The sequence below is a fragment of the Harpia harpyja genome, chromosome 3 (genome assembly GCF_026419915.1).
Source record: "Harpia harpyja isolate bHarHar1 chromosome 3, bHarHar1 primary haplotype, whole genome shotgun sequence".
Lineage (NCBI taxonomy): Eukaryota > Metazoa > Chordata > Aves > Accipitriformes > Accipitridae > Harpia > Harpia harpyja.
The window spans coordinates 5,894,739-6,138,531 of NC_068942.1; the positions used below are offsets into that span (position 1 = coordinate 5,894,739).

Genomic DNA, 243,793 nt, shown 5'->3' on the forward strand with positions numbered 1-243,793 from the left:
TGATGAAAGGTTGCCGGGTGGAACAAGTAGTACAGCTTGGGGAGAGCTCTATAAAAGTGTCAGTCAAAGGCAGGCCATAAACCAGGATTGTCTGCTCACGGTCTTTTCCAGTGTAAGGTGCATCCCCGGTGAACAGCAGGTAGCCAGCTCTAAACAAAAAAAACAAAAAAAAAAAGTGGTTCTTGTACATGGCTTGTAATTAGGCTGTGGGATTTGTCTCAGATGGCTCCACCCAGGCGGAGCTGCTGAAAGGAGAGGCTGCAGTGCAGACCTCAGACTGCAGAAAGCACCTAGACCTTTCTCCTGGGGCAGCGACAGGCAGCGGAGCTGCCTGCAAACCGTGTGCCCAAGTGGAGGACCTCCTGCCGCAGGTTGAGCTGCAGGAGGCGGTGAGAAGCCTGCAAACATCAGGGAGGCTGAGAAGGAGTTAGAGAGCTGGTTCCAAGCACAGTCTGCAGTGGACCCACGGCCAAACGGCCCAAAACTCCCCCACTGGCACAGACGGTAGGGAGGGGGGCCGATAATGCAGCAGAATGGAAGCTTGCAACAGCAAGGACCAGCGAGAAGAAGGGACTTCCTATGAAGCCTGAGGTGCCCTTGCAGAACCGCTTCACCGCTCCGCAGACTGAAGAGGAAAGACCCGTCGCATCGGGAGAGACGCCGGAGCTGAGTGAGGCAGCCCGGTCCGCTCCCCGTGCGACAACCAGAGCAACTAAGAGAAGGCGATGGGTGATAGGAGTGGGCAACTCTCTTGTGAGCGTACGGAGGCACCCATCTGCCGACCTGATACGTTCTCTAGAGAGGTGTGCTGCTTACCGGCGGCTTGTATTATAGGGATGTCACCAAAAGACTACCAAGCCCCATATAGTCCACTGACTGCTGTTGTTTCACGTGGGCACCAGTGATGCAGCTGGGAGCAGCCTGAGGAGTATCAAGAAGGATTACAGAGCCCTGGGAGCGGGGGTAAGGGACTCTGGAGTAAGGTAGCTTTTTCATCAATCCTCCCTGTCAAAGGGCAGGGGTTTGAAAGGGCCAGTCGAAGCTGGTGAATCAACAAGTGGTTACGGGACTGGTGCCACAGCCAGGGGTTTGGTTTGAGACCATGGGACTCACTTTGAGAAACCTGCTCTACTGGGGGCTGATGGGGTCCATCTGTCAGAGAAGGGAAAGAGCATCTTCAGTCATAGGCTTGCCAAACTGGTGAAGAGGGCTTTAAACTAAAGTTGCCAGGGGAGGGGAACCTCAATCCATCCCACTCCTACCAGTTTGATGCCAGTGCCAGCAATAGATGCCCAGAGCCTGGAGAGGGATCACGGGTCAGCAGGAGAGCACCCAAAGAGCAGTACAAAGGAATTCCAGCCACTACAGCCAGTAAGTCAGCTTCATCGGGGGACCAACCTAAATGCCTCTGTGCAAACGTACGTAGCATGGGGAATAAACAAGAGGAGTTAGAGACGAGCGCACGCCTGCAGGGCTATGATCTTATTGGCATCACGGAGATGTGGTGGGATGGCTCCTATGACTGGAGTGTTGGAATGGAAGGATACAGGCTCTTTAGGAAGGACAGGCAGGGGAGATGAGGAGGGCATGTTGCCCTCTATGTCAATGACGAGCTGGAGTGCATGGAGCTCTGCCTGGGGATGGATGAGGAGCTGAACAAGAGCTTATGGGTCAGGATTAAAGGGAGGGCAGGGACAGGTGACGTTATAGTGGGGGTCTGCTACAGGCCACCTGACCAGGAAAACCAAGCAGATGAGGCCCTCTATAGACAGATAGGAGCAGCCTCACGCTGACAAGCCCTGGTCCTCATGGGGGACTTCAACCACCCTGACACCTGTTGGAGGGACAATACAGTGGGACATAAGCAAGCCAGGAGGTTCCTGGCATGTGTTGATGATAACTTCCTTCTCCAAGTCGTAGAGGAGCCAACAAGGAGAGGTGCTATGCTGGACCTTGTTCTCACCAACAAGGAGTGGCTGGTAGGGAATGTGAAGCTCAAGGGCAGCCTTGGCTGCAGTGACCATGAAATGGTGGAGTTCAAGATCCTTAGGGCAGCGAGGAGGGTGCACAGCAAGCTCGCTGCCCTGAACTGCAGGAGAGCAGACATTGGCCTCTTCAGGGATCTGCTTGGTAGAGTACCACGTGATAAAGCCCTGGAGGGAAGAAGGGCCCGAGAAGCTGGTTAATATTCAAGGATCACCTCCTCCAAGCTCAGGGGTGATGCATCCCAACAAAGAGGAAGTCAGGCAAAAACACCAGGAGGCCTGCAGGGATGAACAAGGAGCTCCTGGAGAAACTCAAACAGAAAAAGGAAGCCTACAGAGGGTGGAAGCAAGGACAGGTAGCCTGGGAGGAATACAGAGAAATTGTCTGAGCAGCCAGGGATCAGGTTAGGAAAGCTAAAGCCCTGATAGACAGGGACGTCAAGGGCAACAAGAAACGCTTCTACAGGTACGTTGGTGATAAAAGGAAGACTAGGGAAAATGTGGGCTCTCTCTGGAAGGAAACAGGAGATTTGTTACCCATGACATGGAGAAGGCTGAGGTACTCGATGACTTTTTTGCCTCAGTCTTCACCAGCAAGTGCTCCAGCCACACTGCCCATGTCACAGAAGGCAAAGGCAGGGACTGGGAGAATGAAGAGCCACCCACTGTAGGAGAAGATCAGATTTGAGACCATCTAAGGAACCTGAAGGTGCACAAGTCTATGGGACCTGATGAGATGCATCTGCAGGTCCTCAAGGAACTGGTGGATGAAGTGGCTAAGCCACTATCCATCATATTTGAGAAGTTGTGGCAGTCTGGGGAAGTTCCCATTGACTAGAAAAGAGGAATCATAACCCTCATTTTTAAAAAGGGAAAAAAGGAAGACTCGGGGAACTACAGGCCAGTCAGTCTTACCTCTGTGCCTGGCAAGATCATGGAGTGGATCCTCCTGGAAACTCTGCTAGGGCACATGGAAAATAAGGAGGTAACTGGTGACAGCCAACATGGCTTCACTAAGGGCAGGTCGTGCCTGACAAATTTGGTGTCCTTCTATGATGGGGTTACAGCATTGGTGGATAAGGGAAGAGCAACTGATGTCATCTACCTGGACTTGTGCAAGGCATTTGACACTGTCCCACATGACATCCTTGTCTCTAAATTGGAGAGACATGGATTTGACAGATGGACCACTTGGTGGATAAGGAATTGGCTGGATGGTCGCACTCAAAGAGTTGTGGTCAACGGCTCGATGTCCAAGTGGAGACCAGTGACAACTGGCGTTCCTCGGGGGTTGGTATTGGGACCAGCACTGTTTAACATCTTTGTTGGTGACATGGACAGTGGGATTGAGTGCACCCTCAGCAAGTTTGCTGATGACACCAAGCTGTGTGGTGTGATTGACATGCTGGAGGGAAGGGATGCCATCCAGAGGGAACTCGACAGGCTTGAGAGATGGGCCCCTGCGAACTTCATGAAGTTCAACAAGGCCAAGTGCCAGCAGGGCAATCCCAAGCACAAATACAGACTGGTCAATAAGTGGATTGAGAGCAGCCCTGTGGGGAAGGACTTGGGGGTAGTAGTGGATGAAAAACTGAGTATGAGCCAGCAATGTGCGCTCGCGGCCCAGAAGGCCAGCTGTATCCCAGGCTGCATCAAAAGCAGCGTGACCAGCAGGTTGAGGGAGGTGATTCTGCCCCTCTGGTGAGACCCCACCTGCAGTACTGTGTCCAGCTCTGGGGTCCCCAACATAAGAAGGACATGGACCTGTTGGAGCGAGTCCAGAGGAAGGCCACGAAGATGATCAGAGGGCTGGAGCACCTCTCCTATGAGGACAGGCTGAGAGAGTTGGGGTTGTTCAGCCTGGAGAAGAGAAGGCTTCGGGGAGACCTTATAGCAGCCTTCCAGTACCTAAAGGGGCCTACAGGAAAGATGGGGAGGGACTCTTTATCAGTGAGTGTAGTGATAGGAGAAGGGGTAGCAGTTATAAACTGAAAGATGGTAGATTTAGGTCAGATGTAAGGAAGAAGTTCTTCACTGTGAGGGTGGTGAGGCACTGGGACAGGTTGCCCAGAGAAGCTGTGGATGCCCCAATCCCTGGAAGCGTTCAAGGCCGGGTTGGATGGGGCTTTGAGCAACCTGGTCTAGTGGAAGGTGTCCCTACCCATGGCAGAGGGAGTTGGAACTAAACGGTCTTTAAGGTCCCTTCCAACCCAAACCATTCTATGATTCTATGATTTCTTGCTGTGGGATGCAGCGGGTGGTAAAAGTTCATAGGACTCAGAAGGACACTGCACAGGCTCGTGGAAGACAAATCTATGAAGGGTTATTAAACATTTGGCAATCACCTCTGGCTGAGGAAATGCCTGAGCTACAAATTCTTGGAGGCCATGAGAATATCAGTAGGAAATAGCATATGCTTGTTCTGGAGATTTTTGTAATCTTCTCATGAATCCACTTCTGATCACTGTGGGAGACAGGACTCTGAGCTGGATGGACCTCTGCTCTGACCCAGTATGACCACTCTTGTGCTATCCAGTGGAGATGTGTTTGTACTTATTTGTAGACTAAAGACTTTTTGGAGACTTGCAAGAAGATAAAACTACCTTGTGCTTTTATTTCTATTTTTTCCTGATTAAAATACTGTAAAAACAATTGGTGAGGGAAATGTTTTCCTCAGATAAGGAGTGTGTGAACAGGAAATAAGAAGAAACGCAGCGTATCAAGTGCTTCATCTTTCTTGTTCCTTATTGCCAGTGCAATTAGTTTCCATTTTCTCCACACCAGGGCTTATAGTGTGATACTAAATCACATTTAATCTCTTTTGAAATTCTCTGCCAAGTTTGATTCTGGAAGCTGTTATTTGTCCCTGTAATTCCTTTGTTAGTCTTGCAACTGATACAAACCCCATGTAATTTTCAAAAGTGCTTGTTTGCGTTTGACAAAAACAAAAGAACAAGATCCTTGTCTTAGAGTTGCCATTCAAAGGAGGACGTGCAGCTACAGAAAGAGTTGCAGTCTAGATTGTTTCTTATATTGCAAGAACTGGTTGAACAGGGGCTCTTTGTTTTAAAAGTATGTGAATGAAGTACAGGAGAATTGAGGGTGACAAAGAGGCTGCAATGAAATTACAAAGTCACGTCTAAGCTTGGTTGGGTAATATATTTACATGATGCATAGAGTGTAGTAAAAGGTAGCTTTATGTATGTGATTGCACAGCACAATGCAATCCAAGCAGGAGGAGCCAGCTGGGTCCCAGAAGCCCCGTACAACTGTGTTGGAATAGCACTCTGCTGTTTTAGCTGGGCTCTGGTGTCACTTGCGTTGCTGTGTGAGACCAGGTGCATTTGCTAGGTGAGACTGGGTCTCGTGAAAATCAGCGTGGAACGTTGTTGCTAAAACCTAGCTCTGGATTCCAACTCCAGGTGTCCTATAATTCAGGTTCTAAAGCTTCACAAGCACTTTTGAAAACTTTGAAAAGCTTTAGTGGCTCTCCCAGTTTGTATAGGAAATTATCCTAATATCAGGAATAGGAGGCAGTAGAGCTCCTGAATTATTATCCAGTGTATTAGCTACCTGAGCATCCCTCCCCTTTAACATAGACATGTGTTTTGCTGTAAATGTCCCCAGTCAGAACGACTTTCACGCATGCATCTACATCATTAACATTTGTGTCTATTTGTTTTAATCGTCATATCTGCCTCTGTCCCTATCAGTCGCTACCATGTTGGGTTATAACGAGGCGCAGGTAATGTTGTTATAGACCATTTGGAGAATTTTGAAGTCATCTTACTTCTTTTTTAATACAAACATTTTGGTTCCTTTACAGAGAGACATTTTTGTCCTCGGGGAACGTTTCAGCCTACCAGAGTGTTACAGACAGGATATACCATGCGCTGCCTCCATTGAGTAACTCTGTGATTTAGAGTGCATTTGCTTCACAGCTAAGGCTCCTACAGCTTCTGGATCGTCAAAGCTGCAGGGTGAGTAAAGCGTACCCTCGCTCTTCCTCCATTTGCACTGAGCTCTTTGGAGAACAAAGTCCTCTGGGCTTCTTGCTGGTGTGCTTGCTCCTTCCCTACCATGGTGCAAAGAACCTACCCGCTAATAGCTAATTAAAAAAATTCCCATGATCACAGCTTATTAACTTGACTCACCCGTAGGAGTTCTAGAAAACACTCTCTACAGAAGTGAATAATAAAAATCTGAGATGGAATGTAATCACACTGATGTCACCAAAATGGAATTACTCTGCATGATAGATGTTGGTGATTCTACTAACTTTCTGTTTGGGGTAATTACCCTTCAGCTATCTCATCACCTGGCAGCAGTTTTGATTGCCCAACCTGTCTGTCATGGTTGTGTGCAAGATATTTAGGTCTAGTGGTTTTCTTAGCTATAGCATCACGCAGAGTTACATAATGCCAAATTACATACCTATGTGCTCAAGAGGCACCTTGAATGACACCGGCAAAAAAAGCTGGTGTCATGTTAGGGAAAGCAAAGATAAGTCTTGCTGGTGATATTAGCATGTTCCAATATAATAGGCAGTTTTAAATGATCATTCAAATTTACGTTTCCTCATTTTAATGCTATCCTGCTAATTATCCAGTATCAGGTACTACGGTTTCATGTTTAATAACGTCTTTCCCAAACAATGAGTTACAGGAACACAATTTTCTGCCACCCTGCCTTGATTTAGGTGACAATGACACATAGGACCTCCTTAGCATAACTGAGAAACAGGATTTGTACTGGCATGCAAAATCTGGATGTCTTTGATGAACAAGATGTCCTGATGCCTCTGAGATAGGACCAGCAATAGATGATTGACAGTAGGTAGGTAAGGACATGGGAGCTATTCTGTGGAGCACAGCATCTTGGTAGGAAGTGTATTCTGGAATGAATCTTATTGCTCCTTTCCCAAGGAGTGATAATAGATGCTTCTCTCTTTTCTAATACATGGCCTACTTTCAAAGTCAGAGCAGAGTGTAACGCATATCAAATAGAAGCTTGACCTCCGAGTTGCCTTTTCTTGATCACATTAGATGGGACTCTCCTAACTAATTGAATGTTCTTATTTATGAACAGTCATCTCTATTCTTTTAGACACTCATGCATTTTCCTTGAAGGACATTCCTAATGGATGGAGGATTGTTTCCAGTCACTATCAACAACACAATTAATACAAATTACAACATGCGGGTACAGCGAGACAGCAGCCTCGTGCTTATCTCCAAAGACATAAAGACAAGATGAATCTACGACGCAGGAGGAAAACAAACCAATACTCTCTTGTCTCCTGTCTTTGTTTTTTAAAGAACAGAAGTGAACAAAACCCATCTCCCCCTTTTCTGTCCAAAAGCCCATTTTACCATTTACTTCACATTTGGTCTTTCTTCAAGCAAAGCAGAGCATTTTTATTGATAATGAACCCATAGTTAACTATTTTCATAGCGTGCTAGAACTAGGAAAATGCAAAGGCATATCTGTTTTAGGACCACGGTGCTAAAAGCTGGAAATCCATTTGTGTTTATAACAGAGAAACCCCTGTGCTGACAGTTATCTGGGGTTTGCTATTGCTGGTTAAGCTCAGCGCAGCAGACCTTCAGAGACTCTCCCTTCCTCTCCAGCTGTGGCTGTGCAGCCCGAGTGATGCAGACCGAAGAGTCGCTCATGGGGACCTGGTGGCAACGCCGTTTCTAAGGGAGGATGTACTGCAGAACGGCTACGGCTGTGCTGGGGAAGATCACGCTGACTGTCAAGCCTCGTTAGCTAAGAACAAGCAGGTACCTCTGACAACTCAGTTTGAGACGGTACAGCTTCTATGTAGGACTCCGGCTAGTTTTTGCAACCAAACCTCTGTGAACAGAAGTGACCTAGACCTGAGGTATGCCGAAATCACCTACTCCTGGCCATCTGGTAAGAAGCAAAGGGAACGATATTGTCTCCTATAAATCCTGAGTGCTCACAAAAGAAGCCCTTGTGATAGAGGGTCCTTGAGGGCCTGTTGGTATCGCCAGACTTCTGGAGAAAACAGAGACTGTGCTGACTTCTCCCCACATCCCACCAAAGGTCCAGCTCTTTCTTTATCAAGAGCTGCTCGGGGCAAAGGGGAAAGGAACAGCCTGGCCACCAAAACCAAACCTAGTCCAGGAGAGGCAAGGTACTTCCAGGCTGTACTTTCCCGAGTACTTGCATTGCAGACGTGTTGTGAGGAATGGTTGCTGGGGGCACCTAAAGCCTGCCAGAAACTGCACAAAGATTTGGTTCAAGGAATGGGGAGAGATTCAAACTGTTTGTGATGGAAAACAGATACGCTGATCAATTTGTAAGGTACAATGAGTGGAAAGGACAAATTTAGTTATTTTAATGTCTGCTTCCTTCAAGACCCGACCTCAGAGTTTGATTTCTGTAACGGTACTTTTAGTAGAGACCAAGCAGAGTGATGCTGCTGAAGCGATTCCCTTGAGAAAAGCAGCAATAAAACAAAGGATTTAACTTTTGTGCAATTTTATCCCCATCTCTGCTGTCTGTGAGTACTCGCTGCAATCAAAAAGTAATCTGTTTTTTTCCTGTACCATGCTCTGAAGGACACTGGTGTAAGCCCCCATGGCAAGTTCTAATTGCACAATAGCCTGTCTCATGTCTCATCCCACTGTATATTTCATTAGATGCTATTAAGCAAAGAAAATCATGTGAAAAGCTTGTAATAGCTTTCTGAAGCAAAACATTTCCCTGTGACTTCCAGCAGAATTTGGCAGAAACGGTTGACTCAAGTGCTAACTGGTTGCAGAACAGCAAAAAGACATGCAAACTTTTGCTGAGACATTGTGGTCTGGTCATATCACGTAACTTGCTGAGATAATTTCTGATACTGTGGAAGCAAATAGAAATACTAAAGGCAGAATGGGGCTGGCTCAAGCTGAGGACTGAGGATATCAATACAGTTCCTCTCTACAAAGAGTTTTATGAGCCATATGGGTAAATTACCTTGGATGCAAGAATATTCCAGAGTGACTGAAAAGCTGAAAAATGAGAAAAGTCTCTGCCTTCTCCATCCATTTTCCTCCTGTCCCCCTCTTTCATTTGTCTCTTTTTTTTTTTATTTCTATGTTTCTTTATTTTTGTTTATAATTAACCTAGTACTTTCGCTTTTCTCTAAAGGCTTGAGAGCTATCTTTTGTTTCTTTGTTTCAGTACAGTTGTTTTTTCCCCTCTTTCAATGTCTAGTCAGACTGTTTGCTGATGATGTTTTCCAAGTGCATTCTTCCCAGTCGTGTGACCCGCCTCTGTATTTCAGGCTCCATAAACAATGTTAAATACAGTACTTGAATAAATGGAAATTTTGGAAGCCTGTTAGATGAATTGTAGAAGAATTCTTCCTATCCTACTTGGCTCAAGTGTGAGAAGTCAAGAATAGAAAATTGGAAGATTTCCATCAGAGAGGCCCTTCTGAAAGCTTTTTAAAAAGCCTTGTCCCCAGAAACCACAGGAAAGGAAGTGAAGGAGCAAGATGACACAGTAAGGGTGAAATCCGTGCATGAAGGCACTGGAAAACACCGTTGTCATGCAACAGAGCACGGAGGAAGCAATGCTCAGTGGGCCTGTCCCTACAAGGCCAAGGCATTTTGGCTTGACAAGTCTGAATTCGTCACAGAAAATCCGTGTGTGTGTAAAGAGCTGGTATCAGGTTTGCTCCATTCTGGTCTCCGTTTATCTGTATCCCAGTGCTACCTCCCATGCATTACCACCAGATTGGAGGGGGCCCAGTCCAATGCCGGGGGCCCGCGGTCTTCGCCTCTAACTGATTTATAAACTCTGCCGAGGGAGCAGCTCCGGGGCAGAGCAGGACTGGGTTGCAGGAGGACTGGGAGTCAGGGGCACGAGTTCTCCGTGCAGAGCGAGCAACAACTTGTGCTTCCACCATGGGGCTGGGCAGCTGCAGGAGAGCCCCGGCCTCAGCGTCTCCCAGTCCCTCCACACCCCGAGCTTTCTTTTGGTGATGCCTGAGATCAGGCTTAGCAGTTATTGCCTCCTGGAAGGAGAGGAGAACTCCCTGCCCCTGGCTTTGCTGACACTGGCCTTTGAGCAGGAGGAGATTCTGTAGCGGCACCTTCAACAGCTCTTTCGTAGCAGGCAATCTGCCAAATGTACTGTACCCAAAAATTCCACTGCGTTTCCCTCCTCCACGTCCACAAAGAAAACCTCCCTACTTCCTTCTGTGAGCTCTGTGCTAACCTTTGTGTGATGCCATCAAGGGTTTAAAAGGCAGCGTGATGAAAGCAATAAAATGTAATGAGGTCTATATGCCTTGCTAAAGGCTCCTCTGCTTCTAAGAGCAAAGTGTCTGTCTGCCTTGGCACTCAGCACTCAGAAGCACTTAGCAAACCCATGGTCAGGTACAAAAGAGAGCAGGGGGAGGAGGTGGAGGGAGTTTCGTGGTCTATTTGAATGGTGGTAATAGCCGAGTTCTTACTGGTGACCAGATTTCCCTGCTTTATCTGGTTGACCCCTTGTTCCTTCCCCTCGGTTTTAGTTTTGTATTATTATAAACTTGGAGAAATTACTGAACTTTGTAATAAGGCAGGACCAGTAAAGAAGAGACTGTCCTGTCCTGCTTGTGGGTTGAGTGGGGCTAATGCAGTGAGCTGAGATTTACTCATGTTCTGCATGAGTTAGGAACAGAGGCAGGGGAAGAAAAAGGAAAGTTAAGGTCCAAGGTCAGTAAATGCAAACACAGTAATTTTGAGAGAGAATGTGTGAAATACCCATGTCTTGGTGATTCTAGCACAGATACCCTGTACCCGGCCATGAAAGCCATAGTTGGACAAATGGGCACAGAGGAGGAGTTTGGAGAGCCTGTTTTTACAAGCACTCAGCATATACTTCGCCCCAGAGGAGCACCAGAAATCAAAATGAAAGGTAAGGGGAGGATTATTCGTAGGGCATTACGGAGGACCACGCAGCATTGCGTTTGTCCACAATTTCTGATAAGTGCACCACAGTCCGGCAGGGGCCCGTGGGGCCTGCCAGGGGGGCAAGTTTGGCAGATGTGGGTGACCTGGGAGGTTCTGCAACGGCACCTCTGCTGTGTGGAGCCAGGTGTGGGTGCTGGGAAAGCAACAGGGAAACCTGTCTCCATCCAGAGCATTTGTGGCACAGCACTCGGCATGCAGTCACCCCCAGATATTAACCTTGATACTGTATCTGAAACAACTGTATTTTAGAAAAGAATGAGAAGAGGAGAATTGCTTTGCTTTTTTCTGCTAGTTTTTGATAGTTGGCAAGTTGCTTTATAAGCAGTATAGAGATTTAGTACGAACTCAGTATTAAGCCTGATTCTACCTTCAAAAGCTTCTGGAAAGCCTAGAAATCCACATGATCCGTGATGTGCCAAAGAAAACTAACCAGGAGATGACCCTAGTGACATCTGAAAGAGCCAGACAAGAGAGCAGTCTCCGCACTGGTAAGGAGAATCAAAATACCCTTCCTGGGAAACACGGGAGCCCCGGTCTTCAGTGGGAAAAGCAGCCTTGGCACGTAAAGGCAGCAATGTCCTGCGTGTGAGCAGGAGAGCACGTTTGCTCTCAGCTCCCTGCTTGCCCTTGGGCCCGTGTGGAGGCCAGGGACCAGCTGAACCGCAGGGAAGGTATCACTGATGAAAAGTGGCTTACCCTCAGGAAACACTCTTCTGGTTTGGAGAGCCCGTTCCGAGAAATTCCAGAAATACATTTAGCAGGAAGCCCTGAAGAATTGGGTACTGAGATACCATACGCCTTTCTCCATGGACCTGTTTGTTTTGTCTGTTCAACAGATTCAGATTCCCTAAATCTAACAGTTCACATGCTCTTTATAAGGTGAACGTTTGGCCATAATCACTCAAAGATAATTTTGCAAACAAGGCTGAACACTGATTATTCTGGAGTTTGCAGGCAGCCCAAACCAGATGATTGATAGGAAATCTCTCCTCCTTTATGTTGGAGTGTTAATATTTTAGGCCTAGCGGTGCAATTTAAATGCCAGACTTTTTAGTATGTTAGGTGCTCACTTGGTACAATTGCTGCATGGGTGTGGGCAATTTGGGTATTCACAGGCACAAACAGTAAAACAAAGAAAAAGTGAAAATAAAAGGGGGGGGAAAAATGCCCTACTACCACTGGTTGTGGTTGCAGACAGCAATAATTAGTGCACAGAAATGTTCAGTTTCACACAAAAGCCATGTCCTTTACTCAATACTTACAGAAAACTGCAATACACAATTGTGGGCTAGGTCATTATTGACAGAACTGGTCTGGAATGAAATTGCATTTTGGCTTTGGTACCAGAACAAATTTGATATTGCTTCTCAATACTGGCTTTGCAATCTGTTTGCAATGACATTTACTTTTTGTTGTAAACATTTTAGGAAAGCTGAGAAACCCTAAGCTATAAAGCATACCCAGTGTCAAATCCTAGGGATTACTGAAGGATCAATATTTTGTGACAGTGATACCCACTGATGTGTGGTTTTATTCTGTTTGTTTGGTTTTTTTTTTTTTTTTTTGCCTCTGTTCCTGCAGAGCTCTGGAAACACAGGGTAATGCAAGAAAATTTCTCAGTTGTATGACCACAGATAGTCGAAACATTTGTTCAAAGGCTGACGGAAAACTACCAAGGATCAGATACAGAGGTACATAGTCTGCATTTCTATCTAAGCAACAGCTAAATCATGTTTACAGCTTGCTTTATTAAAGCTCTTGTCAATCGGTGACCTAAAAGAGAGACACATTTCTTAAGTTTATGAGCTTAGATTCAGATTATGTTGGTTTGCTGGCAGCAAACTTGTGTATTGCCCTACTGCCTTCTGACAGGTTTATTTCGGCTCTCAGGACTGTAATAATGTGAAGATGAGTTAGGGCTGGAGGTTTATATGCAACCGCAGTGCAGGATTGCAGGACTTTATTCACGGATTCAGTAGTGCGAACTCTTCTTCCTGAGCCATTGCTAAATGAGGGGTCCAGCACAATGTTACGAAGCAGTTTTAGGTTCTTTTTCAGTGAAATTTAAAGAAAATATTTGTGAAAATATGACCACTTCTGGTTAAAAACCACAAAACCTTTTTTTTGAGAGAAGGGATGTTGGGGCCCAACTGCAATCCAGGCAGTTTCTGAGCTGGTGATTTAATTTCTCTGCTGAAAATTCTCTTTCAGCTTCAGATGGAAAAAAATACATTATATAGTTGCAGCTAGAACCAGTCAAAAAACTGACAAATCTGTTTTCCATTAGTGCAGTGAAATTGTAGATTGGGGAAAAATATTTACATGGAATAATTTTATGTTTCTTCATTTTGATATCGCAGAAGCATTTTATTTACAATAAGGTGGCCATGTTTCATTTTGATGTATGCTGTAAACAGCAACTCTTGTGACTCAGGCCACCTGCAAGGTTTCTTATTTTGTTTTCCTAGGTTACTTTTCAAAAAAGCCATTTACAACAGTGTCTCACCATACTGGGCTGTGACATCATGGCCAGAGAGCGCAGCAACTTTGAGACCTACTCCATGTTTTATGAAAATACTCTCCAGCAGCAGCACGGTTTACTTTACCAAAAAGAACAAGTATGCTCAAGAGCGTTGATTCTACTCTTCAAGAATGGGGGAAGGTGGTTTCTCTGGGTGGGAGGCAGTTGCTAAGTAAAAAATAAAGTCAAGCTGTCAGGCTGGGAAGTAGCTGAAGTGGAGCTGGGCTACACAAACATAGTCACCATGCATCTTTGTCCTTTGCTTCAGGAGCTGCACGACGTGGAAGAAGGTGGCAACCAAAGTGATACGGCTCTGACGCAGGTTGGTGATGGTGGTCCATCGAGTGGTAGTACTTAGCGGTCTCATTTGGGACAGAGTCCCACTGTGCAGGCACATGGTGACAGTCTTGGAGAAGAAAGGTAGGGGGGCTCTGGGGCTGCTGTTTCTGCGCTCAATGCCAGAAGTCGCGCCAGAAGGACTTGTAAAACAAAGATAACCTGAAGGCAAAGGTAGTGGCCTGCTGTTCTGTGGTTCATGTTCACAATGGATGGTATACTGGTAACCTTCTAACTTAAAATTCTACTCACAGGTCTCTTCCTTCACGAGGCATTTTCCCAGAGCAATTCAATCCTGAGCATTGGCTGAGATAGAAAATAGAAGTGGGTCAGGCACGTAGGCCATACTGCAGTGGAGGTACCAGGTACGCTACATCATGGTTGCATAACCAACACCTCTTAAGTTCTGAGTACTTGACTTTGCAACTTCAGCTGTGTTTTTTAGTATAGCTTGCATGTGTGGGTGGAATTTTTTAAAGAAGTAAACCCAGCCAATAAATCAGAAATGCTATCTTGTGGAATCATGTATATCCACGTAATCTATTAGGTGACTCGGAGGCTTGGCTTCATCAACACAAACTCCACTGCTAGAGGCATGTCAGCTTCTACAGAAACCTACACTAGGGAGAAGACTGCTTGGGTTTCAGGGATGTCTGTACAGCAGTGTTATAACACCTGCAATCTGGATTTCATTCCTGGGCTCCTTTTCCCATCTGTCCTCATCACTGACTACAAGATTTCAGTCCTTCTCTGGGCTTCTTATCAGTTTCTTGCCTGACTTTCTCACGCTTTTTCCAGTTTTTTGCCCCTGTATCCTTTTCTGTACAGTGTCTTGTCAGCAACCTCCCTTCTCCCCTGATTTCACTGTCCTGTCCATGTGTTTGGGAAGGCTGGAATGAGAGAGAAAATGAGAAACACGTGTGAGGTTTCAGCTGGGAGGAAAGATCCAGGAGGAGTCAGTAGGGCTTTCCTGGAGCCTGTGGGCAGTGGAGTCTCTCCCTGGTCCCCCCTTTGCCAGCCCATCACCACCAAATCCCTGTCTCATCCATGTTGTACTTGAAGGCAGTGACCCAGGGTGGCCAGCCGTCTGCTGTCCCCGGGCTCTGCTTCAACCTCAGAAGAGACTTCTTGCTCCCAGTTCCACTTCTCACCAGCCTAAAGCCATTCACAGAGGCTATTGCAAGTCTGAAGAGCAAGCTCAGTTGCTCAGTGGAGGTATTAGAAACCATGAGAAAGGTTCAGGCACGATCAGCCGAAATGGGATGGCACATAGTTTACAAACTAAAAAGTCTCTAAGGAACATACATGAACCATGTGGGTTGGGTTTTTTTCTCCAACAAAGTCTTAGGATTTGACCAACTTCTTGCTGATTTTACAAAAAAGACACCCAAACTGAGGAAAACTAGTGCTGCTCTGAATAAAGATCACCAGAACTGTTCAGCAGGGCTAAAATACATGTATTTTTCCCCAACATTCATTTTCAGAAGTCTCTCAGTAATATTTGCTGTAAGACAAAAAATCAACACAGAAAATTTCAGCGAGAATCCAGTGAAGTTAGTAGCATTACTACTTAGATCTGGCATGCGGAGGTGCCAGGCAACCTTGAAAGCAGACTGTGCTTTTGGCTGTGCCTACAGTCTGCAGTTGTGCCTATTTCTTATCTGAGTAACATAATATGCTAAGAATGATTTTTAGCTTTCCTCCATTGTGTTCATCTGGTTGCAAATGCTGTTCAGTGGTATGAAAATGACCAAACATTTATATCTAGCAATGACCTACCTATGTGAAATTTAAGTACTGTCATTTAAATTTTTTAAGTTTTATCAGGTATCTTCCTATTGGTGCTAACCTGCGTGCCCTTTCTGAGGGTATGTTAACTGTCAAATATCAACAAATGGAACATATAATTGGTTTTATCATATATTAAATGGTCTGTATGTACAACTTCATCAGCAGACAACATATTTGCTCTGATAAATGCATCACCTCACAGGTTACTGAATGAAACTTGGTAGCAATTCTTCTGACTTTCTCTCTGGAGGCAGGGGTGATTAGGCTGTGGGAGGCCAGGCTCACCGACATAGCAGACCCATGCACAGGATTTTCTCCCAAAATCAGAGTCCCTAATCCTGCTCCCTAATCCTTCTGCTCCTCTGTCCTCTGCACACCTTTCCTTCCGTCAGTTCTCATACCTATCAGCGAGGAGATCTTTCTTTCCTGATGACCAGAAACAGACTTTTTAAGGTTATATATGAAACTTATGCATTTGCCCCCTTCAAATACCGGTCATGAACTGCTACCATTCTTCCTACTGTTTCCAGGGAAGAAATGTTTCTAAAACCAACAGAGATGTACAAAACGGATTATTCCATATCATCAACAGATTATTTTCATTGGGCCACTCAGTTAGGAGGATATTCTTGCTCTACTTAATCAGGTGTCATGCAACATACTCAGAGCTCTGGATCGTTTACTCCTAGGCTATGGTGTTTGCTCATCCCTGGCTTTGCTCATTCACTTTCTCTGCTGTGATAGATTGTGGGGCTGTGCCATGGGATGATTATGGAAACAACTGCTCTCAGAGCCCAGCTCGCTGACTCACAGGAAGAAAATCTTGGTCTCAAAGAGAAGATTAGAAAAGAAGTACGGGATGAATATGAATCATTAGTGCGGAACCTATTTGTGACTTGTGTCCATCTAAAAGTAGGTACACAATAAGAGGTGGTACTCAATCGGTCTTTTTTGTGCTGCTGTATAATTTGACAACAAGTGTAGCACTCAAAGGAATAAATTACTGCAGTGTGCCAGGTGGATGAATGGGTGAATCATTTATCTCCTGCTGCTAGAAGCACCTTGTAAAAATGTCTGGTAGAAAAATAGCGTACCTTTTCCAAGAGAGGAGGCATATTCTCGATGGAAGAGGTACCACATTAGAGAGAGTGATGGAAACTCTTTTTAGTTACAGTGGAGGGAACTTCTTGGATGTAATACTTCCGTTTGTAATATTCTGCATTATTTTTCTTGGAAACTTTATGTCCACTGCGTAATTGTATAGCTCACTCTAACCATGTCTTTATTTTCAAGCAGTCCACTGATTTCTTTGGGGTGACATATGTAATTACTTACAAAAATTTCTAGCCTCTAAAAACTGACCTGATTGTGACCATGTGTATTATAGAGCAACTACCTGCATCAGATCCCCAGGGTTTTGATTGATGGTCCACAAGCCCATTAATACCTGTGGCCAGGGCAACGCTGACTTGAGGAATATTGTGATTTCTTTTGCAATTTTGAGGGTGAGTCCAGTTTTCACCAGAGAGCCTATTTTTTCACCATGGTGCTGCTACTTCCATTAAATACATACATCCCAGGATTGCCATTAGGTTGCCTGCAAATGATACAGTTGAAATTCCACATCTTGTAGTGCCTGGATGCAAGAAGAATATTGCTCTGTCTTCCTGATACATTGATTCTAGGAAAATAATTATGAAGAAAGACCATCTGGTTGTAGTTGAGAGACTTCTGAAATCTTCTGAGTGTTGCTTTCCCATATGTGCACACTTCATCTCTTATGGGTTCTGTTTGTAATTGCAGGGAAAGTTGGATGTCTATCGCCTTAGCATTGAGCAACGAGTGTTTGAAATCATCAGTTAACTGAGGAGTTGACAATATGATTGATCTGCAGAAAAAGTTTGGCTCCACTAAAAATAATGGTGACTTGAAAGGACATTTGTCTAAAGTAAGGAAATACATATGTGTGTCAGTAAATGAACACAAGGATAATACCCTGGTTAAGCTTGCTGAGGCTTAAGTTACTGCATTCTGCCTGGGACGTTGGTTGGGTGAAGAGCATGGAGGTGGTCCATTACTAGACTCTGTTAATGGCTACTCATTTGTCAGGCTGTCATGAATCAATCATCTTTGACTACGTGTTTATGCTCCAAGTACAGAAATTTTGGGCCAAACCCAGCCCTTAAGCCCTAAACAACTACATGTATTTGAATTGAATTTGGTTCTAAACTTAGGAACTCTGCTTTCAGTCTGTTCTGAGTGAAACTAACACCGTGCTTTCTATGCAGGTGAACGTCAGAGAGGTTGAACTTGGAACTGAAGAAGTATAAATGTGAACTCACTTTCAATCATATGTCAGCATTGTCCTGTGTTGTCATCGTCCCTTTTTTGGGTGGGGGAAAGAGAATGTTTCAGTGACCCTGATAAATTTGTTGATGGGAGTTTTATCTTCTTGTCGTGCAAGCTGGTCACATAAAAGAATGGGGACAGAATTCTCTTTTCCGCTTGGGGTTACTTAGAATCAAAAATAGATTCAGTTTTATGTTTTGAAAAAGTGCCGCCAAAACTGATGTTCTGGGAGTTACAAACTAAAGCCTGGAAAGTCGTTTCCAGGCTACAACTTCCAAATCAATCCCTTTTATAGTCAAACATATTCCTCCTCAGCAAAGTTCAATTTGTACTGAAATTATGGTAGTCAGTCAGTGAATACAAATAAGATCAAACAGAGAATGGCAAAATATTTCTGTCTAAAGCAAGTATGCCTGCAGATCTCTCAAGCAGAGAAGCTTGCGAAGCAGGATATAACTGTAACGCCAACAGAGTGAGAAGGGCTTTCAACACCCCCGGTGAACCTGGGGGATAGGGGCACCCAGAATTAAATGAGGAACCAGTGGACATGGCAGAGGTCCATGTGTGAGAAGGCTGCAGAGACAATTCCACATCCCCGCTCGGAAAGGACGGTGTGCGGAGGCAGGGAACAAGGAGAGCGGGGAGCTCACGGGCAGGGGGCTGCGGTTTGAGCAGGGTGATGGGAACTTGGTGGGCTGGTGCACACCGTGGTCGTGGGTGGTTACGGGGTGCTTAAGAAGGGTCAGCAGGGAAGAAGAGGAGCGAGAATTGCACTCTGTGTAAGGAGTTCATTCCCGGCACAGAGCTCGGGTATGAATGTGGAGAGGTACTACTGAAAGCCTGTGAGTCGAGGTTAGAGGAGGGAGGAACGTTGGTGATGATTGATGACTGCAGTGGGGAATCTGTTACAGACCGCCTGGTCAAGGGAATAAATCGGATGGGCCTGTCCATAGAGGGCTAGGAAAAGTGGGTTTGGTTTGAGGCCTTGGTGCTCATGGAGGTTTTATCCATCTGGAAATCTACTGGAAGGGGAGCACAGCATTGCAAAAGCCTAGGCAGTTCCTAGACAGCATTAGTGATAATAAACTAAAAGCAAATGCTAGAGGAGCCAGCCACGGTAAATCACTACTTCTGTTGCTCACAAACAGGGAAAAACTGGTGGTGAGTGTCATCTGAGGCTGCAGTGGCTATGAAATGATTTCAGGAGAAAGGTTGCAAAATTATGCTGCGGAGCTAGGACTTGGGACTTCAGGAGAGCAGACTCTGACTTATTTAGGCAATTGCTAGGCAGAATCCCTGCGAAACTGCCAAGAGGGGAAAAGTGCTGAGGAAAGCTAGTTGATTTTTAAAGAAAACTTAAAGAGATTTCAAAACCACCTACCCTGTTACGCAAGAAGCCCAGGGAGTTTAGCAGAAACTTGGCCTTGCTTGCCTTAGCAAGGAGCTTCTTAAAGGACTAAAATACAAAAAGAAAGATTGCAAGTAGTGGAAACATGGACAGGCAACAAAGGTAGAGTATCAGAGTTCAGCCCCATAGTGATGAAATTAGGAAGGCCAAAGCCCTGCTGCAGATAAAACTAACACGGAACACGAAGGGTAAGAAGGTGAGTTGACACTGAATGGTGGAGTAGAGCTTCTGTGCAGAGCTGCCTCTGCCAGGAGGGCCAGGACCTCCAGCGGTCCTCTGTAACCTCTGTATACTCGTCAGGAGGAAGTCTATTTTGAACAAAGAAGAAGAAAACCTGATGACTGTACTTTTCATGAATTCACTAGTTTTGTTCTTAGTAAGGATGTTGTAATTAGGGTGAATCAGGTTACTGAATACGGTATGAACCAGAATCCCCGTTTGGCATAATAGTGTTTATCACCGTTAACAGTGCTTCATTTCGGAAGAGTTTACCTGCTTGCTGTTTTGGATTAAATTTCTTCCATTATTTTCCCCGGTTTCTGGGCAATGTTCACATGTCCCGTTTCCCTGGAGACACAGTAATAGAAATTTATTGCCAAAGGCTGCACTGTTTCAAACTGCAAAGCTTGAACATTTGAAAATTAAAACGAAATACAAATAGTTACATGCTTTTACAATTGTATTTACTTCCAAACCACACAGTTCTTCCTGGGGAAAGTAATCTTTGCGGCTCTAATCTTACCAATGTCTTCTTTAGCAGGAACAGCTGCAGCTCTTGCGGGATGAAAATATCAGGCTAAGCAAGCTGATGTGTAAGCTAAAGACTCTGAACTGTTGGAAGCAAACCACTCGGAAGACACAGCTCTGCAAAGCTTAGAGATGCTGAGAAGGTGGTATTTCCCTACCATTTCATTGTTATTAGTGTCTAATTTTCTGCAAAACTAATGGTCAGATTGGGCAGGGTCACTATTATTCAGTGAGCCTATAGGAGCTCATGGTAACTGCAGATTTTAGGTAAAAATTCAAACCTTTTTCCCCTCTATATTATGGGTATAATGGTGGTCTTCAAATGTCAAGAGTGTGAAACAAATCCCTGATGCCTGCTTGAAGCAAGAGTTTAGGAAGTATGAGTAGCCTATAGTATTCCTAATTCTGTTGTTGACTCAGAAGACTAAATATGTATAAAATCAACTATCTCACAGCTGACCAAAATGTATGAAAAAGACAGGCAGACATGAAGTGAAAATGAACTAGATGGTTGGCTTGGGAGGTGGCTGAGTGCTTTTTTTTTTTTTCTTTAAATTGGTATCTGCTTCAACAAAACGGAACACAGCATGAGGTTTATAAATTTAATTACAGGAATACAAGATGAAGCACAAAAATTACTAAATTAAACTAAAGTGAAGATGGATGGAAAGAAAAGTGCCTCACTGCTTTAAATGAGGCTGATTAGAATGGAATAGACACGTTATTGATTGTTATATAGGTTAATTAGCTGCACATGTCAAGCAAAAGAAAGGCAGAATGGATCATATTTTTTTAACTTAAAAAGCATGAAAACAAAATGGGGTTTGTGTGCTTGTTAATTTTAAACCCAAATAAAACTGGATGTGCATACACTTAGTTCAGTTATATCAGGGAGATGCTAAGTGATTAGAATATTTTATTAAACAGATCAGTCAAAGATGGATTGAATTATTGCAAATTTGTGGGTTTAAAAAAGAAACAAGAGCTACCTTCATAGGATTTAAAAGAAAAGCCTGAAACTGGGAAAAATAAATGGGAAAATTTGGCTTTCTAAAATTAGAAACTAGTTCATCTTGCTCAGACAGAGCTTGCTCGTGTCTGACTTTGGAATGATCCCGAAGATCTAAGAACTTGTATTTCACTGTCCTCCACGCCAAGTGCGGAGGATCCTGGACCTTATTTTTTCCAGTTTAAATGGCTGGGAAAGGAGAGAGGGCTGCTAAATCTGTGCCTGACATAGTAACATGTATATACATACACATTTATGTTTGTGTTTAAAACAAACAAAAAGACCCTGCCCAGAAGGAAAACAAGCTTCATCACACACAGTTTTACTTTAGAGATAATGAAGGAATAAACAGATTATGGATGGAAAGGTCTTTCTAATGCATAAGAAAGATCAAGTTTTGCATTGCTCTGTGCTTGTTTGCACACAAGAACTTGAATTCTTGACATGTGAATATAATGAAAGATGTGCAGTTACACCCGTATGAAAGATTATCTTAAGTTTTCTCCTTTAGAAGACCCCTCTTGTCCATCCTGTTCCCCACTTTGCCTTAAAAAAAGGTCCAGCCTTTATTAGAAAATAGGAACAATTCAATCCCACTTTTACTAAAAATCTCTGAGAGATTTACCTTTCAAGAAACCCGCTGCTATATAAAAGAGAGAAAATTACTGTTCTCATCATTGTTTGTTATGTACTTTTTGCTTACAGGAAGCTCTTCAAAACAAAAAAGAGCGTCTGAATGCTAAGATGATGGCAGAACAAGAGGTGGCTTCATTTCAGGGGCAGCTCATGTCTGTAAGGAGAGCTCTTGCAAAATCTCAAGCAGACAATGACAAGCTAAAGAAACAGCTCCATAAACAGGTATGTGAATTCAACAGGTCCTGATTCATCAGCGCAACAAGCTGAACTCTCCATCTCACTTGCCTTAATGAGGACTTTGCCTGCTGTTATTCTAGGAGAGAAATGGATTCAAAACTAACTGCATAATACAGTTATTGATGCTGGATGTGTATTTTATGGCATTGAAACAATGTGTTCATCTGAGTGTTTTCACCGTTGCAGGTAGAGAGAATTAGGGAAAAAACTGCAGCATCTTGGATAAAGTCTGAGTCACGTACCAAAATGACAGCTACAGGCACTGCATTTATGTATGCCATCAACAGTGCTGGATGTATGTTTTAGTAGAGGAAAAGATACTATTCATATTTTATTCCACAGATTAAAAAAAAAAATTAAATTACAGATCTTGAGGTTGTTAGTCTTCCACCCAATTATTAAATTTCAAGGAAACATTCAGGGATGTTGTCATTAAATCCAGAGCAAATTCATTACATGTTGGGGGTTTTTTTCCATTTGAACACCTTCATGGATATATCACTGCCACAGCAAGCTCACTTTCACTTCTACACATGGCTACACATGCTGAAATGGCCCATTCCTCAAAGTCAAACTGAAAAGCGCACCCTTCACTTGCAATATACTTAATGCCAAGTAACATTATTGTATGGAAAGTAAGTCTTGTCAAACCAACCTCATTTCATTCTGCTGATAAGATTACAAGTTAGATAAACGTAATGCTAGAGATGTAATACATGTTTGGAAGGGCCTTGTAACGCTCGGGTTAGCAGCCCATAACTTTTGTATTTTAAATTTTAGTATTACGCAATATCAATAAAAATGCTAAATGGATTGAGAGCTAGATTTTTTTTTACATATAAAAATGTGTTATTTTCATTAAACGAAGATGGTTTCTGATGGATTTCTACAGGGGTTGGTAGCAGAACTATCAGTATTCAACATTTTTGTCAGTGGCTTGGAAATAAAGATAAAATTATAGATTATAAAATTCACCAATGACATATTTGGGGAAGAATGTTAGTGAATTTGATAAGGCACATTTAGTGAATAATGATGTGGGCAGAGCAGGAGTACAGAATCATACAGATAGCTCAGTAACTTGGTTATCCCTCCGAGAAGTATTTCAGTGCCTGAGTAGATGAAGAACGAGAAGAAAGCAGGACTTGTACAGAACAGGGTGACTGCATCCCTGGACAGGACAGGGGTCGTAACGGACAGATGACTGGCCGTGTAGTGGTACTAGAAAGGATGGATGCTGCAATCTTGTTGTTCATAAAAAGGCGAATAGTGCAGACATATTAAAAATGAGTTTGTAGCTCTATGTACAACACACCAAAATACTGCCACTTGTTCCAGAGTGTACTACTTAAAAAAGATGAAGAAAAACTTGAGAGAATGCAGAGAGTTTCAAAAATTATTTCAGGGCTGCAGGAAATGCTTTCCAGTAGAGGGCTCTTAAAAGGCTCAACCTGTTTAGCCTATCTGAAAGAAGAGTGACTTGATTACAGTCTACATATATTTTTGTTGGGAGAAAATAGCAGATATTAAAGGGTTCTTAGGGAAAGGTATAACAAGAGGTGGTGCCTAGAAGTTGAGGCCAGACAAACTGAAAACACGATCTTAGAAACAATGTTTTAAAAATGTGATTAACTGTGGAAATGATAATATGTCTCACCAGTTATCTTCAAGTCAAGACCTTTCTGGGAAACATAGTTTAGCCAAACCAACTTGCTCGTTCCATTACAAGGGCAATTAAGGTAAATGTGATATTAAAAAGTCACATCTGATGGCTCGATTGCTCCATTCTGAGCTTATCTGTCTATGAAACTCCAACTTCAGTAAGGCTTAGAGAGCGCCCCAATGAAACATGTTTGAGCTGTGACTGCTTTTAGCTCTTTGTGTTCGGATTTTTCACCAGAGTGGAGTTGCCTTTGGCTGATAAATTGGTTTTCTTCACTGACAAGCTGTCAATTGACTTCCAAAAGACCCACTGCATCTACCATCTTTCAAAAGCAGCTGCTTTTGTTATTGTTTTTGTTTTTCTTTGGTCTCTGACATCAGCTTCTGGTTCTTTCTCTTCTAAAGTCTTTCCTTGGTACAGATTGTGATGATGGTGTTTACAAATAGCAGACTCCATTCCACAACACTTGGCTGTACAGGAGGGTTTGACCTGATATGGGTGGCTTGTAATACCATTGCATTCAACTGTGGTACAGATTCTAAAATGTAGCTATGCTTCCTGGCTGTCTCTACAAACTGTGTATAAACAGCAATATTTGAAAAAGCTGTGCTCATTTTCCTCCTCTCTTTCCTTGTTTATACATTGTTTTAAAAACAAGTTCCACATGCAGACCAGAGGCTGGTTGCAGAAAGCAAATTACAGCCGATTGAGGGAATTGGAAGCACCTGCCTTCTTACTTGCAGTTGAATGTGTTCTACACATGAATGTTGTTTTGAGGCTTCCCTCTCTAACAAGCAATGATGTACATACAGCATTCTGTTCCCACTCCCCCTTACTCTTCCCTTGTGCTCCCCGTTCCCACAACCCAGATTTTATTTTGGGTTTAGGTCTGACTGTGGTCCTTTTATAAGATCATAGCATAACTCAAGATTTGTTTACCAACGTTTCATTATTTTCAGTACCAAGCCATGTGGGACTGGGTCTCTCCTCATTTAACTCAGCTGGGCATGACATCAGAGGACTGATCATCAGGCTTTAAAAGGAAATCTAAAAAAAGGTGTGTATGGGAGCTGGGGGAAAGCAATCTAAGTCTAAAACTTTCATGATTCTATGTTGTAGAAACAAATGCGGTTGGAAGTAGTACAGAGGAAGACAGAAGTGACAAGTATTCAGTGTGATGAGAGCTGAAAATATAGAGAAGATGCTTGAAGAGATGGAAGAAAAAGAGCAGAGTGAAATGCCTAACCAAGGAAGCTGAAAAAGCTTCTAAAACATGCCATCTTCAACAAAAAGGGCCCAAAAAAGGAATACGGCAGGTAAGCTCATAATGCAGATTTGGAAAATAAAACCATTAGCGTTTCTGGAGAGATGTCTCAGGTTTTAACATTGCCTGACCACATCTGAGCGTACCCCTTCAAGCGTCTGAACTTCAGAGCTTCACGGTAGCCCTCCGGGCGAGGGTCTCGCAGCACGAGCCTTGGCGCTGTGCTGGGCCCTGCCTGCTGGGGGTCGGGGTCACGTTCCGCTTATCGGTGGCATCTTGCGTTTCTGACGCTTCTCAGCGCCTTCCTCTCGAGCCCGGTTCGGTATCTTTGCTCTAGAAAGCGAGTATTCTCCTCGCTTTAGAGGTAAACTGCCTAAGGGTCTGCGTAAGGTGCCGGTGCGGTGCCAGACAGCATCCCCGGGGGGATCGGGGGGTGCAGCAGCCGGAGCGGCGAGCGGCTGGGCGCGGGGGCTCGGGGGGCTTTGGCCAGCCGCGCATCCCCCGGCGGCGTGCCCCGGGCCTCTGCTTTAGCTGCCGTCCTTGTCACCGAGCTAAACGGGGACCTTTGGAGCCTCAGTCGGGCTCTGCCTCCCTGTTTGGAGATGCCTTCCCGGCTTTCCCTGTGACATTTCCCAGGCAGGGCTTTGACACCCGTGCTGCAGAGCTGACAAACTGCTGTCCTTTTGCTTTATCTAGTCTGCATTTGACATAAAGCCTCTGCCTTTACCTCTGTTTCACATACGTTACACCCCTGTTTCCCAAATTCTGGACTACCAAATGAACATATCGGGAAGGGAACTGCTTTAATCCAGTCTGGCCACAAAAATGGCATTAGTTTTCACTAAACTGATGACATTGTACTGAACTCATGTATTGAGTTTAAATCTGTTACTGCATTGCTAATCATTGATTTAGTGTAACTGAGTAGCCAGACCCACTTTTAAGATTATCTCCCTGTAAAAGGGGCTGTAGAGCTTTAACTACTTCAATTTGAAAACTGATTTGGCCAAGGTAATCTCTGTGTTTAGCACAGCTGGTAGAGTGGGCTCTTGTCTGTGAAATGTGCAGTGCTGCTTTTGTAGTGTAGCCTGCAGAACAAAATACTGTTTGGTAACCACTTGATGAGACTTTAACTAGATGAATCCGTCTACTAACTGACAACTTTTCTGCCACTGAAGTCTCCTTGCCCTTGCTTTCTTGGTCTAGAGAGAAAAAAGCTTTGTAAGTGTATCTGAATGCCTCTCCTGTAAAACAAGCAAAGTATATTCTCTCTTCAGTCTTCTAAAGCATCAAGGTGAAAGCATGGGCTGTTTGTTTTCCAGAGTCAGGATGACAAATGCCATTCTGCTGGGAATAATTTCTCAGGCTGCTGGCATGTTTTCTAACCAAAACAGCATGAGACACTTTTGCACAGCCAAAGCAGTTGGTGCAGACATGAGGCCACTGATTTCATTGGTGTCTGTCTTTGATGGGGCTCTCGACTGTGTGCTGTGTTTACAAAATAACCCTTCAAGATCAGAGATGTCAGCAGCTAGATCAGCCTTTGAGGAGAGCAGAAAGGAAAATGGCAACTGCAGTGCACAGGCTTTTATTGCGACACAAGAGTTCCAGCTGCAGCTAGCACCTGTGTGGTCATTCACACTAACAAACTTTATATTTAAACTTAGTTAGCAAATTACAGAGTCTGTGAGAGATGAGGGAAGAGCTGCTGTTTTTTCCACACACCTCTGCCCTGAAAAATGGAGGTAGGGCCTTGTCTAGTTAGGGTTACATGCAGAGAACAGCGAGAAAAGGCCTCTGTATTGTTTTTATCTTCCTCCAGCAATGCCTGAAATGCAGATTCCTATTAAACAATAACGAGAATGTCAATTTGCACTATTTGTGCTGTATTTTGCATTCAGAGGGATTATGGGTATGTTTAGCAAAGCTGTAATTATGGATTATTTCAACCAGCGAGAAGTGATGGCCTCATTTACAAGAGCGCACAAGGCAACAACACCTTCTCCTTTAAGTCTAGGCCCCTGCTTTGAGGCAATGCTGTCAGATAATGAATTTTTGTTGATGCCGTTAATCCTTTTACCACCCTTTAGATCAGAAACCAGTTAACCCAAGAGTGCAGTTTAAAATGGGAGGCCTTCCAGGAGGTTGATGAACTGCAGTGTGAAGTTTGTGACCTGGAAGCTGCAGTTTCCCAGAGGAATGCGACTGCAGGTAAAAAGACAGGTTGTGTGTTGTAACCTGCCTTCTTGGGGAAATAAGTCTTATGAGCTATGTGTCCATGTTCCTGAATCCTTCCTTAATCTTTGAAGCAATAGGCAACTTAAGCCAAATATGAAAGAGGAGAAGACCTCCTCTGTAATGAAAGCACTTAGGTAGAGGAGAAAGACCTAAAACAATCTTGAGGAAAAGTCAGACAACTCAAAAGCCATATGCCGCCTTACACCAGAGCTGCTCAAGCAGCACAAGAAACACTGACTCCCAAGTTAATAACTTTAAACCATAACTTGTGTTGTCTTTTGCTTTGTAGGGATATCATGGGAAATATGAGGGGAGCTGCATTTAGGGGAGGAGGCAACTACGAAACAAAGGATCCCAAGTGGTAGGAAATCAGGCTTCATTAGTGGCTCTGCTCCTGGAACAGCTTGCTTACGAATCATGTGGGGCAGCCAAACAAGACTGGACCCTTCTAATTTGATTAGATACATGCCTATGATTGCAGGTATTTTTAGAGGATCTCAAAACAGCAGTGAGAGCTTTCTAGCCTTTAACTGAATTAACCTGGAACTTAAACCTTTAACAGAAATCTTTCTTCTCAGCTGTTTGTTAGGTAACTTTTTAGTATTACATTAATATTTTATTACGCAATTCATGTAGCTTAAAGCTTGGTTAGGGATTTCTACTCCTACCTGCCTGAAGTTGCTGCTTTTCTCTGTGGTATCAAAATCCTACTGTCAGTCTGACAAACGCATGCAGAAAAATTGATGGGCGATACCTAAATTCCTAGTAAATTAAGTAAACAAGAAAAAACTCCAATGATCTTTCAAGGTGCATTTCTATGCCACGAAGAATATAAAGTACTAGAAATTTAATTAATATTCTGCAGGAAAATGTTAGTTATTCCTACCACGGGAAACTGAGAAATGCTCATTAGCACACTGCTGAAGACAAGACATGAACCAAATGTGGGGACATAAAGAACAGGGAGGTATCTTTAATGCACAGATACACTTGGTTTCTCTGGCTTTAAACCAATCACATTCAGTGAAAAAGTTGATGCAAAACTTGTAAGTCACATTGATGCTACTGAGCCCAAGGAAAGCAGCTGCCACAGAAAGGAAATGAATTTTTTTTTTTCCTGCTGCAAGTTACCATTGTTAAACATGATGCAGAGCTAGAAAAATTGGCTGAGGAGCTTGGATTTCTCTACGCTCAACATAAGAGCTCCATCAAACTATCGATACCTAGCCTGAAATGTGTCAGAACTCTGCAATGTATTGTAGCTACCTTTTTACTTGCGATTGTTTTATTCTTATGTCCGTAATAGTAGATGGATGTTTTAAGGTTTGGTGGTATTTTTTTTTCTTTTTTCTTTTCAAAAAGGTAGAAGGAAGACTGCAGAGCTGTTGTCCCATAGTACAAGCAGTATAAGAAGTTGTTTTCCAGGTAATAAGTCAATATTAAATAGCCCTCATTTTTGATGCATTAATACTAGTACTTCTCAAAAGGCAATCCAGACTTGCATTGTGTAAAGATTTCTCTGTTCTATTTACCTGAGTTGCACTGTGCCACTAACCTGACTTCAGACCTATAGAATTGGCCAGACCTAGTGGTATAGGGCTGGCAACTGTTACTTGCAATAGCCCTGTTTTGACTGCAAAGGTGAAGGTGTTTTTGAAACGGGTTATGCCAACTCCAGGAATGGCCCACAGAGACTAAGACTTCAGCCAGTTTGTAAGAATAATCTGTAGATTAGCAGTCTGAGACATGCCCTCTAGCTTTTTCTCCATTCCTTTTCCTCCATCTTCACATCTTCCCCTCCTTCCCTCTCCAATGCTCTAGGCCGTGGCCTGTCTCAGTAATGTAAAACAGCTGCCGTGCTTCTTTCTGGGCTTGTGTGATGCTTGTGTAGTCAGTCTTCTCAAGGCCCTGCTTCAGCACGCGTGGATCCCAAACACGGTTTGACCAGGCTGGGTAGTTAGTCGTGCGGTCTGGGCAGCTGCTCCAGCAGGCAGCCAGAGTCCCTTGGACATGCACCCTGAAATAATGCCAGAAACAGCTAACCAATGTGGTCTGAAACGTCTTGGATCACATCTCAGAAGGAGGAGGAACACTGTCTCAATTAACAAGTGCAGTATTACAGCTACACAGCAAAAACACCCTCACCTTTTTACCTAAACTTAGTGGGAAAGGTTAACATAGGATTAAGAAGTGGTATAGCAATACCACATTGAACATAGATAAAAATCAGCGTTAAATCACACTATGGCTGACAGCAAGCATAGCACTTGATTCAGTGGGCATTTTTTTAGTGGCTGAAGGGTTGGCATTAAGTGGCTGCATATCTGCTTTTCAGAAATCTGCAAAGATGAATTCACTAGGGAATTTAGTGTCACTGGGATCAGATCCTTAACACCCACCCACTCACACCTTTTAATCTTAGCTTTCAACAGGCCTGGGAAAGACTGAGTTGTGGGGAAAATAGTGACATATAATGAAGCAGACTTGGGGCAGCAAGAATTTTCTGCTTCACTGAAATGTCTCCTGCTGGACGAGTGAATGCTGATGCACTCATTACTATGAATGAAAAGGGTGTGGGGTGAGCTGCAAAAATTGCAGATAGTTGCAAATAACTTTTGCAAATAGTTGCAACTATCTATCTGCAAATAGTTTTTGTTCTACTTCTTGTCAAGATCATCCATGAACCACTTCTTCCAGACTAAGCAATCTATTATTCTATTAGTACTAGGCTGAGTGTTCACAACTTGTTTTGGTTTTTTTGTGGGGTTTATATTTTTTTTTCTCTTTTCACCCTAACATTCTGCTTAGAGGTCAGAAACAACAGCTTTTGCATTTACTTGAGTTCCACTTTAACTCTGTGTTGTCGGTGACACTCCAGGTTCTGCAGCTCAGGTCCAGAGTAAGAAGCTTTCAGCGTGCACTCGGCATGGGGATTACCAGCAGCATCCTTTGAATTTTGACCCAGGAAGCAGCAATGGAACAGGAAGAAACACTCAAAGACCAAAGACAGTAAGCAGTGGTGGCATTGGTAATAAGCTGATATGGTTGCAAAATGAGCAACTTCTTTGCTAGCTTGCAAGCTGTGATTTGTATACATACCCAGGCAGCTTTCCTCTGGACAATAACTCAACCCCCTTTGAAAATTTATCTTTAAGAGCAAGGTGACCAGTATGTATGGCTAGCAAACAGGAAAAACCATGTTCCAAAAATTGACTAAGGAAAGGGCACAGGAGGGAGATATTCAGATAGCAATGGTCCAGGAAAGAAATTTTTGGGGTTTGTTTGGTTGGTTTTTTTTGAGTACCATGCTGTGGTTTCTGACTTTTTGTTACTTATGCTTTCAGGTGCCTAGCAGACAGAAGGAGGGAAGGGCAGATAGGCTATTACCACACCTAAATGAAAAGTCTCTTGCTACTGTCTTCACGCAACTACAGAAACAAAGACTGGTCCAGAAGTAAACCTAAATGTATTTTTAATCAGTCCAGGACATTTTAGAAAATGCTACTGAACTGGCAACCTTGAAGCAAGAGAAGAACAATTTATATACAAATCAAAGAGAGGCAGTAATACTCCAGTGCTGTGCATATGCACTTCAGCATACTTGGACGCAGCATTCAATACCAGCTCTGGCCAGTTAATCTGCTAATCCATTTTTGGTACTGGGTGATGGAGATGCTCGTTCTGAGCAAGAGCAGTGCTTCACAGACAATGCAGCACAGTATAGAAAGGCAAGGATATCAGTCAAAACTAAAAGTCTTCCTTTTACTGTGGTAACCTCAGACTGTGGTGGTACAAAGCACAGCTAAGGACTTAGAGCAAAAGCATTGGGTCTGGTGTTTGGGGTTTTCTTTGTTTAGTTTTGGGGTTTTTTAACTGCTTTCCTATTGCAGCTCCTGTGTAAAAATGTGTAAGTTTATCTGCATTTCTCTTGAATGGAAAAAAGCTTGCTTTTATAGCCCAGCCAAAAAAAATGACTCGAAGCTGTCTTTCAGTGATGTGTTAAATTGTATTGCAGCTTTTGATGAGTTGGAATACTAACCTATGTGCCTTTTAGCATCATCCAATTCCCTGGCTGTTTGTGAACATGAATAATCAAACAGCTCAGTAGTCTTAGTTATTTATAATAAGACCTAGAATTAAATTCGGGCAACCTTTAACAGCATTGCAGTGGTTAAACACTGAGTAAAGGAACTCAAACTTCTGTTAGAAATGCTGCAGTATTTCAAGATGGAGGATTCCTTCACCATTACTGAAACAAGCTTTATTTCATTCAAGCTTGCTGCTACACCAAAACAAGTTACAATAATGCTGTGGAATCAGTTATCAAATAACATGAGTTCTTTTTAAGGTATGCCTTGAATGAATGACAAGGTGACTGATAACTATCCAAGGTCAGCTGTCACTAGAGAAGACATCAAATGTAATTCTAGCACATTCCAGGAACCAGATGCCAATTTGGAAGTATAACAACAATATCAGCACGAAGCACTTATGTGCCACTGCAGCAGTAAAAAGGAAAGGGCTGTCTCTGGCTAATTGCAGCTTCTTGATAAAATACTTCAAGAATTACTCGCCTTACTTAATACAGCAAAATTCAATGATTTTTTGAATGAATGAATGCTGTACCTATAGAAGACTACCTTCAAAGAACAGCTGTAACACAAGACTGGTACTATAGCGATAAACAGTCTTCCATAGGCTTTCAGTGCTGCATTGTAACAAAAACTTAATTCAGTCCTTGACTGCACACAGCGAATGGATGATTTTCTTCAAGGCATAGCAATCTTAAGCACATCAGGAAGTTCTGGGTGTCTTCCATTTCCATAAAGCCTTTTCAGAAACACTACTAAAGTCTTTGCAGTCTCCCATAATATGAGACTGAGTTATGTCAATACTAGCTAGTGACACATTCACATGTCATTCACTACTCACAAAAGCATCAAGGTCATGATGTGAAACTGCTGAGGTTACTTCACTCAGAGCTGGTTATCATTTTAGTCTGCAACTATAGCATTGCATACCCTCTGTTTTCTTGTTCAAGGATACTGACAGTTATTTCCTAGCAAATATCCTCCTCTTTCTCATGCAACCAGGAAACAAATAAGGGTCAGAGCAGTATCTTTTTCATGTTGCACCATAGAGTATTGACTTAGCTTTCCTAAATACCAAATGCTAACAACTCTTCAAACCTTTCATACTCCCACTTTCCCTACAGTTTCTTAATTCCTATGGAAAACAGCTCTTACCTCCAGACAGTCAGCAGACAGTTCCCTCTGGGATTGCTCACATTATTAAAGAAAGTTTACAAGTAAAATTTCATTCAACAGATTTTTTTATTTATCAATTTGGGTTTGTGATTACAACTGTTTCAGTTTTCTTCCACTGAAGACAAAATACAAACTTTTACAGCAACACTTGCAGAGAACATTCATAAGATAACAGCTTGATATTTGCACAAGTTGGCTTCAAGAAAAAGCCAGATAACTTGAAAAGTCACTACAGTTCAGTGCCTAAAACTGATTTAGGAGCAAATACAACTACAGATCTATGAGCTACCTTCCACTTCAAAACACAAGGCTGAGAAAAACTGCAAGCTGTTGCTTCAGGTTTTTTGCTAGTACACAGCACACATCAGCCAATACCACCATTTCACAAGGAAGTCATTACTTTCTATAGTGAGGCAGCCAAGCACATGGTGAAGATGTATAACCCAGCCTCCCCTCCCCCCAAACAACTGAAAGGGAAACAATCCAAGCCACAACTCTGTAAATTGTGGATTATACCTTGTTGGCAAGCCTAATGAGCAAGCAGTGCGTAGTGCAGGCCTTCCAGAACATGACTAAATTGGTATAGTACAAGCTTGAGTTTTTCAGATTGGCAGCTGTATATGTCAGAGATCCTGGGTTTCCTAAGGTCTCAGAAAGTAGCAAATGCTGGCACCAAGAAAAATTTAGTAACTAAGGCAAGGTATCCCTTCCACCCTTTTAAACAAAATTTGAGGCAAAAGATTAAGCAACTTTAAGGCACTTCAAAAATTATTTTTAGTTTGCTTTACCAGCATAGTTTATCAGCAACCTAAATTGGGATCAGCATAGCTCATGAATAAGCATTTTAGCAACATTTTACAGAGCAACAAATTTTTTTGTGGCTATGTCTGCCATGCTATGACATGTTCTGTGGCACTTTTCTGCAAGTTTCCCAAAAGACAGCCCTTTGAGGCCAAAAAAATTATATACTAGGCATACAGTTTGCTTTGCTGAGCTGAAGGAGAACTCTGTCACACTTTAGAAGGGTGTTTTGCTCATTTCAAAGCACAGAATACAAGCTCATGGATATCTTTTTAAACAAATAAAGGTAATAAAATAGCTCTGAGATAGATAGGGAAAGGACAGATTAAGTGATTTCACAATAAGGCCAAGGATATACCATCTAACCCACACACATACTGTTGCTGGAAACTGGCTGCTCACTCTGCTGTTTCAATAAACCTGAGCTGATTGTCTTAGTTTTGTTTAGAAAACCAAATCCTAATGAACTCAAAAGATACAGTACTGGTGAGTAACTAACTTCTGTATTTTGTAACAATTTGAGTTTTCTATGCAGCACAACAGAAACAATGCCATTCAAACTAGAAGAACGCAAGAAAGCAAACCTGTGCACAAAGTTTCCAACTGAAGTGCACTTAATTTGCTTCATATTTAAGTTCCACTGCCATGACTATTATCTGCATTAATGCTATCATTTTGTATTGGGTGCCAAATTCCAGCCAAGTCAGAGCTAGTAAGACAGTACTACAGATTATCCTGAAATTGATGATCAAGGAATATCATCAAAAGCTACATATTATGTGCTACAACCACTTGATTTTATCTTTACTTCCATTTTTCCTGTGGGTTTATTTTCACAGGTGCTCAAGCCAATGTACATTGGAGATGACATACCTTTGATACTCATATCACATGGCTGACCCAGCCAAGGGAAAAAAAAAAAAACAAAAAACATTTAGCCAAATAGATTTCCTTAACCAGTTCACTGCAGGGTGACATAAACCTGATGCCAGGAAGAGGGGAGGAGAAAAACTACAGCAATCCTGACTAGGATCAAATTGGCAGATCCTCTGAACTACCCTTAACTGCTCCTTCAGCAAGCAGACATACAGGAGGGTAAAAAAGAAAACCACCACCCAACCATGAGATTAATTGCAACAAGTTTAAGAACCATTTGAATAAGAAAAACCTCAGGATTTCCCAAACACCACCAGTATTTCAAGTATAAATGTACATTGTTGTCTTTTTATACAGGGAGTGAACTGAATTTTATCACTAGTTTTATGGTTGGTCTTTGTAGGCCAGAACAAAAGGTAACTTAAAAGCTTCTGTTTGTAGCTGAACATTACTGTACCATGTTCCTTCACCCTCAAACAAGGTCAATAAGGTACAGTTATTTAGTGTGAAAAGTTTTTAAACTGGAATGCTCAAGTCACATGTATTCCATTCTCCTATATAAAGCTAGTACTTAAGAGTTTTATTATCTCTGAGATAGGTGGGATGCTTTTGCAGCCTACTGCTTTCTAGTCTTTTAAGGCACTAATCTTCATTTCCCCTTTAGAAGGACTACCCCTACATCCCCTCTCCACCTTCAACATTAATTGGAAAGGGCATAGGATTTCTGTTTGGAATGCAGTATTTTAATCAGGCAACCTTTATTCTTGTGTAAAAAAATTTATGGGTTATGTTATTGTGTTAAGACATTATCTACTTCTACAATTTTGTTCATCTTTCTAGCAGCACACTGTAAGAGCCATAAGCTAGTATAAATGGTATTTCACTCCCTGAAGTCAGTCACCAATAATTCACATCTTGATAAAACTGAAGGGATACTGTATCAAATGTTGATTAAATTAGCCTTCACAATAAGTCATCATGAGATTGTCTATTCAAGACAGTGTTGCCACTGAGTAAGAATCTCTGAACCTCTACATTTGGCATATCAAAAAAAAGTCCCACAGCAGCAGCCACTAAAGGAAAATAAGACAGCCATTAGAACCCATGCAGCATATTGCAAGTAATCCTGTTGAAAAGATTCATATCATCTCTTGCCAAGTATAATGTTGCAAAAATATTCTTTTAAAGTCTTCTTCTAGAGATTTAAAGGATATTATGAACTGCTGTCTTCCATGAGCAACAGAAAATATTTTGGTTCAGTGAACTACAGGTGTTGGGCTGCTAGTCCATTATGAAGTGGCAGGTCCTAAAGTGTGTGATAGTTTCGGTCTTTCGACTTGCAGAACTTGTACAGAAAGAAAATAACGGCCTGCAGACCAAGAACAAGGACAATTCCACCTATGAAACTCGCAGCATCAAATGTAGATTTGCGTGGAGAAGGTGCAGGAGTCACAGTAGCATTTGTACCTGTTAAACACCACATTAGAGTTTGTGAGTGCACAAAGCTCACAGAAGTTTTACAGATTTTAGTATTGGCTTCCTTGTATTAAGATTACTCAAAACATCCAATAAGGAAACAAAAAATAATCAAAAGTAAAGACATATCAGCAGCTGCATTTAGATTGGTGATACTGAAATCCTGATTAAATACTGTTTGTACAAGGCTAGAGCTATTTATAGCCAAACTGCTCTGGACCTCAATACTGAGCAAGTTGCAGCTGGACTTTATTTGTACTTCAAAAAGCCAAAGCCTTCCTCCTTTACATAGAAGCGTATTATTGATATGCTCACATTAAAAATACATTTTCCAATCTCTGCTGCTTGCTCCAGTTTTTGCTTAAATTCAAATTATTATCTTCCATCTACTGTACTTTACCCCAAGAGTTATGCTTTAAGAAATCAGCTGAAGCCACAACACACAAATCTGGAAGTAACAGCCATCTGCTGATGGCTAGTTTTAAAGAGCTTTACTTCATGAAAGCTTTTAATGAAATAGCATATTCAGGACTAGTGCTGAAATAAAATACTTCAGCTTATTCCCATCACTGTAGCTCGATTTATTTTTTTTTAATAGGTATCCCATTATTATGCTGCAAGTGAAAAACAAAATACCTTCTCCCAAAGATAAGCGAGTTAACAAGTGACTTCCAGCCACACTATTAAAAGCTGCCAGCTGATTTCATTTGACCAACACATTTCTGACTTGTAATATCTCACCAACTAGCTGTTTCTCAGGGTATTATCTTGCTACATACATACATCACCTTAACAAAATTAGACATGCCATGAAGTTAGAAGTGACAACAGCAGATATACCGATACTACTTTAATGTTGTCACTTATCTTTCAAGATAACACTTACAAAGCAACACTAATTTCTAAGTATTTTATGCTTTATTTACACTAGTAGTAGCAGTTACCTGGAATACTGGTTGTTGTGGTAGCTGAAGTAATGGCAGTTGTAGGTAGAGGAGCATGTGTAGTTACATTGGTGATGTTAGCTGTTTGAGAGAAGACAGTATGTGCATACCATAAACTTCAAGAACAAAGTTCACAAGCACTGAAGTTCTTATGTAAATGATTTGTCTTGTTTTGCTTAAACAAGGACAAGCTTTGACCTCAGACTGCACCCCACACAATTTATATGTTCAGCTGCATGGCATTAAGCCAAGTTTCTGCAATAGGGATTTTTTTTCAAACTTGCATACCATTGTTAACCAAATATTTCAAGGTTCTCCACAGATCAGACAGTCATTCTTCCTTCAGACAAAACCACTTTTCTTTCAAGCACCAATATAAATGCTGGTATTTGAACAAGAATCAAGACAACTGAGAATCTGCATCAAGGCAAAGGACTTTTTCATTAAACAGCCCTTAGAATCAGTATTTACTGTACTAAAAAAGTACTTAATGTAGTACCTCTGGACAGGAGATGAACACAGGAAGTTTTGCTATACTCTTTCTCCCCTTGTGCCCAAACCACTAACTGTGAATGACATCACTGGAATAAGCAAACACTCACCTGTAGCTAGACTGTCTCCTAAAAGCCCTTCCATCAAGTCAGAACACTAGGTCTCTGACCACCCCCAGATTAGCATTACTAAAAATTAATCAGTATTCCACTATGTGCCTGGGACAAGTGCCAACATTTGTAGGTTTACTCAAAGCTAAACATCACCCTACTGTACATTAGGCTGCCCTAAGCCTAATCAAGTACCAACTCGTTACCTCCCAGCTCCCTTAAGCAGCAGATGCTTTTAAAGAATTTTTTTTTTTTTTTTTTTTTGAGAACTTCACTGTTAAGAAGGCAGCACACATAAGAACAGAAATTTTTGAACTGGGCAACAAAAAAAGCCCCAAACTCGTAAGAACTCATGATTAGTGGAAATGACTAATCTAATTCAAACAATTACCACTGAGCCAATTCTTAATTATATTGGAAAGAAGCATTTTCTCTGTTAGACTTTTATAAAATCCACTTCTTCCAAACCTTCGGACCATTTCTGTATTTCATACATCAGATGCTTAGTAGTCATGCTGCTACAGTGATCTGCAGAAAAAGCCCTTGTCCTTTGTTTTATTCACCAGTTCCTAGTTTACTGCCATTCTATGTTCAGGGGTACTACATTACCTATAGTAGTATGAGCTGTGGTAGCAGAACTGGCTGTGGTAGTATTGGAAGACGGTGTGGTAGTATTGGAAGATGCTGTGGTGGTATTGGAAGACGGTGTGGTAGTATTGGAAGATGCTGTGGTAGTATTGGAAGACTGTGTCGTAGCACCAGAAAGAGGAACAACTGTAGGAGCTATGAAAGAATAAAGAGTTACGTTAAAGAGATTAATGACAGTATTTAACTAAAAAAAAAAAAACCAAAACAAAACCAAAAAACTCACAAAACAAAACAGAACAGCAGCAGGCTGAATTTTAGGGAATTCATATAGCACCGAGTTCTATCATAGTTTTGGTTTGAAATTACAAAGCAGTTGAATGTTCAACCCACCACACTAACAGCAAAAGTTGCATGAGTGAATACATGAAAAACCTTGTCACAGGCAGCCCAATCAAGTCAGTGTTCAACTAGCAACTCAAGATTCCTCAAAGCAAACAGAAGGGAGAAGAGTCCTATTGTACAAGCATAAACTGTGCATGCTTTACACAACAGGAAACTAGGTATTCCATTCTGCTTCCCAACCGCACTGCAACTTAAATTGAACCTGACCTATCAAGTTCGCTCTCTACAACTACCTGAAAGGGGGATGTAGTGAGGTGGGTGTTTGTCTCTTCTGTCAGGTGTCTGGAGATAGGACAAGAGGAAATGGCCTCAAGTTGAGGCAAGGGAGATTTAGGTTAGATATTAGGAAAAATTTTTTTACTGAGAGGGTTGTCAAATATTGGAATGGGCTGCCCAGGGAAGTAGTTGATTCATCCCTGGAGGTATTCAAAAAGCGAGTGGACAGGGTACTCCAGGGCATGGTTTAGGGGGCATGGTTAATGGTTGGACTCGATGATCTTGAAGGTCTTTTCCAACCAAAATGATTCTATGATTCTAAGTTCAACTAGAAATCAGTGATTAGACAGCTGAAGCAGTATGAGGGGAAAGTTCCTATCAAGTTCAACTAGAAATCAGTGGTTAGACAGCTGAAGCAGTATGAGGGGAAAACCAAAACATCCTCAAGTATCTGAAAGTTTAGCTAAAGCTTTCTGTTCTGAGAGCTGTTGCTGGTTGTAGGTGCTCTCAGCTTCAGCATGTGCTGTAAAAAAAAAAAAAACAAACAACCGTGAAGCCTTCTGCAACTTACGGTATTAACCGAGTTAATCGCACAGACAGCTTATCTAAACTGTTGCTTAATCATACAGCGATACATCAGCAGGCTTCCTGCTGAAATACCATTATATCCAGAAGCCTTTAATACTAAGGGTCATTTAAATGTGGTTGTTTTTACATCTTGAAACAATTCAGCATGGTGGGAAACCAGAGATGACTGTTTCTACAGAGAGGGGCTGGATATATCAGAATCTACATACTCTCAGGTCCTACTTGCATTGAGTCAGTTTAGGTCCATCTTTCACAATTTTTCCATGTCAATCCCTGAATGTAGTGCTGAGCCATGACACTGTAAGAGCAGATAAGGTATACAGGTTCTTCCACACCAACAAAGATCCTCTACTAAAGGTGACAATTAAGTTTCCTTGACTATGCAGAAGCTAAAACACAACAACCTGATAATGTCACTACAACTGCAACAGGAACAGATTGTAAAAATTCTACTCAGATATAGAACAAGGCATTGTCACAGCATGCTGTCTCCAGAAAGCACTGAAAAATGGTACCGTTAATACTCCTGATTAAGAGGTGATTGTTACAATTTTAGAAACAACACAGAAGTCCAAGTCAAGCAGAATTATTTTGGACTGGCTGCCACCACCACAAGATAGCCCATAACAGCATGGAAACTTCATCTCTGTTGGTGTGAGCCAGCCTCTACAGCAGCACTGTTGAGCTCATCTAGACAAGAGTATTAAGAATTTTCATTTGCTGTTCTAGATCTTAAAACCAGAAAATCCTCTTTTAAAGTCCACTTCTTCTCAGCTTTCAGAAAAACTAAAATTGGGGGGCTTTCACAAAAGTGAAATTCAAGATTTAATCTAAATTATTCATATCCTGCAAATCTGCTTTGCACAGCAGGCACAAATTACTGAGAAGACTGAAACAGATATGCAGCTGAGCATGCTCCCAGCATGAAGGATTTACCTTATGCAGTTCTATAACCCAGACCCTGCACTTCACGACTGCATGAAGAGCTGTGCTAGTTAACGATTAAAACTGGAAGGTTCATAAGGTTTTCCTGTTTACTGCATCTCACATGAAGCAATGGACTTAGGTGAATCTTGGATATGCTATATCTAATGGGAAATGTCACCCATTTTAATCTAAGAAACCAAGGCACTAGCCAGAGACCCGTGTCTAGTAAAACATCAGGCTTCTTGAAACAGGAACAGTAAGCAGTTAACTGAATGCACAACAAAATTGTGTATTTTTGTCGCATATCATATGTTTAAGCTGGAAGCAAAGGGCTTATTTACATACTTGCACATGCTTATGTAAATTGTAGAAGCATTATTAACAAAGGTCAGCAGATGAAGGAGTTATAAACACAACTGCTTCACATTAAACGATGTGAAAGCTGAGTATCTAAATACTTACAAGAACACCGTTCTTCAACTGTACAGTTGCTATACTTCAAACCTACTTCTGTTTCATTTACACACATGTGTCCTGTCAGAAAAGAAGAGGCGAGAATATTTACAGCAGCAGAACTTTAAAGTGTTTGAGACATTGTCCCTAAATACTAATAAACTGTTCGAAGGACAAGCTAAACACCATCTTCTGGCCAGGGTAACATTAAAGCCACTTCAATATGCAGGACTTCAGTATTATGTTAATAATTAGAAAAGTTTTAGTATTTTCTCTCACTACAGTTACTCTACCACTCATCAATACTTAGGCAGTATTTATACATGGCTATGCACCATTTTGCAGTAACAGTATAGCTTGCTATTTTTTCTTCATAGCCTATAAAATTAGACAGTGTTTCTACTATTTGTGGCATTTTTCACGTTAAATATTTTGCATCTCTATGGTAGCAACATAAAAAAAACTGTCTTAAAAAAATTCTACATGCAAGCAAAACTTAGTTCCAGCTTTTCAAACGGGTCCTTGACCTTGAAATTGTTGAAGACATCAGTTTCTTATTCTCTGCCTGCACACCCTTCTCCCTTGACTCAGATTTCAACCTCTCCCTCAAAGAAGTTACATAGATCTCCCGGGTTTGCAGCACAAGCCTGTCGGTCAGACAACACATGCAGAATTCAGAAAAAAGAGCTTCTTGAAGGACACTCTTGTACTGGACAAGTTACATCCAAAATTCTTTTCATTAGCTCCAAAGCATCTTAGCCTTCATATATAACCTTTCTTGGTCATCTACCATCAAGTGCTACAAAATCACTGTTACAGTCAAGCCATTCTCTCTCTTCCTCTGTTTCCACCTCACATAAAAAGTACAAATAATCCACCTGAGGACTACTTATGTAGTCTTTGTATGACTTTGTCAACAGCAACTTCATCTCATCCAGGACTGAGCACCAGAGGTCACCTAAATGTAGTTACATCCAACTCTCCAACAATGGAAAAAACAAGGCTCTGAATGATACTAGCTAATGCTTCTTTGGCTCTGTCATGTTCCATTCAGTGGGTTGCAATTCTTAATTTGAGGAACACTACTCTTAACTAATCTTATTTAATGGACTCCTCTCCCTTATTGCACTTCAGTTCAGGAGTAATGGTTGTGACTAGAAGGTCTACAACAAAACCTTTTGAGGTTCCCTGACTGAAGCACAGGGATGTGCCTGCATGTCAGAATCCACTCATGACTCCTTAAGAGCAAACACAAGCGACTAGTTTGTTCTAAAAACATTCTGAACCATTTGGAAAACATTAGCTTATCAACAGCAGAGATTTAAATCAGAAGCCTTAAAAATCTGGGATTATCTTGAACATGTTCAGCTCTCTCCACATAAGAACTTGAAAAGCTTAACAGATATGAGTTAATACTTCATTAGGTTATCAAACAGAACAGTATATTTGTGTAATGAACATTAATACAGATGAAGTAGGTCTAGCTGAGTTTAAGGTTCTGCATGGCATAGTAAGGATCTGCACTGTGTAGTCTTCCTTACTTTCACATCTGATCCACTTGCAGCCTGCTACATTTGTGTCATTACCAATACACGAACTGCAGTTAGAAAGGTTTTCACAGATGCCTAAAAAAAAAAACACAGAAATGCATTGATTAGGACAAAATTACCACTGTCAAAAGAGCAACTTCACCCACAGAAACAACTCTTAGAACCATAACTTCCCATATGTACATGTCCTAGGTTAAGGCACAATCCTTCCCACTGAACTAACTACAACTGAACACTGCAACTTGGTAATGCATTTGACCAGACACGTACATTTCCCTCCAGACACTACCCATACTCCGAAACCAGACCCCACACGTACACCAAGATTTTGCCTCATGCAACCTCTCACTACAGTAAACAGATAAGAGGATATGCTACTCTAGTGAAGTTACCAAAGTTCACCAAAATAATTTTGCAGAAGTTCACCGAAACCTCAGATGGTAAGACCCTTGATCCTTTTGATTACATTTTTCCTGTAGGTATTACAGGCAGCTATAAATAACCCTACAGTAGAAAGCAACCAGAGTATGGTAAATAAAAAGACAAGAACCTAGAGGACTTCATATACAAATGCATATAAAGGAGAGCAGAAAGTAAGTCAATCTATTCATATTTTGATCACAGCAGAAGCCAGTAACCTAACCAGTCCAGCTGCTTTTTTATGTCAATCTCAGTCAAACATTGTTGCCTTAAAACCACAATGGCAATACATCCGCTATCTGGATCAAGTAAGATCTCCTAATCTACAATTTTACTGCATTAGTTTTAATTAAGACTTACTCATACAGCCACCATGCTCAGAAAACCCACATACCACTCACAACTCCTTACGGTGCATACTCTCCAGCACATTTCACATCATATCCGCCTACTCCAGGCACCTTTGGGTGACCTTTTACTTTGCTCTGCTCCCTAGTGAGGGTATTGCTGCTATTCACAGATCTTTGGCAACCAGCATGGTAATTATACCTCAGGATAACAACTACAAATACATGAACTAACTTCAGTATTCTCATAATTTGAATTACGCCTGAACCCACCTGGCCTTTCTCTTGGTTATGGTAGGATCAGGCTAGAAATACTGGCACTGTTTCTTCACTTTCAAGAAACATAAAAAGATATGAAAACACCTTTGTCAGTTTGCATCAGTGAAGCATGCAACAGACTTGCCCTGTTCACTTCAGAAATAAGGCACTTAAACCACTTCAAGAGCTATATGACAGTTTCTGGATAACAGATTTCAGAAAAAAAAGTAATTTATTATTCTGGGTATACATCTGAAGAACAATCACACCACACAGAACATTCACTTCTGACAAATGAACAACGTTCACTTTTATAAATTCCTCACTGGTATGTAGAAAATTCAGCACAGTACATCTGTGGAGACAGGAGGACAGTCAGTGCAGCCAGCTAATACCAGGTGCACTAGGACTTTCAAACTTTCAAAACAGCTTTCCCAAACTAGCATGAGGGAAGAACAGATTTACAAGAGTAAAGGATCAGGAAAGTTTTTATCACAGCAAAAGGTTTCAGGAATGAGCTGTTAGCTTCAGAATCAGCAGCAGGGTGTCAGATGTTCTCCCAATGCTATTCCGGCTGTGAAAGGCTCTCTTAGGATCTTTATATGGGATAACAGCAAGCTCCCCAGCTCTCCCTGTCAGCAGATGCCTGCTCTTCACTGAAAAAATGCTTCTGGTACCATGAACTCAGCTCTTAAGCATAGGCAAGCTCATGTTTGCTCCCAAGATAAAAACCTGTCTGTTGTACTGGCTCCTACATAGGGTAAATCCGGATATTCCCCTTACACTTGAGGGGGAGACCTAGAAACACTAACAGAGGCATGTCCTGCTGGACCAACACTGCCCTCTCCCGCTGCCCCGGAGAGGTTGTTAATCTCTGGCTCTTGGCAGTCCTCAAGCAGTTCGCGGTTCCGGTAGGGTGCCAGATATTGGCCTACATCACGTCCTCGGTGGTAGGGCTGAAGAGGAAATCTAGAAGGGCTGAAGCAGAGGTTACCGGACAGCTTCACACTTAAGTGCACCCAGCGCCATTACGCAATGCGGCCAGAGAACATTAAGCTACTTCCAAACCAACTTCTTTCCTTAGCTTTTTGGAGCATGTGGCACATTTTGTGGTTCTTGGCCACGTAAACACTTTAGCAAATAGCTCAGAGCCAGAGAGATTAGACGAGCCCACAGGACAAATAACGAGGCTATCATCAGGATAACAAACAACCGGCAGCAGTGACAGAACACTGCTGGCGTACCTAACTCCCGCAGTTTGACCTGTACTAAGTTCGCAAGAAACGAACGCGCCGCGGACGTTTTACTGGACACAAAGCCACCCGCTACTAGTCATTTGCTGCATACGGGGGTCGGATACCGGAGGCGGTGTGAAACCGCGCTAACGGATTTCACACCGAACGCTCCGCAGCGAGGGAAAAACCGAAAGCGAGTAAGAAAAGACCCAGAGAGAAGCCGGCGAGGAGCTCGGCGGGCTGCGGCCGAGGCGCTGAGGGCGGCGACGGCGGCGGCGCTGCCGCCTCACGGAAGCGGCCGAGCTGTGAGGGAACGCAGGGCGGATCCCCCGCCGGGCGGGCGGGCGGACGGATCCCCCGCCGGGCGGCCGGCAACACCGGGCTCGGCTCTGTTCCCGGCCCCGGCAGAACCGAGGGCCGGTCGGTCGGAGGGTCGGTCGGCCGCCCGGACCGAGCTCGGTGCGCGGAACCCGCCCCGCTCCCCCCCCCCCCCCCAATAACGCCGGACAACGGGCGGGGCGCGAGCGCGGGAGGGGCTGCCCCGTCAGCAACTGAGGGGACTTGGGGGGGGGGGGGGGTTGTCGCGAGGCACTCACCAACGGTCGCGGCGCCGTTACCGGCCGCGCGCGCCCAGCGGCTCTGCGCGGCCCCCGCGGCCAGCCCGCAGAGGCAGGCCAAGCAGAGAGCGGTGAGAGGGAGCGCGGGTGTCCGGCCCATGGCGGCGGTGAAGCGAAGACTGAGCGGCTCCCGCTCGTCGGCACGGCACTTCCCTTCACTCCGCTCCGCCTGCCTCCGCGAACCCTCTTAGGCGCCGTCGCCCCGCCCCCGGCGTCAACGTGAGCGGCGGCGCCGCCTCGCTGGCCCCGCCCCCTCCCCCGCGGCCGGCTAATGGAACGGTCCCCACCGCGGCGCGGCCTTGCTTCCCCACGTGACCCCGCCGCCCCGAGGGAAGCGTTTCCCGCGCGTCACCCGCTGCCCGACCGCCTCCCCACCCCCGCGGAGGCCCCGCCCCCCCGCTGCGTCCGCAGAGCGGCGGCCGCTCATTGGCTGCGGGCGAGGCGGAGGGCGGGGGCGGGGCGGGGCGGGCCTCCTCCCCCCCCGCAGGCTGCCGGTCTGTGAGGGGAGGAGCGGGGGAGGGGCGGCTGGCGGCCATTGCCTTCTCCCGCTCCCCGGGGAGGGCGAACGGTCGCTTGCGGGGGATCGATCCGAGCGGCGGAGAACCACACCGTCCCACCCGGCAGACCGCAGCCGCCCCGGGAGGGCCGGCCGCGGCGTGGCGCCTCTCCCTCCCCTGCGGGACGGCCGCCGGCAATGGCGGCCCGCGCCCTGAGGCCGCTCCGACGGCGAGGGTGAAGGCGGGATGAGGCCGAGGTTGCTCATGGCCGAGGGGTTTGCGGTTGTCCGTGTTGCCCGGGCCTGGGCTCCACTGGGCTGGCGGATGCCGGGGGCCAGCTGCTCGCCGCTCGGTAGCCCGCCCTTGGCTCGCAGATCGTGCTCTGAGCTGCTGCGACTCTCCCTGAAGTTGCTGAGGCAGAACTGCTCCCGCCTTGTTACTCTGCTCTCACGGCACCTCGGGCACCAGCTCTTGGGCCCCTGCCAGCTCCATTTTTTTTTGCAGTGGGTTTCTCTCGCAGAGCGGTTGCCACTGGTGTGAGGTTCGCCTCTTCCCGCCTCTCCTTTTTCTACCCTGAAAAAACGTAGCCAGTAATTCATAATAGTAGTTTAGATAAATATTACTCAGCAATAATCACACACGAAGCTTACCAGTCTGCATGCGACACTTGCAAATTGTTGTCCAACTGTCGTCCAGTCAGTGCTAATGCCATCGCGGGGGAACAACACTAGGAGTTTAGGTAGGTCCGCAATAAAAAGTCTGTCTTACTAGAAGGGAAGCGTGGTAAAAACTGTAACCCTTATCTTCGCTATCGTCACCTCCAGCTGCACTGTAGAGAGCACCTGGAGAAGGATGTTTGGTCATCCCATCACTTCTTTTGGTGGACTTGGCAGTGTTATGTTTGCAGTTGGACTCAATCTTAAAGGTCTTTCCCAACCTAAATGATTGTTGTATTCCCTCCTGACCACTGGGGAGAGTTCCCCCTCTGCCTCTCATATTCCCTGTTTCTGTAGTTTGTTTTTGCCTAAGGCAGCTTGAGTTAATGTGTATCACCAACAGCAGACTCTGCAAATAAAAATTTTTTTGTGTAAATCTGCCTCAACGTTTTGTGTAATGCCAACACAGGCAAACGTTGGGAAACCAAGACAAACATTCATGCCTGCTTGTAATAAAGGAGAGCCAAGCTAGAGCTATAAAGCAAATTTTAGTATGGTTTTAATTTGAGAAAGGCGCCATCAGAATGAAAGGACAGATGAAAGAGAAGAGTTATAATCAGGAAAATTCTCCCGTTTCTCCTAAGTGTGAGCTGGACTTGGGCAGTAAAGAGGAAACCACCAAATAAATCCCCAGCTTAATCTTCCATTTTACTTTCTTTCCTGAAGGTGTTTTAGTGCCAAGAGCCAAGAGACCAATAAAAATTCAGAAACTTTAAGGCAAGCTACCTATTTGACTACTGTGTGAGCTCCGGAAAGGTCTGTAGGACTGTTGGCAATACATAACTTGGGTATAGAGCTTTCTGACAAGCTTCTGTACCATCACATACTGTGGTGCTTCTGCTAGTGGGCAGGATTGCTAATGCTTTGCCTTCCTGCAAAGAAGTCTTAGAGTGAAAATATAAAAAAAGGGCTGCAAAGAAAACAGCAGAGAATCAATTTTGCGATATGAACAGGAACCGCATAGCAGCTGCAGTGAAATGACCAAACACATTTTATAGGATGTAAATGTCAGTGACATCCGAATTTAGTTCTGAAAAATGATAAGGTGACTGAAGTCACACACTTACTTTAGTTATCTTTCATTCTGCATTCTACTTTTTACCATAGCTCAGTTGTTCCTGCAGTATGATTAAAGTTGGTGGCTTTTTAATGAGAAGAAATAATTTTCATATTCATTTTTAAAATACTGTGTTTCTGTTCTAACTTTGAATAAGCAGCATGTAAAATAAATTGAAGAGCAGCATAAATAGATATTGCAACGTAACGGAAACTGCAGTGAGCATTGAATATGGGAGTTTCCTATGGCTTCCACTCATCCCTCCTGGCCATGCCTGCAGAGATTTTTATGTCCTTCTGGGAGAAGGGTCTGCTACTGGGATCAGGGCTTGATTCCCAGGATCTCTTGTGATTTCACCAGACATGTGCCATTATTTGAACTCAGGTTTTCCTTTTTGCAGTTCTTGTGGGTTATGATATTAAATATATCTTCAGCAGTTATCGTAGTGTTTTATGAGGGATGCAGTGGCAGTTCAGTTGATGTGCTGGACACATGAAGCGTCATTGTTGCTGCAATCTGCATTTTGTGAGGGCTATATACTAAAAATCTCTCCTTTTGAGAAGGAAAACAAATAGGACATGTTAAATGTGACTGATAAAAGACAAGACTCCAATCAGTGTATATATATATATAAGGAAAAATGGGGAGAAAATGAAGTACATAATAAAACAACTAAGATTACCAGCAGGGCAAGAACTACAGCTACAGCACATCTCCACAAGCAAGTGAAAACACAGCTATCATGTAACCCTGGGGGCTGGTGGGAATCCAACTGAATGATAAATGTGGTTTTTGTGTTTTTTCTTAAAGTCAGCATCTTGGGACTTTGTTGTAGCATACAGTCAGCAGGATCATGGCAGTCTGGGTTGTTGTTGTTGGATTTAAAATATCACATTCATCACTGTATTCATTTTTCATTGCACTGTTATATACTTAGTGGTTAGTAAGGCAGTTACCTCTGTTTTGAATCTATAAGGAATTCCAAGCACTGCATTACTGGAAATTTATGTAAAGTCCTTGGCAAAAGTGGGTAAAACCTCAGGGTCTGCAGATGTCCATTTTAAGGAAGCACATCTTAAATGTAGTAAATGCCCAAGATTCGCAGCAGACTGCATTGTATCAATTGGTGCTTGGCAAGATGTGATAACAGGGCTTTTGAAGAGGTTCCAGAGGAGCGTACCGCAGTTTGGGGTGGTAACAATAAATGAAAAAAAGTAATTTAGTAGATAAGCTGAAGGGAACATATATTTAGTTCAATTTGTAAACATTTGTTCTTATTTCCAAATTGTCATTTCACCTGTGTGGAAAGAGAAGTGTGTGTGAAGTGTAAATACATGGTGGGTGTTTTAACAAGGAAACTACACCATCCAAAGAGGTTTGGGGGTATTTCATACCATTACATAACGATGCATTATTGGATTCTAGTGCCATTCACTGCCTTTGTCATCGTTCAGAAATAATGCATCGACTCCTGTGCTCAGAGCTTCGTAACCTTAGTTAATCCTTGCGTTTGTGAGACAGGTATGGTAGTAAATCCCGCTGTAGAGGTGGGGCTGGATGCGGCCCCAAGGCACATACGGGGTTGTGCGTGCTGTGCTGTATGACACCTAGGTGTGCATTTAAGGTGCCCGCGTGTCTGTCCCCAGCAGAAGTTATGGGTGAGGACATGGGCACCTGCCCCGTACAACGCGCTTGCCTCAGGCAAGCACGGCGGAGCTGTGTCTGGTGTCCCCTCACATGTGCTGTGGTACAGGCACTCGCTCAGCCCCACCGGGTTTGGGGGAAAGGCTGCTTTTAACATAAGGAACAGGTAAAAATATATATGCAGAGCAGTAGTGAGGTTGTAATAATGCTACAAGATTTTTCTTAGCTCTGTTAGAGATAGTGGTACAGGCCAATGCTTTTAGCCTAAGGCAAGCCAAAGAGAGATGTCTTGAGATGAAGAATGGAAGGCAACAGGTAGAGGTGGGATGAGGCAGAAGGAACAAACATTTCGCCTGCACAGCTGGGACCAACCACAGAACAAGGTCAGGCTGGTTTAGCTAACCAAAGAAAAATAAGGCTAATGTTTAGACGGAGTCTTCCTGCAACAGCACATCTATTTACCATATTTGTAACGCGCATTTTTCTGTTGGCAATGGTGTAATACAGCAGTGGGGTCCAGCCGGCGTCAGGGCTGGAGCATGCCCCTTGCTCCTGGGAGTTGAGCTGTGTGCTCAAGGCTGGCTGGCTGATAGAAGATGCCTTGGCCAGCCTGGGAGCTTTTCAAGAGAAGGAACCTCAGCAGGAGCTCCCCAACATTTTCTCGGTAGATGCTTTTAGGCTGAGGCTCTTGCATCTGGCCCCCACCTGAGCTGCAACCCCACGGGTGTTGCAGCCCTGCCCATGCCTGGCCTTGGGCCCCATTGACCCGGCCTCCGGCTCTCACTGCACCCTGATGACCCGGACCAGTGCTTCTTCTCTCACAGCATCGGAGGTACCGGCACGATTGAGCTCTGTTGAGCTGGCCACCCATTACTGCTTCTTAACATCCTAAACCTTATCAGAATTACAGTATCGAGATTCTTCCTATTACGTTTGTAAAATCATTCCACTTACCCGCTTGCTTCATGCAATAGCTGTATCACATCATTCTGATCCATTTGATATGCTGCATAGTTGATATTTTCAGTAAAGTTCTTTCAAAACCAGTCCATTGGAGTACCTTTTTTCTCCCTGGAATTGGTGGCAGGAACTCCTTTGTCTCTGACTTATGGCTGGGGGTCAACAGTGGTGTAGTTAAGTGTATCCCAAGCTATCAGTATGTGAAGGACAACAGCAGAGAGCTGTAGCCATCACAGTCTAAAAAGGAAAGTGAGGCTGGTCTGTAGGAAGATGAAATATGTTGTCTAAGACCCACCTGATGCATTTAAAATGAACATATACTTCAGCGATTCCCAGGGCTTCCCCAGATCAGTGTGGAGTACCTACATAGCTGAGGAGCCACACTTCCAATTTATTGGCCTTAGCAGCCCTCCTGGGTCAGATTCAGAAACGCTCTGGCCTCAGGTTAGGTGAACTACATTGTAGTTAATGACTTCATCCTCCAACTTTTGTCTGATCAGTACTTGAATTAGTAAGGGGTAGTGATTGGAGCCTTCTGTCCATGGTTTATTAGCACACTGTCCTTGCAGTGTTAACAAATATGCCTGTATGAAGAAAATAACTTTTTATGTAGCCTGAGGGCTTCTTTCATCACTTTTCATTTAGAGCAGTTTCTAAGAGAGTGTTTTGCTGGAATAAGAAGATCAGCATAAAACTAATAAAGCAAAACTTGGAAGATACCAATTTTTCTTACAGCAGTGACACATTGCATAAATAAACCACTGTGTAATCCGGTAAGATAATAGTTTTCTCAGGACGCAGGTTGCTGCCATCTGCCCTTTATAGAAGGGAGGTTTTTTATATGGTTGCTGGGAAGGGAACTTCTCCAAAACCAGCAGTTGGCAATGGAAGTCTTCACCTCCCCATCTGCAGACCGCCCCTGAATTTCCCAGCTTTTTGGAGATGCCATGGCTTGTTTCTGGACTTGCGTGTCCTCTGGATGCTTGCACACATCATTTCTCTGGTCTGGCTCTCTCAGAGGAGGCAATGCATTCCTAGTGACTTGATCGGAGATGTAAGTTACAGTAGAAAATATGGCACAAAACATCATTTTAGATTGAGGTTAAGACGATTCTTCCTTGCCTGTTTCATTGTTCATCGCCTTGGGCTCCTTAAGCATATCCAGCTTGCAGGCACTGGGGACTCAGGGTTGAAAGGCACACTCTTTTAGGTGACCTTCTTAATACCGGATGAAAGATTTTACCACATTTTTTCTGGCAGAGTGTCCTGTCATGACCAATGCAAATACAGTAATTGTGGCTTGCCTGAAAGATCATTATGCCTGAAATTCAAAATATTTCCTGGTTGTACTCTCCTCATTATAACATTTTCCATCTGGTGTAACTTCAACCAGTTGTCCCCTGCCCAGTGACCCTGCATGGCTTTCCTAGATCCCGAGCGTACAACACCCTGTATGTCATACATCCAGCCATCATACGTGTTACCAGGTCTGTGACTTTTGGCACAGGATCAGCTTTCTGATACTTGATCAGGCATTTGTCTGCCCTGAGGGATCCTGAATACTGCCCATTGCCAGAGCGTGAGTTTCTGTGTTCTCACTGCTGCTCAGACCAGGTTGTTTGGACTCGAAGCACATGCTGTGCTCTAGCTCGGTCCCTCATGGGGACACTGGGGACACCGGGGTGCAGCCACACTACAGAGCAGAACTGCCATGGGTGACCAAGCCAACAGCAAATAATAAAATCAATTAACTGGTCTTTTAGCATTTAACTGGTCTATAGCTTATGAAAAGTATTTGTCAGGAAATGTGTTATTTTATGAAGAAAATACAGCACTGTATTTTCATCTTTGACCCAGAACTATGAAGTGAAAATAATTGCTCCCTAGGCAGTTCAATTGATTTGAAATGTTCCTACAGAAGACTTCCTATATAGTAGTCTATGTATAGATTGCAGAATGCTTTAGAAAGTAGAAGGATAAAATGTGTTAAAGGCTCCTTAGCTAGCTACAGATACGTAAAGGTATTTTAGGTTAAAGAATCTTTTTGGTTTGTACCATAAGTAAAGAAAAACCTAAATTCCCTTGCTAAAATTAAGATGATCTCTATACTCACTCAGAGCATGTGGAGATCACTCCAGGTCTATGCCCGCTTCAGGCATTCAGTTAAACATTTGCTGATTTGTTAAATTCGTTCCCATTTAGCAAATAAACTTAAGATCATTACTTCTCATTAAATCCGTGGGCTTAAGCTCGGACAAAATTAGGTCTTTCCTAATACTTGTCTAATTCAGCCTTTCCCACCTTACAGCGATGCTGTTTTGTGGGGTTTAGGGGCTCATGCGGTGAGCCGAGGAGCAAAGGTCGCTCAGCACAGAGCTCTTGGCAGTGCTGGAAATAGAGGCTGTACACGGACAGTGTCCCTCTAGCCCTGGCACAGCAGGGCTGGTTTAGCCCTGGATCTGCATCCAAGCCCAACGAACCAATGCTCTTTCCTTTGAACTTCCAGTGCACTTGGTTATGGCCTCTCTTTCCAGGCTGCATTTTGATCTTCCACACATCTTCTCTTCTTTTAATGCTTACCTGCTATCCTCTGCTGAAGCCATCCATACCCAAGCTCCGCACTGTACGTCAGAGAGATCTTGCATGTAAAAAATCACTGACACTAGCAATCGTTGTGTGTTATATATTTGCATCCACACGTAACCTTAAAATTTCCTGTTTTGCACTAACTTTATAAACAATATTTTTCTCTGTTTTAGTGGCAATAGTCACACTTTTGTTACTTGAGACCACCTGCCAAAAATAATTACTTAAAGCTTACGCCTGCTCTAGCATTTCCTGGTTTTAGCCTGATGCAGCCCAACCTGATTTCTAGGGCGTTACTTTTAGTTTACAGTAGTCAGTGCAGGATCAAATGTGTGGCATTCAGAGAGGCTGCAGTCCTCCAAACATATTTTCCTCCTTCCCTCTGAGATGTCTAAGTTACCATATGCAGACTACATCTGGTATCTGGGCTACATGGGGCAAACCTGGCAGGGCAATTCTGCTGTGGAGGTTGTGGTAGAGGCAGAATTTAGCCAGGAACAGTTAGCTTTATCCCTATAGGTGTGTATCCATCTGTCCACCTGTGCTTTAGCCATATGTGCATTCTGCCATATCTGCTTGTCTCTGTATGATCGTATTGACACCATTTCCATAAACTATAGACTGGCACTGAGATACGTTCACAAGTCTTTTTCTATACTCCTGTAAAAGTGCTTTTTAACAGCTTATGAACAATTTTTTTAAGCCAGAAGAACGTTTCCAAGCTATTCACATGTGCCAGTAGCGCTTTTATTTTTGCCTTAAGTAAAAGCCATCAAGGTCTGTAAAAAGCTGAGTGGAAAATAGTGCTCTACCTTACAGCAGGCAGGAAAACCAGCTGGCGATCATGGCTCAAAGGTCCCACAGTTAATAATCTTGCAGGCTACCGTAGGCCTTTCGTTATAGGTAGGTACAACTTCCAGTCTCTGGAGGACCTCCGTGCCCTCGATCAGTTGCCTATGGGAGGGAGAAGGGCACATATGATCCGTCTCCGTCCAGAGCCAGCTCTGCAGCCTCTGGCTTGTGCGGGGCTGTAATAAACCCAGGCGCCGGTTTCCTACTGACAGGCTGCACCCGCTCTCTGCTCTTTAAAAAGTTGTTATTCTCAATGAGGTTGCAAATGCTATCAGTTCTTGATTAAGTAGCCTCTAGTTGGTGTTTTAGGAGAGGTGAAAATACTACGGCTTTATGCAGCTACATTTATTAAAAGAAAAAACGTTGTACCGTGTGCCCCAGCTACAAATGGCCATTACTTTTGAGGAGAAAGAAGTCAAGAGACACACTGTCAGAAGTGACAGCATTAGAAGTGACTTCCTGAGAAATATCTTTCATTTCCTTCGTTCACAACGCCAACCTGAATCCTGAAAACAGTCCAACATTTTGCAATCTTTACGATTTTCAGCCTGTCCTGCTCCCACACTATGGGAGCATGAGCTGTGCCTCCTGCAGGCGCCGGCATGGCAAGGGATGCCAGCAGTGCTCCGGAAAGCTTCATACCGTATCCCATCCCACCCCATCCCAGCAGTACCAAGCAGGGAGGACACTGCAGGTGGCCCTTGCCCAAGCAGGGACGTCAGAAGGACTGAGCAGAGCAGAGCTGTAAAGTGCCCAGCTGTCCTCGTCACATGCTGTCGCTGCTTTTTGCTCCCTCAGGATTAAACTCCCACCCAGATGTAAGAGGGCCTGGCTATAAGATCATGGACCCTGCACCTTTCAGATTATACAGAGCCGGTGTCAAGGCTGAAACTCAAGGTGAATGCTGCTGGTTGTAAGTATATCCAGCCAGCAATTGCTTTTGGTTTGTTCTCTGTAGGTTAAATGGTTGTGCTTTTTGCTTCCTTTAAATACGCTGTCTTTCTCCATGATGTGGTTACATGGAAACTGCACTTGCTCTGTGGTAATATGTATGTATTTCATTCTTTTACAGCAAGCAAGCAGCTCAGAGCAATAATCTTCCTTATTATAATCCTGAAAATCTAACCATCTTAACAGGGTCAGCCCCATACGTTAACCTACTGAGAACAAACTCCCAGCGTGCATTCACTAAAATAATTTCTTTCAGCTCATGAGGCCCGGAGGCTTTGCTCAACACCCCCCCTGTCCCTCAGGGCCCACCTTCAGCTGACACCAAGCTATGCGGCCATCAATTTGTAGCCTTCGTCCTGGAGAGGCCCCGGCAGCTTTGCCATAGGGTTTTCCAGCTTGAGCAAGCCAGGCCAGGGCAGTGGAAGGGAGGGATGGGTATCATTAGGTACTGCAAATTTGATTTGTCCATCCTCGCCCTGGCCAGAGGCATCCATCCGTGTCGCAGCTGCCGGAGGGATTTCATGGATGCTTCCTCCCGGGCAGCAACGTCCTGCGGGGCCAGGGCGAGCTCCCGCGCAGCGCAGCGGCAGCAAGCTTGTGCGTACTTACCCGAAAGCCACGTATTTTTTGTCCAGGTAGGGAGCTGGCTGGAGGGTGATGTAGAACTGCGAGGCGTTGCTGTGGCGGCCCTTGTTGGCCATCCCAAGGACCCCTCTTCCCTTGTGACGGATGGAGAAGCTTTCATCTAGGGAAAGAGTTCGGGGATGAAAGGCCGCAGTTGTGTTGCTCCCTTTGCTCCTATTCCCTTTTGCCAGCTCCCGCAAGCTCCCCTTTCCTTCTTCCCCCCTCTCCCTTTCCCCCAAAGGTCTCGTTGACTCTCACGCGAGCCAAGTCCGGTTTGAATCAATGATGTCCTTCCTAGAAGGAGCTTCCCACTACTGCCTAGTGCTTAAGCCGGTAAAGAAGCTAATGAAAAATATCCATGAAAAAACACTCTAGGTATTTCTGAATGTCAGAGCCGCAGCAGCAATGCCTCCGGCTCTCCGTTGTCGGTCCGTAATGCCTCTCGCTGGAGGAGCTCGGGGCACTTAGCGCGGCATTTCCCCGCGGCTACTGGGGATTATTCCCACTGTATGGATGAGGAAGGCGGGAGGCAGAGCGGATGCTTGAAGAGGACAAGATCCCCGGCGAGGGCAGGCAGGGCTGCGAGGGCAGGACAGGTCTCGCTGGGGAGGGATGCCTGGCTGCGCCCAGTGCTCGGCGGCTGGCGCGGGAGGGTGAGCGGGAGACTTCTTTAGCCAAATAAAGTGACGGAGCTGAATAAATGGAGAGCAGATATTTAGTTAAGGAGGCTGGGGTGCTTCCCAGAGCGGAGGCTTTGTTCCGGGGCGAGGAGAGGAGGCAGGCGATGGGAGCGGGAGCTGTGAGGAGGTGGAGAGGATCCTCCGTGCCGGCCGAGGAAGGACTGGTGAGGGAGAGAAGAAATGGCTCTCAAGAGGGATGACTGGGGAAGGATAGGCATTAGGTGTGGTTGGGCTTGGGGGATGATGGCAAGGACTTGATTCCTTCTTCTCCGTGGAGGGAGCCCGGCTACGAGGTGGGGAGCAGGGGGTCCACTGATCCTGACCTCCTCCATCACCCGTCTCTGGTCTGATCACACTGAGCAGTCAAGAGCCCCATCGAGCTCTCAGCAAGCTTGAAGGAAACTGTAGAAATATTTAGATTTTATTGTTCTCTGATTTTTTTTTTTAAATTCTTTTTAGCCTGTTTGAGTGCCTTTCTCAGAAACTGATTCATAAAAATGGTAATTAAATTTTAACTGAACAGTTACTCCCTGACCACTGCCTTGCGGTTTGCAAAATGACTTCAGCAGACTAATTTTGGAGCAGGATTCTTTGTCCAATGACATGACGCTCCAGTGTGAGTGATTCTCTGTAATTACCTCAGTCCTTTCAGCTCATTACAGTAAAATGCAGTTGCGTCCCATTAATTTCAGCAAGCGCTGCAGCGCCCAGATGCGTGCCAAGCACGGAGTCTCCCAGAACATTGCTGGCTGACAGAGGCATCTCTCACCCTTTTCAGATATCGAAGATATTTGTCCTCTGCCCTCAGCGTAAAACAGTTTTGCGGGAAGTACTGGGAAAGCAATCTAAGCCTTAAAATAGAAAGGCATACCCAAGGGAACACCTTTCTCAAGGACGAAAAGCAACTTTTAATTAAAAAGGGGGAGGAGAAGAATTAGCAATCCTCCCCTTCAATACATCAACACGTGGAATATGTGCAGTATGGGTAATAAAACTCTTCCAGGGACACTTTCAAGGTTGACAGATTCCAAATTAAATCCACCGTAAAATCACTTAAGCGATTTTTGATGCATTGTCACCTTCCCACGTGACATGGCAGCTCCTTTCCTGGGTGGCACAGGGAAAGCACAAGCTCTGCCTGGAGGAGGAGGATGGAGCTGGGCTGGGGCCTCGTGCGGCAGCCCGGGCAGCGCGCGTGGGGCCATCGCTCTCCTGTATGCAGAGGTGCCCACGCACGCTCAAACTCATTTTCCTCCACGGACCATTTCTACCTGAAGAGAAAGCACGAAGGGTGCGAGATGTGCACTAGCACAAATCCAGTGAGTAGCATTGCTGGAAAAAGAGGATTCACAAACTTTTAAATCCTCGGTGACATCCGCCTTGCAAACAATTTAACAGCCAGTCCTATTTTTTCCCAATACCAGCTTATGTTCTTTCTGAGATGCGTGCGTCCCGAGAGTCTAGGCTTGCTGCTATTTCAGGAGCTCCAGCGTCAAGGAAGTGACTTTTGCCCCGTCCTGCCCACTCTAGGCAGCCCGTAGCATTTACCCCCTTAAATCCCGCATGCCGGGCTTCCACCTCCAGCAGCTTTCCTGCCCGCCAGCACCGCGACTCGGCCGGGCAGAGCGGGCTAGCGACCCGCCTCCGGCCGGGTTTTGCTCCATCCGTCCTGGGGCCTCGAAGGTGAGAGCGGCTTCTCCTCACGAGTGGGCTCTTCAGCCTCTTGGGAAAGAAAGTTTTCAGCTACGCTTGGCATTTCTGATCTCACTGTTGGCTGCTGCCCAGCCTGCTCAAATGTCACATCGTTTGCGCCATTGGCAGTGGGAAAGCTTTTATGTTAAGGGAGCATAAATCACTTTCAAAAGTGCTTTAACTGTCATAAAACTTCTTTGTGGGTAGCATTAAATCTAAACAGAAGATCCCAAACGTCTGTGTTAATTATATGGGTTGTTTTTCTTAAATATCGCATGTTACAATGTTCTTTTTTTTTATATTTTATTACTTTATACCAGTATGGGGGAACATTTTTTGTTAATCTTAGCTTATGTTTGTCATTTCTTGACTTTCATGGTTTTATGTGAGACTGAGAAGTAACTCCCCTTGCATCCGCAGTCACATAGCTGCTGGCAGCGATGCCTGCAGTGTGCCCAAGCCTGAAAAGCTGCCTGAGGTCCAGGAAATCTAGAGTTAAAGCCGACTTACTTCCATTGATTTAAATGCATTTAAACAAGTGGTATCAGGTGCCTGGAGATCTGTAGCTAATCCACTTCTGCATTTCTAAGGTCCTACCCACAAGGCGAGTATTTGCAGTTTGTAGGCAGCGGGTGACCACCAGCCCTCATTGAGGCAGGGAGAAGGGGCTGGTGGACCTGAGCCTCGGGCAGGGGACACCACAGGAGGGGGACAAGGTTACAGATCAAAAAGTGACCTCGCTAAAGCAGTCTGCTCATGCTAATACAAGCGGATAACGATTCTGACTGAAAAGCAAACCCTTTTGCTTTAGGGAGATGAAAAGAAATTCCCAGGTTATTTTGTGAATAAGATCAGGTAAACAACTTGATTTTTGTGGAAATTTGCCATTTTCGCAGTGAGATAGCTGAGGAAACGTACCTTCAAAGGTGGGGCCATAAACTGACTCTCCTCCATCTCCCTTTCCAGTTATGATGTCTGCAGGGTAGATAGAAGTAACCATCAGAGACCAGGTTTATCACAGGCGTTATTGGGAGTTGTCAGTGAGCAGCTCTGCCGATGTCAGACGTGGGTTGCGCATCAGCCTGAGGGAACGACTGCATCCGTCTTTCTGTTTTACTACCAAAATTTTAACAGACCTTTGGGAAGAGCTCTGCTTCCGTCCCAAGAGATGGTCTCTCTATGGAGAACTACTTCATGGGGTGCATTTAATGGCTGCCCCGCTGAGAAGGTCCAGCATCTCCTGCTGGGAGAGCTCCTGCAGTGGCAGCGCCCAGCCGAGGAGGGGACGTCCTGGAGAAGGACGTCTGTCAGGGGGAGCAGGGTTAGAAGAAGGAAGGGTGAAAATGCAGCTGTGCTATTATGGTGAGTTAAGACCACTAACTTGTCTAAGAATAGAGATTTGATAAGAGCGAAATTCCTATTGAACCAGATTTCTGATGAGTGAGGCACTAAAGCAACCTGATGCATCTATTTTTAAATTTATTTTTTTTTTAAAGAAGTCTGGTTTTGTTACTTTAGTTACACATTGTCTTACACTATCAGGTTATGGTTAGTCCTCTACAGTAGCAAGCTGGTAATTTTAGGTTGCTTTTATGGACTACATGGGCATCTGCATAGTTATTCATGACAAGTAGGAGGTGTATCTTCAAAGTATAAACTTGAAATGTATTTACGCACTCACAGTTGGAGCAAGGCAAACACAGCTAAGAAATACAGGTAAGTAAGATGTATGATAGACCAAAAGGGAGTAATGAAGGAAATATTTTCTGATACACTCAACTACCTTGACTTCCCTGCGGATGTCAGTCGGGCAAACTGCGTGACCCATCGTTCATGGTTCCGTTCTCCTTGGTGCCACACTCCAGGCACTGAATTGGCATTCAGACAACTCACCAGCACGTTTGCAAGGGTTCTGACACTTGGCTAAATGCCTCCCTAAGGTAATCGCTCTATAAAACAAGTAATATGTTTTTCTATGGATATCCTTAGTTTTTTCATGTTTCCAATTAGTTTCCTAATCACTTACCAAAGAACGTCATGGAAAAGAGTTTTAATGTTTTCAATTAGTTTCCTAAATTCTTTTGAAAAACTCTTGGATAATCAAAAGAACAAATTATCTAAACTTTTCCTATGTTTGGAAAGTGAGATGGCTAAAAGAGAAAATATTTTCTGGTTTTTATATATATATTAATTAAGAGCTTGTCCTGCAGAGATTAGCTTTGTCATGCAGTTCAGCTCTGTCTCCGTGGATGAAGGCTATTATTCATGCAGATCATCCCACCCTCACTTCTGCTGGCACTTGGATTTACTCAGGACACCTGGAAACTCACCTCCTCCTTGGATCCACCCATTTTTCACGAGGCGATGAAAAAGGGAGTTTTTGTAGGTGAGCTCTCGGCCGTCGCGGGGAGACTTTGCTCCTCCGGCACACAGGGCACGGAAATTCTCACAGGTCCTGGGACACGCGTCTGAAAAGAGCTGCGAAAGTGAGAAGAGGAAAAAATGTGTGAAATTCCTAGCTGATGTCCACTGGCTGGATTTCTGTCCCACCTTCTTCAGCAGGTGAAACCACCGCACTGGCTGTGCTTGTTCCTCACTTTTGCTTTTCTCCTCTGCAATGTACCTCAAACAGCAGCCTCCCGACGGGCTGTTCCTCAATGGCTATCTCCAGGTACACGAACACATGCTGTTTAAAGCAGAAAAACAAACGCAGTGAGGGAAAGGCCAGCTCTCTGTGCTGCACTCGCTTCCTCATGCAGGCAAGGGTCCAGCTGCCTGGCGTGAATGGTCTCAGAAAATGTCCGTGGGATTGTCAATGCACAACAGCATTCCTACTATTTTGTTTAAATAAACAAAAAAGTAGAGGATGTTTCACTTCATTCTGGGCAGAAATAATACCAACAGTGTGTTAAAAGCAAACTACTGGGCAGGGCCTGCTTCTTCATCTCGCATTTATTTACATGCCTATTGCAGCCCATACAATACAGGCAGGAATAAATGAATCTGCAGGAATAGCGGCCATCCCACCAACATGGACATTTCTCACTCTTCCCAGGCAGCCTCAAATCTGCATGCGATCGATGCTGCATCTTCTGCGGTATTCATTTTGGTATGACATTTTATTTTCCTCTGCTCTCAATCCCGTGTCAGCGCTGGCAGCATCGCACCTCACGACACCACGGCATTTCAGGGGGTCTTGGCTGGAAAGGAGAGGCTTGGCAGTTGCGCTTTTGGTACCCAAGAATAAGGGCATCCAAGAATTTTGGTAGCTAAGGGCTGGGCGGTTTGGGATTTCAGAGCAGCGCATTTGCAGCATGGTCAGCAACGTGCTTTTGTCAGACTGTCCAGCCCTGTAGCAGTGAATACGAGTTGGGCATCAGGGCTAGCGTTTGCCCCTTCCTGGCTGCCAAGAGGCACGGAGGCACTGCCGTCCTCAGCAGGGGATGCTCCCCATCAGCCCCTCCAGCCCCGACCCCACCGTCACGGGGCAGAAACCAAGAAACTGCCACCGCCGGGCTCGCTCTCCTTCCTCGTCGTGGTACCTGCCCTCTCATCTGACAACCTCTCCAGCCACTTACCTTGTACCTTCGGGTAAAACACTGCCACTTGCCTGGCTGTTTTTCAGATGTTTGACGTAGAAATCCTCAGCAATCGCTTGGTAAAGTGCCTCGGGCTTGAAGTCACCATAGTCCCACTCGTGGTAAGACCACTCGAGTAGCTCCTTCTCGTCCCCCAGCAGCTGGCCGTCAATGAAGCACATCACCGAGGAGGCATAAGCCCACACCTCACCTCTCAGTTCCTGCATTTCAGAGGGACGACAAAGCCTCCAGGGATTAATTACACACTTAGTGAAGAAGCAGTCAGTAATATCCACTGCAGGTAAGGTGGCCTGTGGTATTTTTATGCCTTTCCTACTTTAAAAACCACAAATCCCACCAACTGGAAGGGATTGGGCAGCAGCTTTCGGTGAGGTGTGCTGACGTCGCACGCAGTTACGTACCCTAAAGGTCTGGATCCTGCTGCTACGGGACGTTATCGTGACAAGAGTCATCTGGGTATCACTTTGGGGCAGCTCAGTCTGAGCAGGAAAAGCGCCTGGAGAGCCCCACCCTGCCTTGAGGGTCTCTGAGAACGTTCAACAAATCGGGGTGGAAAAGCTCACTTGCGAAATCTGGGGGTGGCTCGGAGCTGGGAGGAGGGCTGCAGCCCCAGGGAGAGGACTAGTGTCTGAAACAACCTGAGGATGCAAGAGTTACCTTCTTTTTCTCCTGTAAATATTCACACCATGCAAATTCTGCTAAAGGCTGTATTACAGGATCTGCAAACTTCCTTGGAAATTTCAGCTTCAGAGCCTGTATTTTCAAGGTGAGGAAAAAAAAAAAATTGTTTACAAGCAGTTTGACACCCTCCCACACTTTATCCTATCACAGCTTGTATTTCACTCATGAACTACAACCTAAGCCACGTTCTAATCCAGTTATTGCTCTGCACCCCTCACGCCTCTGGCCTAATTCCCGACACTTGCAGAAGTACACACAAATTGCTCTAAATCCCTGTTTGAGGATGTAGTGGGTGTCTTGTTTTTCTAGGAAGGGCTGCTTCACAAATATTACTGAATTATACTGGTACACCCCCGCCCCCCATGTGAGGTGGATGTAAGCGGGTAAGATTTTCAAGGATGTTGCTGAGCATCATCAACTGCATTTTTTGCACGCATTCTTGCATGCACGGGGGGGTCACAGTCCTCTACTGTCCCAGGAGATTGGGCCCAGGGCCTTGGGGCGAGCGAGTGGCTCAGTGAAGGCTGCGAGGTGGACGTTTCCAGACCCTGTTGCTTGTACCGTTGCCTCAGGAGCACACCGCTATTTAGATATGGGACATTCCTGTTCATCAATTTAGCCTTATCTCCATGTGGGCTGTGGCAAGTGCCACAAGCTGTGGCTCAAAGCCAGCCGAGCTGGCCTTAAAAAGAATAAAGCAAAGTGACTTTCTATTCAGCTCACGGTCCCTGTTGCTGTCTTTGGGATGGTGGCTGGAAAAAAAAAAAAAAAGGAAAAAAGCCAAGAGGCACACACCCCCTGCAGCTATCAGCTTGGCTTGTCCTTAGGGCTGCTGATAGATTGCACAGCTTCGTCAGCTGTAAATAATGCTGGGGAACAAGCTTGGCAGATAAACTTTTACAGGCAGGGAGGGCATAAAGGTCAGCACTGTGCACCCCACAGCGGGCTGTGTGCTGTGCATCTGCCGCACAGCCGAGCTTCTCATGAAAAGTCTGCGAAACCCCGTGAGGTTTGCAGCTTTTTGCTTTCTCATTTGCACCGACAGAGCTGCATTAAGGACTTGTCAGAAGCTGCCGAGCAAGTCGGGCAGAGCCGCGATGTGCATAACACCTTATACAGCATTGCACAGCTGTAAAATTTCTTGGGGGTGTAGGAACGAGGAGGCGAGGATGCTGCAACAGAGACCCCCCACCCCGAGCAGCACCCCATAAAGCCTCGGTGCCTGCGCCTGGCAGCACCGAAGAAGAGCAGAAACCCAAAATTCAGAATATTTTCTTTCCAAGAGCCTCCGCCGCGCGCAAGCATTCTTCTGCTTATTTACTTCCAGCCCACGCCGCTCCCCGCTGCTCCCAACCCGGCGCTGGGGCTGAACCCCGGGGTTTACCTCTGCCGTGCACTTGGCCACGTGGAAAGCCGGGTCCCGGAGCAGTCCCACCACCGTCAGAGCCACCGGCACCCGCCGCGGGCCCATGGCACCCTGGCCACCACGAGTCCGAGTCCAAGTCTGTCAACAGAGCCCGGCTCCACGGCAACGCCGGACACCAACACACACACACACCCCCCGCATTTCTAAGCACTTCCCAAGCCTAACGCAAGCCGTTTCAACCCTGTCAGTGTGGGAAACGCGCCGATTTCTGTTTTCCCCTGAAGGAAGGAAAATGAGGTTACACAGAAAGCATGCGGCGGAGCAGAGGACTGAAGCCAGCTCTTTCCAGAGCTCACGAGGGATGCCGTCAGTACGGGTTCATTTAAAAGAAAAGATGAATATCGTGTTGCTAACAGCGGCTAATAGCAGACGTGCAGCAACAAGCGGTAAGGATAAGCAAACACGAGAGCAGTGCTTCCCCATTACGCTCCCAGCCTCCGGTTAGCCTCTGCTCAAGGATTTCCCGGTATCTTTGTGTTTAATTCCCCTTGGTGGTTCTTTTTCATGTGAATTTCTTCGCTTTTCAGACAAATGTAAAAATCCGGACCCACAAAATCCTGTGGCAAGGAGGTTTACAGCTTAATTACACCCTGTGTAAAGTGTGCATCTCCTTTTGATGCAGAAACTCCTACCCACGGCTGTATTCACCGGGCACTGCCGAGACATCATTCCTGCTGGCAGCCTGGGCAGAGCGGTACGGGGCATGGATGGAGCGGTTCCAGAGAGGTCACGGCTCCCGCAGCAAAGATTTGTGCCACCGCGGCAGTTTTGTGCCCTTTTGGCGAACGCAGCACGTGCACAAGCAGTTTTGTGGGACAGCTGTAGGTTCGGCACAGGCTTCTGTCAGCACGCCTGGGTCAGGCCACTTTTCATCTCTGAGGAGGATGAATTTTAGGAGACAGCGGTGTTAGAAGTGACAGAACTGAACTGTGTGTCGTGTCAAAAACTGGCGTAACTTTTCGTGACATGGTGGAGCAATGGAACAATCGCCACATCCCCAGGAAAAACATGTCTTTGACATGTCAAAATCCTATTGCAGATGAGACAGTTGTGATTTTCACGCAGAAAATATGTTCTGCAGAACAAACATATGTTAAATGCAATAAAAACTGTATTAATTTCTCATCTTAATGTGCACTCTTCTTCTTTTTCAATTGTATATCCAAATGGCTTTACAAAGTGCTAAATTTGTACATAACCACAGACTCGGAACCAGAAAGCCTATAGCCTCTTAGCTAGATGTTTCTCAACTACCAGGGCCCATAAAAAATTCAGACTGAGAAAAATCATAGGTTGCAGAAGGGGTCCCCCATGTAGCCCTGAAGTTCCTCTGGTCCGTGTGTGGCTCAGTGAGATTTTCTTACAGCGATTCATTAGGGCAACACTTTTCTAACTATTTTGTTGGGATTTGCAGCAACGTTGGATTTGAAGAGCTTCATCCTCACAGTACCAGAGACGGTGAAGATGATCAGATTCAGAAGGTTTAGCCACCACAGCTGCTCCCTTGCCTGAAAGACCCGTGCGCAAGATGTTATCATTTCATATTATGAAGTTGTCCTGCTGAAAAAATGCAGAAAACTGAGGGATATTGGACAATTTGGACAACGGGACATATTAAAATCCTATGGTAGACAAGGCAGTTTTAATTTACACGCAGATGCTGGATGGCAGCAGACGAGCCGAGGCGTGACGGTAGCGAACCGCAGCAAACAGCGTGTGCGACTGCAGCTATGTTGTGTATAGGCTGTGACTGAGCGATGCAAAGGAAAGCCCTTTCCTTCCTCCTCCCGAGCTGCCAGAGCCTCTGCAGAACCTAATTTTAGTAGCCAGACCATATGGCTTCTGCTATTACCAAAAAAAGTCTAGAGCAGCCTTATATAAATTCAGGAAGAGAAGCAGCATACCCGGAGTCAAACACAAAATCAGTAATGCTTCAAAAAATACTCTCTTCGCTATCTATTTTTCTCCACATCCATATTTTTAGCTTGATACAGATTAATACAACTGAAGTTTATTTGGCCTTTTAAAAAAATGTCTCTTTCCTCCTTTTTGTACTACAAAACATAAGTATTAAAACCAGAGCAATCCACTGCATATTATTTCCAAAAAAACAGATTGATGTCTGCATTTTGTAAATGTGCTTAAATTTACACATAAACCCTGCTCCTGAAATTTAGTTCTGCACATACATATGACTGGCTCCTGTTACTCCTTTTTCTTTAAAAAAAAAAATAATATTTAGCTGGGGTTTTTTTACTGATAATTTCTAGCATGGAAATTCTTACTGCCATTGTGGCCAAGAAAGGGAATTAACTATAAGTCTAAGTCAATAAGCAAAGCAACAATTAGCCAAACAAGTGTAACATTATTAGCCAACAAGCTAGTAATATCACCAGCTGTACAGGACTGTTTTCTGCAAATTTATGATGGGCTTTTTTAAAAAATAAGAGCAAGCCCAGAGCCATGGATTACTTGCTGCCTCTATCCATTCTGGCTTTTATTTCTCCCCTTCTTTTCACGTCACGTTGCAGTTCAGGTACGTTAAAATCTATTCAACAGGTTGCCAATCATCATGATTATATATATCAAAATCTTAAACTGGATGATTATTATTCATTTCAGCCTCTTTCTGCTACCTGTCTATGACCAGATGATGATGCTGTTCTGCAAGCTTATTCATATTTCTTAGATGAGCACAGATGTTTTGCTGGTGTTAAGAGTTAGACTGGAGTTTGCTGGTCCCGCTGTGCTCTGCCAGCTGTGGCGGATGCGCCGTGCTGCATTCGGTTTGGAGACAGCGACGATTACCATGAAGAAAAGTATGGAAAGCACAAGAAGTTGTACAGCACATTTAAACCATGACACTGAAACCCCTTCAAAGGCCATGCAGCAAATGTTCTTGGAAACATGAAGTCCTTTGAAATGTGCACATGTGCCCTGACACGAGACCTGAGAATTTTGCTTCTGCGTGATTCTCAGAGGGCCTCCTCGCTCCAAACCTCCCCACCTGCTGCGGCTGTGGCCATTTCAGTTCCTTTCAGTCCAAGATAGCATCTGAAAGAGACTGAGAAAGAGAACAGAAAAGCAGAATGGATTAAGAAAAAAAAAAAAAAAAGAAAAGATTTGAGAGCGATCCCGCACCTGAAGGTACTCTGGCAGGAGAGCTGGTAGGGGTCACACAGCAACACTGTGCTGAAGGGTCAGTCAAACGACTACAGCATCGCCCCGCTGAAAGCCGCATAAAGAATAATGCTGTGCTTGTTGGAGACGCAAATGCCAAATAACTTTGCAGCAGATACCTGGAGAGGAAACACTGCACGGCTTATCTGCTGAAACTGCTGAACCACAACAATGTGCTGCGATGACTAGTGGGAGGGCCACCGCCGCTGTTTCACACCAGGCCCTCGGGCTGCCACAAGTCCTTTCCGAGAGATGCTATGCAGGGAAAACACAGCTGTTAGATCACCCACCAGTCGAAGCGAACGCGAGAGACTTCAGAAAAGGTCTTTCTGCTGCCAGGGAACAAAGGACAGATTCAGCTCCAGAAAGAAGGAAGACCTGTTTAAGCTTAGTCTTCCAGGTAGAAGGCAGAAACTGACACCACCTTATCAAGAAATTCAAAGCAAAGCCAAAGGGATAAGCTGATTTTGAAGATGACAATATACTAACAGGGCTGTCCGCAACAACGTGAAGTTCTCCAGGCGACTGCTGTAACAGCCACAAGGCACGCTGCCTTCGAGGGCAAGGAGGATCCCGTGGCTTGAAGGGAAGACCCATGAACACGTAAGAATCAGTCCCTTTCAGGAAGGCACAGACAGTGGGATACAGTTGCAGTCGTTAGAAAAACTTGCAGGACAGGGTAGGGAGCTGCTAACTAAAGCAAAACTCTGCAACCTGCTATTCCAAACATACTTTCAGTTAGGTAGGATGAAAACACTAGCCAGAAATGAGAAGTAAGCAAAGTACAGCGAGATCCTGGTGTCCTGCTTTTGGCTGGGAAAGAGTTAATTTTCTTCTTAGTAGCTGCTACAGAGTGTTTTGGATTTAGTGTGAAAATAATGTTGATAACACACTGATGTTTTAGCTGTTGCCAAGTAGTGCCTATCCGAAGTCAAGGATTTTTCAGTTTCCCATGCTCTGCCAGCAAGCAGGTGCACAAGAAGCTCGGAGGGAGCATGGCCAGGACCACTGACCTGAACTAGCCAAAGGGATATTCCATACCATAGAACGTCATGCTCCGTATATAAACTGGAGGGAGTTGGCCGGGAGGGGTGGATCGCTACTCAGGCATCAGCCAGTGGGTGGTGAGAAATTGCATTGTGCATCGCATGTCTTTTCTTGGGTTTTATTTTTTATTTTATTCCTTTTCATTACAATTATTATTATTTTACTTTATTGTTAGTATTACATTTTATTTTACTAAACTGTTCTTACCTCAACCCACGAGTTTTACTTTTTTCCCCGATTCTCCTCCCCATCCCACTGGGAGGGGAGTGGGATGGAGCAAGCAGCTGTGTGGTGCCTAGCTGCTGGCCGGGCTTAAACCACGACAGCTGGTTCACCTAGAATATGCCTGGGTGGTTCTTCCATTCAGAAGACTTGCTTGGGCCAGAGATGAACAGTGGTCCCTCTGTTCTGGAGCACCATTTATTCTTCACCATGTTTTATGGAGGATCTGAAAAGGGATGGCGCATATAGGAGCATCATAGCTCACAGGACTGCAGGTCTGCAAGAAGCAGACTCTTTAATGCCTCTAACGAATAGATAAAAGAGGCCCTGAAATCATAGCTATGGAGAGTATGGCATTACCCGTTCCTTCTCCGCTCCCGAAGAGAACGTGCGACAGCAGCAGGATTGGCAAAAAGCCTGCAGAGACGGACTTCTGACCATGGGAAGATAAGCATCTCCAGGAAGCACCCCTGACTGCTGCCCAGGCTCCGGGACACACCTGCTTGGCAAACCGGTCTCCTCCCAGCCGCTCCCAAGTGAGACTCGGCTTCTCCTTACGCAGTCAGTGAGACAGTCTGCTGCAGAGATGGCAGATGTGGGGAGACAGAAAACGTACCAGGCTGCTATGTTCACATGGGCATTGGGTCAATGACTAGGAACGAATCCCATGCTAGCTTTCATTTACGGTGAAGTGGGGGGGAAAAAAAAAAAAAAAAAAAAAATCCCAGCACACTAGGATAAGTCTTAGCAAACACCAACCATGAATTTGATCATGATGACTAACCAGCTAAGACAGTAAAACAAGCGGTTTACAAAGAAAGAGATGCAAGCAGAACTCCTTCCTGAACAACTGGCAAGATCGACGCCAGGCTCAACACCCCTAACTTAACCTGTGAATAAGCATTCAGTTTGAAAAGAGTTCACGGTGAAGCAGTCATCTCCTCTTCCACTTAGACACTAGGAGGTTATTGCTGTAAAACCCCTAGCGGTGCTTTTTTAGTCCCTCTGAGAAGAAAAGAGAGCATAAAACAAGTATTACAAAACCCCCCAACCTTGCCAAGTAACACATGCTAGGATGAAGCTTCTCCTCCTGGCAGAATAATTTGCTTTCACAGCTCATAGGAAATAAATATTCTGGTAGACACCTATCAAAAATGAGATGTTAGACTGGAAGGCCCACTGGACTAATCCACACTGCCAGCGTCTCAGCACAGAACTTGAGTGCCAAGGTCAAGAAATGCTACTTATGGCTAAACCATAAATATAATTGGGAAGCAGAGTAAGCATACACACAATAGGCAAACACACGCTTAACACAGCCTGTTTGCTCTACCCCTCAAGGATTTGTTTCAACTTTCACCTGGAGAACCAGCCAAAAATCTTCAGAAAAAGCCAAAATTTCATAAACTTGCAATTGAAAAAAGAATAGTAAAATCCTTTCAGAGTTCAGCTACATGGGGTAACTTACAAATGGAGTAGAAGAAACACACAATGGTGTTAACTGCTCACAAAAATGGACCCTTCTGTAGTCATCTTATTGTCCTGCGTTTATGTCTAAAATCCTAATCTCATTTTAACATAGTAAGCAGTGAGATGGATTTGTTAAGATTAGTCTATGTGAGAAAATGAGAAGTTAAGGTGTTTACTGGCTAAGGAGTAAAGCTATTTAGAGAGCTGCTTTGAAATGTAGTTTTTAAGGGATGTGGTTTTTTGCTAAATAGTTCTTAGTGGCAACTGGACTAAAAAGCAAAGCTGAAGGGGTTTCCTTTCAAACTCAAAACAATCCTAGGCTTCAGTTGCAGCCTTAAAAATGCACACACAGAAGAAGGATTTATTTTCATCTTTCATAGAAACGCGTTCTCTAGAAAGGAAGCAAATGGTGTCAAAAAAGCAACATTTGTGGTATGAGAACCCACACGAGCTTCTCAAGCGCAAGCTACAATGTGGGCTGACAGCTTAAGCAATGCAGGGTGCAAGATTAGTCACTGCTGTGCTATTCACAGCAGCTCATTTCTTCACTGGTAATTTGTAGAAAAACGTAAGAAAATTCCAAACCCAAAACTTCACTTTTTTTTAGTTATAGGGAAAGCATCGAGCAATCACTATGTGATCATGGCTCATGCATAACTACCATTGTACTTAATCCTGCAAGGGTAACTTCACAATGAACAAATCAAAGTTCAAAAGAAGAGGAAAGTATTTAACAGTTACTTCACTGGTAGTCTTAGAATTTAGCTTGTAACCAGCTTTTAAGCATTTCAGGATTCATAAATATACGGCAAGAAGACTCTCAGTGCAAGCTCCTGTAAATTTATGACTAGACAGTATTATGGCTGCACTTTACAGTATTTTAGATAAAATCCAAAGTTGTTAGGATGAAACTGCCAGAATATTTATTGTAAGCTTAAACTTATACAATTAATCAGTAAGATTTTCATAGGTGGTGTAACAAGCTTTACTGTATTATTTCATCTGTTCTTACAGCATCAAGACTTCAAGCTTCTCAAGTAGAACTGCAGAATATGCTGGTTCTCTCTGGTGGCAGAAAGTATACAAATTTTATTTCTCCATTCTGAGACGAAAGAAAAAGTGAAAAGCCTAGAGTTTTGCTGTGGGATGTATGTTTTTCTTTTTTTTTTTTTTTTGCATTGATTTATTCCCACTGTCTGCCCTTTTCATGATCCATTTATATAAAACCTGATCTAGTACTTTGAAAAAATGGAGACACTTACCCAAACTCCTGCAGCATGCAGTCAGGAGCCGGCTGAGTAGTCTAGACTTGAATGAGGAACATCATCCAGAATTTGGGCTCCCCAGAACAAGACAGACATTGACATACTGGACTGAGGGCAGCAGAAGTCCACCAAGGTGACTGAAGAGCTGGAGCACGTGATGGAAAAGGCTGGGCAAGCTGGGTTTGTTCAGGCCTTAACAGTAGAAGGCTGTGGGAGGACCTTACTGCTGTCTTCAACTACCTAATGGGAGGGCGTAGAGAAGACACTTCTTGGAGGTGCAGCGGTAGGACAAAATGCAGTGGACACAAACTGGAACATGGGAAATTTCAATTAAATATAGGAAACGTTTTTTTTCACTGCAAATTCACTGGAACTGGTGGCCTAGAGTGGTTGTGGATCTCCATCTCTGGAAGCATTCAAAACTCAACCAGACAACAGCGACATGATCTAGGCACACCTGCTTTGAGGAACGTGATGGACCAGATGGCCTCTGGAAGTCACCTTAAATTATTCTATCGTTCTGCGCACTGGGCTTTTATGCCAGTGACTCTCTCTAGGCAGTCATATAAGCCAAGCACACACAAAGATCTTTTGTTTTGCTTTTAAATTCACCTTAAGTTTTACATTTTTCATTTGTTAAAACATAAAATATCAATGTAAATCATAAGTATGACATTTCAAAAGTAAAGTGACGATTGCGCACGTTTGCTTTAAGTACCAGTGGCATTTTGTCTGGATTTTAACACACTAGTACACTATGTGAGATGTTACCAGTAGGCAAACTTGAAAATGCAAAGCATGTATTCTGGCATGGCATTTTATTAAGACGTCAAATCTTTTTTGTTAGCAGTCAGTCAGTCATTGAAAACAATCTGTACACATCTAATCTAGTCAGCGAAAAGAGCTGTACAACTTTAACATGATATGCCCAATTTATATAGCTTATTATGCTCTGAAGTGATTCTATTCATTGTTGAAGTCCCCACAAAAACAATTACCAGCTTTAACATATATTAAAAGTAACATTACATTCTGCTCTCAAAAGTACAAAAAAATAACACTTTAAATATACACTGGCTCCTAAGCTTAGACTGAATCCTGTCAGGAAGAGAATTTTGCACTTCAACAGACAGTGCCTTCAACATCAAGAGCTCTTCAAAGTGCTTGCCAGAGCGTGTGAACGCCATCCCCACTTACTAGATGATGAAATAAGGCACAGAGGTCAACTACCTTGCCCACAGTCATACAGGGAGCGAGTGGTAGAACCAACAGAGCAGAATTTGGGCTTTTCAGTTGTCCAGTGTAACCACCACATCTCTCTGCCACTATTCAAGTGCAATGGCTTAAGCACTTCTGAGGAGCAAAACTTGCACAGCATACAGTAAACAGAAAGAGCGATCCAGGGCCAGTCAAAGGCTGCAACAATTTCAACCCAAACCAAACAAATCTGGTAGTCAAATAAATCAAAACGCACTTCAGGGAATGATCACATAGAAAATCATATATTAACCTGCAGAGAGAAAGCTCATTAAACATAAGACATAAGGTGTTAGCTTTGCCAAAAGTACTGGTTATCTTAAGCTTTACAGTAGTTCAGGTAATGTTGACTTCATCAGAGAAGTCATACTTTCTGATCAGCAGACATCTTAAACACCATTCTTCTACCAGCAAGGGACACTTCTCTGGAGAGTCACACAGAAATGCAGATAAGGGGCCAAGTATCTCCTCAGTAGGCATGGATGTGTATGAGGCACACAAAACCCACATTAATTGCTTGTGAGGTATGGACTAAGTAGTAGAGAAATACCAATCTGGAAAAATAAAAAAAGTCTAAAATAAATAAGCTTAAGAAAACTGAAAGGCACCCATCAAAATCACCAAGAAATGCATTTTCAGATAGATTATGCTGCAGAAAAGAAAGTGTGATACATGTAATCACTGCTTGGATGAGAAGCATGCTATAGCCTAGGCCTCTGATGACAAATGAGCATTTCAGAAAGCCTGTCCTTGCATAGGATGCTCATGAGATGACTCATTTACGGACAGAGACTGCTGATGGGATTCAGAAACATGTACAGTTTGATTCTGTTCTTCACTGATTTGATGGGAAGGAACCGTATCTTGGCTAGAGTGAGACTGTTGACTTGATTCCTGAGTCAGCTGCACGTGCTGAGCTGGATGTGAAGATCCTGCTAAGTGGACTTCTTCGTTTTGTCCTTGATGAGCATGGAGATGTTCTAGTGCTTCCTTGGAAAGAGCGATGACATGCATTTGTTCAGGTTGGGCAGTCTCTATTTGGTTTGCAATCATATTGATACTTTGGATTTGTTCCGCTTGCTCCTGCTGAGCTGAAAGCAGCAAGTTTTGCAACTGCTGTGGTGGCTGAGCCAGCAGCGTGAGGTTAGCAGCCTGCTCTGTTGTCATATTTGGGGCATTTTCTGCAGTAACAATACTAATGCCTTGACTATGACTAGGCATGAAGTTTATATTATGTACTGCATCTGTAACCAGGAGTTGAATTTCCTGCCCTCCAGAGGTGGAAAGTTGATACTGCTGCAGCTGAAGAATGTTTCTCACTTCTGAATTTGTGTTGGTGCTTGGGGCGGCACTGGCTTCCTGAAACTGCTTTTCCTTGCTATGAATTTTCAAATGAGACTTCAGGTTGTCCAGACGAGCAAACTGCAAACTACATTCTGGGCAGGAGAAAGGCTTTTTGCCTGTGTGTAAGATACAGTGTCTTCTCTTAGCACTGGAATCAGAGAAGGATTTTCCACATATACCACAAGAATATGGCTTTTCTCCTCTGCAAAAGAATGTATTTGATCTCACTAAAATATTCACTTTGACAGTGCTGCTTTCTGCAACTTATTATAGAATAAAAAACCTTAAATTATTATTTTGTTTTGCTAAATCATAAGCACTTAAGAATAGTGACATTAAAAATGTTCTCTATTTGACTTCCTAATTATTTCTATTTGCCTTCACAAACCACACACCACTTTCATTAGCATATACTCAAGACCTCCAGAGATAACATAACTGCCCTCCTGTCATAATACCAGAGGTACAAACTCCATGCTGCTAGACCTTGACAAGAATGCAACAACTTGCTTTGCACAACTGTAAGCACTGACCATTTTAAGAACATTTATTAACAGTGTGGGCTTTAAAACAAAAAGAAGTGTCCAAATCCTAACTTGCTGCCCAACTCAAAGGGATGAGAAATTTTACTAGAAAGGTTTTCTTTTACATAAGGCCCACAACAGTTCTCCAATGATTTAAAAATCTGACACGCCTTTATGCAATACATCACACTGCCATGGGTAAAAGATAACTAATGCTGTTAAAGAGACACGAGAGACTACAGAGAAACAGGACAATGCTCCAATAACCTTGTTACACCATGGCTACTGTTCTGCTGTCAAACAAAAATTGACAGTAAAATTTTCACATAAATAATATAGCAGGAAGTACATTGTCATTACACAGAAAAAATTCACCAAAAGAATCTTACAATGTCTTGGCACACTAGTATTTAACAGTGCAGTACTTAGCACTACCAATTATTTCTCTAAATAGATTAAAGCAAAAATGTTAGTCTTTAACCATCCATCCAAAATGCAAACAAGCCCTGACCATTCTATAACTGAACAAGCACTACATACAGGTATCAGACTAGAAGTTACATTTTTAAACAATGTAATGAAAATTAGACATGCTCTACCTGTGAATTCTAATGTGAGTCTGAAGAGAACTTTTAGCTGTAAATGATTTGCCACAAATTTCACAAGTGAAGGGCTTCTCACCTATCAAAAAGAAATTTGACATCACTTTTTATATAGCACTTCACACCAATACATTAAAAAACATTTTATATTTTACCACACACAGTATCAAGTGCATTCTGTCAAATCCTCACACTTCTGCCATGGGTCAGGACAGATATACGAAACTGAGTGAACTCTCTAGCTAAGTGAGGGTACAGTATTTTAAATGTACATCCCTGACATTTCTCCCCTTTGAAGATAAAGAATTAGGTGATCCAAGCCCTCAGAGCAGCAAAAAACGTGCCTATGATACAGATGCAGGTGTTCCACGTGGAACAGGCAAATTTGAAAAAGACTGACCCTGAACTAGTCAGCATTAACGCTAGGCTCACGTGCAGCACCATGCAGATGAGTAAGCCTGTATTTCCAAACCTGAAAAGTGAAGCCATTATCTTAACAAGTTGGCTGGCTTCCTATAAGGATCCATCATCCTAGGCCTACAATATCCTGGGAACACCAGTCAGAGAAAAATTAAATTATGGTGGGTTCAATAAATTGTGGGTTTGGTTGTCTGGGTTTTTTTTATTGCATTTGGAATTTTTGTGTCTCATTGAATAGAAGCAGAAGAGCCAAGTTAAATAACAAAAAGGTTCACAAGAAACAGATACTACCCAATCAAAGTGAATCCTAATTCACACCATAACATTGTTGCATTGAGCTTCTTTAAGACACCAGACATGAGAATCCAGATCACCACTGTGGTAATTCACACCATCAAAGCACACCAAAACCAGGGATGGGGCAGGAGCCAGTTTCCAAGGAAGCTTCACATTTAGCACAGAACCGCAATGCTTATCAGCTTTTGTATGGCTTTGGAGGGTAGGGGTAAAGGATGAGAGAACAAGAAACATTTGTCAGAAAGGACCTCTAGTCACCCAGTCCCAGCCTCCTACTGAAAATGGGAGTAACCTCCTAAGTAGACTGTATTCTTATGACATGGTGTTACAAAACTGCTGCCAAAGCAGAACAGTCATATCAGTGTTAACACCTGTCCCCCAGACTCCTTAGAATTTTAATTCTTGCTTTTGAGATGGGACAGATCGATTCTTGTTTCTGCATTGTTAATATTGGTATCTGGCCTGTCTTTTCTGGAAGCAAAATACATTGCAAGCTAGTTTCTGCTAGAACGCATCTTAGTTCATCTATTTTTGCAACTTAACTTGCTAGTATGCTTCCTCTTCTCATTTCCCACCACCAAACTCATTTCCCACTACATTTATAGAGCTGTATCAGCTTCGGATACAAAACTGTTGTGTGTGTCAACAAATACTGTGTTCTCCTCAACAGAAAATGCAGCATTTTTAAGTATAGCAAGTTAACACTACTCTGGATACACCAAAACCTCCCAAAAGCATGAGTTCTGACCTCATCATATCCCCGGGGAATTTAAAGCTGTGTTGTTTTCACTGAGAAAAAGAAGGAAATGAATGAGATACATAACTCAATCTCGTGCATACTTTATTACAACCGCAGGCAACATGCTTAAGAATAATTTGATTTTGGGAAGAAACAATCACTAATGTTTATAGCTATTTTAAAAGAAAAAAATATTCACACATCATCTTATGAACTTACCCTTCACAGAAAACTATTGTAAGAAGCTTATGCTTTGTTACCACGAGAGGGTAGAGCAACATTTTTATCTCTGTTATCCAGCCATTCAAGTATCACCTTGCCCTCTGAATCTCTTAAGACACCCTCTGACGCACTTGCATTAAATCATCCCTCCCAGCCCATCTCCTGCCAACATCTGGTTATTACAGCGCAATAAAAAGGTAAATGGAAATAATTATTTTTCTGGTCAGCAGCATTTTTCATAAGCACCCATCCCTCAGAGACCGGGGTGCCCAACTCATTTAGGACATACACTTTCTGTTACTAGTCATCTCACTTCAAGCCCCGCACACGCTGGATGCGGCTCACCTGATAAACTGAATTCCCAGTCCAGCATTCTATCACAGGAGAGCTAACTGGCATTTTCTGCAGCAGGCTTTATAAGAATAGGAAAAAAACCCCTCTTCCTATAACAGGCACTGCTTCTGCGCTGTTGTAATACAAGCTTTTTTGTGCTCCTGCATTCTTCATGTCAAATCTCTTCATTAGCAATACAGGCATCATTATGTGCAAGTAGAGCAGAAGTTCATCCCACAGAGACAAGTGTCATTTGCCTAACATCGTTTTGTCTGTCTTACTTCAAGAAAAAAAGAAAACAACCAACAAAACATGATGGACTATATTACCTGTATGTGTTCTTAGATGTTTCTTTAACTGAGCTGCATCCATGAATTTGCGACGACACTGGTTACATTCCGGCAGTGAATGGCCTTGTCGCAATAACAAAAAAAGTGTCAGTGCCTAAGTGATCCCCTGTATTTCTTCAGTGATCTTTGTTAAAGCACTTTCCTGTAAAATAACCGCTTTGATATAATATAGAGGTAAAACAAAACGTGATTCACTGCCTCTTCCCTATCTTAACTGTCACACTCCTATTTCTCTATTTGACATTATCATGGCAAAAGAGGGGACTGACACCTGCTTCCCCCCAAACACGCCTTCTCCTGAAGCTTTGTAACTTCTGATTTTTGCTACCACTTCCTGTGTGTGTAGCTTAATCTCCATCCTGCTCCAGAAGCGAGGACACTTCTTAAAGCTTGTTTGCCATTACTAGTTCAAAGTAGTGGGAAACAAGGCAATTTGCACAACAGGCAGCAGACACAGTTGTTTATACAATTCCTAGCTTCTGGGCTAGGAGAGCAGGGCTAAAATAATTGAGTTGTATGTCAAATACGGCATAACTAATTTTTAATCATTGTAAGAGTCCTTCTCGATTAACTATTTTTCGAAACATTCCATTTATTATACACCATTTTGTCTTTCTCACCCTATTCATTGTTATATCAAGATACCACACATCAGGGTAGCAGAAACTAAATACATCACTGAAGAAGAATTTTTGGTTTTAGCCAATCTTCAGGAGGACAAATCAGCACAGACTGTAAGCCAGCTCTTCAACCCAAACTTGTTATACCTGTGTGTACTCGATAGTGGCTCTTGAGCTGTCTCTTTTGGCTGAAGTATTTCCCACACTGGTCACATGTAAAAGCCTTCTGCCCTGTAAAGAAAATCACTTATTAAAATGTAAGCCACATACAAAGCAAGCGTAAGGAAATAAATAAATAAAACCAGCACACACAAGAGAGAGCCTTTTTCCAGAAAGGCAAATTCCTGGGGGAAAAGAGGTTAGGTTTGCCTGGAAATATTTACCTGTATGTAGGCTCATATGCTCCAGAAGAGAATGTTTTGTTGTCAGAGCCTTACTGCAGACAGTGCAGGTGTATGGCCGTTCTCCAGTGTGCATCCGCTCATGGACTTGAAGAGAATGCTTCTGGGAAAAGCCTTTGCCACACTCACTGCACTTAAAAGGGCGCTCCCCTAAAAGCAAAAGATGACATTTTTAAGTATAGATGCATTATTTCTCACTAGATATTCTAAGCCGACAGTGAGATGCACTGCAATGTAGTAGCTACTAAAAAATGACTTTTGAGTAGCGATAAGGAGAATTAAGAGACAAGCTTCACACAGCAATAAAATAATTCTTCAAGTATTGCCATGTAATTCAACATTTAAACAAAGAAATGATTAACTAAACTGCAATCAAGGTAAGACATAAAGGCAACGAGATCTGCTGACAAGAATAAAACAGCAAACGCAGGAGACACACTGTAATTTGGATCAGCGTGCTAATTTGGACAGTTCTTGCTGTAGACAACAGCCCACATTTCAACAACTAGCTCGCATTTAGCAACAAGTCGCTAAACCCTAACCTAGAAGCAGCAGTCTCTTAATGCCTACCTGTATGACTTCGCTGATGAATAGCTAAGAAGTGATTATATTTAAATACTTTGCCACAGTCTTTACAGCGAGCTTCAGGACCTGCACGTTTTCTTTTTCCATCAGTTCTCTTTGCCAGTCCTTTTTCATCCTCATCACCGAGAAGTTTATAATCTTTTAGTTTGATCGATCTCCTTATTCTACGTTTGCTATAACGGCTCTGAGTGCTCTGTACTCCTTCAGATTTGGGATCATAATTCTCATCTTTCTCAGCTGACAGATTGACAGCAGCTTCTGAGCCACAAGCAGGTTCATTTTCTTCTGCATCTTTCCTCGCTGGAGCATGTTCGCTGGCAACTGTTTCTTCTGCTGCAGTGTCTTTTTTCATAAAATTTTGCTTATTTTGCATGGAGTTGTTCTCTCTCAGCTGCACATCTTCGGCAGAATTTGCTCCCAATTTTTCTTCTTGAACGTTCTTGACTTTCCTCGGTCGCCCTCGTTTTCGCTTCGGTGGATCTTCATTCTTCTTGTCGCTTGCAGTAACAGCTACAGAGGCTCCACTGTTAGCTGGAGCTGGTAACGTGTTACTTGGGCTACGGCTGGCCTGATAGTCTGTACAGGCCCATACCAAGTCAGTCACTTTCAGCAGCTGTGCAGTAGCCAGAATTTGTTCTGTGCTTTTTTCGCTGGCACGGAGGCAACCAGTGTAGATAAATTCTAGCAGTGCTCCAAAGGTGTCTGCAACCATTCCCTCCAACATGTAAATTGACTGCCCTATTTCACCCTCATCTACAAACATCATTGAGAAGTATTCACTGCTGGCAGCAAGCAAAGCTTTATGGGCTCTGAATTGCACATTCTCCACTATTAGTGTAATGTCACAAAGAAAATCCTTTTTCCTTTGTTCTTCAAAATTAGCTAGAATGGTATCTTTGTGAGCTTTGGAGTGGATGACGACCAGTTTCTCAGAAGGATCAGAAGTCGTTTCTGCCATTTTTATTGCGAATACAGAAGGAGATGCCTGCAAGAACAGAATAGCTTTAATAAAATATTTTAGAAGTCTGCATTATAAGACACCAAGTATCATTTGCTTTACCAGTCAACAGAGTTCAACAGTTTCTGAACCAACCCTGAAGCCTCTGAACTTTCTTTAAAAAAATCAACACTAATGCTGACACAGATTTTCTTCAAAAGCATTTCTAAATCCTAAGAAATAGCTACAGATAGCTGCTGCTTAGATCAGAATTACTATTATTTCCACTTCTCTCTGATGTACTGTGAACTGTATAGCATCTAAAAAAATGGCGACCCCTTCTTAAAACTCCTCGCACAACTAAAACAATCAGACAAAAAGAACTCTTTGTTCACAGCTCCTAAGTGGAAAAAAATAATGGGGGGGGGGGGGGGGAAAGGTCAACTGCAGCTTCATCACTGCAGATGCCACATTTCAGATTATTCAGGGGTAAGGCTATGAAACCCTGTAATCAATGACAAAACTTCACTGGCATCAGTGTGGCAGGACTCCATGCCTCCTTTTACCCACTTCTGAAAATTTCTCTTTCAGAACACTTAGCTGCTAAGCTTCAGCCTACGGAGGTGGACAATAAAAGCAGAAAACCAGCAGCTTTTTAAAGAGCTCCATCTAAAATAGGGTTGCCTATGCTAACTATTAGCCACCAATTTGGCTTGCTAAGCTTCTTCAATTGTAAACAGGCAAAAATTGAAAACAAGCAAAAAAAAAAAAATCCAGCAATATCAGAAAAGTCCACCAAATACTACTACGGAAGAGATGTGCCAAAAATGTCCGCTTCAAGAGGATCAGCTGAGCCAAACGTGAAACAGATTAGCTACCTGTCATCCTAACTTATAGAACTGTCACATTACATACAAGTACATGCTCATATTTGTATTTAGTGAGCGCAACAGTGCCTTGAGTGAATTCATTCACTTGAGTGAATGCTGTAAGAAACAACATATGCTCCATACAGATGATACCTAAATGCTACTGACGTGGCCAACAGGTGATTTTTGAGCCCCGTTCAGCTACCAAACAGTTTGTGCTGGAGCCAGATTGTTTTATCTGGGAGCTTTAATTTCTGGAGGTTGCAGGTCTGACCCAACTTTGCCTTACAGGACCTCCTGAAGAGCTGCTGCCAACTCTGCCCGCAGGCTTTCCCCAACACCCACACGTGTCTCGCTCGGATCGACCGGGTAGCGGGCGTTTTGATCGCACGAAGGCCTTTGGCGTCCGATCGCGAGGTGACCTCATCAGTACTTTGTGAGATCCAAACCAGTACGCTTGCCCCAAAAACCCCTAATAACTCTAGGGGAAGGCTGCACACAAGGGGAAGGCACCCGCGCTGCCGGCACCGTGCTCGGACACGCTCCAGCCCATCTGCTGACGGGCTGTGGAAGGGCTCACGAGCAACGCGCCCGGTCTGGGGGTTTTTTTTGGGGGTGCTGACCCCGCCAGGCCTGCCCCTCCACAGCAGCAGCGCGGGCAGGCGCCGCTCGGCTGGCTCCCTGCGAGCGGGAGGCGGCCCGCGGAGCAGGCCGCGCTGCGGGGCGGGTTGAGGAAAAACCGGCGGCGGGGAGCGAAGACCGGCGGCACCGCAACCCCCCCTGCTCGCCGCCCCCCGCCAGCCCCGAGCTCCGTAACTCGCTCCCGCAGGTTTACGGCCGCCCACCCGGGGAAAGGCCGCTCAGCCTCCTCAGCGGGGCGAGGCGGTGCCGGGGGAAGGAGCGGGCGCTGAGCCGCCGGCCCGGGTTCCCTCAGCCCCGCTGCTGCTGCCGCCGCCCGGCCCGTGGCCCCGCCGGCGGTTGGGGGCCCGGGGGGGGGGGGGCGAAGGGACACCCGCGTGTCCCGGCGGCGCCCGGCACTCACCGCTCCGCCGCCAGCCACCCCGCCGCCGCCGCCGCCGCCGCACTTCCGGCCCGAGCGGGCAGCGGCGCGCCTCAGCGTCCCGACGTAGGGCCCCGCCCACGAAGGGCGCGCCGGCAGGTTGCCGTAAGGAATGTGAAGCGAAGGCGCGACTTCAGAGAAGAGATTTTAATTTTAAGATGTCGTGGTTAAGCGACCGGGCCGAGAAAGCTTGGTGCCGTTCCCCAGCCGCGGGGGCGGCCGCCGGCGTTAACCGAAGGGAGACCCGTGGGGCGGCAAGGACGAAGCACGCAGCCCGCGCTACGCGAAACCGGGGCCGGCGTCTTTCAGGGCAAGAAAAGCCTGCAGGCTGCCGTCAAAGCCCGGGGGCCTGGCCCGTGGCTGGCGGTAGGGCCCCGCCATGGCCGCCCCCAGGTAGGGGAGGAGGCGACAGTGCTCCACGAACCGCGCCAGCTTCCTCTGGTACCGCTGCCGGGCCGGCTGCGAGCTCCGGGGGTTGTGCGCTGCGAGAAGAGAAGGAGTAGTTTAGTGTCCCCTCTTATCTTGGGGGGATTACGTCAGAGAAAGCGAAAAAGGGGTCAAGCCCACACCCCGTGTTTTCGTCCTTGGTGCTGTGGGCCGTGCCCGTCGATGCCAAAGCAACAAGTGGAGCCTGGTAACTCAGAAGTCCCTAACGCCACAAGGGTAGCCATACTCGGAAAGGTCGAGGCTTTTGTAAGCAAAGAAACAAAGCTACGCTCAGCTGCCTCAGCTTCCCACTCCCCGGGGCCATGAGGGGCCGGTGGGGCTGCGGGCAGTGACAGACGGGGGTAACGGGGCGCGCAGCCCGCACCGGCGCTGTGCGGGGATAGCCCGGGCACGGCGTGGCTGGCGATGGGCCGCGGTGTCCTTGGCACGAGTGTTCTGTGACCTGAATGCTTTGTCCCGTAAAATATTGGGAGCTGACCGATAGTTCAGAGGAGGAAGGAAATGTGGAGGCCAAGAACTTTGGAAGGAAGATGGCGTTGTTTCTTTTCTTTCTCACTTCTCCGCCCTAAGCCCTGTTTTGGCGTACATTAGTATTGAATGCCAATCCTCAGAGCATTCTTTATAATTCTAATTGTTACAGTGAGGCAAAGGAGAAGGAGTGATTTAAGACAGCCAAATCATAACACTTTTTTTTCCTGTGGATGGTACTTCGTATCTCATTACAAAACTGGACAGCATGAAGAACTACGCTATCAGACACTTCAGCCCACTAGCTTTAAATTGTAGACAACTGCATTTAACAGCTTCTGAGTGATTTTCCAAGCATAGCTATATGTAGAGCTCTTACAGGAGTCAAGTTTGAAGGGCACTAAATCACTCTAGTGATGTATGGTTTCATACTCTCTTTCTTTCCGGGACTAAGTCTCTCTGCATTTATGATTGATCGCCTGTACCTTCTTGGATACTGAAAGCAATCCAGTATTGTTAGAAAAGCTGCAGGAGCAACTAAACCACTGTTTCTTGTCCCCTATTTAAATGCGAGATTAGAGAGTAACATAAGTTGGAGATGAGAAAGTCTTTCTTCAGATAGAAACGGGTTGTAAAAAATTTCCACGGGACCACAATGTGAGGCACTTGGATCAAGTTTTTGATCAAGGATGGCGTGACTACTCTGAAGAGACACACAATAATAAATAATGCTGTATTTGCAAGGGAGATTTTTCAGTGTACTGGAATGCTGTATCTTAATGTTGGAAGCAGTTCTACCCAGCGTTAGAAAAAGATAACTTGTTTTCCAGGATTCCTCTGGTCAAACTGTTTGTCACTGCATGAGGAGAAGAGATTTGTGCACTTGCATAACCTCTCCAGTTCATCATCTGGTGCTAATAATGATTTAATGATGCAATATAGGAGCAAAGCATTCCTAGCATGGACATCATTACGTTAGCAAAGCTGTGCTAACAATAGAATGAAAACAGCCTTTGTGGGTGAAACAAACTGCAGTATAAAAGCAGTTTTGCTGGCTTAAGAACTGTACATTTATACAGGGGCTTATCATGTGCCGACACTATGCTAGCAGAAATCTGCGATAGTCCAAGAAAATACTGGAGGGCTCTGGAAACTGCATGAGGAAACACAGGATGTGAAGAACTTTAGACAAATAATAAAGATTGCCATTATCTAAAAGAATAAGTAAAAAATTTAAAATTACAAAAGGCAAGGTAACGTTCAGCCACTGAACAGATTGGCTTATAAAAGGCAAAACTCGTGGGTTGAAGAAGTGGCAGTTTTGCTCCAGAAATCTCCAGCAGTACTGGAAACCAGACCAAAGCTGCAGCAGAGCTGCAAACTAGGCTGTTGAAATCCTGAAAGCTGGCACTATTTAGGCTGATTGCAAACTATTAAAGATTATTGGCTGCAACTGCTATCTTGGACTCCAAAAAAACCAAACAAGCAAAATTTCTAAAAAACAGCAAATATGAACACAGAAGACAAAGCTTGAGCAGCTTTCCTCAGTGGAGTAGTCCTAATCTCTGGTAGCTCCATGAGATGTTTTACTTTATCATTATTTTGTGGGCTAAGTAGAAACCACCTAATTTTAATTTTGGACTGTTTATCTTTGTTACAGAAAAGTAAGGTGGTTGATTGGACTGTGGATTAAATAAAAAAAAGAAGTTAAATATAATCAACATACTGATACTCTGAACCACATTAATATTCAGATCTTCCCAGAAAATTTCACAAATAAGCAGGCTGATACATAACATTTCATTTCTCTGTGCTAAAAACTTAAAAATCTAATTAAATCTGCATGGACATCTATTCTTCCGTACTGTGTAACTTAGTGTGTCAGTACTGAGCCCATGCTAAAGAAGAACTTTTCTGAAAATGACAGGTGTTCTATGTGCACTTAAGCTGTTTTTCAATACAAAAATACAAACAGACCTCTCATTTACATATGTAGCTGATGTGTTGTTGGAGACGTGTATGATCAGAAATTTGTCTTCATGTTATCTGCAGAGCAAGGTTTGTTAATAAGTTTTACTTGACCACCTGATACAGTTGAAAAAAGGCAAGCATTCAGGCACCTAAACCATTCCTCAGATAGTATTTCAGCAGCCTTTTATTACAGTAATTTTAGTCAATTTTAAAGGCAACTCAGGTTGTCTATGACTAGTTTAAAATGTAGTACCACCTAGATTATAACATTTTACTTTCTGTTTAAAAACTCCAACAAAGCATGTTAGAAATGTTTTCAAGGCCTTCAAGTTGTTGGTGATAAAATGTCATTAAAGTCTCGTGATTTGTGAGAGATCAGTTACCTATCTACCTATCCTATTAACCTTATTTTCCTCCCTGGTCCTTACACATTGCCAAGAAACTTGGCTGTGTGTACTTAAATTGGTATATAACAGTATTTTCCCAAGGTGGACATAAGAAAACTACACAAATTGCTTGTCAATGTTATATCAGATGATCGACTGCATGTATGTAATTTGTTATTTTTATAGCATATTATTTTATACACTACCTTTTAAGTGGCAGGCGACAAACAGCAGAGCAGTTTTTTTTACACTTAGGAATGGAAACTTCGGCTTTAAGCAGCCTACTTCATTCAGAGCTTTTATTAGAGAAGTTGCTACTCCCTAAAGAAAGAAAACAGTTTTAACAGACCATTACAGAAATCTTGAACAAAAATATATTTAAAGCCTGATCCTGTTGTCATGCAAATCTAACAATATAGGATGATACCTAAGTTGGCGAATTGTAGAAGATAACAAATAGTATAAAATAGGGAGGAAAGTAGCCAGGAATCATTTTTTATTTCATATTCATGTCTCAAAATGTAACCAACTATCTTTAAATGATTCCAGATAGGCTTGTGTCTGTCCTGGTGTTAAAAATCAAAGTAAAATGTAATCTTAGAAGATATGATAATCAAAAGGGTCAGAAAATCCATCATATGATATTGCAGTTTATTATTCTCCTCTGATGGTCTTACTTGTATTTTTTCCATTAAAGCTACAAATATCTATTCTTTTAAAGCTTTAAAAAAATTCCTCTCAATTGCAAGTACACAATTTTCAATTTAATATAATCCCATTAATAAACATAAGATTCATATTGCATTAAAAATGAAATAAACTGGGTGGGATATACTATACATTGCAAAATCCTGTTTTAAAATAGAAAAGCAATAACTGGCCTGTTCAAGGTATCCAGCCAAAGGAAGTGCAGTGAGGAGTATTGGCTCCTTTATTGGAGGGAGTTTATGTGGAAGCTTCAGATTCCAGTACTTCTCTGGTAACCTAAGCAGGTAAAAAGTAAGCACTTTTAAGATGTTGTTGTGGTTTAACCCCAGCCAGCAGCTAGGCACCACGCAGCCGCTTGCTCACTCCTCCCCCACCCAGTGGGATGGGGAGGAGAATTGAAAAAAAGAAGTAAAACTCATCGGTTGAGATAAGAACGGTTTAATAACTAAAGTAAAATAAAATATAATAATAATAATAATAATGAAAAGGAATATTAAAAAAAAAAGAAAAATAAAACCCAAGAAAAGACAAGTGATGCACGATGCAATTGCTCACCACCCACTGACCGATGCCTGAGCAGCGATCCGCCCCTCCCGGCCAACTCCCCCCAGTTTATATACGGAGCATGACGTCCAATGGTATGGTATGGAATATCCCTTTGGCTAGTTCGGGTCGGCGGTCCTGGCCATGCTCCCTCCCAGCTTCTTGTGCACCTGCTTGCTGGCAGAGCATGGGAAACTGAAAAATCCTTAACTTAGGATAGGTGCTATTATTTAGCAACAGCTAAAACATCAGTGTGTTATCAACATTATTTTCACACTAAATCTAAAACACACTGTACCAGCTACTAAAAAGAAGCTTAACTCTATCCCAGCTGAAACCAGGACAGATGTATAAACTGTGACATGATTAAAGATTAAAATACAGTTAGTATATTCACCTCATAAACTTCAGAAGTTTTTCTTCACTTTCAAAAATATATAACTTATCTTGATATTTTGCTGCATACTCGATGTTGCCAGGCACCAAAGCTTCATATCTGAAGAGACGGAGCAAGAACAACTATTGATTCACAAGAAATGTAAAACATCTGGGCGGTGTAAATTCATGAGCTACTGAGAGCTTTCTGGTATTTTAGCAAGTACAGGAACTACAAAAAAGTAGCAATTGGATCATCCAATTTTCTACCACATGACTGACAGTTACAAGGCTCAAAATCTGAGAAAGTCTCTGCCTCAAAATCTGCTTATTAAGCAGCTTTTATAGTGCTTCTTTAGAGCTCCTCTAGTTAAAATGCCAATCGTAGTTGTTCAGCAGATTAAGAAGGAACAGCATAGAATTGACTATTATGGTTCTACCTTGCTGAGAAATTCCTGCACACTGAGGAAATCAGTGGGACTTTATGGTAGAGCTTTACAGATCTCTTATAAAAATTGTAGTAGCTAGTCTTGCATTTACTAAGGTTTTGTGAGATTTGTTTGAACTTTTGAAGACTTACAATAGAGAAAACTCAAACTATATCCGAGGAGTCTTCATCATAAAAGACAGTAAGCCAGCAGAGATCCTTGTGGAACCTGTAGCCATATGAGTTTCAAAAGGTGATTTTACATTGATTTCCAAAGCCACAGGCACAATATAGAGATTTGTAATTGCTTTTCCTGTCCAAGCCCTGAACACTATTAAAAAGTACTTTGGAAGTATTTCCTCATTAATATGTTAATATAGGACACCTAGTCTGTAATTCAGATTATGAAAACTGCAGTGATGTACCTCTGTTTTCCATCTAGGTAAGTGACTGGACAGTATCCCTGCATTTCAGCACTTATAGGGAATAAGGCCTTCACTTCTGCCGCCGTCAGTTTCTCTGGTAGCATATCTGGGGGTGGGAGAGGGTGAGGTGCCAGTGGTGGCACATAAACCTCTGGTCTGCTCAAGAATTTCTGTACAAAAAGAAATTAAATGTTTTTATAATGAAAGAAGCACTGTAAGACTGTTAGTCAAACTCCAGACGACTGGCTCACACAATTTAGGTACTTGTTTCTTCTACAACACCTTAGTGTGCTGGCGCTGCTGCTGCTGCTTTTGGCTAAGTAATTTCTTTTCCAACCCACTCTCAGTTGAAGTCATCACTGTCCGCCCACCGTCCATCTCTATCCATTGCTATCATTAGCCACTGTCTACCTCCAGTCTCCCCAAAACAGATGGAGAAAGGAGGAAATGGTTGTTTTAAAATGAATGTTTGATCTATGACAATTTGTTAGAGGAGATTTGGTTTGAAGGGACTCTGCTGCATTTTGTCTGCCTAGATGTTTGATAGCAGAAGTACACAGAACAAAAGCTTGAATACTAACAACGCTAGTCTAATTCAGATTACATATTGCTTGTTTCTGTATGGAATCAAAGAATCCAAGCAACAATGTTCCCTCTTCCCGTAATCCCCTCCCAACCTGCTTTTTGACACTTACGTCCAGTTCTTCCTGTGAAGCCATTTTGTAATAGTGTCCTCGGAATTCTGCAGCAAACTGCAATGACGACATTACAGAGCAGTCAACCAGTTCACCCTTTTCTGCAAGGCTGACGGGACAGTACTGTCCAAACTCCCCCAGCCGATACTGCAGCTCTTCAGGAGTGATACATAAATCAGCAATGCCAGCTGCTTTTCCTGTTAATAAAAGCAATTAATGATAATGTTTTATTAATGAAAGACATAGAAAAATCAAACATTTCTATTCAGAAATGTTACAGTTTAGAAGATATTATAATTCATCATGTGAAAGTTACATGAAATAATGAGACTTAAAATAGCAGGTTTTTATAGATTGATACTACAATGAAGTTGCAACCCGTTTTACCAATTAATTTTGATAACATTTTTCTAGCACTTAAGAAATATAATAATTATTAATGATGTGGGATCCTTTGCATGCTCTAACTTATTAGTCTGTTTTCCCTGGGACAGTTTTATTTCAATTTATTGTTTTATTCCTTTGTGTTGCTAAGGAACATTTCAGCTATTATTTTATTTCTTTACACTGCTGAAGAAGAGTACAAGGTGTGATGAAAGCCTCCCCTTTATTCATCCATGTCTTGCAAATGCTACAGTCTATCTGGATGAAATATATTCAAAATCTTGAATAAAATGTCATATAAAACCCAAACCATTTAAAAATTGTGCTTTTCAAGATTGATGTGAAAAAAATGTATTTTAAATTTTTTTTGGCTTATGACTTCAATTTTTAAGAAGGGTGCAGCCACAGACGTGTAAAAGTTAAAACCAAAAGGTGGGTATAAGATAAGGAAGTCTGTTTGCCTTTCAGAGGAATTCTAGTTAAACTGTACAGGCATGTTTAAAAGGCATATTTAATCCTGACCAAAGCTGACACACCAAAATGCAAGCGGGAACCGTGTCATTTTAGACTAAAGCGTTTTTCCTCCCACAGCACAAAAATTAACTTAGATGGCATATTTAACCTTAATTCTGAATTTATAATTAACATTTTCCCCCTCCTTCCCTCTTCCTCCACTGACACTTAAGTGAAACAGCAAGTCATCATTCCCGTTGCATACTTTGGCTACCCTTTGTGATTTATCACCCAATGTTGAGGAATTTGCTGTGGACCTTGAAATCTCTGATGTCTTTCAGCTGTATTCTGTTACCCTGTTCTTTGGAGGATGTCCTGTAGTTGGTTTTTTCTTCGCTCTCTTCAAGAGATCTTTTCAAGATCTCTGCAGATGAGATCGAAGAATTTGAGGGTATGTATGTGCCCAGGAATTAGCTTCAACCAAAGCAAGTTGAAGTTGAAATGCACTCATTACATTGCAGCTTCTTAACGAAATGAATATTATTCTGAGAAACTTTTTCTTTTACCTTCTTTTACTCTTTCCAGGTATATCTGGATTTCTTTAACAACCACTTGAACTTCCTGCAGTACTTTGTTCCAGATCCACCACTTGCTCTGAAAGGCATCAATCACACACCAGTTCTGATGCTCCTTCTTATAGTAAGTCCTAATTGCATCAATGTGCTGTTTATAGCAGGAATTTTTAATAGCTAGAATCTGTGAGCTGTCATGTTCAGGGTAGGGAGGTCTGAAGAAAATGAAAAATAAAAGTCTGAAGATTAGATCGTTTCATTGAATTTCAGATGTAAATTCTAGAATTCACTTTAAGTCCTTTTTACAAAATTCTGCTTATTTGACACTGTAGAACATATTTGAGAAATGCAGCTTTCTTACTAAGAATATTACCAGTTACATATGAAAAGCAGCATACTTCTGATCAGACAGTTATGTTGAGAAACAAACAAAACTTTTGCTATTAATGTCCTAAATACAACTCAATAATTTTGTAAAGGATTGGAATGTATCATCACATATTAACTAATACACACTACCAATACACCATTAAATGGTACCCTAGACAAAATGCTATGAGACTTTAAAACAAAAGTCAACCATTTATTGAAAAACAGGCTTAATTTTGAATTATGCTGTTGTTTGAAATCAAGAAGTAGCCATAATCCTTGAATATATTTTGAAAACTGTCATATTTTGATATACATAAATGAAAATAATCCATCTGACCTCTAAAAATACTATGCAAGACCAGAAGAGATATTTTGACTAGAGCATAGAAGCATTTCCTGTTCTGGTTCTTAATTTAAGTGATGCCAAAAAAAAAGATAAACTTCTGTTTTAATAGGATTAATTTCTCTGTAAGTTGTACCTTTCATAAATGTCTGATATTGCACATTTGATTTGTATTTAAGCCTATGAAATATAATTAGTTTGGTATTTAAAATGAAAAGTTTAAAGGAAATACTTTCAAAAAGACAGCATTAATTTAATTTTTTGCAATGCAAATTGCCTTTAAGCTTTCAGTAAACAATTAAGCATTGTACTAATTCCTTGATAAAAAGAAAGAGACAAAATGAAAGAGACATGCAATAATGCTCTAAGCTCTCTGGAACTTCTTAGAAACACTTCCTCTAATGAGAACCAGGTTCTTATACAATTAAATTTTAAGGTGAATGTTCTGTTCTTTTTAATTCTCTGTCTGTTTATAAACTACTTACTGCTCTTCCTCAAAAACAACCAACAGCTCTTTAAACAGAATATTTATCTCCTTAGAAAAACAAAGGAGAAAGGAGCGAGCTGAATTGAAACATTTAGATGAGTAACTCATGAATTGTATACATTACTAAAATATACATTAGTTCCATCTTTTGAAAAGAACTCCAATTAAAACTTACAAGAGAGCTTATTAGATGAAGTATCAATTTCCCTTATGACGATAATAATTGATTTGATGAATAATAAACTTCAGCAGCAGAGTGAACTACTAACATTTCTGATGCACGATTTCATTAAAACCAGTTTAACTAAGCAGCGGGTACACAGCATTGCATGTCTGTGACCTCAGTCATGCAATTGGGGGATCTGGCCAGAGAATGCTACAAATTCCTTATGTCTCCATTTCTGGTCTATGGAAATCAAAGCATTAAAATGTAGAGATACTGATGCCCATGTCTTTTCATATGTGGAGTTCGGAAACAGCTGGGTTATGGACCAGCTTAGATGCAGCCTCTCTGGGTATAGCCCTGAGGCACATAAATAGAGAAATGACAATATAATGTGGATAAAAATATTGCTGTCAGGGAGTATCACTACCTATTCGTGCTTTCCTTATCCAACAGTGCTCTTCTGAACACTTCCTTTGCATCCATTTCCAATTCAAAAATTTTCGCTGGAATAATCCTAGCTGATTCCAGGAGGTTTACTTGTTTTCTTGTTACAGGATATCCATCAATTATAACTCTGCATACAAACAGAAACAGAAAGACGGTTTTCTTAAGAAGTCAGTTTCTAATTAACCATTAAGACTATGTGTATTCCATCAATTATAACTCTGCATACAAACAGAAACAGAAAGACGGTTTTCCTAAGAAGTCAGTTTCTAATTAACCATTAAGACTATGTGTATTCCTAGTACATTCTCAATAGAGACAAAGGTCTACACCCATGCCATGAAGTTTTTGCTGCTCTGACTTGATAGACACAGTCTTCACTGCTAAGAATTTATAATAAAATAAAAAAAAAAATCAAGTAGATAGAATAAGAAATAGTAAAGAGTAAAGGAAATACACAAAGGGCTGAAGGTATAGAAATGTAAGTAGATGGCTCTGAGTTATAAAAATGGTGGACTTTAAAATTCTGACACATCAATCATTCAGAAACATAATTTTAACTATGGGAAATCTCCATATGGATTGGGAGGAGTAGTTTGCAAAGTGAAAAGTAAAATGATTTACAGTACTTGAAGAGTTTTTTAAATCATATTGAAAAAGAAATGCTTTTCACATATTAGGCAGTACTGGGGCTAAATATACTGAAACAATATTCCAGTATTTAACATGAAAGAAAAGTTGAAAGAATTCTGATCTCAAGCTCAAATAACTTTCAGAGATTATTCCAGAATTGCCTTTCCCTGTAACAATTCTCCTTTTTGGGGAGAGGAGTTGAATGTCATGAAATCATGATCATGAAGCTTTTTAAGTCTGCCCAGTTTGGAAGGTGTTTCAGTGGTGGAGAAAGAGCCTAGGAAATCAGGATCACATATGGATGAGGTGGAAAGACTCACTGGTTTCAGTTCCTCCTTAATAACTTCGGTTGTTAACAAAACCAGAAAAAACCCTGAGTACTGAACCAGTCTGCATGACCAAAGAGAATCAAATGTGCCCAAGTTGGTGCTGGAGTTGGTATAAGAGAGATAAAATAGTAGTTTTCAAAGGATAATAGAAAATACTGGTTTATTGACTGAAAAAAAAGGTAACTTTCATAAAGCATATTACTTGAATTTACTGGAATATACTTACTTGAAAATTGCAGAGAATTATGCTTCAGTCTGGTTTCCCAGAGTAATGTGAAGAACCTCATTTTGTATGGATTATTTTCTTAATGCATAAACCACTGATGTGTTTTAATGAAATCATTTTACAGTGATAACATGGGAATCACTGCCTATGAAGGGACTGGCATGTCTTGAAAAAAACCCCGAAACCCAAACAAGACTCTTACCCGGTGGTATTACACACGTGATTCATCAGAGCCACATCAAGAGCCTGGATGGCCAGTTCGTCGGGTACAGTCAGTCCTTTGTGAAGATGCCACTTTAACAGAAGTGCCAACTCACTCTCCGGCTGATTGTTTAACACTAGCCGTATGGCATCTCCCATACTCAGGCGCAGTAACCCATATACACTTGCAAATTTCTTGGCAACTGCAAAACATTTTGATTTCAACACACGACTTTTATGTAAGCAACATCACAAACTAGCAGTCTGTTAAAGTATGTCCTCAGTCTTAGAAGTTAACTGCTCAGCTCGTTCCCTGGGTCATTTCCAATGCATAATCTTGGTAAGTGGGTACCTAACCTTGCTTAGGCCCCTAAAGGGCCCAAACCTTTGCATACGTGCAGAGCATGCCCAGCGTTCCATTCAGCACAAACCTCAGCAGCAATAGTCAATATTATTACAAAATATCTTAGAAAATATGCTTCCACTGTTGCCTCCTTTACAGAACAGCCTAGCAGTTAGATCATATATCCAGGAAATGGGAAATATGGTTAAAAATTCCTCCTTAATACAGGAGAATTTGAACCTGTCTCTTCTTTTTCTAACACCCTCTTCTAATCATTAAGCTACAGTGTAAGCTGAATTTTTTCCTCCTCCAGTTAAAGGCAGAGACCTGTGAATTGAAAGAGTTGTAGAGAAAGAAGGAGAGGGGAGAAAGACAGAAATCTTGGTTTTTTAGTCTAGAAGTTTGGAAACAGACTGGGGAATGTGGAGTTTTGGGTTCTGGTCCTTCATCCTAGGAATATTTCTTTGTTTTACATTAGATCATATTGACTGAAAGAAATAAGAAACAATTAGAAAAGAATCAGAAATAATACAAGGGGTATAAATAGTGTAAGTCTGGATTTTCTAAGTGCCAGTCCAGGTCACTAACTTCTTAAGAAGCTAGGGTAAAATTCAGATGGACAATGCATAAATATCTGACTGTAAAATGAGACACTAGAGAATGTAAGTAAAGGTTTCTATGCCTAGCAAGAAAAGCAAGAAGCTCAACAATATTAATGGTTTATGATTTTTTAATAGCAGTAATGACAGATACACCTTCAGTCATTAGATAATGTTTTGCTTTATAGATAATACGGGCTCCTACCTGTAGTCTTTCCAGATTTTGGAGGTCCCACAATTGCAATCTTAACTGGCACAGCTGGTTTAGGTTTTGGCTGACGAATATATTTGATGGGATTTTTCATAAATGTTTCTTTATTTTCTTTACTTGAAAAGAAATAAATGTATTGTCGATGGATTACAGGAAAGACTGTGTTTCCACGGCTTTGTTGTGGCTTGATTACATCTCCTTCACTTAGCTGTAGCATATATAAAATGGAAGCAGTTGATTAGGTTTGACAAAGCCTCCTCTCCCTCCATCCTACAGAAGTGGCTTTATAGGCAAGTAGAGGAGTACCAACTGTATGAAACAAACCATCAAAGCATTCTGAAATTCATACATATGGACATAGTATATTGTCCAAGTCTGAGGAACTTCCATACATACACAATTCTTCTACAAAAAGGTGAAGCAAACATTGAAGAAAGAATATTCACTGTTTCCAGTAGGTGGTACCATAACACTTTCTGTCCGTCAAGAGAGTGTAGTCAGAGGTATAACATAATACTTCTTTTAATTTTCAAAGAATAAAGAAAATAATTTTATTCCTCTGTGAATTAAAACCACTTATCTGCCTGACAGTAGAAGATACACTGAGAATATTGTATTCAGAAGTCACGCACAAATGAAGAAAACAGAAAAGAGTATCAATACTTACATGTGGTGAAGTGTAAAACCACAACAAGGCAAGTCAAAAAAGCTTTTAGTAAAATACATAGACACTGCTGATGAAATCTTTTCAAACACATCAGACAGCCCAGTAGAAAGTCTGTAGTGTTGGTGCATCATTGAGATGTAAGAGGAGCACTAATGGCAGAAATGGTCATTGCAGAAATACTAAATGAATTCCTTGCACCACTGTTCACTATGGAAGAACTTGGTCTATGTCTCTGTTGCAGCCCTTCTTGGAGGAACTGCCTTAAAGTGTCAATAAAAGATGTTTTAAAACAAAGTGTTGACATCTGTAGAAAAAATTGCCCAGACCAGATGGCATTCACCTCACAGTTCTAAAGGGACTCGGAAGTGAAATTTTTACTGACTAATGTGTAACCTATTGCTTACGTTGGCCTTCCTTCCACAAAAAAGGAAGGTGGAGAAAGTGACTGTTTTTTGAAAAGGCCTCCAAGATGGATCCTGGCAAACATAGTCCTGTAAATCTGACCCTGTATTGAGTAAATTGAAATATATTAAGGAAAAAAACAGTAGTTACAGGCATACATATGAAATAATGGGGAAGAGTCAACTCAGCTTCTTGTAGAGAGAAATCATACTTCACAAATCTATTAGTATTCTTTGAAGGAGTCAGTAAATATATATAGATAAGTTGATCTGGTTGTTACAGTAAGAGATGAGGCTGTTCTACTGCGCAGCATTACCTTGCCGGAGCCTTCTCTGATTCTTAGGTTCCTATTCCTGCATCAAGTCATTTCGGGGTGCTTGCCCTCAATTTGTAAGATGTCAGGAGTCTGTTCTACTGTATATCTGCTCCCATTCCTCCCTCAGCTCATCACTTTTATTCTCTGCTTATCTAATCAGTTGCATAACTACTTCCCTCTCCCCCAAATTTAATCTAAAAGTAATTGGCATATACTCTATCTGCCTTTCTACAAAAAAACTCTCCAGTCCTTAATCAATTTCATCATTTCTATTATATCCTAAAATACCCTCAAAATGATCCTATTTCCCTTTCCTTATTCTCAGCACATACATTTCTACTGTCAGCACACCACTCTGATTTTATGTAATAGCTTTCTATGACTTCTTTCTTCTAACTGAATTGTACGTTTTGGTTGGTAAAAAACCCCTATACAGCATGAATGAATGAATTGGAGAGATGGAATGACAAAAATGTAGTGAAATCTAATAGAACAAAGTGCAAGGTCTAGCATGTAGGGACTAATAAGAATTTCACATATAAGCTAAGGTTCAGTAATTGGAAATGACAGAAGAGAAGAAATATCTACTTCTATTTATATGTCCCTAGATTACTAGATGCCAATCTGATGCAGCCATAGAAAAGGCAATTCTGATCCTAAAACATTTTAAGTAAGTATTTTGATTATACAAAGCTATAATAAAAGCTGATCTGTATACAATTCTGATTGCCAAGATTAAAGAAAGATAAACGTAATCTGGAACAGGTGAAGACGCAACATGATGACTATACAAAAGGGAATAAAAGTTACTTGATTAATTAGTGTAGTAAAATAAAGGCCAAAATATGTTTCCTTCAGGAAATTCCTGTTTCCTGTATCTTGTTCGCTGTTTGGTTGTTTTTTTTATCAATCCTCTTTTTTATTTCTGATTTACTTACAATCCAACCTGCTTTTATTTCTAGCATTAAAACCAAAAATTTACCCGCTAACATTTCACTTGCTACCTATAAAACTGTATTAGCCCACTTTTGGGGATAGACATTGTGGACACATATTTAGCTAATGGTCGCAACAGCATTTCAGACGCCTTTAGAAGACCTTGAACAGAATAAACAAGAAGACAAAAAAAGAAAGATGCCAGTTAGAAGAACACAGGTGCGCATTCCATGATAGAGGGAACTTGGCACAAAGAACCTCAATTTGGCAGTTTATCTTGACCAATTAGACTGAGACAAGTTTCGCATGTTTTAGTTGGTATAACCAATTATGTCCTATGTTTATGCGCATGTACAGAGTTGGTATAACCAATTATGTCTTATGTTTATGCGCGTGTACAGAGTTGATATAACCAATCATATCTTATGCTTGTGCGCGTGTACAGTGACTTTGCAGAATATGTGATTATAAATATGTGTGTGTTTTAGCAATAAACGTCATCTGCTTTCAACTTTACAGGCGTCCGTTTATTTCTACCTCCTGCAAGACATGAGTACTTTCTGCCCTCAACTTTCCAGATCTCTAGTAAAATACTATGGAATTAGATTTGTTGCTCTTCAACATTTGTAAATTTTGACAACACAGAATTTTTGCTGATGAATTGCCTACATTTAACGTTTTTGGTTTACTTTTTTGTCACTGCTATGGTTGGTGGCCACCTGTGTGGCTTCTTACAGATTCAAAACCCAAATCCTTTCAGTATGTTTTCACTGCTTCTGGAAGGCTTTAAGACCTCTGTTGTCCTGTGTTTTGTAGATCATTAAGAATTAGGCATTTCCTTCTGATTTGGTGATACCTTTAATTGTGTTGCTAATGCTAATGTAACAGATTTTACTAAATGCCTCTCAGTCTTAATTTAGCTGCAACACTTTTGTGACTAACACTTCTTATTATCAATGCTTGCTGTATTTTGTGTATATTCAGTGGTGTAGTTTTGATTCAGTAATGTAGTTTTCATTAAATATTTCTGGTATTAGTTGCTACTGTCTGATAATATTTTTTTAATGTGAAATACATTTTTTAAAAGTATTACTTATTGAAAATATTCTTCAGCTATTTAAGAACATTACCTTGATTGGGTCCCACTGACCAAAAGAACTTGGAAATTTATATGAGAAAACTAGCATCTTATGTGCAAGTGGCAAACTTATTGGGTAACATTTCTCAAAAATGCTTCCACGATTTTCCATTAGAGAATTCAGCTTGCTATATATTTGGTAGCATACAATGTGAGGCTTCCGTCCTCCATTGATCTCAATTTGTGGTATTAACAATTTTTCAAGTTCTTCCTGGTTAATGAAAACATAATGAAATATTAGAATCATAAACATGATCAGATTTTTAATAATGACTGACAGCAAGATTTTCTGTGAACTATCAAGGATTTCTTGAGCATGTTCTCAGTCACTCTAAATCAGCAAAATTTGATTTGAGATGAGAATTGGTCTTCCTGCCCATTGAAGTTTAAATTACCCAGCCTATATTAATATCACACTACTTAAAAAAAAAAAAAGGACAATTTGACAGTTAACTTTGAGGAATCAACTGTGATAAAGCTAAAGCTTGAGAAGTATTTTTTGTTTAAAAAAGAATCAAATATCATTCTTTCCCTACTCCAAACAATTTAGGATGGTGTATTTAGTTGCTTTCTAAAAATCTTGCTGCTCTGTGGTGACTTCTTATTCCCCAGCTTATTCAGGTAAAATATAAAGCCAATCCATTTTCTGCAGAGTTTTTTGTAGCGACCTAAGACTTTTAGAATGCTGCTGTGTTTTAATGCCGTCATTTAGTTTTCCATAAAAGACCAAGATTCCATAATGTCAAAGAAGACAAACAATTAAAGAATCAGAGAACAATAAAGAAAAGTCTTGAATAATCAATCAAAAATAGTAAATTATTTAAAGTTATTTATAAAGGCATAAATGTTCTTGGAATTAAAAAAATAATGGGAAAAATACTAAGCTGTAACTAGGGGACATTAGTAGTATCTAGTCCCAATATGTAATTCTATTGTATGATACTACTTCTGCGTAATTCCTCAACTTACATTTAATATCTATATAGATTCACAGTCTTGGATCTTTCCACTTACTGTCATAAGCAGAACTCAATATAATAACAAATTCTAAAACACTAGTCACTTCTCTTGTCACTGAGATTTATGTACTTCTTGAGAGAAACAAAAATTGCTGACTCTTAATTGCTTGTTCCTTTTCTGATCAAATTTTTCATCAGTTTACTAATGCAACAAATTATATGCTCCCAAATGAGAGAGAGGAAAATGCTCCATGAGCTACAGTATTCCACTAGCTTTAACTTGAAACGTATTGTTCACATAAAGAGCTATGTTTGTTACCGGGATTTCTTGTTTATTGTCTCTTGTGAGCCTTATCCTAAATTCTTTCCAATTCTATTTTGCAAATTCAGTTTATACTCAGGAAAGTGAAATTGGCAACAAGCTTCATTCAGAACCCCTAAAATTATTTTTGTGATTATCATTGGGATACATGATTATATGCATTGAATAGTTCAATAAAATTATGACATTTTACAGTCACTTTTGAAAGTTGAATGTAGTTTCAATTCACCTTCTTCCAAATTTAATGGAAAGGTGAATCTTTGAGCACAAAACAATCTTTCCCACACAGCTTACACTTCCTTGTAGTGCAAAGAATGTTAGGAGTTTATTCTTGATTCATCTGACATTTAATCTATTAACTATTATAATAAAGTGAACCTTGAATCAGTCACACTTATGGTGTTGGTAAAGGTTGGATTTATTTTGCAAATCTTACATCTATGTCTTGGCTATCTACTTCTGTAAACTTTCTCTCTGGTCAGTGGGTAGAGTTTCTTCTAAATCATAATTAGTTTCCTCCTGAAGTAAGATACTTAGTTTATAGTAAACAAACGGCACCAATCTATTTATTGCCTTAGATGTGGGCATTAATGTTGCAGATATCTAAAGTTAGATGGGGTTACCTCGCCATAGGTAACTGCACTGATTTAAAGAAAATCACGTTACTAAGAACTGTATTAAAAAATTAGAGTTGTCTAATAAGAATTTTGCCTTAAAAATTATTTTGAAATACTGTTCATATATTTATGACTCTCTAGATTGGTTGCCTGCATCAACTGACCTAACAAAAAGGAAATAAGGACCCCAAGACTGGGTAGGTCTACCCAAAAGTTTCCTTTGGTTTTTTCCCCCCCAATATTAGTCTTATAAATTATATACTTTTTAAAGTACATGCCTTCTCACTACAGCCTTCATCTTGCTCACATATTTAGATCATGAGTACAGCAGCATGATTGTTTAAGCCGTATAACTTCTGAATTTGACAACTAAAATAAAACTCTTCTTGCATCATGTGATTATACAATTTAACAAAATAAGCAGTGGATTAGGTACCTGTACACCTTGTAAACCGTCTAGTTCTGAATCAAATTTTTCTGCAATTTCATTTTGTATGCGGTCAACAGCATCAATCTCCTGTTCTTCTTCAGCCTCTTCTTCTTCTTCTTCTAAAAACTCTTCTTCAAGTATAGCTTCAACATCTTCATTTTCATTCTCATCTTCCTCCTCAGTGGCTTCATAATGGTCCTTATTTCCTAAAGCCTATAAAAGTAAAATATTTTGTTGTTTCATGTCTATGATACAGATGTTTTCAAGGAACATATGGTATACTTGCCTCTTTTAATTAGAAAATCATTAATTCAACAAAACCTCATTTTGGAGTATCCTTTATCGTAAGCAAAAATCTAGTAAATTCTAGAATCTTATTTCAGAAGAAAATAGAGGTACTGCATATTACATACAGTGAAGCATTGTACCAGTTCCAAGAGTGCTTAAAAAACTGAAGTGCTACACTGCAGTTTTGAGAAGAGGAGTATTTTTTCATACATAGTATTGTAGTTTGGCAGGACTTTGTTATAAACAAGCTTATTAGCTGCAAATGTAGGTGACAGAAGTTCATGAGCAGCCAAGTAGTACATTAATGCATTTATAAATATACTATGTAATTGAGTTTGGGCAGAAATCCTGGTACAGTCCTATTCTGGATTAACCATGGATTTGACAGGGTACTTAAAACACATGCCTAATTGCAATTAGTGGGGCTACTCTTATGCTTACAAATTAGATGCATAAAACACATTTGTAAGTATTTTGCTGAATCGGAGCACATATTGAGAATTCTTTTAAAATTGTTTTTAGTGTTCATGAGTCAATAGTTTCTAAAACAATTTAAACATGTAAAATTATTTTTGAAAGTGGAAGTTTCTGACAGTCCATCACATTTTTACTATTCTACATTGCCCTGAAAACTGACTAAAAGCTCTAGAAATTTCTAAGATATGAATGCAAACACTTCTATTTAAAATCTTTTTATTAGCTTGTTTTCTTACCTCCTGTTTCTTTTGGTTTTTTTCTGCTAAAAGTTCTTCTCTTCTTCTAGCAATCCTCTCATCCTGTTAGTGAAAAAAAGATGTAAGAAGACAATGATATTTGCTAATAAAAACTGTCCTCTGAGTATTGGTAATGTGACCTAGAATTAATGTTGTACTTTCCACCTAAAAACTCTGTTTCTAGTTGCTTCTAATGTTAAAAAATATTATCTCTGCGGCTTGAAATTTTGCAGACTAGATATACCTCTCTACTAGGTGAACATGTAAGTAAATTTTAGTAAAACTAACTTGGCAACTTCTGAGATTGATATTGGGGGGGGGAAGACTGTGATTCTGATCACACTGCAAATATAATATTTTTATTGGTAAGCTACAGAGTTTCTAAATTTATAGGTGGTCTCTGCCATTTGGCAAAGGGGCGACTGAGCGTAGTATTAAATGTGTGCTGTTCCCTATACCTGTTTAAAACTGCCCAATTTTGGCCAAGTTATAAGCATTTGAAATATAGTCCCCCATAGATACTCAGTAGATAAATGTCAAATACCTGATGGCTAAATCCTAACTCGGAAGTGATATGCAGAAGCATTCTACTTAAGGCCAATGGGGTTGATGGGGATTCAACCTGTAATTGCTGTTCTTGCACACTGTAATGCTGTCACCCGAACTGAGATCAGAAAAACTGAGTATATCAACACTCAGGCAATAGTGCAATTTTAGAAATCCATGCTAACACCAAATGAAGTGGCCTGGATACCAGAGTTTTCTAACCAGAGCAGCAAGAAACTCTGCACAGACTAATTTTCTCTACTTTTGTGACTAAACTCTGGTATTCCTGAATGACACGTCACTGCAGGTGTACTCCTTGCTCTCAGTATCCTGGTGCCAGCTTCTTTCAGTGGAGAAGGAGTCTCTAGGGTAGCATTCAACTGGTCTGTCTGCTTTTCCCAGACTCTCTGCATGTCCTCCAGCTTTAGTAACAGAAGGAGGGATAACAGTACACCCAGCAATGCTGCATTCTCACAGCACCACCCGACTTGCTCACCAACTGGATGCTATGGAAAAATACTCAATGTGTAACTAAAAACTATATTGCAATACACATAAGCAAAAATATCAAATTACCATTACTCAGGAAATCCTGATTCTGATCTTTCCTTACTTCTTAATGCCTTTATCAATTTGTATCATTGTTCCGTGTATGTGTGTTAAATAGGAACCTGTTACTTTCCTTTGTCATCAGGAGCCATACTGATGCCTACACCGTTCATTCAAGTTTGGACCCTAGGATCTGTAGCACGGGTATTTACCACTTGAATTATCAGAGTAACTGCTTAGAGGGTGAGCTTAGTACAGCAGTGTAGGCTGGTCACTAGAATGCACCTTTTCCAGCAAGACTTTCAACTTGCATCAGGAAGGACTAAATTGAAAAAATACTTTAACTCTCATGATTATATGCATTCTCAGAGCCAACATCTAGCACAAGCAGTTCAGAAAACTTACTGGTATTGTATGAGCCTTGTCCCAAATTCTGTTGTACTAACTTCCTGTGTGTCAGCTGCTCTGTAGTAACTTATGCTCAGACCTTTTCTGATAGTACATGTGAAGTACTTTATCTCACTTTTATAGAAAGCCAGGAACCTTGAATATATTGCATGTGCTTATTGTAAATGTCTGCATAGAGGTTTCAGGTTACTTCAAGTAACTTGTAACCTGTTCAGTAGTAGGCATAGCTTTGTTCGAATGGGAGACTGTGCAGCTGCAACAGCACTGAGAACGTGACTTAGTGCTATTACATTTCTGTGCAGAGTATCATAGTTGGAAACACGGACACATACACTGTACAGCACCTATGAAGTCAGCCTATGGGAGATGCAGATCAACTGAACAGCCCATGCGCAGGGAATCTGGGATGCAACAGCAATACCGTACTTCAGCTGTGTATTTGATTTTTTATGGCCATATTCACTCTCCATCTAGTTGCCTTTTGTCCAGGAGTGTCCAGATGCTGGCATTCTGTCAGACACTTTTCTTGGGCTGTGAGATATCTAAACTCCTGCATGAATTAATTGCACAGAGGAGGAAAGGAGCCCTAAATTATTTTTCGTTCCTGTGGTAAACCTAGGAATGCTGTGAATGTGTGGGGCTGTGTCTCCTGGCTCCCATATCTGTTTCTCTGTGTGCTCTTCACTGCTTTGGGAGTTTTAGAGTCTGTGTTCAGACCTGTGCTGCTGAAATTACAAAGAAGTAGACAGGACTGAAAACTTACCCTTATTTTTGCTTTTAGGTCTTTCAGTTTCTTTTTATTTTCCATTTTTTTATACTGTCTTTCTTTCCATTTTTTCAGACGTGGAGGAAAAAGACGGTCAAGCACATCACTTTCTTCTACTTGAATATAAACTGCAACTTCAGGACAGAGTCCTCGTTCTGACAAATACTGGGCTTCATCTAAAGTACGAGGGAAACCATCCAGTATAAATCCTGTAGACCTGATTGGAAAATATTTATCATTACACAATGTAGTTCAAAGTGCAACACAGTGAAAATGCAATTAATTTGGACACCCCCCCCCAAACCTCCCTTATTATATGTGTATGTTAAGAGTAAACTTAAAAAATACTTTCAGGTATTATCTTTTGACAATGTAAAACTGATACTTCACTATGTATTTTAAATTGGTGTACTAACATGTATTTCTTCTGAGGTTTTAATGTGCAGAGATTAATTATTTTAAAATAACTTTAAAAAAAACAAAATAAAATGTATCCTTAGTATTGCTTCTGTGATGCTAAAAACTTCTTAGCCACTGCTCTCAAAGAAATAGAAGGTGGCCCAAACATTATTTTGGTAGCACCTGCCACAGAAAGCTTGTCGCCTGAAAATTTATTTTTCAGAAATGCTGACAATTTCTCCCCTAGTGTAGGGTAAGAATTTTGCCACTCAGCATGGCCTACATCTCCCATCCTGCAGATACTAAAAACAGATAAGATATGTCTGGAAAGCTCTATGACCTGTTGGAGCTCTTACAGTCTCAAATTAGATAAGGAGTTCTGTAAAGCTGACTGTTGTGTTAATAAGAAGCTAATATTTCTCTTCATTACTTTAGACATTAATAGGATACATTGTAAAACTGCAGAAAACCAAAGTAGCTACAAGGAGTAGGAGTGGATGGAAGAACAGGTGGTCTTGGATGCTGTGGGAAAAAGTTGGGGGGAGGATATCAATCATGATATACATCGTGATGAAGGTTCCCTTCTGCTATACAGTCCCTGATGAAACTGAATTTATATAATATAATATCATATCACAACATTATATGTAATTCTGGATATTTTTTTGTCTTTTTTCCTAAAACTGATCTCCCTATTTTTACACCATTAAGAGAATGTTATCCTCTATCTGTGAGCTGACAGGATGAAGGTTTATTTGAGGATCTTGTTTATTCTTTTTAAGGCATTTCTCGTACTGTTAGGAATTGAAACCTAATGGTCAAACTGCCAGCAGCTATGATCTGGATGGAAATGAATGGAATAGATAGGGCATGGAAAAAGGGATTTTCCCTGCTGAAATTACATCATGAGTCTGCTTTCTAGGAGTTGATGATCTTATTTATTTATGCAACAATAATCCACATCTATCACAGTGTTATGCATGTACTTTCTGATATGAAAGGAAATCTGTTGTGGATACATCACTGGAGTGCAGATTGTGATGAATACACAAGATAACCTGATTCTGTGTTATTTTGGAGACCACTAATACTTTGTCTTTGCTTTCCACACAATATTTACAATATATGGAAACCAATGGTTACAGCTGGATTCCAGCTCTCCATGTTTATTAATTACATGAAAACATAAAAGGTTTATTTACATATCTATCCTGTAAGCCCACGAAAACTACCTAGCTATTCGGGAGATTTAATGCAATTCAAGTGCACTAAGCACTTTTGTCCAGTCCTGTGTAGATAGCATGAGACATTATGTTACTGTCAAAGTACCAATCAAAATAGAGCAACAAAATCAAGACTGAGAGGTAGGTCATGATTCATAAGAAGTACAAGAGCATTGAAATAATCTCTGCAACAGTTATTTGTAATTGTGGACACAATGGATGATATACTTCCTAAGATTAATTAAAGAAAGAGAGAATCTAATTACAGTTACCGAAATGGCTCTTTCCTCCACCAGTCAAGAACAATGTTATCAAGGACTTCTGGAGGTAGTGCCTCATTATCCATTAGATTTGCTTTGATTGCTTCTTCCTCATCAGTTAACTCCACTTCCTTTATATAAAGAAAATCCACAAATAAAAAGAAAAAAAAACATAGAAAGAAAGAAAGATTTACCTGACACATTTATTATTTTTTGACTGAGTAAGGTAGTGTCTTCATTTGATTTAAACCAGCAGAAACAAATTAAACTCATTTGCCAAGTTTCACTATACTACGTGATACAATTTGGGATGTTTTCCATAAGCTTGGGGTTGGGTACTTCCCTAGAGTTGGGGCAATTGCCGCTCTATGAGTTTTAATGAAACCTAAAACCAAGCACAATTGTTAAGTATTTAATTATACATATACTCAGTTCAGAGGAATAGAAACTGAAACGATCACAGTTTCTCTTAATTGCCTACAAGAAGTTTTCCACTTATTTATACATGGTTTCATGCTGGAAGACTATCTGCTCTACATCAGAATGTTTTTTTACCTTTTAAAAGCAACATTTATCTTTTGATGCAATCCAAAGAAAGATGTCAAAGAAAAGATATGTAAGGTTACTGGGTATAGGCACATGTCCTGGTTTTGGCTGGAATAAAGTTAATTTTCTTCTTAGTAGCTGGTATAGTCTGTGTTTTGGATTTAGGATGAGAATAATGTTGATAACACACTGATGTTTTAGTTGTTGCATCCAAAGTCACTTGGAGAGAAAACTTAATATGCAGCTAGGTATTCTCCTGTCCCTCTCAGCATATGGATTTAAGTTGTCCCCTGAGATTCTTTTGTGAATTCATTACAAAGTTCTGCTGTCCTTTCCTCATGTAGCAGTCATATTAACCCAAGCAGCTCAAGAATTTGTTAGCATAACCTGTCAGAAAATAAAGGAATAACCCTTTTTAACAAAAGGATCCAAGGTGATTCAGGAACCCTCAAAATGATGGTAGGGAGCTTCTTGCTGCAAGGACTTGTCTGAGTAAGAATTCCTATGCCTGATAATGTAGCCAAAAGAAATTGAGAATATGCTGGAAGCCACGGGTCTAATGTAGTGTGTCTGTGAGTAATATTTTCTCTAGTGCCTGACACAGTGTATATATTAAAACATATTAATATGGCATAGCAGGTACCTAAGAAAGCAAAGTGGTAGCCATATCTGTAACACAAAGGCATCTTGAAAGAAATGTGTGAAGTGGGAGAAAACAGTAAAACCCATACAAAAATGTGTCACTGACCTCACCACTGCAGATGAACTGTTGAAGCGGCAATTGTATTTGACAAAAGAAAAGAAACGCGAGACGTATATTCTGGGTAAAGAACACGCTGCATAGCGGTGGTTTGAAGGACAAGGCTGCTCTCCAGACCTGTCAGTCCTGTGATGGGTTTGGCTGACGCATACTAAAACAACCAGGATGATATCTTTTTGCTAAACTTCCCGGACTGTATGGTATGTTTTGCTTGCCTTTAGTGTTTTTGCTTTGAATATTATAGCTGACATTTACCTTAAGCTTTGATAGATACGCTTCTAGTGTCTTGCGCCAAAGTGAATGGTATAAATGAAGTTAAATGAAATTATTTTGGAGAGGTAGTGGGTCAGTGAAAAAAGGGATAGTCAGACAGTCTGGTAGTAGTCATACTCAGAGAAATGCTTAGGGAGTCCATAACCTCATCCTCTAGAGTTTTGTGCATGGACCAATGAACGGGTTTCTAAACTGAAACGCAATTGCATCAGCTGTGCTCCGGTCATGCCATCAGATAAAGCGCTTCACAAGAAGTGCAAGAAAAAATACTAATGTAGAAGAAGATTGTTTGTCAGCAGATACAAAGATGAGGAAAAAATACTAACAGAAGTGCCTTTCTGTAAGACATGTCTTGATGCCAAAAAAATAAAGCTTAGTGAGAGACAGCCATAACCATCGGTGACAGGAACACTTGCCTTATTTTTGGCTGTGATGACCAAGCTGTAAACTGACTTGCCAAAAGAACCTCCTCTTAGATTTAACTGATGAAAACCCGAATCTTTATTCTGACATCCATGATTTTGATCTGTACTCCGTCTGTGTTGAAGCATTTGCTTCCAATATTACCTGCTCTTGTATTATTTCATCAGGAACACTACCTTCCAGTGACCAGGGACCTCCCCTGCTTTTCAAGACAATAGTGGCCTTGAATGCACCTTTGGCAGCTTCCTCGGCATTTGTGAATGCAACTCATTGACATGTGTATGTCCAGATTACATAAATGATCCCAAATTTGATCCTATTCTGCTCTGAGTAGTACCACTCTTTACGCATGCTTTCCTATTAGGCACAGAGACCTAGAAGGCCACAGACTAGACTGTACTTGTAAAGACCACAATAAAGAAGGCATTGAGCGTCTCAGCCTTTTCAGTGTCTTTCATCAAAAGGTCACCTGCCCCACTCAGTGGCAGACTCATATTTTCTGGGTCTTCCTTTTATTACTGTTCTGTAGAAATTCTTCTTGCTACCCTTCAGATCCCTCACTAGTTTCCACTTCAACTGAGTGCTCGTCTTCCTAATACTGTGCCTGGATGTTGTTTCTGTATGCTTCCTCTGTAGCCTGCTTCCTCTCCTGCATGCTTCCTTAGATCCTGTAGTGGGAAGTCTTTGAAGGTCTTTGATGACTAGTAACTTGAAAGAACATGGCAGGTATCAGGAGTACAAAAAAAAATGGTTCTTAGAATGTGATGCAGAAACTTATGTCTTCCTGAAGCTTTGAGAGTTGGATAAACCCTCATTTGTATTGTCTAGGAGGTAGATTTTCGGTTTCTTTGTACTGTGCATTTTTTCAAAGATTTATATGCTGTGTACCTGTGTTGAGGCTTCTCCACACAATAAAGGCTTTTATTGTATCCATTGCTGTCTAAAGAAGAATTCATTTGCATTGAAACCTTGTCTGTTTTTCCCAATATATCACTGCCTAGTAAAAGAAATCACTGTCTCCTGATAAACATTTATGTAAATGTTTATTGTTCAGGGAAATTACACCCTGTAAGAGATGGGTTTTAGAATGTATATTTATAACAATTTTGAACAGTATTCAATCTGATTAAGAAAAAGAACTAATTTTCTGAAGACTATCATTCATGAATTATTTTACCGGTATCATGAATATCCAGCTATTTGAAACAGTTTTTTAACTACAAGGCATATTTTATGCTACTTAAAGAGTTTTTTTCTGGTTTGAAACTCCGCTGCCAATAGGCAAAGACAACACTATACTCCGGATTAAAAGACCTACTATATTAAAAAAATATTAACTTGCCCTGTTATGAACACTGAAATATTTCTGATTTTTTGACAAGGGTTGATCAGACTGAAGGGCTGGTAGAGGCATTCTATGCTTTTGCCCCAGCAAAGTGCAGAGAGCACTGCTGGTGAAATCTCTAAACTCCTGTGCAATTGGAGCACATGTACCTGACTGAACCTGGGTATTATAAATACTTAAAGGAAACCATACCTTTCCATTAGTATTCTGACCTTCATTTTTTTTTTCTCAGTTTGTCTTCCTTTGCCCCATTTAGCATCTATCTCTACTATTTAGAAAAAAACCCTATACATAATTCTTGGAAATGTTTTGAAGAATGTTTGTGGCATTCATAAGAAAACTGTCAAGAACTATTATTTCCAAATTTCATCAAGTAAATAATTTAACATAAGTAATTTTTATCAAGCTAGAATTTTATAGGAAATTCCTATTATGGTCTAAAAATGGTTATTTTGTGTATGGACATGAAAAAGATCAGATTATTACCTGTTTGCTTTTTTCAGTCTCAGTTTTAGTCATGGTCTGAGAGAAGTCTTCCAGTTCCTGTGATAGAATTGGCATTTTATTGTCATCTTCTTCAGGTTCTTCATCAACATGGGGCCCAACTTTCTCTTTAGTTTTGGGTAAGATCAGTTCCTGTAGATATTCTTCAAACTGAATATGGAAAATGCCTAATTTGTCTGCTATCCGTCGTGCACAAGTAGTTTTACCTGCTCCGTGAGTCCCAAGTAGACACACCCGTAAAGGAGGAGCCTATAGGAAAATATTGGAATATTTTGTAACAATTTGGAGTTTACAGTGCACCCCCTACTGTTTTTCACTTCCAAAATATCATTATAAAAATTGCATCAAAAACAGTCACATAATTTTGCATTTTAATTTTTCCAGGCTTTCTATTGCTGTTCCAGACAGACTACCTGCTCTCTGGAAATAGTGAACAAATACACTATGGCAGTTGATTCCAGTAGGTAAAAATGAAAATTCATTAGACAGTTCTGGTAAATCTTCCCTTCTTTTACCCTTCCTCCACTTACAAAAAAAAAGACTTAAAGGTAGTAAAAAAAACCCCAATATGTGTGATTCATTAACCACATTTTAGGATTATTGTAAGCCTTTATAATCTTCCTCTCTTTTCTGCTTTATTTGCATCATTAATTCAATGTGTACACTAAAAAGTCACTAGGGAAGCAATGTGTTGTATTTGTTTCAAGGACTTGCCTGATATATTGTTACCTAGAAAAAATTAGCAATAACAAACAATTATAAATGGGAATGGAAAACAGTGATTTTAATCTGTTATTATCTGCTTTAAACAATTTTGAAGATTCTCACTTGTATTGGTTCATTGTGAGCCACATACTCCTCAGGGTTCTTCAAAAATTTATCTCTGTACTCAGAAGTTGAAAAGTAATACATCTTTTCTTGATATTTAGCTGCATGTTCATAGCGTCCTGGGTAAAGGACAAAGTTTTCTTTCAGACTGACTGGACAAAAGTGTTTTGTGTCTCCCATGTGCCTTTTATTTTCCTTAGTTTTTTCTTCATCCTGAAAATATTATGAAAATTTTCAAAAACTATTTGAGTTCAGTAGTTCACTTAGATTAAGTAGATCAAGTAGATCAGATTAAGAAATGTCAAATACATCAACTGAGCATTGAATGAGCATGGTATTCTCAAGACAGTTTGTAAACTGAATGTAAGTCTATGAAAATACACACTTTTTAGATTCAGAGTCAGGAAACAAACTGTCCAATCTAGTGAGAGAATTATTGAGAAAAGAATGACCATTTTAAATTTGAAATGATAATATCATAGTTACCTATTGAAGACCAAAATTAGGCTAGAAGTACCTATGATAGAAACTTTTCCTGCTGTGATCCTGAAACTCACTTTCTGTTGCTTCTAAATGTGCAGAAGTAGACCTCTTCAGAAAAGGCAATGAGAGCTGGTATTATGCAGTCAGATTACTCATCCAACAAAATTAATTTCTAAAAAATCTATCCAATACTGCTCCAGTACAGTATATGGATATCCTGTACTGTCAAATTGGGGGATGGGAATCTTCCAATATAGGATGAAAATAAAAGAAAGGCGAAGCTACGCTTTTAATTTCGTTAAAGTGGATCTTTGAAAATTATCAATAGCTGAGATGAAACAGAGGATTGCCCATCAGGACTCTGCATCTTCTGATGTTTACATGATTGCTCACAGAATCATTAGCTGACAAATCAAAGTTCACATTTTTTTCTTTAATAAAACCCCTCTTTGCGATCTGGTAAAACAAGGTACATTCATTCTTTCTATTAGCATGGGGTATTTATGCTTCTCGCTGGAGTAAAACTACTGTCAGCTAGAACATAGGAATACAGCAAAAGTGTTCTTGAAGCATATGCTGATATTTATTCTGTAAGAAGGCTAAAACTGGATCATACAAAATCGGGTGCAAAATCTGACTTCTCTGGGGTTATGTTCAAACTGAAAATAAATGAGTTAAAAGCATAAATAGACAAAGCAAGCATGCTTACCTCTTCATTTTCATTTTCCTCTTCTTCAACTTCTTCATCTTCCCCTTCAGCAGCCAGATCTTCTGCTTCCTCATCTAAGTCTTCAGCAGATAATTCCCAACCATGATATTTAAAAGGCTCTGAAAAGGTTAATTATTTTTTTTCTGTTTCAGTATTTTTCATTTGGCCATGCCAGAATATATTCTCTTTGTCCATAAAAGTAAGCACATATGTGAAAGCAAATCATGCCAACTGTATGTTGCATTTCTCCTACTTATAGAACAAAATGTTCTCCCCGGATGTAGGAATTAATATATTGCTTCCTCCAAAAATGGAAATTCTACTGGTTGCTTTTTGGTTGAAGTAAATTAGTATTTTCAGTGGGAACTTGTAATACAAAACTATTATACAAACACACGCAGATAGTGCCATTACTGTTTGCAACAGGTTTTTTCCTACTGTTCATTGGGGGAGATCATCAGTCAAATTTTATTTGATTGTAAAGCTAGCACAATAGATGTTTTGGTTAATAAAACACTTGTATTGTAGTAATGATAGGAAAAATGTAGTATTAATACTTTTATCCAGTACTCAAAATTGTTAGAGATTTGAGCACACAAGTGAAGAAAGGTAATTTGCCAAAAAAATATCAATACTGTAAAAATTCAGTCTTGAAACACAATCTATGCAGGTGGTTAGATTAGATTATTACACACCCTGAAAGTCTCCTTGACTTCAATGAATATTGTACATTAGTGAACCTTTGTTATCTGTACATGTCTCAAACCAGTATCCTGACATGAACAGATAGAGCAAGTAACTTTGGAAATGCACTGTTAGGGAGCTATTATGTACATATTTGTATAGCCATATATAATTTTTTTCAAATATATACATTCCCCACTCTTCCTATGTCTTATAGGCTGCTAGAGTGCTTTTCAGCTCACCCACAGAACACAGCATGTCCTTTTTCCACTTCATGTGAGTAATGCAGAGCTAAGTATAACCTACCCCCCCAATATATTCATCATACAAGCCCTCCAAAATCCCTCTTGGTAAGTTAAGTGTAAATCACATAAACAGTATTACTTACTTTCCATAACCAGCACAGTCTGATTAAGCAGACTTTCTGGAGTTTGCTCAGCAATCTCTAAAACAACAACCTGAACTAGAGGTGACTGCTTGATTTCTGACTCCACTGTTTGCCAGTCATGCATGAAAAGGTCAATCTTCCTTTTAATTATTTCCATTTCTGGTATATCTGGAAAATCATCTTCTGCAAACTCAGGTAGTACGATTTCTGAAAAACAAATAGGATATAGAAGGCAATGCTCCTCTAAAATATTTTGCATTTAAAAATCATCATTATGCTTTAGGATTATTCTTATTTTCCTCAAATATTATATTCCTCAAATAGATATTGTTAGGCCCTGAAAGTCCTGAGACAAAGTTCTGTCTCAGCTAGAAGAAGATACAGAGGTGCCTAGATGAAACCATCACCTTGTCCTTACTAAATCACGAACAGTCTCTGGCAGCAGCAATGTGGTATTGTCACTGCTATTCCCATTCCCTGCACTCATGTAATTTTCAACCCGGATTTTCTTCTTTTTCGTATCATTTTTCGTTTGTGTTCTGTTTAATAAGTCTGATATCAGTGCCTTCAGCTAACAGACAGAAAAGCAGTTGAGAGCAATGACTTAAATGGTGTGATACTACTGTAAGTTTGATGGGACTTACAGTGTATGCTGTGTTTGTCTCTTGCCAGAAATGAAGCTGCAAGAAAGAGCTTGAACAGCGGATGGAGTGATTTTCTACTTTGCTATAATTTTCCCCTCCTCTTGTTGTTTCTGTCTTGTTTTGAGTTTGAAAGAGCAGGAACAGATTTTGACACAAGCAACAACAGGTTCAGTCTATTCCAATGAGCTTTTACCGCTTTTTACAAAAAAGGACCATTACTACTATTTTTCCTTATATAACTTCCTAAACATAAAAAGGACAGGTATTACTAAAAATGAAAGCCTTACATAATGCCTTGTATGTTAAAAGCTTTGATGATTTTCTTGAAAATACAAAACCCCAAAACATTAAAAAAACAGTGTTTTATGGTTATTCCCTGGCATTAAGCAGGCCAATGCTCACTGAAATTGCAGCATTGTAACATTCGAGTTTGCCCCAGCCTGAAAAATCCAAACAATTTTTCTGGCTCATGAAGAGTTAGATTGCCCTGTTACAATTTCCTTCTTTAAGAAAACTAGTATTTCCTCCCAGAACTGAATATCTCTGAGTCTTCTCTTGTGGATTGTTGAAGAAATCCACAAATGCCACATTTAATTTTCCAAAATAGAGCCAGATCAAAAAACACTATTACCAAGTACAATGTAGCTGGATTTCAGTGATTAGGTACTGGTAACATTTGGCAGGAAACAAGACTAAACAGAATGGTCAGAGTAGAGATGCTGCCTAACTTTTGTCTAACATGCTACCAACTAACGCATCGCCTGGAAGTGTCAATAGCAGGTGGGATATGTGAGCGCCTGCAGGACAAGGAACACGTCTAACAAATTTTTCTGACTTGGATGGCTAAGCTACCTATGAAGCTATTATATCAAAGGTCAGTGCCACTACTGTCTTCTAGAAGAAAGCAAGCCCGTGCCCTCCCTCCAGTGAGTTAATTGCCAGAGAGGTAGTTAGGGACTCCCGTTCTTTTGTCATTGGCCAAATTTAAAAAGATGCAGGGTTTCAAATACATGCCTCCTCTTGCCCTTCCTTCATGGCTCACTAAGGCTGGCCCCTTGCTAGTTTGCTACTTGTTGTGCCTATTTCTACAACCCTTAACTCCATATATGAAGCCAGGCACTTAAAAGTTAGTATGGTAGTTTGGGGCACTGCAGTGTCTACATCTCCTTATGGGTCTGGGTCTTAATGTGTAGTCCTCTAGAAATATAGTCAATTTCTAGATACTTAGGTGCTTTTGAGAATTCTATTCTTCCGCTTATGAGGCTGAAACTTTTATTCTCTCAATACCCCCATTTACCTCTACTCTATATATGATAAACTGAAATTTGAAATAAATCAGGCCCTCTATGGCAATTCATATGCTGGCTCAGGGCCCTGAGGGCACCCCCAGGCCTGGCTGGGCTGTCCTTGCCCAGGCCCGGGACGCCATGTCAGCCCCGGGGGCTGTCAGACCCTGCCCCAGCCGTGCTGCAGCAGGGCCAGTCTCCAGCTCCCCACGCTCGGCCATGGGCTCTGCCAAGCTGGGCCCACCCGCGGGCCGGCATCCCAGCTCGGCCTCAGCTCGGCCCTGTCCCCAGGGAGGTGCCCAGTGCCCAGGGCCAGAGCTGCCCAGCTCCTGACGGCCATGTTACCGCACTGCGCTGCCAGCTCCCTGTTCCTTTGGGAGCAGTTGGCCCTCGCGGTGTCCTGACATGCTGTCCCCAAGATGAACTGCTAAACTTTATTTTAATTGAGCCACTTCTAAATAATAGCTTAACGAATAAGCATTTCGGCAAGTATTTCTGTGATCTTTTATAACAAAGAATACTTAATGCATTTCCCCTCTTTTCTTTACAGCTTTGAACAACACAACTGTTAGATTGACACCTCAGTGGCTAACCTTCCCCCTGTTTGAATGATTATTAGTCCAAACATAAACCAAAACTGCAAAAGGGCATATCATTAAGCAGAAACACCTTGCAGATTTCAAATAGTCTAATCCTGAATTGGAAAGCAATTTTTTTCTTGAAAATGTTTATAAACATTTGCATTTTACTAAATTACACATTTATTCTATATGGGTCATTCCATTAGTTATCCCCTGCAATGACATTTCTGTCTCTTGCCATGATTCTAAATAGGAACATGAAAATACCTTCCCTTTTATGTACATTAAAAGATGTTGTGTAAATGGTACAATTAATTATGTTGCATTATGCAGTGATGTATTCCAAATGAGATGGAGATGTAGTCAGGTAAAACCTGCTTCAATCTGGGCAGCTTAATGCATTATGTAATGATGATTCCATTAGGAACACATATTTTAAGAATATAAGCAAAGGATACATTAATAACTAGGTTACACTAACTGCTTTTTGCACGTGTTATCCCTGGCACATTGACACTGTAGAAATCACATGTGCTGCCTTGTGAACCACAGTCCTATTCAAAGCAATAAAGTATAGAAGATGGTAATGCGTGCTGTCTGGATCTAGCCTTCAACAGATCATCTTTTATAGTCCTGCTCTTTAAAAAACATTCCGTTCTGAGTAGGTCATGAAACTTTGGAAATATACAGGCTATCCAGAATAATGGATTTAAATAAATATTTGACATCATCTGAGACAGAATATTGAACATGGTAACAAATCCACTCAATAGAGTGCTTCCCATATGAACCTTAACCTCAGAAACACTTACAATTCATGTTATACCTCTCTTGATAGGCTGTATTTAGCAAATGCTGGACCAGCATGTGTTCCAGCTTTGATCCTCTACTCTAGGCACATAATTCCATCAGATTACCTCTATCTGAGATTTTTCTTGCTTAAGTAAACTTATCCAGCAGCAATTATTGCATACTTATGGAGCTTTTAAATAGATTACACAGGCCTAAGTGAACTGCAGAAACTTTCCCCTGGAAAGTGGGGAGAAGTAACAAAAGAAGAAAGGATTACATTTGTAGGGAAAAGGGACAACCCAAAAACTGGAAAACCCAAACATTGTTTGGTTTTGGTTTAGGTATTTGAACCTTATTATGACAAAAATGTTGCCTCCCTGGCATTTGGTTTGTTTCAAACTGGGCCTCAGCGGCCAAAAATACTGAAAATACTTTAAAGTAAGGCAGTTGTACCATTGCCATTAAATATAAGTTATAATAATTCTGCTTGCAGAGGTGATGTACAGTAAGAAGATATTTTTAAAGAAATAAGAAACATGGTCAAGAAAAATACTTGAAATGACAGTAATGGTTTAAAAATAAATGGATCTAAAAGAGCAAACAAGTTTCCTTCAGAGGAGGTGGTGGTCTATCCAACAGTGCTGTTCTTAATTTCTTTTCCTTATCACAGAGGTGATAGGAAACAATCCTCCCCAGCCCTAAATCTGGAGCTTTCACAGGGAATGCCTATATGGCAATCTCTCATATTCTTTTGCTCTGTGCCTCCTTTGCCTTTACTGAGCAGAGTTACCATAGAGACACACAATCCTCAAAGGCCTTCTGCCCCCACGCTCTCCAAGTGAGTTGCTGGGGAAGGAAAGGCTTTAATAGCTTTTTTCCAGTGTTCTGCTAGTATTGTCCTGGCCTCAGTCCATATTCAGCAACAAAAAAGATGAAAAAATCCTTCTTTCCTCCCCTCTCAAACCCTGCCAAAGCTGAGACAGAGACACCAGAAGCCAGCATGTCTTCTTCATTAAACTATCAAAATAAACAGAAAGGCAAAATGTAGGATAATAGTGACACTTCCATTCCTTGGAACTGAAATGTATTTCATTATGAACGTATTTTCATTTGTCTTTTTGAAACATGTCGTTTGCTTATACAGACTTTTCATTACTTACTTATAAATATATGCTGCCAAATAATTTTCAGCATGTTACAGTGAAATGTACTTAGTAGGCAAACTTATATTGTGTGTACTGATTTATGGTTTGGGGAAAAAAACCAGTTTGGTTTACAGATTGAGTTGATTCTTTCCAACGCATAAAAATGTGGGTATTTAGCAACTTGCTATTTAAAATAAGATGTTTTATGTTGGATTTATTTCTCTTTTGCACTTCAACATATTCTAAAAATTCTAGTACATAAAAGCTAAAATGTATATTTTAAAAACTAAAGCAGACTGTCTCCATTAAACATGAGTTGCCTTCAAAATGCTTTTTGAGAGAAGGCTACTATAGGATTTTGTATATCTTTTCATTAGCTTATGGTTCTATGGAGTTCCCTGTGCTGCCGAATTTTACCTTATACCAAAAAGAAGAAAACATGACTCCGTGTGAAATCTAGCAACTATTAGTAGGACAATGGATGACTAAGGAAAATACAGGACATATTTTGATCATTCACATCCAAAGTTAAAATTCATCCATTCCCATTTTTCCCAAGATCCCTTGCCACAGGGAATGGTCTAGTAATTTCTGATTAATGTGGGTATAACATTAATTTTAAAAATGCTCTGTAGAACCAGGGTTTGTTAAAATCACATGTAGATGTTTGTGAATACTGTGATTTGATTATTTCCTGGGGGTTTTTTCCCTATTTTTTCCGGGTATTTTCTTCTTTCTACTTCTTCTTTTTTTGGGGGTCACAATCCATGAGAGTGACTTTCTAAAGTTTTTTTCCCTCTGATTTCCTTCCCTCATCACTTCATCCTGTAAAGAGTGCTCACCCATTTCTGAATACAAGAGGTTATCTCAACCTGGAATTTCAGCAATGCTCACCTTATTTGATATTTCCATAGATCTCTGTACACATTTATTAATTTGGTATTTAGGCAGTAGAGGCATTAGTGGGATTTTGTTGTTTTTCCAAGTGCAAATACCTGGTGCATTATTTTTAACAGGAAATGACAACATGCCTTTAATTGCATTTATAAGTGTTTAAATAACTTGAACCTGACTATTCCATTATAAACTTCTTCAAAAGAAAAAAGGTAAGGTAAGTAATGACATTTACAGCCAATTTTCAAATATAGTAAAAGCTTGCACAAAAGGATACTAGCCAAGTAAGAGAGATTATATGTGCTGCAAGGCCAACCTGTAGGTTTAGATTCTTCCTTATAACCTGCAGAGTCAGTGGACTGTTTCTGGGGCATTTGTTCAGTTTCAGGTGGGAGCTGCTCATCATTGTCTTCAAATTCTGTTGGCACAAATGAAATCATTAGTAACTTTAACCAAGCCATTGAGGGGTGATGAAGACACTATAGAAATAAAGATATTTTTGGATCACACTGCAAAACTTTTATTTGATCACCTGCAAAAAAGGAGTTAATTACTCTAATGATCAGGTATTACACACTGACCAAAACATTTTAAAATCAGCTACCTGATCTATGGGGAAAGGCAGACCATCTGTCAGATGCCACATGACTGTCAATAAAGTGGAGAAGTACTTTATTTAATTCAGTGCTTTTACATAAGAATATTTTTCATTATAATCTATGTGTTCTGTGCTCAAACTATGCTCAAAAACAAGACCTTGCAAAAGAGCGCACTTTGTGTTCTACAGAACAGCTCCTATTGGGCAGAAGTGCTTCTGACCTGAAGAAGGGCTTGTGCACCTGAGGGCTGGTGTAATTTTTCCAACTGTATCCGTTGGTCAATAAAGAATATTACTTTTTCCTACAAGCCTTTTTTTGCTTATGCCCTTAGACCACTGTTAGAGTAATAAAACACCACTAGTACGTCTCAAGTTATGATTACCCAAACCTCAAATCATATTAAACAAGAATATATTTTAAAATCTGAAATTACAGCATTTGTTTTCAGGTACATCTCTTTTTTGGCAAAGAAACCACAAACATCATGAAAAACAGGTTGGAAGCATTGAATTTCTGATTTATGCAGAATCAGGAAACTTTATCTCATAAACAAGCATCTTCTTATATGGTTAGCAGATAAAAACCCACAAACTTTAGCATGTGTCAAATTGAGAAAATTCTTCACTTATTCTAGTTCTTCATTTCCTTTCGATATATACAGGAATGCAGTCAAGCAAAATGAGTTTTGATGCTCTGTAATAAATAAATCAAGAGTCCATAACATACACAGAGAAGAAAAAGACATGCAGAAAAATATGTGCAAAATGGAAGACACTTTGTTAAGGCTGTCAACATGCAAATTCTCACATGCATACATAACTTAATCACAGACAGTCCTAGAGACTTCAATGGAAATAGGTGTGGCATAGAAGCTAATCATGTCTAAATTTTTACAGTGTGTCTAAACACTTAAGAGATTTCATTTACAAGACTGGTGCCGGATAGGGTCAAGGAAGACAGATGGACAGACATTAAACAAAGTAAATTAAGAAGATGTCCTTTTTCTTGTAGATATTCAGAAAGTGACAAGAGCTTTCAGAGATGCTGATAGCTCTAATCATAGCTTTTGTTCTTTTTTTCTGAGAAGGAATGCATAGCTGTACTAAACCAATACCCCTTAGCCTTTATTTCTCTGAATGAGAGACAAAAGAATTTAAGAACTGAAGGTACTTGAGATCTAATTGAGAAAGTTGTTCATAACCTTTCTGTTTCAAATTTTGAAATTTCTCTGCCTAAAATGCTGTGATTACAGGTGTTAAAATGTAATTATCATACCTGGCTTATGAAGGAGGGCAGAAAATGGCTTTGAAGATCATGCAACTTTGCTCAAAGACTGAACAAACTGTGAGGTTAATATCACTACAGCTTGCTTTGAAGTTTGTGGTACAAGTAATTTGCTATCCCTTGACTGCAGAATAATAAACTGTCCTTGTTCAAACTCTCTCACTGAAAAGCCTCCAGTTAGAGGTAGAAAAAAACCAAATCAGGATGCAAGCCAGCCAAGAAAAACAAAGTTTTTATTGGTTATATTTATCTCCAAATATATTTAGAGGCTGTAGGACTAAGCACACACCAACTGCCTGCTAAATGTTATAATTACAGTTGATTCCAAAAAGCATTTCTCTTCAAAGATGTCGTGGTTTAACCCCAGCCAGCATCTAAACACCACGCAGCCGCTCACTCACTCCCCCCCACCCAGTGGGATGGGGGAGAAAATCGGGAAAAGAAGCAAAACCCGTGGGTTGAGATAAGAAAGGTTTAATAGAACAGAAAAGAAGAAACTAATAATGATAATGATAACACTAATAAAATGACAACAGCAATAATGAAAGGATTGGAATGTACAAATGATGCGCAGTGCAATTGCTCACCACCCGCCGACCGACACCCAGCCAGTCCCCGAGCGGCGATTCCTCGCCCCCACTTCCCCGCTCCTATACTGGATGGGACGTCCCATGGTATAGAATAGCCCGTTGGCCAGTTTGGGTCAGGTGCCCTGGCTGTGTCCTGTGCCAACTTCTTGTGCCCCTCCAGCTTTCTCGCTGGCTGGGCATGAGAAGCTGAAAAATCCTTGACATTAGTCTAAACACTACTGAGCAACAACTGAAGACATCAGTGTTATCAACATTCTTCGCATACTGAACTCAAAACATAGCACTGTACCAGCTACTAGGAAGACAGTTAACTCTATCCCAGCTGAAACCAGGACAAAAGACTAAAGAGGAAATGTCCTAACATGCACAGGTTTAATTTTTTTTTTTTTTTTTTTTTTTTGCTGTTTAAAATATCTTACTGAGTTTAACACGATGATAAAAATAAAAAAGCAAGAACATAAAATAAAAGTTGAAGAGATGGATTCAACCCTCCACCATCTGTAATATGAGGAAGGGAGTGTTAGTATCAATATTAAAGAGTTCATAACAAATAATGATATTGACAGCTGTGAAGGATAGTCACGGGAGGCAATGGCTGGAATTATCAGCTCCAGCTACCCATTTATTTCTTGCAAGAGCTTCTGCCCAAATAGCAAGAGTAGCAGAAGAGACATCAGTGAAAATGGGGTTCTACTAACACACCACCCTGAGCTACTGAGGCATAGGCATACATATGCTCCAGTTGAGTTTGCTGTAAGAAGGGGGTAATCTGTGGCAGAAAAGCAGGGCTGACAAATAAAGTACAGAAAATAAAAGTCTTAAACCATGACAACTGTTTGCTTTGGTGGATAAGACTAATTGTATGGGATATTTTATTGCTGAAACGTGACATGCCAAGTTTTACTTCAGGAAGATTGGAATGAACTCACAGATCTACCTGAAGCTGTATAACTCTTCTACAATGCCTGAAATATATGCTCATGAATTCATATAGCTGTCTCCTAGTATAAATAAATCCATACTCATGCAAAGCTGCTGCAAAAATGCTTAAATACAGTAAGAAATTCCTCAAAATAATTTAAGCTTAGAATAATTGTGACATGAAAAAAGATGTGGGGCTGTAATTTTCAGCTAGACACTACAAGCAAGAGTTACCACATAAATTGTTTTGTGTACCTTCAACAGACATTTTCAGCATTGAACCTAGCTTCCTAACCCACTTAAATACATTTGTTAAATTGACCCAAATTCTCCTTCTCCATTTACTTTCACTCTCGTTAAGACATGTGTAAGTACCTTGCTCATTACTGGAACCATTTTTTCCTTTGAAACACAAAAAATACAATAAATTTGAATATGTTCAGTCCTGAAGCAATCCCAGTTACTTCAATGTCCCACTGAGGTTACAAAAATTGCAATTATTGAAATGCACATTTATTTATATAGAATAGAATAGAATAGAATAGAATAGAATAGACGATTTCAGTCGGAACGGACCTACAACGATCATCTAGTCCAACTGCCTGACCACTTCAGGGCTGACCAAAAGTTAAAGCATGTTATTAAGGGCATTATCCAAATGCCTCTTAAACACTGACAGACATGGGGCATCGACCACCTGTCTAGGAAGCCTGTTCCAGTGTTTGACCACCCTCTCTGAAAAGAAATGCTTCCTCATGTCCAGTCTAAACCTCCCCTGGTGCCTCTTTGAACCATTCCCATGCGATATGATATATGAGACATCAAAAGAGCACAATTAGGGCTCTAGAGTATTTTTCTGAGCTTTCATTTTTATACCATAACTTCTATATTAAAAAAACCCAAACTGTGAACATATCATTCATTTATATTTTTGTAAAGACATGTCACATGGGAGAAAAGCTGCAGTCAATGTGCTGATGGCACTACATGTGAAATAAAACAGATGTCAGGCTAAGAGCAGCATGACTGAAGTGTTTTGGTGAGTCAGTATTTGATTATTGAAATCAAACGTAGGCGTAGGAAAACATGATTTTCTCTGAACAAGGACTTATCACGTGTTAAGAGCACAAGTGTGTGTAAGACATTATTACTTCTATCATTAATAATTGTTGTTTTGATGTACTCAGATCAAAATGAGTTAGATATTCAAAACTAAGATGAACTTTGTTGTCTGAGACAGAGGTAATAGAGTATCTGTGTAGAACCCTTTCTATTTAATACTTCAGAAGTCATTCACTTCGGAGAAGAGCTATGTGTTTTATTAGAAACTATAAAGAGTTATAATGTAGAATTTTTTTAAAGTTTATATGTCATTTAAAGAACCCTACAAAGCTAGAGTATTTTTTTCAGAGAGTAGGTGAAATGTTACCTAATTAAAAATTAAAAGCATGTTATCATATTCAGTCTATCTTATACAACCTTTATGACTTAGGCCTTGTTACATATATGTAAAATAAACACTAGACTGGATAATGAAAGAAAGTGTATGTGAGACACATTGACAATAGAGAACTTAAGCTTGGCCATAATATTTTTCTACAGAAACCAGTATGTTATGTTTGAAAGGAAGACAGTAATGGCAGTCCACAGCTGAGAGAGAAAAAAAAAAAAAAAAAAGTGGGAATTCATGCGCTTCAATTTTTAATTTCAGCTCCAGGCATTAGGTGATAATTTAGGCTATGATGGAAAAACCTTGAGATCCCATAGCAGGGGAAGAAAATACTCTAAAGTCCCCAACCTAGTTCTTAATGTAGAGACAGATACTTGTGCATGGTACTTCATCTTGACAGCAGATCCAAATCAGACAGCAACATTCTTCTAAGAAAGTAGGCAGTGATTAAAGGCGGCAAAAAGGAAATTACAACCCTGCAACTTTTTTGACTGTTGAGGTTCAAAAACATTGAAACTAACTGGAATTAATTCTAAACCTCAACCCAACTAACAGAATTGTCTGAGTTGCAAAAATCCAGCCTATTTGTGACAGCTGGCCTGCCCCCAAAATCTCACTCCTCACAGATTATTCACTCCTGCCCAGGACAATTATATTTTAATTGCTGGAAACAAAGTATAGCACAATTCTGGTATAAAAGTAGGATCTTTACAGGAAATAAAGAGTGGCTAAACAAAAAATAATGTGGTTTTGTCAATACAGAAAGAAGCAACATAAGAAAGTCTTTACTCAAAATGTTTTATTAATATTGTTATTAGAGGGGAAACTTCATGTAATACACATAATTCCATTATTTTTTATGTTGTTAGGTTATGTTATTAAAGGCTAATCTCCATAAGCACAAAGAAGAGGAGGAACAATGACAGGTGGGGGAACCCCAATAACCTAATCAGAACAAACATAACCTTGACTTGGCTCCCCTCAGGGTCATTAAAAAAGGATGATGAAGGCATTGTCTGGGTGTGAGATCTATTGAGATGAGTCAACCAGAGAGGCTCTCCCTGGCTGAGGGGGGATTTCTGCCTACAGGGTATGAGATTCATTAGGGGATGCCAGGAAAAGCAGTTTGGGATTATGCCATTTATAATATTATAAGGCATTTCTGAGAAGGACCAAAGGCAAGGAGAAGGAGGGATCAAAGTGGATTGAGGAGGAACTAGCATGGATAAAAGAGTAAGAAAAGGATGAAAGGGGAAATGGGAATACATGCTCAGACTCATTACTGCATGGTCCTGGGGACATGGAGCTGCCTCAGCCTCACATCTGCTGGGCGACTTGGATTCAGTAATTCATAATGTATGTTGCTACCAGATTCAGCAATTCTTAATGCATGTTAAGAGAGCCACTCCTGAAATAATTTCCATTCCCCTTTAATTGCTTCAGGTTGAGCTTCTTGAAGGAAGAACAGAAAATCAGACAGTTTTGCGATTTTCTTATTAGCTGTTGGCTAAAGTTCTAACAATGTTTTCTAACTTGTGAGGGGATACAGATTTTTTGATGAGTAGGAAGTTTCAATACAGTTAATAACCCACTTTTAGAAAAGTTACTAGAGGAGATAGAGAGTCCTGTCCTTCGGATTTATTGAAAACCGTAACTGTGCTGCCTGATTTAATACATGTCTCTATTCTGTAACATCCATAAAGAATGACACATAGAAATGAGTGCCTGAATCAGTGAAGGAACCAAAGATAGTAATATAAAGTCATTTTTCTAGACGCTGAATGTAAAAATAAATTAAAAAAATAAAATAAAATAAAAACTGTAAAAACTGTAAAATCTGCATAAAAACCAAGATGTTAAATGATTTGAAACACATAATTAGATAAAACAGAAGTCAAATGAGACACACTTTCACCTTTCTCCTCAGCAGCCTCTAGAGATTGGTCTTCCTCTGATGTCAGTATTTCTTGCATTTCTTTTCTGTAAGTAAAAGGTTATTCATCTTAAGACTTATATAAATGCTACTGGAGAAAGTTGCAGATATATTAAATGTAAAGTAAAGATGTGGAAATATACTGTTGGGAATTGAAATATAATTTGAGTTGTACGAAATAAAAATCATATATATTTTATCATCTAAAATGTTATTGTCTCATTGAATCAAAAAGCTGGACTAATGAAAAGCTAATGAAAATGCATTTAGCAAAAGAATCTTCTGCCATCATATTTACTGATCTAAATGAGATATTCCGCAAAGTTAACACATATTGGCTGGCTTCCTACACATCACAACTAGTCTTAGTGTACTGTTTTAGTACATTTGTGTTGATAAATGCACCGACACCTTTAACACAAAGGCTAGAATTTTCTTGTGCTCATTTTATATGTTCAGATATTTGGAATATTTTACCTTGCTTCTTCATCTTCTTTCTTTTCTAAGGCTTCATCTGTTAGTCTTTTCAAAATCTTAGAATTAATTTCATCCCTATTTGCTAAGTATGTCCTGCGTAGTACACAGGCTCCTGCAGTACAAGTACACAACAGTAATGAGTTTTATGCATCTGTATAAGATCAAAGTTGAGTTAGGAAAATTATTTAATAAATGATAGACAACTTTCTTACTTCTTTTTAAAGCCATATATAATACTGAAATGTTATTATACTGTTGCTTTCTAAGGTTTTAGAGCTTTGCTTTCAATTTCAAGCACCTAATAAACTGAGTCTGGGATATGGGAAGGTTATGATGAAGACTATAAGGGGAGACAGCACTGAAAGTATTTGTCTTATATTTCCATATATCTTGCATTACTCTGGCATTTATTTTGTTTGTATGTGTACAAGGAAAACTATGAAGAAACAAATGAAAAAGATTCAAATAAAAATATAAAGAATGTACATACCTTTACTACTACAGCTGGTTGACAGAAATAAAGAATATGCTGCTCCTACTAGGAACTCTACTGACTTATTTACTTTGGCAAATAGATTTATGTTATATGGCTGCGTAGCTGAAATCCATTTCCATTAGTGGAGTTATGCCAGTTTAGACTAGTTCAGGGAATAGCTTACAAAGTAATGAGTCAGAATGCTGTGAAAATGTAAACTCCACAACTACATTATTATTTAAGCAACAGAAATTAGTGGAAATCAAATAAAGAGTTAACACAATTGCCCAAATGAAAAAAAAAAAAAAAAGAATAAGATGAAACAAAATAGCTAAATTCAAGGAAACATATCCATAAGCAAAAAGCTACACTTTTAGCCAAAACCTATAGCAGACATTACCATCTAGTCTCTTTCACCTCACTTTACTCATACTTGTTCCTCCCATATCTCACGTGATCACTATCATCAACTAACATAAAATGTATTTTTATCTAAATTTGAACTGTGAGAAACATGTTACTTAACTGTTAGGAACATTGGTGTTGATCTGAAGCAGATGATAATTTTGTGTGAATGTTTTGTATTTTAAACCAATACTTTCTATTAAATTTATTTTTGAAAAAGGGAGGTTGAGAGAAGGGAATTTTTAAAAAATGTAGTTTGTAAACTCATCTTTACATAATTCTGTCTCAGTATTCTGCAAAAAAGTTGTGAGAGTTTTCAGTGGCTTTGCCTGGTGGCCCAGGCACGCACTTTCCCACGTTTGTGTTTTCTCCCAGTATTATGAGAAGCAGCAATGCCAAAGAGCATTAATTTACTTCATTATTCAGAGTCCAGATGACACTGAACTGAAGTGAAGCAGCTTTAATTACAGGATTATCATATGCAGAACATCCAGAAGAATCACAATTACTATACTATAACTAACCATTCTTTCTTCCTTGGGTACCAACACATGTGTTTCTCACTCAAAGGATTCAATATTGTTTCATCCGATGAAGGATTTCAGTATTACTTGATCAAATTGAGCAAGCGACCTATAAGCCTTTAGAATAATGGATATTAAATTAGCAAAGTTCTAAGTGGCTAAGCTGAGAATAGCTGCTACTGGTATTAACAAGAAATAAGCTAGCTTGCTAATGGAGCAGATTTGTAAGTAGCTCAGCTGATTCTGGTTGAAAGAACAATGTTCTTCCAATGTCCTGTTTAAATGCAACTGGAAGTCTGTTAAGAAAATCTCTATGCTACTATTATATTTCACTTCGATTTGTTATGATAGGCTACAAATAGTATGACTTGTATTCAATTTGCGCATGACTTGTTTCAAGCCAAGACAGTAAAAATATATGCTTTATCATTTAAAGTATGTTAATTCATTTCCTCCCACCAGTGAATGAAACTTTGAAGAAAAATAAGTTGTCATTGATTCATATGAAAGCCTGATACAGCTCCAGGGATAAAATTAGGGTATAGACTCATTATCATCTCAAATACATTAAAAATGGGAATCTTGTATTTATCTTCCAAGCCTGAAATCTACTTATACGTAGGGCCAAATGGGTTGTAATTAAGAAAGCAGTCTTTTTTGCTATGTGATATAAGGACTATAACAGTGTTAGTTCAAACAGAGACACCATCAGGGTTGTGAGCACAAAATTTAAGTTTCGTGAAGGACCTCTCTAAGTTCTAGGAAAGACTTAAGCTTATGCTTTAAAGAATCTGCCATCTATCAGACTAGAGAAACAGAAGGTGATTGCGTGGAAGAGATGACTACCAAGAGTATAAAATAGATTGTTCAGATTAGAACAAGTAATTGAGAGCTAGGTTTTGAGAGCTAGTGGGAATGGCAGAAAGGTGTACATTGCAGGAAGGAAGCACATAATTTGAAAGCCCTAGAGAGGTCTTAATTTGAAAGCCTCTGCTATGGAGGCTTCCTTTCCCAAAAGAAAAAAAGTGGGGCAGTCACTATTGACCAGTTTTCAACATGGTTCCCATGAAGAATTATCTATTCCCAAAGTGTCTGATCTAGAATAAAGCCTTTCAGGGATGATGAGACAACCTTTTCTTTTACCCAATGAATTCACTAATTTGTTAAATTCTGAGAAGTGAAGAGAAAGTTAATGTAATTCTGAAAGCATCTCTCCCACCTCAGTCCTCTCCCTGCAGAAAAGGCTAGAGCTTGACTCCTGCTGTTATTTAGTACACTGTATTAACAGTACATTACTGCATGCCAACTACATGAATAAGGTGCTTTTTGTGGTTGTAAGAAAGGACAATGCAGTGTGTCCCAGAAATCAGGTTCATGAACATTTCAATATGCTTGAAATGTCTGGGAAGCAAAGATGAGGCATGGAAATACAATTTGTCCTTAAGTTCTTTCTGTAAGTATCTGAGATGAGGTCTTCTTGAGTCATAGGAACAGTAAATACAATTTTCCAACAAACACTGGATCTAGAACTTTCTCATAGAAATGTTCAGTCTGTATTTAGTCTGTATACAGGCTCCAGCCACACTGGAAGACTTTTAGTTAAGATGTTTAAGGTGTTACAAAATTTTACGAAGCTATGTGACTCAGTAGTTTAGGTACCATAGCTGAGTTGTGAGGATGATTAGCTGATCAGAGGACATGCTTCTGAAAAGCTTTTTTTTTTTTTTTTTTTTTTAATGAGATATCTGTTCCGAGTAAACTGTGTAACCTTGATTTGCTCAGGTTGATTTTTATATTCAGGGACAATGGTTTGAAAAGGTCTCTGGATTGAATCTAATATCAGGCAGTTACTGAGCTTTCTTGAACTAAGTGTGAATAGACCTATCATTCTTTTCTTGAAGGGAAGTTTCTACTACTGAAAGGCCTTTTATTAAAGGACTGAGTTGAAAAGGTAATGACCAAACATTGCCACAGGGCAATGAAACTTGTGGTGTGGTATGAATCAAGCAGGCATAATCCATTAAGACATGATTTGGCAGGCAAAACTTTTAACAGTGTATGAATCTGTTCAGTTTTTCATGCCAGGTACCAACCTTCCTTCCTGCTTGAAACAATATGGTAAAAATCCCTTCCTCTGAATTCATGGGTACTAAGCTATTCTATCAGTCTGTATAAGAAGTTGCTCAACTTTTTTTGACCCCAGGATGGGGAACAGGATACACCTGCATATAGGTATTTCTCCCCTCCTTTTCTCTCAAGCAGAGAAAGTTCACATCTATAACCTGATTTTGCAAGTGGGGAAACCAGTGCACAGGCAGGGAAATTTGACTGAGAGCCACATTGCAATCTGGTGGCCAGCCAGACATGGAACACAAAAGTCTGAAACTGCAAGAGTCCAGTGGTATTTACTGCTGATTGTAAATAGGAGGAAATTGTAAATAGGATTATAAATAGGAGGAATTTCCTTTACTGTTTTTGTAAAGCATTCCTGTTTTCAATTCTGTGTAATTCCCTTAATCCAAATTGTAAGAAATTTGGGGTACCCTTGTTGATTCACTGGATTCTTCCTTCTCTAGACTCCTGAAAATTTATAAATGGGACATAACTACTAGTTCTTCTTATAAGTGTGCTTTATATACAGATATCAACACAGAAAAAAGAAAATATTAAGTGTCATTAGTGTGCATTTACTAACCATCTTTTTCTGTATCCTTCAGACAGACAACAGTGTCAGGTAGGAGTCCTTTTTCTGACAAAGCTGACCAGTGATCTACTGACAGAGGGTAGTTATCCACTACCCATCCTCCTTTTTCTGGAGCACCAGGAAACCTGTCTTTGTTCTTCTTCATAAGCTGTTATAAAATGTCAGGTTCAGTAACATAAAAAGATTAAGATAGTCTGTGAACTGTTAAAAAAGATTGCACAATAAAAATTATTTTCTAAATCTTATGATTTTTCCCTATTGTCATTTCAGGTCAATAAAAAGTAAGACATTTGTAACTTTATATGTCTGAATGAAATAAAAACATTTTAAATAAAAGGAGATTAATGTGCCAGTGATTTTTAAGGTTGCCTATAAAGAATTTAGATTCCAGTTTCAAACAATTTAACACAAATTTAAAACAATTTGAGATTCTTGGATAAACCTTATATACAATTTTTTCAAACACTTTTATCTGGTGTTGAGCTCTTTAATAGTCACTAAGAGTATAAGAATAGGGCAAGCATACAGTGATACTTCCCTCAGATAATTCTCCCAGCCTTTAACAATTTGTAGCCCAGGTACTTTGCAAGACAGAATTAATTTGTATATATACATATAGTTGTCCTCAATAGATTTGTCTTTCATGATCTTGCTCAGTCTCTCCTCAATCCTACGTAAGCTTTCAGACTATGTGATATAAACTAAACTGATCTTTCAAATGGAAAAATTAAGAACATATATTGATAATATATAAACTGTTACAGGTTGCTCTTAGAAAAAAAGTGCTTTGCTATATAGTACTTGTAGTTTTACCTCTGCAATAGCTCTCTCCAATACTTCAGCATATATTTCAGGTGACAGTGTAACTTCGGAGACTGATGCACTTTTTATGGCTTCTTCTACCATCGCTTGAACTTCTGGGTGGTCAGCAGTTATCTCTGATATTCCTAAAAATATAGGTTGTTTTAAAGCACTTCACAAAATTCTGAAATACTTATTTTCTTTGGCTAGGAATAACTGCTAGGCAATTAAATCCAGCCACTTCATAATTACAGCGCAGCAGTCATTTTAAGCAATATTACACAATCATACTGAGAAAGAATCAAATACCAGTTCTTCTGAATGCAGTTCTAGAGGGTATTTCATAAAGATAAGGTTTAAGATCTTGGCTTGCTCTCTCTTTACAAAAAAACCCTTTTAACTGTACAGTATTTTCTACCACTAAGTGAAATATTGTTTCAATATGAATGGAATGATGTTTGTGTACTAGAAAAATCAGGCACCTGCAGCAGCTGAGATTTGATTTCTCTATGATTCCTAAATCAAAAGGTTGACCAGATTAATTTAAAAATCAATTCAAATTATAGATCAAGACAGTATATTGTCAAGAATCAAGAAGCCTGCATTCCCTATGATGCAAAAAACGTTCATATTGGATCCATATTTTGTTACTAATTGCTGACACAATGGACTGTAATTGTTTAAAAAATTTTTTAAGGAACACTCAGAGTTAGTTCACAGTTTACATACTAATTTGATAAAATTTGGTGAAGAACTGTTTTAAGCAACTGCAATATCTACTATGTGAAGAGTATAATTTGGAAAAAATGTCGTATTTACTTTCTGTAATTATCCCAAGAGTTTTCACTGATTCTGTTGATACTTTTTACATGCACGAATTTACCCATTATCAGGTTATTTTTGCCAAGTTACAAGCTCCCTGGGAAAACGACAATATCTTCCTGTTTCCATTCTGCAAAAAACCTCAACCCAACCCAATCCCAAACCCAAACAGACTTTACAGTTATCATAGCTAAAGATATTATATTCTACTTCTCCAGTTCAAGAAATAGATCTTTCTTTAGTGCTCTCTTCAATGTCTTTTGCTGGTATAGAATGTCATAAAGGAAGAATATAATTGAAGGAACAAATGTTTTTCTTTAACAAGACAAAATTGTAAAACTACCTCACAATCCACATGTATTTAATTTCCATTTTAGATCCTTATAAATATATTTCATTAATGTCCATTAATTGGATCTACCTAATTATCTTCCTTGGTTGAGATAAAATATCAGTCTGTTCTGTATGAAAAAAATACTACTATTTTTAAACCATATCAGGCTTACAAACATATTTCATTTGTTTAAGGATATTTCAACAGGTTAATTAAAACTTAGCATACTTTTTAAGTTTCTCATATTCAAGTGGCAAAAACTCCTACTCCTGAATTCAGATCCTCTCTTCACTTATTTTTTTGTTTGTGTGTGTGAATTAACATCTATTCTCTTTATCTATTAAAAAATTCTGAAACAATCTTATGCTATAAAAAGATATGTAAGTGAAAATACCAAACTTTTCATCAAAATACATGCTTAGCTCCTACAAAGGTCAGTGGGAGTTTTTTCCCCTGTACACTAACGTGGTATTAATGGGTTAATATCTTTCAATGACAAAATTAACCATTTCATTTTAGGTTTCTCAAAACAACAGTATCAGCAAGGAGAAAATTTTAAATAGTCCTACAAGTGTAAACGAGGGGGAAAAAAAGGTTATCTTTCACTTTTTAATTTGCAAGACACACTGAAGGCATGGAATGACATGCTTAAAATAGCTAAGATTTACTTTTTACTTTTTTGGATGATGGCAGATTTTATAGTAGTGCCCTCTTCCAAGTTTATTCCCTCTCTGGTGTTAGTGGGTTCTTCAGAATCATCTGCTTCTTTGACACTACTATGTTCTTGCAAGCCTCCTATAGTTTTGAAATTGTATTATATTCACAGAAACCTAGATCAGTAGAAAACCCTTTTATACCAATACTTCACCACAAAATCCATCTGACTAAACCAGCTACATGTCAGCTTTCTCTTCATCTGCAGCCTCCCAATGTGTGGAATCCCCCAACACACCTCCTAGGAATCACAAGCAGTTTTCCAGCCCTAGTGAAGGCAAAACTAGTACCCATCAGCCTGTGAGACACAAACAGCTCTCTAGCAGTAGCATTTTTTATATGCCTGTTTCTCCCCTTAAAAGAAAAGAGATCAGAAATATGACAAAAGCCAGAAAAGAATTTAAAAAAACACAAGTCCTAAACACTTTTTCAATTCAACACATTTAATACCTTCCTCTGTTTTCCCCTCAAACAGAACAATGTAGTTCTGTTTGAGCTGGATGTCATCTGAGCACATTAACAGACTGAGACCCTCTGAGCGTGTGTATGCTACCTTTTCAGTTTGAATCAGAAGAATATGTTTTAAGTGAATCTCCTTATCCTTGCCATGCTTTGGTACACATGGCAAAGCAGTCTTGGAACATGCAAACTAATTGATTCCTTCCAGAGGCACATTTACTATGCTGAAACCATTAAGTGTTCAGCCCATAAGATCACAATAGAGCTAGTCTGAAAGTCCCCTGTGCATGACATGGATATTGAACCCTTAGCACCAACTGCTTCAATCTCCTGACCTACTCTGACAGTAGACAGAAACTCTGCGGACTTCAGTGGAGTTTCATAGCCTCACTGTCTATCCCTGAACTGGATTTGGGAGCACTCAGGACAGTCAGGGGACCATTTAACTAATTAAATTGATATATATCTTTTGCATAATTTTTAGTGATTCTCTGTAATTCTCTCAAAAGGCAGAATTTACTAGGTAATTAAATAAATAATTTCATTAGGAATAGGAAATACTTTCTGGGATAGTTACCTCTAGATCTAGATTCAAGTCTCGAAAAATATTTAACTTCCCCTTCCGAAGCTTTCTTACTTTCTATGACAATTTACATCCTTCAGCTGTTTGAAGTTCTGTTTTGCAATAAAAGTGTTTGAGCTCTCTAAGGTTATTAATTAGGATTAAGTTCTCATTAATCCTAATGTGATTTCACAAACCTGTCCTCAAATTATTTACATAGCCAGGAATTTGGAACATGACACTGTTTAATCATTTTAATTTTGGTGTCATAGTTCACCATTATTCTTACTGCAACGCCAATGGTTTTTGTATCACTGTCAGCTTCTATGTTTTGCAGCACCAGAGGAATATACTGACTTCCTGTCAGATATGTATCTACCCATGAGTAAGTCAAATACGGTGATTCCTTGCTTAGTTGAATAAGGCAAAATGGCCTGATTGTCCATTTGAAACATAACTAGAGCTAACTGGAAAAGGCCATTCCAACTCAATGAAAAATTTTCATTTCAAAACAAATAATTTTGAAAACAAACCCACTAAATTTCCTGCAAAAAGAAAATCCAAATTTTGTTTAAAAGATATTAAAAGAACATGTTATTTTCACCTTTTCAAAATATTTTCTGAATTCATCAAGCTGCAAAAACCTGGGCAGCTTAAGAAGCCTAAATGTGACCAGAGCTGGAGAGTCTTGTGAATGTGCCATCTGAGACAGCATACTAGGAAGGTTGCTCCAAAGTGGAAAATCTGTAGATTGTGGGTTCACATCAGCCTAGCTGACAAGCTGTTTTCTTGAACAAAATTTCAATTTTGCAGAGATTTAACTTGTCAGAAAGTCATTCGAAGTTTCCAACCAGTATCAGTCAGAACCAATTTCTTTTTTCAAAAAGAGCTCAGAAAACTCCTTCTTACACATTCATGGTCTCAACTTCAGGGGATTTATATATAATATCAAAAATACTGAATTCTCAAAAATACTGAATACTCAGCTATTCCTTTCACTGCATGTTGTTTTAGTTCATATTTAATGCACAAAAACCATAACTTCTGTAATATTTTGTAAGTCAAAGTGACAGCACTTGCTTCAGTTAAATAACCTAAAGCAAATAAGATAGCTTCAAAGACCATGGAACACCTTATTCACCTGATTCTCTTGACTGTTTTTCTAATTCCAACCTATTTTTCACTGCTGTTATAGCCTTTTCTACTGTATCCCTTCGCACTTGCTCAATGCTTTCTTCTCTTGATACTTCCATATGGGGTTGAATTAGTTTGGCCATATCAAGAACCTAGTGAAATGATTTGAAAAAATAAAAATATCACAGAACAGAAATATAGCATCTGATCCAACTTCTATACAATGAAATTCATTCGGAAAAGCTCTGCAAATTTCAGAAAAATTTACATATCATTCAACTCCAGGGGTTTTTTTTTGTGGAAAAAATAATTTCTAATTTTCATTTACATTTAATTATCTTATATACAAAAGTTATTCACAATATTCTTATGCTAAGACAAATAACTGACATAAATATTTATCTTACATAGAGAGTAAATAAAAAGTATTTTTGAAATTTAGCTACTTTTATATAAATGAATTTCACTAAATTACTGTTTCCTGTGTAATCCATATGTTTGCAATTTGTATGTTAATCACACAACACAAATAAGAATGTGCTTAACTGATTCCCAAGCCTCAGCTGATACCCTTGTTACATAAGACATTTATAAACCTACCTTTCCTTTATATTTGTGTGCAATTAGGTTACAAATAGTTGTTCTTCCAGAGAATGGAGGACCAAATACTAGTACTTTACAAGGAGGAAGTGGCATTGGTGGTAACAGGTAAGGCCGTGGATTCAACATAAATGTTTTCAATGCCTCTGGGGATGACAGTACGTACATTTTACCTAGAAAACTTAAAGCAGAAGAGAAGCTAACAGTTATAGACAGTTATCTTATAAAATAGAAATAAAAATAAAAAGTGTTGAATTTGGCTAACCTGACAGCCAAGTCTGGGTTTCCCATTACAATATCACCTTCCTTTAGAGCCACAGGACATGCTTGCCCCCACCTGCTTCTACGCCATCGATATCTGTGTGCTATTAGTTTGAAAGATGACAGAACCCGGAAAAGTTCATCCTGTTTATTAAAACAGCAATAACAGCATATGTAATTTTTGCCTGAAGCTACATACATCTTGTTTTTAGCCTGTTTTGAAATATTTTGTTGGAAAATAAGGAAACCTAAAAAGAAAACCACATCACGCTTTTTAAAATATTTAAAAAAAAATACATATTTCAGAATTGTAGGACAATTTTAAGGAGAAACCATTTAGGTTTTAAATCTTATTTAATAAAAATAGTACTTAAAATAGTTCCTGTAGGCTTCATTTATTATTTATCAGAAGTTTAAAATGATAAAGAGGTACAAATCAGCCATTTATTGAAGATGGCAGAAAATGGCCAAGTTTTCTTCTAAAGGGGATGAAGAAAGGACCACGGTCTGTGTGGGGGAGTAGCAAGGCCAAAATATCTCTTTTAGGCATGCAGAAATGTCATGTGATAGGAGTAAGTTTAATAGACCTTTTACAGAAGGTGAATAATGAGTGAATTCTAAATTTTATGGTGACTCTAAATTATTCAGAATAGTACAGACAAGTGCTGGCTGTGAAGAACTGCAGAAGGACCTCCAGTATCTAGGAAGACAGGCATTAAAATAGCAGTTCTACACAGAAAACGATGAGTTGTCATTGACTGTCACTACTCAGGAATAGATCTTGGAATTATAATATATACTTCCATGAAAACTGGTCACTGCCCAAGAGCAGTCAGAAAACCAACCTGAATGTTAGGAATATTTAGCAAAGAGAGAATAGGAGATAAAGGTTTATTTTTCTGTTGCATAAATCCTGCCCTCATGTTTACTGCTATGTGCATTCTACCTTAATCTCAAAAAGTACGCAGTAGAATTGGAAAAGTTTCAGAAAAAGGTAATATGACTGATCAATCATACAAAAAGATTTTCATGTAAGAATAAATAAGATTACGTAAACTGGAACTCTTCAGTCCAGGAACAAGGCAGCTACATAAGAACAGGACAGAAGTCTATGAGTTATTAGAGGGCAGATACAGAGCACAAAACTATTTACTGACTTTTGCATATCAGCTAGAGGACACTGAGCTAAAGGTGGCAGGTTCAACACAAATGGAAGCAATTCTATATATAATGTCCAGTTAAGCTGCAGAACTCCTTGACCCAAATACTGTGGATGCTAAAAGCTTACACACAGACTAACACAAACACACAGACTAACTAAATAACAAATACAGATGACCTCTGACACAGAAAGTCCTTCACTTGTGAATTTGTCAGGGACTGAGAAAAGTAAAGGAAGGGTGTCTCTCTGAAAATGCATAGCAGGGCCTCCCAGTTACAGTACCATTCATATATTCAAAGTTTTGTTTAAGAAATAGGAAAGATGACTGCAAGGGAATATAGGTGAAGACATTTATGCAAAGACTTCCGTTTTTCAGTTTTATTTGGAAGGGACGCAAATTATAATTGTCATGATTCAGCAAAATTCAGCACTAACTTTTCATGTTTCTAATTAATTACAGGAAATACAACATATGTGATTTCAGCTATGCAGGATGCTGCTAAATTTGTATTAGCATGCTGTTTCTCATTCAGAAAAATAGTAAAGACTGAGCTAAGAGTCAGCTGCTGAGATTGTTACCTTTTGGCTAAAGTTTCTTTATTTTCTTGGAAGGAATTAATTCTTCCTCTATTGCTAAAACAAACATTTTGTTCAATATTTTATTATAATAATCTAAATTTTTTTTTAATGACAGACTTTCTTCTTTTCATACTCTTTTAAGTGGATTTCAGTCCCAGAATTATCTTAAATTCACATTTCTGGACAATCAAGGCTCAGAAAATGCCCTTATTGCATGGTAAAACAAGCTGGTTGCTGTGAAACAAAGATGTTATAAGCTTACAGCAGAAAATAAAAAATATTTTTATACTTATTACAGTCAATCATATTTTAGAAAAGCACACTTACATTTTCCAGTCCCTCCAGTATTTCTTCTTGCTGACTTTGAAGTCTAGTTATAGGAGCTGCATTTCGAACACCCAGAGATTGAAGTCGAACTACTACTGACTGAAAAGAAAACAGCTCTTGACTTAGTACCAATCAAAACTGCTTTTGTGATCCAAAAGGACCCCCAAAGTATTTTTAAAATTGTAACTTATTATTTATATAATGGCTACATATAAACTAAGGCCCAGTTACTAGCTTGGAGTCATGCTAATTATTGAGCTGAGTTTTAACAAGCTATTTGGTAGATACAGGCAGTGCAAAATGCTGAATCACAGCCTTTGTATCTCCTCATCATGCTATGAATCCCAAGCCTTCTAAAGGAATAGGCTGTGAAGGATTCTTTCCCACAAAGCAGTGGAAGTATTCAGATGAGCTCCAATCTGAAAAGGAGGAAAGTCTCTTTAGGAGATCAGATTATACACACTTGGAAGTAATACAACTTTGGGTAATTTATTCTAAAAGATACTTAAACCAGATGTCTGCCAATGAGAATCAGATTATATTAAATTTAATTGAAGTATTTCCTGAATGTAATCTTGCTTGAATGCAAGTGTTCTTGAAATGAAAAAGCAAATTTTGTCATGTTTGGACTAGTTTCATAATAGGTCTTTGCCTTACTTATAACGGTTGGAATCATTACACAACTTGATTGCCTTTACTATAAATTTTCTGTTGTAATGTTCACAAACAGATCATAAAGGAGGAAATTTTATGTTCCAACTTTGGAAAATTAGTGGGTTTTTTTCCCATAGGACTGCTCTTGGTAGTAAAGTTAAGCATAAATTAAAATAATACTTACAGAATTATAATTGATTCAACTTGTTTCAAACAACAGAGGGGAAACTGCAGGAGCAGCTCACTTCCTACATTGTCAAAGACAATCTCTCACTTCATTTGCAACCCCATACTTTAGGTTCTGATTTGAAGCAACTCTTATTTCTGAGGCAGAGGATATGATTATTTACCTTCAAATTTTATGATTGTAGTTTTTTAAGAGGGAGAACGAGTTGCTATGTTATGAACTAAAAATCTAGACACAAGCACTCAGCAGAATTGTTAAAAGAATGAAGTGTCTTCTATTACACTGCAAAATAATATCAAAGTTCATTAAATATCTGTCATTATTTTAGACATCAGCACAAAATAAGCCAATTCTCTAAATATATCATACTGAAAATGTTTTAATTTCTCATGGTAATTATGATATTTTACACTAATACACAAAATAAAGTGCTAAAAACAGATGGATACAATAGAAAAGAGTTGTTGCTGCTGCCTGAAAATATTCTCATGTAACATATATGTAAGCCTGGGGGCAGTGCAGTGAATCTCATAATTGTTTTAACAGAGCACCAAAAGCAAGCATTTCAAAGGTCATGTTTTCTAATAGTAATTAAATGAGTTTTATATGCAACTTAAAATTTTGCCAACACCTTAATATAGAAAACACTACACAGAACTGAGAAATTATTTTCTAGCGGAGGTTAACTAAGTTGGTGCGTAGCTTACTTACTACAAAGAGATCATCTGGTTGCTGATTTCCATCAACTTCAATAAGATATTGGTAATCCTGTTCAGCCATCAAGTCCTGTTTAAGAACCAAGATATACTCATCAATTGAGTATAGTTAACCAGATAATGAGACTGAAGCTCTGTGGTGGGTTGACCCTGGCTGGATGCCAGGTGCCCACCAAAGCCATTCTATCACTCCCCCTCCTCAGCTGGACAGGGGAGAGAAAATATAACAAAGAGCTTGTGGGTCAAGATAAGGACAGGAGAGATCACTCACCAATTACCATCACGGGCAAAACAGACTCAGTTTGGGGAAAATTAACTCAATTTATTACAAATCAACCAGAGTAGGGTAATGAGAATTAAAACCAAATCTCAGAACACCTTCCCTCCACCCCTCCCTTCTTCCCGGGCACAACTTCACTCCCGGATTCTCTACCAACCCCCCAGCGGCACAGGGGGACTGGGATGGGGTTTACGGTCAGTTCATCACACGTTATTTTCTGCCGCTTCATCCTCCTCAGGGGGAGGACTCATCACACTCTTCCCCTGCTCCAGCGTGGGGTCCCACCCACGGGAGACAGTCCTCCACAAACTTCTCCAACATGGGTCCTTCCCATGGGCTGCAGTTCTTCACGAACTGCTCCAGCATGGGTCCTTTCCATGGCGTGCAGTCCTTCAGGAACACACTGCTCCAGCGTGGGTCCCCCACGGGGTCACAAGTCCTGCCAGAAAACCTGCTCCATGGGCTCCTCTCTCCACAGATCCGCAGGTCCTGCCAGGAGCCTGCTCCAGCGCGGGGTTCCCACGGGGTCACAGCCTCCTTCAGGGACCCACTGCTCCGGCGTGGGGTCCTCCCCGGGCTGCAGGTGGAGATCTGCTCCACCGTGGACCTCCCTGGGCTGCAGGGGGACAGCCTGCCTCACCATGGTCTTCCCCACGGGCTGCAGGGGAATCTCTGCTCCGGCGCCTGGAGCATCTCCTCCCCCTCCTTCTTCACTGACCTTGGTGTCCGCAGGGTTGTTTCTCTTACATGTTCTCACTCCTCTCTCCGGCTGCCGTTTCCGTCTGTCCCAACTTTTTTTTCCCTTCTTAAAAATGTTATCACAGAGGCGTTACCACTATCGCTGATTGGCTCGGCCTTGGCCAGCGGCGGGTCCATCTTAGAGCCGGCTGGTATTGGCTCTGTCGGACACAGGGGAAGCTTCCAGCAGCTTCTCACAGAAGCCACCCCTGTAACCCCCCCCCGCTACCAAAACCTTGCCACACAAAACCAATACAAGCTCATTCTGTTCCTATACATATCAAAGGCTGGACTCCTTTGGACTTCAGCTAAACCAAGATTCATTGTATTGATGACTTATTCTGGAGAGAAACTTTTATTTGGTGATGGATAAATACAGAGAGAATTCCAAAACTGGAGTTACAATGGGTTCGGAAAACAGATTAGGTATTCTAGCTCAAATGCAAGAGAGCTACAAAGAATCAAGATACAGTAATGTTTTGTGTACAAATTCAACTTCTAATTGTCTAACTACATTAATTCTCTGCCAGAAAATGGTGACAATGTCAATTAACAGATTTCTTGGAAATAGCAGCCATGAGACCAATGTTTTCATTTTGGTCCTGACTCCCACTTTCTGTAAAATTTGAACAATATATTTGATTTTTCTTATATTCAGTTTTCCCATTAGTAAATAAGATATTAGACTAAAATCAGACATCCTATGTCCGTTGTTAATGTCTCTGTCTGAGGATTGAGAATATTCACTCCGTTCCTGACAGATGTTGGTCTAACCCCAGCTCTGAAAAAGCCTAGTGAAGGTGACTTTACAACTTTGTAGATACTTTGTTCCAGTTCTTCACTACACTTATGGTCAGAGTTCATTTTCTTGCATCTAGTCTAAGTTTTCTATACTATAAATTATTTGTCCTACCTTTGGTAGAAATAGATAATAATTAATTACTTCTTTCTAATATTCTTCTACAGAGGAGATAATAGTTTGTGTTTCTCTCATACACAACGGTCTCACTAGTACATCCATAATATTTGCTTTTGTACAATAGCATCACATTTATTGACTCAGTTTATGACTAACTAAAACCCCACAGATCACAGATTGTCTGAAGTACTGAGGTCTAGCCAATTATTTCACGCTGTAGTTGTTCATTAGGTTTCCTCCCTAACTGTAGTATTTCACACCTATTTCTACTCAATTTCATCCTAACAACTTACCACGAAATCGAAGTCTGTTCTCCAAAGTTCTTTCGACCTATCCCAGTTCACTGCAAACTGCACATCTTACAAGTTTTTTACAATTTCATCATCTCAACCTCTACCTGGGCCAACGATAGATCCGTATGTTCTTTTAATGTATCAGTGGATCACTAAGTATGTTCACTAATACATTCATCATTAGTGAAGCCTAAGTAAGACCTACCAACTAGCGGCATGTGTTGAAAGTGTTGAAGTTTGGTGTACATCCTGAAGTAATTTAATCTAAACAACTTTCTATTCGTTTGCTTATGAGAAATCCATGTGAGATTGTATAATGATTAAAGATATCACATTTTTTGCTTTCTCCTTCACAGCAGTAACAAGTTTGTTACTCTAGCAAAGAACATTATACCAGTTTTACACAATTTTATCTATAGGTTTATCTAATCCATAGGGAAATTGAAGGGCATAAATAAACAGTAATTGTCAAGCGTGCAGCAAACATGAGGCTTTTGCAGTTGCTTGTACCAGGAGATTAAAAAAAAAAAAAAAAAAAAAGAAAAGAACGAATTATTGCTTTGGACCTGTTCTGGTTTGGGTTTTTTTTTGCAGGGGGGAGATACATAGTAAATCCGACTTTCCTGAACACAAAAAGGAAAGAAAAAAAACAATGTCAGAGCTGCAGAATTAAATAGGTGATAAAGCAAACTGATGGGCTAATTATTGTGTATATAAATCTGCAGGCAATGAAGCAGGTGAGGAAGGGATTCTATTGGAGTGGAAGGCAATGGATGCAAAGAGCAGATTTTTTATGGGATTGCATGCTAGAATGGACTTCGGTAATGGTGCTGATACACTGGGCTCTTCAAATACTTCACTTCCTAGATTTAGGAAGTGTCTGTGGTGGCAGGTATCATTTCACTTTTAAAACTCAAAGTTGATTACTTTATCTTGACTCTAGAGTAGAAACAACACCTACAGATGACAACTTTGTATCATTGATTTCAGTATGAATTTCAGAACTTGGGGATATGTTGTAGCATACCTTGTGTCTACCTCCATACAATAAATCTCAAACTAAAAAAAAAATTAAAACAGTACAAGATATTTTTAAAAATCTTTTGTTATACATAATCATATTATTTTGCTTTGTCTTACTTCTAAAGGACGAAGCATTATATCCTTATACATTCCAACTCTTTCCTCTGCATTTTCAAGAATGTCTTCAGGCCTCTGCACTAATTGATGCAAAAATTCTGACATCGTAAGTGGATCTTCTGCAGTCTGCGGAATGAAAAGTTAAATATTTCACGATACAGAAATAAAATAATGTACTAAACTAATTTTTGTCTTTACTCAAAGGTAAATAAAGTAGCTTTCCAGAGTATTACAATGAGTATTAGTCCAGTGATTGCTGACTGTGATCCTATCCTGATGAAGTGTAATTTCTGCAAATTGAGAGGAATGTGCCTAGAACTTGCATTGATATCTCTATGGCCAGCATTATAAACCAGAACAATTCAACCTGAATTAAAAATTAATAGCTTCATGAAAAAAAAGAAAATGTATTTGTAGTAGTCTAACACCAAAACCAGAAAACAAGCTAGTATCCTGCAAATACTAGAAAAACTTGCTACAATAAACAGAAATTAATAATACTTTTATTTGCTTAGACCCAGAAACAGACAATATAGTGTCACCATTCTCCTGATATACCCTTTTAACTTATGGCAAGAAACAGTTCAGTGACTTCTGAGTTAGAGACTGAATCCAGGTTAAGCTATACAATAATCACCATTTGCTGTCATTTAAACCTACCATTTAAGTATTATCCCACATCTCTTAAAGCAGAACAGAAACTGAATTAAGATTAAAGTTGAGCAAAATTAATTCATGATGTAGTATGGTGGTATTTTAGAATATTGGAATTTGTTCTGCTTTGTCTAGAGTACACTATAGTACTTTGCAGTGTTTAGAAATTGGCAATATTTACCTCTTCTTCCTGCTCTTCATCTTCTTCTTCACTCTCTTCTTCATGCTGATCTTTCTCTTTCTTATGCTTTTCAATAACGTTAGGATCCCACTGGTTCCTCTGATATACCTGCCCAGAATCAGGGTGTTGCTTTTGTCCTGATATTCTTTGGCATAAGTCATAATCTGAACACTAGCAAGGAATAATTAAAAGGAAATCATGTGTTTATGTACTGCTATAATAATATTATTTTCCCTGAAACTGCAGAATGGAGGGTAGGAGTCTGTCTGGGAAATCTTTGGATTCATAAACTTCTCCAATAACATTCTGAGTAAACAAAATTTTCAAAAGCAGCAAATATTAAAGAAAGACTTAAACACTTGCATAGTTTTTCCCCATCAGCATTCTACATTCCATATCAGGAGCGTAGCCATTACTTGAGCACATTTTACCATGCAAATTATACCTTGTAGTATAAAGAGTGTAGGTGTAGTTTATGGATAAAAGTGTTTTGCAGACAGGCTTGTGATTGCTCTTGCAATTAATGCCAAAGTGGTTTAAACTTGAGCAAGATCAAGTCAATTTTATTAGGTCCCTCTGACCTCTCAGAGCTCTACTATTACCCAAAAGCATAGTGCCACTGCGTCAGAGGCTAAAGGAGTTCAGCAGTTGGGAGCTCTGGAAGAGTAAGCAATGGTCTTTCCATAAAAAGCCCTGCAGACACAAATTTAGTTTAACATTAAACACAGATAGATCTGGATGTGGTCTGTGGTGGTGAAATTATTAATATTTAAGATTTGAGAGGTCTGCTGAAGAAGTTTACCCTAACTAAAACATTCCTAACTAAACATCCTAACTAAAACATTTACCCCAACTAAAACATTCCTTTCAACTAAAAGCTAACAGTCTGTGACTCTTTCCATCTCCCCACTTCTGAGCTAATACTGGGTGTGCCACTCCTATAGGCTCTTCCCATAGAGCCTTCTTTCTACATTGCCACACTATGTACTGTTTGATTCGTTCTTAGAATTGTGGCTGTTAGCAAGCTACTAAAGGAGTCAATCCATTCTGGGGATGGATACCTGACTTTGTTAACATTGAAAGGATTGTTTTTCCTCACCTCTTTCTTTTTTTTTTTCTGAAACAAAAAGCTGGTTGAGTCTCTGTAATCACTTAACAGAGAACAGGGAAGCAGAGGGGGAGATGCTGTCTGAATGTTCGCTTACTATGATCATAGTTAATAAAGCTTCTGTCTGACCTGTCCTAAACTGTACTTGCATTAATACACACTTGGAGTCCCCTGATCTCCAAGAGGTCTTAAGATGGGTATCTTAAAATTCTACTATGGAATTGGGGGTGGGACACAACAAAAAATAAATAATCATTCTTCCTTTCTAAATCACTAACACCTACCCTTCAAACATATATGAAAAACCTGAGATAACAAGAAAATATTGTAGCTGTTAAGGTCAAATTGTTACAGAAATGAAGAATTGATTTCTACAGAAAATACAGAGTTTTTGAGATCGCATTGCTAGCGACAGGCATACTACACTCACTTTCAGATCCCATTGCTAGCAATAGGCCCACTACACTCATTTCCTGAGGTATCCCTTGAAGTATTACAGTACTTCAGGATATTTCTATATTTCTATGGTGAGTCATACAGCTGACATGACTGCTATATGACATAGCACATTTTGAAATAGGGAAGGAGAAATTTGATCAGATATGGTTCTTTTTTCAAAGATGCATTGTCTGTCCTTTTTCTTGGAGAGACAAAATTTCTCTAAATTAGTCTGCTAATAACAGTATTTCATTATTCCCAGAGCTATCTAGAGTCTCCCTTCTTCCTTTCTTTTTGATATAATGAAAATTGTTACAATTCTGACATATCTGTGAAAACAGCTTGAACCCACTGAAATCAAAGACAAAGTTATTCATTTGACTTTGGGGCAAGGATTTTTAATGAGCATTCAGTCTCAGTCTTCTTCCCAGAGGAGAAGATAATGTAACTACATGAAGTCAAGAATTATGTTTTATTTCTAGTGTAGCTAGTATCACTCTTCTATTTCTACTGTTGCACATGAAACTATACAACATATATTCTCAAGAACTGGGATTTCTCACTCTCTGGCATGAAAACAAAGATTTTCTGTAGCTGGAAAAAATCAAAACTGCCTGAAAAGCAGCACAAAAATATGTTTCTCTGATGTTTTAAGATCTTTCCATGAGCATAGAAAAAAAGGTTTGAAGTAGGCATTCACAAATTTTCATTATGCATGGTCAAACAAATTAGGTATCAAAAGTATGGAATTAAAACCAACACAGACTTAAGTCTGGCAAAGTGATAGACTAGGTCCATGCACTGAAGCTTAGCATCTGACAAACCACACAGATATGACAACCGGAATCAAAGTCCCAATGGGAATGGAGCACAAGACCAGAGGCTGATTATTCAGAGTTGCCTTGGCAGTCATTCTGCACATTCAGAGTAAAAGATGGAAATAAACTAGTTGATAATAAATAAAACATTGCAAGAGGAAGGGCCTGAACCCTTGTTCATGATTATATATACCGTTATTTTGTCCGCATGGAGTCTGGCAAAGTTTGGTGTGGGCCAGCTAGTATTCTTCCTGGTGAATAGCTGGGCACAATCTGGAGAATGACACAGGCCTAGGGCCTTTCCTAGCAGGCAGTTTGGACATGGCCACCCCATTCTGACTAACAAGACAGGTGAGCTATGTTCTGCCAAAGCAGTTGGCCTGATATCTAAAGAGTCACTGTTGCCTTGTTTGATTTACTAATCTGGACATAGCCAGCAAGTCCATTCTTTTAAGGTCCTTTGAGAAAGTTCTCATAATCCTACACTAACAATGGTTTATGTTTTTCTAGTTATATCCAAGTCACTTTTGTAAAGTATCTGGTATGTCACGTTACTACTCATGAAGAAATTGAGATTTGTAAATAAGATGAATTAATAATGACCAAGAAGCAGTTTCACAATTAGTGAGGAAAAAAATAAAATAAAATAAAATAAAATAAAATAAAATAAATAAACCAAAACAATTTGCTTTGTAACTTCCATATGTGAAAAGTTTCTTCCTGAAATACATGAATGGCAGGTGTACATGTATGCAAAATCCTGTAATAATCAAGTTATTCAAAGTTTTTTTTCTTGAAAGCTTGTATCTTCTAATTCATAGAGGTGCTACTACACCTGCTACAGAACTGCTACTGAAGTTTTAGGAAATGTTCATTATTTTACATCAGCAATGCTTATAATGGAACAAACTAGTGTAATCACATCCCAATATAAAAGAGAAAAATTTATTATTCCTCAATAAATACTATAGTCAAATGCACAGGGGGAAATACTATCTTTTGACTTATGCAGCATATGAATCTACTGATTAGAAAAATTACTAGCAAGTTACTGCAGATGACATTACCTTAATGTTAATCAGGAAATCCGGTTTTAATTTTAGATTCTTTATTTTCTCTATTTGCTGTGAAACAGACATGTATTCCTCTGAGAGAGAAGGAAATCCACTGAGAACATAACCTGCCAAATACATTTTATTAAATATATCTTTTAGAAGGTTATGTCAAATATAGGACTAGTCAGACTCATCTCCTTTAAACAATACATTTACTTAGTGGCACAATTTTAAACCATGTACATGATATAACACTGTTAAAAAAATTGTGCACTCATGTCTACTTCAGATGAAATACAGACAAAAAAGTGTGTTGTTTTCAACTTGATAGAGGACTCTCAAAGTTTATTAACTTAGTTAAGAAATTGTCCTGGTTTCAGCTGGCATAGAGTTAATTTTCTTTCTAGTAGCTGGTATAGTGCTATGGTTTGGGTTCAGTATGAGAAGAATGTTGATAACACACTGATGTTTTCAGTTGTTGCTAAGTAGTGTTTAGACTAAGTCAAGGGGTTTTCAGCTTCTCATGCCCAGCCAGCGAGAAAGCTGGAGGGGCACAAGAAGTTGGGAGGGGACACAGCCAGGACAGCTGACCCCAACTGGCCAAAGGGACATTCCATACCATGTGACATCATGCCCAGTATATAAACTGGGGGGAGTTGGCTAGGGCAGGTGGATCGCTGCTCGGGAACTAACTGGGCATCGGTCAGCAAGTGGTAAGCAATTGCATTGTGCATCACTTGTTTTGTATATTCCAATCCTTTTATTATTATTGTCATTTTATTATTGTTGTTATTATCATTATGAGTTTCTTCCTTTCTGTCCTATTAAACTGTTCTTATCTCAACCCACAAGTTTTACTTTTTTTTTTCCTGATTCTCTGCCCCATCCCACTGGGTGGGGGGGAGTGAGTAAGCGGCTGCATGGTGTTTAGTTACTGTCTGGGGTTAAACCATAACAGAAATATAAGAAATATGTAGACATTAAAGCTCATATTCGGACCACCTGCTTCATGTGCCTAGCTCAGACATTGTAGTGCCTAAAAAGTAACAAGTTTTTAGTGACCATTTTTGCCACTAAAAGACTTTGTAAAAGGCATTACAAAAAGTAGCCACTCTATGATACAAAGCATTTAAAGGAGGAGTCTAGGCTTTTTATACAACTTTTAAAGGTATTCACTTCTATAGGCAATGAAGAGAGCCTGAACAACTCTCTGGGATACATAGTGCACCTGGATGTTAAATCCTCTCAAAAGGACGCACTATGCACGCAGTATGTGTACTGAGGCACCCAACTTGGTAAGTATCCATTCACTCAGGATTCACAATGCTGACTCCACTTTGGCAAACAGACACCAACTATACATGACAGGCATGGTGGTAATAATACCTTTTTCTGGTATTAGAGTGCTCAGCCCCACAGATGAGTAGGGCTTCATGTTCCTAGGAGAGTACTGTAACTACTAATGGTTGCACGCAGTGCTGTAAGAACTACTGTCTAGCAAGGAACTCAATATTCATGAGGCCAGAAAGAGGAACTAAACAAGAATCAGGTGGATTTTTTTAGCCTAATAATGAGAATATTGCCTTAGAGAAATGGTGCATGCTCCAAATCCTTAGAATTTTATGTGATAACATTTAAATGCAAGTCTATGCAGCACAAAAACATCGCAGCAGTCTTTGCAGGAGGTATTAGGACTGAAGTCTCCTCCTTTGGGGAGCTACTATCCATAGATGCAAAATTTATAGAAGAGGATAAGCAAGAGAGAGCTTAATGTATAGTCATTCCTCTGGGAAATGAAAATCCTGGATTCTAAGTTGTTGATGCCTTCAGAGAATTCTAACTGGTAGTGAGATGTGGGGAGTCTGCACAGCCTCTGCTTATCAACACATCCCGGACAGCAACAGCTGATGTGAGAGGAATGGGAGCGTCACATGGGAAAATATTACCCCGAACTGTTTGTTCTCTGAGAGGGTGTTTGCCCCCAAACCAATAATGTTGTGGGGAGACTAACAATGACAAAGTTTACCTAAGGCAACCATCAACCAGATCAAATAGTAACCAGGGGATTACCAAGAAACTTTTGAAGAGAGAAGGAACCACCTTGAAAAGAAGCATCAAAATTCATGACTGGGGGAAGAGACCTTAGAGTGAGAGCAAGGTAAAAGAACAGCAGCCTAACCAGGTTTGATGGGCCAGCACTGCAACCTTCTGTCTAGGCCTGGCAGAGGAGCCTCCCTGTTGGATGCTGCGAGCAACCTGCATTTCTACTACTGGACTGACAGAACAGGGTTAAACTTAAACACATAGTGACCCACACCTCGAGTGTGTGTAGGGGACCTCATGGGGAGCTTTCTCACTGGTGTGTGCATTAGTAGACGGTAGGAAATGGCATAGACAGACAAAGCTAGAGCACGCACATTTCCAACAGAAAGGGTGCTTAAATAGCTGAACATGCATTCTCGGAAAAGGGAATGTGTGCTTGTAACTTCCACCCATCTTTGAGAGAGAGTTTGCATGCATAACCAGGCAAGTTTGAGTATACTCTTTGGAATTAGTTTTAGGAAGGTGTTCAGACATTTGTAGGTATGTATTAATATGTGGCAAGTGCCTAGTGCTGCAGCTTGTCTGTTGTGTAGCTGATACTGAACCTTTTCACTGATACCAGTTCACTGATTGTCAGTTACTTGCCATTAATAAATCAATAAACAACTTTGGTACTGATTTGATTTAAATCATGCTAATTGAGCAGTTTCCCCCCGTGATAATGGCATAGATTTTTCCTTTGCAAATATTATTTAGGCTAACATGATATGAACCTCTGGTTGTCTTCTTGTTCTATTAAAAAAAAAAAATTAGCAAGTATATCAGCTACATAGAGGTTATAATTCTGTATTTTCTTACCTATAATACCCTAAAATACAAGTATGCTTGTTATTTTCCAGTGCCTATGTTATTTTAAAAAGAGACACTGCTTATATCAAAAAACAGCTTTAGAAGCTTTGTATCTGACCTCCCTCGGAAGTAAAAAAATAACCCAACCAAAACTCTGGTTTTAGTGACTTACAATTTTTAAATATTATAATTTGCTTTAGCACTTCTGAATATCTTTGACAAATCAGTCTCCAACATAATATGTGCTTATTATTTAAGTCAGAAAATATAATCGAAAATAATTCCTTATTTTGTGTACTGTTTAGAAACTTGTATTTTACACTGTTAAAAACAAACATTAAAAGTAAAAAACTCAGCCTCTCATACAACACTGTTTCTAAAATCTTTAATGAATAATTAATAGCAAATTGACTGATTAGTTCCTGCTGAAAGCCTACTTAACCTTTCCAGGGATTATATTAAGATAATAGTTGCTAAACAAAAAGTTATTAGAACTAGAAAATACTTAACAAAAATCAGTTTTGGAGATGAGTTCTAGCGGGTAGGAAAAATATTGAGGATATAGGTTATTCTACACCTTGCTACCTTGGGACATGTGTAATACAGATATTGGCTTGGCTACAAGAACCAAACTTTTACCAACTTTATAGTCATGTTTCCAGTCTCTAGAATCTCTGTGGTCCTCTGTCATATACACATCTTAGGCATTCATCATCAGATTGACTCAAAGAGGGGAACTCAGATGACACAGATGTCTCTTCAGGCTTTTATTAAAGTCCTGACATATGGATTAAGAGACTGGCATTTCTGCTGCTACTTCTTCCCTCAAATTTTTGTTTCCTCATCATCTCCTTTTTTTAATTTCTTCACTATTTCTCCGTCTTTTGCCTACTGTTTTAAAAGCCTGGTTTCATCAGGTAAGGTTGCATCTTTTGCAAAACAGTTGACTAGAGAAGGGGCAAAAACCACAGAACTGAAAGCAACTGAAAGCTTATAGAAGCGTCCTAGTTTTCAGAGCAGTAGAAACTTACCATTTTCTTGGCACTATACCTGTCTCTCTCCTATAGTGGGAATTTCAAATAAAAGTCAGCACCAGAAAAAGAGACTGCATTTTCTTTTACTTCCTTTCCACTTAGCAGTATATTTGTTTTCTCTTCAGGAAAGCAGGTTCAGAATCCAGTAAGACCTGTAGCACTAGTCTTAATTGCCTCAATTAACATAATCTTTCCTCAAAAAGAAGAATTATTCCCACTACCAATACTATTCTCATCTAACTTACTCTCAGTGACAAAATGCAAAGGGAACAAACAATGTTGTAAGAAAAAAAAAAAAAAAGACCGTAATACTTTGCATTTTCAATAATCTGTTTTCCTTCTTTTTCATTATTTTAAACGTTTAAAATATTTTTGCTGGTGTTTTTCTTTTTTTGTTGTTGTTATAGAAGTATTCAAACAAAAAAAAAATCTGCATTTTAAATCCTAAAGCTTTTCTAACCGGATAATATTGTCACATGAGAGTCATAGCAACACTTAAAATCTGGGGCAAATTAATTTTCTCAAAAATTAACACAACATAGGACTGATATGACACATTTAGATCTTCCATATTGGTAAATTAATCCCTAAATACACTCTCAGTTTATGGATATTCCACAACCTGAGGAGCACAAGAAAAAGTGCTACAGTCTAACGCAAAATAAATTATGTTTGAGCAGTAATGGATGCAAAGTGTGTCAAAATTATAGCTAGCTCATCCTAAGAAGTTTAGGCTATAAATACTTACCAAAATGAGCAACTTCTGGTGACTCAATCTTTTTCAAAATCATTTCTGTAACCAGTTCTTCTGAAATACTTTGACCTTTAAAAAGCAATTCTTGACACTAAGGTAAAATGCAAAACATAGTCTTATATAATATGTATTTGTCAAGAATGTGACAAAACATACTAGAAGATTAGACCTTTACCTTAAGCCCATATTCTGTTTCTTCATGAATATTCATTTGAAGTACTTCTAAAGCTGAGGAAGCACATCAGACAGAATAAAATTAAAATAATTAATAAAAAATATTTTATATACAGACATGTACATGCAGATACATACATACACACACACATAGGAATATGTATGTGTGTTCCATGCAACCAGACTATTTTTGAATGAGTAGCCATTATATTTAGGGCCTTTATTATATTTTGTCCATCCAGAACTTGGTGCCTTCCGACAACGTCTGGGTAGATGTTTTTCCCTACAATTTAACCCTATAGATACTACAGACAAATGCACAACAGCAGCCTTGCAGGGTTATTTCAACTACTAATTTATATCAAATTAGCATTACTGCTGTGTAATCCAGAGATGAGTATTTGAGCTCAAACACTTCCCAAATTTTAAAAGCAAGTTTTAGAAAAAGAACTGTTCAGACACACAAACCCATCTGCTTTAAAAAAGCCCTTAAAAACCTACTTCTTATACAGTCCAATTATCTAAAATTAAATACTAAATTTGACACCCATCAAATTCAAAGACCTGCCCTCTGTGGACAGTGACATCATAGCAGAATGATCCTGGAATTCTTTCACACTTCCATACCATTGAAATAAGCAGACAATTAACAAAAGTTTTCAAGAATGACCCTTAAGGCTACATCTATATTACTAATAAACCAGGCCAGGGAAAGATCCTGAAGCCAGGTGGCTCATGCCTATACAGCTAAAATCTTTCTTCTCGAAACATAGTGGCTGTTTTCAAACGGTTCCTATGAGTAATGATGACTGTTGCGCATACTATCCTTCATACTATGAACGGATGTTCAGGAGAGCAGTATTTGCCATGGGCCAAAACTGAGACAGAGAATGTACTAACAAACAACACAGACAGCTGAAAATCAGCACTGTACATGTACCCTGGCCCTGTTTTATTTATGAGTATTGTCATATTAATTGGATAAATGGATAGAAAGTATTTTGTCAAATTAAAAAGACTGTGAACACCTTTCCTATTCAGTAATTCTCTATCTTGGATTATTTTTTAAATAAATAACACAGTGCAGGACAGATATGGATACACTGCAGCAAGTCCAGTGGAGGGCACCAAGCTGATTAGAAGTGTTGAGTGTACTAGGAGAGGCCAAAAGAACTGGCCTTGTTCAGCCTGGAGAAAACAGGGCAGCTGTAATTGCTGTCTAAAACTACTTACTGGGAAGGCACAAAGACAGAACCACTGTCTTCACGGAAGTGCAGATAGGACAGCAAGCAACAGACACAAGTAAGAACAGGAGAAATTCCAATGGGGTAATTAGGAGGAATTTTTCATCATGAAGGTAGTCAAACATTGGAAAGTGTGGCCAGGGAGGTGGTGGAGTCTTCGTCCTTGGAGATACTCCAGATTCGAAACAGCCCTGAGCAACTTTCTTTAGTTGACCCTGCTTTGAGTGTGAGGTTGGTCTCAGTGACCTCTGGAGGTCCTTTCTGAGCTAAATTATTCATGTTTCTGTATGCTGAATTTGTTTCTTTCTTTTTTGATGTGGAAAATGAAAGAAAACCATTAGCAAAAGTTGAAGGAATGTGTGTATGTACACATGTGTGGGTACACTAGACAGAAGGAGATTAAAAGAAATACCATGAGCAAAAGAAGAAAAGAATAATTCTTTGAATCTACTAGAAATAAGGCACAAAAATGCAATAAGTGAGATTTACATCAGTCATTAAGAAAAACCTTCTAATGGCAAAGACTGTGTTACAGAGATAGCCCAGAGATTTTTAAAAACAAAATTGACAGACATTTGTCAATAATGTTTTAAATACATTCAAACAGTGTGGATTGGCTTAAGTACATTCCTAACATCCCTTCCGATTTTGGTTTGATCAATGTTTTAGGCCAGGTATTAATTTTTTTGTTAGACAATCCTATGAATTAAAAATTCTATATTGACATAAGTCAAAAAAGCACTGAATTTTACCATATTATAGTTCCAAATCTTCAAAATAAGATAAAGATACTTCATTTGATAAATAACCTTACATATTCACAGGAATATGAAGTGTTACATTGTCCACTAGAGGGCTTTTATTAGAGTAATAAAAAATACTAGGGGGCACATTTAAAAGAAAAAATGTAATGAAAATCAGTATATAAAGAGTTAGTTCATAATCAGAACAACTGTATACATATAATCCATAAAATCAGATTTATAATTTGGTGTCCCCAAAGATGCACTCAAGAAATTGCTTCATAGTTAAGGTTATTATGTGCTTTCTTTTTTTCTACTTAAAAAGATTATATTAGCCTTCAAACTGGTAGGACAAATTTGGTGGAAAAGTTTTCTTTTTTCAAAAAGCTTAAGTGAATGAATTTATGAATTATAATGTCATGGATACAAAAATATTACCAGAGCTTTAAAACAAAAAAACCAACAGATTTTTTAATATTTTTTAGTTACTGCTGGCAAAATCAGTACAAAGGAAAACTGCCAGAGTCTTAATTATTTTTTGTAAGAACCTAATTTCATGCTGAGATGCCTCAAAAATGAAAAAAAAATCTCTAGCAATATGTTGATAGGGAATAAGATAATGTTATAAGCAACAGGTTTTACTCTACAGATCTTCAAAAATCTTTGATGAGAGGGACTGTCAGAAATGGAGCTGGATAGCTTAGAAAATGAAATGATGTCTTGTGTTCTGGTAAATGCATGGTGGGAGAAATTAACTACACCTTCTGTAATAAGCCAATATTTTTGTTTTAGAAATCTGAAAGTGCCAGCTGCCATTCCTTCCATTATTACTTATACTGATACAAAAGTTACACTTCTGTTTCCTGGAGTACATCCCCCCTTGTATTAGGCACTGCACAAACAGAAAGGAAAGATCTTCCTATTTTTTCATGGTCTGTATTGGAAAATCTCTGTGCTCTCTGGAGTTGAATGAGTTGCTTCCATGTGAACAAGAAGGGTCACATGAATTACGTTATAGGATTTGGAACAGAATTTGATTATTATGTGTTACGTATATCCACTTCTGGGTTTAAAAAAAAAAAAAAGTTATTTTCTAAGCCTCTCTATAACTAAAAGGCTATTTTTCAGCAATTGCATTTCTGGCAAAATGGTCCTTATCAGTAGTCTTTACTGCAATCAGAAACATGCCATTTTGAATTACAGGGAACAGCAAGTATATTCTAAACCAAACGATATTATGAAGCCAATGCAATGTTCCAAATATAGTGTATGTTTACCTTCTATGAAAATGCATTTCCATATTTCTGCTAGTTTTCTAGCTAATGTTTTCTTTCCAGAACCCTTAAAATGAAAAATACACATTTGAAAGAAAAACAAGCAAAAGGAAAAAAACCCCCAAACATATTACATAATAAAGAATATATTTTCATATGATAAAAACAATTAAAAGCTACCATCGGGATTAGGTCCTCTGAGTTATGCACTGTGCAAACACAAACACTCTTTTTAATACCATCCTCTATTTTATACTGCCTAGCATTGCTAATTACTGTTACTGCCCTTTGCAATTAATTATCTCCAGAGTAATTATACTGACTTTGTTTCTGAGTAACTCTATCTAAAACTCCACTATGATTTGCCCATAAATTCCTATGAGAAACTCTTTAGACTGAAATTTATTATCTTCAGTCTCAAAGCAAATTATGACGCAAACCTGTTCAGCTGTTTCTGAGTAAGGTACATAGGGATAGTATTCTTTGACTAAAACAACAAATACATAAAAATTGCCCTTGTTAGTCCACAAATCTGGTTTAGATACTGACAAAACATTTATTTTATCACTTACATGAATCCTGAGGAACCAACATAACCAAGAGTAATGAGGCCTCTAAGAGCACAGCTACCTGAATGGGATTTTGCAAAACTCACCGTCTTCCACCCTCTAGGATTATGCCCTTTTTTCAAGGGCGTACAAGACGACCTTTTTTGACAGTCTGTTTGCCCTAGATAAATTTTGTGATTAAAAAATAGTAAAAAACAACAAATAAATCACATTCCCAGTTAACAGTGTACCAGCAAACACTCCAGACTACTCATACCTTACATTTTACAGGAGTGATGAGAATATATGTATTTTGCTTTGCTTTAATGGCACAATGTTTTTAACTTAAAAGATACATCTTAAATAAGATAGATGCTCTACACATAAACCATATAAATAAAAGATATTATCATAAAAATAGAATATTTAATTCCTTGCTCTCCTGATGAGGCCTGTGCAATTTCAACCCTTTGTCAAAATTTATATTAATATCAAAGCATCTACTGAAGGCAATGATTTCAGATGAGAATATATATTTATTATATGTTTTTTGCATTGTCTTTCACTGAGTATTTTATGCTGGTTTGGTCTATAAAAATGTAAAGTTTCCTTTCTCATGTAAGGTTAGAAATTTGGTGTTTGTTTAAAACTAAGCGAGCCAGTCCACTGTGCTTTTCTACTGAGCTGAATGCACTCTTTCAAGTCTCATGGTGACCATAAGGCACGCTTGTTGGCTCTCACTTTATACAGTCTCACTGTGATGTTTGCAAGTCATCCACTTGCAGAACACCACCCTGCCTCCTTTCTCAGTTTGGTCAGATGTAAAGATGTGCAGTCAAGCATTACCCAGCAACTGGAGCCAAGGAGTACAAAAGGATGCAGACCTGTGCAAACTCTAGGGACTGGGAGCCTTCCAGCCTGCTGAAAGTCTCCGAAGAAAGGAAACATAGCCACATCTTAGCACTACGGCCATTTCCCATGATATAATCTGCCACCATCATGTGACTATGTGCTGGCATACTGCACCGCATAGGATGGTTCTACATTAGTGTGGGGTGTGGTGCAGAGAGGGACTGGGGCTTGACTGGGTGGGTCAACTGGCATTGAAGTTTGGGTTGATTACCAGCTCTAGGTGCACACCATTGACCTCTCCACCTGCTAGGCAGTGCAAAGCAGATTTCCGTGTGGTCATTTCAGGCTCCGTTGCAGTACCTAACAGAATCACACACAAACGCAGATGGCAAGCTGCTAGAGGACCTTATGTTCACACTGGCTGTGGGGTGCTCTGAAGGCAACTTTCATGGGCAACTGCAACGTTCAAGAGGAAAGCAGCTTTCAGGGCACCAGTGCTGTGTTTAAGTGCATACCAGATTCAGTATAGTCATAAGGCAAACATGCACCAAAAAATAAACCCCTTCAGCAAACTAAGGCACTAATGTAAAACCACCCATGGAGTCTCCTGCATTTGGGAAAAAGAAATCTGAGAAGTCTAGGATTACAAAACATCAAATTTTCCTCAGTAAAGGAGGCCACAAATTATTTGAGAAAAAGACAGACCTTGAATTATAGTTAAAATATAGTACAAATGTCCTTACCAGGACACCTTGGTGGATTTCCGTTATTCCCAAATATATGACATACAATTATGTCAAAGTTTGAATATTAAAGTTAAAACATCTAATACCTCATTGCATGTCTGTAAGTCAGTACATTAACCTGAAGGCACTTTTGTGCCTATTTATGTTTTTAATCTGTCAAGTTTTTTAAAAGTTAGACTACTGAAATAACATAAAAACAATCCAGTTGCCAATGTGAAGGGAAGAAACTTTTCAGGCTACATGTGACTTTTAAGTACAGTAATAACACTTTTAATTGTAATTGACTGGTCACTCAGGCAAAAAATTGGCCTCATTAAATGAGATCAGAATCTTTAACACACTGCAGGATTTGCAAAGTGGAAAAGATAAAAAAGTAGGTCTTTGATCTTTTTGGCAGCATCACTAAACTAATGTTTTGAAAGGAAAAGTAAAATTGTTAGCAGAATATCTGGAGAAAAAACTTCTATCAGACATCTTACTGGCTTTCCAAGGATAATTAAGCAAGTGGGCTTGGATAACAGAAAGGATTTTTCAGCTTCATCTTCATCGAAGATGTCTGCAAAGGGCTGAGCTTGTTTTTCCTCTTGTGAAGCCATATATGATCTAAGACTGGGAGAAAAAGAAAGCTTGTTATAAAATACAGTAACTTACATATCTGTAAAATGACAGATACTTAAAAATGGAACTGAAAAATAATGTGATACAAGGTGAATTGCTTTGTAACAAAATTTGCTATAAGAAGAAAAAGCATTTAGAGAACATACTACAATGCACTCATTACTAAGAGAAGAGCTGCTTCTGAAAAATAAGGGGTTGTTGGAACCACCCCCGATCCCCAGCTGCAGCTATACGGTTGTTGATAATGACTTCTTCCTGACTCTCAAATTGCCTGTTGCTCTTTTTTAAACAGCATGTAGTTGTTTCATTGCCTTTTCCTTCCTGTTCCAATTACCACACAGTTGTAACTTCTCTGTGGTCCCTGAAATGGACCATGGCCCTGCTAAGACCTTCGCTTGTCAGCTTCAGACACAGAAGAGCCCAATCATGGTCAATGGAACTACTTGCTGTGTCCACAGCTAGGTACATGAGTAAGGCTTTGCAGAATTAAATCACGGTTCATGATCTGTTCTGTAATCCTCTCATAACTCCCAGCTCTTCCTGGACTGCACGAGATTGCACATCCAGCGCTATGCTACAAAGTAAAACAGAAGCAAGTTTCGAATTAAGCTAGGCTGGAGCAAAATTCGGGTGGGCCTTTTGAGCAAATGGGGTCCAAAAATGTGAGACTGACGAAGCACGGCTTCGAGAAAGCATACCTTTTGAGAAGCATTTTTTCGAGAAAACCTCGCTTTCTTTAGAGGGCCACTTAAGTCTCAGCCCCCGGCGCACCCCATTTTTAAATTAAAAAAACTTCTACTTCAGGATGAAAATCTGAAAAAATTTGGTTTGAAACATCAAACTGAAACATTCTGACACTTTCAGAGTAAGACCTTCTGAGCGATAGGGACAGTATTTCAATATTAAAAAACCCACCATGCACAGACCAACCCTCCATTTCTTTCATGGAAACGCACTAGCTGAACTTCACCTGACATTTCCAGCAGTTTCACTCCTTCCCCAACCTTCACAATTACGGCGCAATTTCCTAATTACAAAAAACACCCCAACCAAACTAAAGAAATAAACCAGACCCCCCCACCGCCCCGACTAAAAGCTAGGCGGGGCCTTGTTCCCCCCCCCCCCCGCCCTCCCCGCCCCTCCAGCACGCCCCTGACCGGCAGCGCGAAGACGATCGCCCCGGTCGGCGCCCCTCAGGAACGGGGCCGTTGAGGGGGGGGGATCACTTACGTTGAGCGAAATGGCGGCGCAGGGGGCACAGCGCCGCCGCCGCCGGCTCGTGTACGCCCGTAACCCGGGCAACCGAAGAGCACCGCCCCCTTTCCCTTCGCCCCGCCCCGTCGGAAGGCGGACGAAGGCGGAGACACGCCCCCAAAGCCCGCGCGGGGAGGCGCCGCGGGCGGTAGGGGGCGGGGCTTCGGAGCTGTTCCTGGTGCTGACCCCCGCGGGCGGACCTGCAACGAGGGGGGCCCGGCGGGAGCAGCGGCTGACGCCGCCGCCGCCTCGCCTGCCCCGCCTCGCCGCCTCCGCCGCAGCGGGAGCGGCGCTGCCGAGGGGCCACGCGTGACGCGGCTCCACGGCCCCCGCGGGCGGCGGCGCAGGCGCTCTCTCTCTCTCTCTCGCCCGCCGGCGGGCGCGCCTGCGCGCTGGCGTGCCGGCACTTCCGCCTTCCACCCGTCCCGGTAGCGGGGGCCGGTCTCCGGTCCCCAGCCCCGTCGAGTTTCCCCCCCCCCGTCCCCTGCCCGCCTTACCGGCAGGAGCTCTGCTTTCCCTCCGCTGCTGGCGGGCAGCCCCCCTGCCCCTCCTGCCCCCGCCGTGCCTTGGGGCCGGGGCAAGGCCCGAGCCCTGCGCGGCCGCCATGCCGGCGGCGGCCGCTGCCGCCCCCCTGATCAGTTCAGTGCAGAAGCTGGTGCTGTACGAGACCAGGGCTGTAAGTAGCGTCTGCCCACCCCCCCCGCGCCCCGCCGCCGCTGCCGGGGGCCGGGGAGGAGCCCCGCCTGACGGCCCCCGCGCTGGGGCAGAGCGGGGGGGGGGATGTCCCTGCTCCCCTGTCGTGGGCCTGCTGCCTCGGCTGGCCTGCAGCTTGTCAAAAAACCCTTCGTGACCTTTCTCTTCTTTCGTTGTTGGTTTAGGGTTTTTTTTTTTTTTGGTCACTCATCCAAAACATACCAATAACTAAAAAAAGTCTTTAATATTCTAGTCTTTCCCGTGTCTCTGCCTTGTGACTTAAACAAAGAGCTGGTTTCTAACCTAAGCCTGGGGTCTGTAAGCTCGGGCCCCTGCGCTGCCAGGCGGCGGGGGTGGCGGCTGGGGCGAGGGGGGGTGAAGTTTAGGCCCCACGTTGCTGTTGGTGTTTGCGCAGCTACCTGCTTGTTTTGTTGTGTGGTTGCCGTCACTCAGCCCGGCTAACGGCGCTGACTCGTATACTGTGAATTAAAACTGGATAGCTGAAGTTGTCTGCAATTAAAGATTTAAGATTTGAATTAAGAATTTAAACAGGGTGGCTGTAGTGGTTATTGCCCGCACCTGTCTCTCTGCTACTTCTAAGAGATTCCGGTGCTCGTTGTCTGAGTGGCTTGTGCAACAACTTCCAGAGTTTTCAGCCTCGCCTCTGGAAGTCAGCTGTTGAAGATTTTTAGCATTCCTTAATATTCCGTTGCAGAAACTGGAGAGATGTGTTATTCACAGAACTTTCTGCTGTGGGCAAAGTGGATTGGATGTTTGAGTGATAATTGCTTCTTTAGCCATGTGATGAGCACTATGTGTGAGTCAGAATCTGAGTCTTACTGTAAATAACCTGAGATAATACCACTGTGTTTATCATCTTTTAGGTCCCAATCACACTTCTTTGTGTAGTTTCTCTTGTTTCATAGTATGGGGTTTTTTTCACTTGAGGTAGTTTTGGATAGAGTTAGGTACCATGGCTTTAAATGGAACAGTTAGCTCTAGTGCTAAGTTCAGCTGTTACCTGTCGTGATAAAGATAGTTTATACACTGAAGTCAGTGTAGCCTCTTGAAAGCTTACCAAAATGGCTCATGTAGGCTGAAAGGAATGCAATTTGGCCTGTGCAAGTGGTCCCAACGCAAAGAATCTGACTTGCAGCTTTGGTTCTGTCAGAAGTAGGTTTGTGCTTTTTGTGCTAGTTCCCCATTAAACAGCCTGTGAAACAGAGGAGGAAGATTAAAGCATGCAGAATTATTGGTACCAGTAAATGAAAAACATTGAGGTTACCCTTGCTTTCCAGAACGTTATTTTCTTTCCTATGCCTAAAGGCGTTTTGATGGCTGTCTTAATCATCTCACTCAGCATTGCTGGAAAACACTTGTTTTATTTTCAGCTAAATTGTTGCTATATGGGGGGAGGGCAATGGGGAAATGAGTTTCCCAAGTCAGGTCCTGCATTACTGCATTTAGTTGTTCTTGGCTCACAATTCATGCTTCTTTTCAGATAGCTGAGATTTGTTTTTCTGTGACTGGCATGCGTCGATATCTGGCTTCTCTCTGAGCTTTAAGGCTCAGTTGCTGAGAGACAACCTGCTATTTACAGAGGCAATGTTACGCTTTAGGGTTCTGTCAGCTAGCTACAATTCTCTAGGCCTTTCAAGTTGATCCTGTTAGTTCAGGAACCACAGCTTTTTGCATCTGGCTAGTGGTAGCTGGTAGTATCTGCCCGAGTGGGCGGGTTTGCCCATGCTTTGCTGTGTTCAGCCTTCAGTCAGGGGCAGATCCAGCAGTCCTGATTGCTTCAGGAGGCAAGATGGTTTTGATCAGCTATGAAAGGCACTGGTTTGTGGATCAGCATGTGCCATCTGAAATGTCTTAGCTGAGTAATGGTGTCTCAAAGCTGTTTCTTCAGTCGCTTCTTGTGGGTGATGAAAATGGAGTATTTTTCCTGAATGTGGTTATGTTCTTACTTAAAAAATGAAGAAGTGCGAATTGCAGCACTTCGAGTTTTGATATTCAAATTCTAGTCCTTTTTTCAAAAGGAAAAATGCTATAGGAATCATTTTGGTGTAATTATTTGAAAAGGTTTGATGCACTTAATAAACTCACAGACTAATGTGGGTTAGAAGGGACTTCTGGACATCATCTGGTCCAGCCCCCTGCTCAAAGCAGCTTCAACAAGAGCATGATGCTCAGGGCTGTGTACAGCTGAGTTTTGAATACCTCCAGATACGTAGATTTTACAGCCTCTGCAGAAAACATGTTCTAGTGCTTGACCACCCCCATGGTTTAAAAAAAAGGGGGGGGAGGGGAGAGAAATTCCTTATATTAAGTAGGAATTTTGCATGTTTCAACTTGTATCTGTTGCATCTTGTCCATCCACTGTTTGCTCCTTGGAAGAGTTTGGCTCTGTCTTACCTACACCTTCTCATTAGATAGTTTTAGACAGGAGTGAGATCCTGCCAAAGCTTTCTGAAAGCTGAAAAAAACCCAGTTCTCTCAGTTTCTCCCAGTACAACATGTGCTCTGTCCTCCTGATCACCTTGGTAGCTCTCTGCTGGACTCACTGTGGTATGTCAATGTCTATCTTGTACTGCAGAGCCCAAAACTGGACTTCAGGCTTGATCAGGTCACAGAGAATTTTAGAGGGAAATTGGCCATTACAGCTGATTCAGTGTCACGTTGGGCTGCTGACAAAAGTTTCCACTTCTTCTCCCCAAGGTGCCCCTCATGCAGCCTCCTTTGCATAAAATCTCACAATCATGCAGTTACCAGCTGTGACAGTTAGTCACTGATGTGACAGAAGCATCACCCAGACATAAAATTGAATAGCTTTCTCCTGGTTCAGGTTACTCTTCTGATTTCCCTAAGGCCTTATGCTTGCTAGACACCATGTAAGCATGTAGGACCTGGAGTTGTATCAGATATAGGGTAACATGAAACTGTAAGATTCCTTGTGGAGATCTTCAGTGGGCAAGGAAGGGATGACTTCAGTTGTCAGCAGTGGGAGAAACAGTGGTGTTTACACTGATCATACTGCTTATTCCTGTAAACCCTCTCAGTGTTAAAGCAGGAAGAGATGACATGGATGAGAAAGTGGAAAAAGTGGAAATGGTTTAGGGAGGGCTTTTTTTGGTTGATTTTGAGTACAGTAGCATTATTTAAGTCAAACAGGAAAGGCTCTGGTGGCGTTACTGGCATCAAACAAGAAAGACCCCTAGAGGCAAGGAGAAACTGAATTCACAGGGTCAATTGAAGCAACAGAGAGCAAAACTCTGTATTTTCTATTAACGTTTATATTTAGGGTAGTTGCTGAGACCTACCTTTTAAACTGATGCTTTGGGACAATAAACACCATGAAGATGTGAATTCTATCTCCTCTTTGTCCTGGGAAGTTGAAGGCTTGTTCAGAAGTCAGAAAAATGAACTGAAACAGTTGAAAGATAATTGGCATTGATCTGAATACATTTTATGCATATATTTACTGCTGAAATGCACGCCAGAGGGCAGTAAAGATATTTCAGCAATATGACTAGTAAGAAACAAAAGATATTTTCCTCTCTCCTTCAGAAGATGGAACTTTTGTGTATCCCCCAAATGAAGCCCACCTGAAAGCTGTAGGTTAGTTCATTGGAAATTATCATTTCCCTGAGGTGGTGTGACATTGAACAAGTCAATTTGTGCCATCTCTATAAAGGCATATCACTTGCCTATCTTTCAGGATATTATGAGGCTTAATTAATATTATTTTATTCTAATCAGGTTCTTCTACAGTCTCCATCTCCACAGTATCCAAATTACTTGCACAAGCTTATTAAGCAATGTGACTAGCATAATTACCTGTAGATTTTTCTGCCCTTTTCCCCAAGGAAAACTGTGGGTTTGTTTTTTTGTGGTTTTTTTTTAATTTCATTTCTTCTAAAAATAATTGGAACATTTTTATATTAAGAAAAACAAGGTTTGCTTATTTAATGCTGAAGTTAGTGTGTGCTCAAATTGGAGAAACTTTAATGTAGAAGATGATTTCACAGAAAAAGCTACAGAATTTTTACTGAATTAGGAAGTGCACTGATTTATATAGATGGTTATCTGACGCATTTTAAAAATGTTGAAATTAGTGAACAATCTACTGGGCAACCATTAGCTATCATAATTTTCTAGCTAGAAGTGGCTGTGAAATTTGGTCTCTCTGGAATGGTTTCCTGAGCAGAAGACAGCCCCTTTTGGCTGACTGCACTATTCCCTCTGTAATGGGGTTCTAGGAATGGCGATGGCGTAATGGAGCAGAGGATGGAGTTGGGACAAGAGAATGAGTTTTGTGAAACTCAGGAAAGCACTGTTTCTGCCTTAAATGTCTTGATATACTGCCAGATATATGGCCAATAAAATAGAGAAACTTAATCAACTGGTGTATGTGGGATCTGAGATCATTTATGTGTATGGCACATACTTGGTGGAATAGCAGTGATGAGAATCCCACAAGTTTTGAAGGGTATATGCTATTCAGGCAGAACAAAAATAAAGTTCAAAAGAGGTAGCACCACACTGCATGTGAAAGATGTGCCTTCAAATGTCTGCCTACGCTGTTTTGGTGACATACGTTTTATTTCTTTTGTCCTGTGTTGTCCTGGGTGTCTTCATGTAGTCACTAGATCAATGGGCGAGAGACTCTCTTATAGATTTGGTTTTATTGTGAATCCACTTTTCTGGATGGAATGGTGATGAGGGGTTTGTGGATAAATGATCACAAATTGATGTATTTAAATGTAACAGAAGGATGAAGAAAAATAGGTATTTTCTTTCACTATTTTTTTATTTTCAAAATGAAGTTTGTTATGGCCCTAAAATTAAATGAGTATTTTTCCTTGTTTAAAGTAAGAATTTACTTTATGAGTACAAATGTACTGAACGAGGGGTGAAGATAAAATGAGTAACAAGAAGGAGGTTATGAAAAAGGGAACAATCAGTGTTGGGGTAGAAATAAAATTAAATATATTCAACATGCAAATTTGAAGATGTAGGCATACTAAACAGTGGAATGACTGTAAATATTTTGAAGTTGTTCAAGTCAAGGGTGGTGCTGTGACTGGAATGTGACAAATGGATTATTTAATCCATCCTGAAGTCCTGTACATAATTTTCTGTAGGGAAGTAATAGAAAATTGAGGTAAATGACATAAAATGCAGTCTAGACTTACAAAGATGCTATCAGATTAACCTGGTTGTTTTGCAAATCTTCATCTAAAAAGTAGATGGCCTTATGTATTTAAACCAAGTCCTCTATGGAGGTGCAGTGCCACAAGGAAAATCTCTGGCTTTGCTAATGGAAGGAGGGACGTTAGTAGAGAAGTCAGTGTGGAGTGAATAAGGAATCATCTCATAGGGTTGATGTTTTTCAAGTAACGGTTTTAGGACCGATATACTTCAACATTTTCAGTAATGTTATTAGCCCAAAATGTGGGTCAGCTCTTGTTACGGATGCACGACCAACCAAATCCAACAGGTGTTAAAACTCAGATTTATTCTTCAGCAAAAGTTAGTTTGAAGTCCGGTAACATTTTTTAAAACCACAGGCTCAATGATGTAAAGAGAATTAATACTACACGGCTGACTTAAGAATTCCCAAGATTTAAAGTGATGGCTCAAAACGCGCATATCACTTACCTAAAAGCTGAGGGCTCTCTCCCTCGAGGAGTTACCTCGGGCGGTGCCCCGGCCCGAGGGGGAGTCCCCGCCTGCAGACCCACTGCTCCGAGGAGGACTGATTCCCACGTGTCCTCCGGCGGGACCCCATTCATACCCCTGTCGAATCTGACCTGTGGTCATTTAATCCTATTGGCCAGGAGGGTCACCTCGGTGTACCTGGCACATCTCCATCGGCCAGTTCAAATTTCAACCTGCAGCCTCCAGGGTTTCCTTCCCCTTCTCCCTTCCTGGAGAAGTTTCGTTTCCTGCTGGCAGGATGGGGGGGGCGGGATGTACTGCCACAGCTCTGATTAGAATTTTGAAATATTGCAAATAATTAGGATAATCAGAGCACAAGATAGCAAGAAATGATGACCCTCAGGAGCAGATAAAAGAAATAATTTGAAATAGAATGGTATACTGTGAACCTTCATGCACCTTAGGACAGATTACACACCAGTGAAAGTTTGTTGAGAGTTTATCCATTCAGAAGCAGTAGAAGGGGAGGAAGAGGGTCTGGGTGTTTTATCTGAAGAAGTGATGGGAGGTTGAGCTGCCGATGAAGTACAACTCTGAAAAAGGCAGATGTGATCTTTTGTCATATGGTCATTAATGAGAAATACTAATGTATCTCTATAATGAGACCTTGTATGGTATATTGTTTACACTTTCTGTCCATATTCGTTTAAGAAATAAGAATTCAACCAGGAACAGGTCCAGTGAGGTAACAGATGCTAGAGAAGTCTTGGGAGGAGCAAAGGGAGAGCAAGATTTCTTTAGTCTATTGAAGTGAATGCTGAAAAGGCATCCAGTTACTTATGTTTCTGAAAGCATCCAGCAGAATAGGTGCTAAAGAGGGGAGAAGTATTTGGCTAAAGGGAAATATATAGATTGATGATTAATAGATGTAGCTGAAAATGAGGAACCCCTCAGTGGAGGAGCAAGAGCAAAGTCCTGTTTGGGACAAAAAAGCTTTGGTTGCCCTGGGACAAAAGGGAATTACCAAAAGCTGTGACTGTAGGATGCAGAGTGGGTAGCCATTCCTATGTGCCCTGAGAGTGGTGGTGCTTGGCAGGGTGCGTTATTAAAATTGCTCATCTTGAAAGAGCTTCTTTTGAAGAGTTTCAACAGATTACAGGAAGCAGACAGCATGCCAACTGAATTTTTGCTATTTTCAGGTACCTCTCTTTGCCCCTTACCATCTCTTCCTTTCTTCATTCTGCCACTTTCTATGAGAGATGAAAGATACTCCCTGAATTGCTGTAGCTTCTATAGAAAGAAAGAACATAGTAGAGTTTTTGCTGTACCTTACATCTAGGTGTAATTATTTTTCTCCCGTTCTTTGGTGTAGTAGAGGAAGAAGGCTGAACTTGTACCTTTTTTAACCCTATTTAATATCTTGTTTATGCCTTGAAGATTTCTGATCTACAATCAAGTTCAGTATGTATTAAAACTTCCACAAAAATTTGAGGAAGAGGCTTTTTCTTGCATAACTTTATGCCTGTTGTGAAGGAGGGTGGAGGTTTGATGGCAGGTGACAGTTACCATTGCTCTGCCCAGTTAAGCCTAAATTAGAGACATCACAGTGTGCTGATCCAAAGTCAGTGTTCACCTGAAGGTTTCTCATCTGGCAACCCACTGTGTTTCTTTAGTCTGACAGAAAGTGTGACTAGCATGGAAATACCTTCCTGTATTGGGTGCAGGTGCCCAGGTGCTGGAGGGCTGCAGGGCGGCCTCTGTGAGGAGAAGAGGCCGGGGCTGCCCCATGCCGGACACGGCCGGTTCCAGCCGGCTCCAACTGCCAGGCACAGCTAAGCCCAGCAGCCAAGATGGAGGCACTTCTGTGATAATGTATTTGAGCGAGTAAAAAACGCTGTGCAGCAGCTGCGAGAGAGAGGAGTGAGGAAAATTGTGAGAGAAGCAGCCCTTGCGGACACCGAGGTCAGCGAAGAAGGAGGTGCTCCAGGCGCCGGAGCAGAGACCTCCTGCAGCCCCTGGGGAGGACCACGCTGGAGCTGGGGGATATTTCCTGAAGGAGCTGCAGCCTGTGGAGAGGACCCACGCTGGAGCAGGGAAAAATGTGAGGTGGAAGGAGCAGCAGAGAGGAACTATTGTGAACTGACCACAACCCCCCATTTCCCACCCCCCTGCGCTGCTCAGGGCGGGGGGAATGTAGAGGAGTTGGGAGTGAAGCTGTGCCTGGGAAGAAGGGAGAGTTGGGGGGGGTGGAGGTGTTTTGGGTTTGTTTCTCGCCATCAGAACCTATCTTAATTGTCAATAAATTACATTCATTTTCCCCAAGTAAAGTCTGCTTTGCCTGTGCCTAAATGTTAGGCAATCTCCCTGTCCTTACCTTGACCCATCACCTTTTCCATCTTATTTTCTCCACCTGTCCTGTTGGGAGGGAGTGAGAGCGTGGCTGGGTGGGGTCTGACAGCTGGCCAAGGTCAACCCACCACACTTCCTTAGGGCTTTTTGGTTTTAGACATATCCGTGGGCTCAACAGGTATCTTTTGCAAGCATTTTGTATAAGTTCTTAAGTGTTCTCTTTATGCTATTTGCAGGTTTCAAAATTGGCTGCATTGGTGCACTGCTGTATTTTTCAAGTAACTTTTAGTGTATTTTCACTTTTTTTTTCCCTGCTGATTAAGCTATGTGTTGCCTTTTAACTGATGAGTGAAATAAGTTGTTTACAGTTCTAACATTCCTTAATGATAATTAGTCCATACAAAGAAGCAAATCATAGTTTTAGATCAGGAGTTCTAAGAAGTATTCTTCTTAAAGAAAAATAAATAAACAATTGTGGGCAGCATGTCTGATTTCAGAACTATTATCCTGCCACTATAAACAACAATTTGCAGTAAGAAGTTTTTTATTTTGTTTAGACTCCTTTTAGAAGAAGTTATTTTTATTGGTTTGGCTGAATCAAAATATTAATGAAAGAGGGTGCAAAGCCTTTCAGTCCTTAGTGCAAAGCCTTAGTCCCAGGTGGAAGTGACTAATGATTGTTCCTATCTTGTGGTTGCTTAGTGATAATTGTGCAATAAATTAAGCTTCAGTCCAGATCTCGTAGCTGCATGGTGCACTGCTGTGGTTGGTACAGTGCACTTGTTAACAAGTTTCAGCAAAGGCCAAGGGCCAACTAAAACTGGAAGCAGCATGTTTCATCTCAGGTGATGGTTGAAGGACTTTGGCAGAGTAGTTAGTATGAGGAATTCTGCACAGTTTCTCCTTGTGTACTGTTCTGTTGAGAAAGTACTTTTTTGGTCAAGGTTGTCCATTTATCTAAATGCAGTGGCTTTGCTGTGGTGTGGAATTAAGACACTTGGAAAATGCTTCAATTTATTCAGTTGAACTTAGTAATAAATGGAGTAAGAGAATAAGGATAGAAACTCCCAGAAAGGTTTCTGTAGCTTACCTGTGGATTCTCATTTCTTCTACTGTAATGATTTTTGTTAAAATAGTTGCAAACAGTACAGCGCATTTTAGCTGTGATTAATTTTACAATTCTATTACAACCTCAGAAATTAATTTATTTGATGTTACATGCTCAGTGTTGTGTTGATTTGGTATTTTTCTTTATTCTTTCCTGTTATTCATGTGATGGCAAATTTAATTGCAGTACATGTCACTGATATGGTTTTATTTGTGCTCCATATCATCCAGTAAGACAGACAATTATTTATTCATCAGATGCATAAATCTGGCAGTAGAAGCAGCTAATGCTGAAATGTCTTTTTTTTGTTGAATTTTTGCATTGTTAGTTTTCCTATCATCTTTGTTTTCATTTCAGATCTTGAAGGTTGAATATGAGCTGGCATATCATGCCATTTTTCAAGTGATTCTGGGGTTGTTGATTGTTAGCCAGTGCTGAAAACTTCCCAGGCAGAAGTCTAATTTTGGGTTCCTAGTTTTGAGGACTAGCCCAAATTCAAAAGTTTTTGCAGATGTTTCCTTCTTTATTACTTCACCAAGAATATTCTCTAACATGCAGTGGGTAAGATTCCCATTTGCTAAATAGAGATTTCCCATTGCCTGGCTTTTGAAGAAGGTGGCTTCTTTAACTCCATTGATGCTGGATTTTGACGCTGTTCTCAACTGACCTTCCTTAATACATTACACAGCCTACCTTTCTAACTTAAAACAAAACCCCTAAATTAGTCCTTAAAAGATTTCAAAGAGAGATTAAGTACCATTCATCATGGTGGTTGCTACCATAGTCTGCAGATACAATTACTTCTCATCAAATCTAACTCTGCTGCTGTTCTATGCAGCAGCACGTAAAGCTGTGCATAGCTCACTGTAGCAGCTGCCAAGGTGATGCGAGTGATGCATTCCTCATGGTGTTTCCTTATGTTTTATCAGTCTATTAAAATGGAAATGGAGAAGTATCCAGCTGAACTTCCTTAGTAATAGCATTTGCAACTGCATATCTATATTTATCTCTGTCTCTTCCTGAGTGTCATGTGCCATGTTCCAATTTGAAATGTGATCTTTGGTCCAAACTGCTGTTTGGACAAGCATCTTAAAGTTGTACTGTTCTGTTTTTATTCAGGATGATTTGTCGGTAACCATAGGTGTCACTTTGGGAAGAAATTGTGCTCATTTAATGAGCTGGACATGGGGGGAGATCACTAAGCCGTGTCATAGTATTATGGACTACTGAAAATTGTTTAGCTTTAATTAATTAATAATTTTCAACAAATAGAGAAGCAGCAGTCAAAATGCAAACTAACTTATTATCTGTGTATTACAAACGAGTATGATATTTCCCTCTGCCTGTTCACCTTCTACGGCATGAAGAAAAAGGTGGTGTGATGGCATGGTCTAAGCAAGTGTCTGTCTTGGTGGTTTGGTGTTTCTTGCTGGCAGGTGGTACCAGCAGAAGAGCTCCATCGTCCACCTTTGTGCCATTCAGTGCCATGCAGTGGGAACTCTGCCCCATTCCCTGTTGTTATGATTTCCCTCCTGGGAAGCACCGACCTTGGCACTAAGGGATCTCCTGCGGAGAGTACTCTGAGGGGGCAGGCTCGGGAGCCTGGGCTGTGCACAGCAGCACACTGCTGCTAAAAACCAGGAGGAAACAGTTCCCTGTGGCAAAGTGCTGCCTCAAAGGCTTCAGTGAGGGAGTGCCGTGATGGCATATGACTTTGAAGGCCCTTCTTTATTATCATTTAGGAGTAAACAGCAATGCTTGCCACTCAGTAAGTGCTGTGATGTCAGTGTAAAAGGTGGAGCCAGGAGTTGGTGGTGTTTCCTTCCATAGCTTTTAAAGTTGAGTATTTTATTTTCTTTTTTAGAGCTGACTATCTAGATGCTTTTGTGATTTCAATGAGGCTGAAGAGGGCTTTAAGTTCTTCTTTCACCTTAAATATTTTGGCATAAAGATGCTTCTTAACATCTAATTGGTATAAATTATGAAGTACTGAGGCTTGTGTGAATGCTATTATTGATTTCCTCTGCCACATCTTAAATCCATGTGACTTTTAAAGTTAAGAGCTGGCTGCATAGATCCACATGAATTTGCCATGCTTTCCTACTAGGCTGAGCATTATTAATGAGTTACACCTTGCTGTGTGGTAGCACCACACTGACTAAAAGAATTAGTAAAACAAAAGCTGCTTATAGCAAGTCAGTCCTGCAACCTGTGCTTACTATCAATTCCTCTAAATGTAAAAATTCATTTATAGTTTGATTCCCTTAAATCAGAAATGGACACATTATATGTTTATCTGTGGTCTTTCTTTCCTATTTTAAATGAGATATATAGCTAATCTTTTTCTAAAAAGTAGTATTTTTAACCAGCATGGCTGGTCAAATTAAACTTGAGTGTTGTGGAAGAACATTGGTGAGAAGTCTATCATAGCAAATCTAAATAAAAAATGAAGAAAACTTGCAGTACTGAAGTACTTACAATTTTTCTGTGTTTAGTATGGACTAGGAAAGACTAGTTGGCAGAAATAGCAGTGGACTACAATATAGCAACAGTAGTTTTAGATCATGGAAAGTTACAAACTCTTGTGTATAAGCTTCTGCTAAATTTTACAAAGCAAATGGGAAGATGGTAGTGGCTGGGGCAAGGCATAGCTGGACAGTACCTGGTGTAAGTTACGTTTTTTCCTCTCTAAACAGGTTTTCACCTTTCTTCAGTTTTTAATTTCTTTTCCTCCTTGTGCAGTGGAGACAATGAGGTCTTTTAAGTTGTAAAGGTTGATTGTATACAAATGTACCCACCTAGGGCACTGATGTCTAAAAGAGTTTATTAACAGTCCATATGGAATATTACATGTTTGATGTTAGTTGAAATGGTTCTAGTCTAGAAACTATATAAATGGCATTGTTGATGTCTTGCATTACAATGGGCTTTGGTTGCTTTATCTTCTATAATACTCTGACTTTTTTGTAATGTAGCGATATTTTCTCGTTGGAAGTAATCCTGCAGAAACCAAATACCGTGTTTTGAAAATAGATCGCACTGAACCAAAGGATTTGGTTATAATTGATGATAAGGTGAGTGCCTCTCTATTTAGGTTTTTTTCAGTTATTCCAAATAATACCATCTATATGGGGGTGAATTTAAATATTACACATTTAGTCTGTTTCAACAAAGGTATGTTACAGAATTGTAGAGTCATATAACAATTGAGGTTGGAGGGGATTTCTGGAGATTGTCTAGTCCTACCCTCATGCTCAGAGCAATGTCAACTAGATCGGGTTGCTCAGGGCTATGCCCAGTTTTGTTTTGAGTACAGCTGGAGACTCCACAACGTCTCTGGGTAACCTATTCCAGTGTTCAGCCGTCCCCACAGTAAAAATGCTTTTTCTTGTGTTCAAATGGAATTTCCTGTATTTCAATTTGTGCCCATTGCCTCTTGTCCTTTGACTGGATACCACTGAGAAGAGTCTGCCTCAGACTTCTTTACTTCCTTCTACCAGGTATTTATACACATTGATAAGATTCCCTCTGAGCTTTCTCTTCTGCAGGCTAATCAATCCCAACTCTCTCAGCTTCTCCTCATATGTCAGATGCATACAGTATTAGCATGAAAATTACTAGTTACAGTATCGGAGAGGCCACAAGATCTCCAAACAGCACGTTTAATGAAATTTTCCCAAGTTTTTCAGTTTATTACATATATGCTCCTAATGGTTTTCTTATGTTCAGCTATGCTGTTCTAAGTGCAAAATAAATGTAACTACTATCTAGCCAAATTTTTAGTGTTTCTGATACATCATGTCTGAAGCAAAATAAACAGCAGTGACAAGAGTTTTAACGGACACACTTGATTCCTTTCCAAGAAGTTTATGGTTTAAAATCTTAACACTTAAGATTTAGAAATGTTTGAATTCATATGTGACCATGACTATTTCTATTGCAGTGAACAGTGAATTTTGTGCATAAAATCTTGTACTCGTTGGTAGGACGGAAGCAGGACCCAGGAGATGTAAAGCAGACGTTTAGTTTATTGTATATTAAATAAATTCTACTATTCTCTGACATGAAATAACATTTAACTACCAAAGAAGTAACTTTAGTGACTTTTATTTTAAAGCATGTGTATACGCAACAAGAGGTGAGGGAACTTCTTGGCCGTTTAGACCTGGGAAACAGAACAAAGATTGGGCAGAAGGGCTCTTCTGGGTTATCTCGAGCTGTCTCTGCTTTTGGCGTAGTAGGTAAGTGTTTTGTTTGGTTTTATAAAATCTCTTATTTCTTAAGGAGGTGAGGCTTACTGTGTCATGCTGTATATCTTTCTGTCTCCCTTTGATTTTAATTTTTTTTAAACTGAAGATGATTGAGAAAGTCCATTCTCAAAGATAAATAAGTTTCTATGTATTTTGTGAAAACAGGTGGCCAGTACAGGGGTGCGAGTTGTCCTGTAAGTAGTTTCCTCTTTGTCACTAAGGGAGAGATCTAGGAAATAGCCAAACTCTAGAAGTTTGGTTGAAGATCTCATCAGACTCATCTGATTGTAGGATACGAATCACATGGAACCTGGCCTCCTGAATTCCAGAGCTCACAGAATGCTTTTTTAAAAGAAAACAAAAGTTGACAACCTTTATTAGGTTGTATTTCTTCATCACGCACTATTCAGAAAGGTGACTTTAATTTTCATTTTGGTTAACTTTTTGCAGTGACATATTAAAAGATTTCTTTTTCATGTTTGAACAAGTACAACTGCCTAGTATATCAACTGAATTTTTAAATGCTGATCAGCTGCCCATAATCCTAGAGAATTGCTTCAGGGATTTAATATCTTCTAACTTCTTCTGAAAGTCACTACTTTCCTGCCTATTGTCAGATACTGAGGTTGCTACATTGATGGGTGATGTCTCCAAAGTAAAAGTTAATGTGTGCTCTGACAGCCCCCAAGAATACTCTGTGCTTTATTTGCATCAATATGCACCTGGACATCTAAATCCAAAGCTGCAGAGGAGGTGGAGAATGCAATTACTTTAAAAGATGCTCCTGAATTTTGCATAACAACCAAAACATAAGAAAATATTATTAGTATTCTAAAGTGGCAGATTAAGCAAACTTTCTTCTATATTCTTTTTGCCCATGAAGCATTTTGGAACTTATCAATGGATCCACTTTTCTGAAATTCCTCAGATGAGGTTTATGTGCCTTATTAATTTAAGAGTATTAATAATATGGGTAAATGTAAAGAAGCTTCTAACAGTCTTGCAACATTGGCTGTTTTTGCACAAGCCATCAGTGCTCACTATCTAAATATGTGATAATATATTCGGTTGGTAAGTGGTTGTGTTCAATGAAAATTTTGCATCCCAATTGTATGTTTGTTTATATGTACTCTTCATAACAGGAAAGTTTCTTTTCTGTAGCTGGACAAATGTATTGGTTATCAGATATGGTGTACTATTTCTAGATTATTTTTTTTTTTTAGAAGTAACGTGCTGTCTTAGTGATCTTTAGATTATCTTGCACTTTTAAAGTATATGCTTTAGATGTCTTCTGTCTTGATCCTATCTAATCATATCTGTATAAACATGTAATTTGAGGGAATGCAACTGGTCATTTATTTCTGCCTCCTGGCTCAGGTCAGGAGGACAGGACTATATTTTGTAGAATTGGAAAGGGCGGCTTTGTTCTGTTCTCTGGTTATTTCATTAACCAGAGACAGTGCTTTCAGTGCACTCAGAATGGGGTTGCTGATAGGCTAAGTTCTGCTTCACTGTATAGTGTTTAAAAGTAGAAATCATTTTTAAATGGAGAGAACCAGGTCAAGGGGAAATGCTGGGTTACTTATCAGACTTTGGTATAACATTTGGTGAAATTCAGAGGATAGAGGCTGTTCATGTAAGTGATTTCGGTACCTGGAGGATACAGGAAGAACTTTGACTGCTATTTAACAACTGAAAGTCAATAGTCTGGCTGCTTCAAATGGAAGATTTTGTTTCTTATTGTCAGCAGGGTCTCCTGTCCTTGTGCCCGTGAGAGCATTTTTCGCAGGGGGGCTAATAAGGCAGAAGAAAAGTTTGCAGTTCATTCGATCACATTGCAGCCTCCAGCAGTGACAGGGAGGAGAACGTGTGCTTTGCTCATCCTTCTTCTTTAATTTATAATGCAAAGCTAAAAGAACTGGATATAAATACAAGTAAAAATGTGAATTGTGAGGGTTGGTTATTTCCCCCCCAATTAATATATTTGTTGACAGTGCAGCAGTGGCTGAGTTTCAGGCTCTTTACTAGTAGCAACCCACCAAAGCAGCTACCTCCAGGAGCTAATTCATGTAATTTATTAGTTATTAAAACTTAGTACTGCTGTATGTATTTGAATTTATACATTTGTATTGTATTTAAAGGTTTGATATGCTTTTTCCTAATGATATGTAATAGAGACATCCAAAGAAGCAACTCGGTGAAGAAGCATGGCTATGCCCTGTAGCAGTGGGCATGATTGATGGTTGGACTCGATGATCTTGAAGGTCTTTTCCAACCTAAATGATTCTATGATTAGGGAATGAGGGTGGAGGTTTCAGAAGCTGCCTTTTTATAGGCAATAAAGCCAGACACTGCCTGTTCTGCCTCCTCAGCCCTCTGGACTTCAGTAGGGTCAAGTGTTGGTATATGAGAGAGGAAATAGAAAGAAAGGATTACCCCTGATGCTCTGAATGGCTAATCTGGGGGAGATGCTGCTGTAGACAGGGAATTTAATTCCCTGCTGTTAAGGAGGGAGAGCACAAATGTGTTGTAGTACCCTCAACTCCTTTTGCTGTTCTGTGCCCCTACCCAGTAGAGAATACATAAACCTGAAAAGAAAATTGGAGATTGAGATTCCTCCTTGCCCTGGAAAATTAACCTTTTGGTATCTGAAGTAATTGGGGTATGCCTCGCTCTGAACAATGAGAGTCCTATAAAAAGCAAATACAAGTATCTTAAGTAGACAGCAACTTACTCTGACTTTTCAGTGTCTTAACTCTGCTACCTAATTTTAAAAATATGCACGGTGGAAGGGAAAAAAAGTAAAAACTATGTACTTCATTGATTAACACTTACTGGAGGTAGATTGTAAGGCTCTGTGTCTATGTATATTTTTGTATGTGTATATATATGCACATTATATATATATAACATTAAGAACAAACAAAAATTCTATGAAGTCTTGAAACAATTCTGATACTGTTTTTCTTAATATGTTTGATCAGATCAACACAAACATCCATCTAATAGCATTTTAATGCTGTTGTAACAGGTTTTGTCAGGTTTTTAGAAGGCTACTACATTGTGTTAATAACAAAAAGAAGAAAAATGGCAGATATTGGAGGTCATGCAATATATAAAATAGAAGATACAAATATGATCTACATTCCAAATGACTCTGTAAGAGTCACTCATCCTGATGAAGCCAGGTAAATAATGGTGGTAAACAGTGTGTACTTTTTGAATATTTTCTAAGCAGTGGTGAACTGCAACTAGAAATTTCGGTCATGGATTTGCTTCTGTTAGTATGTCAATCAAGCCATTTTATCTTAGTTGATAAATTAGTGTGGAAAAATGGAGAATGGACCACAAGTTCTGTGGCCTCTAACCTGGAGGGTAAATATAACTGTTACAGTCTTTCAGAGCTTTTTGTCCACATCTCCACGTTACCTACATGTCAAAGCTACATCCTAGCAAATGTGCACCAGGAAGCATCCAATATAAACATTGTTCTTTCAAGGGCAAAGTAGTGCTAATACTGGTTTATATTGTTTGGGGTACTGTTCTTTTGCTAGTAGCTCTACCATAACGTTAATCTCACCTGAAGAGATCTTTTGTGCCCTTCAGAAAGTGCTGAGTAGATTATTTAATGATTCTGTGCTGTCAGAATCTTGTGAATGTTGCTGTTGTAAAGGGTAAGTTTAGCTTCTTTTTTCCTTTGTGACTTTTTTCTGAAGAAAGAAATTTGAGCCTTTGATCTGCAGAGAACCTTGTATGAAATGTACAACTACGTCCTGGCAGTGTTTTTATCAGGATGGGGAAACTTCTATGAAATACTAGGCAAATGGTATTAAACTGCTTTTCAGTCTGTACCAAGTGTGAATAGTCAAAAAGTGATGGATTATGATAAACTGATGTCAGGTAATAAATCAAGCCAATGGTAACTATTAAAAAAGTTTCCACTTTAAGGTATGACTGATCGTAAACCTCAGTCTCCCCTCTTAGAATGCAGCAGACCATATTATCTAACCTGTATATTTATGGTGTTAGCCATTTTATCATTCATAGACAGTGTTATGGTTTCTTCTGAGAATTTGCAAGGGTATGACAGATTGAAGTAGAAATTTCTTCTCTCGTTCATTTATTTGAGAATAACTGTGAAAGTCTTTAATTCTTATATAGTATTGTTGGGAATTTGCTTGTGTAAGTCCTAGAGAATTTGACCCACATATGTGGAAAATAGAGCTACAACTTTATCTACAACTGCCTAAAGAAACTGAGTATGTATGTGAGTAGACACTGGGTTAAAAAAAAAGTCTATTTGATTTATTTAATCCAGATGCTGATATTCTAGTGGAATTACCTGTCAAAACAATAACAGTAAGATAGGAAAGGAACATATGGCAAGAGTCAATATTTATATGTAGTTTAATTTCAGAGATACTCTGAATGACTTCTTGGGGTCTGTCTGGTTAAACTAATAATTTTCCCTTTAACTTGAATTATTTTGCTAGGTATCTGAGAATCTTTCAAAATGTGGACCTTTCTAGCAACTTCTATTTTAGGTAGGTATTAGTTACTAATTTCTTTTAAAAAAACTGTATACTTACACTTGCTGTAAGATTCTTCTTTTAGATTTTGATACCCAAGATCTTTACGTTGGTATTCTGGGGAAATAAGACACGTGATCACCCTGCTTGTCCATTTTTGTCTGTGTCTTTTGAACCTGCTTTCTCCTTCAACAAATTGATTAGGAATGTAGTCTCCATGGAGTTAGAAACTATAGAACTTTTCCACTGTCTGTTGAGCCTTGCCAGATGATGCAGTTCTCTCTTTGGAAAAGTTTTCGGGGGGGTTTGCTTGTCCTGTTAGTTTTTCTTTGTTGATTTCATTTTCTAGAAATAAAGCTTTGTCTTGATTCAGAAACAAAAGATAGAGAGATAGGTCCTCATCTAAGATACACCCTGTGTAGGGTACATCTTTCATAGGGCCTTCTAGGCATTGCTAATTCTCTTGCTTGTTGTTTCACAAATGCCATACATAAGACAAGTTTCTGTGTCCCAGCTACTATTACATATGAGATCTTTGGGACAGCAGAAAAATGGGGGAAATGTGGTGATAAACCTGGTAGTAGTAGTTAGAAGACTTTGACTTAAACTAAACAAAAAAACCTCCTCTTGCAAGTACTGAAAGGTGTATCAGTCTAGAAGAAACTTCCTATTGGAAAATAAAGGCTTTTTGTCACAACTGTATCTCTGAAGACAAAACCTACCAAAGGTTCATGTCTATTTTGTGGTTTTGCATGGGAAGGCTTTTTCACAGTATAAAACCTGAGGTTTTCTTCCATGCTTTGTGTCCCAGCCCTAACATTGTACAACTTTCTTTTTTTTTTTCTTCCCCCTGCCACCCCGCCCCCAACTTGGAGATGATGCATATATACTGTTTCTGTGGCAGTACGTAGAGGGGAAAGGAGAAGGTTGTTTTATCTCTCTGATAAACACATTTATCAGCTTAATTTAAATTGTTCTTGCCTGAAATCATAGCATATTTTCTGCATGGTTTTCATATAAATCCTGAACAGAACTAGAAGTTAGTTATAACAAAACCTTTGGTCTAAGGGGAAAATGGAGGAATAGCCTGAACAAGTCTTTTACTGGCATACTATTTAAAGCTTCTGTTACATACAAACTGAGCATGGAACAGATCTCCCCCCCCCAACAGATAAGCCTGTCAGGTTGTTATTACGGGTTAGACTTTGTTATCCTTAGTGATAAATCTAAATGTCCAATGTTTAAGTAATTTTTTTTAGATCATTAATGAATATCTAGAACTTACAGGAGAGCCAGTAATCACTGATGCTGTCTTAGACTAAAATGGAAATCTGTGTGTATTTCTGATTCAAGTGTTGTGTAAATTTGGTTTCTCCTTGGGGAAATGAATCCTAGTGGCCTATAAAATTTAGCAATTAGTGTAGAGTGTTGTCAGTATAAAAGACACGAGTTGCAGAATTTGTTACCATTGTGGAACTAATAAAAAAAAAAAACCTTTTGTTTATTCAGCAGCCACTGTCTTAAGATGCATCTGTGCTGTAATCACAGATTTGAGGACAGATAACAGTTTTTATGGACCAAATTTCTGGCTGTTTTGAGTTCTGGTAGTAGTCAGAGAGTAGTACTTAAATCTCAGAAGACTAGGTTTTCTCTGTATATGGATATTTGTGGTGGAATAGCTATTTTTGACCTTCAGGACTGCTTCTTGGGACATAGTGAATTAAGTTTGTTGATATGCTTTGTTCAAAAGGCATGTTCAGTTTGCAGTTATAAGAAGAATATAAATACAATTTCAGCTATTGTACTGTAAACAGTTTCTATGTTTGTAAAGCTCCTTTTCGAAATAATTTGTATAGTTTGCCATTGTAGAATCAGAATCTGTGTATCTTGTTTAAAAGTCTTTTTTTAATGGATAAAATAGTACTGTGTTAAATATAAGTACAGATGGAGAGTAAGGGTTTCAGAAAAGCCCTGTGCGTCTACAATTATTAATGAATGTTAACTGTCTATCAGTTACAGCTATGATCTATCTCACTCCCTTCAGTATAATCTTACTGTCCTGAGAATGCCACTTGAGACATTAAAAACTGAAACAACCCAGACCCGACAAGAGAGTTTTGATATATTTGAAGATGAAGGACTTTCAACACAGGGTGGAAGTGGTAAGCAAATATGCCTAATTAAACTAATGTTGTTGGTCATGAGTACATTTAGAATATGTTCCACTTAAGTTTACTTTTAAGAAATATTTGGGTCTTCTATGTTGATCAGTAGTCTCATAACAGTCATAAGTTAATAAAAGATTATGTAAAGTGCTAATTACAGACATTTGAATTTGAACAATGCCATTTCTAGAGGTGATTAATAATTGTTTTGTTAATTTACATTGCAACTCAGGGAGATAATTGAGCATGCTGATATTTTTTAACAATCGATTATTCAACTGACTTGTAAGACTCCCAATAGGAATGAATTACAAAGACAGTGGGAAGCAATAGCTAATTAAGTACTAATAAATCTTTTGGTTTCATGTTGGAAAATATTGATGACAGAAGAATTGTGTGAAGTTAGTGTCAACTTGATGTAGTAAGTACCATCAGGAAGTCTAAGAAAAATTGTTTTCAGTTGAAAACTACAGACTTCACTTTCAATTTAACATATTCATAAGAGTGTAAAGATGACCAGACAGCTAGGAAAACTATTGTCTCTCCCTTTTCTTCACACACATGCACGCGCGCGCGCACATACACACACAAAAAGTTTCCCCTGAAATTCTTAATATTGGATTTCATTCTATTGAAGTTGATGTTTTTCATGTTTTATTGTCCTATGACTTGTACTAATTACCTGGATGCTTGTCAAAAAACTACTTTTTTTTTTTTTTTTTTTTACTTTTTGGTATTGTATATGTGACACTACTTTTTTCCTTGTTTAATCATGAAATATCAGAAACAACAGTGCTATCTTTGATTTATATGGAGTATGTTGCTGTAAAAGTGGTCCCAAAAAGCTGTGGAGATTCAACTAGCCTTTTTAGGCAGTAATAGAACATCATGCTGTTTAAATACATCACTGATAAGCAAAACAGTAGGATAGAGAAAGTCTGCTACTATTTTGCTTAACACTATGGACTTGATATGGAAGCCAGCTTAGATGCAACATCTGGATCTGTGCTTGTATTGGTTATAGAGAGGCTCAACAGCCTCTCTGCATTACCACCCTTATTTGTAGTCACCTGCTGTATAACCTCTGTTCCACAGAAAATATAATACACAGAGAAATATGATACAAAAATCCCACTTCTCCTAAAGTAACTCTGGTTCTTTGAGATAGTGTGAATTGCATGACTCGTCTTCCATCTCTTCTAACCCAAAATGAATCTTCCGAGGCACTGAAGGAATTTATTGGTCCTGTTTTCTGTGCCTCCAAAGGGGACTGTGAAGGTCTGACAAGCACATAGTTAAAATACAGAAATGCCTGAAACAATCCCTGACCCAAATTTATGCAAGATAAACTTGGACACTGTCCACCCTGTTGTTTTTGACACCCTTTCATTACAACACCTAGATTAGACCTACACTGACTACAATTCAAAGAATGATAATGAACGTTAGGTAAGTAACTAATCATCTTTGAAACTGGAACTTATTATGTTAAATACTTGTAAACATCTATCACACTCTCATTTAAAAGCCTAAAAGTAATGTTGTATACAGTATGCCCTAAATCTAATGGCAAAATGGAAAGATAATCAAATAATGTATTTCCTTTTAAAGAAGAGTGATCCACCACGCGCCCCCCCCCCCCCCGAAAAAGATACTACTAACATGGAGATATATATCAGGATATCAGGAATTGGTTGTCAAATACTACAATGGCAGAAATGACCATAAAGAGCGGAGGGAGCAATAATTCCTCCTCTGCAAAGGCTTTATCAGCAAGATCCCTTAGGAATCCATACAGTGGCATCATCTCTTCTATGTCTTTGTGAAAACATTAGGAGATAAAGATGCCATAACCTTGACCCCATCAGCAGTATGCTGATAGCACACACAACTCCATTTTCAGTAGATATTAGTAACATACCTGTTGATATGATAGAATATCTGTAAGAAATAGCTGCCTGTCATTCAAGAACAAATTATCACCAAAGTAATGCTGCTAGAAATGAAAGAGGACAAATCGCTGACGAAGCGCTCGTGGCCAGGTTCTGCTGAACGTATACACTCCTTCACCAAAATGGTTACATCTCTTTTTCCCTGGGCTTACGGTAAATTGGGTGACTAGGTAGCAACAGTTTATTCAACAGCTGTATTTTCACCTTCAGTCTGTTATGAGAACTCATCTTTTTCCTGCAGCAGAACATTTGGCTGCTATAATTGACATACATACTGCTACGATATAACGTCCTGCCAGAAACTTAATTTGAAAAAACTACACAAAAAACGTGGGTAATAGAGTTCTTGTCCTATTCCTTCTCTTTAAGATTCAGACTCTTTCAATTCCCTTCACCACCTTTTAGTGCCAGTTGTCATCTTGGTCCTGATTTTTGAAACAGAAAAAGGCTCAGGCTCCAGATATATCAGAAATTGAATTTTAATTTGTAGGTCTACAACAGCTGCATTTCTTGGTGTCAGTGCAAATTAGGAAAACCATGCTAAATTATGTAAGAAGAGGATTGGCATGCTTTTTGTAAACGTGGCCAGGGCTATGCATGATCTTCCAGAGCCTAATAGGTAACTCCAGAGCTGACCCAGATTTGGAAAGCTTATAAAGTCCTCCTATGAAAGTATTTTTGTCTTAACTGAAATTCACAACTTGATTTATTTCCCTTAATATCAAATCCTCTGCTGCTACCATGCAGAGATCTCTTTTCAGTACTGGAAGTATCAGAAACTTCTGCATGAAGGCACTCAAATGCTACAGTGACTAGCAACCGTAGAAAAATTGTAAATCCTCGTAAATGCTGAACTTCAGCATGTGCTTGAAGTTATCTGTGTATGGCAAACTTCAAGGATGCGAGTAAATGATATGCTGAGTTCCAGTCAAGGGAAAATCAAAATAAAGGTCCAATGACCTGGATTTTAAAACAGTCCAATGCAGGTAAGCTTGTTTTTTAATTGCTAATGCATTTTCATTGTAACAACGTCCTAGGTGTATTTGGGATTTGCAGTAAGCCTTACGAAAAGTATGTGTGGAATGGCAAGCTTCTGGATGCAGTAAAAAACATTGTTCATCGTGACTGGCTGCTGTATATTATTCACGGATTCTGTGGGCAATCGAGTATCCTTTTACCGTTGTAACAAATGTTAGTGTATCCATTTTTTTTAAAGAAGTTTGAACATGTGAAATACATTTAATTTCTTTGTCATGTAAATACTTTTCAATTTTAGAATGATTGGTTGGCTTTTATTTTCATTACTTTTCTAGGTTTTATGCTAAATAAAAAAATACGGTTATGTTCTTATAACAGGGCCCTGACACAGGTAGAGTGCATTCTCAGTGAGGCACTGTCTGTAAGCATGGGCTTTAGTAATAAAGAACTTGAGAGGATTTTAAGGCTCAGCTGTATTTTTTCACACGTATTTGAAGAAAGGGAGAAAAGCTAAACCAAACTGAATTGCTGACATAGGAATGTTCTCTTACTAATCTTCTTTAAAACGTTTTTTAGTAACTGAGATTTGCAGAAATTCTTGTATTTACTCTGTTTCTGTTGAAGATGATGATAGAACTTCAGGCCTGCTGTGTGAAGAGGGTTAAGTAAACTCTAGAACATCTGAAAATCTTTTTTTTCTGACTATGTTATTTAAAATGTGTAAATGGGTCTATGTACATTGTAATAGGAGGAGAAAAAGTCCAAATGCATATCACGCTCCAAAGAAATGCCATCTCAACATCTTAGTTGATAAGAATTTAGTATATTACAGAGACACTGATCATCAACAATATCATGTTAGTTTAAAAGCCCATCAACAAATATCTGGGGAAGCAAATACAATTATGAAGTTAAGGTTAGTGGTGTCTTTGCAAAATTTAATTTTGCTTTTTCATGATTGTAAGGCTGCTGGTCATTGGTTTAGTCCCCAGATGGAAAGCTAGATCTGTTTTTATATAGCACTATTTCACCTGTGGTCTTACTTAATCAAAGTAGTAGCTGTGGATCTGACCACCAGTATTATGCATGCAGCTGCTTAGTGAGTGACAGTAGTCTTTGCTGTAGGTATTTGATGAGCAAATGTCTTCTTCCCTCTTGTGCCTCCCTTATGCTAAGGAAGCAGTGATAGTCACGCTAGACATCTGATTCTATCTTTTTTTTGTTTTTAATAAAAAATAAAAAGCCTAAAAGAAAGCCACTACTGTATCTGTAGCTGTTTGCCTCTGGTTTTCAGTTGTTGTTACTTAAGTAGTTGCAATTTATCTTCTTCTCCAGACAAATAATTAGAGGGTGACTAATATACCTGATCTGAAAATAGAAGCTCCCAGGCTTTAATCCCAGTATTCACAAAAGCAGTATTTGCAGGCCAAGGTGATTCTTATACCTATTTCACCTCCATTGTCACTTCATAAAATAGAAATACTTCTCTATCTTGTGAAAAGTGGTTGATGTATTGTAATGTAGATTCCATTTTCAGAGTTCTTCAAAGTGATTGTTGAAGAATCTCTCTCCCAGCTGCAAAAGAAATTTGGAAATGATACTCATCACTGTTACGGAGATTTTAGTAAATCAGATGTTTCAGTGTCATACACCTCTTTTACAGTTTATTTTTGCTTGCATGAAGTAAGTGAACAAAAAATTGCATGTGACATGTAAACCTTAACTTCTCTTTCAAGAACTGTTAATATACGGTCGCCCTATATATGTCACTCTGATAGCCAGAAGATCAAGCAAATTTGCTGGAACGCGTTTTCTGAAACGAGGAGCAAACTGTGAGGTAAATTTAAATGTAATTTTAGGGGTTTCCCCCTGTGCCCCAACAATATGAAAGCTTGAGCTTGACTGACTGGAGAACTGAAATATTTTAGAGGGTTGTTAGGGTTTTGGCTGTAAATGATGCTATTAAATAATGTTATCACACTATCATTACATTTTTAATTGAGATAATAAAGCTGTCCTTAAAATAATAAGTCTTAATAGGCATTTTTTTTTTCCTACACTTAGAGATAATGTTATTTCCCAAATAGAGGAAAAAAAATAGAAATCTGGTAATATACTTGTAGGGACAAATGGGAATTTAACCTTCAGTGGTGTTCTCACTACAATGATTTGGTGTCTTACAGTTTAATTGTACTCTGTTTGTAAAGATCAGTTCTCTATAATGCATGCAGCTCTGAAGTGTCATGTCTACATCTTATGTGTATTTCTGGTTTTTTTAGGGAGATGTTGCTAATGAAGTGGAAACCGAACAAATACTTTATGATGCTTCAGTTATGTCATTTTCTGCAGGGAGTTACTCTTCCTACGTTCAGGTTCGAGGATCTGTCCCTCTGTACTGGTCTCAAGATATTTCAACTATGATGCCTAAGCCACCCATAACATGTATGTACAAATTATTCTTTGTGATAGATAATGGCTAGCGCTGTGTTCTAAAGGAACACCTGAGAGACTAAGTGAAAACTAAATTTGCAAAAATGAACAAATTGTCTATGCATTTGTTCTTTGGGAAGCCATAATTTAAGGTGAATCAATGTTCTTTATAATAAACATCAAGGCATACAAACATTCAACCATATAAAAAGCTGCATTTGGTGAAATTAAGTAGAAAAAAAATCTCCATCTTAGACTTCATGTTCAGCAATGGAATACAAAAAACTTCTGTTTGGACATGTCAGCTTTCTTTGTGCTCACTTTGTATACAGAGTTAGCTACATTCATCTTAGTATTGTGGATAAAATTTTGAACCTATTGAAAATAGTGGAAAACATCTGGGCTAAGTTTAATGGGGCCAGAATAATTGCTCTTTGTAAGCATGTCATGAAAGTTTTGGTTAAGAAGTCGCTTCCAATTTGGAAAAGGGAAGATCTTTTTTTAACAGCTTTTGCATGAAAAGAGGGGCAAGTATGTAATTGTATGATTACTATCAGAGAATTAGTATGTATTTTTTGAAGAGTACTTTTAAGGGAAAACGATTTAAGTGACTCTACAGCTCACTTAATATCATCCTGAATATATTTATTTATTGCAGTGGACCAAGCGGATCCTTTTGCACATGTTGCTGCTCTTCACTTTGACCAAATGCTTCAGAGATTTGGCTCTCCCATTATTATTTTGAATCTTGTGAAGGTACAATATTTTGAATGTGTTCTATATGTTTTCTGATTTTTAATATTATGCTTATTTCTGTAGAGTCTCTGTGTAATTTTGGTTGTGTTCTAAACTAGTATTAGCTTATAAATGGAATATTTTCTTCATAAATCTCATCCTACACAGTATAGTACATAACCCTCTAACTGCTTCCACTACTGCCCTTCAAAAAAAGAAGTTTCCCGTGTTTATAGACTTCTTCCAGTAACCTTTCTCTGTTGGTTTCAGGTTTTTGCTATTATCCCTTAGATGAGAGTAAGTCCAAATAAATTTACCACTAAATTTAGTTTAGCACTAAAAAATACTAAAATAGCATGGTTCCATGCAAAGTGAAGTTTGTAGGCTTCTTGACACAGATGACTGAGTTATTTGAAATATTATGATAAAGACTTATCTTCTGTTGTTTGCTCCACCTGGTAGACTCACGGAAGTATGAGCGGGAGGGAAAACTGAAGCATCGGGTGCTAGCTAACGGGCAGTGCTATTGGCAGCAGGGCTGGACTAGTAGGGGGAGCTTCATGATTGCTGCAGTAATTCAATTCAATTCACTGCTGTGTGAGAGGCTGTGGTACAAACAGGTGGCACTGTAATTTTGGATATTACAACTTGTATTTGTGTTGGTGTTTTTTTGTTTTGGTTTTTTTCTGTTCTGATCCAACAATTTTCTGTGGTGGTGTACGTTTCCACATTTGAGTTTAATATATTGATTTGTTTTGCTTGAATCATATCTTATTTCTTTTTAGTCTTTAAAAAAAATGATTTAATTTATCGTGTTGTAGAACATTTTATATTCAGTAGAAAAAAGGATCTTTTATGTGCATGTAGGATCCGTTCCTAGTATTAAAAAAACAGGGAAAATACAAAAGGAAGGCTTTTAAAACTCTTAAGTTGTAATAAATGGCAACCAGATAACCTATTTTCTATTTCTAGAAGCTTTCCTGTGTAGGATTGCTTTTAAGACTGTCCAAGAGTCTGTGGAATCAACTTGGGATAGCATTTGTTGACAAGAAGATGTTTTTATCTCTTGCAGCCATAGCTTTCAAAAGCCATTGTTACAGTGTGAGTCTAGGCTCACATGACCTTGACACGTCAATCATTATATGCTTTTATTCACAGGGCTTTTGATATGGTGGCTGAAAATGCATCTCTTTCTTTCCCTCTCTGTAGATGCTCAATAATGAGATGCTAAAATTCATGTTCCTTTATTACTTCATGTACCACTTAAAAAAAAAAAAAAAAAAAAAGGGTGAGGGGGGGAAAGCCCCCCAATCTGAACACCTTTTTTTGGATGTTGCTGTTGCTTTTACACAAATGCTAAGCAGTTCTATCTCCAATACTTTTGTTATTTGATTTCTTAAATGTCGATGAAATATAAATCTATGTCCTCCTATATCTGTCTATCAGAAACTTGTTAACTAGTAATGAATGTATTAGGATTCCTTTGGGTTTGTTTATTTAGGACTGCTATTATATATTTAAAGCAGTTTCTACAACATAAGTTCAGTATAGGTTTTAGTTTGGATGAAGTTGAGAGGAAAGCCATACTAGTATATAGAGTACTAAAACATACTGTATATTCAGAGAACGGTAAGATAATTCTAATTTTTTTAGAATTATTTCGGAGATGGGAGCTGGTGTTCCCCATCTCCTGTCCGTAATGGAGAAGAATTTGCCTGAATCCTCTTGTACCCCAGAACTGAATGGGATACTTTCCTTTCTGCCTGGTTTTTTCCTTCTCTTTTGTCTTTGTCCATTTCCTCTGTATTACCACTTTTGTTTCCATGTGCTCTTCTTTGCTTTTATAGGGTTCCATTTTTCAACCAATAATTATGCACAGTTGAAAAAGGTGACTTTTACTACTCATACAGATCAATTGTTAAAAACCCAGAATGTTTAGATTTTTCTCTTCTGTTCTTAATTTAATTGTACGAGTTAAGAACTGCCTGCTGTGTTACAGCTTCCACTCTTAATTTCTGTTATATATACATAGATGTGTATGTGTATGGGTTATGTACATTTGTTAATGAAAATTGTAATGTTAACTTCCTTTTCTTTTTGCTAAAGGAACGTGAAAAAAGAAAGCACGAAAGGATTCTTAGTGAAGAACTTGTTGCTGCTGTGACGTATCTCAACCAGTTTTTACCCCCAGAGCATGCAATTATATATATACCCTGGGATATGGCCAAATACACAAAAAGGTAGAAAAGATCCTTCTTTGTACTGGTGCTCTTAGCCACAATACAAATAACTGTGTGCTACTGAGTATGTTGCTTTCCAGTTGAATGTAGCTTAGGAATGATGGGAGAATTTTATTGAGATCTATGGACAGAATAAAACCTTAGCTTTTTTAAGGATTTTTAATGTTTTCTATGGTTTCTTACCAAAGTGGAGCAAGGCCTGAAAACTTTGTAATTCTCTGCAAAGGAAAATTTTAGAGAAAAGCCACAAAAAAGCCATCAACATTCACTTTTTATTTTTAATTAGTCAAAACATTGTATTCTGTCAGGTGTTCCATTTCAGTCATTGAATTTATTGAGTTACAAAATTTTGGAAAACAAGGGGTTTCATATCAATCAGTCTTTTCCATTTCCTCTTCCAAAAGAAAATGAGGGCATTAATTTCAATGTTACAAAACATTTAGATTATTAGAAGCATGCATCTTAGAAAGGCAAATATATTCTGTAACTTTTTATTATATAATTTTGGACAATGAAATGCTGTACTACGATCATGTGAAAAAGATGAATGTTTTCCTAAATGTAGAAATATTTACAAGGCATAAACATTTTAAATTACAGGTATAGACTGCTATTCTTAAGTAACACACAACTCGGTTGTAAAGTTCTCTGATCTGCATATGTCTACTGTATCTTATAATGCCAGAAATTCTAGACAAATGATAAGAATTGTTGGATCAAATTTCAGGTATCCGTTAATTTAGCAATCTGAGCAAAACAATGGAAAAACTGGTATGGTAAAAGGGCAGGAATATAATTAATGTTTGTCAATTAATTTTTTGTGAAAAAAGCTTTGGAAAACAATCCTTATTTGCTATTTGAGATTACAAGTTGGTTGATATGGTTGGTCATGTAGGTGTGAAACTGTTACTTTAAAGTTTAACATGGTTTCACACTACTTTTATTCTAAAATGGCATTGTGTACAGTTAGGTGTATATGCAATTGTGGTACAATTAAATAGCAAATCTCAAAATAAGGTTAGATTTCCTTTCAGAAGATATGCTAGATGCAAGTTCTTGGGTTTCATATGGAGTGATGCTGATGAATTTTAGTGGTCTGTCCTGTATGGGACAGATACCAGGTGATCAAAGCTTCTAGCTTTAAGCTTGAGGTATATTTATATACATATCCACCCTAGTACAGATATAAAAAATACCCGAGGGCTTTGAACAAGATTAATTATTTATACGAGCAAGAGATACTTAAGAATGGAAGATAATGTATATGCCTGCCTAAAGAATTGGCAGTTTCGGGAATACTGAGAATGTGTTTGCTTTAACATGTAGTTTTGAAGTAAGTTTGCTGGAAAGTAGTACTGGTGGAAATGTTCCAAAATATTGCTTCCATCTCAGTATAAGCAGTCTTTAAAAAATAAATATTTGTTTTTGTTACTTGAAATGTAAACACTGTCGTAAAAACTTTGAGAAGAAAATTATTACTAAACAGAAGTTAAAGTCCCCCACAATGAATGGATGAATGCCCTGATCTGAGCAGGAGGTGCGGGACATTATGAAGGCCACACATGGAAACAAATGGTGCTGAACAAAACAGCACTTTGCAAACAAAATGAGGGAATATGATTTAGCATAATCATATATCCTTCTCTGCCTCATTCTTATTTTGTGAATCACGGAAAGCCTGGTAGAGGAAAATTTGTATGATATAAAAGTCAAGGAGTTTTAGATTTTTGAAGTCTTCCATTTCTAGTTTATGTAATATGTTTTATTAAAAAGTAAACAAAATTGCTCACATAAGGTCAGTGTCTGTTTCCTAAGCCTGTAAAATGTAAGAAAACTATAGACAAAATTACTGTTGGATAAATAAAGCTGTGATGTGAGTCTTCCTTTAAATCATTTAAAGCCTTTCCAAGCAGTGAAAATTTTTTTAGTATTAATGTATCTTGACTGTGTAATTTTTTTTTTTCCTCTCCTCAGCAAACTTTGCAATGTCCTTGATAGACTGAATGTGATTGCAGAAAGTGTAGTAAAGAAGACTGGATTTTTTGTTAATCGACCTGATTCCTACTGCAGTATCTTGCGGCCAGATGAAAAGTACGTATAATTTAATTGGTGCGTAATGAATAACATCTATTCCTTGGAAAGTTGTCTGGAATTTCTATGTCTATTACATTATTTCTTATTTTAAGGCTTAAATTAATATGAAACAATATCACTTGTTAGTAAGTTATAGCTATAAGGATTGCAGTCAGAGGCACATGCTAAGGAATAGTAATACACTGAAAGAGTACAATTATGCTGCTGCTGTTCTACTTATAATGAATTCTTACTTCAAACCATTATTTGTAACTTTTAATCTGTGCCATGTGTGTTTACATAAAGTTGTTTGGGTTTGGTTTTTTTTTTTTTTTCCACCTTAACCAAAGGAATCCTAAATTTGGGGGTAAATTTAACAAAGCAGACAGCATTTGGAATTTAATAAGCGGCTTCTTTTGAGGCATACTAATAAGATAACTATCATGTAAATGTTACTGAGTCTGGTGTTTTCCAATGGATTTTATGGTATTCATACGTACAAGATTTAAAACATTTTTTTAAAATAGAAACTGTATCTGCTTAGGCTGCTGCAGAAGTACAGTGATTTAATCAGCTGAATTCTCTCAAGTCCCTGAAAATCCAGAAGTAAAATAAATTCCGCATTAGAAGTTCAATAACTTTTTGATTCAAGTCTTCATGTTAGGGATCTAATTCATCACTACTCAAATGGGCGTTCATATTTTACACAAAAAGCATCCTTGCCTTTTTAGGTTGTCTTCATTTAGAAGCAGTCTGAGCTAAAAATTTCATAGGCTCTTTTAGAGCTTTTCTCTGCCATGCAGTGGAGCGAACATGGCAACTGTAAACTAGCAGGAACAAGATCAATACATCCATGTAATGCTGTGTTCTGTAGAGATAGTCTGGTGAATCTCAAATGTAGTACATAGGCTTGCCATAGGAGTGCTCTGGTCAGGCTAGGTTGACCTAGCCCTACTAACTTGAAAATATTCAGTAGTTTATGGGTTACTTGCACTGAGCATAACTTCTCTACCTCAAAGTGTCATTAATTTCTGATTCATGTTCTTTGGCTGTGGAGTACAGTTAAGGCCTATACAGAATTGAAACACCTGGACAAAATGTATGTATGTATGTATCCAGCATGTATACCTAGAATCAGTATGAGGGGGAGATTTAAATCAAACAAACAGCTTGTGCTACGGCGTATGTTATGCCTTTACCTTCCAGTTGTTGGCATTGTACCTGCTTCAATTTTTGTGCACTCAAGACCCAATCTAGCAACACTTGTGTTGCTCATACTCTGTTTTATGGGGAGCAAAGGAAATATGGCTTTGGAATATTTCTACTTCAAGACTAGATTTTTTTTTTTTTTTTTTCAACGTAGTTTAAATACAACATCTTACTGCTGCATAGAGCTTTCACTGCTTTCTGCTATTCAGGGATATCAATTTTGCTTTGTGGCATGTTTTTAATTGTCATCCTTTTTCACTGGGCAGGTCAATACATGGTATGACCTGTTATTTTTTTTAAATGATTTGTAGGTCATTCTGTTTTGTTTCTTTTTCAGGTGGAATGAACTGGGAGGTTATGTTGTTTCCACTGGTCGCTTGCAGGTACTAAAATATACTTTATTAATTCATAGTTATAGTGATGTAGATTAGCACTCCCAAAGCACCAGTGAACAATTTCACTTAAATACCTGATTGGTGATTCACAAGAGTGCTCTTAAATTAATATTTATAATAAACAGCATTATTGCTGTCCAACCCAGAAGCCCAATGGGGAAATAGGGCTTAAAATTCTTGCGTGGTACCACAAAACTTTATGCTGTTGGAGTTGTATTTTTGCTGGAGGTAGTCTGAGAAATGCTCATATTTTAAACTAGTTTCCATTACTATTTAGTCTGTAGTGTTACCAATGCAGTGAAAGTTAAACTAGCAGCATTTTAGCAAACTGCATAATATAATGTTATACAGAAGAGGTGAGGAATAAGCATACTGAAGCCTGGTGACATATTCATACATGTGAAAATGGGTTATTAAAAGCATTTTCACCAGTGCTGAATATTCTGTACACTGTTACAATTTCCATCACTAAAGGATAAACTAGAAACGCTGCTTTCTTTAAGGACAGAAGAGTGCTGACTAAACTGTAAACCATACAGTACCAGATTTATACCTGAATGTTATGATTATATACTCTGAACACAGGGCATATTCTTAAGAAGCACTAGTTGCTTTTGACTTGCCATTCATGTAAGTTAGAAAGCATGTGACCGTTCCTTTACTAGCTGATCACTGGGATATGTTTGCTGAGGGCAGATAAACAGCAGAGTAGATAGAATTTGATCTGTTTTAAAATAAAACGTATCAATGCTAGTTAAAATTTTAATTTTTTTTAAATGTTAGTCTTACAGGTTTACCTGTATTAGGGGAATGATTATTTTATCTATCTTTCAACTTTAATTATTTGAGGTAGTCACCATTGGCATACATGTAAGCATTTGGATCACAGTTCATCTCGGAATAGACATCTTGTGAGTCACACCCAAAAAGTGCTTCTTTATTAAGGCAATGAAAGGTTAATTGACTAGCTTGGATGTAGCCATATATATCTGAGCAGAAGAATCCCCTGTGCTGTTACATTAAAATATGTTTCTTGTAGCTGTTCATATTGTAAAATAACTTTGCGTGCATTATGGATTTGAGGAACGGTGGTGCAAGCAGCATAAAAGAATATGTGCATGACTGACCTTCAGCAAAATGTTCATGTGTGTTGTTCCAGATAAGGAAAGCTTAAAATATAAGCACCATCACAGTAGAACCAGAGCAAGTTAGAAGCGTGCTTCATTTTTTGCAGTAGTTACAGCATACTTGAAAATAAGACTTTCTTCACTGAAATAAAACATAGCTTTTATTTTTAAGGTAAATCTTTAGGGTTGTTTGAGTTGAAGGAGAGATGCAGTTTGTATCATGATAGAAGCAAGAATATTTTGAAAGTGGGCATTACAACAGTCTGATGCAGCTTGCTAGAGATGAATTGCTTTTTAACACATTTTTAGAAATGTCTTTCCTCAAACTTTTGTGAACTGACATAATTTGAGATTTGACAAGTCTTGGATAGTAGGGGAAAAAAGTAATAATCGTGAGTGTAGTAATTTGTTAATTAAGAAAAATCTCTTACTTGGATTGCTTTACCAGACTGGAGTTCTCCGAACCAATTGTGTGGACTGTTTAGATCGCACTAACACAGCCCAATTTATGGTGGGAAAATGTGCTTTGGCATACCAGCTCTATTCATTGGGATTGATTGATAAACCAAATTTACAATTTGATACGGATGCTGTTAGGTAAGATATGTTAATAAAGTGTGTCATGGTTTTATTTTTTAATTTTGTGTCAAGAGATTTGGGAAAATTATGTGTATGTAGAAGAAAAGTGCAATTCTTTCTGTTTGAATGATTTAACAATATTTATTCATCCAAGTTTAAAAAAATCTTCCATACTTTAAATCTTCCTGAGAAAATCCAGTCACGCTGAAAATTTGCTCTTCTGGACAAGTATGTTAATCAGGCTTCTTATGAGATAACTGCTTGACTTCGTTCTCTTTATATGCCTAAACGTTAAGCTAAGAGTTTTCCTTTTAAATAAATGTAAAAAAACCCCCACCCCAGTCTTTTACACTTACTTCAGTTGCTTGAGGCAAAATGCTGACAAAAAATGAAATAAGTACATGCTTTTATGGAGAACGCCAAACTGACATTTGTATAGAAGTACATCTTACCTTGCTATTTCCTACTTTTCCTTTGGAAAAATTTTGTGCTTTTTGATTTATTTAAGAAAAGTTTTCAGCAAAGTTGTTCTCTCAGATCAAGTATCAATGATATGTATTCAGGCATCCTCAAACCATTTGAGAAAACCCAGCATTTAAATTGAAATGTTCTGGGGGAACTAAGCTGCTTAACTTGTGAATATGCTTCAGAAATTAATGTAAGAGTCCTTGAGGTGATGTTGTTTTATTCCTTAAAGCTGTTGTCATGACTGTAAAACTTATGGCTTCATTGCTGGTTTTGGCTCGTTGTTTGATAGTTTTAGAACGTGGAGATGTAACTCATATTTCAGAAAAGACAAAAGTACTCAGTCTCCCCTCCCCTTTACTAGAGACATATCTTCAGCTCCTCTTCTTTCTCCCATTAGCTCCCAGCACTTGCCTGGTGCCAGGAGCTGGTATGTGCCACAGAAACAACCTCACTTGCAGCATGTTGGCTCACTGTGCAAGCGGTGGGTCCTGGCCCCTGCCTGATGGCCGGGGAGAGCACCCGCTGGCTGGCTTCCTCAGTGTGCTAGCAATGCCTCTCATCCACCATGCCCCAGCTGCTAGGTGCTGCACGTTTGCATCTGGGAACAAACAATTGCTGCTGCAAATACCAGTTGCTGTGCAGCCTCCTGGGGACTCAGCAATCAGGACTCTTGGGTTGTAACTAGAGGGGATCAGGAGGTGGACAGGTCTCTTGTATCTACTCTCTGTGGTATCCTCTACAGCTACCACTTACTCAGCACCTCAGGCTGCATTTTGCTATCGTTCCTTAAGCTTCACTACCTCCCTGCTTCCCATTCCTGTTTTGAGAGCCCAAATTTCTTCTGTTGCTTCCTGCTGCAATAGTCCCATGTTTCCTGTCTATCTTCTCTCCCTCCTGTTTCCTCTCTATGCCCCAACCACCCAAATTTCCATCTCTTATCATCATCTCTTAAGATTATAGTCGTTGCTTTGTCTCTGATTTTCCTGATACCTTATTTCTCATTATCTCTCTGAAATGTAGCTATTAGCCTGGCATAAAAGGTTACTGTTATCTGGCCACATTTGACTTACTTTTTTCTTCTCCATTGCACTAGATGTATGCCTGTCTGAAACAGATTTTGTCATCTGTTAAGACTTGTTTCTGAATTACTGTATTCAGAATAATTGAAAAATCCTGCTCCGTAATGCAACAAATTCTGAAGACAGGCATGTGCTATATTGTCTCTCCATTGTACAGTCTTTCACTTTGACCTCCTGCATTCTTGTTCCCTGCATTGTCTCGCATCGAGTATCTGCTTTCTCTGTATTCTGCTTCTTCATTTACACTCTTCTAACCGGTCAAAGAGGGTAATCCATAGTGATCTGTCTTCCTTAATTTAGCTAACATGTCTGAAAAACTAACTTCTTTTCATCACGTTCTTTGACTGTCCTTATAATTCTGATTTTTCTCATATGGTCTCACTGGCTGGCTACAATCCAGAATTTCTGTTGAACTAGATTTCTGAAGTCAGCATTTTATTTCAGTTGGCCATACTGAGGGATAAAGAAACCATACAACTTCAACAGTCCGATTTTGTGTCTAGCAAGATTAATCTTAATGACTTTGTTGCACAAGACCATTTCTGCAAGCTATATTTCTTAGTGATTCCTTTAGTGTAATTGTTGTCCTATCTAGGAAATTTCTTAGACAAAGTGTACCTTAGCAGCTTATTTTATCATATGTAGTTAAGTTTTCTCTCTACAGAAGACTAGTCTTTGTTTGACTGCAGGCTTAATATTTTGAGGCTGTGTAAGGGTAATTTAATTCTACAAGTCCTTTCCAAATCAAGTGGATCAACATCCTTAATGAATTTACAGTTGTCTGGTTTCTGTGAACCTTTACTGCAAGGTCATTGGAACTCTGTTCATCAGTCCCCCATGGCTGACTGGGAAATTTTTGAGAGGTATCATCCTTTTACCTGCCAGTTTTTGCCTTCAACCAGTTTTTTAGCTTTAGTTGACCAGCATTGCTGTCTTTCCCCGTATTTAAAAAAAAAAAAAAAATATCCAAAAAAACCCCCCCAAACCAAACCAACCAACTACCAAACCCAAAGAAACAAACAGGAGATTCTTACACATGACATACATGATATCATGAGCTCTGAACAATTTGTGTGGAGGCAAGTGGGGTTTGGTTTGTTTCTTTTGTTGTGGGTTTTGGGGGGGGGGTGTTAAGTTAATAAGCAGATGTTTCCTCCTAATTGATCTTTTTGTACTTGACCTTGGGCAGAAGATTTGCTGGACAGCTCTTTTGTTTTTACAGAAATTGATTTGCTGCTCAGATAAGTGTTCTTCATCCAGAACCTTTTGAGGGGGACTTCAGTCAGATGGTTGCTGGGTTACTTATGCAGTACTGTCCCCTTTTTGGAAACTTTCTTAAGGGAATGCTATTGTTGTTTTGTTTTGTTGGGGTTTTGTTGTTGTCATTTTGTTTTGTTTGTTTCTACCCTCCTTTCCACTTCTTAAGGACTTCTTTCTTGTCAGGTATTACAGTGTGTCACATGCAGATGCCTGAGTTACTGTGTCTTGCTATACTGATGTGAAATATGTTTCTACAGGTTTGGTGGCTGGCTTTTTGGTTTTTTGTTTTGTTCTGTTTTGGTTTTTGCCTCTTAAACTTTCAGCTTCTTTTAGCAAGATGTCATCCTTGTCGTTGTCTTGTTCAAGCAAGGCCACAGTCTCCATTTCTGAAAAGTACTTTTCAATCTGTTATCTTTTAGATTGGGTGTCATCTCCTTAGGATAGCCTTGTTTTCTGAGACTGTTGTCTTGTTTTTGTCATTGATGGGGAGCTTCTTGATAATTTTTGCTATTTGGACTGCTCTCAGTTTGGAGGCTGTCAACTTCTTGATGCTATAGGACTGTGTTTCTTTTAGCCGGCTCTCCTTGTTCATCTTAGCAGCCAACTCTTTCTACCTTCTTCTTGCATCATGTTTTTCCAGCTCAAGCAAATGGTATCTGACTGCCATTCACATTTCTTACGAGCCATGTTTATTTTGTTTGTACCTTTGAGCCATCATTATTGTAACTAGGGAGATTTTTGGAAAGTAATGCTAATTTCATTCCCAGTGGACTTGATCGAAAACATAGCCTTGAGATATTGATGTGTTCTGTCCCATTTAGTGTATTTAAAATACCTTAGTTTGTGAAGGTATATGATTTGTTTTCTCCCCACAGACTAGTAGGACATGTTAATCTTCTCCCTGAATCTACAGAAGTGCATATTCTTTAGTGTGAATGCATTCTGATATATTATAAATTAGTGAAAATCTTATAGTCTAACCCTTCTTAGTAATTATTATATCTGAATAAAATTTCCACATATTTATCTGAATAGAGAATAGAGACATAGCTTTTAATTTGTAAGTTCTTTGTAAGTTAATAGCATGTTTTAATGAAATACTTGTTTTTGTAAACTGGCGTAGGAACTTAGGAGAAGAAGATTTATTGCTTGTTAAACAGAAAGACTTTATTATTACAATACTTTATTATTTTTCTCTTAAAAAACTCTTTTCTGTGGTTTGATGACACATTTTGCTTTTCCTTCAGATTATTTGAAGAATTATATGAAGATCATGGAGACACTCTTTCTCTGCAATACGGAGGTTCTCAGCTTGTCCACAGAGTAAAAACCTATAGAAAGATAGCTCCATGGACTCAGCATTCCAAAGATATTATGCAAACACTCTCAAGATACTATAGTAATGCTTTCTCAGGTAAATTTTATTTTAAGTGCTTTCTTTTAAGCCATTATTTAAAAAGCATCTTACTTGTGATGTTTCAATAATCCATACTATGATCTTACGACAGAGATCCTCTCTACTGTAATTTCCAAATAATTCAGTAAAATCTGATGGATGTCAAATGGGTATTCTGATTTGATGAAGTATTTATATCCTATTCAAATGCATGTTGTAGCATGCGGCCTTATTTGATAAAAGTTAGTGAACTGATGTGAGAAGTATTTAGAAAATGTACACATGTAGCACTGAAACTGCCAGTGACATTTGTAGATCAATAGAGAAGCAGATAGCTGTTATAGAGCTTTTAAAATGATGGACAGAATGTCTTCAACACATATAAGGAAACTGGTAAATCTAAATCTAAACATGAGTAGAAGGCTTCAAGTGGAGTATTTCTTGTGATGTTTTTGGGGTCTTCAAACAAAAAGCAAGCTTGGATGCACATAATTGTTTTGTATGAATAGAAGCTACTAACTGTTGAATTTGTGGTCAAAAAGACAAAATTAAATTAAAAAAGCAAGGTCCACCAAGTAAATAAGCTATTTTTTGAGTTAAATGAGTCGTAAAATATTAGCTTACTCCCTTACTAGCTTGTAACAGTCACTGATACTGTTCTACTTTGTTCTGGACAATATTGCCAAGAGAAGACCTCTTTGAAAAATGCTGAGCCATTACTTACGCAAAATAACAGAAACAGAAAATGCTTAGTGTTTTTAGAAGTCATGAGAAAGATCTAAAAGAATGATCAAAGGACAGTCTAAAACATGTCAGGATGACAAACATTGAGTGTTGCTGTGTTCTAAATATTGTGTCTGTCCTCTATTACTCTTTTTCACAAAAGCTGCATAGCCAGGGAAGGAAGTAGCTGCTTTTTTTTCCTAGTAGACTGCAATTATTAAGAAACTATGAACTTTAAAACAGTGAGTTGGAAAGGGGCTAGAAATACTTAAGTAATCTCTGGTTTCTTTAACTGAAGTTATTGCTTTTGTTAGTGGCAGTTCTGTGCATGTAAAATGTGAGAGCACAGCATTTTAAGTACTGTTTCTGAATGTAATTCATGTAATTGTGTATCACGTTTGCCCAAATTAAAGGAGAAATGGAGAGCTTGTTTATTTCAGTGATACAGTCTCTTATTGTTTGCAGTAGCAATAAGGTATGGCTTCATCAATTCTTATGAGCAAAAGGAAGCACACTTGCAGTATCACTTGTACTGATAAGTACAAGATGGAACAAATCTCTGAAGCTGTTCGCCTTTATGCCAGCTGCTTAAATGGTTAGGTGGAAGCTTGAGCAAATTTCTAGATCCACATTTGGCGTTGTGGCCTGCTTGCAAGGATAGTCACGATACGCATGTGTTTCGGTCATAAAAGAATTTGTTCTGAAAAAGATGTTGCAGAAAGAATACAGAATGAAAAACATCCCTCTTGTCACCTGGGCGAACTTGTAGCTGAGTACATAAACAGATGTTAGTCTTTACTGAAGTCAATATGAAAAATGAAACCTTCATAAAGGTGCCGCACTCTTTCCCCAATTTACTTATGGTTTTGGTATTTGATCCCATTTGAGCCAAGTATTTTTGGTGCTTTATACATTCAGTGTGTTTGAAGATGGCATTGTTGAAACATAACATTCAATGTTGTATTTACTGCATTTTTAATATGACATTTTAAAAGATTAATTTCAGTGAAATTTAAAGGTTCATTGTCCAACACTGCCTATTATCTGCAAGCCTGTTAATGTGAGACAATGAGAGATCTTTTTATTCTTGAAGTTTTCTCAGAAAGCAGAGATGAAGCATTTTTAGAACAAGATTCTGATTTGCTATACTGCACTTATTACTGTTATATCCATCACATATCCTTTAAAATACAAGTAAAAATCTGAGGGCTAGCCAGTTCATGAGCCATCATTTCCTTGTGTTTCTGATCTGAGAAACTTGTTTTTAATGCTTGTGAATTTTATGTACCAGTAGTAAACAGACTCAGAAAATTTTAGTGATTTGCTTGAAGTCATACAGTGTATCAAATTCAGAACAAGATTACAAGTGGCCTGCTAACAGTGCCTCCTAAATAAATCACTTAGCCACACTTGTTCTGTTTGTCTGTCTTAAAAAAATACATGATTCTAAAAGTAATTTATGCTTTTAAGAAAATGGTTTCATCTGTTGACCTCAAAGCTCTTGGGATAATCACTATTAATTAAGCTGTACAGATGAGAAGAAGACATGTATTGGTTAAGTGACTTGCCTGGAGATACTAATCCAGTAGATGAGACTTGGACTTGTGAGAAAGATAACATTGAATGCAGTTTCACCCTAGTTCGTGACATGTGGCTTAGCTTTTCTATGGATTTTCTGTACCTATAAATTTATAGTATGTTGCTTATATAATAGAAGAGTGAAGAATTAAAAAAATATTCTCAGGATCAAGTTAGTGACTGAAGCTTAGAAGAAAACCAAGGTTTCCTCCTAAAAACATGGGACAATTAATTTTATGGTAACTTGAAAACATCTTACAGGTTTAGGCAAAAATTTTGACTTTTTTCATATATGCTTTTAATTCTAGCATTTGAAAGAAGTAGAGGGTGCAATGTAGTTTGGGAATTCAACTGTTTGAAGTACCCCGGTTATAAGCAAGTGAGTTGTATCAGAAAAAAGAACATTATCCATCTAAGAATTAGGTGTTCCTTCAACACCCTCTCTGGCAGGCATTCTGATTAGTTGAATTCTAACATTTTTCTTTTATTTGTGATTGTCAGAGAAATTAGGAAATGGTATTCCAAATAATATTCTTCTAGCTTTTATGCATTTTTAGAAAGTAATGTGACGTTGCAGACTTCAGTGCTAGAGTTGCAACATGCTTAATAAGCTTCTGGAATCTGGAGTAATCTATTTATCCACAAACAGGACTGGACATAGTAAACTACCTTGTAGTGTTGTATGAAAGTAAACTTAATTACTATAACCTTTTAGTCATGGGATGTTATAGTCCCAATTGTGTTGAATCTCTCATGATTTAGTAATTTGTCATGTAGTGCAGTTGCAAACTCAGATTGAGAGCAGTAGATTATTTTAGGCTAATTCAATTAAATGGCCCCTTCAGTTCCTGTTTTCTCAAATGGTCTTAAAAATGTGCTAGTATACACGTACATTGCAGTATCTTTTGAAAAATCGGTGCAGTCTTTCTACTTGCTTGTACATAATTACAACATTCGGTGCTAACAATGAAGGGAGAAGACCTGTTTGCTCTTTTGTCTGTGCTCCACAGTGCATTGACACATTCATATTTATTTATTTTTGAAGAGAGATTATTTTTTTTCTATCTAGATAAGAAAATTGATCTGAAAAGCTCAATTCCTGTTTTCTGTGGCCAGTGTTTCAAAGACAAAATCTTTTGTTATTTTTATTCGAAACTAAGTCATAATATTGTTCAACCCTTAAGGTAAGGCGTGGGGAGTTTTTGTCACCTTTCAAATTAATTATCTACTTCCCCAGTCACGTATATGTTTGTGCCTGCTTGAAGACGTATGCACAAAGGATCTTTAATGTTATGGTTTTTTACCTACTTTTAAATTACAAGTTGAGAAGACAGACAGTAGAAGGACATTTCCTGATAAATGTCCTGTATTTCTGTTAAGTTTAAAACACAAGTGCACAATTGAAACAATAAATGCAAGAGAGCTTGAGTCGTTTTGCAGTGTAACATTTAACAGCAGTCATTTTTTAGCTGTGGAAGAAAGGTAAGAATGCTTTAATGAACTGCTGCTATAGAACATTTCAGACAATGAATTGGTTAATTCAGTTGGTATGAGTTTAAATTCAAGCTGTTTTTCACAGAACAGATTTCATTTAGTTTTATTTCATTTTAGCATCTGTCATATAAGTAGTGACATAGTTTAACTGAATTATCTTGTTTTACTCTAATTGTTTTACAATTATTTAATTAACAATTTCAGTATACCTTCTGTTCCTGGCAGGTGAAACAATGGTAAGTGGACAAAGGAGGCTCATCTCTGCTTTTAGCTTTCAGAAATTACCACCAATTTTTGCTCACGTTAAGTAATTTTGTCTTTAGGGCTCCTCCAGTTTCTATGCTTAAAGTAGAGAGCTTTCTTGGGTTTTGTTCAGCACTTTCTTTAAACCACTAACTAACTAACTTGATCAGGAAGAAAGAATACATGTTATTGCTTGTGACTTTTCCTTTCTTTTTAATTCTCAGCATCCTCAACGAGGTTTCTTTTGTTTATTTTTTTTTCAGACCTTTTTGCTGAGTTTTGCATAGCTTTCTTGCACTGTTCCTGGCCTTCCTCATTGTCTCCTTATGTCTTGGTTAAACTGTGACACTATTTTGCAGAAACAATATGGCCTGCAAATCATAAGGACCTACACTGAGTATTACTGTGTAGAAGAGTTAATCTTTGTAAGTTGATACTCTTAAGAAAAATGGGAAAGTAAGGAGCAAGAAAGAAGGTAAAATAAGTATAATTTTGGAAGAGTGCTCTCAAGGGACAGTAAAAGTATCTGGAGGGAGTATGAGTGGACAGAAAAAGAAGAAAAAAGCCGGATTCCAGATGAAAGGCCCTCTAAGTAGGGAAGGAGAGCCAAGCAACATCAAGAGGTTTCCTCTCTCGTCCCCCCCTCTCTCGTCCCGTCCCCCCTTTCCCTTGCCCTGTTATACCATGTGACTTTATACAGAAGATCCCACTTCCAAATACTGACCTCTGCATATACACACTTCTGTAAAGTACTGTACTTTTCTGTAATCCTATTGTCACCAAATTTCTACATAGCACTTCATTTGTCAGCTGCTTGTGTGCCTTAATTCCCTGTAAAAAATATTGCATGTTGCACAGAGGGAAGACATGTTTGAATTCCGGGGAGAAGGAGATATTGACTGAAACTTTGGTGGTGGCCAGGAATCAACTTTGTCCTTGCCGTCATACCACCGCTTTGTGAATTCTGCCTATTTTTTTAACTGCTTTCTGGTATACTGAGACTTCAGTTTGTCTTTTTGATGCAGTGTGTTGCTAAAGGGATACTCAACTCTCATAATGCTCTTTTTGAAATGTGGAGAGAACTGAAGGAGTAACACTATCTATTGAACTCATCTGAACTATTCCTTGTCTGGTGATTACTGAAGTGCAAACAAGAGTGGATACGAGAGCTTTCCAAATACCAATTTCTCAGGGCACAAATAGAGTTCAGTTCTCGACATATTTCCCCATATCTGAAGATCCTTTGCGTGTAAGCTGCCTTCTGCTCCTACAAGTCTGCTTGCAAAGCCGTCTTTATCACAGTTCACCATCCCCAAGCCCTCATTTGACTCCAGCTTTTTCTTCGTATCTGTTGTAACTCATTCTATCTGCAGCTAGGTAGCAAGAGAGATTTTAAAGATGTAAGTGAACAACATTTCTTGTCATGCTTCATGTACAGTGGTATGTAACTACTGGATTTTAGCACTTGCCCTATTTAGTTTGGTGAAGCTTAGAATATGGTAAGAGAAATTGATGATTTAAACTGATAGGAGAAAACATCCAAATTATTAAAAGGTGTCTGTGAAGTTTAATCATTTTACTGACTATGTTTTGGCTAGAAAAACCCAAAGAATTCATAATTTGTGTGTTACATGGGAAACTTGTGTATTGTATGGATACTGTTTAATTTAATTAAATCATTCATCGTGATATGTCAGATTCCCTGAAACATGCATAAATACATGCACATGCTTCATGCATACACATACATGCAGAGGTGCGAGATGGAGCTGCAGCATGAGGTCTTACTTCTGCAAAGCCTTTAAGCAGAGCTTCTGCCTCAGCTCCTGTGAGAGAAGCCAAGGAAAGAGGCAGTGCTGGTACCAGTCCCATGTGCACTGCAGTGTGGCAGAAGGTCAGGTCTAAATGAAGTTTCATTACGGTGGTTGAAACCCAGAGGTCCCTGTAGAAGTCATAGGACATACACACTCTGTCTGTGAGGAGCAAACATAACAAACAAGCAAATGTCTGAATGGGCTTGAGCTCTGCAATGTTCCTGGTGTTAAGTGTACCTCTTGTCTAACAGATGCAGACAGGCAAGATTCTATCAATCTCTTTCTGGGAGTATTCAAGCCTACAGAAGGAAAACCTCATCTCTGGGAACTTCCCACTGATTTTTATTTGCATCACAAGAACACCCTCAGTCTGTCACAGACCAGGCGAAGGTATTTTGCTGTTATGTTTTGTTTGTTTGGTGTTGCTCTAATAAATATAAAAAACCCCATGTTGTTAACCAAATTATTTGGTCAGCCTGTCAAAAGCTTGCTTACTGTTTTTTAAGTTTTTACAAAAACTTAACACCCACCCACCCCCCACCCCCAACCTTCAAGAGATTACCAAAAATGTTGGATGTTGGTGTTTTGAACAATTTGCTTTAGTACGTTATTTTCCTGTTGTACTAAAAAAAGAAATTTCACTTCATATGAAATTCTATCCTGCAATGTGAAATGCTTTACTATTTTACTGAAGTACAGCTACCACTGTCTAATCAAGCAATACACAGGTGCATTTTTGATGGTCAGATTTATTAAGTTGTGGTATTTGAGGTTAGGTGATGAGGATAATATTTGTTTAATTTTTTTGTGTAATGCACTTAGTCTGCAGCTGTGCATACCAAGAAGCCCATGATTTTCTACCTTCCTTTCAGCCATGTCTAGTCTGTTTTGAAGACTATTTTTCTTCATTTGCATTCTATTGTAGTTGCACAGCAATATGCAGAAGTAATAGAGCTTAAAGTGTAAAATTTTTAAAGTAATTGTAGAGTGCTTCACAATGTAGAATGGTTTTGTTAAGGATTATAAATACTGCGTTTTTAAAAAAAAAATCCATTTTAATAAGGACAGTAGTAGACTTGTTAACTAAATCATCTTTTAGGAATTTCACTGTTTGTATCTTTGCTCATTCAGTGAGTCTTAAAGCTCTGTATCAAAAATGGTAGATCTGAATTAGATTTTTGTCTGGGGAAAATTGCAAGTGTTTCAACAGTGCATTCAATCCCTGTTGGCTGCTTATTCCATTAACCCATCGTGCCAGCTGGCACATGATATGACTGATTCTAAATTTCAATCCTTTTGTCTCCTGATGCTAGCTCGTATCAGTCGTGCAACCAAGTGCTATTTCAGGCACACAGGAAACATGCAACATTACTTTTATTGCTTACTGGTTCTGAGCATTATTGTATGTCAAAAATGAATTCAGCTGATATATTGCAAATATACAAATGTCCTAGTCACCCTTTCATGTGTTACTCTGTTAAACAACTGTCTCTTACTTGTCACAGATACTGTTCCTAAATGAGGTGGAACATTTAAAAAAAAAATTGTTGGTATTCTTGATTCACTTGTTAATTAAGTCTTACCTTTCATTCTGCCAAAATTTCTTCTGAGCACTTATACAACCAAGATGTTTTCTCCTGTGAACAGAATGACACCTCCATGTAATACATAGTTAGGTGAAAAAAGCTCTTCCAACTAATTTTTTGTTTCTGCCAAACTATTAGACAAGTTCTTCATAAAACTTCTTCCTGCCTCTCTGTGCAGTACCTCTTTTGGATTCCTTGGGCACAGCAGCAAAGGAAATAATGAAAAGTCATAATGAAATCAAGGATATAGGAAGAGAAGGAAGATGTCGTTTCCGGTCATTGAAACTTGTTTTGACTGTGTGCTTTTCCTATGTTGTATTTGCCTCTCCATCAGAAAGAAGAGATTTCATAATGAGTTTTATATATTACTCTTATGTAATTTGTGATTCACATGAAAGGACAGTGAGCACGGGAAAAGGAGACTTTCTGTTGCCATATTACTTATCAGTTATTGAAGCAGCAAAACTGGATATGTCTGCATAGTTTCTGAAGGCGCTGGAGAAGATGGCTTGTTAGCATGGCCTGAGACAGTACTCAAGAAGACACGGGACTGTCAGGCATAACTCATTCCTTTCTGTTAGGACATACACAGTTCTTGGAATTGAACTGTGTTGCCATGCCTGTTCTACACCGTTTGCTAAGTCCCACTAACAATTCTCTCTCTGGGCATGGGAATACACCCATTGTTTTTGCTCCAGGTGGCTACATTGACATGAGTAGGAGATAACCACGTTAATACTCTGATTACAGCCCTTACAGTATGGTGAATACACACATATTTGAAATAAAAATCAATGAAGATAAATGTCTTTTCATCCTAAGTAATGAAATAGAAGAAACTATCAGAATAATTTAGAGAAGAAATTAAAGTATATTTGAGAAGAGAAAAATATGTAAACATGAATGAAAGATAAAATGTGCTTTATTTTATGAATGTTGCTTGACTTCCTTTGTTGTTTTTCAGAAATCCTGAATAAGCTTCCAGCAGGGCCTGGTTCTTGCTGTTAGCTATGCCAACATACAGTTCTCAGACTCAGGACAGCTATCACATCAAAATGTATTTCTATGTGTAGAAGTCAGCTGCTGTGACAATCTTCCAATTTTATTATCATTGACCTTCATTTCTTCATACCCTTTTCCTAAATTTTAGGAAACAAGTGCTGGGTGGAGTGGGGGTTGGTGCTGTTTTTTTTGTTTGTTTGTTTGTTTCCCAAAAGGCCAGAACAAGAGGAATACATAAATACCTTCTATATGTACTGAGACCTTGATTTTCAGTACTGTAGAGGTAGGCATCTGAAATGTATTTTGTTAAATGGAACAAAACCACTCCTCCCTCCATACCTGTATTGAGCTTCATGTGTTTAAATTTCATAGCCTGAGAGCAAAGTAGTAGGATTGGGGCCTGCTGAAATCCTCCATCCAAGGATAATTCTTTACTTTCTTCCACACTTGAATTATAGAGAAATGTTTACTAAAGTGACAGTGTCTGGTTGGGTAACTCTTATGTGCAAACATTTAGACTGGATGCAAGATCAAATCTTCTGTATCAATTGTGTGTCTCTTTTTCCTGTACAGCTATACTTACTGGTGGACTACAGGTGTGCTAAAGCATTTACCTCTTCCTTTTGATGAAGGTAGGAACTATATTTGCCCCTTGCCTTACAGAGTATCTTGAAAAAGAAGTTTTAGTCACAAATGCTTTTTAACTGGTTTAGATCCCAATTCTGAAAAAAAAATTAATGTTTCCATAATGATTGCTAAATACTTCCCCCCCTCAGTGAGCTATGATTTTTCCACTGCAGGATGCAAGAGATACCTAACTGGCTAAAACTTGACCTGCATATGTTAATGTACCACGGCACACTTCATTCTGCTTTTTTTTTTTTTTCCTTGCCTATTAACATATATTTGTAGTCTATGCTGGTGGTTACATTCCTGTTGCAGATGGCAGGGTATAGCTAGTATGTCTTACTTCTCTGGGAGACTTCGGAGCATGTTTTACTAGGAATTGTTGTCATGAAGGGAAATCAAATTATGGTGGTTGATAATGCATATTTATTAAAGATGTGCTGTGCATCATCTTCTTCATATCATGTTTTCTTGTCGTAGAGGAGATATTGCTGTAGAAAAATGCCTGGTAGGGTGGCTAGGTAAGCAGGCTACTGTTTGTTTAGATTTGTGCAGACATAGTAATTGTTAGTAAAAAGATTATTTTTTTTCTTTTCCCCAGTGACATGTGCTGAAAACAGACGCAAGTTGACAGTGAAGAAATTCCACAAGTATGAAGAGGAAATTGATATCCACAATGAGTTTTTTCGGCCATATGAGTTGAGCAGTTTTGATGAGACCTTCTGCTTGGCGATGACCAATTCTACACGGTATATTGGGATGATTTGTGACTATAAAACCTTAATTGGAAGTTGATTTGGTGTGAATTAAATGTACATTTGATTTATTTGGTTAAATCTGTGTAACATGATAGGTTTTGTGTGGTGTTTGGGGTTTTTTTTAAGCTTCAAATTTAGCATATTTCTAGAAACTAAATCACAATACTGAAATGGAAATGCTACTCTAAAAAAAATTCTGTTAAGACAGTACTTAAATTTCCAATTATTTTCCATTATGGAGTGACAAATGTTTGGGCATTTGAAGGCTGAGAAATGAGCTTTTCTCTGTGGACTCAGATCACAGAGACTACCTTCAAAGCAGTTGTTTTCTAATTGTTCTGCTCTCATTTTACAATTGTTTTCTTCAGTTCATCAAGCTGGCCAGATAGTGTGGGGTTTTTGTTGGTGGCGTTTTTTGGGTTGTTTTTTTTTTTTTGTTGGCGGCAATCAACTGGTATTCTAAGCATAATCTTAATCATGTTTTAGCTAAAGACTTTCAGGCAGATTGTTTCATGTAGCTTTTTGACCCAATTTGAGTGTTGGCAGCATTTTCAAAACAATGTAGCTGAGTTACAGGGCTTCTTCAGGACAGGAATGGACCACATTGCTCTAGCCTCCTTGGCAAGTGGTAATGTTTGCAGCTGTTTTATGGGACTGAAGAATGCAATTGAAAGCTTTTTAAATACCTAGGGTGGTTATATTTACATGACTTTAACTTGTAATGATGAAGTTAGAACTTGGTATTTCTTTTTAAAATTATTATTTTTTTTAAATTCAAAGGTAGGTGTCAGAGGTGGTTCTTCCAGAAAATTTAAAAATTTTATGTGTTGAACTTTTCTCATGAACAGTTTTTCCTTTCTATTTTGCCAGAGATTTTATGCCTAAGAATGTGGGGATTGATCCAAGTCCGTTTACTGTTCGTAAACCTGATGAAACTGGAAAATCAGTGTTAGGGTAAGTCTGAAATATGAAATTTTTGTTCTGGTTTAATAGTAGTGAAATCGTAATGCAAATACATATACTCAAGGTGTGTGTCTATGTAGCATATTCTCTATTACATGGGAAATAAAAAAAATCATTGGTGTTATAATGTAGAATTGTACACTTTGAAAATCATATCTAATTTGAGATTTTTATTTGACACTGGGAATTCTTTATTCAGACTTGAGAATAAAGACTTGAAGACTTTTCTCTTCTCTTGTACTCCTCTAAGTGAAACCCATGAGAAAATTTTATCAAGAATAAAGGTACAGAGGTTGTTAAAATTTGATCATCTCTTCATACTAATGGCAACTGTATTCTCTATTGGAGATGACAGGCTTACTTTATTGTTGTCTTTAAAAAAAAAATTTTTGAATAAATAGAACATATCCTGAAACAGCAATAAATGCCAATTTCAGCATAGTTTTTGATAAAAAATGTTATTAAAAATATTTATAGATAAAATTACATAAAACAATTCAGTAACAGTTATTGGGACAAAAGAAATGACAAAAAAATGCTTTTGCATTATTTTATTTATTCCACTGTTGTGTTTGATCTGCTGTATCACACAAGGGCTATGGGGACTCTTCCTGAACCAATTCATTCTCTCTTTGATATCTCATATTAAGGAAACCTTTTGTCAGTAATGACTAAACTTGTGCTGTCACAACATTATAGTTGTTCTGAAAGCTTGCCGTACTGTTAAAAGCAACAAAGTTTGACTGTCTTGTAAATGACATCCATTGTGCCTTGACCATGAGGGACTCGCTATCAGTAACTATTGAGAGAAGACTATGCTTATCACTAGTAGAAGCTGATTTCATGCTACTGATGTTCCCTGGGAATAAGCAGAAAGACTGTTCAACAGTTACACTTCTGCTAAGAATTGTGAGTTTATGGGTACTTTTGAGGATAAGCTTTATTCTTTCACTTTGGAATGATTTTATGTCAGATTTTGGACTAACTAATTTCTCTCCAGATATTCCATTAAATACCTGACCATTACACATTCTTCTCAGGCACTTTGCTGCAAGCTCTCCACTGTGATTTTTAGGGATTGTTACGAGATAGAGAATCAGCTGGATCAAAGCCACATTCCAGGACTCCCTGGGTATTGCTCGTAAGGCTTCCCATGCATTGGCTGTGTAGCGGGGTAAAAGGTGGCTTCAATCTTCCACCTTACCCATATTTAGCCCTTGGTAGAGGTGGTCTTTGCCTTGCATGTTTGTCATCATCTTTTAATCTACTATGACATTTCTGGAGGATTTGCTGATCTGTTTTCATTTGTAAGTGTCCCCTAGGACAATTAGATCTTAGCCGCCTTCTGAGTATGCGTTGGGGGTGCGGTTATCACCCTTATCAGTGTTTGGCTACTTGCTCCATTCTTCAGCTTTCAGAAAGGAGTGCTTTTCTTGCAACCTTTACCTCGTTTAGAAAAGTAGGGAAGATAACCTTAATTTTCTCTAAAAAGAATGCAGTGTGTCGTCATAACTTTCTGTAAGTTTCAATCTAAGGAGATGACAGTTTCTGCTGAGTCAGAAATTAAACTTACCTGTGTTGTTTTTTTCCCCTAAGGCATTTATTCTAGCTGTAAGAATTCTTCTGATATATTAATGTCCTTGGGGGTGGGGTGTGCTCTCAGATCAAGAACCTTTGGGAGGACTCTCCTACTTGTTTATATGTGTTCCTAAAGCATGTAAAGTTTAGGTAATTCATCACAGGAATAAACTGCTGTATGAGTTTGACTGCAAAAGGCAGAACTCTTTGTGACAGTCATGGTGTGCTCCACTAGAGCTCTAGTGATACTGGTGATCTCCATGCCTTTGCTGATGAGAACACTAGAGCTGCAACTCAAAATAGCATTTGGACCAAACAGCATGCTGTTGTTCAAAGCCTCTTAGCATGCTGCTGTCTTCCTTTAGAGCCTTCCTTTACAGTAAGTCACACACAATGTTAGTGTATATATGGACAGTCACCTCAGCAAGGAAGAGATGTTGCTTCTCCGTTTCCAGAACTCATTTGTCTATAAACATATTCATTACCTGCCTTCCAGTCCCTCTTCCTCCAGAAAGGAAGATTCCTGAAAGATTGTGACAGTGTCTGAGAGGAAAGTGCAACCACATACCCTTCTAGGGCCAGTAGGAAAGGATATAGAGGACGTAAGAGTGGTGCAATTTCTGATGGGTAAACTAACGCATACCTTTCAGACCTTGTACAGTTAAACCCAGTGTTAGTCTACTAAAATATAGATACTGTATTTTGAAGAATTCTTACAAATAAGGCACCTCTTGATACTGACTAGAATTTCTGAAGTGAGAAATACATGCCGCATAAAGAAATGTTGCTGATTAAAGAACTAAATTGACGGGATAGGTATGCAAAAGGAAGGGGGAAAAGTGACAGTATGATTAAGATTTTTGGGGCCAAGATTAAGAAAGCTAGTGGAGTGGATAATGTTAATCAGAAAGTGAAACTTTTTCCCAGATCAAAACCAAAGATGTTATGTCTCAATTAATTTTTATTCCTTTTTATTCATTCAGTCTGGGGGAGGGATTTAAGTAAAGAATCAGAGAATTGGAGAAAAGTTGACATAATCCTTTGACCTCTCTTTAAATGCTCTGCAATAAGAAGAGATTGAAGAAAAGTAAATCAATTGGGCGATTCAAAAGATGAGCAACAAGTTGCTCCAGAGGGTAGAACTCATTTCCCCCAGTAAGATTTTAACCAAAACTAGGAATTTTAAATACTTCTTGTTAATATCTAGCCGATTTCATAAATATACACACTGCCTTTCATAATAGGAACAAAAATAATAGAGAAGAAACGGTGCTGCAGCGCAAAACAGCTGCTAGTGCTCCTCCACCCCCAAGTGAGGAAGCAGTGTCAAGTAGTTCTGAAGATGATTCTGGGACAGACAAAGAAGATGAAGGTGCTGTTTCTCAACGTTCAACTCCAGTAAAAGTGACTGATACAGGAGACAATACAAAAATCACAGAGGTAAGAAATTATTGTGGCAGGCAAGAAGGCTAATCATGGACTTAAAATTCACATTTCCTTAAAAAAATAAAAAAAACAACAAGAAATGTTATAGAACAGACAGAAGTGTAAAGCACTGAGAAATTAAGTGAAAAAGGTCTCCAGTGTAATTCCTTTGTGTAGATATTAGCAGAACTGCTTATAAAACTTCACTGTTATTCTTGTGTAATAGTGAAACACAGCAGAAAATAACATTTTTCAAAAAATTAAAATTACTGTTAGAAAACTGTCATTTGAAAGGTACTCAGGTCAGGTGTAGTCCATTACATAAAACATAAAATATATCTATGTTAGTGTGTTAATTCAGAGCAGTACTGCACTTCTGATCATTGTCCCTTACCATGCTCTGGCTCACATCATGAGGTGGTCTTGGAGCATGCAAATGGGATTCCTTTTTGCATGAAACTAAACCGGGAGATGCTTCTCCAGGAATGTACCTGATCTACCTACCTAATCAACATTTAGTCTGTGGGAGCTAATCTGGACTAAACCCCCTGAAAGACATGTAGTATGGATCTGAGGTCCTGAGCACCACCCCTTTCAATTACAAATCTATTCCTTTTGAATAATGCTACTTGCTTGGGTGTATATAACTGTAAATTAATGATCAATCTGGCTAGATTTCAACCTAATTTATGTGAAGATTTTTAAATTGCTGTTTCATAATTATATGGTCTGACATTTCAAAAAAAAAAAAAAAAAAAAAAGAAAAAGAAATTAACTCCAAAAATGTGCATGATAATATTGTCACATTGGTCCTATGCTATTACTACTACTAAGGTTGAAGATAGTGGCAGGGTAATAGGGAAATCGTGTATGCGCAGTCATGTGAAAAGAATGTGTATTCTCAGTTGTGGGCTATTAATCTTTTTTTTGCTAGCATAACTCCAATTCTGTTGGAATTCCTTGGGTGCTAATTTAATGAAAATATTAATTTGTATGAAGTATTATGGAAATACCTATTTTATTAATTTATGTAACATTTCTTCAAATTCTTTCTTGTAGATATCCATTTTGGGTACCACTGAAAATGTCTTAGCAAAAGGATATGTTAATGGAGACTATACAAACCTGGAAAATACTTATGTTGTCTTGGGGGTGGGGCGTGTGGGGAGGTAGGGTTTTTTGGTTGGGGGGGGTGGTGATTTTTTAAGGCATAGCTAATTTAAATGGCTATAGTGTTATGCTTTTACATGTTATCACATTTGAAGAAACTTCAGTATTTATGACCTTAGTCAGTATAAAATATAGTGCCTGATAGGCAACAGAGAATAAAACTGCCTTTTTTTCTGCTACAATTTAAATTTTCATTTCATTCAGTCTTTAGCCTAGGGTAGTGTGTGGCCTGCTTCCTAACCTTAATGAAGTATTTTTAATAAAATAACTATGAATTCATGTGGTATTAATTTTGGACAATTTGGATTAATTGTTATGCCAATACAAGTGCATTTATTTCTGTTTATACAAGGTATTTTAGCTGAAAATTTTCCATTATCTCTGAGTATTAGAGTACCTGTTTTCCAGCAAGTCAGATTGTTTCCAGATGGTTTTTTTAACAGCAGAAATCCAACCTGAAATTTTATTCTTGATTTTTACCATTGCACAAGTTATCTCATGTCAGTTTTTCTATCTGTGTATTGAACACACTTCAACACTCAGACCTTAGATAACTTTTTTTAGATTTTTAAGATGCTTAACTGAGATGCATGTAAACACAGAATATGATTTAAGTTAGTACTGAAGTTTAATGGCTTACAATTGCATGAGCTATTCTGATTCTTATAGTAACGCACATGAAGAAATATTTTCCATTTTATTAGTACCTTTTCATGCATTGAATTTTAGTCATAATTTGTGTTGTTAATTTGTGTCATTGCTTATTAAAATTGCAGTGCTGAAAAGGATTACCTATTCAGTTATGCTGAATTGCTATGTTAGCAAATAACTTGGGTTATTGTTAATGTCTGCCTGCCATTGTAAATTTTTTTATTCTCTTCAAAAGTACAAAGCTTTTCTTAGATACATTATTTCTGAGGGCACGATGTTTATGGAAACTTTCTGTTCGGAAACCAAACATAAAAATTAGTAACCTTAAAGACTGTGTTAGACCTTAGATTTTAACATGTTCACCAGCTGATCTTTATTTAGCTTGTGAAATGTTCTTTTTCCATTACCAGGCTAAGCAGAGCATCAAATATAGGCTTTTCAAAAAATGTTTTGGAATTATTTTTCTGGCAATTACAATTATTTGTTTTGTCTACATATGTGGTTAAAAAGTTTAAAAAGAAGACCTGTAATGGAGGGTTTCAAAACTTGATGGCTAAATTGAATCATGTAACAAGAAACAAAACAACTTTAACTGGAAAAGGTGATAATCTAGCTAGTTAATTAAATAAGCATCTATTTTCTAGAACTGGTAAACCATAGAAATGTTTCAGATACGTTTGGGTTTTTTCCCCTCAAGTTAAGCTTAACTTTAAAAAGAAACTTCGATGAAGTTAAAAGCCTAAGCTTACAAATATTCCATTTTCTGTCTCTGTTAGTTAAACTGACAACTTACTAACACTCTAACCAGTGTCAGTCTGCACTTTACTGTTTTCTCATTTGTGAAAATGGGTTGCATCTAGTATTTTTGAACAATACTATAAGTTTGGGTGAAAAAATATAGTATGGGGTATTTTTGTGTGTAAAAGAGTTGATATTTGTAAGCTTATATTTTTAGGTGCATTCTTGAGTAAATATGGTTATTCCAGAATGATTGGATGTTTGGTCAGGGATTTGAATTTTGGTATTTTTTACATCAGCAACTGTAGAGTAAAGAAAAATTGTATTGTTACAGGTGGGGGCGGAGGGTGGGGGGTGGAACCAAACAGCTAGTTCCTTTCTATTCACATTTCACAGAAGTCAATGTTAGAATGCTTTTATACTTCTAGTCAGGACATATCTTTCGAAAGTTCTTTGACTTTGGATCTTTTTGAACTGAAAGAAAATTATTTTTATAGTTGACTTACTTGCAGTCACACATGTCTTGTCAGTAAACCCCCTCAGTTTAACACTGAATCATTAGACATAGTGAAGTATTGCATGTGCATTGGATCCTTGTTATAGTTGACTGACATGATTGTGTAATGTATAAAACAAAAATAGTTTTGTTCATCCTGAAGTTTGTAATTATTTCAGAATTGACAGCAGAAAATGTGAAAGCAAATGTGGGAGCATGTTCTGAACGAATATGATTTATTCTATATTAAGTTTCAACACAGAACGGAATTGAATACCTGCATTGTAATATGTCCTATAAATATAATTTATTCTCTTAATGTGTTGTTTTATCTGATGTTATCTTTCCAGAATCCCTTCCTTTACTTGTTGAACAAATGTCTTGAATAATATTTTTAATAAATTTTTATTTTAAAAAAACAAAACAAACCAAACATGCACAAGCTAAGATTACTATGTATATGAGAAACTTGTTTGGTTTTGCCTGCACTTCTGAATTTATTTTCAGGTTTAGAAAGAATTCCTTGCTTGAAAGCATACTTTTCTTTGGATGTTGTTATGGTATCCTCAGTCTGAATCTTTCTTCTTATGTTCCAGAATGTAGTGCAATCAACAAAAGATGTGTATGGGCTCAATCTTTCAGATGTTCCTTCAGAAGATGATCTCACAATATACGCTAGGTGAGATAGACTTCCAGCGGTAATCAGTAAAAGATAATTGGAGCTAGTTAAATACAGCTCGTCAAAGTGCTACCTTTGATTGAACTTATTTAAATTATAAATTTTAGAGATATTTAGCTATATATGCTGTTCTGTTTTTAAAATCAACTGTTTTCAGATGTCTCTGTCAGCTCTGGTTTTGGTGGAAGTTACGCAGATGTCTCTGAAGGCAAAATTTGGAACTTAAAATCGAATGAAAGATGCTTCAGTAGAAATACTTGTCACTTAATATAGTCCTAGAAATTAATAAGCAAATTCCATATTAGGAGTGGTTCCATGGTTCTAAGCTACGTAGTCTGTGATTTTTGCATTTTTCAAATGTTGAATTACACTAATTCAAATCAGTCATAAGTGAAATAGCCTCTTCTATAAAAATGCATACAAAACAACAGAAGTTGTCTTTTTTAAACGTTACTTGTTATTTGTAGAGATAAGTGTTACCTGTTACCTTTTACTCAAATTTAAATAGTTGTGTGACTTTTGTTGTTCAAGGAAAATTGCTTTTCTGAATAATATTCAGCCTTTTTCTTGAAACATTTTGGCCTTTTGAGCTTGAAATAAAAAACTGTATATTTTATAGGGAGACCTTAAGACCATTATTAAATCTGGTATAGACTATGAGGAGAAGAGTTGAGAAAAGTGGCCAGAATAACTCACACTGTAGAAGCATGGATAACTAAGTGACTTTGAGTACTGTAAGTTTGAGGAGAGGGAGAAGTCAGTTTGGCCCTTGCCATTATTGGAGTTTCATGAAATAACGACATGCAAATAAACGTGGTGTGAGGGTTTACGTGTGTGTATGTATACGCACAGCACCAAGCGTAGTGTGTATAATAATGTGCTCTTACACACTGCGTTTTGAACAGCATCATACTGCCACTTGTTCTTAATAAATGGTTTTGTGAATTCAAACCATATGTACAGGAAATGAGTAAGAAACAGCATAGTGCAAGACAAAATACAGCTCCTTGGGTGGTCCAGCAAGTTCCCACTCAGTTCCTGCACTTTGAGGTAAACTGCTACAACGTGAGGCAGCATGCTGCACAGCACCTGCAGGCTCTCCTCAGGAGCTGGGAGCTGCTGGCTTACAGTGAGCAGTTGGAGGTGAGAGTTGGTGAGTAAGCATCAAGGTATCACCTTCCAGCTCCAGCTACTTGAAAACTTCTGCTTTTATTCAAGGGTAACTTGGACTTTTATCCTCTACAAAACAGTTGTCACCACTCCTGCAGGAGCCATGAACTGTCAGCTCCCCAAGAGCAATCAGAAAATTAATGGTGTGCTTCTCCAACAAAAGGCAGCGACTCCCATTGTATCAGGCATGCTGTTTCTGAATTGCCATAACCCCATATAGAGCACTGGCTATGTGTTGCCATTGTTAAAAAATATGTACTTATGCTATTGTTCTCAAATTCTCTCCTCAATATCACAGAATAACACTGAAACCAAAAAGAAACTGGTTCAAATCTTCCTTTTTTCCTAAATTGGAAATTAATTTGAACCTTTCGAAATTTTTTTAACTCAGACCAAAACTGAACTAGAATAATTTTAGTTATAAATGAACTAGAATTGAACCGAAAAGTTACTTGTTCAGTTCCCTGGTGGAGGAGATTCTTTCCTCAACTGCAATATTTTTCCTTGAAAACTAGTCAGAATCATGGGAATTCAGTACTGGAGATAGTTGGAGAAATTTAGATCCAAATTGAAGACCCTCTTAGTTCCTAAAGGCTTATGCAGTTGCCAAGAGAGCGATTGCTTATGCAAGACACCAGGAGTGCAAGTCAATTACATTTGCTTAATAAACCACTGTTTCAAACACCTGCTTAGAATGTACAATTAATGGAGTTTGAGAAAAGGGGTGTAAGAAAACTACCTGTCGTCTCAGAAAAAAACTGTGTGTATATTGAAGTGAGTACTTGTGAGGCATACATTGAAATGGGCTTCTGTGCGTTTGTTTTTATTTTCTAATGTGTAATAGCAGTGATTACGTTGTTATATTTGAAACCTTTTCAATTTGTGAGAGAAGTTTTAATTCACTATATCTTCTCATTTGGTGATATGTGATGATTAATCCTGACTTAGTTCATTAATGCTCTCAAAACATTATTTTTACTTAAAAGTCTTTTTCTGTTAATTTTTCTTTAGGGTAGCTACTTCTCTTGCACTCTTTAGTTCTTTGAAAATTCCCATTTCTACCTATTTCCTACACGTGGAGTAATTTGAAGATAGTACACTTGAATAGGGTTGAGGAGGATGTTTCTCAGTATCTCTGAAATTTTTAACTTCACCTATGCCTCTAACTTTGGTTCTTTATTTTAATCACTAGAAAATGGATGCCAATTTGACAATTACCCTTTGGTATACTGGGTAGTTACTGTTGCTCTGCAAATGGCCCAGTGCAAGCTGGTGTCTACTACGAGTTACTTTGTGTAGATGAACAGCTCTGTGACAACATCCAGAATTGCAGCTACTTCCCATTTTATCATTTTTCAGGCTGGACTAACATTCAGTTTATTGTTACAGTAGTACTGTAAACTCCGGGGGGTCTTTGAAGCTCCCTTTTCATATCTTTTCAAGACAAAAAAAGCTTGCATTTATTTCATTTCCCTCAAGCAATGTAGGTTTTAAAAACAGAACAATTACAAATTCCTTACCTCTTAGCTAACAAGGCACAGTGCTATTTATAGTCTGATGTGCTGATTTATGTGGAAAATATAGATTTTACTGACATCCTTTATTACAATGTACATCATTTGAGAATAGCAGCAATTTATTTCACAGTATGATTATAGTTCTCACTTCAAGTCTTTTTCTACTTTTTGTAATAAGGGAAATGGAGATGCAAGATCCTGACTCTACTTGACATCATTGGACATGTTACGTATTTTTTTGATTAGCATCAGGGATTCACAGATTTAAAGTACCTCAGGTTAAGTTACTTTATGTCAACTGTTCTATATTAAGTATATATGCAAATGCAAATTAAAACTAATTTGAGTCTGTCCAGCCCATTTTCACTGATGGCTGACATCATTTGTGTTAATTCTCATCAAAATAGAGATCACAGAACCACAGATTGGTTGAGGTTGGAAGGGACAGGGGGTCCCTCAATTTGAGGATGTATATTGCAGACCAACTGTGCGTCTTACTGATGTCTGATTACTTGCTTGTGTTAATTTAGGCCTTGTTTGTTTCAGAATATTGGATCATTCGAAGCAATTAATAAAAATATTTGCACCTTTATTTTGCTTATATTTGGGTTTTTTTAAGCTTGTTTCAACAGCAAGCTCCTGCACTAGAGGATGTTAATTGTCTTTATTTCCACTTAAAATTCTCTTATTTAGAAATGTAAGTACTTATTCTTTCAACAGCCAAAGTCATGTCTCATGTTTCTGAGGCTTTTGTTTCTACAGTATAGAATCTGAATGGAGCAGAAAGAAAAATCACAATAAGTTGTTTTAGGGAATGTACTGTTCCTTTATCTTCTGTACATGCTTCCATGCAATTGCTTTTGTACTGTTAATTATCCTCTGTTAAAATGCAGAAAAGATTTCTGAAATAGACCAATAAGTCTATTTTTAAGCTAAGTGTTTTTAACTATTAAAAAAAAGCCCCTGTGTCAGAAAATTAAAAACATCACAACTAACATTTACTTCTGTTTTCAGTAGCACAGATGTGTTGGAGAGTGAACAAATTGAGTTCAAGTGTAAGATAACTACATATCCTTGAAACCCTCTGACTTTTCCTCTTAGACTGAGTGAATAAGATTAGGATTAACTAATTTTTTGTTTTCAATTTTACTCCAATTCATTGCAAAGAAAAAAGCTGTAACAGTATTTTGCATCTTAATGTCTTTCAGCAGCCCAACAGGTGCTTGGAAATAAGTGTGCTGGACTGACTGTTTCAGCTGAATAAACTAGGTTGAATTTGGCTGAGGACTGACTTAAATCTAAAACTTTTGAGAGACTTTCTATTTCTTCTGTTGACTTTTCCCATAGGCTATTCATCTGACTGATTGCTTTGAAAAAGACAGGAAGTTGATTGTAGCAGGCTGCCTATTTCATAGGGTAGAGAAAGTTTCTATTCCATGACCTAGGTGACACCAATTAGTAAGCAAATCATTTTCAAGCTAAAATAAGCTGCTGAGTTCTCATATGCACCCCCTGCAAAGTTTTAAAAATCTCTCTTGTTTACCAGAGAGGTAGTTCATGATCAGTAACTTATGTAACATGACTTAGACTCATTTTTTGGTGTCATTTTCTTTCATTTGCTGAATTTGGGGGGATTGTTCTTTTACTTTCTTTGATTTATTCTCCTATCTACTGCTTTTCCCAGGTTTGTTCAGCTGGGACAGAGTCAGCATAAACAAGACAAGAGCAGCCAGCAATTTTGCTCAAAACACCACTTGGATAGAGTTATAAATTTGTAAGTACTCTTTTTCTTTTTCCCTTTAGCCTATTTCTTTTTGCTTTTGTCATTAGACCTGAAAGTCATCAGGTAAATTTGATGTTAAATTGTTTGAGAGTCATACTTCTGTTGCTTTCACTGCATAGGGGGTTTCAATGCATAGCATGAAGAATTAGGTTCCTACTTCTCCCTTGTAATTTAAAAAAAAAAAGTGCATTGTGTTTTGTCGTTTGTTTTTTGGTTGGGTTTTTTTGGTGGTGGTGGTTTTGGGGTTTTTTGTAATTTTTCGTGGTGCCAAGATTTTTGTATTCAAAATTCTTAGCAGTCATGAGTTATCACAACACAAAGTGCTGAAGCTACTGAGTTTAAAAGGCAATTTCTTCTTGCTGTGATAGCTTTTGAAAGAGATAGTTTGAAGGGATTGGCAGACCTGCTTATTTGTCGTTAAAAAAACATTCAAAGTTGCAACTCAGTCTTTAGTGTGCAGTTATCTGAAATTATTTCTTCTGAGATGGCTATGAGTGCCCTGTGTTTGTTTTAGTGGACGTTTGAGGAGTCTTGAGGGGTCAAATGGGATATTTTTATATTTTTATTTTTCTGGTGAGTGGCCAGGTGCTGGAGAGAGTACTCCAGTAGTCAGATGTTAATTTTTCTCCTTTCCCAAGTGTAATTTCCATGTGTTTCCAAATAGTGGAAGTGTAAAAGTCATAGAGCACACAAATCTGTGCCTCCTGTCACTCTTCCTCTGGAAGTCATGTAGATCATCTTTCTCTGCCAGTTCTACCAAACGTTCTTGTCTGTTCTGATCTGAGAGGAAACGGCGTATCTTATAGTTGGTAATTTTTTTTTCTGAAAGTATATCTTTATACAGCTTAAAAATTTTTTTCAGCTTTTGTTCTGCAGCTTTTTAAAAACGCTTAAATACTGTTTGGACAGTGACAGATTGTTCTTTCAAGAAAAGTCATAAATGTAGCCATTCTTCAAAGGCATGTTGCTCAATTCTGAAACAAGGAAGCTTTCTCTTGCTGAGTTTGAATTGCTGCTCTGAATCAGGAATTTCCTTGGAGAATACTAACTTTTTAGAGATAAAATAGCATGAACATACTATACTCAAGATTAGGTCAAGAGAGAGTGTTTTCAGTAATAGTAGCTGAGGCACATCTTGCACTTGTTGGACTGTATATTTCCTTGTTTCTCAAGAAGTACTTGAAGAAATTGAAAAATTATGCTAACTTGTATTAATTTGATGTTAGGTGCATTTTAAATTGAAAAAAAATCTGGCAAATTTGATTCTCCAGTCGTTCCTTCTAGATACAAATGCAATTAAACCCCTGTCCTTTTCATAGTAAAATGAAGTATTCAGTCTAAAGCTTTGGTTTCTCATCAGCAGTGAGATATAATTTAGGCTTAGGTTAGTTGCTGTCATTTCCACACTTCTCAAGAAAATCTTTTTCTTAGATCCTTTTTTGATCTTAAAAAAAAAACAAACCCACACCTCACAACCTTAAACTTTGTGGCCATTTTTATCAAGTACATAAAGCCAATACAAAAAGAAATATTTCTTATTTTTACAATGTCATTTAGTGATATTTATGTACTCGAATATGCATTGGAGAAATACTGAAGAGAAGCTTCTGGCTTAAATTTAGAAACTGTAAGTATAGATTAGGAACAAAAAATGGGTACTTGAACAGGGACTACAGTGATGCAGTGAGATAATACTGAAGAGGAGTGGAGAATGTGGAAGGATATTGAAGTTCCTGGTTTTGTTCATAGAAATTCCATGAAGGAAAAAAGGGTAGAATTTTAGAGCTAAACAGAGCTGGACTACTTTTAGCACAATCTATTATCATGTATGCAAAGAGAGACTTTGAGTACTGTAGTATAATTACTGTTGGCTGACACAGTGCACCTGTTCCTAGTTCCATAGTACTCATTGTGGTGTGGTATAAATAATACTGTAGAAAAATATCCTCTTAATAGCTTCCCAAATGCACTTCTTGCATCTAGGAGTATGAGAAATTTTATTCCCTCCCGAACAGGGAATTGTGTTTTGATTCACTGCAGCACTTCTGGAGAAGAGTGCTGTGCCTGTGCCCGTTGTGGCCTGTGCAATATAGCAACAGTGCTTGTGCACCAACTTTAATTCATCCATAGGTATCTACTCTCCTGTTTGGTTTTGTGGGGCACTGATGATGCTCAAGCAGGAGAACACTTTAGCAAGTGATATCTGCAGCATGGTCCAGGGCTATGTTCTCCTTAAATATTTTCAAAACGTATGCTGCCTTTAAAGATATATCATATAGTCCATGTTTTCAAGAGTTCCCTTGATGTTAAATGTGTAAATTTTTTTTTTTTTCAAATCAAGACTACCTAGGTTCTGCTTGTCATCCAAGTATTGATCAAATGACTCAAACTGAGTGGCAACTATCTACAAGTTAGCAGCTAACTATGTACAAGTAGTATATGAGCTTTTTTACTGTTGTTTCTGTGTATATGCACATTATGTACATTATTTCCTCACCAAGATAAAAGTAATGAAGCAAATTTCAGTGAACAGTGGAGCACTCTATATTTTCCATTTTTGTTAATTAAATGCTCTACTGGAGTATTTTTAATCCATAATACTGCTTTAAAATATAAAAGTAGAAAGAGCAGTACATTTTCTAATTTTAATGAAGTGTTTTACAACCCTAGTTACTTTTGAAAGCTGTTGCCTCAGAGCAATTCTCTTGTTCATTCAGTACTTCCATATGACTTTGTTAGTATAAGGTCTATTTCTTGGAGGATTAGATTAAAAATAGCTTTATATTTGTAAACCTGGCATTATCATTGCTTTGTAACTGTACTAAAGAAAAGGTTGGTATTGAACTTTTCTCTTTCTGTGTATTCACATCTAGGAGTTCTTGGGGGGTTCCTTATACTGAAAGGCAGAAGTAAATGAATAAAGGATGTTTAGATTGTGAAGTATATTTATTTTTTACATTAAACCCATGCAAAATATCTAAATAGTTTCTTGACACTGCTGTAGAAGCATTGAATCAAAAGGCGTTCATAATTAGTCAACAAGCGACTTTGGAAATTACAAGTTATCTTGGATTCTCAGGTGTGTTGATAGTTTCACAGTACAGTGCTTTTTTTGCATGCTCTGTGCTTCAAATATGCACCCCGGTATGTTGCTTCACATCAGAAATTGAGATAAACTTCAATAAAAGCGTTTATTCACAAAACAGGGAATTGTTATGAATATTCATGGAAATTATAGGTCAAGAAATTGTTTATATTGTCATCTGTTTACACTAAGCTTAAATCACAAAGGTCTCTTATCTAGTTGCTGTCTTCTGATAAGGTGGCAATCCAGGTTTCCTTTTTTAAAAAAAAAAAAAAAAAAATCTGCACTTCAGTAAAGCACCTTCTTGCTAGACAACCCTTTGTCAGAGCAGCATCTAGTCATCAGCGAAGTTTTTATCCTTAGTGTCCCCTTTGAAATCTCCCAGAGGGTCTGAATAGACACTGTATTTTTACCTACAAGTCATTTTATTTCTTCCTTTTCTTGGAAACAGGATACCTGTGCCTCTTAATTAAAACAAGCATGGCTTCAACTCCTTGGAGATGTAAATATCTGTGTTAAATTGGGAGTCATCTACCTTACTTCTCTCCTTACCTAAAAACTCTTTGCTTCTATGATGGGTGAAATTCTTTCCTGCTTGGTGATTGTTTGGATTCATTTTACTTTGAGATGTCCTGATCTCATATTCTTTACAGCTGTATACTAAGAAGCATATATGATCTAAACCTCTGTATACTTCTAAATAAAAGAAAAAGTATGTAGCTCACTATTAGCTCTTGATTCAGAACAGAGATGAGGATAATTAGCCACTTTGGGTTAACTGATCCAACACAGATGTGTTACAATAACTTTAATTTCTCTTTTTGACTCGCGTATATCCACTGTTCTGGTATTCTAAAAATAGCTTTAAGGATTAGTCTTCCTCACTTAATTTGAATCTTTGCTCTTTCTGACTCTCAGTATTTTAAACAAAGCACTTCTCTGATTCTCTGGCATTTATTGCCCGTGTGAGTTCTCTTGAGATTTACTGGTCAGGCTGTTTATAAACTACCTGGATTTTGTCTTCTGTCTGAAGGTGAAAGATGGCCCCTTCATTGGGATTCTGAATGGCTTTAGTGCTGTCTGTGTGCTTGTCTCTTGCGAAATGGCTTGACTAAGCTGCCTGTTACTGAGAGTATGTTCATTTTATATTCTGGGCAAGTGGTTTTAAAGTCACTGTGGGCACTTTCCCTGAAAGTACTTGGTACTTCATGTTAGCTAGAAAAGACAAAAGAGTATCAGGAATGAACACCACATAAAAGGAATCACTTTGTCATTTTGGGCTTGAATGCTCTGTTCATTTTTAGTCACACATCTCAAAAAGAATACTACTGGGAAGGGTCTGGGGAAAAGCAATAGTATGTATGATCAGAGTTGTAGGACTCTCCTGAAGAGAGCTGGCTGGGGACTGAAGGAAATAAGTTAAGTCCATGTTGTGATGGTTTATGAAATGCTCTACTGAAGTTTGGCAGGTGAAATGGTTTGGTATTATGATTTAAGTCACAGCATGACTAGATTTGATGGGAGAAGTTAACGAAATAGCTGCGCCGATTCTAACAGCTCATTGCCACCAAAAGGGGGGGGGGGTCCTGCTCTTTCCCTCCTTCCTTATCATGTACTTTTTCAGTTACTTGTGCAAGCTCTGCTACTTATTACAGTGCTCCATAAATCAGTTCGGCTCATCAGTCTGCAGCAAACTAATTCAGCAAAAAAAGCAAATAGTATCCTGGTAGATTAATGTGATTATTTAGACCAGTGAAGATCCCAGTTATCACTAGGGCGAGCACAGACGAGACAGAGCCACCGGGTCAAACGCAGCAGAGCTTTCTTATGTGGCTGGTGGCAATTTGTTAGATTGGCTCAGTAATCTTGTATAACACCCTTATGCCAGATCAGGGAGCAGAGCGTGAGCTTTTTCCAGGGATCTGGGGAAAATGGTTTTAACTCCTTGTGATTCAGATCCCCATGTATACAGGAAGAACTAGCTTTTTCCCATTCATCTGTTCTGTCAATATTGAGCTCTGAGCTTTTCAGATGAAAAAGCTCACGTGCCTAGCGTTTTTGGTAGAGTTGTCAAATGAGATGCTGAATATTATTTTAACAATAAAACTGTTAGCATTTATCTGCCTCATACTGATTTAGATCATAATTTTCATTTATAGATGTCTGTTTCAAACTAAAAAAAATAATAAATATGTTTTTAGTACCTGAAGTACACTCTGGGTCCTCTATATTTCCTCCCTCTCTACACTGAATCCTGAATAAAAAATCTACATGTCAAATCTCATACCATCTATTGATGTAAAAAAAAAAAAAAAAGGCTGCGATAGTGGCATGCATACCTTCAGAATGATACATGAATTATGATGAAATTTAGCCATCGTTTTTCAAAACCCAAGGGCTTTTTTTTTAACCTGAAAAAATACTTTGAGCTATAAAACAATAGTTCAGTACAATTCTGACTTGACGGGGACCTTGTTACTGCACCACACATAAAAATTTAGTTTTTCTGTGTCTGCTGTCGGCCTGGTTTAGCATTTCTGTATGTCATGTGTTAAAAAGATAATGCAGTAGCCTTACAAGACTAGAAAAAAAACATTTTGAGTTTTATAACTGGTCTTAGATTCTTTTTTTTTAATGTGTCAAAATACGTTCTGTTCTGTTATTAAATTTGCCTCTTTGCAAATTTTAAATGAAGAACTATTGTATCTTTTAATACAGTGTTCACTGTTAAAATGCTTCAGAAGTTCTGTGTCTTGAAGCTTGGGTTTTTTAATTTTATTTTGGGGTTAGTGGGCTGGTGTTTCTCACTTTTGGCTATGAAGTCTCATTGTGATCCTCATGTCAGCAGCATTGAAATCATATCTGCTAAAAATGTGAGTAACAAATTCCTGTGAAATATGACAGTAAATCTAGTTATTTCTACATTGTCTATTATGGTTTTGTTGAATTTGGAATTTTGTAGTATTAAGTCTCTAGCAAAAACCAGAAAGTACTAAACTATATGCCACATTAGCCCATCTACTTTTAGACTTTTAAATGAAAATTCTCAGGACCCTTCTTCAGTCTGTCCTTGTCTTGTCTGTGAATTGATAAATTTCTATTCATCAATTTAAGAGACCTGTCTTCCTCAAGTAATCCTGTCTGAAAAAGTAAGTGTAAGCATTTCCTTTCCAAAAAGAAACACAATATTCCTCCTCTTTTTTTTTTTGGTGAGTTCTTTTGATACTTGTTTTGTTTTGTTCTGTACTACCCCTAGGTTCCTTTGTGTGTTCAGTCTTTAAATTTTGAATTAGTTTGTGGTCAGCATAAATCATCCCTACTTAAAAGATTTATCTTTCCTCAGAGATCACCTTTCTGTATCAGATGTTCTGACCTTCTCTCATATTCCTTCTGTCTGTAGAGAAGCTGCTTCTAGTTTGGATTGTAAAATGCTCATTTAGATGTGTATCTGTGTAAAGAGTCTCTTCTTCCTCTAACCTTTGAAATTGTACATGCAGTTGGAGTTTCAGGTGATTGTTGTGGGACCTGGATGCAGTCCAGGTTTTGCTGCTGGTTGGTTTGGTAAGGCACAAGTTGCAGTACTACTGGACAGAGAAGGTTTCCTGTTTTTCAGTCCTCTCCCCTCACAGAGAACGTGACTGAAACTTTGTTATATGGAGGTGTTGGTGCCTAAGGAAGGAAAATTCTGTTGAAGGCTTTTTCAAGAGCACAGCAAGCAATTTAAAGGATACCATTTGGGGCGGGAACCCAAACAAACCCTGGATTTGCCACAGTTTTGTAGGTCAGATATATTTGCTTAGGATTCAAACAAGGCAACAGAGCACATTTTGTCTCCTTTAGATATCCTTCAGAGACTTGAGGAGAACTAATCAATGTTGAAACAAATGTGGTGGCTTTCTGGTGACTGCTATATTTCTGAGAGCTAAGCACATCACCGTGCACTTTTCCTTCAAAGTATGGAACATCCTCATTGTAACTGAAGATTTTAGCTGTGTCGTCTTTTACTGTAGAGATGATGCTACTTTTGGTGAAACCATAACACCATGAAGCCTGCTCACGAGTGGGGTGAATATAATTGCACTTTGCATGTGAAGGCTGCTGTCCTTAATGATACAGTGTTTATGTTACTATCTATGTAATTTTCTTTGGGAGGCCATAGAGGTACAGGTCTCTAGGGAGATCTGATAGCCAAGTCATAAATAGTGTGCTCTCTTTCATGACTCTATTGTGAGATATTAAACTTATTAAGTAGATTAGATTTTTACATGAATAGTGTTAGAGAAATTACTTTAATTAAATGACTGGATAATACAAGCACTCTACAAATAGTTACAGCTTAATACAGGGTTATTAATCAAAACTGGCATGCATGAACATGTGGTTCTTTCAATATATTTTTATCATGGTGAAGCAAGTAGGTGGAAAATTGAGATTTAGTTGCTAAATACTCAAAATGAAATACACTTTGCTGTCCAGCTTCCATTGTGCCTAAGGAAATTATTTTTGACTTATTAGTGCTTCAGAAATGTCATGTCTTAGAAACAAATCAAGAAATAGAGAAGGCATCAAATTAGTGTTATGGCTTTGTTTTGTTCTTTTAGTTAATTGTTCACTTGCTAGTGGACTAGACAGGCTAGGTACATTTGAGTAAGTGACATCTTTTGGTGTTAGGTAGTGACAGTGGTAATTTAGTACAGTGTGCTAGTGTCAAATACCATTGCTAGTCTCAGCTTGAATGCTTTAAACTAGATAAATAAGTATCTGCAGAAGCTATGGGTGCTTTGAAAAGCAATCTACTTTTAAAGCATCTAGATATGAAGTTAGATAGACTAATGTTTGGTACCAGTTCTGAAAACACCCACCTTAATGTTTTGTAATAAACTAGAAGAAGTGATAATGAGAAGAAACTATCACTCTGTTGGGAAAAAAATAGAAAGAAAAGGTTAAGTATGATAGAATTTCCATAGTATTATTCATACAGTTTACCAACAAAAAGTAAAATAAAATGCTGATTTAGTGAGAGCATAATAACAGAGGTTGGACTCTTCAGAAGAGCTTCAATGCTTTTGAAATGAGTTTTGTGTTGTTTAAGAAAAGCATAAAAATGCAAGTGTTTTGGAAATTTTATCCTGATCATCAGGCAGGTAACTTGCTCACATTTTTAGTATTTGTTTACATTCCACTGTAGTGCCACAGAATGCTAAGACTAAGAAGCCTAAACAGGAATTGTAATACAATCTAAAATAAGGAAAAATAAAAATATATTCTATGCAGTAAGGCTTCACTTCTTGCAAACTCTTTAGCTTTGCTTTTTTCTCCAATTCTAGAATAGCCAAATGTTTCTATGACATAACCTAGCAAATTCTGTCTACATCCTGGTAAAATGTAACTTGGTTTTAAGTATGCAACCAAAGTGGGTGACCAGTGATTTTATTGTCTCAAATTCAATAGTATACCTGTATAAGTAATTCTATCATTGCAGTGTAAGTATAATCAACTTGAATGTATTGCTGTGTAAAATGGAAAAATACAAATTTAAATATTAAATTGAAAAATATGACTTTAATATGGAAACCTTTTTATTTTATATACCGTATTCCACTTGTAGTGGAATATTAGGCATGCTATACTGCATGACACATTGCGGTCATTTTATAAAACTAACGAACCATCACGTGATGAAACATCCAAAATCCAACATATTTTAATAAAATAAAAGGCTAAAAAGGGAGTAAGTTTTTTGGCAGTTTTAATAGAGATCATGGTTTAGAAGCAGTGTCCAACATTAGTTTGTGCTTATAATGCAACTAGAAGATTATTACTGCATTTCATTTATAGAAGAGCTCTGCCATTGTTCAAGTGTTCCAGTTCTCCCCTGTTTTTTCCCTTTAAAAGCGGAGATTATTCACATAAAAATAACTTCCTGTCTCTTGACATCAGCAGGATGTCAAGAGCACCCAGACAGTGAGTCATGACTGTGGCTTCTGTGGAGTATGGCAACGATGCAAATATCTGCATCTTCATTGCATTTGGGCTGGTCAATGTTCGCTTTTGGAAATAGTGAGCTTTGACAGTAAGTTGCTGCTGTAATTTCTTACCTGAGAAGTTTTGAGCCCAAAAATGTGTGCATACGCTAATACAATGTTTAACAATAGCATTCTGACTTTTTCAGCCACTGGCACTGTCTACTATTCCAATATGCTATTATGGAAAGTATTTAGAAAATTTGTCTTCAGTAGCTAAAATAGTAGACGACAAATGAAAAGCTAGTGGAAAAAAAGGTATTAAACGCAATTTTGGCCCTCACTGCATTATCAAAGAGAATGGAGTAGACCTTGGAACTCTGCATTAATGGCAAGGTGACAAGGTTGATCAGAAAATAACTAGTGTATGAGGAGAGGTGAAATACACTTGGTTGTCTGATAGTGATGTAGAGGAGGCAAACAGAGAATGACTGTTCACCATTTCTCCCAATGTAAGAATTACGAGCAACCAAGGCCTATGATAACAAATGAAAGGAGTGTCACATCAGACACAATTAAGTATTGGAACTTATTCCCACAGGATTCTGTAAGTCTCAGAGATATTAGAAAAACTAGTGAAGACCTATGGAAATCAGTTTTCATGAAACAGTAGTCCAGTTTCAAATTTTGCTTCAGGTAGATCCTAAATCCTGGTTGCTGAAATCTGGGAGAATATACTGGAGAAGGGATTGTTCAGTACCTGTTCTGTTTTAATAATCTGTCCTCAAACATTGCTGCTAGTTACTCCATAAGACAGGCTACTGGGTCCCATGACATTTTGGGTCCACCTCTAGGTAATGATCTGATGTAGAAAAGTGTTCAGTGTATGTGGTGGTAGGAAAGTGAGTCTTTCAGAATTGAAATCTTTGTGTCGTACTGAATACCTGGGCAGCTTTGTTTATTATATAGAGTATTTATAAAGTAGCAGCAGTATTTTAATAGCTATCTAGAAACTAAATCGGCTTCTCCAGCTGAAATATGGGCTAAAAATGTATTAAACTGATGATTTAGAGAACTCTAAAACATGTATGTCGTTTTTTTCATAACTGAGAAATTATTTTTTTCTCCTGTTTAGCATTTATAGGTGCATTGCATCCACTGTTCTAGGCAATCGTAGTTCTGTCAGGTTTTTTTTCTTGAAGTTAATTTCAAACTTTGATTTCCTCTAAATCAAATAGTATTGACAGAAGGAAAAGTTATGCATAGGTTACCTTCAGATGGCAACGTATTAGTCATTGAATGTTCTGTTGTGGAATCGAAACTGATCTGCTATCACACAGGTAAAACATCTGTACTGTTCAACACTGGGAGTGTTTTATAAGTTACTAAAACATTGCTGGGAAATGTACATGGTGTATTAATGAATGCAGCTTCCACAATAGCTGAAGTGCTTCAAAATGAAAATTACTTACTACAAAGATACTTTTAGTGTTTATTCATTTATTATGTATTGAGTATGAATAGTTTTGTTGCTATCGTGCAGTTGGTTGTGGAGAACACATTGCTAGTGAAGAGTTTGGCTTAGAACCATAGAATATTAAAAACTGGAAAGGACCCTGGAAGTCATGTGATCCAGTCCCCTGCTCAGAGGAGGACCAGATTTGATGAGGTTGCTCAGGGCTACATACACTTGACTGTTGAATATCCTTAGAGAGGATGGTTCCACAACCTCTCTGAGCAACAACAGTGATTGACAACCCTCACAGTGGAAAATTCCCTTGTATCTAATCAGAATATCCCATGTTGCAATTTGCATTCCCTTTTTGAAATTTGTCTTTTTATCACACACTCCCAGAAGAGTCTGGCTCCACACAGACACCCTTCCATTAGGTAGTTGCAGATAGCAATAAGGTCCCCTTTAGCTTCTCTTCTCCGGGCTGGACAAACCCAGCACTTGCAGTCTCTATTTGTATGCCATGTGCTCCAGCTCTCTAATCATCTTGGTGACCTTTGCTGGACTCGTACAAGTATTTCATTGTCTGCCTTGTACTGGAGAGCCCAGAAGTGGGCACAGTGCTGCAGATATGGTTTCTCAGGCCCTGAATAGAGGGAAACAATGACTTTCCTTGACCTGCTGGCTATGCAGTTTTCAAGAGTTACGGTTAAAAGACCAGCTTCTACCTTATGAGTGAGTCTGATTGACAGTAGTGCTTAGAAAAGGTCTGACAAACTCAGGTTCTTGTAAACTTTCAAACTTCATGTATTTCTCATGAGTAGGTTTAAATATTAGGATTCAAAGATAGTATTTATTATATGAAGCTATTTTAAACAATATTTTCATAAAATATCAGCAGTCCCAATGTAGCGAGTGCTGTTGCTGGTAGTAAGTTATCTTGTTTCCTGATAATTAGATGGAAATTTCATATCTGATAAATCCTTTCTATATGTTGGTTCAGAGTATAATCGCTTGTTATAATTGCTACTGGATTGCTAATAGATAGCTCTATAAAGTTTTTCTGTTATCTGCTATAATGCATGGCACAGATCTGTTTCAGCTTGGGTACTTACTGACCGTAGCAGATCTGAGGAAGGGTGAAGAAATGAGGACAGAGCGGAGGGAAGTGAGAAAGTATTCTGTAATGTGATTAGTGACAACTTACCTAATTACCCTACTTGGAAAGCTGGGTCTAATCAGGTCTGCAGTAGTGATAAAAATCTAGGTAAATGAATTATCTAGTGGGAAGTTGCCCTTTCATTGACTCTCATATATATTTCAAGGAAAAGAAATACTCTTCTCTCTGTGGAAAATTTTTACCTAAAGTTCCAAATATTCTGCATGTTTGTGTTTTTTTTCCAGAATACCCATCTCCTCCTTTTCTCAAGACAATATTTACGAAGTGCAGCCTCCAAGAGCTGATAGGAAATCAATAGAGATTTTTCATGCGCACATTCAGGCTGGAAGAGGAAACATGCAGCCCCTGGGAAAAGATGACTTCCTCATGTACAGAGAGTACATTCGAAACAGATACATGTAAATACAAGCTGGATTCTCCTGCCAAGTCTACTGTACTGATAGGTCATAAAAGTAATTTTAGAAAGGAAATCTAGTTTTGTTATTTTGCAGTAATAAATTTATTATCTACCATTTCTATTTATTATTCTTTACTATTATCCATTTACAGTATATTTACAGGAAAAAAGTGATTTAATATCTGTTCTTCAGCTGAAAGAGAAAGTGTATCTAAAGAGACTAAGTGAATAATCAGAGCACCTACAGTCACTGAAGAGTATGTAGCAGTTTATGGCAAAGAAAATATTGCATCTTTAGGTTTTTGTATTAATTTCTTACATTGTTACGTTTGTTAGTAAAGCCAAAGTGATTCATACATAAGAATCAGAAGTTTTCTTCCTCTTTGTCCCACAACAGCAAACAATCTTTTTTACAGCAAAATGTTTTCTGATATTTCTTGAGATTTTTAGAAAACTGAGTGCTAAAATGACTGCTTGTAATTTACTGCTTTCTTAAGCAAAAGTGAAAAATGTGGCTTATGTCAAAATCAAAATTTGCATCAAGACTAACAAATTTTGTAACCCTAATTTGTGTCAAAACTAATCTCACTGGTGCTAGTAGCTACAGAATCTGTGCCACATGCAGGGTGAGAATGGCTTGTGACTAATTATCATGGGCTTCTAGTAGGAATCTGAGGTGAATCATTGACTGTCTGCAAATGAAGGAACACTCTCCACTTTACTGGGTTTAGACTCTTACAGGGCGCAAGACCATCCTGTCATTTTTCTGTATGATAGGCCTACTTTTTGCAGCATACTTTTTCCATCCCTGTATTTGTGCTCCTGTGAGACGCTTTCAGGTTCAAGCCTACAGCCTCCCAAGAAATCAGTATCGGTAAGTGACATGTAGAGTCTGGATCAGCTGAGCTGGTCATGCAAGAGGAAGCAGCAGCTGGGTTAGGCAAGACTGAAGATTATGCCCAGTGCTGGGCAAGAAGTGGAGAGGCAGCAGGTATCTGAAATAAGTTGTTTAATTTGGATTTGTGATTAAAAGAAGAAGAAAAGGGGGGAAAAAAGCCTATTATTTGCAGTTACAAGCTAAAATTCCCAACACTGCTTTCTAGCCCTTTGCCTTGAAGAATACTGACAGTATCAGCAGCATCCTTGGCAAACCATGTTATTCTGCAAGCTTGTACAGACCATATTTCAGAATTTTCTGGAATAACTGAATAACTGTTTTAGGGATGTCAGCCAACTGCATGTAGTAGATGTAGAGAACATGTTTGTTTGTAGTAAATCGCTTGCAGGCAGCTACTGCAGATTCTTGGCTGCATGCTGCAGACATTCTGAATATGTCTGAATATTTTATGAAGTAAGTTGCACTTTCGTCAGTAATTCAGTATAAGAAAAGATGCAGTGGGTAAAGGGAAAAGATAGAAGTTTCTTGTGATAAAAGTTTGTGTGTTTCAGGGAGTGACTTGTATGCAGTCAGTGAGAGAACATGGTACCTCAAGCTATCAAAATGTTTTGGTGTCCATTTTTCCATTTTCTTTTGTTAATTGATAAATATTGTTTTGAGAGAAATAGATGTATTTTAGGAGACACAAGAATGAAATGTCATTTTAGATAATACTTCACTGCAACTGTCAACTTTATTTTCTCTGGAAAAAACCTATACTGAATTCTTTTGTCCAGTATGAAAAATAATTTGAAGGAATAAATGCTTGCTTTGGAAATATGTAGAGCTGGAGTCCTTATCCTAATGAGGCAAATGCATGCTTTTCTCGCTGCACTTAAACCATTGCAAAGAATGTTTTCTAGACTATCACAATTCTTATCCTTTTGTTGTTCATAGGTACTGGTAATTCATAAAAGTTGCCCTTGAAAGCATACCACTTAACCACAGATAAGGCAAAAGAGGATGCTTCCTTTTTCAACATGTAATGTTGTTGCAAAATATAGGAATTGTAGTAATTTTACAGCTCTAAGAGAAAATAGGTTCATCCTGCAGCAATTCAAACACTCCTTGGGAAAAGAGGATTAAAGGGGTTTGTTTTTACAGTTCTGGGAGATGAATGACATCTCAGTCCATTATCTGCACTATAATGCTAGGCTTTTCAGTGTCTCTCTAAATGGGTGCCATGACAGTCCTGTTGTGGCATCCCCTTGAATCCTTCAGTATGTATAACCGCTGCTTGTTTCTTGTAGCTGCTTACAGGGGTTTAAGCCATGTGCATTACTTCATATGATAAGATGCTTGGGTGTTAATATTCAAGTGATAGCTTGTATGATCTACCATCACTGTACTCTTAGCAGCGGCTAAGAATACTTCAGGGTGCTAACGTCAACTGTTTACTAGGTTTGTTTAAAAAAAATAAAACAATGCACAAGCCAAGACTCCCAGCTTAACACTGCCTGAATGATAAACTTTCAACAGTGTGAATAGATCTGCTGCTTAATGCATGTAAAGGGTTAATTTAAAAAGAAAATATGCTCATCACCCATCTAACAAGTTCAGTTGTACGAAGGACCCCAGAGATGCTGCCTCTGCATGTACCTACTTTATCCTGGTTTTGTGATAATAAGGTTCAGTTCTCAACCATGTTAGAAGTTCTAAATAGGGCATATATATCCCTTTCAGAAGCTGAGGAAAAAGCGTGTAAAATAAGTATAAACACAAAAAGAATGGGCTGTGTTGGCTCTGAAGACTAACATGGTGCTCTTTTTGACGCTTAAGTGCTAATAATCATCTTTAACATTAAATTATATGGACAAATAAAATATTTATGAGAAATGCATTGGTTTTCCTCCAAAATATATTTAGTTTCAGTGTGTTTGAAGGTTACATTGAAATACAATACCAAAATGTACACCTGGAGAATAACAACTTTGGGTTCTTTTCTCATGGAATTGGGAAGCACAAACATCAGATTAAGACTCGGTCATTTCCGAGCCAATGGTTCTTTGATGCCAGTCCAACAGCCTAAGCTCTGTTCTGTGACCCTCTTCAGATTGATACTTGTGCCCTTAGGAGCAGTTATTCCCCAACGCTTTCATTGGTAGTTTCCCTTCCTCGTGAGTTTTGCTTCCGCTTGCAATGCCCGCTGACTTTTTGTTCTCTCATTCCTTTCCAGAGAGACTCAGCTGTGGCCCTGAAATAGGATCCTTGTAATGTGCACACAGCTGCAGCTACAAGAGGGGAGAAAGTGAAAGAGCTGTACGTAGTTCTGGGATGGCATTTGTGGTAGCTCTTTGTTTTGGTGTTGAGTTTTTGAGATTTTTGCACAGGATCCCAGGAGGGTTCTGCTGGCTTTCACAGACTTGGGCCAGCCTTCACTTGTATAAACTCCGAAGCATGTAACCTGTCAAATGGTCATGTTTTACAGTAAGGGGAAATACCAGCTTCATTCGGGAGATCGTTTCATTCTCCACAGGAGTTTCACCCTATCAGTACTCCCTGAATAATTACACATCCAAGTACAGTTCACTGAGGATAAAACAGTGCGTATGCCATACTTCAATAGTTGCATGAGTGTTGAGTTATGTGTAAAGTCTTGTTCCGTTTGCTGGCATGGATTGAATTAGATTGATCACCTGGAGCCTGATGTGGAAAAGATATAATTATGTGCTTGGCTCCCAAATGCCTCCCTCTGTCTCCTGCATATTTAGAAAATCTAATTAAAGTTGTCACTTTTGGTGGTGATTTAAAAGTAATATGGAAGTAGTGCAATACATTACAAAATATTAATGAAAAAAATCATACATTGAAATTGCAACCTTTGCAAATATTGATAATGAGCAGTTCCCTACTGGAGTTCTTAAATCTATATGCTACAAGGAAAACTGTTCCAGGTAATCTGTCAGCTGCTAATCTGTCTACTAGAATCAACTAAAAGAGTACCGAGAAAAGGCACGAAAAAAAATGTTTAGCATTACTGTATATTTCTGGAGGAGCAATACATGCTTTTTGCCAAATCTCACCCAAGGTTTGAATGTAACATTTCAATTTCATTCTTTTGAACATATTCATCTGTGAAGAATAAAGAGATACTGTAATAATGATAGGACAGGCAAGCAGCGTGTAATGAACCATCTTTGATGGCCCATTTGCATTTTCCCATTCTAGGTGTAGCTGTGCTGCTGGCACTAAAGCCCGGTGTGGTTTTTAGGCATGACAATAGCCGCAGAGTATGCATTTGTGGTGGTCTTCCCATTTTTAGCGTGCACCATGTACAAGATAGCGTGCACACTGCAACCCACAAATCCTCTCAAAACCCCTAGGCCTTGAGAGAGCACTGTTATTTTGTATTCCCATACAGCTCAGGTGCTCTTTTTTTTGTAAGGGTTATCTTTTGTTATCCTATTTCCCTTCTTTTTCTTCTGGGTTTTTTTTGTAGTTTGATTTCCCTTCCCCTTTCTTCTTCACCACCTGTAGTTCAGAATCCTTTCTCTTACCCAGAACTTTGCCACAAGTTGCGGTTTGCCCACTATATCCATATCCTTTTGGAGCTTTCACTCCTTGAAGGAAAACTCTGTAAATTTTATCCTTTTCTTGAAACACCTTAATGCTTTCTTCAGCAACCCATATCCCTCCTTTCTAAATGCAGGCTGTGCCATCATCTGCCCTGCCTGATTTCCTACCTCCTGTGGTGGCGACAGACGTGCGTATCGTCTCTCTGGGGTTCTCTGTGTCTTGGTAACATATTCTTGAGAAGTGCTTTCTGCTCGGGTACAGGATGTTAGTGCTTGAACAAATTGTAGACATCACTTAAAATCTTTTTCTCTAGAGAAAGTCAAGCACTGCTCTGATTAAGGAAGTAAGAGAGCGTTTAAAGTGGTCCCCTCTGATTGCCTCTAGTCCTGCTATAGCAGCACTCTGCATCCTACTGCGTGAAGTCGTCCAAGGAGGAGGGAGGCATACTTTTTTTTGCTCATACTCCCAAGAAAGTGGATCCAGCCTGTTTGAATAAGCTAGTGTTGGCACATGTCAAAGTTCACGGGCATGTCCAGTGAGAGATTTTGCAGTGATAAGCCTGGCTCGGGTCGCTTAGGGGTTTTTATCCTTTCAGTTCTGATGCCTCTATTCCCTCCCAGTGCCTCTTCCTTGACATTAACATTGGGGTCAGACATGCAGAGGGCTGGGACTCGCATCGCCGTCTCCTACAGCCATTACCTGTGCTAAAACCGGCATTAGCTGTGCTGCAGGGTTAAGCTCGAGTGCAGGCTCTGTTCCCGCAGGGCTGAGCCTTCCCGAGCCACAAGAACAGCCCCTGCCTGGGGGACATGGGGGGGGCCCTGCACATAGGCAAAACACGGTGGCACTTCTGGCTGTGCTGGTTACATGGGGGAGGACTCCGTTGTTTCTCGAAGAAGGAAAATAACGAATGCCGATGATGTTATTGCCCAGTTATACCTACTCTCTTAATCCTGGGATGTACTCAGAATGCGTTTTGTTGGCTTAAAATCAGCCTCTGACAACTTTCATCTGAGTGCTTTCAGAAAATATTTGTCTGCATCCATTCCTTAAAACATGCGTTATCATATCTCCGATATCTTGACCAAATAGGGCTAAAATGTCTCTAAGATATAAGAAAAAGCAGCTTACAAGCTGTGTTATTTATTATTCTTAAGATAAGCAACACATTACTTTAACACTGCATCAGGAGCCATTTTTTCTGTGACACACACCTTCCCGTGCAAAGTGGAATCCACTCATCACCGGCGCACACCCTCCAGCACTAGCGCTCGCCATTAAGGTGACAGGCGACACTGTTATGAGCTCATGCCATGTCTGGTTCACAGAGGTGGCACTATCTTATGTCTGCTGCAAATGTTTCCTTCAAAATTCAAGCATCCAGATAGAGTTATCAATAACATTGTGTCTTGACCTGGTTTTGCAGAAGTGCTGGTGCTCAAAATCCCACTGAAGTTCAAATATTCTCCAAACGGACAGCTTCTTTATACCCCAAATCCTAAATAATTCAGACCTGGGCTTTTGCTGGAAGATCCTTTGGGCTTGGGAAGAGAAATAAAAATGTAAAATAAATAAAAAAATACAGAAAGACATATCTTAATTTTATCATTCTTATGAATGCTATATTTACCTTGTCCTTCACCTTTCTGTTGTCATTTTTGTTGTGTAAGCATTACTGTACTCTCTAAGTGAAAACCCAGACTTAGTGCAAACAATGGGAGAAGCCATTACCGCAGGCTTGCGTGGTATTTATCCTGTTTCTTATGATTGCTGACAAACCTATGAGACAATTAGCCTAGTAAATACTTACTATAAACTTTACTGGTGAAAACAGCATTCCTAAACGCACACCTTACATGCAGGGCTGTGCTACAGTGGATACCTCTGTCCTGGCCCCTGTGTGTCCGTGGGCACGTTTGCCATCCTTGTTTGACATTGTTCGCTGCGCTTGGCAAGGGTGTTGTATTGCTGTTGGAGTTGATCTATGGGGCAGGTTGGTAAAAAGTCTATTATTTTTGTAGCCTTCTTCAGAAGCAGTTTTGCCCTGCCAGGATGTTCAGGTGAGGCATTTTCATACTTCTGCCCCTTCCAGCCTGGGCTGACCTATCTGTCCAGCAGCCTGTTACGAGCCTTCCTGCCTTTGGTGGTTGTATTGCTGCACTGAGGAAGGCATTGTGCTGGAGATGACTGGTCCTCTGCTGTTCTTGAGCTAGCCAAGAAGACGAGATGCAGTTGAACTCAGCAGATACCAGTCCCATCTTTCGCTGCAGCATCCCTCGCCATTGACCTGTCTGGCTCAGAACGATGGGACTGCCCTGCCCTGCCAAGAGGGGACCGCCGGCAGCACCTCCGCACCTTCTGCAGGAGCAAATGACCTTTCATGAAACATTGTGAGATGCCTGCCCCAGGCATCATCCTCTCCCCAAACATGCAATCGGAGGCCAAACTGAGTCCAGCCCGTGGCTGTAACTACTGCCTGCAAGCTGCCTAACTCAGGCTCTGCAGGCTTGTGGCCAACCACGCTGGCACGTGCAAGTGGTGTTACTCTGCTGACGGAGACTTGTGGGGTGGGTAAGACTGTAGTTTTTCCTATGATTAGTGGAAACTGCTGATATGAAGGTCAAATTATGCTTTTTGCTAAACCTGCAATCCTGATTTCCCTTTGGGGGTTTTGTTTTCCTGTTACTAATACATTCAAAATTGGTATGTATGCATCACTAGTTGCATATTTCATTTGGGGATTTTCTGCCTCAACAGTAGTTAGCTCTGAGAGAACAGAGTTCCTAAATTGCATTGAAACCCTTGATGGGGCCTACGGAAAGTAGCGTGACTGCAGGGTTTGAAGGGTACTGTCCCGTTGGCAGGTGTATAGCAGTTGGTTGGACTATGGGTATATAACACCAACCCACCCCGGCAGATACTGCGATCATCATCTAATACTGTTGAATCCCAACTATCCCAGTAAGTTACCGTTTACTGACTGAGCAGTTGTTGAAGCATCTAGTGAAGATTTGGCCATCTTGCATATTTCTCTGCATAATTAAAAAAACCCAAAAAACAACAACTGAAAAACTCAAGCATCAGCAGCCCAGAATGGGAGAAAGCCTAGATGGGCACTGTCAGGATGCTGAACACGGAGGTGCAGGTTTCTAACAGTAGACCTGCTGCTTTTTGTCACCAGCCTACGAACGGATGGTACCTGAAGTTCCACAAAGGCCCTTTCCACTTTTCCTGGGATTTCTGATTCAGACGGCCCAACACAATAATTCAGCTGTGGTAAAAACCTAACTCAGTGTTATTCTAATAGCATGACAAAGGTGCTAAGAGAGCAGTATATGCACGTTTTTTGTCTGGTCTGTATTTCTAATACTTTGTCTTGCTTGTTTTATTACTGAAGTATTCAGAGTTGCCATCAATAAGTCAGTTTAATTTTTCTTAGTTTGTTTAATTTTCCACATACTTCCCTAGAAATACAGTGTGGATCATGTAAGGAGGAAGGGAAAGGAAAAGGAGAAACTAAGGCAAATAGTAAGATTTTGACTCTCAATCAGACTTAAACCCATCTCACTGCATGCAGACTTTCTCCGCAGCCCAGAAATCCCATAACAACAATAAAAGTTCTGTGCCATGTTCTTCCCAGGTTTTTTTCTGATCAAACTATTGGATAATAGACTCAGATGCTCACAAGTCCAGGCTAGGAAGCCTGTTGCTAAGCTTAAGGCTCTGCACCCTCTTTGAGAGGGTTTTTTTTACCTCCTCCACAGCAACAGAAGGACAATTTGGTGAAACCTCTCCTAACAAGGGCAGGATTTTAAGCAGGAGTTAGACCTGTCATCTGGTAGAGAATTGTTTTTCCCCCAGACTCGCATAACCTTTCTATAGCATGGCCTAGGTATTTTTCCTTTTGCTCTCCCTTCTCTCCCCATAAATCACAGTCCCTTACAGTGGACTTAATAGCAGTGGTGAGCAAGAGCTAGCACGCACCTCCGTGAGGCAAGGGGAGAAGGAAAAAGGCAAATAAGGGAAGAGCTAGAGTTGTCTGGGTGAAAATAGAGGGCTGGACCTCAGTGAGGTGTATCTGGACAACCAAGCTGATGTACAGGGAAGAGCAGATTGGTGGGGAGGCTGGAACTTAGTTGCTGGGACATGCAGAAGAGCTGTGCGTGAGCCTGGGCCCAGGCACATCATTTACTTTCACGTTCTCAGGCAAGCGGGTAGGGTGACTTTACGAAGCCGGAGCACGCCGTGTGGCACAGCCCCAGCTGAGCGCGTGAGCGTGGGCCCAACACGCGCGGACACACGTGGAGCGAAGGGTGTGCTGCCGGGGCGGGGAGGCGGCTGGGTCACAGCACGTGTAAAACAAGCAGCAAGCCTGCAGTTGAGACATACCCCATACCCACATGAACCCTGATGGGAGTCACAGCACTCATTTGGAAGATACATGTGCCAAGCCTAATTTGAATTTCCAAAGGTCACATTTGTCACTCTCGGTGTGCCAGTGGTCTCATTAACAAGTGTCTCCAGCTGGTGCTGTGCAACGGCCTCGGGACATGCTGTTGTAACCACGCAGTGCGGCAAGGGCTACCACCGATGCCTCGGGCTCGTCTGCTCCGCTCTCCGCTTAAGAGACATCACAGGAGAGGGGCTGTGTACCGGACACACTACGTAGGTGACCAAATTTTGACCTAGCAGGCATGTCTTGCTGGATGTTGCATGAAACCAGTTGAGCAGCTTTCTGGAGGTGTAGGTTGGTCTGTAGGACCACTTGATTGAAGTCCGTTTTACCTGACGGCAGTGGCATCAAAGCTGGGTAGCCTGTAAACAGAGAGGAGGGCTTCCAGAGGCGAGTCAGCTCACCTGTCTTAGGGTAGGATGAGTTACCCCTCTGCAGGTGCTTATTTCTCCCTGTTGTGCCACCTCGGAGGATCCTACACAACTGGCTTAGCCAAGACACTGGCATTTAAAAAACTAAAATTAGATGAGTCCTTTGGTAGCCTTTATGAAAACTGGCAGAGCTGTGAGGTAAGCAACCAGAGCTATAACATTATAGTCGACAGCGAGTCCCTTACAAAATGATTTTACGGCTTTAACCGCTGTCTGAACCACTCCAGACACAGGTAGGTACACCTCTGGTACAATGCTTCTCTAAAATAAGGGCATATGCCACTTCACGTTGCCAGGAGTAGATGGGACTTCAGATCTATCACCAGCCAGGGCACAGAATAGGCTGCTCAGGGTCAGCAGAGCTTGTCAAACATCAGTGGCTTTGACCAAAACAGGACTTGTCTGTGTCTCCATTGCTGGTGGGTTGTGGTCACCTCTCTACCCGACAGGAGCCTTGTCCAGGGACCAACTCTCCCTGAGACCCAAAGCTTAGCTCTGCTCCTCCTCTGCCTGCTGCCAGCACGTTCTCCGGCTGCTGCCTCAGCTTGGATCTCTGATGAACGTTGTGTTATGGAATGGCTTTTCCAGTAACATTTATACCATTAGAGAGTCCACAGACCCATCCACTTCCCACTCATTAAATGCTTTTCCTTCAAAGGCTGGTTTTGGGTAGTGTCGGTTTGCAGTGCAGCCTGCTGAGCAAAAGCCACACGCTCACCTGGGGGAGCTTCGCTCTGCCTGAAGCACAGGGAAGTGTCCACAGCCTGAAGATGAGGCTACCTGCTTTTTTGGTCAGAAGTAATTGGTCACAACCGGGAAACTTCACTTATTTGTCATATAAATACTGCCTGACCCCTTATCTACCTCATGTATCTTGCCTTCGGATGTTCAATACTGTATGTGTCCAACAGATACTGAATCTGTTGGTCTGTTGTAAAAACCACCGCTCATCTCCTCCATGCTCCCATTTATTAAATATTGGCTGCAGAGCATGCTGAGGTAGCACAAATACTGCATTCGTTTAGTCGTTTCCCAGATGGGCCCTTTACATTTTTTTTCTTACAACTTCTAACTTACAGGTGTCTTTTTTGCCTGCTTTCATTCTACATATCTTTGCCTTTATTGATTTTATAAATCCTTCTGCACACCTTGAGTATCACGGGTCTGAGCACAGGACCACGATTCCTACTCCGAGCAATCACAAAACTGCCCTTCACCTTTCCAGCTCTGTAGTCACAGACGTGAAGCTGGGAAGTTTAGTCAAGGATGTGTTTCTTGCTAATTCTTCCTCCAGGCATTAGTTTGCTGCTTCATTGTTGTTTCTGGACTGCAGATTTGGGCTGACTTGGAACTAAATGTCTCTGTTTATATCCCCTAATATTTTCCTTCTGTTTGATTTTTTCTTTTCCTCAGCAGAGGCTCCGTGATTTGGCTATTAGCTGTGCCTGTAGAAATAGAAGCTGCAGCTCACAAAGGCAGTTAACACCCCTTCCGTGCTCTCAACAGGTTGTCGCTGACTGAAATTGCAGCGTGGTCCGAGTGCTGAGGGTGCGGTCCTGAAATACCCTTCTAGGGACACTTCATCACATCCTTGTAAGAGAAAAGGCTATTCAGAAAAAGCCTGAGGAGACAAAAACGTCAAATGTCTCTTTTCCCACTTGAACTTCATCAAAGCCTTGTCTCTCGCAGCTGCCTCAGCTCTCTCCTACTGCCACCTGAAACCTCCGACAGCTCTTCACCCCCATGCACACGCAGGTGGGGCCTCTTGTCCGCTCCTGCAAAAGATGGAAAATGTTCCCGGATCCCACCCCTGTTCTCAACTGCATGAATGTGTTTCAGACTGAGCATCGCTGGGTCTCTGCGCGGCTGTATGTCAACGCGTGGGCACAGGCAATGGAGAAGGGCCAGCTTGGGTTGGCTCGTGTTTCCATCGCAGCAGGAGGTGGGAGGCATTTTGAAAGCATGTCACTTTTTCCACAGAATCCCCTGAAGCTGAACGGTTTTAATTTTTGTTAGAGGATAAGTTTTTCCAGTACAAAATAAAAATATCATTAAAACACCGTCAGTACTACAAAGTGTTTGGTACAATGTGAATTTTCTCAAAGGAACCGCTTAACTTGAGCTGATTATTGGGTCAGTCTGTAAATTCTCCAAAAAATGTTTATCTTCAGTGTAAGTGCTATGATTTTGGGAAGGATACACATGCATTCTTCATAAGCATAAGATGCTTTTCAGCTTCTAATTATGGAGCAATCACAAGCACCCCTATAGAGAAATTAATGTGCTTTGATATTTGGATGTAATGCATATTTCTCTCTTTCTCAGTTCCTTTCTTTTTACTGGCAAAAAAAAAAGATTTGCCAATGCTTTTCTTGTAAGTGCAGTGATTTTAGAGCATACATTAGCACTCGGTTTAGGGTCCTTTTGCGCATTGACCTGTTTGTAACTCAACAGCTGTATGGCCGGGAGCACAAGTAGGAAGTCTCCAGTTCTCGTATATGCCAAGAACTGGCCCCAGGTTTTGTATTCTCAACCTTACCCTGCTTCGAGGGGCTGTAGCGCAGACTCATGCCAGGCGCTTGCTCTTTGAATCCTAACTTCAAGGCTGTAAACATCCTCTGCTGACAGTCTGCTTTTTGCCAACATGGCTGCTGAGCTTCCTCACGCTCATGCTCTCTTCCTCGCTTTCTCACTTCATTTTCCTTCCTCTCCTTTGCAGTGGTTTATTCATGCTGGAATGCCACGCTTCATGGGCTCCGTCTCAGATAGTCTTCCAATAACCTCAAGGGGGTCTTGGAGATTTGCTACTCACTTTAACGTGCCTAAAAGCTGTTGCTCGCACTTCAGTCCGGGCAGAACATCCTTCATTGCAAATGACACCAATGTGAAGGAAGGTGCTTGTTGTTTCAGCTACGAAGACTATGGTGGAATTTCAGCTCTGGAAACAGGATGGTGGAAGGAAAGTGTACACGTAGACTTGTCTCTCCCTCATCAATAAGAATTCATTTTTAAGAACATTGATATCTAGGGCCAAGCCTTTCTCATGTGGAGCTTTGTGGGAATACTGCTTTGCGTTCAGTTGGAATAGCATCAGGCCTAAAATGCAAGCATAAAAACTTTCTAAAACCTGTGGTACATGGGTAGAATTTTGCCATACTGTATACGCGCAGTATTTTCCTCACGTTGTCCAGTAGCACCACATTTAACAGCAGTGAGGGAATGGTGTAACCAGGGCCATCACGCTAGTGACACGCTGAAGATTCCCTGGACTACAGACATCTTATGTTGGCTGTAAAAGCATTGATTTCAACCTATGTTAGGCAAGAATAACTGAAAGAATACACTGCAAATCCTGTCTTTCATTTACTTAGTACTCTAGAAAACACAACCAACAAAACCAATTTCCCTTAGAAAGGTCTTTGTAAAAGAAGTGGCTTCTTCCCTGGCCAGACTCCCAGATCTCTGGTAATTGCTTTCCATGCACTTCACTTTCCCATCTTGTTCTTCCTCTCTTCCTACCTCACCATCTGAAAACTATTTCTTTGCTATGCTCACCTGTGGGCAGAACAGAGTGGCTGGATAACAAAGCCGCCATTTCTAGGTGAAGATGTAGGCTGGGAAGGAAGCCAGCGTGGGAACCAGAAGGAAGGAAAAGCAATTGCCCAGAGTCCCAGTGCTGTGTCTGCAAGCACTGCGTTTCACGGGGAATGAAAGGAAGCCTGCCCTGTTGCTTTCGTATTGATATGATAAGTATTCTAGCACCTCTTAGATGTTCAGCTAATATTTTATTAATATAATATTTTATTAAGACATGGAGACTTTAATGTCAGTTTTATTGAGCTGGGGTTCCTGTCAGACATGGTGTGGTCCAGCGATGGTTCTGGGGTAGGACTTGAGGATCTTCTCTCTGGTTCCCAGTGCTGACACTGGCTGATTTCCAGGGATGGATAAAATGGCTTTTGTAAATAGCATTTCGGCATATGGAAAAGAAGGAACCTATGTAAGTGAAAACACATTGTACAAAGAGGCTGCAAGTGTGAGAGACTGAAAGAGTGAATGTCTCAAACATTGCGGTGGGGCAAGTTCTGCATAACAGTGAACCTGCTTAACAACGAGCCGCAGGTGAGAAGCCGGTCAGCAACGGGGCGTGGAGGCCGTGCCGGAGGGTGCGCAGTTCCCTGTTTGGATACGCGGAGCAGGGCAGTTCACCACGCATGGCCAAAGATCAAACAACGGTCATGCCTGCAGGGAGGGAGAAATTACTCCCCAAACACCCCCCAAGCCCACCGACCCATTTCCCGAAGGTTCTGGAAGCACAAACCGTGCATGACACCTAATTAGCCTAATGAGTTCAACTGTCTGTCCGAAGGAGGGGCAAGGAGATGATAAAAGGACACAAACTGAAGCCCCATGCGCCCAGCGGAACTGGACCCCTCGGCTGGCTGAACCAGCGCTGGATCCAGGACTGGTGAAATCTTTCTCTTTTCTCTCTCTCTCTTTTCCCGTAATCCCTACACTTCATCCCTTTAGACATAAACGATTGACCAAGTCTGGGACTAGGAGTGGATCCAGCTGCCCCTGGGCTCCTCTCTGAGAAGGAGTCTAGAAAGCAAAGGGGTCTGCTCTGAACCTCATGACTCAACGGGAGGGATCTCTTTATTTTCTTCCCCAAACTGATCCCCAAATAAGCCAGGCTTGTAGTATATGTTTGGCGACATATGGTTAGAATGTTACACAGGTTACCAACGTAGTTTCATGCCAATTCTTGTTGTGAGTGAATAAAAGTTGAGTTTTGTGAGTTAAAGGATCCCCGCTATTGTTTCACCTTAATCCTGACCTGGGACTCGGTGAACCTGAGTCATCGTCCTGAGAAATTGGGACGTGACAGCAAGTGATATAGAAAAATAAATAAGGAATGTCTCCTGGTATCAAACATGGATCCTGCTCTGTGCACAGGCACCAAGCAGCTCTCTAGAAGCTGTCTTTCGTGCTGACGGTTGGGATGTAGCAGAGCATCAAACCTGCAACGATGCTGGTTGAGATAAGCAGCATTTTACAGTGAAATAAACAGCATTTTACAGTGCTCCTGGCCATCTGGAAACCCCAGCTCACTGCCCACTGCGTGAAAGACTCTGTGTATGGTAGGGGACTAATTCATGTGTGTGTAAGGAGGCTGACGTCTTCTGCATGCCTTAGGCTACTGCTTAGGGACCTGCAAGTGCCAGGAGTGCGGTGTACATGGAGTCATACATGGGCCAAAGTCCCATCTGCTGCTTCCCCTGGAAATACCTCAGATCTTGTTCTGTGCTTTTCCTCACATTCTCTCTCAATCGACAATGTTGTTGACTCTCAGACAATGCAATTTTGACACGCTCTTCAGGTGGTTCATGGCCAGAACGGAGTCAC

At 39.6% G+C, this 243,793-nt stretch overlaps 4 protein-coding genes and 3 long non-coding RNA genes across 18 annotated transcripts; 4 read left to right on the forward strand and 3 right to left on the reverse strand.

Annotated features, from left to right (window-relative positions):
- Positions 1 to 13,187: 13,187 nt before the first annotated feature.
- Positions 13,188 to 18,018, forward strand: LOC128139183 (uncharacterized). Its single transcript, XR_008234268.1, has 3 exons — positions 13,188 to 13,581; positions 13,753 to 13,806; positions 17,415 to 18,018. It is a non-coding gene; the product is annotated as an uncharacterized LOC128139183 (long non-coding RNA).
- Positions 18,019 to 20,067: 2,049 nt separating this feature from the next.
- LOC128140201 (uncharacterized) lies at positions 20,068 to 24,958 on the forward strand. The gene is made up of 3 exons (XR_008234642.1): positions 20,068 to 20,258; positions 21,830 to 21,982; positions 24,780 to 24,958. It is a non-coding gene; the product is annotated as an uncharacterized LOC128140201 (long non-coding RNA).
- A 7,518-nt stretch (positions 24,959 to 32,476) lies between these two features.
- Positions 32,477 to 44,921, reverse strand: CD164 (CD164 molecule). The gene is made up of 6 exons (XM_052781234.1): positions 44,709 to 44,921; positions 41,844 to 41,927; positions 40,312 to 40,383; positions 37,738 to 37,911; positions 36,527 to 36,607; positions 32,477 to 35,573 (listed from the first exon to the last, which is right to left on the reverse strand). Exons 1-6 carry the CDS (start codon positions 44,827 to 44,829, stop codon positions 35,413 to 35,415), a joined length of 693 nt encoding a protein of 230 aa, XP_052637194.1. The 5' UTR covers positions 44,830 to 44,921; the 3' UTR covers positions 32,477 to 35,412.
- A 7,993-nt stretch (positions 44,922 to 52,914) lies between these two features.
- PPIL6 (peptidylprolyl isomerase like 6) lies at positions 52,915 to 63,529 on the reverse strand. The gene is made up of 8 exons (XM_052781247.1): positions 62,653 to 63,529; positions 61,245 to 61,340; positions 60,599 to 60,787; positions 59,612 to 59,674; positions 59,319 to 59,466; positions 57,907 to 57,963; positions 54,602 to 54,737; positions 52,915 to 53,143 (listed from the first exon to the last, which is right to left on the reverse strand). The coding sequence occupies exons 1-8, from the start codon at positions 62,737 to 62,739 to the stop codon at positions 53,032 to 53,034; spliced, it is 888 nt and encodes a 295-aa protein (XP_052637207.1). The 5' UTR covers positions 62,740 to 63,529; the 3' UTR covers positions 52,915 to 53,031.
- Positions 63,530 to 70,679: 7,150 nt separating this feature from the next.
- Positions 70,680 to 156,304, reverse strand: LOC128139185 (zinc finger and BTB domain-containing protein 24-like). 11 transcript variants are annotated; one of them, XM_052781238.1, is made up of 37 exons: positions 156,278 to 156,304; positions 154,909 to 155,038; positions 152,287 to 152,350; positions 149,024 to 149,076; positions 148,843 to 148,939; positions 144,181 to 144,293; positions 140,750 to 140,920; positions 139,915 to 140,040; positions 136,540 to 136,614; positions 134,988 to 135,086; positions 132,924 to 133,063; positions 132,659 to 132,839; positions 132,066 to 132,210; positions 128,046 to 128,179; positions 127,224 to 127,380; positions 123,125 to 123,236; positions 122,624 to 122,694; positions 116,187 to 116,288; positions 110,529 to 110,735; positions 109,457 to 109,575; positions 108,265 to 108,477; positions 107,419 to 107,685; positions 103,598 to 103,716; positions 101,701 to 101,920; positions 99,435 to 99,497; positions 98,440 to 98,646; positions 96,098 to 96,316; positions 92,641 to 92,854; positions 91,495 to 91,696; positions 90,088 to 90,234; positions 88,287 to 88,507; positions 86,884 to 87,080; positions 86,189 to 86,358; positions 85,359 to 85,457; positions 84,592 to 84,694; positions 83,917 to 84,031; positions 78,278 to 78,557 (listed from the first exon to the last, which is right to left on the reverse strand). In XM_052781238.1, exons 2-37 carry the CDS (start codon positions 155,023 to 155,025, stop codon positions 78,511 to 78,513), a joined length of 5,106 nt encoding a protein of 1,701 aa, XP_052637198.1. In that variant the 5' UTR covers positions 155,026 to 155,038; positions 156,278 to 156,304; the 3' UTR covers positions 78,278 to 78,510. The 11 variants fall into 11 exon arrangements, 10 of the variants coding, with proteins under 10 accessions (XP_052637204.1, XP_052637203.1, XP_052637202.1 ...); XM_052781236.1 differs by lacking the exon at positions 78,278 to 78,557 and adding an exon at positions 80,571 to 80,920; XM_052781239.1 differs by lacking the exon at positions 78,278 to 78,557 and adding an exon at positions 82,496 to 83,399.
- Positions 88,324 to 101,872, forward strand: LOC128139189 (uncharacterized). The gene is made up of 3 exons (XR_008234271.1): positions 88,324 to 88,419; positions 91,417 to 91,558; positions 101,779 to 101,872. It is a non-coding gene; the product is annotated as an uncharacterized LOC128139189 (long non-coding RNA).
- Positions 156,305 to 156,765: 461 nt separating the features above from the next.
- On the forward strand, positions 156,766 to 231,827 carry FIG4 (FIG4 phosphoinositide 5-phosphatase). Of its 2 annotated transcripts, XR_008234270.1 has the most exons (24): positions 156,819 to 156,977; positions 169,088 to 169,186; positions 170,230 to 170,353; positions 173,394 to 173,550; positions 174,856 to 174,906; positions 176,905 to 177,053; positions 180,046 to 180,174; positions 181,723 to 181,823; positions 182,266 to 182,428; positions 183,075 to 183,172; positions 185,258 to 185,391; positions 187,366 to 187,482; positions 189,011 to 189,056; positions 190,644 to 190,792; positions 194,829 to 194,995; positions 201,081 to 201,219; positions 203,991 to 204,049; positions 204,646 to 204,793; positions 205,673 to 205,756; positions 208,588 to 208,783; positions 212,420 to 212,502; positions 216,874 to 216,963; positions 228,878 to 230,428; positions 230,463 to 231,827. XR_008234270.1 is itself a non-coding variant. In XM_052781246.1 (23 exons), the coding sequence occupies exons 1-23, from the start codon at positions 156,906 to 156,908 to the stop codon at positions 229,053 to 229,055; spliced, it is 2,733 nt and encodes a 910-aa protein (XP_052637206.1). In that variant the 5' UTR covers positions 156,766 to 156,905; the 3' UTR covers positions 229,056 to 231,827. The 2 variants fall into 2 exon arrangements, 1 of the variants encoding a protein (XP_052637206.1); XM_052781246.1 differs by having other exon boundaries at positions 156,766 to 156,977; positions 228,878 to 231,827.
- The last annotated feature ends 11,966 nt before the right edge of the window (positions 231,828 to 243,793 follow it).

Coding starts and splice junctions, on each gene's coding strand:
- CD164 (XM_052781234.1), bottom strand. CDS start 44,829: ATGGGCCGGACACCCGCGCTCCCTCTCACCGCTCTCTGCTTGGCCTGC. Junction 41,928..44,708: donor TAACGGCGCCGCGACCGTTG/GTGAGTGCCTCG, acceptor TTTTTTTTTTAG/GCATCTGTGAAAACCTTTCT. Junction 37,912..40,311: donor AGTTGAAGAACGGTGTTCTT/GTAAGTATTTAG, acceptor ATTCTTTCATAG/CTCCTACAGTTGTTCCTCTT.
- PPIL6 (XM_052781247.1), bottom strand. CDS start 62,739: ATGGGCCCGCGGCGGGTGCCGGTGGCTCTGACGGTGGTGGGACTGCTC. Junction 61,341..62,652: donor TGGCCAAGTGCACGGCAGAG/GTAAACCCCGGG, acceptor TTGAAAATACAG/GCTCTGAAGCTGAAATTTCC. Junction 60,788..61,244: donor ATTTACAGGAGAAAAAGAAG/GTAACTCTTGCA, acceptor TCTGAAATGCAG/GAACTGAGAGGTGAGGTGTG.
- LOC128139185 (XM_052781236.1), bottom strand. CDS start 155,025: ATGGCTTCACAAGAGGAAAAACAAGCTCAGCCCTTTGCAGACATCTTC. Junction 123,237..127,223: donor GAAGGATACAGAAAAAGATG/GTTAGTAAATGC, acceptor CTTGTACTGCAG/GAGCCTGTGTACTACGCAGG. Junction 101,921..103,597: donor TGGAGGAAAGAGCCATTTCG/GTAACTGTAATT, acceptor TTTTCCAATCAG/GTCTACAGGATTTATACTGG.
- FIG4 (XM_052781246.1), top strand. CDS start 156,906: ATGCCGGCGGCGGCCGCTGCCGCCCCCCTGATCAGTTCAGTGCAGAAG. Junction 201,220..203,990: donor CTGTCACAGACCAGGCGAAG/GTATTTTGCTGT, acceptor TTTCCTGTACAG/CTATACTTACTGGTGGACTA. Junction 212,503..216,873: donor GATCTCACAATATACGCTAG/GTGAGATAGACT, acceptor TGCTTTTCCCAG/GTTTGTTCAGCTGGGACAGA.